Here is a 288,358-nt window from a genome sequence, read left to right as displayed (position 1 = left end):
TCCAGTTACAACCTGATCTTCTGTCCAGTCAAGAAAAGTTCAGCTGGTCAGCACTTCTTTGGGAGGCAATCAATACATAATTCTGTATTAGCCAGAGTCCAGTAAGACGCAGAGCCACCGTGAATAGCACAGAGCATAGGATATGGGCATTCTGCTTGTGCCCTTAGGAAGGCTGATGGCTGTCTACAGGGGCTCTTGCTGCTCCGATGCTGAGTGTTGAGTCTGAAGTCCTATGGGTCAGCCTGGGAAGCTGGGGAGGGAGCTGAGTGTGGATAAAAACAGAAGGACCCATGATGACCCCTGGAATTCATGATTGACTTGAGTGTCTCTCTCATCAACTCTGCCCCGAGTCCTGCAGTGGCCCACAGAAGATGCTGCATTCACTGACATGGACTGCACTCACACTTGGTACTGCTGGAGAAACCCTGATCAGTGCTGAGGGAGCTGTGGGTCTGGGAGTTGCCACGCACCCACAGGCCAGACCAATAGGCTAGCAAGTGTTTGCTGGCCTGCTGCACCATTTCTGCTCCAGAGCAAGGAGAATGTGGCTCCTGTTTCGCTCCCAGCAGATCTGATGGAAATACATCTTGTAGCCAACCAAACCCTAACCTGGAAGTATATAGGGAAGGTAGTTCTTGAAAACACAGTTCTGGTTTACCTTGGTTGTCATGGTGCCAAGCCAACATGGCCTCTTCCGGTCAATGTGGTATCCTTGGTCTCCTTTGAACCATGTTTCACTTACAAATAAAGACGGCAGCACCAGGATACTTCTGCCTGCTGTGTGAACCCAGGTCTTCCCATACTAAAAGCCGACCGCCCTCCCCTGCCACAGGCTGTGACCCTGCAGGATGGGGATGTTAGTTCCCTTCTAGTTAAGTCATAGTCTGTGACTGTCCTTTGCTATCCTGTAACTGAAATCGCGCCAAGCAAAAGTATGATGACTCAGACCAAGTTGAGTATCACGCACATGTCCTGTGTTAGGTGATAGGGGAATGGGAGAGGGGGATCAGCTTCCTTAGATAGCAATCTTTTGTAAAGATCCAGACTCAGTAAAGCTATGTTCTGAATGAGACTGAATGCACTAGCTGATGCCTTACCACTTGAGCTCAAATTGTCTATTTCACCTACATCTGTTTTAAAATACTAACAACTGTTTTTGAAAAAGCACCCCCCCACCACCAAAAAAAAAGAGAAGAGAGCCTAAGCTGTGGCTCCTGCAATGTAGCCTGGTCATAAACATAAATTTCATGAGCCCCACAGTCTTCCTTTACCTATTGACTAAGGGAACGAAAACCATGAAAAGGAACCTTTGACCAGAGGTCTCCTGGAGACGGTCGCCAAGCAATCAGGAAGAACAACAGTATCTAAGTCTGTTTTCTACATTCGGACAGAATACCTGAGACTCAGTAATTAATAAAGAATAGAAATTTGTTGGCTCAGGGCCCTGTACCCTGGGAGGTCCCAGAGCAGGGGACTACAGCTCTGGGAGAACGTCTCAATGTTAGAACGTGGTACGGTGAGGAGAAAGGTTTGGAGCCCCAGAATGAGAGAGAGCTGAACTTGGCTTCATAAGAAACCTGCTTTCCTGATGACTATTAGCCTGTTAACGGCCAGGCTAGCCCACTTCTGAGCTACTGGGGGCAGAGCCCTCGTGACTTAATCAGCTCCACCAGACCCCACTTTCCCACACTGCTGTGTTGAGGATTTACTTTCTAGTCTGTAAACTTTAGGACACATATTCAAAGTATAGGAGGAAATCTGCCCAACCCAGCCCCGGCCCAGGACCTAGATTTGAATTCCAAAGACAAGGGAACTATAGTAAGAAAAGGTACTGGGTATACAGAGGTCAGCTGAGATCCTGTTCTGGGACCCTTGTGGCAAAAAACGTGACACCAAGTTGTGTAATGAACAGTCTCTGTATGTTATAGAACATCCTAAGTGACGTGCGTCCTAGCTCCTTTCGGCTTGTCTTTTGCTGTTATTGCTGCTTAGATAGGGTCGTACTCCGTAGCCCAGCCTGGCCTGAAACACACAGCAATCCTGTTGCCTCAGCTTCCCAAGGGATAGGATTATAGGTGTGAGGCACCAGGCTCAGAATTTTTATTGTTGTTGCTTTAAACAAGGTCTCACTCTGTCACCCAAAGCTTGCCTTGAACGTTAGAGGCTCTTGCTTCAGGCTCCCAGGCTCTGTCTGGCATAGGTAGAGTTAAGGAGTTTTGGTAGATGCCAGAGGCAGAGTGCAGGCCTTAGGAACAGCACCCCCAGGGGTAGCACTAGTCCTCCCCAGGGGGCTGGTAGAAAGCAGCAGTGTAGGCCTGGCTGGAGTGGGGAAAACTTGTCTGAAATTTCACTGTGAATCACCTTCTGGGAACTCCAATAAAGTCCAGGCGCAGTGGAGTGAGGAGGGGAACGGGTTGGCACCGTACCCCAGCTCTTCACGGTGATGGCTAAAGATGCGGGCTCTACCAATGTCACTGGCATGCTTTCCTACCAGATGTTAGCACTGAGTGAAGCCGAGGGCTCACTGGGCCTCTCAACTATTTTCACAGTTTTCCGAGGTTTTGATTATTTAAAATTAAACAATACACTAAAAAACAAAACAAGCCTGGTATGGAAGCACAAGCCCGTGGTCCAGTGCTTGGGAGGCTAACACAGGAAGAGGATGAGTCTGAGGCCAGCCTGAGCTACATAGTGATTACCCCGTCTAAAAACAAACAAACCCCAAACAAAACACAACAAAGCTGTGGGGGGCCTGCTGGCTCTGACTCTGTGGGATACCCAGCCGTTTTCTTTTGTGTTTGTTTCCATGGTCCCAGGGGCGAATACAGAAGCTCGGGCATGCCAGGCATGCGTTGTGTCTTTTAAATCTCACCAATTGAGTGCCAGTGACCCATGAGTGACCCATGATTGAGCATCGGCACATTTTCTCAAAGCCCTGGGTCCGATTTTGTCATTTTAGAAAGAAAACATAGTACATATGCCCCATACTACGTGATAGCTCTAATTGGTTCTGGGGCAGACCCACATAAGGAAACATTACTGTTCTTTGGCAAATGTCCGACATCCACATCAAGTGAGGCATAAATAAAAGCAATAGTAGAGGTCGTTGGAAAGCCCTCTTCTCTTTCCTCTGCGCTCAGAAGGGCAGGGAACCTGTGCAGTGTCCTACGAGCGAAGTCGTGTGGGTGCATCTTACTTGGCTTCTGGGCTGTTATGAGACCTAAAGAAATAAGGGACTAACTAGAGAAGTACCCACAAACCCGTGTATAAGAACATATGTCCACGTGAAAATGGGAGCAATTAGAAGTGATGTAAATACTCAGCTACATGAAAAGGATTAACTAAGTTGTGTTGTAGACTTACAGAAGTATTATGTAAGTACAAATGTTGTATCTTAAAGGAAAAATGGGATGCAAGTTTCTCATTGTAAAATGATATATTCAGGAATTTTTGAGCTGCTGGGGACCACATTCAGGGCTTCTACACATTAGAGAAGTGCTCTGCTCCAAGCTAGATTCCTGTTCTAGACTATGAGAATGACAGTAATTTTATAATTTTACTTTTGTGCTATGCTTTTGTTGTTTGTTGATTCGTTCATTCCCTTTGCCCCGACTGGGGACCGAATCTAGGATATCATTCGTGCGGTTAAGCATTCTACTACTGAGCTACACCTTCTGAGAGTTATTATGCTTTTATTTACTATCCAAGTCATATAGCTCAAGGCTCCTTCCCACGTTCCATGGCCCCGACCCCACCCCATTCCTGAGAGTGCCAGGACATTCCCATCTGCAAGGCTTCGCCTCCAGTTCCTGCTGAGATCCAGTCCTTGGTTGGCAGGCGTCAGTCTCCTGTCAAAGCTCAGTTTGCTGTTCATCCTGCTTCCCTTGTGTAGACACTATTCCGTTTTGTTCATGGGCCAGCACTTAACTTCTGCGCATTAATGGTGTGGTGACTCTTAGCACATCTGGCTTGCTTTCACTGAAAACTTGAGGCTAGCAGAAGGGGATTACAATTCTCACCCAGCCCTCAAACGTGCCAGCAGCTCACAACAGACCGGCTCTTGTAAATTTTTAACACAGCCATCAGGTTCTGAGGCTTCCTTCTCTTGGCCCTGGAAACTCCCTTTGCAGTCCAGCGGCCAGCCTCGTTCCTGCCTCCAGAGCAGGCCCAGGGGACCTTTTTCCTAAAAGCAGTGCCCTTCCCACTTCAGGCTGTGTGACCACACGAGAGTGAGGGGCCGTTTGGAGCTGAGAATCTGTGTGTGTGCTGGGACTGAGCCCAGCGTCTTCCCCGAGACAGGCAAGGACTTCACCAGCAAGCTGCACTCCAGCTCTTGAGCCTTGCTGTACTCGTCTGTATGGAGTTGGGAGGATAGTAACCGCACAAACCCTGGGATTAACAGAGATGATTTGGTAACAGTGAATCTCACAGGATCGGGTCAGAGTTTCACATGGCTTTGTCAGGGTTCTTTACCTGACTTCCTAATGTCGATGGGCATCCATCCTGTCCATCAGGGATCTTCATAACCTATCTCCTCCTGGCCCACAAGGAGATGAGAACTGTCCTTCCAGCCTCCTGGGGACATATTTGAAGGCTTCTTGTGGGTGGCCTTTCTCACTGTAATGTCAATGAAGATTTAAAGTCCCCAGAATCCTGCTATGCCCCACGCTGCAGGGAGGAGCAGGTGGAGTGAAAAGCATAGCTGATGTTCATACCTTTATCAGTTCGAACTGCATCAGACCTGTAGGGTCCCCTCACAGGTGGTCACAACATCAGACAGGATTTCCTTTCAGAAGGTGGGGAGTCGGGTAGGGGAAACGGAGCCTGGGAAAGAAGGAGCCCACTACGAGGAGGCTTCAAGCACCTGTCAGCACTGAGGTGTGCTACGGATGCTATTTATGCACGTGAATAGGTGCAGAGAGAGGTGTTGGACAGGACTCTTAGGAAAGCAGATGGAGCAGTGGGTAAATCTTAGAAGCCTTGCTGAGGTCACGGTCTGGTACACCCAGGTCAGAGACAAGGGCAATGAAGCCTGCCAGAGTTCTTTTACAGTGGGAGGACTCTCCAAAGTCTCCCAAGCTCAGTGTTCCATCCACACACGGATGGACTTGGGGGCTGTAATGCTCAACCAGTTTCTGCCTTTCTCCTGCTCCGTGGAGACTGCACTCCTCAAATGCAGGTTACCTGTATTCAGGGTCTTCATAGTGTGAGCAGCACCAGTGGTGTGCCTGCGGGATACCCCAGTCGTCCAGGAGAGTGCTTTCCAGCGATGGGGCACCAGGTACCCGGGTAGGAATGGACCTGGGAACAAAAATGGAGCTGCCCGGCTGGGCAGGAGAGTCCAACAGAGGATGGAAACCCCCTTTGCTTGTGCGTGGGAAGAAGTCTGGGGTGCTGCTTGGTAACTCGAGGAGGCTTGTGGAAGAAGGAAAGAGGAGAGGGCAAACACTCCCAGACCCTCTGTTATTTGCAGAAGGGAAAGGGGAGGAACCGAGGGCAGGGAAGAATGGGCCCAGCTGTGCGCTCACGCTAAGGTGTGCTAAGCTCTGCGGGGCACCCTCAAGGACTCACAGCTGTTCCCGGCAGGACTGCCCACCCCTCACAACTCTGCCAAGAAAAGTCATTAGTGTAGATGAAGTCAAAATGTAACACAGCCCAGATGCAAATCCTCCACAGTACCCAAAAAGCTGGTGCCGGTGAAGGATCATACCAGGGTGGGAAGAAGGTGGGGAGAGAATGGTGGCTAGGCATGGAAAGGGCTCCTGCCTGGAGAAGTTTCCCAGACCAGGCTGCCCTGGGTAGCTATCCATCTAGAGCAGGGGACCAAGAGAGGCTGGCAGTTTCTTGGGATTAGAGCTAGAAAGTTTGTGCTGTGTGTGTGTGAGAGAGAGAGGGGGGGGGGTGGGAGAGAGAGGGGGGGGTGGGAGAGGGAGAGGGACAGGGACAGGGACAGGGACAGGGACAGGGACAGGGAGAGGGAGAGAGAAGAGTCCTTGGCCATGCCTGGGTCCAGAGAGTGTGTATGTCCCAGAGGCTGAAGTGGGCTTGGCTCACAGGTTCTGTTGGTGGGTGCTCTGCCAGTGCATCGATGTGTATTTGCTAGTCATTGTTGTTGCCAGTATTACAATTCCACCCCTGACTTCTGTGCTTTTAGGCTAAAGGAACGCAGAAGAGCACCAGATTCAAAACAAGTCAGTTCCTATTTCCAGGTCACAGTTGAAAGTGTCAAAAATCCCAGGCTCCATCTGCCTGTGACATTACAGCCACAGGTTTCTGTTGAAATTCTTTGCAAGGAGAGTAGTGCATGTTGTTTTTCCAGCAATGGAAATACAAAGGACTCACTTTGGGAACCTTGGCCATGTCGATGATTTGCTGATAAATTACCTACGAGCTGAGGTAGAGACCCAGAAATCAAACTGCAGAAATGAAGATCCCTCTTTAGGAAGACTGTTGTGCTGTTTGGGGATGAAATAAGGGATGTGAACGTTCAGATCTGTATGTCCTTGGGAGTTTATCATTCAAAGCCAGGAAGAATGCCCAGAACTGTAACAGACAAGGTCAATGCCACTCACACAAGCCAAACGAGATCAGAATAGAATCACAAATGTGAGGGTGACTTCTGTGTGAAAGTGCTCAAGCCAAATTTAGGAAAGAGAACCCCAGATCTGGTGGGGGGCAGGGAATGGGCCAGCTCACCTGCAGATGTCTGATGAAAGCCAGCCAGTGTTGAAACTGCCCTTATCATTATTTTAATTAACTTTTGTTTAAGCAGAGGCTCACTAGCCCAGGCTGGCCTTGAGCTCATGATCCTTTTGCCTAGCTCTTAGGGGCTGGGACTCCGGGTGTGTCCACTGTCCAGGCTCGTTATGGTTACCTTGAAGTTGCTCTTGTTCTGAGTCCTGGCTCTGAACAGTCATTAGACCATTTCATTTAAGAAATGGAGCAGGACTCTAAAATTCGTTGTTTGTTTGTTTGTTTAAGTTTTGGAGTAGAGGTCAGGCTAGGTTTTGGAAATGTTCAGGAAATGCTGAGTTTCATTCTCAGAGCTAATGCTTCCATGGCTGATTGTCCACAAAATACTTTCTTCACCCGGAGAAATGGTGAACCTCTCAGACAAATGATCTCATTGGTCCTAGCTCTTCATGTCTCCCATAGAGACAATTCTTATACCACCTTTGAAGACAATATGGAATCCATGGAGGATTATGTGCATCTTTGTATTTTAGATAATTCTATAGACAGCCTATATGAAAACAGTTTAAACCCCGTTAATATTATGCTCAGCTATTCATTTTAAAGTTCTTGTTAGTGTTTCTTCTATTAATTTCTTTCTTAATCTTCTCCACCTCTCATCTCCTTGCTTCATGGAGCCTCTGCTCTTTGCCTGAAGGACAGTCAACAGAGACCCATTTCCTGGCCTTTGAGTTTCTAAAGGCCAGTCGGTGAAGAACTACATCAGATTTAGGACAATACATAGTGTCCCATTTGCAGTTCCTGTGTCCAGTCTCTCGGGTAAGACAGAGAGAAAATGAGAACTCTACATAGTCCTTTAGAAATTCTTTGATCTTTGTTGGACTTTTGGAGACACCATGTGACCCAAGGGGTCTCAAACTCATTAGTGCTGGGAGTACAGGTCTGCACCATCACACCCAGCTTTTAAAAGCTTCTTAAAAGTGGGATCACATGTCTCAGATGAGTGGGAGAGAATTCAGTGACCGTCCCCCCCCCCCAGCAGCTTGTGAGACTGAGGAGTGGAGAGCTGCCTCTTTTAGGGCAGAGCCCTAGGAAGGTGGCAAGACTTTATTGTGCTGTATCTAGGCAGACAGGATTGATCCTCATCCCAGTGTGGACTGAGAGCAACAGAATGGCCGTGAGAGGAAGGGGGATGACTTTACTGGGCTCACGGTGGGACAGCTAAGCTGCCACCTGCCAGGGTAATGAGAGAACACTGATGTCATCAGGGACCATTTCCATGTGGACAAACATCTGCCACAAACACACACCCTAAATCTTATTGCCCCGAGCAAAGAAATAGCTCTAAATGGATTGGTGAAATAAAGGTTGAAATAGAAACTCAGTGGGACTGTAGAAGAAAATGTATTTATCTATGGACCTTGATTTAGAATCGATGTTCTCTTGTGTTAAAGGTTTGTTTGTTAGCCCATTTGCCTGGGTTCTAATAGTCTTTAAAGAATTTAAAATAGAACTTCCAGATTATTTGTGTGGGGTGTGTGTGTGTGTGTGTGTGTGTGTGCGCGCGCGCGCGCGCGCGCGCCCCGTGCGTGTGCATTGTGGGGGGGTTTTCTCACTTTCATAGCCCCTGGTAGTCTTGAACTTGCCACATTCCTCTGGCCTCTGCCTCCTGAGTGCTAGAATTACAGGCTTATGCCACCACACCCAGTGAACAGTCAGCTTTTTAATGTCACAAGTTTCTATACTGACCCTGCTTTGGGGCTCGGTGTTGCACTGGCATAGTCCCTGGGATGCCAGAAAACAATGATTATTTCAGCTCAAGTTTATATGACGAGTAAAGCCCTGGAACGTGAGCACGTGGCAGTCATGGCCAGACCTGCTCATGGACAGCCCCTAAGTGAAACGTCAACAGAAAATTCTCAGGTCTTGTAACACAAGAGAAGATAAAGAAGGATTGTTTTAGCACGGGGAACTGGAACCGAATAAAAGAAAAATTATGTAAATATTGTGCAGTAGGTTTCTTGGAGCTCCAAACCTGGACCTCTGCCTGGGCCAGTGGCTTCTGAGGGAAAGAGTCCTGGCCCAGCCAAGAGGAGGGGCCTGGGTCTGTAAGCCCAGCTCTCAGGAGATGGCCGCAGGAGGCAGCTAGTCTGGCTACACAGTAATTTCAGCACACGGAGGCAAGAAGACCAAGGAGTTTAAGACTGGCCTGGGCTATCTATCAAGTTCGAGGCCAGCCTTGGTTACATGAGACCCTGTCTCAAGAGAAAGAAAGAACGAAAGAATGGACAGAAGGAAGAGGAAAAAGAGAGAGAGAGAAAGGTTACCTGGTACAGTGATACAAATTGCTCTAGGAAACTCCATGCCCACTGGTTCTGGCACCTGAGGCCTGGCACCACAGTCGCTGTGCTAGGTACCTCCAGTTTAGAGCAAAGAGGACCTGGGGGCCAGTGGTGTTGGTGTGCTGTGAATGTAACCATCTATGTTTCCAGTGCTCCAGCAGGGAAATGTGAGGCATGTGAGCAATTAACCCTCGCTACTCTTTTTGCATATGTATGTGTGTGTGCTGTGTTTGCATATGTGTATTCACATGTTTGTGGGAGCACAGCGTGCATGTATGTGTGTGTGTGGAGCCCCAGGCTGACATCCAGTTGCTCTCCACCTTACATACTGTGGCGGGGTCTCTTGCTGAACTTGGGACTTGCCATTTCAGCTTGTCTGGCCGGTCAGCTTGCTTGGAAACCCCGTCTCAGCCTCTTGCGTCTTGGAATGCCCATCTCATTTTTACATGGGTTCTGGGGATCTGAATGCTGGTTCTCATGGTTGCACAGAAAGCCTTTCAGTACCCGTCTCCTCACATGGCCTGTATCAGTCTGGCATGTCCCACTCTGGACTCTTCTAGTTGTCCCCACCTCCAACTATGTTCTCCCTTTTATCTACAATAAACCTTCTCTTCCACCACACACAGGAACAGTCATGTTCCTTCTCATTTCTTCTTCTTTTTTTTTTTTTTCACTCACTCTCTAGAGTAGGTTAACTGTTAAAACACATAAGTCAGTTCTGCTCCGTGTCAATAGTTTAGGTTGTTTTCTTTGCATTTAAAGTAGTAGATGCAACTATTGATTTAGTAAAGCCTATACATACTTGGGGGAGGGGTTGGAGTCATCCCATCAAACTAATTTCCTTTTAAGGATAAGTGTATTAGTCATTTTCTCATTGGTGTGACCAAATACTTGACCATAAGCAACTCAACAGGAGGATTTAGGTTGCCTCACAGTCAGAGGGAATCCAGTCCACTGTGGTGACCAGGTGGGCAGCCAGGGTGTGTGGTTGCTGGTCAACTGCAGATTCGGTCAGGTGCAGAGAGGGAAGAATGATTTCCCTTTTTATTTTACAGAGCCCCAGCCCATGTTCCGGTGCCGCCTGCCTTTAGAACGGGTCTTCCCTCATTTTAGTTCAATGTCTTAGGAGCCATCTCCTAGACACGTGTCTTAGGGTTTCTATGGCTGTGATAAAACACCGTGACTAAAGGCAGCTTGAGGAGGAAAGATTCCATTTCATCTTATACTTCCAGGTCGATGACCATCACTGAGGGAAGTCAGGGCAGGAACCTGGAGGCAGATGTTGATGTAGAAGCCGTCCTTACTGACTGGCTACTCCTAGTTTGCTGAACCTGCTTTCTTGTCCCATTCAGAATCATCAGCCCAGGGATGGCACCACAGTGGGCTGGACACCCACCCCCCACACACACACATAAATCACTAATGAAGAAAATGCCCCACGGGCTTGCCTACAGCCTGATTTATGGAGACAGTGTCCCAGACGAGGTTCCTTTCACTCAGATGACTCTAGTTTATGTCAAGTTGACATAAGACTATCCAGCACAGCAGTCTAGATGTGTGTTTCATAGGTGATTCTACATCCAGTCAAGAGTGCAGTGGAGATTAACTGGCACAGTAAGGAGTGAAAATTGGAATGCAAGCTGGTTGTACAAGTTCAAGGCCTGCTTGGGCTACAAAGCAAGACTTTTTTAAAAAAAGAAATTAACGTTATTATTATTATTATTATTATTATTATTATTATTATTATTATTTTGGTTTTTTGAGAGCTGTCCTGGAACTCACTCTGTAGACCAGGCTGGTCTCAAACTCAGAGATCCTCCTGAGTGCTGGGATTAAAGGCATGTGCCTCCGTTGCCTTCACCCAGAAGAAATTAGCATTCTTAGTAATTATGTCATCAATATATGTTTAGGGGACAAGAGATCACTGATGAGATGTTACCAAGCGTAAGGTCACCCCCTGCTTGTTGCCCGCCCTCTAGGCATAGGAATTCATATCTGTATTTGCTTCAGAAAGCCTGCCCAACATTTGCAGACTGGGGCAAGAGTGCAAATAGAGGCTTGTAACCAACCATATGTCTACATTTTTAAAAGTTCCAAATCGAGCTGAGAAGCTGTAACATAAAATATGTTATGTCCTATTGCCTCGAAAAATGTATCTTTAGGAGAACCCAGAATAGCAAGTTTGAATATAGACTTCTTAGACTCCAGGTTTTGCCTGTCTCCCCAGAGGACCCTTCTCTGCTTTGGGAGATCTTTGCAGCTGTGACAAATACCCGAAGAAATCAACTTAAAGAAGCAAAGAGCGATAGATCAGGCTCTGGAGGACTCAGCTGATGGTCACTCTCAGCTCCCTTGGCTCCTCTTGTACTGAAGCAAAACACTGGTGTGAACACAAGGTTCTCACCAAGTCACCAGGAGGGGAAGAGGTGGGTGGGGGAGGAACAGGGAGAGAGGCAGAGAGAGAAAAAGGGAATAATACCCTTCCAGGACTCACCCCAAAGACTTGCTTTCTTCAACTAGCTCTACCTCCCCATTAACCTATGAATTCATCACTGGATTAGAGCCCTCTTGATCCAGTCACCTCCAAAGGCTCTACCTCTGAACACTGTCCATGGGGCTCACATTTTGAGAAACATTTTAAATCCAAACCACTGGATCTGCTCTCCAGCTCTGCCCCATGTATTAAAAACACCCCAGTGTGCACACTTCATTCTGTGTTTACAGCTCTCTGATGGCCATGTCTCAGGACTAGGAGTAAACACAGCCATTTAATCCATCTTTGGAGGTCAGTAATAGGAAGAGACCTGGAGAGGGTTCAGGGTCCTGTAACAAGGAATTCTGGTACCTTGGGAACTAAGGAGAGGTCCAGAATATAGGGAAGGACACTGAGTGGACACATTTCTTGGCCTCTGTGATGTGTTCCACTTTGGGAAAATGATGCCCAAGGAGGGCAGAGGAGACCACCTAACTGACGGGGGCTGAGTACTGCAGTCCTGTCCCTTGGGTCCTCCTGCTGGGTTTGGTTTGGAAGAAGAAACAGGCGCAATCTCTTCTAAGCCCTGAGCTGTTTTCAGAGTAACTTTATTTAGTATTTGTCTTAGTTAGGGTTTCTGTTGCTGTGAAGAGACACCATGATCACAGCAACTCTTGTAAAAGGAAAACATTTAATTGAGGTGGTGGCTTACAGTTTCAGAGGTTTAGTTCATTATCATCATGGCTGGGAGCATGGCAGTGTGCAGGCAGACATGGTGCTGGAGAATTCTACATCTTGATCCAGAGACCACACAGGAAGTGAACTGAAACACTGGGCATGGCTTGAGCATATATGAGACCTCAAAGCCTGACTCCACAGTGGCACACTTCCAACAAGGCCACACCTATTAATAGTACCACTCCTTTGGGGGGCATTTTCTTTCAAACCACCACAGTATTTAACAAGGGTCCTGGATGAAATTTGGTCTGAGGAAAAACTTGTTTTTAGGGCAAGGGGTTGAGGGTCCAGCTGGGCAGCCCTCGCTGTCCTTGAACCTCTGCCCCTGTCTCCCTCTCTGCTGAGATTACAAGTATGCACCACCACATTTGCCATGAAACATGCTTTATTGTAATGAATCCATCTGATAGCAACATCTCAGGCTGGAGATATGTAGACCCCACTGTGTACAAACACAGGAAGTTGTTTGTCTTGCAGTGGTTCTCAATCTGTGGGTCACAGCCCTCTTGAGGCCACATCAGATATCCTGCATATCAGATATTTACATTATGATTCATAACAGTAGCAAAATTACAGTTATGAAGTAGCAATGAAATGATTTTATGGTTGGGGGTCACCACACAGATGTACACACATACACACGCCTATATGATATATACACAAAAAAATTCAAAATTGTATCACACAATAAAATTATGAGTATTAATTAAATGGTCTAAATTCCCTTTTAGTGCCCAAATTCTTTGTTCTCATGGCCCTGGTTGGTTATTAAGCACCCTGATGTCAACAAAATTAAGCCCCTTCTTTCCTCTCAAGCATAAATGGACCTTATTCTCTAGGTGCAACTGAGAACCTTTGTCCCATGTCCATTTGTCCTGAATCACCAGTGACAAGAGTCCTTCCACTCATTTCCAGTAGCCACCCTGAATGGCCCTCCTCGGCCAGGCAGCAAGCCTGCAGGCTTCAGCATAACTGGAAATTTCCTTTACTTCCACGTTAGTTTAATTGACCATTCACTTTTATGTCTGTGGGTCCATGGGTACTCAGAGGGTCCCATGGTTTACACATGTTTAGACATAATTTAGACCAGGAACTCTGGCGTCAACAGCCTACAGGTACATACTCACTCCACCCCCACCATCCCCCTTTTCAGGCAAAGTGGTTAAGGGGTGCGTTTTAGGATATTTTGATTGCATTCTGACACTCCCCAGACTGTCCAATAAAGTTATACCTTGAATGAGGGCAGGGAGGCGGAGCCAGTGACTGGCTGACCAGAACTGGCCCTAGAGAAGCCAACAATTTGGATAGAGAAGATACACAGGAAGGAAAGGGCGGGGACTAGAGTTTGAGCTCTCTTGGTTCTCTCTCTTGAGGTGTCTCCAGCCAAAAAGCAAGGTCAGCTAGTTGCTACTCAGCCTCTCTGAGCCAGCAGGTTTTCACCCCAGCCTTTGACTTCTGAGTCTTACTGACAAATAGAACAACAGAGACTTAATTTAAACCTACATAGTGCAGCTGCAGCAGAGCCAGGGCCACAGGACCAGAAGCCCCAGCAGGCTGTAGCCTAAATTAGTTCTCATGGCTCTGGTTGGTTATTAAGCACTCTGATGTCAACAAAGTTGAGTCCTTTCTTACCTTCTTACTGTGCAGTGGCAGACAATAATTAAAATATCAGTAGATTCATGTGTAGCCGCTAAGTTGACAGAAAATCATCATGGGGCACCATATGTAACGAGTCTTTTTCTGTCCTGCCAGCCTGCTCCCAAATAATGACACAAAGACTTCTTATTAGTTATGAAAGCTCTGCCTATAGCATAGGCTTGTTCCTGATTAGCTCTTACAACTTATTTATATTAATCTACGTTCTACCATGTGGCATTATCTCTCTTCCATCTTGCACCTCCTGTTTCCTCTCCAGGTCTCCTGCATGCCTAGATTCTCCTCCTCTTCCTTTTTGTCCCTGAAAATTCCATCTGTACCTCCTGCCTAGCTATTGGCAACTCAGCTTTTTATTATACCAATCACAGCAACACACCTTCACACAGTGTACAAATATCCCACAACAGGGGTAGATGTCCATTCCATCCTCCTTTGAGAAATTGTTCCAAGCTGTAGAATGCTCACTGTGCCCAGAGGCAAATAGCTAGACAGAAAGATCCTCCACCTGCCTGCTTGGCACAGCTGTCCAGGGAGCCTGAGCATCGAGGCTGTTGGGGGGCGGGGATAAATACCAAGCCTGTGTAGCCCCAAGACGATGAGGAGGTGGCATTGCTGAGTGGATGTGGTGAAGGAAGCCTAGCACTGTGGTCGTTCTTCCCCTAAGTTCCCTCTACCTTCTTTTGTCATTTGCATATGGAGCACTGTGCTTCCTCCATATGACCCTTTCTCCTTCCCTTTTTCCAGCCGCTGTGGCCAGCTCGGGTCCTACAGATGTTTCTCAACATGACCCTTCCCTGGTACCCGCTCCTACATTCCTACTTACTTCTCTGTGTGAATGTGTGAGGAAGCTGTTCTCACAAGGCCTCGGGGATGTGGACACTCTCACCTGATCGTAACGTAACGTTCTTCTATAACGAAAGACTCCGAATAAGGACAAGTAATGAAAATTTACTTCTCACAATTCTGATATCTGGGGAAATTTAAAACCAAGCTATGTCAGGTTTGGTGCCTGGGGAGGCCTGCTGCGTGCTGCAAGAGGGCATTTTAGCGGTGTCTTCACATGGGGAAGTGGCGGGGTAAAGAAGCAATACTTCTTTTGTAAGATCCTTTATCCCACTCATGATAGGGGTCCTCATAATCTGGTCGCCCCCTAAAGGCACGACTTTTTAATATATTTACCTTGAAGATAAGACCCAGTGCGAACACTGGGAGGTCACAAACATTCAGGCCCATGACCAGACCTCTTTCCCACAAACACTCTCCACAAAAGGAACCTTCTCTTGTGTCCTTATTCCACAGGATAGAAGCCATGGCTTTGCCCTTCTCAGGGAATACTGGGGCTGTGACAGCCTGTGGGGGTAAATAAAGAGGAATCTACATGGGGCAGGAATAAAGAGGTTCGTTAAACTTCTGAGCCACCGAAAGGGCAATTCAAAGTTTGCAGAATGGTCAGAAGGCCTGTTACTTGTTTCCTTTTTGTTGTTTGTTATCCTGCCTAAAGTTCCGCTTTGTTTTTGTTTTTTAAAGCTCCTTTTAACGTTGTACTTAGAACAGACACAGGTGCTGAGTGAAAGGCCCTGACTCTTCACTGGGGCCTGCGGGCTGACGAAAGGTAAGATACAAGCCTGGCATCCCCGCTTTCTGTTTGTGTCTGCTTCCTCTTGAGATTTGGATCAGACTCCCGAGCATGGGCAGTGAGAACACTCAGGAGCGTCTGTCTGGAAACCACCAACATAATGCATCTGTCTGCCTTCAAGGCTGAGACGCACGGGTGGGAGGAACTGAGGCATGCTTCTGTCTGCATCTCAGGGCCCCCCAAAGGTGCCTGAAAGTCTCCAGTCTCTGCCGTGAACACTGTCCTACTGTCTGTCAGTCACCTTAGAATCCAGAACAGGCAGAGCTTCCCGGGCAGATCAGGCTGTGATGAGCTCACCTGCCAAGCCTGAGCAGCGGTCTTGTGGGAATCAGGTTGCCCCCTCAAACAATAAGGACTTTTTCAAGCTGCCTTGCAGAACCAGAGCTGAGATAATGATCTATCAGCCCACACTTTAACCAAGACTGTTTAATTATGCGTACCTCTTGCCTCTTGTCCCAATTCTTCTTCTATTTCAACCTAAAGTTGGTGTCAATACCCCAAAGCTGGGCTGAAATGCTTGCATTCTATCTTTCCCAAATTTGATTTGGGGAAAGATTTGGCTACTTTGATTAAACTCCTTTCCCATCTTTTTACTGTTACTTACATTAGCTTCCTGTGGGGTGAATGTCTGGACCTGACATGTGGAACCCCCAGAGGTGGACCTCTGGCCTAGGACTTTGGTTACATAGTCTAGGAATACTGAATTAAGAGGAAGGGGAAATCATAAGATTTTTTTCTTTTTTAAAAAATTTGTTTGTTTTTCAAGACAGGGTTTCTCTGTGCAACAGCCCTAGCTGTCCTAGAACTCGCTCTGTAGACCAGGCTGGCCTGGAACTCACAGAGATCCACCTGCCTCTGCCTCCCCAGTGCTGGGATTACAGGTGTGTGCCACCATTGCCCAGCCAAATCATAAATTTTTTAATTGCCTAAGATGTATAACCAAAGGAAAAGATCCCATACTCCAGCGTGTCTTTTTCTAACGGGTCATCATATAAAATATTCCTTTGTAGAAGTTGTTGTTCAGGAATATTTAGCTGGACAAGACTTACAACCTTTATTCTTAGCTGTGGAGAGCATGGGTCAATAGTGTTGGCACCATCTGGAGTTGTTAGGATGCTCGCTCCCAGGTACCACCTACATCCTGGAAATCAAATCTTCATATTGTAATGATCCCAGGTCATCTGTAAGTATCCTACAGCCTGAGATCTAAAAGGCAAACTTGCTAACCTATAAAACTACCCTGTATGCCTGGTACATTTTAGGCTCTATAGTACTTCACTGGTTTCCATTCTCAGAATCTTTAAATATGTTTGGAGTAGGTAAGTCCACTGAACTGTGTATTTAAAACAAAACAAAACAAAACAAACAAACAAACAAACAAATAACTCCCCCAGAAACAGCCAAGTTTGGGAACCAGGGAAATAATTTATCATCAGGAGCTTGACAGATGGCTCTGTGGTTAAGAGTTCTGACTGCTCTTCTGGAGGAACCAGGTTCAATTCTCAGCACCCACATGGTGGCTCACAACTGTCTGTAGCTCCAGTTCTAGGGGACCTGACACCCTCACAGAGACATATATGCAGGCAAAACACCAATGCACATAAAATAAAAGTAAATACATTTAAAAAATAGTTCACCATCTCTTTCCACTGATGAGAAAAATGAGGCTGGAGTGGTAAATGGCCTATCCAAGCTGCTATCAGGTTTACATCAAGACTCCCAACATAAAAATAAGCATATTATTATTTGAATATATAGACTATACTTAGAGAATTTGTCCCAAGGACTTCACATGGTTTTAGTCCAGCTTGGCTGTTATAACAAAACAACACAGCCCAAGAGACTTAAAAAGAAACATTTATGATCCCCCTGCCTCAGCCTCCAAAGTAGCTAGGAGTATAGGCCTGTACCACCAGGCCTGGCTCATACTCCTGGTTTTTAAAAGCAGGCTTCTAAAGTCCAGAGAAGAGCCTTCACTGGACACTAAATCTTCTGGCACCTTCATCTTGTCCCCTTAGTCTCAGCTTCCAGGGCTGTGAGAAATGCTGTAGCCCCCAAACAGACTAAGACACTGGCATTCTACTGAGCTAAGTTGTAGGTGGAATACTGCGTAGATTTTCTCAACCGGACACTAGCTAGAGTCATTTGGGGAGAAAGACTCTCAACTGAGAAAATGCCTCCACAAGATTGCCTGCAGGAAAATCTGTGGCGTACTTTCTTGATTGAAGATTAATGTGAGAGGGTGTGTCCCACTGTGGGCAATGCCACCCCTGGACAGATGTCCCTGGTTATATAAAAAAGCAAGCCAAGTGAGCCATGGGGGAGCAAGCCAGGAAGCAGCATTCTCCCATGGTCTCTGCATCAGTTCCTGCCCTGACTTTTTTCAATGACAGACTGTGATCACTATGTGTAAACTGAATAAACCTTTTCTTCTCCAGCTGATTTTGGCCACGATGTTCATCCTAGCAACAAGGAACGAACTTGGACAGATACCAGGCTTGTAACACACAGTCTACCAGGAAGACATTTGTAATCTGGTACAGAAAATGACAGATGCATGGTCTCCTATAAACATATTCAGGATAACAAGACAGTTTGCAATAAGGGCCACGTTAATTAAGTAGAATCCAGATGCCCAGTCCCATTAGACCTGCCTGCTTGTGATGGACAGTGAAAGCTGTCATCTTGATAGGATCTAGAATCACCAGGCACACTTGGAAGGGAGTTTATTGATTAGGTTAATCCAGGTGGGAAGACTACTCTAAAAGTGGGTGGCACTATTTCTTGGCTGGGATGCAGACTGAATAAAGAGGAGAAAGCATTTGATGGAGTCCAGGGGTCACCCCTCTTGGCTTGCTGTATCTAGCTCTGTCTCCTCTCCTTGACTTCCCTGCTATGGCAGACTAGACCCTTGAACTGTGACAGAATAAACCCTTTCTCACTTAAGTTGCTTTTGTCAGGGTATCTTATTACAGCAACCGGAAAGAGAGACTTAAGACACCCATTTTGAAAACAGTTTGAATGTGTCTTTGGTTTCCTGAATGAATAATTATCTTCCAATACGTTCAAAACTAGTATATAAATTTCTAAATGCTGATGCAAAGAAGTAATTTGTTATTTAAACAAACAGATGTTTCATTGTATAGATGCTCAGTAACATTTACAAAGAGGGCTCATAAAAATTACCTATATAAAAGTCACTGTTACCTAGGGGCTTGGGGTCATGGGTCAGTGGCAGAACACGTGTTTAACATGTCAAAAGTGCTAAGGTCAAACCCTGGCACCGCCAGTGGAAAACAGCTTTTATTGGGACAGTTACAGATGCAGACTAACGCAAATGTAGCATTGATCTGGAAACTCCACTTTGAGTTAACAAAAGTAAGTTCTGACCCTAACAAAGCTCTGGTTTTCCTGACTTTTCATGAGGTTACATTTCTAAAAGGCTTAGTGTATATCAAAATTATGTAAACAATGCTTTGTGTCTCTCTCTATATATATACAAACCTAGGTTCTAGGCTCATAATTAAGCATAGGCTTTCACCTCCCTAAGAGCCCAGCAGCATTTTACTTTCTTCAGCAAGCTGTCCAGCATCACCCCCACCACTGATACCAGCAGCGCTCCATCCCAGCACCCGCCACTGTGACAGCCAACAAAATCCGTATACACTTCGAACACACTTGGAGGGGATAACAAGACTCCTAATGAGAAGGAGGTAAGCAAGGGGGAGGGCAGAGCTCACAAACTCCCACCAGCCCAGGATCTATCCTCCTGGGGATCTTCTGAAATGTAGATCAGGAGGTGTGGGGCAGATTTTAGAATCTTTACTGATCCCCAGACCAAGGTTGGAGAGTTCAGAGGAAGGAGGAAAAATGTTGGGTAGAGGAAGCAAAGACTTCACAAAGAAGGGAATATAAAGAGATCCTTGAAGAAAGAGGGGCCTGGAGCTGTCAATCTCCCCTGATGCCTAGCTGTGGGGAAGCAGAGGGAGGTGGCCAGTGAGCAGCCTGGAGCCAATAGCAGTCCTGCTCAGCGCCTCGCTGTAGGGGTTGAGTCTGGCAGACCCCAGCCAAGTTCATTTCCTTCAATAAATCCAGCAGCTTCCCCTTTGATAAATACTGTCAGGGCTGGAACATGTGGTGCTAACAAAATATGGTTTTAATTTGGGACCCGCTGCACTCATGGTTAAATACAATAGCAGCTTCATAGCCAGCCGAGTTAGTACGCCTGGGCTGAAAACGGCTAAGCCCACGAGGATTCAGCTATACACATTTTGCGGCTCTGAAAAAGCTACCTAATAACCATCATCAATTTTAATACTCTATGGAAGCTGTTTAACTTCAGCAGTTTCTGCCTTTGTGTCCAGTGCAGAAGCACATTTGTTTTCCTGATCTTTTATACCCACTTATTGTCATATGTTGTTTGACATTCAGAAAATAACATGCTGTTTTAATCAACAACTCAACACTGCTTTCAGACTTGATGGTCCATAGCCTCATGGCGAAGGCAAGAGGGGGGTGGAGAGGGAAGACGGGGTTGGGGGAGGGAGCCAGACTCAGAGTTGAACAACAGACAGGCCTGTTGTGGCATCTCGGTCCTGGGAACAGAAACCCTCAGCGTCTCTGTCAGGCTGAGTGTGCCTGTCTTGGAACAGCCCAGGGAAGGGGAACTGGCTAAACAAGTTTCAATGTGGCCTTGGCAGTGGACAGTGCTGGTAACTGGACCTCCAGGAGAGCGTGAATAATGAAAGAAGCATGCTGCTTCCAGACTGTGGGTCACAGGAACTGCATGAGGCCATTGCCCAGCAAACCCAGGATCCCAGCACCTGGCTAGAAATCTTACAGGGAAATCAGGCTGAGAAAGAGGTTAGCAGCAGGTGCTCTGGGGGAGGTGAGCAGCAGAGGAAGTGAAGAGGTTTGTTTCCCGGAGTGGGATTCTTTCCAAAGACCACTTCTAGGAATGGGGAGAGAAACGAGCTGACCATTCCTCAAAAAAGGCATGATCAACAAATAGCCTTAGAGGACTGAAGATTTGTTCCTAAGGCTGCTGGGAATTCTTTTATTATCCTGGCGACATTTGCCTGCTGCATTTAAAACATATGTTTTAAAATGTAGTTTCAAGGCCAGGCGTGTAGTTCAGCAGTAGAGGGCTTGCTTAGCATACTCCACACTGTACCCAACATTGATAAAAAGAATTCTCCTCTTATTCTTATGTACTCATTTTGAGAGCACAGCCTAACATCCCCTGAGCAACAATTTCCCAGTTATTATTTGTAATCAAGGGAATTTCTAAAGTAAAACTCCTTTGAAGGACTCTTTAAGGTCCTGTATGAACTTTTTGGTTTTGGGGACTAAATCCAGGGCCTTTAACCCTTAAGCTTTGGGTACATGTGCACAAGTGTGTGTATTTGTATAAACTATTATGATACTGAAAGGCATCGACAGAGATGCTTTTCATTAATTAATAATATTATTCTTTTTGTTGTTGTTGTTGGTTTTGTTTCTTTTTCAAGACAGGGTTTCTCTGGTAAGTTCCTGGCTGTCCTGGAACTTACTCTGTAGACTAGCCTGGCCTAGAACTCAGACATCCTCTTGCCTCTGCCTCTCCAGTGCTGGGATCAAAGGCATGCACCACCATGCCCAGCTCTAATTTTCTTTTTTAATACAAGGTCTTGCTCTGCAGCACTTCTGACTGCCCTAGTACTCACCATGTAACTCCAACTGGCTTCGAACACATGGCAATTCTCCTGTTTCAGTCTCCTGAATTCTGGGATTACGGCATGCACCACCACATCCAGCCATGGGTACTCCTCGATGATCAAGGTAAGTCTTTTCCTGGGCCACTTACAACTATCCAGCTTAGTAGAAAGGTGTTTAGGCACAGCCTTGAAAAGGACTGAGTGGACAGTGAGACTTCCAGGGCACTTGACAGATGGCTCTGGGGTCCTCTATGTTTTATCTGGAGAGGGAGAGAAAAGTAGTGTCCTTGCCTACCCGAATGTGTTGGTTTGGAGCCATGGGGACTTCAGGCAGGTGAACATTAGGGACATTGCTACTTTGCACCGGCTCCCCCACCCCCTTTGGATTGCTCACTAATGGAAGGGATTGAGAGGAGGGTGCGTAGTTTATCTGAAAAAGAATTCAGACTTCTAATGGTATAGAGATTGTGTGCCCTTAGTGGGGGGGTGGGGGGTGGGCAGTTCCCACATATTCATCACAGCAATGAAATGCTATAGGGACAAGAGGTCAGTAGGCATTTAATCCAAACCAAATTTAGCAAGTGGAACAAGTCTCTAATTGGAGGTCTGGATTCCACATTAAAAGCCATTCTCCACCTGATACCTTTTAAAGATACCGCTGTGGTATCTAAATTTCATGGATTTCACTCACTGCAGGTCCCCAAGCACACTAACCATGAAACACTGGTCCAGGCCAGCACCTGCTTCCAGCAGCCTGAGCCCAGGGACTGAGTGAAAAAAGTCAGCATTTCTTTTTTAGGCTCTGGATCTCTCTGATGTATAAGTATTTAACTCCCCTTGTACCTCAATTCTGTTCTCCTCCAATATCCCTTTTAGTGAGCTGCTGCAGTTTCTGCATTAATGTGTCTCAGCCCTTCTAGTAACTAAGAACCAAGATTTTCATCAGGGAATGCCCCCCTCACCTACAGCTCCAGATGGTAGGGTATTGAACTCTTCTGAATGTGGGTGGAACATATGGGTCCTGGCTAGGCCAATTATTTCATCCCATTTTATGACTGTATGACTCGTCTAGACAAAGCCTATGAGAGATGATGGTGTTTTTCTGGGCACTTCTGGAAAAGAGGCTCTCCCTTGTTTCTGTTTTGGGTACCTGGGAGGATGTGAGTTTGGGGTCTTAGGAAGTCAACACTAATTCTAACAATGCAGAAGCCAGGTCTGAAAGCTGGAAATGAAAACAACAAAGTCTCAACACCAGCTAGGCATAGTGGTGCACACTTTTCATGCCAGCACTCTGGAGGGAAGAGGCAGCAGACTGTGAGTTCAAGGCCAGCCTGGCTTACTTAGTGAGTTCCAGGCCAGTCAGGGCTACACAATGAGACCTTATCTCAAAAATAAATAAAATAAATTTATGCATGTATGAAAATATTACAATAGAAAAATAAAAAAAAATATGTGTTCTGATAATACTATCTGAGCCGAGCTCTATCAGGGAACCAACCCTACCATGAATCTGAACTTAGGCCATTCTACAAATATTGTTTTTAGCTAAAATCATGGCAGGCTTTCTATGGCTTGCAATTAGAGGACAGACACACACCCTGTTCTTTCTCATTAACCCACATCAAAACAAACAAACAAACAAACAAACAAGCAAACAAAAAACCACTTTCCAGAAAGAATCATCTACTCTAAATTATGTGCCTGATGGTTCATGCCCGGGACCACAGACTCAGGAAGCTGAGCCTGGAGTGTTACATGATCAAGGAATGCCTGGGCTATGGTGTGAAGTCAAGGCCAGCCTAGGCAATTTAGTAAGACCCAGTCCCCAGATAAAAAGCAAAGAGGACTAGAGACAGCTCAGGAGTTCAGTCGCTAGCACTGGGAAAATAACAACAAAACAAACAAGAAGCAAGAAACAGAACTGCACAGACAGACTGGCTCGAGGTAGGAGTCCTCTAGCAAGTTTTTCTTCAATTATTCACTCAATAAATATGAAGTCCCTGAAATATTTTGTTGCAAAGAAACATGAGAGAGCATGCTAGGGGAAAAAGTGGCTAACTATTCCAAGTAGAGTCAATATTTTAGTACCCAATTTTAGTCATTCTTATCAGTTCCAGCTTCTAAATGAAGAGGGTTGGTTGTTCTTGTTTGTTTGTTTGTTTGTTTATTTATTTATTTATTTATTTGAGTCCCTTCCCACACAGAACTCCAAGTCAAATCTTAGTGGCTGCATTATTCAACAAAGTTCTAGGCACCTATTATGGCTTTTAAATTCGACTGAATAAAAAAGTAAATGTAACCCCTTAGTCCCACTAGCCACGTTTCAAATGCTCATAACCACACATGGGGGATAGTACTGCATTGTATCTGGTATTCTATAGGACGGTGGTGTTTCATACAGTCAAGATATTCTGTGGTAGCAACTTTTTGCTAAAATAAAAGTCAAGTGTTTTCTGAAGAACCTCTAAAATCTCTAACTTATTACCCTAAAATTTCAGTATACAAAAAAAATTTTAAAATCACTTGTTGTCTAAATAAGCAGGAAAATGTAGCTCATAGTGGAAAAGAAAGTAGCCAATAAACAGACCCATAGATAACCCAGCTGTTAGAATGAGCAGACTTATGACCTGGGTAAGTGTGCTAAAGAAGTTATGGGAAGATGTACCTGGCATGCTGTAGGTGAACAGACAGACTGTTTCTAGAGATGTGGAAGCCTGAAAAAAAAAATGCCAGATGGGTATGTAGCTCAGTTGAGATTACTTACTTAGGCTGCACGAAGGCCTGGGATCTATGCCCAGCACCTCATAAACAGGGCATGATGGCACATTCAGGTAGTCCCAGCATTCAGGGAGGTAGAGAGAGGATGATTAATGACTTCATGGTTGTCCTAGGCTGGGAAAAGAGTTGGGTCAGCCTGGGCTAGATGGAAACCAATCTCATAAAATAAAATAAAGAACCAAGAACTCCTGGGAACTGAAGGATTCCGTGTCCTAAGTTACAACTCTCGGTGTGATGTCAGGATCTGTGACGAGCACACCACATGAAATGGTAAGTGCACCTGCAGACAGGTCAATGGGCATTACCTAAGGGGAGAGACAGATTGAAATAAAAAGAGCAGGGCTTCAGTAGCCTGGCCTTGTCAGCTGGTCTAAGCTCGGTGCACTTAGAGTTCTAAAACAAGAGCAGACACTGAAGCAGGAAAGGATCTTAGGAAATAGTGGTTGGAATTTCGGTGAGTTCTGAGAACTGAACCTAGGGACTCCCACACCCTAAGCAAAACACCCTTCACCTGAACCTCCAGACCTTTTATTTTGAGACAAGGTCTCACTAAGTTTCCCATGCTGGCCTTGAACTCATTCTGTAACCCTCAAACTCATGACTTTCCTTCCTGGATGCTGGAATCACAGGCGTGTACTTCCATGCCTGGATATGGGTATCATTTCAAAGTTGCTTCCCTTCAAGTTTCCAGGAGGCTGCTGAGTCACAGGCCATGTGTGTGCATTTGTGTCTTCATGCATGTCAGAAGGAAGAAGCAACAGGACCCTTCCCATAATTGGGAAATACAAGGCCTTCACTTCAATCTGATATAGCTAACGTAAATTGAGCTATCCAAAAAAAGAAAAAAAACAAAAAAACAAAAACAAAAACAAAAACCTTAGACGCTAGCAAAATGATTCCAGATCAAGTATGGGTAAAAGGCCTTCAAGTTAGTGTTTCTACTTAGCTTCCTAAAATGGAGCGTGATGTGGTGGGGTGGTCAGGCATTACTTACTTTTGTAATTGAGAAGGATATCTTCTTCAGCAATAGTGAGTTGCATTATTATTATTTAATGTCACTAAGAGTAAGCTGGCAAACCCATAGAGCCATTCTTGAAACTGCCTTCCTTGTGGGGCTTTCCCTACTACTGGATGTTTTTCCAGTTCCTCAAAAGGAGTTGAGATCTTCTGGGCAGTAATCTGGATGCTGAGGAAGCGTGTAAGCATTTTAGAATGACATCAAACACGATGACTGTAGCCAGACACGTGGTACACATCTATAATTATTTCCAGTGCTTGGGAGAATCCAAAGTTCTAAGCCATCCAGCATGGACTACATGGTGAGACCATGTCTTCAAATATCAATGAATTAAAAACAGGTAGGTAGGAAGATAGACAGACAGACAGACAAAACACAGGCTCGGTGTGCCCACAGCACCACCTGGAAAATACCCAGGGCTCTAACAGTAACAACATTCAAAACAACAATAATGCAAAATGGGAAAGAAGACACTGATTTTGACAAGCTGGAAATGCTAAGAAGAGTTGTGGTTGAATAGTCTCCGGATGGCAATGACTTGTAGCTTAACTGACCTAAACCAACCTGCTTCTGTTAGAGGAACCAGTTCTCTGGACTGTTTTCCATGCCAGTTGGATTTGCATTCTAAGTTAGCCAGTCTGCTTGGCCGAATCAGTACGCTACCTGGAGGACCAGTGGGGCAGAATAATGGCAGACACTTGCTGTCCATTCAGCAGCGGAAGTCACAGCCCACAGCCCAGGAATTGACAATCACATTCCAATTAGACATAAAAGACTTGGGGAAAAGATGAAGGAAAAATCGGTCAGTTCCGTTTTACCATTTACATACCAGCCTGTTTCTCTTTTTTACTTTCTGAGACAAGGTTTCATTATGCTTTTGGTTTTCTGAACGCTAGCTGCAGAATTTGTTTATCATCAGTGTAACTGAAAATCTTGGAAGCTAGCTCTGTGACACCAGTTAATAGGTGTCATTACCCTGTACATACCTGGTGACCTTGGAGACACCCCAGGTGTCTATGAAGTCCATTCATTACCCAGATGAGCTCAGCACGGGTGGAAAACAGAGTGGCTAGCCCCAGAAAAGTAAGGAGGAGGTCGATCACAGAGAAAACTACTTCGTGATCATAATACTAAGTTCAAGATCAAATGACACATGAGACAGACAGGAACCCATCCCACCCCCTGGGCATGCTTGCCTTAAGCAAGCTTTGGTGGTGGTGGTGGTAGGTGGTGGTGTCGGGGTGGGGATGGGAATGTGGTAGGGGATAGTAATGGTGGTGGTGAGGATGGTGATGGGGATGGTGATAGAGATGGAGATGGAGGCGGGGGTGGAGCTGGGGGTGGGGATGGAGCAGGGGATAGAGGTAGGGGTGGAGGTGGGAATGGAGGTGGGGATGGAGGTGACTATGGTGGTGGGGATGGAGGTGGTTGGGATGGAGGTGGGGATGGTGGTGGGGATGGAGGTGATTATGGTGGTGGGGATGGAGGTGGTGGGGATGGAGGTGGGGGTGATGGTGGGGATGGAGGTGGGGATGGTGGTTGGGATGGATTGGGGATGGTGGGGGTGATGATGGTGATAGGGATTCTTTTCAAACCACAGTGTTTACCAAACTAAGAAATAAAAAGACAAAAGTAAATATCATGCTAGGTTTAGCAAACAGGAATTCAAAGAGACCCAAGGTCAATCCTGAGCTTGGAGAAAATTCTGCTGGTCAGGCATTGTTCTCTGGGCTATAATGCACAGTCACCGAAGGAATGGAGGATACCTACCTTTGCAAAGCAGGAACTGTGCCTTTTGGAAGTAGACATTGATCCAGAAATTGTTCTAATGGTGTTTCTTTCCACAACCTGAGACCCACACATTCTCTAGTTGACCATTTTTCTGTCTCTGAGCATGTCGGGGGCCTTGACCTCTCATCCTTGGTCCTTTTCTCCTCTGGTGCCTTTGTTTCCTTGTCTGAACTGGAGCTGCCCTTACCCAGGGGGCATTACTTTTCTTGTAGCCCTGGTTTTTCTTGTAGCCCTGGTGCTGCACATCAAGATAAGGAAGCAGAGATGCTGTTTCTTGGGTCATTGCTGTCAAGTGGCTGGCCCTCTGAACCCCAGGCATTGTTGTCCTTGTGCACTGGCCTGGACATTCCCTCTCTTTGACAGGTCTTTACCTGGTTGCTCTCAGCGTTCCCTCACACCCACTGGGAGAAGTCCCTGTTCCTAAAGCTGACCCAGTCACTGTTCTCTCAGTTTTTAATCCCTCCTCACCTCCAGCTCCTAGCTCTTGCTTATACCTGGACATTGTCATCTCTCAAATCGCCCACTCTAACAACCATCCCCTGCCGTTCCCTGCTTGCCTACCTTGCCGTACTGAGGCTCCTAGTGCCCCCTACATAATGCTTTTCTTTGTCCACTAACCCCCTCTTGCTTTTGTTTTTGTATTTGGAGCCGTATTGGTCCATTGTGTCAAACTCTATCTTACCAGTGCCCTAAACTCCTTGCTCTGTTTTGTTCTTTTATCGTATCCATCATATCTCAGAACTCAACTGTATATTTTAAGTTTCCTCTTAGGCAGCAAAGTATGCCTGGAGAAACTCTGCAGCCTGGAAGTTCCCCTGCATGTCACCGATCCTGCCTCATACAGCACATTACTCCAGGGAATCCCATTGCCCTTCTCTTGTCTCTCATCCTTTGGTCCCTCAAACTCCATTTCAAACGTTGGATGCTTCTCCAAATTTTGAACTCAGGTCTCATCTTTTTCTTTGCAAATGCCTTTTTCCCCCAAAGGAGAAAATAGAAGCCCCTAGGCAGTAACTACTTCACTTTCCAAACCCAAGAGCCACTCACCATGTACACCCTACCTTCATTTTTACTTCCTGACAAACAGGAAGTACTGCTTCCCTTCCTCATGCCATGGATTCTGTGGTGTTTGAATAAGAATGGCCCCCATAGGCTCATAGATTTGAATGCTTAGTAACCAGGGAGTGGATCAGTTGAGAAGGATTAGGAGGTGTGGCCTTGATGGAAGAAGTGTGCCACTGGAGGTGGGCTTTGAAGTTTTAAAAGCCCATGCCAGCCTCTTTCACTCTCTCTCTCTCTGCCTGTGGATCACAATGTAACTCTCAGCTACTTCTCCAGCACCACACCTGACTGCCACCATACTTCCTGTGCCCTGCTCCCTGCTATAATGGTAATGGACCAAAACCTCTGAAACTGCAAGCCAGCCCTAATTAAATGCTTTCTTTTCTGAGAGTTGCCTTGGCCATGGTGTCTTCATAGTAATAGAACAGTGACTGAGATAGTAACTGGTCTTTCTTTGGACTGCCAGCTCCCAAATAATGTCATGAAGACTTTTTATTAATTATGAAAGCTTGGCCTTACCTTCGGTTTATTCCCAACTAGCTCATAAAAGTTAACCCATTTATATTAATCTGTGTTCTGCCACATGGCTTGTTACTTCTCCTTGGTATTGTACATCTAACTGGTGAATCTCACACCTCAGATTCTTCCCCAGAGTTCCTCTCTCTCCCCAGAAGTCCAACCTGTCCTCTCCTGCCTAAGTATTGGTCATTCCGCTCTTTATTAAATCAATCAGAAGGTGCCTTAGGCAGACGAGGTTAAACAGACACATCTTCACACAGTGTAGGAAAGATTATCCCAACAGTATGCTACTAATTATCCTTCCCAGCTTGGGCCTGTCCATCTTCAGTGACTTCTTTTCATCAGCATCAAGCATGCTCCAACACTTGGGTTCTAGAAAACAAACAAACAAGCAAACCCAGTCCTGGAGACCGACTTCGGTGTTGAGCCTTCCCTCTCCTCCTCTTCACTCCAAGCTGACAGGACTATCTCTTATGGGAGATGGTGATGGGAGGAGGGGGCTACCTTTTTTTGTGTATATATGTGCATGTGTGTGTGTACAGCAGGTTCATGAGAATGTTAGAGGTTAAACTTGGATGTCGTTTCTCAGGAGCCATCTGCATTTTAAAAATATTTTAGATTTATTTATTTATTTTACTTTATGTGCATGAATGTTTGAATGTTTTGATTGCATATATGTCTGTGAACCATGTGCATTTGCCTGGTGCCTGCAGAACCAAATGAGGGCATTGGATCCCCTGGACCTGGAGTTAAGGACAGTTGTAAGCTTCCATATGGTGCTGGGAATAGACAGGCTGGGTCCTCTAGAAGGGCATCCTGTGCTCCCAACCACCGAACCCTCACTCCAATCCCCTCCATTTTTTGTTGTTTTTGTTGAGACAGGATGTCTCCCTGGGAACCGGGGCTCCTCAGTGAGGGTATGCTAGGTTTGCAGGCCACTGAGCCCCTGGTATTATCAACCTGTCTTTACCTCAACAACTCTGGGATGACAGTGTCAGCTACATCAGTTGTTCACAGGGGGATCAAACTCAAATCTCCTGCCAGCACTTTTTCAACTAAGCCATCTCTGTAACCTTAAAACTAATTTTTGTGGAACCCATGTTTTCTGGGGTTTCTCTTTCCTTCCTGTTTTTCTCTGTTGCTAGCTTTTCCTTATCCAGTTGACACTTATTTATTTATCTATTTATTTATTTATCTATCTATTTATCTATCTATCTATCTATCTATCTATCTATTTATTTATTATCTGAGACCAGGATGGTCTCAAACTCACCACATAACTAAGAATTTCTGATTCTCCTGCTTCCACCTCCCATATTCTGGGATTACAGATGTGTATCTCCACATTCCGGCTTTGAACTTTAGATTTTGGAACCCCTCCCACTCAGCCTCTTTTTACACTATAATCTTTTCTCCTGGGCTCCTCTCTATGCTGAGAGCCCCAAATTCCTACAGCAGCCCAGCCTTTAATCTGTGGAGTCATTTAAAGACCTGCTTTATAGGAATATACCGTACTTAGTTTTTTTTTTTTAAGAGCTAGGCCTATGGCCATTCTTACTGTGCTAAAGAGTTTTGTATTTTTTGTTTTCTCTTCCAGGTCTACTCTTTACTCAAGAGGCTAACTTGGTTACTGTATTCTCTGGCTTCCATCTGAGTTTGTCCACTGAGGATCTCTGGAGAAGACTGGAACCTAGGGACAATGAGGCCAAGATGCTTATCAGTTTAGCTTTCCCCTCTCTGAGTTTGCCACAGGCTGTCTGAGTCCCTGGGCTAAAGTCACTGCTTCTCTTTATGGGAAGTTCTTCACACCATCCTCCCCTTCACATCTGGAGTAGTAATTTTTAACTGCTATTATCTCCTGGTTTTTGCTTTCTCTATTTCCTTCTCTTTCCCCTTCCTCTTCCTCCTTTCTCCCTCTACCCCATTGTAAATAGTTCTCTGTTTAATACTCTAGTTTGAGCATACCCCTATTTTTTTGTAGTACCCTAGTCAGATAATTGGCATTGGAAGTTGAGTCAAGAAACATATCCTTAAAATGGAATCTAGGGTTGGTTGATTGTGTTTGCCAAGCTCAAGAATAACCTTGTGGGGAACAGGGATGTTTGAACCATGGAAAAATGATATAGAACTGAACTCAGTAGTGTTGCTTTAAAGAAAACTATCAGTTGTCACTGAGTAGGGATGCAGAGCAAACAGGTGGATAAGACATTGGGAGAGCAAAGACTGTGACGCTTGATTGCTTTGTCAAAGGTAATGAGGTTATCTACCTTCTTTTTAACAAGATATGTTAAGAATTATGAATAGATATTGAACTATACCTATGTGGAGTCCAGTATCCATGGTAACGTTGAGAGTGGGTTTTTTTTTTTAACAGTCTGCAGTTGTTACTATTATTGTTTGCACATTAAAAAATAATAACTTATATGTGTGGTAGAATTTGGAAACTGTAGCTATGAAGCAAATGTTCACAGGCTTCAACATCATCCAGGGATCTGGTTAAAATGCAAATTCTGATTTAGCAGCTATCCAGCAGCACCTAATAGTCTGCTGTACTCTTAGGCAATTCCAAGGTACTGCTTGTCTGTAAACCATAGTGGCGCTGAAGGAGCAGATGGAGCATGCACACAAAGTGAAGCTGAAAGACAGTCATTCCCAGAAAAGTGAAGCTGCAAGGGAACCATTCCTAGAAAAGTGAAGCTGCAAGAGAACCATTCCCAGGAAAGTGAAGCTGCAAGGGAGCCATTCCCAGGAAAGCTGCGAGGAAACTGTTCACAGCCTGTTCAGTTGCCACAACCTCCTGTCTGGTGGGACCTGAAAAGTGCTTCACCAAGGCAGAGAAAATGGATTGGTAAGAGGAATACCAGGTCCTGGATAGCTCTGAGGTGACTCTCCTGTCAACAGAGAAGACTGTGGTTTGACTGTGGTAGAATTGGTTTTGTTGGTCTTAATGGGGCTACCAGAGACAGGGCAAATACAATACCCTGACTTACTTGTCATGCAAGGAGGGGGATGCAAGGGTCTGTGGCAACAGCTAACTGATTACCATGTTCCTAGACATGAACAGAACCAACAGCTTTTCAAGTGTTTCATGCACACAGAGAAAGAAACTTTGGTTCCAATGAAGTTTCCTAGAGGGAAAATACAGTTCCTTATTTACTTTCCAGACCCATCCAGTTCAAAGACTCAGAACTCTTTGAGGAGAATACCTGTAACATTCCCCAAGGTTGGAGGGAACCAGTGACCATTTCTCAGGGTGATTGGAGGCTGGGAAAAGGGAAACAATTAGAAATGTTACCTGGGGTTTAGCTTTAAGAGTAATGGTAGAATTACTTGAATTGCTTGAATTCATCTAACAGGGCAGAGGTTCCTGAAACCCATCTGATTACCCTTCCCAGAGTGCATAAAGGTTTAGTCACTGGCAAGGGTCCTGGTCTTGTTTCCCTAAGGACTGCTGTAGTGAGAACCAAGTAGAAGACCATCCCTATACCTTCTGTTCACCACGGGTCAGCTTCCCTCTGGGTTGCAATCTTTGGTATTTTATCCTAACTTCCCTGAACATAACCCCCCCCCCCCTCCGTCTTTTTGGTCCCAGCCTGTGTGGGATGTTATTCATTACTCCAGATGAGCAAAATGGAGTAGCCCTCATTATTATAAATTGAATATCTCCCTTTAAAAAGAAACTTAAATCACAAAGTAAGACATATTAGTCATAGACCACTTCAAAATATAGAGAATGCAGATGAAAACTTGTCTTTTTTCATCCACTTCACCAAAGTAATTAGCACTTTTTATTTATTCACCTATATCTGAATCTATGTTTTTGATTATCACAAGTAGAATAATTCTGTTTTTATTGTGACACAATTTTATCAATAGTTTATTATAAACCCATGTTCCAGCATATGGGTCATTTTATATACTTTTTATTAAATTATTTATTGCAAGAGTAGCAGTAGACTCACATGTACTTGTGAGAAATGACACAGAAGGATCCTCTGTACTGCTTCTCCAGGCGCAAGTTCTGGTCACTGGTAGCATGGGTTGTTTCTTGTTGTGATTTGTTTCTGTTTGTTTGTTTCTCTCATGTGTTCTAGGCTGGCTTTGAATATACTATACAGCTGAGGTTGGCCTTGAACTTCTGTCCCACCTGTCACCTGTCCCTACTGGGATTCTAGGCATGTCTGGTTTATGCTGGGAACTGAACCTAGGGCTTCCTGAGTGCTAGGCAAGCAATGTACCATCTGATCTACTATCCCTAGCCCAATGGTGTAGCATCTTGAAATTTTTCAGTACAGTTTCACAATGGGATATTATTGATCTGCTCCATTCATCTTCTCCAGGCTTTCTCTGTTGTTTTAAAAACTCATTTGTGTGTATGTGCACTGTGTGCTTAATTCTTCACAATTATTACCACATGCACAGGTGCACAAGTCACAGTCAAGACAAGCAAGTCACCTGGGACCCCTGACGTTTCCCTTTTGTGGCCACATCTACTTTTTTCTGCCTCTTCCCTGCACCCTCATCTGCTCTCCGTTTGCCTGCTTTGGTTGTCTCAGAAATGTTAACTAAATGGAATTGCTTTGTTTGTACACTTTTAGAATTGGCTTTTCACTAATTATAACTTCACTAGGGTTCACCCAAGTTGTGTTCATCAGCTTTGTTATTTCTGCATGGTCTTCTATAATGTGGAGGCAGCACAACTGGCCAGTCAAATCTTTCAGACCGTATGGATTGTTTTCAATTTGGAGCTGTTATGAAAAAGAGTGCCATGAACATTCACTTACATATTTTGTGTGGTTACAGTTATGTCCCACTCCCATCCTGGGGTAAATGTCCACTAGTACAATTTTGAGGTTGTATGGTAATTGCATGGTTAGAGGGAAACAGTGTCTTGTCTGTTTTCTCTTGCTAATGACCTAACACTGCAGGCTGAGTGGGTGACACCTGGTTATGGCCTTGCTAGTGGTATCCTGAGGTGGCACAGTACATCATATGGTGTCTTTGTATGTTGGTGCATGCACCCACGAGCACATCTGGACATGTTCCTGTTCCTATATGCTACTGTTCTTCCAATTGTAAAGCCACAGATATTCAACTGTGACAGCTTTGTCTAACCCTGATCATCCCCAAGGCTCTGCCTCCAAGCACAGGCGTGAGAGTGTCTACTCTCACAGGAGATTCAGTGTCAGCAGAGAGTCTTCAGAGGGAGTAAACCATCTTCAAATCATTATGGGCAGCTCATATAACTCACATGGAAGGACTGTGCTTTGGAGTGTTTCAGGAGAGTAAACTGGCAGAATTTACCCTTTTAAAAATGCACATAAACCGGGCAGTGGTGGCTTTAATCCCAGCACTCGGGAGGCAGGGCCAGGCAGATCTCTGTGAGCTCAAGGCCAGCCTGGGCTACCAAGCTACACAGAGAAACCCTGTCTCGAAAAACAAAAACAAAACAAACAAAAAAATGCACGTAAAAATTAGCCCCATTGTTTATGAGGCCTATATTATTTTAAATGTGTATTTTCTAAAAAGTCTACATCCCAGAGTGTTTTGCAGCAGGATTGTTTGTGCTAGAGGGAAAAAATTAAACAACCAAATGTTCATCTGACACTGTGTTCTTGCTCCTTCTGTGGATTCCTCTTGTTTCTCACACAGGTGAAAACGGTCATGCTGTTTTAATCTGAAACAGCTGAAGGAACTAGAGTTCTGCATTTTTCCTCCCGAGGCCTTGGTTCTCGTGTGTCTTTTGATGGCCCTGGTGAATGGTTGCTCTCTTATGGATTTGAGGTGAGTGCTAAATGTTAACTTTTTATTTGTTGGTCCACTACCTTGGACTTTGAGCCTAAAACTTTAAAATCTTTGTATAACCAAATCTTTCACATTCTCCTTTAATTCTTCTCGTCTTATTTGGAAAGAATTTTCCTTCCTTAAGCCTTGGTTTCATTCTTATTTTGGTAGAGTTACATCATACATACTGGTTTATAAGTCACCTCAGATTCTTTTTTCAAACAGGCGAGGGATGTATAGACTCTATAAATAAGTAAAAATGCTGTGTGAGCCATGGAAAGTACTTTTTATTTATTCCTGATCATCATGATTCCTGACAAATGTAAATTTCACAGTGGCAAATGCATTTCCATGGAATGGTGGAGTAATTACATTGTAACTTTAAAGGGTTCCTCACACTGGGGAAAAAGCACTGTTTACACACATTGCTAATGATGTGTTTGCACATTTTCAAACTGCTGGGGTTGTGTTCACGTGGATTAGCAGCTTGGCCTGTCCCGGCTTCCTCTGAGAAGGGCACTGAAGGAGAGGCAGTCACGGGGTTGTTTTTGACTGAGGCATGAGTGAGGCAAAGACTGTGTTTGGCTAGCTATGGGCAGGATGGAGGCCTTGCCGTCCCTGGACCTGCCGTGGATGGCACTGTGGTGGCTAGTGGCGGGATACAAAATGCTGCAAAGCATTTGCTCAGAATATAAGCACAAGCAATCACTTAGTAAAATCATTTGGCCTCAGCAGCAAGAAAATGAAGCCATTTGGAAGAAACAAAAATAAAACAAAGAAATGAAAATGGAGATTAGGTCCACATGTTGTGGGCTGATGTCTCCTTGGGAGGAGTGGTCACAGATTTTTTGATCCTCAAAAACAACCACATATTAAACCCATTTAACTAATTTGGACATGTTTGCCATTTACCACAAAGAAAATAAATTATAGTGGGCTGTAGACTGGTGACTAGAAAGCCAGTTCACCTAAAATGGAAGGAGATTGAAGGCACTCATATTACGTAATTGGTGCAGTATGCCAGTCCCCGCAGTCTGGTTAGTCCTGAGAAGCTCTTGTTTCAAATGAATGCCCATTTAGTGAAATTTTGTATAATTTTTTCCTAGAACTACCCTGCTCAATTATGGCAAAGTAGATTCTGCTAATCACAGGCTGCATTGCTTGGGGGTTGAGAACGGTCATTTGGACAAGATGCTTTTTCTTATACACTCCTGGGTTTCAGTAGAGCATTAGGGAAGATGTGTTGGGGAGGCTGACATGATTCCCTTCTTTATTCCTGAGATGTATGAATCTCCATAAGGATGCGATCACAGAATGGACCAGCCTGCCAACCCACTTCATTTTAAAAATGGAGAAATAAGGGATTAAGGGTTATGACCTGCCTGAGGTCACATAGTGATATATTCATAACTCCAGACAGTTTTCTTCCCATTGTACAAAAATGCATGCCCCTCAAAAGCAGACTGGCCCATTTTGGGTAACTTGGACATTTTCATCATCTCTCCTGGATCTACCTTGCACCTTGCAATCACTTGTCCCTGACCTTCCTCTCTTGTTTGCTCATTTTCTCCCTCAGTTTTTGCCAGTGACTTGGTTTTGGGAACAGCCGGCTAAAGGTTCACAGGCTTGTTAACTGGAGGCAGTCTTGCCACCAAAGAGTGAGAAAGGAGCCTCCTCTCTGAGGTCCCCAAGTTGTAAATATTGCCATGGGCCTTTAGAAGCTAAAGGCCCTAGGCACAGTGCTCACTGTGTTTAGGGAAAAGGACCTGAAGAGTGTGATGCTTGCGCTGTGATCTGCTCCCTTCCTAAGTTCCTGTGTCCTATGGCCTCCACCGTCACTCACTGGACAGGCCTCACACTGTAAGGAGATGCTGCAGTAATGGGAGGAAACATTTGCTAAACATGACAAATTAGGGAACTTTGGGGAGCACAGTCTTTTTTTTTTTTTTTTCTTTTCTGAGTACTCTGTCACTGTCACTGTCACTGGCATTATATAATCTCATATTGTCATATCAAATTCTGTTGTTCACCCTGTGGGTTCAGGTCAGTTTCTTTTCTTTCTCCTATTGCTATTAACATGTTAGTGCCCAAAGTGATGGCGCACGCCTTAAACCCAGCACTTGGGGAGGCAGAGGCAGGTGGATCTCTGTGAGTTCGAAGTCAGCCTGGTCTACAAAGTGAGTTCTAGGACAGCCAGGACTGTTACACAGAGAAACCCTGTCTGGAAAAACCAAAAACCTACTAACCAACCAAGCAAACAAACAAAAAACATGTTAGTGTGAACATGTTAGCTATTGCAACCAGGGCCATGATGCTATGTGCCAGGCCTCTGTCTGTTCCTCCTTCCTGACAGAATTAGATCCTCTTAGAGCTGCCCTTCTCCTGTGCATCTTCACGGCATCAATTCAGGAGCCTGGTCCTCCCCTTAGGAGCCCAGCTCTTCTAGATCTGAGGGTTGCTAAGATTTTCTGGATCTTTCAGCCATGAGTAAGTAACGGAGGACCTCAGGGGCGGGTGTCAGGAAGGCTCCTGGCATCTAGTCTCCCCCTGGGTCTTGTCCATTGCTAGGCCTGGCGCTTGACTCTCAATTCTGTCAGTAACTAGATGCCTTTCAAAACATCCCTTCTCCATTCTTTCGTTTGCAACCAAGAATCCTTATAGGAGGTTCTTTTCCTGCAGGGCCATCAGATGTAGGTTTACAGTGTTGTCTCCAAATGTACTCCACCCAGAGTATTCCAGATTTAGTTTAGGTTAGTTCCCTCCCCCTGGTGATATGGTCCTGAACATTGGCTTTCCTTTAGTTGACCCATAAAATAGTTCTGTAGTTTTCTAGCCCCGGTTTGCTGTTAAAATGAAACAAGACTCCATTGGAACTCCACTCTCTCAGTTATCACCCCTATGAGGCCTCTGTTTTCCTCCCAGGATCCCTGACTGACTCAGGGATCCACTCCTCTGACACAAATATATTGCAAATGATTATATCTACTAGGATAGCTAAAATTGAAAAGATTAAAAATACCCATTGTTTGCAAGACTATAAAATGACTATAACATTCCCATGCTTGCTGGTGGGAATATAAATAACAAGCATCCAAGAAGGAGGCTGAGGCAGGTAGATGATTAGTTTAAAGACAGCCTGGAGACCTTGTTTCAACAAACAACAAACAGTATAATCATTTTGGAACTCTGGAAGATTTTAGTAAAATTAAATATATTTCTACAATTTAATAATCCCACTTCTAGGTATATTACCCAAGAAAAAAGACCAGTTCATAGGTAGATAAAACTGTTTACTAGAATATTCACAGAAGTTTTAGTGAAAATATTTCAAAACTAAAAATGGCTCAAATGTCTTCCAATGGAAAAATGATAAAGAAATTGTAATCCACCCATGTAATTCTCTATAAGGTTTGAAATGGACATGTTGCTGGTACATGCCATAGTATGTGTGAACCCCCAAAGAATCTCATTAAGCCAAAGTAGCTAGGACCCCACACAACACCATTTATATGAAACTGAAGAACAGACAGACTCAACCACGGCTGCAGAAGTCAGAACGCCCAGGAGGACTACAGTGTCGCATCTCCATGGTTACAGGAGTTTCAGGGTTGTAAACCCGTGGAAAAGTCTTTAGGAACTGGAGAGATGACTCATCAACGTGGCCGTTCTTCCAGAGGATTTGGGGTCCTGGCACCCACACGGCTGCTAACAACTGTCTGTAACTCCAGGACCAAGGGATCTGATGCTCTCTTCTGGCTTCTGAGGGTACCTGGTTCATGCTGATATATGTGCAGACAAAACACCCATTCACAAAGAATAAATAAAACTTTTATTTTAATAGAAAGGAAAAAAGAAAAAGTCATTAAAATGCACCATTTAAACTTTTATATGTTACTGCCTGTGTGCTCCAGGTCTATGAAGAATAGAAAAGATAAAATAAGAAAATAATTACATTGATAACACATTCCTCTTTTCTCTTATCTTATTAATTCCGTAGCCTGTCAAAATGAATTTGTCTCCCAATCTCATCGGGAGTCAGAAGCTCTCTGAGCTCCCCTCCATTCTTTGTTTAGGAAGCCAAAGAGCTCTCCTTCCAGGAGGGTTTTGATGTTCAAAGGGGGGTCATTAGGCAAAAGTAATGATTAACACAAAGCAATGACTAGCTTAATGGGTGGGCTTTCAGGCAGCGGGAGGGGAGGCATTTTAGGTTAAAGGAGGGGTCAAGGAAAGCTTGCGGAGTGTTACAAACTGACTAGGTGGAAATGAGTAGCAAACTCCCAGCAGCCGGCAGTTCTGTTGAGCCCAGGTACAGCCAAAGCCTTTGATGTTCTGCTTCTGTGATGGGAAAATTGGTCTCCTTGTTTCCAACAGGCAGGAGGAAGACTTCCTTTGGTGGGGCCAGGCTTTTCTCTTAATACTCGTAGTTGGAGTTTCTTGGGATAAAACAGGGGGCTCCCCAACCCTCATTGCAAACTAGAGCAGAAATCAGGAAAAGAAGAGCTAAGGGCATAGGGTTAAGGTACAGGTGCAGTTGGACAATCAAGAAACGTGGTGTGCAGAGAAGCCCCTAGAAAGGGGAAAAGCCAGTGGAAAATAAAATAAAAGTAGATGGTGTGGGTGGGGGAGACCCAGAAGCAGGGGCCCCTGTGCACTCTGCACCTGCAGCCTGTGAGCTCGCCTGTCCCTTGTTTTCCTCTGTGTTACTCTAACAAAGTGTCCCAGACAGGGCACTTCACAGACAATAGACATTTAATTAACTAATTGTTTGGGAGGTTGGGAAATCCCAAGAACGTGTCACCAGCATCTGTGAGGGTCTTCATACTGTGTCATCCAATGGCAGAAGGTAGGAGGGCAAAGGAGTCCATAGCATGAATACAGGACAGGGTGGATGTGGCGGCACACACTTTTAAACCCAGCATGCGGGAGGCCGAGGCAGGCGAATCTCTGAGTTCTAGGCCAGCCTGATCTACAGAGCAAGATCCAGGACAGTCAGGGCCATGTAGTGAGACCTTGTCTCAAAAATAAGTAAATAAATAAATAAAATAATAAAGAGAAGAATGCAAGAGGATTGAATTCACTTTTATAAGCCCACTTTCAAGATAAGTAACCCATCCCTGCAGTAGCATTAACTAGTTCACAGAGGCAGAACCCTCATAACCTAATCACCTAAAAAATAACAACAAACTTTTCTGATGTGTGTGTGCTCTCACAGGAGTGCCATGGTGCAAGGACCAAGATCAGAGGACAACTTTCAGGAGCTGGTTCTCTTTCCACCACAGGGTCCCAGACATGGAACGCAGGTTTTCAAGATTGGTGGCTGGCACCTTAACCCACCAAGTCATCTCACTGACTACAATACGTAGCCCAAGCTGGCTTCCAGTGCATGATCCTCCTGCCTCTGTCTCTTCAGCATACACCACTATGGCCAGCCTGAACGCCTTTTGCTGAGTGCTGACTCCTGGTACTTGAGTTGAGGATTAAGTTTCCAATATATTTAAACGCATTTGAACCTCAGTGTCCCTCCTGGGGCAACTGAGCAGAAGCAGCCACCCTGGCTGTTTGGTCTCTGAGCCCCCACCCCTCCCTGTTCCTCCAACAGCATAGCAGATCTCTTGAAGCCCCATCTGATTACATCATCACCCCTCAGCTTAAAACTGTTTAACAGCTCAACATCATCTCTTTTAGAGTCCCAGATCCTTTCTATGGCCCCAGGAGGCTGTTGTGTCTTGTCCGTATGTACTCCTGACTCGTTTATTTTGCAAATAATGAGTGGCTGTGTTTAGTAAATTCTAGTTTTAATCTTTTTCACTTTGAGAACCCTGGGAGGGTACTGGTTGTATTTACACAACCCAGCTCCAAGAGGACCTGGTGTGTATACCTGCTAGTGGCCCAGGAAGCTCATTTGTCCACCCTGGTGTGACCTGTGCCATTGTCTGCCAAGTGGGGATGAGCTCTTTGGATAAGTTTATTGAGGTCTGAATAAGGAAATGATGTTCAGTCCCCATGACTGGTAGAGCCCTGGTTTTAACAATGTTCTTCTCCAAATCCTGGATGCTTTAAAAGACCCATTTCAGATGCCAATAATATAGCCCACTTGGCTTGGGAATGAGGCAGGTTTGGCTTTCAGTAGTTTGGAATCATGTCTGTGGAAATGAAGACAAACTTTCTACCCAAATCTGACAGGCCTTTGGGGATAGTCACATGAAGGGGTATCAGTAGTTCAAGGTCCTATCTTCAGAGGCCCACACAAGCATGGACAACAACAGTCAGTCAGTCAGTCTGTCAGTCAGGAACCTAGAAGGCCCAGTCTCCTACTGGGGCAGGGGAATAGTACACAAATGGCTGCTAGTTGAAACTAAGTCAGACGTGCTAGAAGGGCGGTTCTAAGTGACCACTTTCTGGAGAGCAGGAATGCACCTGGGGTGATGAAACTGTGACTTGGGGACCCAAAGGCAGATACACGCCAAGAGCAGGGCCCCAGTCTGGAATCAGGTAGTGGATCAGATCACAATCATGCAGGCCAACTTGACCCACCAGGGAGGCTCCAGGGGGTGGGGATGCAGTCTCCATGTGTGAAAGGCCTGCCAACTGCTGCATCCATGGACTCTATCAACAGACCGTTGACTGAGCCTGAGCAGCGGAGCTCAAGGACTCGTTGGCTGAGCCCGAGTTTAGAAAGGGTGAAGCCGCCTGTAAGCTGCAGCTGCTCCCAGCTCTGGGGACAGCACTGTCCTTTCTCTGGACTCCTGCTTTGCCCTCCTCCTGCCCTTGCTGTGATATCTGTGCTGCCTCTCCTTTGTCTGCACCCCCCCCCCCCCCCCCCTGTAAATAACCTCTGCAGTGCGAGGCACAGGGCCAGCCTCACAGTGAGAATGTAGTGGGATCCAATTGCACGTAGCGGCTTGGCAGCACAGGCCTCGGTGTGTGAAGTGCTCCCTAACCCAGCTCCTTCTTGTCCTTCCTACATCATCCATCAGGATCTCTCTTCCTCTGTGAGTAGTGAAAGGTAGAAACTGCTGTTTCCCATGCTCACTGGGAATAGCCTGGGCCCGTCAAGAAACAGAGGACAATGCCTTGAATCTCTTATCTCCATTCCCCTGACATCTCAGGGTTCAGCCCCCTTAACAAAACCCACCAATTTCTTCTCCCTTTCTATCTCAACATCAGTGGAAAAACTTGATCTGGTTGCCGTGGAGATGTCACTGACTTCAGAGAGACTGTTCATGAAAGATGAAAGCAATGTATGCCTGGCTGAGCTGAGCAGCTGTCAGAAAGCAGGCTGTTAGGAAAGGAAGTCACTAATTTCAAGCCATGATCATTCAGTTAAGACAGAGCCTGGCAGTGTAGCTGAGGTCTGCTCCAGGTGAGCGTTTCTTGTTCAGGATTCTCGTTTGGTTATTTCATGAACGTTATAGTCACTGTACTTCTTTCTCCTCTTATTTCCACCTGAAAAATATATAGCCTTTCAGTGGTGTGCTAGGTTAATTGGGCTTTGTGGACAGCCCCAAGAAACCCAAAGCCTCTTATGATGTCATTTCCTTTGGAAAATGTATTCGGGACTTCAAGCCACCAAATTACAGAGAAGTCTCTTCTGTTTATTCATCAACAGTCGCCACCAGGTGCACAAGAGGAAAGCAGTGAGGTAGAGCTACACAGAGTGCTTGAGGGGAGTGTGTGTGTGTGTGTGTGTGTGTGTGTGTGTGTCTGGAAAAGTGGAAGAAAAGCAGCTACCTTCCAAAGAGCACACCAGTTAGAAAGGAGATGTCATGTCTTGCCTGACCTGGAGAAAATTGATCCATTCAGGGTTTTTTTTTTTTTTTTTTTTAATTTTTTTTAACTACTATTATTCTTTTCATTTGTTCAATGGAAAAATTTGAGAGGACAATTGAATTCTGGGATTTTTTATTTTGATTTCACAAGTTTTTGTTTGTTCATTTTCTAAAACCAGCTAACTCCACTGTATTCCACACAGCAGGGTGTTACAGAGCTCTTTTCCTGGGAGCTGGAGACAAGCATCACTCCTTCACAGAGTACCAAGGACAAACACAAAGAACAATCCCAGCAGGGGGCGGTCATGTGGGGAGCCTGTGAGTTCATTGGCTTATTCACAGAACATGTGGAAGGGTTGCTTACAGGAGCAGCTCCCTCACTCCGGCACTGAGATGGGGTTGTCCTCAGTCAGCCTTCCTCAGTTGCGCATTATAGCGCCTCTCGCAGGTAGGGCAGTTTACAGAAACTGGCTGGGAGGTGTAGGAGGGAGTGATAACCTGATCTCTAGGGTCCTTTCCAAGTGGTCCCAGCTGTTACACTGGGGGACAGCACTCTTGAACACAGGACTTTGATGCGAAAGAACAAGTTGGGGAGCTAAGTAGCCCAGGGAGAAGGTTGCAGCTGGTCCTTGGTCCCAGATTTTTTTTTTTTTTTTTTTGCTTCACAGTCCAGCCAAGTCTCTGCCACATTTTACCCCAGCCGATCCTTCCCAGTTCCAGAGATTCTTTTGTTCTTTATAGGGAGTGTCAGTGCAAACTTCCATAAAGGATTCCGAAGCTGAACAGCTGAGCCAGTGTGAGGCAGGCACGCCCAACCATGCTTCTGGTTAGGGACGGCTTGGGCCGAGGCAGGTACCTGGTTGCAGTTTGTCTCTCTTCATCGATGGCATCCAGGCATTTGATGATGATGGGCAGGAGCTCCTACCTGTCTCGAAAAACAAAAAAACCAAACAAAACAAAAACAAAAAAACAAACAAAAAAAAAAACCCAAAACATTTGTCCATCAAGAGGAATTTTTTTCTTTTCTTTTTTTTCTCTTTCTTTCTTCCTTCCTTCCTTCCTTCCTTCTTTCTTTCTTTCTTTCTTTCTTTCTTTCTTTCTTTCTTTCTTTCTTTCTCCTTCCTTTCTTCTCCTTCTCCTGCTCTCTCTCTTCCTTTTCCTCCTCCTCCTCCTCCTCTTCTTCCTCTCTCTCTTTTTTTCTTTTTGAGAAAAGGTTTCTCTGTGTGGCCCTGGTTGTCTTGGAATTCTCTGTGTAGACCAGGCTGCCTTCAAACTCAAAGATCTGCCTGTCTCTTCCTCCTAAATTCTGGGACTAAAGGTGTTGTGTGCCACACCTGGCTAAAAGGAATGTTTTTCATTAAACAGAATTTTCTTCCTAAGTGTTTTGTTCTAGAAAGGCCTGCTTCCATGTTATAAACTTTTGAAACACTGGGAAAGGGCTATGGTTTTTGGTGCATTTCTTCCCAATACAGTCCATCTATTAACCATCTGTTAGAGGAGGAGACTGAGGACACCAGGGTCCATGCTTTCTAGTCACACGCTGCCGGGGACCTGGATGTTGCAAGGTCTGTGATATTGACAGTGTGCTTTGTACATTTATAAAATCAGCACACAGTGGATCACATGGCCAAAGGAGAAACTTTCCCTCTCAGCATCCCTTTCTCTTTTAAGCAGAAAGATATTAAGGGAACTGTTGGTCTGAGATCTCCAGAAAGACAGACTAACCGAGTGTACATGGAGATTTATTAGAGGTTGCCACACTAATATGGAGGCCGATAAGTCCACCAGTCAGCCATCTGCATCCCGAAGAATGAGGAAGCTCAGGGGTGTGAACCCCAATGTGAGCCTGAGAGCTCCCATGTCAGGACCGTGTCCAAAGGCCGGTGGAGAGAGATCCCCAGCTCAGAGGTAAAACTCATTCTTTCTCCACCTTTTTCGTACTGTTTGTTCCTTCAAGGGATTAGCTAACGTCCAGCTACACTCAAGACAGCCTCTTTCTTCCCTCAGTCTACAAATTTAAGTGTTAATGTCTTTCAGAAACATCTGAAGCAAACCCAGAAATAGTATTTTTCAGTCTATCTGGGTATTCCCCACCCCAGTCAAACTGACAAATGAAACCATCAAAAATCATCTTTGTTTTATCAGAGAATTACTGTAGAACTTAGTCCAAGGTGGTTCTGCTGAGGACGGGAAGGGCTAAGAAGCAGATGTCACACTATTATGGTGTAGCACAGAGCAGCATGGAGGAAAACACCATATTGTCACTCTCCAAGGTCAACAAAGCCACAGTCTATTTTTTTAAAAAAATAGTATTTTTATTTTACAATTAACTTAATTTCACATATCAACCATGGATTCCCCTGTCCTCCCTCCTCCCACCCCCCAGCCCTCCCCCTCAATCCATCCCCTACTCCCATCTCCTCCATGGCAAGGTCTCCCCTAGGGAGTCAGCCCAGCCTGGCAGACTGAGCCAAGGCAGGTCCTGTCCCCTCCTCCCTACACCAAGGCTGAGCAAAATGTCTCAGCATAGGCCCCAGGCTTCAGAAAGTCATCCCATGCACCAAGGACAAGGCTCCATTGCCTGGGGGCCTCCCAAACAGTTCAAGCTAATCAACTGTCTCACTTATCTAGAGGGCTGGATCCAGTTCCATGGGGGTTCCCCCACCATTGGTTCACAGTTCATGTGCTTCCACTAGTTTAACAGAGTGCTAGAGAGGTCTCCAGAAATCCACAAAGATACCCACTGTAGACTACTGGCAATGGTCGAGAGAGTGCCTGAGCTGCTCTGCTCTGGTGATCGGATGGCTGATCCATCCATGGCTGTCATGATAGAACCCTCATCCAGTGTCTGATGGAAGCAGATGCAGAGATTCACAGCCAAGCCCCAGGTGGAGCTCCAGGAGTCCAATCAGCAAGAGAGAAGAGGGATCGTATGAGCAAGAGATGAGACCATGGTTGGAGGAAGCACAGGGACAAGGAAGCCACAGTCTTTAAAGAAATTCATAGAAATTCCATCCAAAAGAAAAGAAATGTGGACTTCTGTAGCCAACGTCATTCCTCTCAGGAGCCTTAGCGTAAAATGTAACAGTCTACTACCACTCACTCAGATGTGCTGAGAGGGGTGTTCAAACTACCTTTCTGTCACTATAACCAAATGCAGGAAATAATCAACTTACCAAGAGGAACACTGCCCCAGTTCATGGTGTTAAAGGGTCCACTCCATAATCAAGAAGACCCACTTCCAGCCAGCCTTCAGTGAAGCTGTTGGAGGCAAAGGCGGAGAACACTTAGGAGCAAACTCCTCATGTTGTGGCCAGAAGCAAAAGAGAAGAAAATGGGAGCCACAATCCTCTTCTGGGGCACACCTCCATGATCTAAGAACTTTCTGTTAGGTCCCACCTGACCTCACAGTAGCATTGCCTGGGGACTATACCTTCAACACACGGATCTTTAGGGGGTACATTCAAATCCAAATTATAGCCAGGGGTAGGTAGACTCACAGCACACGGGCTGGGTGTTCTTTGCCACATGGTATAACATGAATCACAGATCCTCTTTTGAGTAGGAGCTATCACCTTCTGTTATCTCAACAGGATTCCAGGCAACCATGATTTCATCCAGCATGTGATGTTAGGCAGCTTACCAAAGTCCCAAGTGGACTGTCTTATTGATCTATGCTTAAGTCATACCTCCCAGAATGGGGATGTGGCTCAGTGGTAAAGCCCTCACCTAGCATGTTTGAGACCCTGAGTTTAACCCCCAGTCAGCTCCCCACAATATAACAACAAGAACCCAGTGAAAACTTCCCTCGCCCATACCCTCCACCACTGATGACAGAGGACGGTAAAACAGAAAAATGAGTTGTGGACATTGGTCTCATCTGTCTGAGAACACTAAGGTACAGCACACATGACTCTTCCTCTGCTCTCCATTAGGCTGACACTCACAGCCAGCCCTCCTGCTGACTAGTTCTCTGAGGGGATTTTAAAACACGTTTGCTTTTATTATAACTTAAACCACACTCTTCTCCTGTCGGTTGCTGCATCTTCTGAAGGGATTGTGTCAAGGGAAATCCAACACGCTTCTCATTTGCTCCTCGATTTGCACGCTCATCAAAAGCCTGGAGTCATTTGATACTTTGCAAGATTATTTCCCCCTTAGTAGATTCTGACAGAATGGGGAGTCACCTGGCCCCAGTGTCTGGTGACTGGATTCTGCTCCCATTTCAACTGTTGACTCAATAAATGCCCTTGGGCAAGTCACTGAACCTCTTCATGCTTTGGTCTCTGGGGATGAAATCTGCCAACTGCATTATGTGGTTTTGAACCTCATTACCCTCTGAGTTAAAAATAGCAGAGGACCAGGTGTCCACATGGTCCCAAACTGATGTGAGAAGGATGACCATGGGATCAAAAAGATGTCCTTGAACTATAAATTGTGTAACAGGGTCATGGGACACAGTGGCCCTCAAGCATTTGGCCTCTGTCATAAATTCCAGCCCTTGACATTTTCCCAGCCAAGCAAGGATGGGTGTTAACCTTCCATCCTTGAATGCTGTGTCTGGCCCTGGTCCCACTTCTCTGTATTGCTCCTGCCATAATACTTGACATTGATTGCTATTATTTGCATCCTATTTGAAGTATTTGCCATATGGACAAGTGAATGAATGCTGGCCCCCATATGCTCATAGGGAGTGGCACTATTAGGTGTGGCTTCATTGGAGTGGGTGTGGCCTTGATGCAGGAAGTGTGTCACTGTGGGGGTGGGTGGGCTTTGAATTCTCATATGTGCTCAAGCCATGCCCAGTGTCTCAGACCACTTCCTGTTGCCTGTAGGTCAAGATGTAGAATTCTCAGCTCTTTCTCCAGCACCATGTCTGCCTGCATGCTGCTTTGCTTCCTGCCATGACTATAATGGACTACACCTCTGAAACTGTAAGCCAGCCCTGACTAAATGTTCTCCTTTATAAGAGTTGCTGTGGTCATGGCGTCTCTTCACAGCAATAGAAACCCTAACATGGGTCTTAACCCAAATGAATGTTTGTTATCAGCAAAGAGATGAAAAGGCATTTGTTTGTCTGCTTCTGGAAGGTGGACAATATTCCGGCTCTCTAATCTTTTAGGTGCTGTGTTCATTCTTTGTTGTTACTGTTTGAGACAGGTTTCTCTATGTAGTCCTGGTGGTCCTAGAACTTGATATGAAGACCAGGCCAGCCTCAGACTCACAGAGATCCTCCTGCATCTGCCTCCAATGCTGGAATCAAGGGCCTATGCCATCATGCCCATCTAGCTTTGTTCATTCTTTAAACAAAGGTTTCCTTTACATATATGGAAGAACAGTCTTAAGACCAGATGTCAACACCACAACCAGAATTGTCTGAATTTATAGCTGAATGCAAGACAGATTTAGTGCCACATATCTGATGTTATGGCTAAGGGATGGCCCAAGTCTTATACTTAGCTTACGTAAGAGTACAGGCAACCTGAGAAGAGGTGTAGCCAATCGTTTGCCATGAATATCATTCAACAACTTAAGCCTGGTCACAGATCACACATTTTACCAGTGAAAAGTCCCTTTTCCCATTCATGTAGCTAATTACTCTAACTTCTGCTCTTGATTCTGGATAAAGCTAGCCATGGCAGCAGGGACAACCACCTAAACAGCTTCCACACTGGACTCAGAAGCAATGGAAGTAGTTCAGACATCTCAAACTTCAGTGTAAGAGACTCACACAGGGCTGCTCTTTGACACATAGGGAGACACGGTCCTGGAAGGCCTCATGCTTCATTCTTCCTAGTCCCTGGGGAGGTTGGGTCTCTTAGCCAGCTGGCTTCCCCAGGTAGAGTGTAACCAGACTTGACTTTCTTGACTCCTGGGTTTCCTTCTGACTCCCTCCTGTACAGATAATTTCAGATTCAAGGGAAAGGCGTCCAACAGATCAAGAACATTTTGGTTTCACTGACCAAGGTCCTTCAGTTTGCTCCCACTTTGTACCTGCTAAATACCATGTCAAGGTCATCTGGAGTCATCTGCAGACATTTCTGCAAGTGCTCATCTGCTGTCCTCCCACCTCTTGGTTGTGGCCAAGGATGTCCTGCACTGCTGACTTACCCATACTGGTCAGGTGCAGAAGCAAGCTGTGGGGGGCAGTCTCAAGTTATCTGTACCACTATTGGTCTACTGATGCTGATTCTCTCTGTTGATGTCAATACTAGAATATTCTCTCTCTCTCTCCTATTCAGTCCTCCAGTTCCCCACTGGCATTAGTGGAAGAACCTGCTTAGCTCTAATTACTCTGCCCTATAGGATTTGAGCCTGTCCCCACAGTATGGGACACATAGTCACTAGTTCTCAGTATACCCATCATCTGTTTTCCTGGCTGGCTGGCTTCCATGAAATCCCTTGGATACAAGACATGGCTTGCTGCTGGTGCTGACTTCTGTGGCCGTATTACCCTCCTGACTACCCCTGCAAGAGCAAACCCTGCTAACAAGATTCCTTTAACTTATTTATTTATTTATTTTGGTGGAGGCAGTACTTCCATGCTAGACAAGTACTTCATCAGCAAGCTACCGCCCCAGCCCAGGCTCCCTTAACTCTAATGCTACTAGTCATGGGTTCTTTTTCTCCCATCTTTGCTCTCAAGCTTGGCCAGTGAACTTGACACCTAGTATTAATTTTATATGCATCTCTGCATAGTAAGCAGGTGACTCTCATTTTCTGAGATTGCCACAGCCCTGCTAGGGGAATCCCAAAGGGCAGCTTTGGGTTATACTCTGCCCTTGAGAAGTCAGTCATTTGGTTAACTCATAACCCAGCACAGTTAGAAGCAAAAGACAGTTAGTTCCCTTTCTCTCTGGGGAATTTTAACAGGGAGCAAAGATTTGATAGGATGCCAAGAAACGTTCTGATACTTGTGGCCACGGTGGGTCATGACAGAGACCCAAGAGACTTTTTTTTTTTTTAAAGTTTAAATTATTTCTTCCAGTTTTTTTGAAATTATAATATAATTATATCATTTCCCCCTTCCCTTCCTAGCCCCCCAAACCCCCCTTCTTGCTCTCTTTCAAATCCATGACCTCTTCATTAATTGTTGTTGCATATATACATAGAGCAATGTATAGATAGTCCTGAATGTTGACATTTTGAAGCTTTGAACAAGCAGACACAATAACGGAGAAAACAGTTCTTGGCCTAGAGAAAAGACACGCCAAGGAGACTGAGCTAGACCAGAGTTGAAAACCAATCGCTCAACTCTGCAGGAGGCTAGGTGTCTGGTAGGAATTGGTTCAGTTGCTTTCCCGTCATTCTGAGCAGCACTTACCTTCAAGACATACAGCCATCAGGATGGGTCAGAGGTTGGTCAGCAACCTTTTACTGAAGAAGGAAAATCATACTGTTTTCAGTTTTATGGGCTTAAGTCTCTGTGGGGACTGTTAGTTCTGCCTTAGGACCACAAATCTGTCAGGGGAATACACATGACTGTGTTCCAGCAGACCCTTATTTATAGACACAGAAATTTGAACTTTACTGATTTTTTTGTCTCACGTGTTTGAGTGTTTGCCTGCATGTACATCTGTGTACCGTGTACATGCAGTGTCCACAGAGGCCAGAAGAAGGCAGCAGACCTCCTAAGAGACCTTGGTGAGCTCTCATGTGGTGCTGGGAACTGAACTTGGTCCTCTGAAGAGCAGTCAATGCTCTTAACTGCTGAGCCATCTCTCCAAGCCTTTACTTTTTGTGTACCTCCAGGTTATTGTTATTTTGATTTCCTTTCAGTCCTTTATAAATGTAAAAATCATTTCTGCCTTTTGAGTTGGGGGATGCATATAGGCTGAGGATGAGGCTTCCTACCCTACCTCAGTACTGGGGGAACCAGATACAGAACTGATGACTGAGGTCAACAATGGGAACTACCCTTCAGAGTGAGTTCTGGGGTGACTGAGTCTTCCGGAGTTTCTTGTCCCCCTTGGCAATGGAATACAGAATAATAATGGCCAAGCAGTATGGACAGTAGGGCACGGAGCCACCTGTCGAACAAATACTGAGACAAATGGTAAGGACGATGTGGTCAAAACTTCTGCACCCCATGATTAGTGCAAAAGAGGCCTGTGGCCATTCAGCAGATTGGGTGAGGCTGGTTTAGAAAGAGACTTCCCTAAATTTAAGATGGGACAAGTTCCTCTTGGCAAAGATAGCAGGCCTACACAGAAGGAGCAGCTGCCAGCCAGGAGGCCCTCAAAGCAGGAGAGCTGTCTGCCTCTTGGTGCCTAAAGCTTTCAGAGACCAGGTGAGAGGGGACTCTGTGCTGGTGCTGGCCCTATAGGAATTGTGCAGAAAGCCCCTTCTGGACCAAGAGAAAATGGATTGTAGCCTTTTGGGAGCAGAATCTGCCTTTCCTTAGAGATTTTTTTTTTTCTTTTTTAGATTGGATTTGTAGCACGTGTCTAGGAGCACACTTTTCCTGCCTCAGTTATATCTGTAACCATCCTGACAGAGCAAAGACACAAAGGTGCAAGCGCCCCTCCCTTTGGCCACCAGATGCCCAAGCAAGGATCCCATGGGATTGCAATTCCCCTAGGAATCATTCTGGGAAGGAAAGGTTGAAGTCAGGTGCCTATTAGAAGAGGCCCTTGGTTTCTAGGAAAAGCTTTCACAGGGTTCTGGAAGGTTAGCAGACTTTTTTTTGCAAGAGATACTAAAATCAAGATAACATTGGGTCAGGGATGGGCAGAACCACAGCTTTATCAGGACTGCTCAGCTGTGCATACTTCCTGTCCTCTTTTAAAACTAAGCTGGTACCTCTGAAGACTTACAAGGTCGTGGGCCTCCTTATTTATTCTTGTTTCCACTGTGCTATACTGAACATCGCCCACCCCCCCTTATTTTTTTTTCCTTTTAGTGTCACAAGCGCATATATTTAGGCAGTGTATGTGAACGGCTGCCTGAGCCTTGCTTGTTAGAGCTAGGCTCAAATCTACGGCAGCTGTAGCACCAGGCCTGTCTCAGAACGTTTTTTATCTATAAACAAGGAAGGATATATAAAACTATACCCATGTCTTCCTGTATGCCGAGAACTTCTCAGGTCAGCTGCATGATGACCAGCTGATGGTATGTGACAGAGGGAGTCACTGAGCAGCGACGGGACTCCGGGCCACTGCTGGCGTGCTGTGTACTTCCTGTACGGTGGTGGCAGCACCCTGGAGATGAGAGGCCACACTGAGACGTTCTCTATTTGTAGTTCAGCTCCTGTGACCCAGAAGAGCTCTACAAGCAGGGCCGTGGTCTCAGGAGGGTTGTTCCTGCTCACATTCAGAGCCAGGGGGAGGCAGTCACCCACCTCTAACTCTCTGTGGGAAGCAGAGCTTTTGACTTCTGCCTCAGTTTCTTCGCTGTGACCCATGATGTTTACTGGTCTCATCCTCCAAGCCCCCCGGGATTTCCTTTCTGTAATGCTTGAATCTGGTCTCCAGAAGCTAAACATTTTACAATAGATGTGAAACCTATATAATGCCGTATGTCGTATCATGGGTAAAACAACCACAACCGTTTATTAACACAAAATTGTGCTCATCAGTTCTACAGAATGGTTGCCTTAACACTTAACTTTCCTGAGTTGGGCATATAGCACATACATTTAATCCCAGCACTTAGGAGGCAGAGGCAGAGGTGCACAGGTGCAGGGGAGGAAGGGGCTGGGGGGGCAGGAAGTGGGGGGTGCAGAGATGGGTAGAGGCAGAGGCAGAAAGAGGCAGAGACACAGCAAGCTCCAGGCCAGCCAAGGCTGCATAGTAAGACCCAGTCTCAAATAAACAAAACCAACAAAACCCCAAAACTGAATTTCTGGATTTTTTTTCTCTCCCTTGGTCATCTTCTCCCTGGAGGTCACCCCAGACCCTGTGCAGGGGTGAGGGGTGGGGTGGGGTGGGGCAGAAATGGGCACAGTAGCACCAAGGCCTTGGGGACAGAGCTTCTAGCCCTCAGCTGTCTTTTGGTTGCTAACTTGACAGGGTTTGTCTTCATGGTCACGTGCTAGCATCTACCATTCTTGACCCAATCACACCATGGCCTCCAGTCACCAAGCAGAACCTCATTCTCTCAATCCCAGCCTCAGGCTCCTCTGGCTGCCTTCTCAGCCCCATGCTGTGCATGGAGCATTCTCCAAAGCACCCTCTGGGTACTGCCTAATGAAAGGGTTCTTCTTTGCTTGTAGAGCCTGAGGCCCACTTCCAGGGATGTGAACCACAATGGCCACTGTGCTGTTTCCTCTCTGCTAGCATGGGTTTTCATTACCAACTCCTAGGATCTGCCTGTCTCTGGCCTTCAATACTAGGTTTACAGACATGTGTCTTTTCCTGTGGATGCTGGGGATCCGAACTCAGGTCCCTGTGCTTTTGCAGCAGGTGCTTCTTCCCACAAAGCTAGCTATCTCTCCAGCCTTGAGATGCTTTTCTAGCTATGCCTAAGAAAATGCTACAGGGGCCCACGTCAACCTCGAAACTGTAGGATGACAAGGAGAAAACGTCCAGACGATGAAGCACTGCACAGAAGTGTCTCTCACTTAGCACTGAAGTGGGTTGGTCTTCATTAATTGTTGCTATAGTTTGGATCTAGAATGTTCCCTAGTGGCCTCCATGCTCAAGGTTTAGGCCACCAGCCTATTGTGCTATTGGGACTAGGGGAACCTGTAAGAGGTGGAACTTAGTGGTAGGGCGTGTTAAGTGGAGGGGAGTGTGCCCTTGGAACCCTGGCCCTTTCTTCTTGGTTTTCTGACCATCATCAGGAGAGCAGGCTTCCCCTACACAATTACACCATGATCTACTGTGTCTGCACAGGCCCAAAGCAACAGCACCAAGTGGCCATGGCCTGACAGCTCTGAAATTATAAGCCAAAAATTCTTAAGTTGACTATTTCAAGTGTTTTTTGTCACATTAAGAAAGTTGCTTAATATACCTGTAACCTCATGTGTACAAAGGCAGCACCTGAGGCTAATAAAATGTGACATGTTAGTAATGGGAAGAGAGGCAGAGAAAGAAAGGAGGAAGAAAAACAAAATCAGACCCCTACCTAATCTTACACCCAAAGGGAGTCAAAGGCATGGACAGGACAGCTCAGGGACCCAAGACATATCCTCTTGAAAAAAACGCTTTTTTCCTGTGTCTTCCCAATAGAACATTAACCAGCTAACCCCATTCTGTGTCCAGACACATTCAGATAGGAGAAGAGGTGAAGCCAATCTATCCCTACAGTGACCCGTGGGCAGGAGGGCATTTCATGCCTATGCACAACCACGCACATGTGCTTAAAGTGATCATATGTGTTCCCCAGTTGTCAGGCTCGGCTCCACCCCACTCCTGCCCCTGCGGATCAACTCCTCTTCTGCCCAGATTGGCCTGAAGAATCCCCCTCAAAAGAACTCAGGGATCTCCATCCACATGCTTGCCCAAGCCCTCCTCATCTGTGGCGTGTACTCTGTTTTCACTCTCACTTTCAATAAATCCATAATTAATATTATGGGGGGGAATTGGGGCTTCCTTTGGGGAATCTTAGTTTCATTAATAAACTAATTTTAAAATGGACTTGGAAGGAAGTTTGAAGACAATTTAATTAGAATTTAAGAGAAAAAAAACAGGGCAGGCGAGCTGTGAAATCTCGGCAGCTGCCTGGAGGAAGAGGCTAGCCAATCAGAGGTTTAGAGGGAGCTTCAGAGAATGAGCGAGGAGGCCCACAGCGCCAGGGAAAGCACAGGTAGGCTTTGGCCTATGTCTGAAAGAAAAAGACTCAAAAAGAAAAAGAGAAAGTTGAGTCGGGACTCAGAGAAGTGGGCAGGCTCTATGGAGCTACATGACAGGAGCTTTGTAAGTTTCTACACTGAGGAAGGGGCTTCTGGTTAGGACAAGTACATTACCTCACTAAGGGACCAAGTGGTCCCCCACCTCCAGCATTCCTTCTGGCCAGGCAGCTTTCCCGCGTAGTGGAATCCTGGCAACATGATTGACAGGCCCAGCTGGGTTACCTCTGAAAAAGAGGGGGCAATAGTGTGTAATATCTGGAGTGGCTTACATGCCAGGTCTACATCCAGGGCCTGACTGAGGCAGAATTGACATGTTTTTCTTTTGACCAGGAGGAAGTCGATGACTCCACCTTTCCATAGGTGAGTTAAACCCACAGGAAGTGCTCGCCTTTCCAGTCCACGGGGGAGCGGTCTGTCCTCAGTGGCCTCCAAGCCACTAATATCTATCTCTCTACCTCAGACCTCCACTACTGCTTCTCTCTCTGCTGACCAACTCATTGCTGGAGACATGGAGAACCTAGTGCGGAGACACAAGGACCCTGAGACCCCCTTTCAGGGACAAGAGGATTATTTTCAACATGTTTTAAACCTAACTGGGAAAGATAAAAAGTATAAAGTTAAAACGAAAGAAAAAAACAAACAAAAACAACCAACAATAATGTAACCTGGGACAGACTAAAAAAAAAATTCTTAAACAAGACTTTGCAAATGTATATAAACCAGGGCCTGGAGTGTGTCAGTAGTAGGCTGCTTGTCTGGTTTACATGAGGGCCTGGGTTTGATCCCAGCACAGAGAAAGAAAAAAAAGCTCACATGACAAGGATCTGATTATATCAAGTCAAGGGTTCCTGTTAGTTAACAGGTTGCATAGACGGCAAGAAATGGCCACAGCACCCCAAATAAACTCAAGCTCCGTTGAAGGTGAGAGATGAAGGACAGTTTAGACGTAACAAAGGGTCCATTACTGACGTAAACAACAAACGTGTGACGCACCACAAGAAAGAACAGACAGTGTCCCTGGAAGGAAAACAGAGCTGAAGACTTATCAAACAGGAGCTCTGACAATGGTAGGAAAGAAACTGGAGGTGTGTAAACCAAGAAACGCGAAGTGAAGCTGTGCGAGGGGCCACCTTGTCATTGAAGGCTATATCCGTTAAAAGCGGGAAAGCGCCCAGCGCTGGCAGAGTCGGGTAGAGGTGGGGTGGGGAGTGGGGTGTGGTGGGGGTGGGTTAGAGGTGGGGTGGGGGTGGGTTAGAGGTGGGGTGGGAAGCCATTTGGCCTGCTGCTGCTGCTCAGGTTGGAGAATGAGTAATGCACCACCCACTCACTGAAGCCAGGACCTGGAAAGCTTATGACTCAGCAGTTTCCTTCAGAGAACAGGTCTCTCAGAATTCCTCACATGCAAGCCAGGCTGTGGTGGTGCACGCCTTTAAACCCAGTACTTGGGAGGCAGAGGCAGGAGGATCTCTGAGTTCAAAGCCAGACTGGTTTACAGAGCAAGTTCTAGGACAGGCTTCAAAGCTACATAGAGAAACCCTGTCTGGGGAAAACAAAGAAGAAAAAATTCCTCACATAGACCCATAAAAGGGATAAATAGAGGTTGGGGGTCAACCCAGGATATGTGGAGATCATGGTTAATATAACTTAGGGAATCCTGTGGTGGTATTGTGCTACAATACAAAATATGCTTTTGGTTTCAGTTACTTCCAGCACATAAGTTCTGCTCTAGAATCTTCGACAAAATGGAAGTGAAAAGAAAGGATTTGCGTGGCTCACATTGGTAATTCACATCCATCATCGAGATAGTTAAGGGCAGGAACCTGGAGCAAAAACCATGGAGGAATGCTGCTTATATCGGTTCACGCTCTGGCTGGCTCCCTAGCTCATACTCAGCTGGCTTTCTTATACAACTCAGGCCCACCTGCCTAGGTATGATACCACCCATGGTGGGCTGGGCCTTTCTTCATCAGTTTAGTAATCAAATCAACCACCCACAGCCGTGCCCACAGTGAACTGGATCTAGGCAATCTTCAATGGGGACTTTATTCTCAGATGATTCTGTCTTGTGTCAAGTTGACAATTCAAGATAACTAGGCGAGGTCTGAAACCCTTTAGCGATCTTCAGAGTGTGCTTTTCTGTATGTGAATAATACCACCAGTAGCTGCAGTGGAGGGACTTAAAAAGGCCCAGAATCCCTGCTTTTCACTGGGTCCACCATGGCAGGATTAAGAGATCATCCTTACATCCTTCCAACATCCTGGGAGAGGTTGAATTGATCACTAATGGCCAGTAATTTAATTGATGGGTCAACGATTCTCAGCACCCACATAATGGTTAACAAATGTCTGTGACTCCAATCCCAGAAGATCAGACGACCTCTTCTGACCTCTGCTGGCATCAGGTATGCACTAGCTGCACAGGCATACATGTAGACAACCCGTATGCATAAAACATGTGTGTGTATGTGTGTGTGTGTGTGTGTGTGTGTGTGTGTGTGTGTGTGTGTGTGATGTGGATTGTGGGGGAGATAGAGTTTACATGAGCCCTTTACTATAGAATACAGTAAGTTCAGGGAAGAGATGTGACCTGGGAAGGCCATGGGCTCCTTGGCCCTCCCTGTGTAGCTTGTTCTAAGAGTGTTTTCTGCAGTTAGGCAGTTATAAGCGAAGTCTTTGATGAGTTCCAAGAACCATTTTGGAAAATTAACTAAACCTGTGGTGGGGGGTCATGGCTGGCTGATCAGTCTAGGCTGTGGTTGGCATCTGAAGTGGAAGGGAGTCTTAGGGGACGGAATACTCAACTTGTGGGATCCAATGCTGTCACCAAGCAGGCCGTGTCAGGACTGAACTGAATTAGAGTGTGCCCAGCTGCTTCTGCTGGCCCACACTTGGTAGATGGGGAGGAAACCTCCACACATCTGGTGTTTTGTATTGTAAGAGTGTGGTAGAGAAAAACAGGTTTTGTTATTGTGGGACCTTTGTAAGAAAAAGAATACAAATTATACATGCTAAATTAGATACAGAGCTTCGGGAGGGGGTTGGGCAGGGAGGGCTTCTGGAAACGCCAACTGTCCCAGTGTTTTGGTGAATTTGCTTCCCATGTAGGGAGGCCATGACAGTGTCATGCTGAACATTTCCAGGCTGATTCAGTTATCACATCTCTTCAGCTCTTTGAGGTAGATAATGGTGGCATTAGCATTCCCTTCCTGTAAGGCATCCACTTAAAAAAAAAAAAAGAAAAAGAAAGAAAGAAAGAAAGTACCCAGGCTGGAGTTCAGTGGGTGAGCACATTCTTATCACGTGCAAGACTCTGCATCTGATCTCCAGCACTTGGGGGTGGCGTAGGGGTTACCTTGCTCTGGAGTCTCCTATCACCAAGTTGAGGCTGCTAGAGAAACACTCAGACAGAAAGAATGGAAAAGTTCCCCTGCATCTGGCATGGCCGGAACTTACAGAGAAAGAATATTTTGTAATGCTTGCTGGTTTATTTTTATCCACGCCTGTCTGCTGTGGAGGGAGCTTGGATGCGATGCTCTGTGAGGTTTGCTGGGGTGTGCTAGGGCTTGCCCTTCTCTGGGCTGAGGATCAGGGTGTGCCCCCAGGGCAGCAGACCGAGTTCATCAGCCCCAGCCAGTTTTCCAAGAGATCTTGTAACCGTTTCTAATGAGGGGCGTGGAGATTCACTCCCTCAGGAAGTCCAGTACCCAGGGAAAGGAGGCCACTAGAGGCGCCTCAGTCCCTAAGCCACGTTAGCTCTGGTAAGTGCCCATCACAGGGGGTCGGACTACACTGCTCCCCAAATGCAAATTATTTTGAGCTGAAAACAAGAAATAGTAGACCTTGGGGCTGGAGAGAAGGCTCAGTGGTTAAGAGCACTGACTGCTCTTCCAGAGGACCCGGGTTCAATTCCTAGCACTCAGCTCACAACTGTCTGTGACTCTAGGATCCTCATACAGACATCCATACAGGCAAAACACCAATAAAATAATAATAATAATAATAATAATAATAATAATAATAATAATAATAGTAATAATAATATGGCCTCATAATGAAAGAGAGAAAGAAAGAAAGAAATAGTAGACATCAAAGAAAACTCTTTACTCTCCCCACCAGCCATTTGCCTAAAAACAGGCTTATATGCTTAACCATCAGGTTCTTTGATCAGCAAGAAATGAGAGGAATCTATGTAACAAATCGTCCCCTCCTTTAGTGCCCCACTTACACTCCCTGGGAGGCCTAAAATCCTTTCCCTTGTCATTTCCCTTCAGATTTGCTGGGTTTTGTTCCCATTCTGTGTCGGTTCTCCTGTCCATATGTGCTCTGTACATGTTAAGCTTGCCCTTCCTCTGGTTTTTGTAAGCTGCCTTTTGCCAGGTTAATTCGCAAAGCCCCAGCTGGAAAACCCAAGAGACCAAGAGACGAGATGAAAAGCTGGTCCCTCCTCCCCACTGGCCACACAAATTACCGAGCAAGAGCAGCCAGCCCAGCGCAGCAGCAGCGTGTGAGCGATGTGGAGCAGGGACAGCCGAGGCTGACAGCCTGCAAGGATCAGGCTACGTTCTGTCTCTGTGTCATTGTGGACTTGGCTTGCTGGACACCATCACAGATGAATTTCTGTTGATCCTCATCTAGTCCAACAAAATGATCATTGGCAATAATGATCAATGGCATAGGGACTGATAGTGCCCAGGAACGGAACTGTCAATAGTTAGTTGTTCATGTGGTTTTATTGTTGGGTTTGCAGTCCTTTTCTTATTTTGCCACTAAGACAGAGTCTCACATATCCCAGCTTAGCCTGGGACTTGCTTTGTAGCTGGAGAGGACATGGAACTTGTCATCCTCCTGCCTCCACTCCCAAATTCTGAGATTACAGACATAGATCAGGCCTGGCTCTCCTCCCTCCCTCCCCTCCCTCCCCTCCCTCCCCTCCCCTCCCCTCCCCTTTCTCCTTCTCTCCTCTCTTCTCCTCTTCCCATCTCCTCTCCTCTCCCCTCTTCTTCCTTCCTCCCCCGTCTTTCCTTCCTGACGGAACCCGCTATACTGCCCACACTGTCCTCTTACTCCTGAGCTCTTGACTGTCTTGCTTCTGTCTCCCCAGTGCTGTGTGTACAGGAGTCATGGCAGTAAGAAACAAAAGGGAAATAAACACTACAAAAACCCCAAAAACTCAGAAATGATTATGCGTTTATGACAGTACTATGGCTTCTGAAAAAAAAAGATGAAAACATCGACATCCTTGTTGTAGTACAGGATGATTAATTATACCTTAAAACAAATATTAACAATTAAAGAAGAGTACATTTCTATTAAAACTCTTATCTTTTTCTAACGTCTGTTTTTGTGAGCTAGGATTTCACACTATAGCTTAGGCCAGCCTTGAGATTGAGGCAGTCTTCCTGTTCAGTGTTCGGGGACCTGTGGTTGAGTCTGGGAGTCATACAAATATTGACGATGAGGCCACCAAAGTTATATGAGCAGAAGCGACTTTATCCCATCACTGCCGAGTACCAGAACTTCTAACCAGTTAGGGCCACAGGCAGGACGGGTTCTGAAACTGAGACACTGAACAGAAGGAGTAGCCCCCTTTTAAAGCAAAAGTCACAAGTAGGGGGACCAGGGATAATATAAGAAAGAACTTTTACAATTTGAGGTTAACTCTTGGGTGACAGTTACATTCTGGGAATTTATACTTGTGATAACATTTTACAACTAGTAGTGAAGTTTGTGATAACAAGGTGTTTGTACAAGCTTAATGGGGGGGTGGTAAAAGCTTGTTTGCACAAGTCTGTGATTATCCTAACACAGCTCTTCGCACAGCTAGTGTCTTGTCTTAATTTTTATCCAGTTGTTTTTCTCATGCTGCAGAGAATACGGATGGACAAGAGTCATGTAACAGAAGAAGCAGGATAGGTTGCTAATGTTTTTGAAGTATTGCGGACTCTGTACTGGGAGGTATAAGCCACATGCCCAACTAAAATATATTAATTTAAAAATTAGTAAAATATTAGGGCTGGGCAGATGGCTCTTCCAGAGGACCCAAGAATGAGTGTCCACATCAGGTGGCTCACAACTCTCTGTGACTCTACCTCCAGGGGCACCTGCTCTCACATACACATAATCACAATCAGACATGTGTACTTATGCATAATAAAAAAATAAAAAGTAAATCTTTGAAAAAATGCATGAACTAAAATACTAGTCACAGCAGAAGAGAGTGACTGCTTAATGAGCACAAAGTTTCCTCTGGGGATGATGAGATGTTTTGAAGTAGATGGGGGCAATGGTTTTATGTAACACTGTGAATTTAGTAAGTGCCTCTGAATGGTTCCCCACCCACACACACACACACCTCCCTGGAGACAGGGTCTCACTTAGTTGATTGGGAACTAGCTACTTAGATCAGGTCAGCTTTGAACTCACAGAGATCCATCTGCCTCTGCCTTCCAAGTACTAGGGATGAGGTGAGCACCACTATGCACGGCACTTTAATATGTTTAATCTTATGTTATAGGAATTTTGCCCCAATTTTAACCAAGGTTTAAAGTACATGCAACACATATTTTTTAGTTCATGCTGTGTTTCACAGTTAAATGTCTAATTACAAATGACAGATAATGGCTGCCTAGACTTAAAGCATTAAATAACTTGAGTTCTGTTTTTTCTTTCATCTTTATAATCATTATATTCTCATAGTTTGTTTCAACTCTATGTTGAAACACAAATATGTGCAGTATCCAAGAGTTGGACAAACAACCATCACAGTTGTAGAAACCAGGAAGGATTCTGGCTTTTCCTAAGTTTATCCTGGTGCAGTGGGGCTGTGTGGATGAGTGGGCCTGTGTCTACAGTGGGTCTGTGTCTGCAGTGGGATCATGAGGGTGAGTGGGTCTGTGTCTGCAGTGGGATCATGAAGGTGAGTGGGTCTGTGTCTGCAGTGGGTCTTGTCTGCAGTAGGGCTATGTGGGTGAGTGAGTCTTTGAGACTACTCAAATAGAGAACAAGGCAAATTGATGAAGAAGGAATACAATTTGCTGCCTTGAAGCTTTCATGGATATAACTAATTTACAATTAACCACAGGAATTGTCCCAAATTTAGATCCAAAACTTAGTTGGGTCTAGGGAGGGATATTTTGACTATCTGTAGGGATATATAAAAGCAGATCATCTATTCTGGGCACAGTGATGCACACCTATGATCCCAGGACTCAGATGTCTGAGGCAGGAGAATTGCCTGGATTTCAAGGCAAGTGTGGACCATCTGGCAAGACACTGTTGTTGTGGAATATTACTTTATGTAAAGGTGTGTTGCATTTGTTTATGTTGAATTGGTTTAACTAGGCAAAAATGTGTTATGTTTGTTTATTCTGCATTTGTTTAACTGTGTAAAGATGTGTTGCTGCCTCACCTTGCCTGCCTAAGGCACCTGATTGGTCTAATCAAACGCTGAATGACAATAGCGAGGCAGGAGAGGGATAGGCAGGGCTGGCGGGCAGAGAGAGTAGGTAGGAGGAAAGAAGGGAAGAAAGAAGAGGACAATGGAGAGAATGAGGGAGAAAGAGGGGTAGACACTTGGGGCCAGCCAGTCAGACATACAGAGCAGGACACACAGAATGAAAGAAAGGTAAAAACCCCTGAGGCAAAACATAGATGAAGAGAAACAGGTTAAAATAGGTTATAAGAGCTAGTGGGACAAGCCTAAGCTGAGGCCAAGCATTCATAACTAATAATGAATCTCCGAGTCATGATTTGGAAGCTAGTTGGTGGCCCAAAAGAAAGCTGACTACACACTGTCTCAAAAAAAAAAAAAAAAAAAAAATCCGAACAAAACAAAAGCAGAGCAGTCTACTATGGTTTGATCATTGCTATTCATTTCTCCACAGACTAGGTAGGTACTCACTCTTTTGTTTTGGTTTTTCAAGACAGGGTTCCTCTGTGTAGTTTTGGTCCCTGTCCTGGATCTCGCTCTGTAGACCAGGCTGACCTCAAACTCACCCAAATGCTGGGATTAAAGGTGTGCATCACTGCCGCCTGGCTTGGTACTCTCTTACTGCCTGTGTCCATGGCAATCCATGCCTCTTGCCCCCTTCCCCAACTTGGAAGACCACTGCTGTGGGCATCCCCTGCAGCAAGGAGTGCTACTGAGTGGCTTGGACCACACCTGACAGCTGCCCTTTGGGGACTCAGATCTGAAGAAGGTGCATGGAAAAGCCAGTGGGAAAAGCCAGAAAACAGCAGCCCCACCCCTTACCTGCGTTTCTCTTGGAGTACTCTCACATACCATAATCTGAAACCGTTCAGTGAAAATCTCCAGAAATAAGCGACTCATAAGTTTTCAATTGTGTGGTACTCTGAATTTAATGATGAACTCTGTGCTGTTGTGTTCTGTTTTGCCTGGGGCTTGATCACCCTCTGTCTGGCACGTCTCCATGTGTATGGGACCCACTCATTAGTTCTTAAGGAGCTGGCTTGGGTGGTAGATTGACGCCCTGGTACTGCAGAGCTTAGGTTCAAGTGGCCTCGGCTTGCATGGCTTCCTTAAGGTTCCAAAGCTCAGAGCAGTGCCCCTGGGGATTTGGATGAGCTAAAGAGAGCCAGAAGTGCTGCTGCTGCGTGACATGAGAAGACCTTGATTTAAAAGGGAGAGGGAATGGGTAACAAGACTGCTAACGAAGGAAGAAAGGGGAAAGGGAAGGGAAGCAATCATGTAAGTTACAGCCTTGGCCTGAATGTGGCAGTGAACACCGGCATCCCAGTGCTCAGGGGACTGAGGAATCTTTTGAGGATGGTCTCAGCTACACGATGAGACTCTGCCTCAAGGAAAACAAAAGAAAATACACAACAAAAACTGGGCCTATAATCACAGCACTGGAGCGATGGAGACAGGGGAGTCAAGGATCGAAAGCCAGAAAGTTGAAGTTGTGTGAGATTCTGCTTCAAAAATAAATAAATGGATAAATAAAACCTAAAAGAAGATAGAGAATGGTTATAACCACAATATTTAGCTGAGATGAAAAAGACATCAAATGTGTGTGTATATATGTAAGGAATACAAAACATGGTATATACAGTAATTAGCAGAGTTTGTGATTTTAGGCTTCCACGGGGATCTTAGAAATTATTCTCAAAGAGGAAAGTATGCATCTCCACACTGCCTCCTGCACAAGGACTACCCGAGATCTCCACACTGCCTCCTGCACAAGGACTACCCGAGATCTCCACACTGCCCACTGCATAAGGACTGCCTGAGACCTCCACACTGCCCACTGCACAAGGACTTCCTGAGATCTCCACACCGCCCACTGCATAAGAATGACCTGAGAAAACACCATATAGTGTACATTTCCACACTGCCCACTGCATAAGGATTGCCTGAGATCTCCACACTGCCCACTGCATGGGAACTGCCCGAGATCACTGCACTTCCTGCCCCACTGCACAAGGACTGCCTGAGATCTCCACACTGCCTGTTGCACAGGGACTCCCTGAGACCTCTACACTGCCCACTGCACAAGGACGGCCTGAGAAAACACCATATAGTGTACATCTCCACACTGTCCACTGCACAAAGACTTCCTGAGATCTCCACACCACCCAGTGCATAAGAACGGCCTGAGAAAACACCATATAGTGTACATTTCTACACTGCCCACTGCATAAGGACTGCCTGAGATCACACTGCCCACTGCACAGGGACTGCCTGAGATCTCCACACTGCCCACTGCACAAGGACTGCCCGAGATCTCCACACTGCCCACTGCACCAGGACAGCCTGAGATCTCCACACTGCCTACTGCACAGGGACTGACATAACATCAAGTTAGGAGAAGAGAGAGGGCAGGTGGGCTTTTAGAGCCCATTCTACACTCTCCGAAAGGTGTAAGTGGATTCTACTCCAGAAGGGAACATCCACGAAGACTATCTCCGCTAGGCCCAGTGTCATCTACACGCTGGGGGCTGGATAGGGTGTGATAGCTTGTGTCCCAGAGTGTCAAAGAGGCACCTCTGGCCATACTAAATGGTTGAGGACAGAGGCCCAATGATAAGGAGGAATGTAGTGCCTGGCCTCTTTGAAGGGTTATCACAATGTCTTATGCATCTGTGTGGCTTGTGCCTGTGTGCATGCTCGTGCATGCACATGATGTGTTGGAGTGGCCAGCTTGTGCCTGTGTGCATGCTTGTGCAGGCACAGATGTGTTGGGGTGGCCAAGCCTCAGCTTCCTAGCTCTAGCCTCAGTGCACAGGTCAAAGTTAACCCTGAAAGTTCCAGCTGCGGCCTACTGGAGCCGATGAAGCCAGAAGCTCAATCTGCAACAAAGGAACAGCTGAGCAGGATGGAACCACACTAGCCAGCCCTAGAGAAGGACAGGTGTCCTTTGGCATCTGTGAAGGGATGTCTCAGGTCCCTGGGGGCCCAGATGTTCATTGTCTGCCCTCATATAACTAGAAGACATACTAGCTGCACAGAACTGCTGCACAGCCTCCATCAACTTTAGTCAGACCCAGACCACTTAGCATTCTTGTCTAAGTATCTTTGATCTGTGCCTGGTTGACTTCAAGGGCATGGTGAAGTCTGCAATCACAGAGGGCCAATGTGATTGATTCTGATTTGTGGAGAAGGAAACTGTGAGCAGATGGAAAGAGACCGTGTGGTTCCTTTGAGGAAGAGACCAAGTCTTTGTAGCTCTGGCTGGCCTAGAGCTCAGTATATAGACTGGCCTTAAACTTATGGTGATTCTCCTGCCTCAGCCTCCACAGTGCTAGAATTGCAGGCATGCCACCATTGAGAAACTCTTAACCAAGGCTGGGAGGTATACACGACATGAAATGGTCATATACTGAACAAAAAGGGAGGAATTTGGGTCAGGTTGTCAAGGGTTGTGAATACTTCAGGATAGAGATTAGGAAAATGGAGAACAATGGAAGATTAAACGAACAAGCAAACAAACTTAAAAAATCCTTAATGGGGCTGGAGAGATGGCTCAGAGGTTAAGAGCACTGACTGCTCTTTCAGAGGTCCTAAGTTCAATTCCCAGCAACCGCAAACACATGGTGGCTCACAACCATCCATAATCAGATCTGGCACCCTCTTCTGTATACATAATAAATAAATAAATCTTTTTAAAAATACTTTGTAAAAAACCCCACAAAACCCTTAATATTAAAAAAAAAATACTGATTTGGGGCTAAAGAGATGGCTCAGTACTTAAGAGCACTGGGTACTCTTCCAGAAGACCCAGGTTGCATCCCCAGCATCTACATGGTGGCTCACAACTGCGACACCAATTCCAGAGGATCCGATATGCCGCCTTCTACACTCTGGGGGCACTAGGCACTCTTGGAATGCAGACATACATGCAAGCAAAGCATCATTCACATACAATAAAAACAAAACGAGAAACTGAGTCCCTCTCAGAAGCTATCACCCGTCAATGGCTCCTCAGCCAGGAGCAGGGGCTTGTGAGCCCTCCCGTCCCCATGCTGTAACGTTACCTGGTGCTCCCTTTACCCCCACACTCTAGCATTCTGCACCAGTGGGCCTGACTCACCCATGGCTTGAAACCCCTACCAGCTCCATAGGAACCAGAAGGAGCCATTGATGTCTGCAGTCCACAGGCCACACTAGGACAGAGGAAGCAAATGAGAGGATTATTGTAAGAACACCCGTATTGGGCGGTGGTGGCACACACCTTTAATCCTAGCACTCGGGAGGCAGAGCCAGGCGGATCTCTGAGTTCGAGATCAGCCTAGGCTACAGAGTGAGATCCAGGACAGGTACCTAAACTACACAGAGAAACCCTGTCTTGAAAAAAAAACAAAAACAAAAAATAACAAATGTAGTGGATAGCCATCCCATCATTGGCCTGGAAATTCCAACCCCCACTGAGGCTTTGGTAATGGCGGGGTGGGGGAGGAAGCGGAAGACCAAGGATCGGAAAGAGCTCTCTCTCTTGGTTCCCGGACTCTGGACACTGGAGGTAGACCGAGCAGAGTTCAGAGAACACCGCCGGACTGCGCTATACCCTTGCCAGACCCTGTAACCTACCCCTTCATTTGTAAGTACCCCACAAAATAAACCTCCCTTTTAACTACATGGAGTGGCCTTAATAATTTCACTAATAAACAAACAAACAACAACAACAAAAGAACACATGTATTTCAAACAGCTGATGAGGACTCCCAGATTTACTTCTCTCTCCGCCATGCTTTTCTGGCTTCTTCAGACAGGATATCACCATGCAGTCTAGGCTGACCTGGAACTTGCTATCTAGCCCAGGATGGTCTCAAATATGTCATCCTCTTGCCTCAGTCTCCAAAATGCTAGGATTGTGGACTGGTACTGCCATATCTGCCCGCCCCGCCTTCCATTCTTTCGATTGTATTCCATGTAGCAATTGAATTACTGGTACTTCCCCACCCCTACCACTCAGTCTAGGTAAATACTAAACGTATGGATTTTTGCATCTATTAAATTGGTAGAATTGCTTTCAAATTAAGTTTCTACCCTGGCAGACCCATCTCAGAAGGTTGCAGGGTTGATGAATTTAGCCCTGCACTGAACTAATAATGAGCTGTATTCTAAGACTTGGGAAGAAGGAGCTGGGTCTATCCACAGTCCTGAGAGAGGGCCAGGACATTTGTGCTTCCCATGGGGCTTAGCAGTTCTCCTGGTTGCCCAAGGGCAGAACGTCCTGTCAGGGACAGATTGTGGTAAGCAGTTTAAACAGAGAGAGGAAAGGGAGGGATGAGGCATACTTCCTGAAGGTTCATGGCTGACCATATTATGCCTGGGAGGGGAAAATGATTTGTTTTTTTTCCTGGCCCATTGGAAATTCAGACTCACCAAAAAGGAAAAAAAAAAAAATTGACATTGCTAAAGCAAAATTCAAATAGACTCTACAATGCACCGGCATAATCTATAATATACATGCTAACTCTTCTGTATTGCAGGTCACAGTCCTGGGCAGGCTAGCTGTACTTGACAATAACATAGTGGAAGAAAAAACTACTTCATTTCCAGGTTCTGTGCCCTAGGCTTGCCATAAAAAGGAATGACATTAACACTGGATTTGAATTTTTTGAAATATTAAAATTGCTGGGTCAGTTCAGCCAGGCCTTCTTTAGATACTGCACTTTCCCCACCAACCACTTACCGAGAACGTACAAGGCAGCCAAGTTTCCTTTGGGTTTGGTTAGAGGAATTCCCTTTGCTCAACAAGGCTTTCCTCCACCGTCACCAGACATGGTGGCAGCTCAGTTTTAAATTCCAGCCCCGGCTGTAATCTCACTGTGACCTGTAGACACCAGACACTGTGCAGTTTTTGGTTTTGCAACATTAAAAAAATATATTCAAAGCCAATAGGACACATTTTTATTTTTACATTCTACTTTGCATTCTTGTTTAGGAAGCTTGTTCTAACTGTTTCCTTCCAGCTCTTCTGTGGATGGCTCTGCTGCTGGCCTCCATTGTCCATCTGCAAAGGGAAATGTTTAAAGGGATCCAGCTCTCTTCTACTCATGGAATAGGTAACATGATCCCAGCCCAAGGTAAAGTCCACTGGATGAGGTCAGTCAATCACTGTGGCTCCGCCCACTTGCCAGTAACTGGCTGGAGTGACCATCAGTTGTACAGGAAGAGGGTCTGTGCAGAGACTCTCATCAGGGCCTGCTCACTCCTAAGAAGCTGTCTGTTTCATGTCACTGACTGACACTGCCATGTTTAATGGCTTTGCCTGGAACCTGTGTCCAGCCTTAAAAGCAGGTGGGAAGCTGGCCGACAGCTGAGAATAGCCAAGTGACAGAAGGAAAGACCCAAGCTTGAATCCTAATATCTGCTTAGTTCTGCACTTACCATGAGGGAAAATAACACATTTCTCATTTTTAAATTCAAGTTAGAGTTTCCTGTTAACAACAGCCCAAAGCTTCCCAAGCATGCCATGAGTTCCTAGCCAGAAGTAAACACACTTGAGAGGTCTGAAATAGAATTCAGAGGCCTATGAGCATTGCATGTTAAAGACAATTTAGTATTCCCACCCATTATGAATGTAGGCAACAAGCCTTAGAAAATTAGTGACTCACAGAAAGTCCCAGACAGAACACAAGGGCACTTCCACATAATATTTTGGTTGTCCTAACACTCTTACACAGTGTTTGCCCTCTCTGTGAAGGAAGCCTTCTGTTTTATTATTTACACAAATTGAATCTCTTCCTCCTGTATGCTCTTTGGCCATCTGGCATCTCTGTTCCCACATCCAGTCATACCTGCACAGTTCTGATCACCCAGGAGATCGTCAATAAATGTTTGTTGACCCGACGTTGCCTCTGGGAAATGGCGTGGATGGGGTGGCTGTCTCTTGTGATATCAGTCAGCAGAGTCCACAGACGTCCTAGCTTTCTTTAATCTGATTTACAGTCTCCAGGGCCTTAGGAATTGCCCCCGTGCAAGATGAGTTGTAAGTTGAACAGAAGTTCAGTGCTTATGGTTATGCCTGTAAGAAGCAGGAGGAGAGGAGAGGAGGAAACAAAAGAAGAATTCTCACTTTGGGAAGGCAAGGAGCACATCTTGATCTAACTCTCTCTGTATGTGTTGGTGGCCCAGGCCAGACTCCACCTTTTCCAAACGCCAGCCTCCAGGTGGAAGAGCAGAGGGAATCCTAGGCGGAGCTGATCATGGAGCAGATTTGATGAAGTAGTCCCTGCTGGGGAAAGCTTCATCCACAGTGACAGTGAAGTTGCCACCAAGCGAGGGCAGACCACCTCACACTTCATCTTCACCAAATTTGTGAAAACACTGTTGCACTCCTGATTTATGAATAAACATCCACCACCAAAACCAAAAAATCCTTGACAGAGTTTAGAACCAGAAAAGCAATCACCTTTGTATCTGTCAGGTCCAAGGGAAACTCCATTTCCCCAAATCTGGCAGTTAGACCAAAGCCAGCATTCCTCAGGACCTTGTAAAGCCAGACCCCTCTACCGAAAGGAGTCATTTCTACCATCACTGGCAGAAGGGACAAATGGATATCTGCGGTGCCTATAGCATATCTGGAGGCATGTGCCCACCTCCAGGATCCCTCAGTATCACAAGTGCCTGTTCCACATTTCAGAGTCCATGCTAACATTCTAGCCCTGCTCACCTCCTCTCCTCCCCTAAACTTCTCCAGCTCATGGGCTTCCTCACCCCCACAACTACTCATTCTCCTTATAACCCTGCTATTTCTTTTTGTCCTCCTCTCTCTGCCTCTCCCCATCCCCCTCTCTGCCTCTCCCCCCCCCCCCTCTCTGCCTCTTCCCCCCCTCTCTGCCTCTCCCCATCCCCCTCTCTGTTCCCCCTCCCTGCTCTCTGCTCCACCTCCCCTCTCTGCCTCTCCCCCCCCCCCCTCTTTGCCTCTCCCCCTCCCCTCTCTGCCTCTCCCTCTCCCCCCTCTCTGCTCCCCCTCCCCCTCTCTGCCTCTCCCCCTCCCCTCTCTGCCTCTCCCCCTTCCCCCTCTCTGTCTCTCCTCTTCCCCCCTCTCTGCCTCTCCCCCTCCCCCCTCTCTGCTCCCCCTCTCCCCTCTCTGCTCCCCCTCCCCCTCTCTGCTCCCCCTCCCAATCTATGCTCTGCTCCTGCTCTCATGACCAGGCCCAGTCTGCAGTACGTGTTCAGTCCACATCTTTCTCTTTCTGCTCTGGAATCTTTCAGATGCCTCTGGTTCTCTGTCTCCCTCTCTCCCCCTCTCTCTCATCTATAATAAAACCCTTCCCCTTAACCATACCATGGAGTGATCATGTCATCAGTTTATACAATGTCCTCTTTTATAACTTGTATCCACTTTTACATTCAGCTCTTCCTCATGGATAAGTGGATAAAATATATTCAACATTGAAAATGTAAAAATTTTTAAATTTATTTATTTTTATGTGTATGAATGTTTTACATGCATGTATGTATGTCTGGCACCCTTGAAGATTGGAGGAGACCATTGGGTCCCCTGGAAATGGAGTTACAGATGGTTGTGATTCGCCATACATTTGTGGGTGCTGGGAATTGAACCCTGATCCTCTGGAGGAGCAGCCAGTGCTCTTAACTGCTGAGCCACCTCTCCAGCCTTCTGAGAGTGTAAAACTTAATGTGATGCTCCACAGGTTCGGGTCTGAATGCCTATTCTAACTGTTCATTGAGTTGTATAGACTTTGGGTCTGGTTAACTTTGATGTGTGATACTTTCAGTTATTTGCATATTTTCCTAATATGTAGTAAAGTTTATAAAATTTAAAATAAATAAATTAAAATAAAAGAATAAATTTAATAGAGGGAACAGAGCCATTGTTATTTCAGTATCTGCTTCCCCAAACCATACCCCTGCAGGTTAGGCTTCTTCAGACAACCACAATCAACAGGAAATTCACATTTTCTCCCTTCTATCCTGGAATAGAGACATAGAAAGATATACTATGAATTGGCTCGCTTAGTTCCAGAGGCTGAGCAGATCCACCATATGTAGCCTACAAGTTGGGGATCCAGGAAAACTGGTTGCTCAGTCTGGGTTCTAGGCCTGACAGGCCAGGGCTGGCAGTGCAAACTCCAGTTCAAGGACCTGGATTTAGGAGGCATCACTGTTGCCTCTGCTCTCCTCGGGGTATCTCAGCTATCCTGGTACCTTTGAGATGTCCACTGTTGTACAGATGACATGGTGCAAGTGGAAATTATCCAAGAGGCTCTTTCTAAAAAGCAAAATGTTTCCTAACTTTTAGGATTGACCTGGACTCTAAAACATCACAGTTATGAAAAGCCTCAATAATGATTATATTAGCAATAATATCAGTAGTAGTAACGATGTTAGGCATTAGTTTAGATTAAAAGAAGACCATATAAAGACACCTCACAACTAAATGTTGAACCCTTTTTTGTTAGTGCAGTGTTAGAGTAGTTGCTCAAGATGGGCAAGGCTTCAGTTCCCTGCGCTGGGAAGAAAGAAGTTTAAGGAAGGAAGAAAGCTACTGCATTTGTTTTATGGTCAGCTTGGCTTCTCCATCTCTACTTATCTCATCAGTAAAGGTTAATGATTAAAGACAAAGACAGGGAAGAAGGAAAAGGGGCTTTCCGCCCCTTTGTTTTCTCTGGGTGTGCAGTGGGTTATGGGATGATCACCCACTGGGCTGCCAGCTTCCTGGAGTCAAGGGGTGATCTCATCTCTTTATCCTGAGTCAAATACCTGCCCCCACCAAGTTAAGGAAAGGTGGATTTATTTTGCTTTCAGTTCAGAGGCTTCTGTCCATCATGGTGAGAGAGTGTGGCAGAGAGGAGCTGCTCACTCATCGTGGTCAGGAAGTGGGGAGCCAGGCAGGAGGTAAGGGGAAGAGATGGAGGAAGGCAGGCTGTGCAAGCTGGCTTTCTCCCCCAACCCCCCCCCCTTTTTTTTTTACACCATCTGGGCCCCAGTCTGTGAAATGGTGCTACCCATATGTGTGGGGGTGGAAGTGGGAGGGGTGGGGAGGAAGTCTTGTCCCATTACACCCCACAGAGAGATGAGGTGGCTCTCTAATCTCTGAGGAATTCTTAATCTAATCACATAGACGAGATCAAACTCTCACAAACGTATCTAGAAATAATGTTTAATATGGGCACTTCATGGCCAGTTGAGATGACATTATCCATAATGTTTAACTTCTAAGTACTGATAAGAGATCCATACTTACCCGTAACAATGGCACAAATCAGTACCATGTAACCTCTGAAAGGTTAGTACTGATAAAATAGTATTATCTAATGTACAGTTCAAGTTCAAATTCTCCCAGCCATCCTAAGAATATGCTAGCACACACACATATACACAATTTTTTTCCCTTGGGCTAGGATCTCATCAAAGTCTTTGGTTATCAAGTATTTAGTTTTCCTTAAACTAAAACACTTCCTAACATTGCTATCACCCCTTCTGTTGATACTGTTTTTTAAAAAATGGTAAGTGGCGCTGGTTACCATGCAGAAAGGTCATGAGGCACGAGCCACGACAAAACCCAGTATCAGAGCTTTATGGGGGGAGGCGATAAAAGAACCAGGCCTGGGGAAGAAGCATGTGCAGAGAACAGAGAGAGAGATAGTGGGGGCAGGATAGAACAGAGAGAGGAAGAGGAGTCTATGTCCAGCTTTTTAAGGATTCCCATGAACATGCACAGGTGGGCTTATGGAGCTACACCATGCATGTGCTGATCACGTGACCACACCACACACACATTATCACCAGCACACACTGATGACATAAGATGCAAGATCCCTTGCTTAGCTGTGGAACTGAGCATGTGTGGTCAAGCAGCTGGAGTGGTGGCAGAATCCTAACAGATACTACTACTAATTTCGTCTTTCACAACAATATTTTTTGTTGTTGTTTTTGAGACAGGGTTTCTCTGTGTAGCCCTGGCTGTCCTAGAACTCACTCTGTAGACTAGGCTAGCCTCAAACTCAGAGATTCACCTGGCTCTGTTTCCTGAGTGCTGGGATAAAGGCACATGCTACCACCATCCGGCACAACAATCTTCTTAACAATATTCTTTTGGGAGTGTCCTTCAATTTGAATTGCCTAGTTGTTTCTTCATGATTTGACTCAAGCTACACGGTTTTGAGCAGGCCTATGGGTGGTTACCTCCTTTGACCAGAAAAGACACTGCTATTTTTCATTCTGGATCCTTTCAAGCATGTCCACAGCCCCAACAAGCGTGTATGTTCTTGGGGCATCTTGTTAGCGGTGAGTTTCTTGTATATGCACCAGCCTTGGGAACTCCTGTGATTTTTGTGTTTCTTGTCCAAATTAGTGAGGCCCTTACTTCTCCAGCTCTTGGTAGCCCTCTACCATGCAGCCTGAACCCAGTGCCTGAATCCAGCCCGCCAACTGGGCTTGAGAGTGTCAGGGAACTGCTGTGGGTGGAGGCAGCGAGGAGGTATCAAATGCCTGTTCTATTATCACAGCATAGAGCACACGGCTGTCTGGGGACTCCATTTACAGGCTCAAAAGCTCCCTGGCTCTGTTTCCTTTTCTTCTCTCAGTCCTTGCCCTGGGACAGCTAAAGAGGATGAACAAACCAGGCACCTTTGCAGTTGATCGCGTGGACATGGAACAGGCCAAATGAAAACAAGTGCGAACTGACCAGTACCTGTTCAGGTCAATACCACGAAATAATATGAGCACGATAAACCCACTTGTTTATACTTTATGATTCTGTTTGCCGGGATTCTGGAGCATTAGACAAAATTGCAAAGGAGGCAATCCCATGCCTTGAAGCCGTCAAGTCTTCCCTCCTGATCCTCACAATTACCCTCCCTCTAACTTCAAGAGCTCAAAATTGCTCCTGTCAGAACTCTTCATTTCTTTGTTCTTGCTAGAGAGTGAAAAATGGCCAATAGCCAATGGACAATGCACAGCTCAAATGGTGTGCAGCTGCCTTATGGGAAAAATGTGTTTCTGTGGATATAGCCTAAAATAATGTATTTGTTCAATAACGTTTATTGAGGCTCACTAGAACAAAACCTTCAGGGGGAAATGAAATTTATATGAAAGTGCACAGGAGAATTCACACAGGGGTAAAGTGGGGCATCCAACACTGAGTGTCTTGCCTGACATGACTAAATTTATTTCTACCAATGGGTCTCAGCTTACTCAAGTGTTGTTAAACACTTCAAGATGTGCTTCATTATACAAAGAACCAGCCAGGAGAGACGCTGGAGAGCTGCAGCTCGGTTACTGTTACCTCGACTTGCGGTCTAGTTTCGTAGTAAGAGAAGTAAGTGGGAAGCATTAGGCAGCTGTGATGGACTGACTGTGTACATGCAGGAAGCATTAGGCAGCTGTGATGGACTGACTGTGTGCATGCAGGAAACATTAGGCAGCTGTGATGGACTGACTGTGTGCATGCAGGAAGCATTAGGCAGCTGTGATGGACTGACTGTGTGCATGCAGGAAGCATTAGGCAGCTGTGATGGACCGACTGTATGCATGCAGGAAGCATTAGGCAGCTGTGATGGACCGACTGTGTGCATGCAGGAAGCATTAGGCAGCTGTGATGGACCGACTGTGTGCATGCAGGAAGCATTAGGCAGCTGTGATGGACCGACTGTGTGCATGCAGGAAGCATTAGGCAGCTGTGATGGACCGACTGTGTGCATGCAGGAAGCATTAGGCAGCTGTGATGGACCGACTGTGTGCATGCAGGAAGCATTAGGCAGCTGTGATGGACTGACTGTGTGCATGCAGGAAGCATTAGGCAGCTGTGATGGACCGACTGTATGCATGCAGGAAGCATTAGGCAGCTGTGATGGACCGACTGTGTGCATGCAGGAAGCATTAGGCAGCTGTGATGGACCGACTGTATGCATGCAGGAAGCATTAGGCAGCTGTGATGGACCGACTGTGTGCATGCAGGAAGCATTAGGCAGCTGTGATGGACCGACTGTGTGCATGCAGGAAGCATTAGGCAGCTGTGATGGACTGACTGTGTGCATGCAGGAAACATTAGGCAGCTGTGATGGACTGACTGTGTGCATGCAGGAAGCATTAGGCAGCTGTGATGGACCAACTGTGTGTTTTTCTCCAAACCCCTAAATTAGAGCACTACCCCCTGGTGTGGTGGATTGGACAAGAGCCTTTGGGAGGTAATTAAGCTTAGATGAGATCATGAGAGTTTTCATGATGAGATTAGCACCTTTATAAGAAGAAACCAGAGAGCTCATTTTCACCTCCCTGAATGTGCACAAAGAAACTGTGAGCACATGACACAATGGAGCCAAGAAAAGAGACCTCAGAATGAAGCCTACCTTGCTTGGACTTTGATCTTGGGTATCCCCTCACCCCCATCTTCAGAGCTGTGTGGAATAATTGTATGCTGTTTAAGCACTCCATTTATGATGTTGTTTTGTTATAGCAGTCCAAATTGACTAAGGTACTAATGAAGCAAAATAATAGGTAATGTATATTAAGTCCTCTGATGTAGTTTTTTAAAAACGGGAGCTTTGGTATTGAAGAAAAATGGGCCTTATGTAAACATCCACACAGCTTCTGGCCACATGCTACCTGTCACCTTGTTTGGGGGTTGGGAGGAGGGCACGTAGTATATTTTCAGTTTAAGAAAGTACAGAGACTGTTTTTCCAAGCCTTGTGTGCATCATCCAGACTTTTAAAATGTTAGCAACTTTTCACATGTAGGTTTTTAATAAAGTGAGGATGTCTCTTAAAGCTGCAGTCCTCTGGGCTCCACTCTCCACAAAGACTTCTTTGGCTGACACTGGACGTGTTAAATTCTTCAGTGCTGAGTGAGGACACTGGTTGCTTGTTTTCTGGGACAAACATTCATTTTATTTTATGACTCAACCAACTTTGTTTATCATCTGTGGCTGATGGACATGAGAACTGTTTTCTATTTTTCCTTCCCAAACAACCCTGCTGAGGCTTTCTGTGCTTGTCTTTGAGCAACTGAAGAAACACATTTCTGTCAAGAGTATACTTCATTGTGAAAGCGCTGTCAGTGTATGAGTGTGTATTTTGCTGTCATAGACATTTCACGAGTTGCTCAGCATTGCACACTTTCTTTACTGATTCTCTGGTTGCTGGGACAGTGCATCTGACAGAATCACCTAGGAGAGGAAGGACTTGCTCTGGCTCATGGTTTTGGGGGATATAGTCTACTATGGCGGGGAAGTATGGTGGCTGAGGCTCTGTCTTGTGGTGGTGGGAGCTTACAATGCACTTGTTATGTCTTGGTAGACCAAAAGCCACAAGTGAGGCCTGGCTATAACCCTCAAAACCTACCTCCCAGTAACCCAATTTTCCTAGATAGGCCTCACCTCTTATTCTACCACTTTCCACACTGGGAAAGGACCAAGTGTTCACACATATGAGCTTATGGGAGACATTTCACACTTGATCCATTAAATGTTCATCTTGGGGAGGAATGTATAAAACTACTTCATTTTGGTTTTAATTTTCACTCTGATAAAGTGGCTCAACAGCATCCATGTATGACTAGTCACTTAAGATTTCTTTTGTGAAGTGTCTACTCAGGTCTTTTGCACACTTTCCTTTTGTGTCAATTTTTAACTTACTAATCTGTAAGTCTTTATGTAAATTGAGTGTAAAATCTTCCTTATAAATGATTTCTCCCTTCTCATGGTTTGTTTCTCTTAATGTGTTATGAACAAAAATTCCAAGCTTCAGGTTGTTACCCAATATCTGACTTTGTTTTTTGTTTTTGTTTTTATTTTTGTCTTTTTTTTTTTTTTTTTATTAACAAGATCGTTTAGCAATTTGTCTTAAATCAGACCATTGTTTTCTGGGACAAGATAACAACTCACTTGATCACTCCACCTTTTTATTGACTATAATAACTTATGATTTGATCCTTCTACTCACTGTTGACATTTGCTCTGGATGATAACTGAATAAATTAGAAAGGCAATGTTATTTCATGTAGCAAAACCTGCAGAAACATCTTCTGTTTCTTTTACTTAATTATCAGGTCTGTTATTTTACTTAATTATCAGATGACAGTATTAAACTTTTATCAGTGTACAGAATATTGGCTCAGGGTTGGGCTATTTAACATTCCCTGTGGGAGTACCATCCATTGATATTTCTTAACCGGCTGAGAGTTATTATAAGAAGGCACCATGAAGGCAAATCTTTCTCTGTCTTTTTCTTGTAAGGGTATTGAAAAAAAAAAGCAGTCTTTTAAATTGATAACTATGAGACCATCCTTTAGGTAACAGAGTAGGCAAAGGAATTTCAGATTGTAGAGAGCCCATTGGCTGAATTACCTTATTAATTGCTCTTATATAATTCTCCACTTACTAGATTTCTTTTTAATAACAAATACAGGAGAATTCCAAGGGCTGGTTAATTCTTCAATATGCTGAGCATTTAACTGCTCTTATACCAGCTCTTCCAAGGCCTGCAGTTTCTCTGTTGTTAAAAGCAATTGCTGAACCCATATAGGCTTGTCTGTTAACCATTTTAAAGGTAGAGCTATTTGTGTCTTTGAAAGATCATCAGTTGTTGTGCCCTGTTCTTATGCAATCTAGACGGTTGGTGATTGTTTTTATTACCTTCTAATATTTTTCTCAGAAACGTGTTAGTTCATGGTTTGTTTCTGAGGTTGGGGGAAGGTTAATCTGGTTATTCCATTGTTATAATAAATCATGGCCCCATAAATTCATAGCTATATTAGCCACATATGGTTTTAATTTTCCTCTCTGTCCTTCTGGCCCTATACATTCAAAGCATCTTGTGCTCTCTTCCACTTGAGATAATGTTCCAATCCCTAACAGCTGAACATTTACCTCCTGAAGAGGCCAATTTGGATGCCAAGATTCTGGTGCAATTATCGTTATGTCCACACCTGTGTCTATAAGACCCTCAATGATAATGTCATTTGTTCATATTTTTAATTCTGGTCCTTGTTCATTTATAGAAGTTTGCCAAAAATTCACTTTATTGTTTCTCCTAAATTTTTTGTTGTCTCTGCTATAGCTGTTATACCCCAAGCAGTATGGTTTTTCACAATAGACATTTGGTTTTTTAATTGATCTGGGAAAAGGTTTCTTCTATGATGGCAGGAAAGAACTGAACTTCATTTCCAATGGAGGCCTGCAAGAGGCCCCTCAGGGAGTTTCCTGATGGCAAAGACAAAGGATTACCTTGTCTGTCCCTTGTTGATCTACATTCATTATTCCACTGTTTGCCTTTACCACACCTTCTACATAATTCAGAAAGGAGGGGTGTTCTGTTGCCATTGTTCCTTGAATAAACTTTGTTTCTAGGAATGCCTTGTTTAGAGTCCCTTTTTAGGTGACTTTGTTTACAGCAATTAAAGCATCTGACATTATTATTTTTCTTCAGACCTCTGGAAAACCCCTCTCCTATCCAAGTATCATCAAAGTCATGAGATTCAATATTAACTGTATCTCAGATCATTCCTCCAAGTGTGCTGATCTTGCCTTTAACAGCCTAATTAACCTTTTGCATGCTACATTAGCATTCTCAAAAGCCAGAGATTCAATTATTATCTGTCTTGCTTCTGAATTTGGTATTATTCTATTTACTACTGAAGACAGCCTTTGTAAAAAATCTGTGAAGCTTCTTTTGGGTCCTGTATAAATTTTGTAAATGGCTCAATTTTCTTTCCTACTTCTTCAATTCTGTTCCAGGTTCATGGCTGGCATGTGGCATAAAAGTAGAGTGTAGTTATCATTTAAAGATTGTCTTTGTACATCGAGGTAATCGCCTTCTCCAAGAAGTTGATCTTGGGAAATTTCCATACCTCTAGCCCTACATTGTTGTTCTATAACCTTAGCCTCCTCTTTCCACCAGCTTATCCATTGTAACTGTGGGTCAGCCTCTAGGACAGCTGTAACCAAATCTTTACAATTCTGAGGGATAATTCTATTCCAAGTTGACCACGAGTTTAACATCTGCTTTACAAACAAAGAATGCATGCCATATGAGACTAGAGCTTCCTAGAATCTTCTCAAATCTAACATTTCCACAGGAGTCCAAGCAGCTCGTACACATCCTTGAGCATTTGGCAGTTCCTGTAAGGTTACCAGTTAGATTAAGGTTTACTCTTTCAAAACTTTAGGCTATTTCTCTGTAACCTTATAATTCAATGCTGAGATAGGTTCACCTTTAAATTCTTCTGTTGGGTCTGAATTTTTCTATGATTTGTTTTAACAAGTTTTTCTAAAACTTTTATCTTGGCCCTCAAATTAAACAAACTTTTTAATGCTAAAATAAAATGACCAAACAAATAATATTCATAATTGATGTTATGTAAATCTCCTCAACATTAATTATCCTCTCATTTAATTGTTCCATCTTTCAGACTGCCTAAGGTGTTATCAAACAGAGACCAAATTCCCTCCATTGTAAAAATGTTTCACATTTTTTAATGTGGGAAAATTTTTCTCTTTTAACTAATTTCTCCCTTTGAGATATCTTAATTGACTCACCAAATTTTCCGACAGTGAAGATTCAGATATGAGGCTGACTCTTCTGTGTAGAGCAATAGAAACTCAAATAGGTTTCAAGACAACTACTTAGTGTGGTATCAGCCTGAGATGGGGATCCAGAGAGAGCCCACAACCCACCAGGAGAGAACTTCTGCCCGTGTGGGATGGAGACTCTGTGGATTCGTGCAGCTCAGGCCTGAGCCGGGGTCCTTCAAGGCCACAAGCAGCTTTTTTAGTGAATTCGTGATACAAACATTGCATTGCCAGATGTAAGATGAATCTTAAAGGGTCTTATTAATAATAATAATAAAAAAACTGGAGCCAGATATTGGGGTAAAAACTGAGAGATCGGGGAAGCAGAAAGAAGCCAGCCATGTTTTTACCACTAGAAATCCTTAGCCCAGGAGAGCTACTTCCTATATACTCACATCTATATCCTTTCTGTGACCTGCCATCTCACTTCCTCTTTCTGCCCAGTTCTATCACTTCCTGTCTGTCTGTACAGACCTCCAGATCTCTATAGTTAATGAGCACTGGGATTAAAGGTATGTGCCATCACACCTGGCTCTGTTTCCAGTGTGGCCTTGAACTCATAGAGATCTGGATGAATCTCTGTTTCTCAAATGCAAGGATTGAAGGCATGTACTAGCACTGCCTGGCCTCTATGTGGAATACAGTGGCTGGCATTTTCCTCTGATCTCCATGCAAGCTTTATTCATTAGAGCACAAATAAAGTATCACCACACTCTGAATTGTTTGCAGAGATAGATGGTAATGTGGTAGTTTGAATGAAAATCACCCCCATAGTCCCTGAGGGAGTGGCATTATTGGAGTAGGTGTGGCATTGTTGGAGGAAGTGTGTCTCTGAGGGTGGGATTTGAGTTTTCAGAATTTCAAGCCAGGCCCAATGTCTCTTTCTCTTCCTGCTTCCTGCTGGTCCAGATGTAGAACTCTCGGCTCATTCCCCAGCACCATGTCTGCCTGCATGCCACCATGCTTCCTGCCATGATGACCATGAACTGTAAGCCAGCCCCAATTCAATGTTTTCCTTTATAAGAGTAGCCATGATTATGCTGTCTTTTCACAGTAATAGAACCCCTAATGAAGACAGGTAAGAACTCAGTTTAAAAGAAAAAAAAAACATATATACATTGAGCCCAATGAGAAGATAGTAGCAATAACTAGTAATGGAACAGGATGGCTATTAAAAGAAGAATGTACCCAGTCTGTTCCCTTCATGAACGGTGGGAGATGAAGCTCAATTTTCAGCACAGCTCTTTTGGCTAAGTTCTTTACCTGAGCAGTGTTTCATAAGGCTGCTGTCAACAGCAGCATGGCCTACAAGGCTGGGAAGGGAAGCCCTGCTCTGTTGGGTGACTCTGCTCCTTTTGCAGGGAAGAGGCCCCTCCCCCTGGGCTCCCACTCTTTCCTGGTACTCCCCATCACTGTCCTTTCTAGAACTCTGCTTTACTAAAATAATTCCAGTAAGAAGAGTTCCCAGTCCCATGAATTCTGTCTCCCCACCTTGTTTTCACATCCTCCCTTTCTCTCAGATTGTTCAGGCACATTTTCTGTAAGCTAATCAGAAAACTACCATCCCAACTACACAGGCATTCTTCTAAAAGGCTTACCTGAAATTCCAGCACTCAAGAGGCTGAGACAGGAGGATTGCTGTTGCTGTGTGGTCACCACACGGGTGTGTGGGTTCATGTGGGTCCATGGAATGAAGACTCAGATTCATCTTAAGAATGAATCTAGGGGCTGGAGGGATGGCTCAGAGGTTAAGAGCACTGACTGCTCTTCCAGAGGTCCTGAGTTCAATTCCCAGCAACCACATGGTGGCTCACAACCATCTGTAATGAGATCTGGTGCCCTCTTCTGACCTGTAGTCATACATGCTGTATACATAATAAATAAATAAATCTTAAAAACAAAATGAATCTAGCCTTTCATGGCTATAGAGGGGTCTAGACTTGAAGGACTGAAGCACTTTTCCTTGGCCTTGGGCATTTTTATTTATTTTATTTATTCCATTACAGTTTAGCCAGTTAATTTCCATGTGCTCAAAACGACCTGAAAGGCTCCCAACAATACAATGCCAGGTACAAATTCCTTGATTTCTCAGGTACCATTGTTTTCAGGATTTCCTGAATCAAGTTTTGCATAGGCCTTTGTATCTTTGGAAAACTCCAAGACAAGATTCACATGGAGGGCAACAAGAGAAACAAAAGGTGTCTGCTAAACAAAGGATGGATTAGGGCTAGGTGCTGCTCTCTGGAGCCAGGCCAGGTGCAGCTCAGCAGGAATGCCACCACAGATTGCCATGAGTTTGAAACCTGCTTAGTCTGCATAATGAGTTAGAAGTTACCCTGGGATATATAACAAGAACTTGTCTCAAAAATTAAAAAGTTAAAATTATTGTTACAGCAATCTCTAACCAGAGAATGTATGCCAATTAGCATAACTGATATGAAGATGAGCCAAGTTATAAGGCTGTTGCACATCCTTGCCTGGAAATAGTGTGCTTACTTTAGCAAGTCAAGTGTGGTACACACTGTGGAAGGCTCTATGGCCATTGTACTACATGGGTGAGGAAAGAATGGCTAGTGGGCTGTGAGGCGCTTGGCCTTTAGGATATCCACACAAGATTTGCCTTTTGGATGCTTGGTTTATTAACACAGACATTCCTTACAATACCATGTTATTATAAAGGTTACAGTAATCTCATTAAACAGACATCTCGCCAAGGAAGAAAGGCAGATTAAGCTGCAGTGTGGACCCCTCTCTGGCAATAACGCTTCTGGAGCTTGTAAACACAACCTGCATCCTCTGTATCCTCCCTGAGGTCCTTCAGCTGTGGCAGGCCAGGAGGATGACACTATTAGAGGTTCCAGACAGTCCTTGACAGTATATGGCCAGTGGCTAGTATTGATAGATGGGTATGTATGAACTCAGCAATGGTGCCAGAAACTCCACAGTCTGTTGTAGAATATCCTTTTACACTGTGTGAAGATGTTTCACTGTGATTGGTTTAATAAAGAACTGAATGGTCAATAGCTAGACAGGAAGAAGTTGTGCAGGACTTTTGGGGATGGAGAGGACTCAGAGAGAAAGAAAGGCAGGATCACCAGCCAGATGCAGAAGAAGCAGGACATGGAGAAGGAGAGGTAAAAACCCACAAGCCATGTGGCAGCACGTAGATAAATAGAAATGGGATCATTTAAGTTATAAGAGGTAGTTAGAAACAAGCCCAAGCTAAGGCCAAGCTTTCATAATTAATAATAAGTCTCCGTGTCATGATTTGGGGGCTGGTGGTCCAAAAAGCCTACTATAATGACCATTGCAGCCACAGTTGCACAGTGGTGAGTCTCCAAGGCCCTTTGCTGATGGGGATCAGTGTGGAGGCTTGAGATGCAGTATCTCTGGAGCACAGAGGTGAGATCCTAGGGTTGCTTCTAATTTTCTGATTTTTGTATTACTCCAATGGGTTTAGTTTTGTGCTATCAGGGCTCACAGCTTAGGGCTGGCTCACTAACGTATCAATGCCACCTTGGAGTAGGTTCATGTTGAAGCAAGCATTACACTATTCTAAGTCATACAAAATAGCTTCACACATGTTCCTAACAATGGGGACTCCGTTGTCTGACCCTTCTGGAAGCCTACCTGAGCTGCTGTTAAAACATTGTGGTGCCTACCTCCTCCTTATTGGAGATCCTTGTTAGCATCTAAGTGTATGGTTGAACACAGGGAGGTTCTGTACCTGTTTGCTAATGGAAGCTTATAGACTTGGCAGAAACTGTCTCAAGACTAGATTTAGGCCTAGTAATGAACTACCTAGGATCAAAAAGATTGAAGAAAGGAAGAGGATCTCAGTTCTCTTTTGCTAATAGATACATACCAGTATTTGGTACAAGAACTTGAGCATTCCTGAATGGTCAGGTTGGCTTCAATCAGCCTGCAGCCCATAGCTTTGGCCATGCCTTATTCGTGTTGTTCTTGACAAGGAAGAAAGACAAATACTTCCTAGTAGTGAGTGGAGGGTGACAGGAGGAGAAAATACCTCAAATTCATCTTTTCATCTTATATTGATTTTGAAAATCTGGATTTCTTGGTGGCTTTTAGACACAAAATGATGGATTGCAAGTTCTAGGATAATAACTGCTGTTATGATGATAGTTGTGGTGATTTGAGTGAGAACAGCCTCCATAGGCTCATAGATTTGAATGCTTGGTCACCAGAGAGTGGCACTATTTGAAAGGATTAGTAGGTGTGGTCTTGTAGGAGGAAGTGGGATGGGCTTTGAGGTTTCAAAAAGCCCATTCCAAGGCCAGAGTCTCTTTCTTCCTACTGCCTACAGATCCAGATGTAGAACTCTCAGGTAATTCTCCGGCACCATGTCTGCCTGTGTGCCACCATGTTCCCATCATGATGCCATCCCTACCATGATAGACTAACTCTCTGAAACTGGAAGCCAGCCCCAACAAACTGCAGTTGCTGTGGTCATGGTGTCTTTTCACAGCAATAGAGCATTGACTAAGAAGAGCGTTTTTCTAGGATTCAACCAAGAGCCTTAGCAAGCTTAGCAAAAATTCTACCAATGAGCTAGATCTCCAGTCCTCTGTTCCTTTCTAATTTATTAAGATTTGTCTATGTTTATTTTAGGCCTATGTGTAAATGCTTTTCTGTGCATAGTGCACCATGTGTATGCCTGGGGCCCTTGGGAGCCAAACGAGTGCACTAATCTCCTAGAACTGAAGTTACAGGCAGTTGTGAGGCACCATGTGGGTGCTGGAAACCAAACCTGGGTTCTTTGCAGGAGCACCAAGAGCTCTTAACTGCTGGGTCATCTCTCCAGCCCAGGTTCCTTTTTTTTTTATTTAGAAAGGAAGTCTCACTAAGTTGCTGGGGCTGGCTTTGAACTCACCTTGGTAGATGGGGTTACAAGTATGTATCACAAAACCCAGCAGTAATTACTGTTTAATAAGGAAGAGGTCTCTTAACAGCCAATGAGAGGCAGAACTAGGGACTCTAGGCCAATGAACCAGAATAATGTCTTCAGTGATGACTTTTGCAAAGAGGCCATTGATACCTCCAGCAAAGATGGGATTTTAGAGAAGGGCTAGAAAGGAGCAAACTCCTCCAGGCCAAGGCATCCTGGAGGAGAGTGGCAGGAACACCCTCCTGCATGGATGGCTTCTAACAAGATTTCTGTATCATGATAATAGGTTTCTCTGCTGACGCAGTAGGCCTGATCTGATCAAGTTTAAAAAGTAAAAGAACAGGTTTATTTGAGCAAAGCAACTCCTGGGTGGGTTCTCCATCCCCAGAGAGCAAGGGAGGAGAAGCCACATGCCCAAAATAAAGCAGAGAGGTTACATAGCCTGTAGGCAGCGGTGATGATATGTCCACCACAAGCTGACTAAGTATGGTCAAAGGCTAAGCGCTTCAGGTGGGGACTTGGGCTGCTGCAGCCACTAAGAATGCTGAACTGGGCTTTTTGGTGTCTTTTCTTTGTTGGAGATTCTCTGAGAGGGTGGGGTTTGGAGAGAGAGATGGGGCTTTCTCAGACTGTGCAGGAGCAAGCTGGAGGTTCCAACTGAACAGTTTCAGCTGATGAAGTGTCTCTCCCAGAAAATAAGTGACAGCTTGTTAGAGGAGATGAAGTTCCTGGCGGCTAAATGTGTGTCTTCGTTAGGGTTTCCATTGCTGTGCAGAGACCATGACCATGGTGAGAGGTGTAATTTATTGTCATCATAATAGCAATGGCAGCACACAGGCAGACATGGTGCTGGAGAAGGAGCTCAGAGTTCTACATCTTGATCTGAAGGCAGCAGGAAGTGAACTGTGTCACACTGAGTGTAGCTTGAGCAAAGGAGGCCTCAAAGCCCACCCTCACAGTGAGATACTTCCTTCATCAAGGCCACACCTACTCCAACAAAGTCACACCTCCTAATAGTGTTACTCCCTATGGGGGCCATTTTCTTTCAAACCACCACAATGTGGTAGGGAAATGTTTTACATCTGTTACAAAAAAAAAAAAAAAAAAAAAAAAAAAAAAATACTAAAGCATCAGCCAGTTTTGGCTTAACTGATCTTCTGTCTTTTTGTTTTTTGGGGTTTTTTATTGTTGTTTTTTGGTCTTTTAGTCTGATTGTTGTTCACACATCGTTATCAATCAGTTTCTTCCTTTTTTGTTTCCATACATTGTTTCCATGCATTCCATAGCCCAGTTAAGGACTGGGGAGACTGCTGTTCATGCGGACTGACTTGTTTTTTTTTTTTTTTTTTCTGAGCTCTAAAATTCGTAGCAATGTTTTCTTTGTTCTTGTACTCCTACCCTCTGCCCCACTTTAAAAAAAAATTAAAGCCATAGACATTCAGAGTCCATTGCAGAACCTGCCCAGCACATCCTTCCAGGGTCTCATGTGTGTGCAGGGCTGGCTGCTCTAGGCAGGCCTTCTTTTCAGTTGGAAACGTTTGGAGGCAGATGAATTGGCATAAAGCAAACATAATTGTGTTAACTTCAAAGATGGAAAATATCATGCATGTTAAATTCTATAACCTGTCATGAAGAAAATTATTTGTTGGAGTCTAATTTTGTTCTGGATCTATTTACCGTTGCTTAGAATAAAAACATTGCCAGGTTGAGTTTATGATTCAATGCCTTTATTGGACCATAACAGTTTTAGGTTGCAGAATTCTACTATTCTACCCATGGCAGTAAAACTATATGGCAGCATTTTGTTCCGCAGAATCTTTATAAGCATTCAATTCAGGCTCCTTCACTTTAATGCTAAAGAAATCAGTGCTGGCAAAAATGACCATTTATCCAAGGTAACACAGTCACAGTAGTGGGCAGAGCTCACAAATCTCCCAAACAAGCATTGTCCTACTTGCACATTTGACAGGTAAGTGATATCTGTAGGTGGCCACCATTTGTGGTGGAGAGAATTTTTAATTTGTTAAGAAAAACTAGAGTATCAGCTATTCTGTCTTTATTAAGTGTTTTGGATTTGTACTCCAATCATAATTATTAATCAGTTACTTTACCATTTTGCATTGCCTCAACACAGTTTGTGTTTAAATATCTGATTAAATGCAACATTATTTTCATGTTTATTGTTCTTTAGAAAAGACACTGGAGCCAGGCAGTGGTGGGGCACACCTTTAATCCCAGCACTCAGGAGGCAGAGGCAGGCAGAGCTCTGTGAGTTCCAGGCCAGCCTGGTCTATAGACTGAGTCTAGGACAGCCAGGACTGTTACATAGAGAAATTCTGTCTCGAAAAACAACAACAAAAAATCCTGACAGGCAAGACTTAACCACTTGTTTCAATATTCTAGTTAGAGAAATGAGTGGTGGTAAAGGGCAGAGAAATGAGATATGGTCAATTGGACACCCGGGGAGGGGAACAGATAGAGTTCAGTGACTTCTAAATCTGAGCTTTAGTTTAAACAGAGGAAGGATTGGGGCAAGAAGTGTGCATAATCGAGCAGTCTTATCAAGTCTGGCCCATCACTATCTTAATTTTGAGTCTCTGTGGTGGCCTTGAAGAGGCCCTTACAGCTTGGAACAATCTGGTCTCCATGAGATGACTGATTCTGCTTAGGGGTGATCTAATCATGAGGTGATCTTCCTGCAAAATTCTGCGTTTCCTAGATCCCACAGTAACCGCAGGGTAGGAGTGACTGGAGACTTCCGTGGACCTTTGGGAGTGTCTATGTCTAGAACGGAATGCTCTGAAAACTCCAGGGCTCCTATTTTTGCCTTCATTTTTTAGGTCAGACACTGTTTTGTGACACCACTTTAACACCCTGGTATGCTGGGTTAAATAGGAGTATGGCCCAAAGTTTGTGTTTTTAAAAAGATGTATCTTGACTTTTTAAATTTTGTGTGTGTATATGTGCACGCATGCCAGAGGATCCCTTGGGGCTGGCTGGAGTTACAAGATGGTTTGAGCTGCCTGACCTGGGTGCAGGGAACTGAACTTGGGTCCTCTGGAAAAGCAATGTGTTTTTTGGTTAATGTATTTACTTTTATTTTATGCACTTTGGTGTTTTGCCTGCATATATATCTGTGTGAAGTTGTCAGATGCCCTGGAACTGGAGTTACAGACAGTTGTGAGCTGTCATGTGGGTTCTGGGAATTGAAGCCAGGTCCCCTGGAAGAACAACCAATGCTCCCAACTGCTGAGCCACCTCTCCGGTCCCACAACCAGTGTTCTTAACTGCTGAGCCATCTCTTCATGCCCTGACCTAAAGGAGACAGAAGATACTTGTCACTTAGTTCTCTTACTGGTGGGAATGAGGAGGCAATGATTTTTAGCAAAAGTGGTTTCTAAGTATCTGTTACAAAAGTTTTCTCATTGACAAACAAAGGAAATAACGCTTATTATACAAAGTCTGTTACAAGAAATGAAATGCTGTGGGTCATGCCCTTGGGGCAGTTTTCAGGGAATGGCAACCTTAAGTTTTCTGTCACTGAAAAGCTGAGGGAAGGCGGGGAGGAGACTGGAGGAGAAATTGCAAGTGTTTTTTCATCTGTGAATGGAGGTCTGGCTGGGACAATGAGGTGGATGGGAAGGAAGGAATGAAGGGAGGAGAAGGAGAGGACCGAAGGACAAGATAGAGGAGGTGACGTGCAGAGCCTCCATGCAGAAGAGCGAACAATAACCGTGTAGCTACAAATGTCCCACAGCCCCTCAGCGCTGTCCCTGGACACATAGTGTAGACATCACCTATAAATGGCTCAGAAGCATAGCAAAACGAATCATAATTTGCATTTTAATACAATGCCCAGGGGACTTCTAGGGAATCAGGTTTTCTCTGTTGGTGGTTAAGAAGATTCAAGTCAACAGGAAGGCCCCAGGCTTTTGCTATCTGTGAATCAACGGGTTGGTTTCCAGGAACTGTCCCTTACCTCAGCACTGGGGTCTTGACAGAGGCTCTGCAGAGACTCAGGGTCTGGGCTCCCAGGGTTCACAGAATTCCTCACCATGCCCCAGGAGTTCCAGAACCTGGAGGAGAGGGGCTGCCATTCTTGGCTATTAAGAAACAAGAAGAGGATTAGGGTTGTCCTTCTAGACCTATCTGGTAAGGGAGGCTGGCACCCTGCCCTGGTATCTTCCTATCTGCTCTTCAGCTCCTCCTGGTGCCCAGCTTTTCCCTAAACAATGGAGACTCTTGTCTGCGTCCTGCATTTTGGTTCTTTCTTGCAGACAGGTAGGAGAGCACAGTGGGGAATTCCTGTTCCCAATTCCCATACAGGCTTAAAATGACAATGGTAGGTACCTAGGGTTCCTGGGGTAGTGTGGCCTTCTGGTGAAGATGCCTATTGGATTCTACTTCTAAGCCAGCACCAGTCAGGCAAAGGAAGTGAGAAGCTGTTGCATGCAAAATAAGAAACCCAAGGGGAAAAAAAAACTTGCTGCTCATACAAAACAAAGTTGAGAGCTGATGTCCCCCGTGTCCCATAGGCTGCAGGTGTCCAACCTCTTTCCGAAGTCTTTCAAAAGAGAAGAATTAAGTCTTCACTGATGCCGCTTGAACTGGCGACATGCTCCATCATGGCAAGCTCTGGTGATTCTTGCTCAAAGGAGAGGATGCTATTGATGTACCCTTTGTGATGGACACAGTTTGAATGACATGCTGTCACAGTCTTTACAAGCCAGTGTAGAGATAAGTTCTGCTTTCTTTGTGTGGCGTTAGGGATCAAAGCCAGGGTCTTGTGTGTAGGGCTGAACTATGCTCCTAGCAGCAACCCCATAGAAAAATACAGAAGCATTCAACAAGTCACATACTGAGGTGAAAGAAGCCTGTCATAATTAGTTGATTAATCATTGTCAGTCTCTTGTCCTGTGCTGATACAGGGTAAGGCATGTCCAGGGTATTGATTACATCCAAGCTAAGGTTCCTTTGTAGCCATCACCTGAAGGGCACAGTGACCACAGAGGTCCACCTCCAGTTACTACCTTTTGCAAAGTGATAATCAGGTGCACAGCCAGGTGTAATTCAAGCACATCTTCCTATGGGTGTGGGTGGTTACTGCTGCTCCGTTGAAGCTGGATTGCTTTCAGTCTTAATGGGAGTCTTCATGAAACAGAAACCTAATTCCATTTAGGTAATAATATGCCCACTCAACCTACTTTCCCAGAACCAGCCTGAGCTTCAAACTTTGGGGGGGGGGGGTGGGGTGGCAGCGGAACAGGCAGAGATTGCGCTCTGAATGTGGATATCTCAGCAGACAATGCAGAGTCAGGAAAGACTTGCGCCTTTAACCCATTCTGGAGGCTTATTCACAGTGAAAGGCAAAGTCGAAAGGCCAGGGAACTTGACGTTTGTTTCAGGGTATCAGCCTGAAACTCGGGAGCAGGTAGAGCTTGTATGCTAGTCTTTTGTTTGTTTGTTTTGTTTTGTTTTTGTTTTTGTTTTTTCCCCCAAGACAGGGTTTAGATGGGCCTGCCTCTGTCTCTAGAATGCTAGGATTAAAGGCGTGCGCCACCACTGCCTGGCTGTTTTTTGTTTGTTTGTTTGTTTGTTTTTGTTTTTTTAATATTTATTGTATTTATGTGTGTGTGTGCCACATATAGGGAGTGGTGCCAGAGAGGTCAGGTGTATGTGGAGATTGGATACCCTGAAGCTTTAGTTACAGCTGGTTCTGAGCTGCCTGCTGTGGTGCTGGAAACCAAACTCCAGTCCCCTGCAAGAGCAGCCAGCTCTCTTCATTGCTGAGCATCGCTCCAGTCTCAATGTTTTTGTACAAGCTCCTCTGTGCAATCAACAGCTATTGAAATAATTGGTGGGAACAAGAAATGGTTTCTAAGACTATGCCAATCATCTTTCCTTCGGCCAGTTCAAAAAGCCCTGTCTCTCTGAAGTCAAAGGATGCTAATATTGTGATCAGCTGAATGCCAGTGAAACCTGGGGCTTTGGCGGAGTGTTAGTTAGCTTTCATAACTGTGTGGGAGGCCAGCTGGGAGACCGGCTCCCACATTCTACCCCAGGCTACTCTTGAGGAGAGAGGGATAAGAGATTTAGATAGAAGGACGGAGGGAGAGAGACAGATAGAAACACAGGATAGCCTCAGGAGGGCCTGGATCAATATCCACCAGCCCCTCCTGTCTCTTCTAAAGGGCTATTTATAGGAATGCCAAGGGGTGGAGCAAAAGACCTCCCCCTAGCACAGCCAAGTGTAGACCCCTCTAATCATCTAGAAACCATGCACATGGTCAAACAATCCTCTAATGCAGCTCTGCTAGGTAAAGCAAGCTCAGATCTCACTAGGAAACCTTTGTGGGCAGCCACATAACTAGAACAAGCTATATAAGAAATGAAATGTGTCTTTTGGTTCAAGTTTTCTAGTCCATGCTCATTTGGTCCTTTTGTTTGGATGTGTGGTAAGACATGACAGGAATACATCATGGAAAAGCTGATCACATTGTGGTGACCGAGAAATAATGCAGAGAGAAATAAGAGTCAGGGTCCCAATATCCTCTTCTGTGGGGATCCTTGCAACCATCACTGCTGGTAGAGAAAAGATCCATGGAGAGGCAGGAGTGAAACTTGGTTCAGTTCAACTTTAGTTAGCTGGCACTTGTTCAAACTTCTGGAGTCTGATACCAGGTAGTTTATTTTAGCTATATTTAAGCACAGCACAATCTTGGGAAAAAAAAGTTTTCTGATAATAAGTAACTGAGTCTGGAGCACACAACAAAGCTTAAGACTGTTTACAGTGAAGTTCTCTACAGAGTCCAGATGACTTCTTCCATAAAGATGGATTCTGTTGACTCAGAAACAGTGCTCAAGATAAGGGTCTAGGGAGAATGACAGAGGTCAGCACAGTATCTGGGGAGTCAGGATTTGGCCCGACTCTAAGACAACAGAGAAATCCCTTAGGCTGATGTAAAGTACACATTATATCACTCATAAGGATGGACTTTTTGGGCTGAAAAGCAATGTTCAAGGTTTTAAGTGGGGGAAAAGTCTAGGATAAACAAACATAATATTCTGGGGGATTTGGGTGAAGCCTGGCTCTCCAGAGCACTAAAGATCACCAGGTTGTCAACTACATCCTTTCTGGGTGGAAGACAGGTAGACATTTCCTTCCTTTAAAGAGACTAGCCTGCATCTTTAACCACCCTGGTCTCCCAAGTGCTCATCTGTGTGCACAAGGACCTCTTACCCTCTACACCCTTCAACAGCATGCCTCATCTGAACTAACTTCTTCCCACTATGCCACATGTCCTGAGGGTTTCACTACTTCTCAGCAGTGCCACAGATGGGGAACCAAACCTTCAAAGCGTGAGCTCTGGTGGTGGAAGGAACACTCCGTAGCGAATTTGGGTCGTTTGAAAACGGATGAGCAAGTGGTGGCTGACTTGGGTGACTAGAGAAAGCTAAAACCTAAACCGGAAGTGGATTCCACTCCAGCAGTGTCCAGAACCAGAACAATTGGAGGAGGCAACTTCTTCTGCAAACAGTGAGAAGGCCACAATCATATGAGCAGCAGTTAGGTTCCCTGCCTTGCCTTCTGAAGGATGGGTGCTCGATACTCCTTCTGCCAAAGGCTGTTGGACTCAGGGCACCAGGCACACCGAGGTAAGGAGAGTCTATTGCAAGTAAAGGCCAGAGGAGGGAGTTACAGAAGTTGTTCCCCTGGGCCCCTGGTATCTTCTGTGCTTATTTCCCCAAACACTGACAGCCACATTTATCCTTCTCAAAAAGAACACGAGAGGATTCACCTTAAAATGTGGTCTTGCTTTTCTGTTGTGATATTAAAACACCATGACCAAGGCAACTTACAGAAGGAAGACTATCTGGAGCACATGGTTTCAGAGGGTTAGAGCCTGTGACCCTCATGGAACGGAGCATGGCAGCAGGCAGGCGGGCAGGCATGGCATGGGAAGAGTAGCTGAGAGCTCAAATCTTGGGACAAACCCATTCCACACGAGGACTGACTGGTAATGGTGTGGGGTTTTGGAATCTCAAAGTTCAACCCAAGTGGCACAACTCCTCCAACATGGCCACACCTCCTAATCCTTCCCCAAAAGTTTCATCAACTGGGGACCAAGTAGTCAAACATATGAGTCTGTGGTGGCCATCCTCAGTCAAATACTCCAGGCACTGTCAGAAGCCCCCAGTAAAACATAGAGGAAGGCCTACCTTTAATATGGTCTACCCATGTTCGTCAAACTCAGAATCACCAGGTTAGTGCATCATTCTTCAATATAAGCAGTTAACTAAGGATTGCCATACATGAGAGGAAATTAACATGAAAAGCAGAGATGAGAAAAGAAAAGAAAAAAATATATAAGCAAAAGAAAACTTTTTAAAGCCTTCAATACCTCTATATGGGAGAAAAGATTTCACATTGAATATATAAAGAAGATGTTGAGAGAGCAGGATCACTTGAGCCTAAGAGTTGGGGACTCAGCCAATTTGGTGTCTGCACTGTGCATCTGTCTGTGGTGGTACAGACTGTGGCTGCTCTCTGGCCTGGGCAGCACAGTGAGACACCATCTCTTAAAGGGAGAAAAGGAAGAATTGAAAAGAAACCTAGGATTTGGAGATTTAAAATAGACCTGCAGAAAGAACAGATTCAGTAAAAGAGTTGAAAAAAAAAAGCTGTCAAATTTAGCAATAAACAAATAAAATTCAGGACACTGTGTTTAATTTGAATTTCAAGTAAGCAACAAGCCCTTTTTAGCATAAGTAGGTCCCACGCAATATTTAGTCAGAAATTAAAATCCTCCTGCACATCCTTGTTTTTTTAATCTAGTAACTCAAGGTCAAGAGGAAGTCCATGATGAAATTTCCATGAAAACACAAAAAGAAAGACAGAAAGGTAGATCAAACTCAAAGATCAATTGAGGAAGACCAATATTTGAATAAGAGTTACAGAAAGGAAGAACAGAGGGAATACGTTACCAAGGAAACTGAGTAGAAGAGTCTATCCAGAGTCAAGTTCAAGAGATAAACCTCCATCAGCTCAGAAGTGGAAACAGCAGAGCACCAAGGGCAGAACAGTGGAAGACCAGGTAAGCTGTCTGTGTGGGACATGGTGAAACCATGACTTCCAAATTCCCAGGGGAAATTACATTCCATCTAGAATTGTACACCTTGCTGAACAGACCATCATGTGTGATGATTTGGATATAGAACACACACACACACACACACACACACACACACAGAGAGAGAGAGAGAGAGAGAGAGAGAGAGAGAGAGAGAGAGAGAGAGAGCTAGCTTTAAGAACTCTCAGAAAGCTTTAAGAGGATGTGAGAGGAAGTCAAGAAATAAGAGAAGGACTCAGAGACAGAGACAGAGACAGATAGGGAGAAAGATATAGAAATAGAGAGATAGGGAGATAAAAAATAGGGATATATAGATGTATATGTGTGTATATATGTAGATAGATAGATAGATAGATAGATAGATAGATAGATAGAGATGAGGAAGGGGAGTGTTTTGTTGTATTGGCTAGTTTTATGTCAACTTAACACTAGCTAGGGTCATTGGAAAGGAAGGAGCCTCAACTGAGAAAATGCCTCCATATGATCAGGCTGTAGGCAAGCCTACAAGGCCCCATTGTGAGTGGGGCCATCCCTGGGCTGGTGGTCCTGGGTTCTATAAGAAAGAAAGCTGAGCAAGCCATGAAGACAAGACAGTAAGCAGCACCCCTCCATGGCCTCTGCATCAGCTCCTGCCTCCAGGTTCCAGCTTTTTTGAGTTCCTGTCCTGACTTAATTCAATGATGAACAGTGATCTGGAAGCATAAGCCAAATAAACCCTTTCCTCCCCAACTTACTTTAGTCATGGTATTTCATCATAGCAATAGTAACCCTAACTAGGACAGGGAGCTAGAAAGAAATCAGGAATAGAGAGAGATAAGAAGATAGGGAGTTATGCTGGTTTGAATGAGAAATGTTCCCCTTAGGCCCATGTGTTTGGATGCCTGTTATTGGTGCTGTTTAAGGAAGTTGTGGAAACGTTAGAGCAGTGGTTCTCAACCTTCCTAACACTGCAACCCTTTAATACAGTTCCTCATGTTGTTGTGACCCCCAACCATAAAATTATTTTGTTGCTACTTCATAACTATAATTTTGCTACCATTATGAATCATAACATAAATGATAGCTGATATGTGATTCCCAAAGGGATCGAGATCCCCAGGTTGAGAACCACTGCTTTAGAGGTTGAAGCTTTGCAGGAGGAAGTTTGTCACTGGGGGCAGACTTTGAGAGTTTACAGCCTCCCATTCCCAGTTCACACTCAGATTCCTATGTCTCGGTGGAAATCTGACCTCACAGCTACTTGTTCTACCTGCTCCCAGGCCTCCCTCACCACTGTGGACTCTCTTTCTGGAACCATATGCCAGAGTAAACTATTTTTTCCTGACGTTGTCTTTGATCATATTTAATCACAATGACAGAACAGTAAATACACCAGGAGCAGGGAGCTATCTTGCAGCTGAAATAAAGGGAGGTTATAGGATGGCAGCTGGACTAGCAGGAAGAAGGAGGAGGTGGATAGAATAGACAGTGCTTAGGAGCATTGATACAAGGTTCTCATTATGTCAGAGTCTCAGTTACTTTTCTATTGCTGTGAAGAGACACCATGACTAAGGCAACTTATAGAAAAATGGTTTATTAGAGGCTGACTGTTTCAGGGAGTGAGTCCATGACCATCATGGCAGGGCGCACAGCAACAGACAGGCATGGCTCTGGAGTGGTAGCTGAGAGTTTACACTGTAGCAGGAATCTCAACAGGTCTTATTAATAAGAACAAACCTGAGGCCAGCTTTCTAGCTACCTAGGGCAGCTATCCCAGGTTTCTCCAGGGTTGTTGGGTACAGAAGTCCAGTACCAGTCTTTAGCTACCAAGCCCAGAAGATCTAACAGAATTTGTTGTGGTGTAGGAATTTGGGGAGAATGACCTACCTTGTCTTGGCGAAGTGGGGAAATCAATTCCCCAGTGTTGTGCTTGTTCACAGTTTAGACAGGGTCTTGGTAGCAATTAAGGAGCAAAGCAGTTATCAGTGGTTGGCTTTGCTACATTTTATAGCAAGCTCCAGGTGAGAGTTCTTTTCTCTGAAGGAGATACAGGATGCTGCTAGGAGCTGGCATGTCTGTATCATGAGAAGCTTTTTTTTTTTTTTTTTTTAATTAAAATGCCACATTCTCAAATCTTTGAAGCATTTGAGGATTAGGGTATAATTATCTGTTAGGTATATCTAAACTAGACAAATGTTATTTAGGCTTAACTTTGAGAATACTTTGAGGCTAAATCTAGATAGTTTACCCAATTAGCTATAGCTTACCAATGTTAGGAAAAGCAAGAAGATTAGAAGGCATAGCTCAGTTTCTAGTTTTCATCTGTGGTCCTCAGGCACAATCATAAGCCAAAACCAAGTTTTAACATTGCAAACAATTTAGTATTTTTAAAATCAATAATAATGGGAATACTCTTATGCTATAAAATCTGGCTGTCAGAAAGATACATCCCTATATATGAATGCATGAAGGTGCACCTTTAATACCTCGTTAAACCAGCATTGTTTTAAATTCAATCTTTTATAAACTTTGTTTTTATTACAGGACAGGAATTATCATATAGAAAAAATATATTGAAGACCTAACATCTCCTTGGTGGGGCCAGTCCGTGTGGTCATTTTATTATCTCCTTCTGCCTCAGCTTCCCAAGCACGGGGTGCTACCATGCCCAGCTACTATTAAATGTTCTAAGTAAATTACAAACAGAAAAACATCGCAAAGTATATTGAAGGCTTCCAACAAATGAAAGTGAATTTCCTAAACAGCCAATAGAGAACAGTAAGATGTGCAGTATTATACACCTACATCATGAAACTTTTTTTCTGTGGAAGTGTGAGATTTAGGCAGTTTCTTTCCTGTAGTTCCAATAACTGAAGAACAGTATGCATTAGGAGCATGAATCTCCATTTCAGACAAAAACCCAAGGTGATTGTCTTGGGTTGTGTGTGTGTGTGTGTGTGTGTGTGTGTGTGTGTATACCAGAAGTCAATCTTAGAATTTTAGATGTTCTTCTGTAGCCAGACATTTCTCTGGTCCCACCTGACCCCCAGTTCCACCTGGCCCTGCGTCTGGACAAATCTCTCCCACTGGTGGTCCTGCAACCACTCATAAAATAATTACTGTGAGGCTTAATATTAATTATAAACAGTTTGGCCTATGGCCCAGGCTTCTTGATAGCTAGCTCTTATAACTTAATTTAACCCATCCTATTAATCTATGTTTTGCCACATGGCCTGCGGCCATGGCGTTATCTGGTGACGAGTTGCTCCTTGGGTGGTAGGCTCGAGTCTCCTCTGACCCTGCCTTTCTTCTCTCTCTATCCTTCTTGGATTTCCTGCCTGGCTCTGTCCTGCCCTGCCATAGGCCAATTTCTATATCATATGTTTCTATATCATATCCCCCTTTTGTTTTTTAGAAAGAGATTGACTATGACCAATAATAATTTGTAACCAACCCCCTAAACAAGACGAACATTCATAATCCATTTTTTTGGGGAACGTGGGCATAGTTTTCTAGGCTACTTTCTGCTGATTGGGGGTGCTGGCAATCTTACGGAGATCCTGAGAAAATTTAGAATTATGGTCAAGTCCTGACTGGGGTATTTTGTATGGCTGGTCCATCTTAGCCAGAAGCCTGGAAGCTGTTTTGGATGCAGAACTCAGAGGAAACAGTAACAGAGGTGTACTAAAATATTGGATCATCTGGGCCATCCATTTTTGTTGGTGTCTGGCCCCCCTGTTCTGAAAATACATAAACTATTAAAGCTAACATACATATCTGTATTAATATAAATATAAACTGTATTATATACAAGCCAGACAAATATAATTTTTTGTTTTATATTTGAGCAGGTAAAATATATGTCACATGTCTTGTAGTTACTTTAGGTTTATTTTCCCATGACTGTAGTCAGGATTTTCAGGGTGTCTTCTGATCAAATCTGATTTTTACTAACTCAGAATGAATCCACAGACTCTCACCTTCTGTGGAAACAAAAGTAGAACTTCTTCCCAAAGCAACACATCCCCAGACTCAAATCTTGAAGTCAAGATATTTTAAAAATACATAGGTTGGTTTAACCTAGCAGTACCCACAATCAAATGTCTCTCAGCACTTAGCTCATTAACAGTTAAAAAATTCAGGCTGGGCGGTGGTGGCGCACACCTTTAATCCCAGCACTCAGGAGGCAGAGCCAGGCAGATCTCTGTGAGTTCAAGGCCAGCCTGGGCTTTCAAGTGAGTTCCAGGAAAGGCGCAAAGCTACACAGGGAAACCCTGTCTCGAAAAACAAAAACAAAAGACAAAAGAAAACAAACAAACAAAAAAAAAATCAAAGAAAACACAACAACATACATAATCCAGACTCTTTGTTTATTTTCCATGGCTTATTGTATTTTTTTATTACTATATTTTTTAAAGGACTTTTCCTACCCTTTTTCCTTTCTCTCCTAAACTTACATATGTTTTTAAACACACTGTGACCCATTTGGAGGTTTTTTTCCCATCTGAATCTGTCTTTACTGTGTATCTGAACTGTCTTTACTGTGTATCTGTAACCTGTTCTGTCTGTGTGAGCAAAACAACTGCTGTGTAACTTACATTATGGCATGGCTCAGCAGTAAAGTCACCGACGTTGGAGAGGATCTGGGTCCAATCCCCAGGCTGTCTGTTGATCATCCAGGGAAAAGGAAACATGTGACCCCTCTCCCCTCTCCTTTTAAGAGGTCACATGGGACCTTGGCCGTATAGCCCAAGTCGTGGGTGGAGCAAATACCACTACATTCTTTCTCCAGCTCTGTCCTCATTTTTAAGACAAGTTCTCCCACCTGGGCTTGGCTAATTAGGCTAAACGGGTTTGCCTAGGATCTGCTTGTCTGCCTCTCTGGTGTTGGGATTACAACCACACCCTGCTTTTCATGTGGGTTCTGGGGCTCAAACTCAGGTCCTCCTGCTGGCACAGCACACACTTTATCAGCTGAGCCATCTTCCCAGACCTGTCTGGGGTTAATTTTGAGAAAGGTCTCTTGAGTCAATGGAAATTACTCAATGATTTCAATGGAGGAACACAATCAATCTCCAGAGGGCTCCTATTTCTCCTGCCCCAGCCTGTGCCTCCTGGCATCGTTCTGATGGAAGACCAAGGAGTTTTTCAGTCACTGTCTCCTGTGGAAAAGTCTGGTCACTGGCCTCTTTCTTGGTGCCAGAAAAGTAATAGGAAGTAGCCTGGTTCCTGGGCCACCTGACATTACGTAAACAGCAAGATCACACCTTGCTGGGACTGGCCTGACAATCCCAAGCTGGCCTATCTCAGCTTTGTGAATTCTTGGTTTTGTTATTCTGTTTTGTTTCATAAAATTCAAATAACAAAGCTTAAAGTGGTCCTTAGGGGTGGTCAGTGCCATTTGGGCAATGCTGGATGAGGTAGCCAGGGTGGAGAGAGTCTGCCTGGCCTCAGTCATTTTCATTCAGACTTTGGTGACATCAGTCTAGGGAAGCAGATGTCCTCTCTCCAGAGGTCCTGGGAGTAACGGCCCACACAGGTCTATAGAGAGCAAAGGGCAGCATGGCTGAGTGACCTCTGGGGCTGTCCCACCCCAGGAGACTTGGGAGCAGTGACACCAGGCAGCAGTTGTTTCCCTTCACGCAGCAGGGGCCCCTGGAGCTGTTGCCGAGCTCCATAATGGCATTTCTGATCCCAGAGAGTTAGGTGCAGGTTGGGGATCTGCATTTCTAAGAAGTCCCCAGGTGGCTGCCACCACCATTGCTGCCACTATTGCTGCTGAACTGGAGAATGTTTAGAGGACTCCTGCCTTCTGGCAAGCAAAGAAAATTTCAAAATAGTTTTGCTTGGACAGTGACCTGATGACTGTCGTGGGGGAGAAAGGTTCAGAATGTCAGTGGGATGAATGCTTGTGTCAACACTTAGAAGTCGACAGAGCTGTAATAACCCCCCTCCCTGTGTGTGTGTGTGTGTATGTGTGTGTGTGTGTGTGTGTGTGTGTGTGTGTGTGTGTGTGTGTATACTCCAATGCATGTGTTAAGCATGAGTGTATACATGTGTGTTTGCATGGGTGTGGATACACATGAAAGTGGATGCATTTAAGAGCATGTGCATTTGGAAACGCAAAGTTGACACTGAGTATCTTCCTCACATCTCGCCATTTCATTGGTTGAGGCAGAGTCTCTCTTTCTCTGAACCCAGAACTTGCCGATTCCAGCTTGTTTCCCTAGCTAGCTTTCCCGGGGGTCCTCTGTCTCCGTCATCCAAATGCTGGGATTACGGGCAGCTGTCATGCCTGCCTGACTTTTGGGTGCATTCTGGAGATCTAAACCCTGGTACCCATGCTTTCAGAGCAGCACTTCAGCCACTCAGACATCTGCCCAGCCCCATCAAACACCCCTCTGGAGGCCAGGGAGCATATCTGGGCTTACTTGACCAGATAATATGCAGGCTTCTCCCCCCACCCCCACCCCACACCTTTCTTTCTATGTAAGCCACATTGGTCTCAAGCTCCTGGTCTTCCTGCCTCAGCTCCCCAAGCTCTGAGATCACAGGTGTGTGTCACCACACCTGGTTACCACACACTTTTCTATGGCTCAAACCTCGAACACCTCACAGGCAGTGATCACAGGCAGCAATCGTCATAGCCCCCTTCTTTGATGCAAAGCTGGCCTGTGTCATCTCCCTCAACCTCCAAAGTTAGGAAGGAGTTTAAGCCCCAAAGTCAAGTGTTAATGATGCAAAGAGGGTGGAAACAACCTGACTAGAATGTTTAGAGCTGAGGCCTTTGAGAGTGCTTAGAATCACATAAGGTCATTAGAGTAGGGCTCCCAAGAGTGGATCCTGGTGACTTTATAAGAAGGGACATAGGCCATGCTATTCCTAGTCTCTTGCTTTGTGATGTCTATGCCATCTTGAGATTTTTGTCAGTCAGAAGGCCATCACCATGCATGGACCTCCCACCTTCAGAACTATGAGTCAAAATGAACTTCTATTCTTTTTAAAGAAACCTTCCTCAAACATCTTATTATAGTACCAAAAAGCTGACAAACACACTACCATTTAGTGCTTTAAAATGCCTGGCACTTGGAGAACACTTAATGTTCACAGCAGTCTTGTGCTAACTTTGTTAGACATATCCCCAACCCAGGGCCTTGTGACAGAAGGAAAAGGAGGTCTCTTTCCTTTCCTCCTTAGGACCACGGCTGAGAGTCAAAGGACCAAGGATAAAAGTATTTAATATAAATTTGACAAGACCTCTTGAGGAAATGACGTAAAGAAAAGGGTGGACGTGTGCAGTTCTAGGCTTGCACCGATGAAGAGGTGGTGTGAGGTATGATCGGACATGGGCTATGGAATCGGGGATGCCTGAAGGTGACTTGGTAAGTGCCCAGTGTCCACACTAGAGGACAAGGGTGTTCTTTTCCTCTTAGATGACAGGTCACTTCCCGAATGAGAATTAGGACCCTCTGGAGAAGATTAGAAAATTCTTCTAGGTTTTAGAATCTGTGTTAGAAAAGTGGGAGTGCTCATGTTTGGGGAAGCACATTCTGAACCCCATGACCTGGAACCCCCATTCTCTCACCTCCCCCCCTCCTCAGAGACACCTCCCCCTTTCTCCTGGTGTAGCCCCCCCCCCCACTGCACCCCACCTGGCTCTTTCACCATAGCTTCCCTGCTTTATTTTCCCTTCTGTGGATTTATCACTTTCTATAGATTTTTGCTTATTTTATTTATTATCTTTCTCCCTCATTAGCACAAAGGCAAGGATTGTCATTGTTAATCTGGTACATAGGCCTAGAACTTTCTGGTACACAGTTACAGTCCACACTTTTGACAAAATGAATGATGGGACCTTTTGAGAGCCACGCCTCAGTTCGCAGGGAATTGCAGAATTTGGTGAGCTGAGTAGAGCTGTTTGATTCGGCAACATGCCTGGCATCATCCATCAGTCAGGACTGTTCAAATGCACAAGTAAGTAGGCAGAAATGCAGAGCCAGAAGTTGGGAGTTATGGGAAGGGGAGAGAGCCGCAGGGACCTGAAAGGTGTGTGTGTGGGGGGGGGGCCAGTGGGGGTGCCTCCTTGGCACCCACAAGAAAAAGACAGAGACAGAGACAGAGACAGAGAGAGGGAGATTTGGCTGACTACATCAGAAGCCCAGGCACTGGAAAGCAGGATTCACTGCTAAAATGAAGGTGTTCATCAAAAAGACAATTTCAAGTAACCTAAACCCAGCTGATTCCCAGAAGGAACTAGTACAGGGTTTCCACCCGGGAGAGGAACAGGCAAAGTGGCAGGACTACCGTCAAGACGCAGGGCCAAGGAGGATGCTGGGTAGTGATCGGCTGCAAGCCAGCTCCCAGACACTGAGGCAGCCCCTCATTTCACTCCGTAAACAGACACAGTTTGGTTGAAAACACGGCCTGCCAGAGTGCTTGCCTCCTGGAGAAATTAAACATTTCCTCTTGGGAACCTATTTCTAACAGACAGACTGGAGTGTTGGCTGTGTTGCCACGATATATAATTTCAGTTAGTTAATGACCTCGAGAGTCCACATGCCCTGGCCAGTGTGGCTTATTTCTTAGTTAAACATGGAAAGAAAGCAGCTGAATGGTTGAGTTAGCGAGGCTGTGTACACACGGGCAGGTGCTCTGTCACGGTCTGCAGCACAATACCCATGAGAAGAAAGAGAAAAAGGGAACACAAAATCATTTTAAACCAATAAACAGACTCCGCTCACAGTGGTCAGCTGGCCAAATGCTAGACTTGGTTCAACTGAATTCCACAACCAGCAGTTTCGGGAGTTACCCCAGAATAAGGCAACCTCTCTGATCAAAGACAGACCATGCTGCTTGAGACGTCTGTGTTGGAAGCCATGAAGCTGTGGAACAGGTTACTGGATAAATCTTACTTCCATCTTCTTCAGAAGTCAGATGAGGTTGTACAGCCTTGGGTACAGCCTCAGATGTGGGAAATAAAGAGAGAGGGGCAGCAGCTGAGGGCTGAGGCAAGGGTCATGGGACTGTTAATGGTTTTAGAAAAAGGGCTTCAGGGCCAAGTATTTTGGGGACCTCTAGAATCAGTCTCTCTTTCTCTCCCCCCACCCTTCCCCCGCCTCACTGAGACACATGCCACCAGGCCCAGTTCAAACCAGTCTCTTGGCTGTGTTCTTCCACTGGCTGATGTGTATTGGGAATCTAAGGGAAAACAAAGTATAGTGTTTCTCATGCATTTGGTTGCTGACACCTTTCAGAGCTCCCATATTAGTGAGGGAAACTGCCCCAAGCTCCTGTATCCATTTGCACAAGTGTTAGAGAAGGCTGAGGTCTTAGTATCACAGATTTTAAACCGATTAATTAGCATGGTGGGGAAAAGTTTGGTCACTAGATCAGTGAGATTGGCTTAGTTTGTTTATCTGTCTGTCTGTTTGGAAACAGTTCTACTTTGTAGGCCAGGCTGACTTCAAATTCATCATCACCTCAACTCCATGAATCCTGAGATCACAGACATGCGCCAGCACCACTCTAGCTGGATTAGTTAGTTCTTAAACTAAAAATTAAATTTAGGCGCCCCTCCTGACAAGACTCAAGGGTGAATTTCCCTGGATACACCACACAGCTAAAGCTTCAGCTCAATCCTTATGTTGATTCTCATATTGTATTCATTTGTTTATGCATTAGTTTAAAGTGCTGTTTGCATCCTATCAAATTGATTTTATTAATATTTTGGGGTTTTTGTTTTGTTTTGGTTTTGGTTTTTTTTGCTCTTTTTTTTTTGAGCTGAGAACTGAACCAAGGGCCTTGCGCTTGCTAGGCAAGTGCTCTACCACTAAGCTAAATCCCCAACCCATTTTTGTTTTTTTTTGCAACAGTGTTTCTCTGTGTAGCCCTGGCTATCCTGGAACTCACTTGGTAGACCAAGCTGGCCTCAAACTCACAGAGATCCTCCTGCCTCTGCCTCCTGAGTGAGTCCTGGGATTAAAGGCATGCGCCACCACCTCAAAGCTGATTTTACTGATTTCTAAAGGGTTGCAATTTGTAGGTTGAAAATCACCAAACTCTATCTCAGATAAACGCATTAAAATTCTTATATCCCCTTTACTCAGAGAACTCTGCTCCTTATTTTATGAGGTCATCTAAGAGCCAAGTGGGACTGGTACAGGCCCCGGCTGTCCGTCTTTCAGGGAAAGTTAGTACCTAATGCTGTAGTGCTGCATGAAGTACAAGATTCTGCAGTTGCTTTCAAATTGTAAATGTGATTTCATGTTCTAATCTTATTCTTCCACAGCCATGTATGTCAAGATCCTGGGTTAGATCTGGTCAGACTCACAAATGAGCTCTCAGGAAGTGGGGCTGCTATGGCTTGGTGTCCAGCACACCTGCACTCCAGGTGAACAGAAAAGATTTCCTGTTCTATTTTGGGTCTATGGCTAGGGACCTATTACCAGAGATAGATCAATAAAATAAAGCAAACACGTATCTATGGGAGTTTCACGTGATACAGGAGCTTTCAGAACTAAAGGCCCAAAGGAAAAAAGCTAACATGCTTCTTGTTAGTTTTTGTTTTTGAAACAGAGTATCAGTATATAACCCAGATGTCTTCAAACTTGCCATCCTCCTGCCTCTGCTTGCCAAGTGATAGGACCACAGGTGTGTGTTGCCAAGAAGGCTTTTATGCTAGGTGTGATGAGGAGGCAGCCATGGAGAAGTGAGGAGAATAAGATGTATTGGCAATGAAGTTAGGAAATGTAAGCCCAGCATGTTCAAATCATCGTTTGAATCCTGGTGTCTTGAGATTGGAGGACATCTCATGTCTGGAGGTATAGGAAAGCACTTCTGGGATGAAAGTTTTAGAACCTGCTTTGGGGAACAAGGCAAGGAAATGGGTTAGCCATCTTCCTGCCTATCTGTTCCAACCAATGCCAGGGTGCCACATTCCAGGGTAATGAGTTCTGACCCCCCAGCCCCGGAGAAAACCAACCAGGGGCCGTCTTAGGATTCCCCACTGGTGGCTCTTCACTGTGGCCTAGTGTCTTAGTGTTCGTATCTATAACTGAGCCCAGGCTCAGCTGCTGAGCAAGAACAGAGCCCAGACTCAAAACTCCCTGTGGTTTCCTGTTGTATGAAAAAGGATTGAAAGTTTCAGCTTAAAAGAGGATTCTTGGGTTTGCTGACACAGCTGCTCGGGAGGGTTGAGTGAAGCAGGAGGATCTCTTGTGACCACAAATCTGGGACTGTCTGGGGCAACGTGGAGAGAGTCCCATTTGAAAACTTCTCTTGATACCAGACCCTGAGCCTAAAGGTCTTGGCACTGAGCTTAGGCTAGCCAGACCTTCTTTTCCTCTTCCAGTGCAGAAAAGGCACATCCAGTGGTTTTTCTTTTAAATTAGCAATCAAACGTGGTATTTTGCAAGGCACTGTGGCTTTTCAAGGGATCTAGAAAACGCTTACGCTTTCAGCTTTTCTTCCCCACCTTCCTTCCTTCCTCGATTCGCTTGGTTTCCTTCTGAGCATTTTGGCTGTGGAGCACCACCCTGTTGTTTTTTGGATTAATATTTGAAATGTAAAATGCAATCTTGTCTGGAAAATTAAAACGGAAATCTAAGGGCAGGTAATGGGGCTTGGGAAGCCGTGGGGGGACGGGGGGGGGGGGGAGGATGGGGGGGCAGGGACTGGAGGGACCGGAGTCCACTCAGAGCAGCGAATGACTCGAAGTAATTTCAAGACTGAAAAAGTAAAGTGGATTTCACTCCCCTAAATCAATTTAAGTGTTCAAATGATCATTACTCCCCTGGTGTTTATAAAAATATGAAATGAAAGGAAGCGACTCATAGAGACTCTCAAAAGTTTTCAGAAGCCGTTAGCCCCACAAAGTCTGTTTGGGTTTTGTCTGATGTAATGAGTCCTGATCCAATAATTTTACTGTCTGCAGAAGAGAGCCAGGAGAGCTTGCCAGCCCAGAGAATGGCTCTAAATGCTACTTCTGCATCCCTTGCTCTTAGGCTGACTCTCTGGGTAGCCACTGGCCTCCTTCCTTTTTATGTGGGGGCCATGCATACATGCACTGACTCCACACCTCTATTGTTAGGAGTTAGTGAACGAATGTATAAAAGCATTTGTTAGCATTTAGGCATCTGTACTGGCTGCCCTTAGGGTCCTGACAGGATATACCTCAGCTGCAGCCACTAAGAGCATCTTCTGTGTGAATTTGCTACGTTTCCTTATAAAAAGGCAGGCCTTGTACACCTCCCATCTCTCTCTTCCTTTCTTTATCCCTTCCTCATCCCCAGGGACCAGTCCCTGCCCACTTCTCTGTCCCTCCTCTCTCCCTTTCCCCTCAGTAAACCTCCCACATGGGCCCTGTTGTATGATGTGACTCCTTCCCATGGTTTTTAAAACACAACAGCATTTACTAAAAAGTCTATTATGCTCAATAGATTTTATTTTGCATGAATGGAATTGCCTCAAGTGGCCAAGATTCAGGTTCCCACAGGGAGTTCCATGACTGCCACAGGAAAGAGGTCAGCACCATGGAGCCTTAGCTCCATTGGAAGTCAGGATATTTCCACCTAGAACACGCATACCCTCCCAGGAACATTTGCAGTGTTTGAGCCGTTACAGATTCCGGTTGACATGTACATGGAATTGCATCCCACAAAACTTGTTGTAAGTTGGAAATACTATCAAGTTCAGAGCGAATTTAATACATCTAACCTCAGAACAGTGTGGGGTCACATGGTTGAGTGGGAACTATGACTAGCTGATGCCACCAACATCATGTAGGAGCATCTCAGGGGAAAGTGTCATTGTAGGACATACCGTGGACCTGGGGGAAGCCCTAAATTCTAAGCATGGCTTCTCAAATGCACAAAGACAACTCATAAGGCTTGTTTACAGGGCAGGAAGGAGGGTGAGGAGTGCTACTGGCATCTGGTGGACATGGGCCAGGGATGCTACTTAACATCCTCCGTCGATTGCAGAGTCAGGTCAGTTCTCTCCTTCCAAAGTAGAGGTTATCAGGCTTGGCAGCAAACGCCGTTATCTCGGGGTCAAGCAATAGACACTCTAAGGCTTATATCTTTAACTAATAGTTCTTTAGGCCCATTTAAAAATAAGTTTATAATTCACACTGGATCCTTCCAGAAAGACTTATTTTAATGCAAAGAAATACACTAAGTCGTGCTGATTCTTCTCAATTCACATAAATCAAATCCAAAGACCTTTTGGATTCCTGTGAACAGAACCCCATTCAGTATCATTTTTCATAAGAAGTTTTGTTTCTTTGAGACTGATTTTTCTCTGTGTATCCCTGGCTGTCCTGGAACTCACTCTGTAGACCAGGCTGGCTTCAAACTCACAGAGATCTGCCTGCCCCTGCCTCCCAAATGCTGAGATTAAAAGCATGTGCTACCATGGCCTGGCTGATTTATTTTATTTTTTAAATTATGAATATGTGTGTATGTGGGAATGTATGTGCACAAGAGTTCAGGTACCCACACAGGCCAGAGGCATCAGATCCCCTGGAGCTGGAGATAAAGTTGTGAGCCACCCAAAATGGGAGCTCAGGATTGCACTGTGACCTTTGCAGGAGCAGTATGGCTTCTTAACAACGAGCCACCTCTCCAGCCCAGGAAACTATTTTTAGGTCTTGATAACATATTACCTTCAATTTGAGGTCAAGGCCCAATAAACAGAAAAATGGGCTGAGAATTGTCAGTGTCTGGGCGTGACTCTCTTTCCATAGCCTTCCTGTAAGAAGCAGTTACAGGTTTTTCAACGAAAGGGCTGCTGGGCTGCTCTGGGCTCCTGCAAGCCTGTGCACCTGGGAGCCAGCTCCTCATCTCCCTCCAGCAAAGAGAAGAGAGGCAGGTGCTGAGCCTCTAAGGTGCGGAACCAACAGCCTCTTTGACATTTGTCTCCGTTCTCCAAGGTGCCAGTCCTACAGCTGATGCAAAGTCAGAGGATGCCAGGCCTAGCTGGAGAGCGGAGTAGAAAACCTTGGGACGTGTCACATCAAACGTGAAGGGTCAACGTGGATTTTATTTAATTGTCTTTCTTTCTTTCTTTCTTTCTTTCTTTCTTTCTTTCTTTCTTTCTTTCTTTCTTTCCTTCCTTCCCTCCCTCCCCCCCTCCCTCCCTCCCTCCCTCCCTCCCTCCCTCCCTTCCTTCCTTCCTTCCTTTTGTTCATTCATTTTTTGAGACAGGGTCTCACTATGTAGTCCTGGCTGTCCTGGAAATAACTCTGCAGATCAGGCTGGCCTCAAACTCACAGAGATTCACTTGCCTCTGCCTCCAGAATTCTGGGATCAAAGATGTGCGCCACCACACCCAGCTCTCCAGCCCTTTATTCTGCTTTTTAAAGGGTTTATATTTTGAGACAGAGTCTCGTGAAGTTGCCCAAACTGACTTGACTTCCAATTTGAAATCCCTCTGCCTTAATCTACCAAGTAACTATATTTATGCAACTACAAGTTACAGGCTGTGGCATTCCCCAACTCAATGTGCCACTTGAAATAATACTAGAATTTCTTTCTATTTTTTTTTTTAATTTAAATTCCTGTTAGAATTTAACCACATATGTAACTTCTTCATGGGCAATTTAAACTTATAAACATTTCAAGAGAACACAAACACTGAGGTCGGGGAGGTGATACCATTGGTTAAGTGCTGTCCACATAAGCATGAGGACCTGAGTTTGGATTCCAGCACCCAGGTAAAAAACTAGGTCTACAAACCCCAGCACTGGGGAGACAGACGCTGCTGGATCCCTGGAGCTTTCTGTACAGTCAGCCTAGACAAACTGGTAAGCTTCAGGTCCAGTTAGAGAGAGAGACCTTGTCTCCAAATGTAAGGTACGGTATGACTGAGGTAAACAGCCTATGTTGACCCCTGGCCTCCATGAGTGTATATGGGTGCATGTGGACACACAAACACATATGTAAGACATTCTCCCCATTCTATACACAAAGAATACAAAAACTAAATAAGCCTCATAATTTGGGGAGGGGTAGTAGAAGGCTCTCCTTCCCACCCTCTGAGCAAAAAGCAAGTGTAAGTAAGCTCTGAACAGTGTGTGAGAATTTGATTGCTATGCCTCAGCTGAGTGACAAAAAGTTTCATAATATGGTCTCCTTTGTTACAAGGAAGGAAATTCCAGCAATCTTCATAAACCCCAAAGATTCCATAAAATATCAAAGCCAGAATGTTCCTCAGATCACGGAACCCTTGTCCCTAGAAGGAACTGTCCTTCGATCAAATGACTTGCTGACACACAGTAGCTCTTAAAGAGCTTCCTAATTGACCATGAAACAACAATGACCCTGCTTTTCAAAACCCTGGGCCCTCAAGAGGCTGTAATGTACGTCAAGAAAGTACTCGTCTCCACATCTACACAAGCCACAAAGACCACCCATGAGTGCAGAGGTAGACATAGCCCTGGTCCAGGAACCGAGAGACCAAGCCAGCTTCCTACTGCCCACGTGACCTCAGACAGTCTCTAAACCCTCTGGGTCCCGTCAACAAAATGAGGATGGATGGGGGCAGCTGCTGTGCTCCCCATAAGACTGAACGTCGAGAAAGCTTCACGAATCACTAAGCAGCCAGTGTCTTACTGTTCTTGTCAAAAGGTAATGAGAGAATCAAATTGTATCCTATTAAGGAAATATGTTTTTAACCAAATTACTTCCTGAGAACTTCATGTTTCCTGGCATGGTCTTTCATTTCTCTCCTAATGTGAAATCTGCCAGGAATCCTATGTTTTCCTGAGCAGAAAACTGCACAGCCAGTAATATATTTTAAAACATTTTATTCCATGACAATCTCCTTTGGCTGTCCATCTACATGTGATCTCTGGGAAGAGGTCCTGGACAATTTTTTTTTTAATTACAAGGGACAAAAATCTATCCAAGTCAGTGTAAATATGAGAGCTTATTTAAACAAACCCAAACCGACAGCAGGTCAGCTCATGTGCATCTTGCCTGAAGCAGAGTCATTCATCATAGAAACTTGCCACAAGTCCGCTGCCACTAACTCAGCCAAGGCAACATGGTAATGACTGTTGCTTGTAGTGGGACCCTCTGTAGCTGGGGTCCCACTGTCTCTGACCCCGGGACTTCCTGGTCCTGTGTCTGATGACCATATATGATAGTTACTATGTCTCCGTTTAATCTCTTTCCCCATTTCTTCTTGCCTGGAATGGAGTCCAATGCTGTCTTCCGTATCTACCTCTTAGTGCTTGGAGCACAGTCCTATCAAGGAACAGAGGGATGACATTCAGAAGTGGACTTCTACCAAACCAATTTGGACAAGTTGCTTAATCTCTGTGCCTCAGTGTTTTCATCTGAAAAATGGGCATATTCTTCCTACCCTCTGAGCTTAGTTCAGTGCTCAACATTAACCAGTGTCATTATTAGTGTTTGGGGGTGTTAAATTTATAAAACTGAGCAAGAACAGCAAGGTCAGCGCAACCCAAACTTTGCACCAAATTCTAGGATAATCTGCTCTCCACTGAGTTTATCAGGTAAGTCTTCTGAGAAGGTGGCCTCACCTAGGTCTAGAAGGAAGTAGTTGAAATGACTTGGTAGGAAAAGGTGTTTTGGTTTTCATTACTTATTCAAAATACCACCATTTGTGAACCAAGTGTGTCCAACCGTAGCCTCTGGGCTGCCTGCTGCGAGAGAGAGCTGTAAGAGTGGTCTGATTTAAAATTGTAAACCTGCTTAAAGCATGAGTGTGTGTGTGTGTGTGTGTGTGAGTGTGTGTGTGTGTGTGTGTGTGATTGTAGAGATTTGTTTTGTTTGTTTTAGCATGAATTTTGTAGATGAAAGTGCTGTGTTATAATGTCAAGAGATTAAACACATCTGGTAGGGTTTGGCAGGTCTCTGCTTTCTCTACTGGACCATCCAAGATGGCCTCTTTATTTACACAACATATCAGGACGTGGTGGGCACGGATCTCTGTTTTTGTGGATTGTCATGGCAGTCTGAGAGTGTGCCCAGCTTCCCCTGCAGCAGATCCCCCAGAGGATCTTTTGCTGTGCCGAGACTCTCTTGAACATGGCTTCCACTGTATTTTATTGGTCAAAGCAGTCACCGGGTCAGTCTCCAGAGGAGGGGGTGTTAGTCAGCCTTCCACACTGTAGCGCACACCACAGGTAATCAGCGTATAAATAAAAGGCTTGTGTTGGCTCATGGTTCTGCAGATTTCATCTGGCGAGGCAGTGGATAACAGCAAGATCAGACGATGGTGTGACACTGCTCATCTCACAGCCCGGGGACCAAAAGAAGAAGACAGGCTTAAGTGTCCACTATCCTCATGAAGGGCACACTTCCAAAGGCCCAGCGCCTCCTAGCAGGCCCCGCTACTAAAAGGCTTAGTCACCTCTCAACAATGCCACACTGAAGACAGAACATTTAATATCCAGGACTTTATTCCAAAAAACAAACAAACAACAACAAAACAAAACAACACAAAGAAAATAACCAGAGCATGAGTATCAGGAAGCATGGTTCGCTGGGCCCACCCAGGAAATAGACTATCACAGAGATAAATCAGAACCCTCCTGGGATCAGCTAAGATGAGCAGGGGAGCCATGAAAACCGTCACTTAACTGTTGATTTAACAAAACAGCACTTGCAAGTTTATTTTGCTCTAAAATAGTTCTTGGCTTGGGGAAGGTGGGAGGGGGGGACCGGCAATGGTGAGAATATAGCTCAGTGGGAGGGCTTACCAAGCATGTGGAGTCATGCCCAGAACTGCAAAAGAACAATTGTGTCATACCATGTACCCTGTGTTAATTAGCTTCTGATCGCTGTGACAAAATAAAAATACCTGGGAAAGTTTAAAGGAGGGAAGATTTCGTTTGGCTGATTCCAGGCCTCAGTGAGACAAAACATTGTGATAGGGAGTCGGGGAAGCCATGGTGGAAGAGAGTCGGGCTGTCTGAGCAACAGCGGGTAACAGAGAAGTACTCTTCAAAAGCATGCTCCTAGTGGCCACTTCTTCCAATGGGCTCAGGTATTGAAAGCTCTACTCCCCACCTCGCCCCTCACCCCCTTCCCTGCTTACCCCTCTCCTCCAATCACTCCCCTCCCTCCCCACTCCCCATCCCGCCCCCTGCCCCTCTGCTGGTGGCACTGCTTGAGGAGGTTTAAGAGGCGAGGCCTTGAAGTGCATCACCGGACATGTTTGCTGGGGAAGATGTGATGGCTCAGCTTCCTCTTCTGGCTGCCATGCCTGCTCCAGCTGCCATGCTTCCCAGCTGGTGGACTCAACCCTCTGGGACCACGAGCCAGAAAAAACTCCCTCTTCACAGAGCTTTATCCCAGCAACCGAAAAGCAGCAAGCTAACGTCATAGGTTTAACCCCTTGCGGTGCAGTGACCTCTCAATAACCCAGCATCTAGGGGTTAAGCCTTCAGTACATGAGCCTTTGGAAGGGATATTTTATACTCAGAGCAAGGCATTTCTTAGACTGTAAAATTTAAAGGTCCAAATTAGAGAATGCAGAGCCCTCGGTGCCCCCAGAATCCTTGTCTTGGGGGATTTGAGTACTCTTTCTCCAATTCTTTGTCAAATTTGCTATTTGAACTCACACGGGCCCCAGGGAGTCCACTAGGAAGTTTGTTCTGGTGGGTGCTCCTTTCCTCTCTCCTGGGTACTACTTTTTTCCTCACTACTTTTCCTTCGTTTGTTTCTCAAAGCATCTACACCGCTGTGCTGTCTTTTCTTGGCTCTTTTTCCACGTGAGTAGAATAAGAAAATGTACTCAAGGAAACAGCTTTGGATTTGGTTGATTCTGGTTATTTCTTTTATTCTCTTTCCTGTTACCATTTTTTTCTTTTTAAATGAAAGCAGGTTACTTATAAAGGACAGTGCTTTGTTTGCCTCATGGGTCTGGAGGTAGGGACATGCAAGTCCATGGAACCAGCATCTGTTGAGCCTTTGATGAAGGCCTCAGGCTGGGACTCAGAGTTTTAGAGTTTGAGTCTCTGATCACCATGTCAGGAAGCATGGCCACAGGCAGGTATGACTCTGGAGCAGTATCTGAGAGCTCATATCTGATCCATAAGTACAAGGCAGAGAGAGATAACTGGGAATGCCATAGGTTTTTGAAACCTCAAAGGCTACCCTCCTCCAAGAAGGCCACACCTCCTAATCCTTCCCAAACAGTTCCACCCACTGGGGACCAAGCATTCATATGAGCTTATGGGGTCTGTTCTTATTCAAACCACCACTGCTGTCATGGAGACCTCACCGAGATCCTAATCCTAATCACTTCCCAAAGACCTGGATTCCAAATGCCATTAGCATGAATTATGGGATTGTGTTTCCAACATACATTCAAAAGATTGCAGCCTTGTGTGGTGATCTGTCCTCTGTTCCATACTTGGGGATAGGTAGGATTTGGCACAGTGATAGAGCTGAAGTTGATGTGACCATGTGATGCCACATTCAATATGGTTGCTTAGTTAGGGCTTGAAATCTGTGCAACTGTACTCTCTCTCCTGGCCCAGAAATGGAAAGCTCAGGGATTTTGTTCTAATGGTATTTCTCTTCCACAGACAGCTAGCCATAGTCCATTATATCAGTCAGTTTTCTGCTACTATAATAAATACGTCAGACAATTGACTTATGAAAGGAAACATTTATTTTGGCTTATGGTTCCCACTAATGCCAAAGGACCCTGCTCTTTGGTTGTCTGTGACAAGGCAGCACATCACAGCTGGGAAGTCAAGCCTGGAAGCAGAAGAGGAGAGGTTGGGGTTCCATTTTTCCCTTCAAAGTTCACCCCTAGTGACATGAAGACCTCCCACAAGGCCCCACCTCATGCATGCTCCCCTGTCTCCCTGCCACCTAGGGAACCACAACCTAACAGAAAATCATTTGGGGGACATTTTAGATACAAATACAGAAACCCAATAGCAACAAAACACGCACACCACAGAAAGGCATCACGGATACATTATTTAATCAAGAGGATTATCAAGATGTATCCATCTTTGCATCTTGTTATCAGAAACTGGTACCCAAGGAAGGAGTACCAGAAGCCCAATGTGAGGTCACAGCCAGGAGAAGCTCAAGACATGTGCCATTGCCTCTACCCCCACCCCAGGGACTTGTGGTACCCCAGTTCTGCACTTAACGTACTGGCGACTGAAGCCCCTGCCCCCTTTCTTTTCCTACTAGTTTCTAAACTTCTCTGTGGCACTCTCAGGCTGTGCAGGCTGTACTGAATGCAGTGTTCATCTCATGGGGCTAACTCCCTAGTGCTGGCACAGAGGGTGGGATCCCAGCTGCCAGTGATGCCTGAGGATCACCCTGCAAGGGATCACACTCCGCTTGGTACTTCACATTCTGTTCCCAGAGTTTGTCCCTTAGGACTTTCCTCCTGTCACAGACCGTATCCAGGGAAAACAAGAGATGACTTTCTTAGAAACGGCTCTGTCAACAGTGCCCCCACCTCCACCTCCTCTGCCACAAACAGTGAGGCTGAAAACAACTTCTATCAGAAAGTGACATTTGGAAACTATAAAGCCAATTATGGAGCTGGCTGTGAAATGACTGTGGCAAGCATTGCCAGAGAGCTAGAAGGGGGATGCATGCACATCGGACATGACCTTTAAGACATGACCTTTGGAAGACAACGTTGCTAATAACTAGGCGAGCTCTCGGTTTTAACATTTGGTAGTTTCTGGACTTCAGATGCGTCTTTTCTTCTGTTTTGTAAGACTGTGGGGGATATCAAGGGGGAAACCTAGCTAGTTCTTCAGGGAAATGTGTCCCCTTCTGCCTCGTATGTTCGCCTGTCCAGGCTACTGTGGTGAAGAACCACAGACTGGGTGGGTGAGATCATTTTATCTTCCCACAGTTGGTGGGTGGGGGGTGGGGGGCTGAGTCCAAGATCAAGGTGTGATCTCAGCACCACCCCTGTCTTGTCTCCCTCATTTTCTCTCTCTATCTCTTTCTCACACACATACACACACTCTCTCACACATACACTCACGCACTCACACACATGCACACGCTCACATGCACACCCTTACACAACACACACACACACACACACACAAATCATGCCAGAATCGCAGATGTATGTGCAGTTGGCACCAGCTCATGCCAGGATCTCTGGAATTAAAGCCCCAAATGGAGAACAGGATTTAATGCTGTTTCTGTAATAATTTCTTCCCTGCATTATATCCAGTTTTTACTGAGGTACATATGATTACACAGCAGTGTGGATGGATATACAGTAGAGATCCATATTTTCCCCTGATGATTAAGATTACTAATTTCTTCTTTTAATTCACCTGCATATTCTAATGTCTGGTTTTTTTTAATGAAAAGATTGATATACTTAATCATGAAAAGTGCTCTTTTTCTAAGGATGAGAGTATTTTCACTTGGCTATTTTAGTCTCTCATTTGCTCCCTGAATACTTGACAGGAGAGACATACTGCCTTTAGTCAGTACGTTTGCTCATCATTACATGAATTAAAAATGTAATGAACTCTCACTGTGCCTCAGATGACAGTGACTGCAAGGGATGAGCTGGTGTAGCTGTGGGAGACACATTTCCACGGTCCTGGGATTGCTGATGCTGAGTCTTTCACTTCCAGGTCCTGGCTGGACTGTCTAACCTCGCAAGTGGAAGTCTCCTTTTGATAGTTTGAAAACCGACCAGACATTAGCCAGCGTCCTTCATCTGGAGTGCAGTTGCCTTTTCCAATTTCACTCTTCATAATCACTGGAAAAGTATCAGTGAGAACTTTTTTGGATTTGGATCCTTCTACAGCTTATCTCAACTATGATAGGGTCAGGGTGGGGAGACTTTCTCGGACTCCATCACTACACTCTATGCTCTACCCTCTTCCGTAGGTATGCCGAATTCAGCCACCTCTTCGGGTTTCCAGCAGTATGACCTCTCTCTCTCCTCAACTTTTGCATCATCATCAACAGATAACAAGCAGAAGAACGAATTTCATGATGGGGGGGACACACATATAAGTATATATAAAGAAAAAAGATTAATGACTATGACCCCAAATTTTAAGGAACTCCAGAGTATGATGGGGAGGAAGAAGCTGAAGTAAAGTCTAAAGGCTTAGGTAACATATTCAATAAAATTATAGCCACAACCTAGAGAAAGAAATAGACTTACAAAACCTCCAAATACAGAGGCATTTGACAGAGTCAAGATGTCAAAAATAAAGAACAATGGAACACCATCTTAAAAGCTGTGAGAGAAAATGCAGCAGTTGAGTTAGGATGGCCCCCATGGGCTCATACACCCCGATACTTAGTCCCAGTTGGTGGAACTGTTTGGGAAGGATTAGGAGGTGTGGCCTTGTGGGAGGAGGTGTGTGAGGTTTCCCTGACCCCACTAAAGAATTAGGCCCACTGCCCGCAGCAGACCTTGACTGAGGAGGGGTAGTGCACCACCGGGCCTATCACCCAGCCTCCCGGTACCTGGAGACAATCAGACACAGTGGGGGGCCATGTCAAGCAGGAACACCTTTATTAAGCATCAGCACACCCTTTATAAAGCATAGCTCAGCATGATGATCACCAGGAGGCCATGCACCTATGTCATCTCTCCTGATCCCAAGAGCCAATCATAATTTTTGGTAAAAAAGTTAGGTTCCCCACCCAGCTCACTTCCTCTCAGCACCTTCTTTGGCTTTTACAGCCTGTCATGTGTTTGGCATACCCACAGAGATGTGTCACTGGAGGTGAGCTTTGAAGTTTCAAAAGCCCAAGCCAGGCTCAGTCTCCTCCACCCCATGCTACCCTACCCCCACCTGCTGCCTGTGGATAGTATGTAAACTCTCAGCACTATGCTCCTGCCATGATTGATGCTCATGGACTAACCCTCTGGAACTGTAAGCCAGCTCCCAGTTAAATGGTTTCTTTTCTAAGTTGCTTTGGTCATGGTGTCTCTTCACAGCAACGAATCTGTAACTAAGACAGGAGAAATGCCAACTCAGCCACAAAGGCAGAAACATCAGAATAATATCAGATCTTTTACCAACACCCCTAGGTGTTGGTTAAGAGTGCTACTTGTGGCTGGCCAACGCTCACAGCGGCCATGCCAACGGAGGAGAGTGCTGGATGTATCAGTGATGGAAGAGTCACAAGCCATGGTTACCTTTCTAGAGCTTTATTGGGAGAGAAAGGGGGAGAGAGAGAGAGAGAGAGAGAGAGAGAGAGAGAGAGAGAGAGAGAGAGAGAGAGAGAGAGAGAGAGAGAGAGAGAAGAAGGAGGAGGAGGAGGAGGAGGAGGAGGAGGAGGAGGAGGAGGAGGGAGAATACAGAAGGAGAGAGTGTGGAAAGAGAGAACACAGAGCAAGCACGCTCGCTTTTTAGGCTGGGATGCCGTTGCAGGTTGGTGACATAATTAAGGACATAATCCTTACACTAGGAGCCAAGAAAACATAACTTTTAACCAAGATTGCTGTGTTCAGTAAAATTATCTCCTAAAATTGATGAAGATATAAAAACCTTTCAAGACAAGCACAATTCAAGGCAATTTGTGCAAAGCAAGCCAGCACACCAGAAAATTCTTAGAGGAATATTATATGCAAAGGAAGACAATTTAATCCATGAAGAGTCAAGAATGCATTTCATGAGAGGAACTGATGAACAGAAGGGCGCTGGGAAGGAATCAATCATGTCCAAATTAGGAAAGCCCCAAAGCCCTCCTACTGATGGTGAGGGAAAGAACCAGTGACCCGACCACGCAGAGCAACCAGCAAATGACAGGGGGTACACCTCAACAGCAAGCTCATGTGCAAACCGACTCACGTCACCAGCGAGAATACACAAATTGAACAACTGCCTTATAAAAAACTAACTCTGTGTTGTCCCTAAGACACTCACATAATGAGCAAAGACACAAAAGTTGGAAGCCAGCTTTCCAAGCAAATGGATGCTGTCAACAAGCTGTGGCAGAAATTCTCATATCTAATTAGACAGGCCTCAAACCACTACTAGAAGAATAAAACTGCCCTACGGATTAATTAAGGCAATGAATTCAGACAGACCTTTTATAAATAGGAGGCAGAAGCCAGAGATTTCTGTGAGTTCAAGTTCAGACTGATTTACACAGTGAGTTCTAGGCAGCTAGGGCTACACAGTGGGGCCCTGTCTCAATCTCCTCCCCACCCATCCCCTGGTGCAAAAAAAAAAAAAAAAAAAAAAAGAACCATAGAACCATCTTTCTAGGCCCTCCAGTACATATTTTCAAAGTGTTACACTTCAGGGAATGGGGAAATGCAAATTAAAACTGCCTCAAATCTCAGCCGTGTCAGCAGGGCTACACTCCACGGAGGAGACAAACGCTGATGTGAAGGGGGCCCTTTCTGCTGGTGGGACTGCAAACTGGTGCAGCCACTGTGAAATTAGTGTGGGGGCCTCTCCAAATCTAACAGCTACCACATAGTCCTGCTCTATCACTCCTGAACCTAAAACCCAAAGGCTCTATACTGTGATAGGGCTTATATATTCATGTCTATTGGTGTTAAGTTCACAGTAGCAAGGGCATAGAACTGATAAACAGATAATGAGAATGTAGTACATAGCACAACAGAGTTCTCTTTAGCCATAAAGGAAAACGAAACTATGAAGATTGAGGGAAAATGGATGGATCTGTAAACTGTTATATTAGGTGAGGTATCCCAGACCTTCAGAAAGACAAATACTGCACTTATGCTGTCCCAGGCAGACTCTACCTTGTAATTGTCCATAGTTATGGAGGAGTGGGTTTAGGTATAGGTCAGAAAACTAAAAGGAGAGGCACAGGATGGGAAGAGGTTTTAAGGAAGGGAGTGGGGAGGGTATCAGAACACAGGCCATATGGAAGTGGGAAGAGGACTCTGGGCAGAGACATATGGGGCGGGGGCACTGAACGGGAAGAGAGTGTGGATGAAAAAGGTGTGTATGAAAATGTCACAATGAAGTGTTACTTTGTATCCTTGTCTCCATTCTGTGTTAGACTCAGCTCCCTCTTTATGGGTGGCCAACCGGCTTCCTGTTTAAGATTCAGAGCAAAAGCAGCAAATTCTTTGTTATCTCGCTTCAGTCTAAACAAACTACACCCACCAGGGGAACTAGTGAGGAACGTTGACTCCTCACAGAGTAGGGGCTGAGGGTGCGTGTGTGTTGTTTTATTTTTGTTTTTGTGGTGTTGTGGGTGGAATCTGGAGCCTTATATATGTTAACACATGTTCTACCACTGGGTCATATCCACACTCTAGAAATGGAGGGTCAGGAAAGGCTGTGCAGACATTCTGGTGACCTCCTGTGTGGACGAAAAGTATCTCTGTGTTTCAACTGTAGTTACTGCTGTCTTTCCTTTCCACTTAACAAAACCCCAGAGCTTCAGAGCAATCGTACAGAAGGTTGGAGAAGGCATAAGCCCATTTCCAGCAGATTCTACGTCCATTCTGTGTTCCATTCTTTGGTTAACACACTCTTTCAGGCACTAAATATTTGCCTATTCTAGTATTTGAGTAGGAATTAAAATATTTTCAACAAATATAAATTCAAATATCACCATGTGAGTTCTGGTGAAATATGCGAACTAAACAATTATGTCATTGATCCCTCCTAAAAATAAGTCCTCAGTGACAGCAAGTGCTTTGTAAAAGGCAGAAAGCTGCAAAATCAAAAGGAACAGGAGCAAAAAAGTCAAGAGGCATCAGAAAACTGGAAACAGAAAATGCCCACACCAGTGTCAGCGCAAGTTTTTTCAGCCCTGACACAATGGAAGGCCAGCTGTCCTGTGGACTGGAAGACGCTTGGCAACATTACCAGCCTGCGCCCACCAAATGCCAGCACTCCTTTACAGTTTTGACATTTGCCAAATGTTCCCTGGGGGTACATGGAATCACCTCCAGCTGGAAACCACTAACTTAGGGACCTTAAAATATCCCTAAGAACAGCCCCCACTCAGGCTTATTCTGGCCACCTCACCCCTCTCACACATGAAAAGCCCAGAATTGGAGATACTAGGCAAAGAAACAGGATGGCCTGAAAGTTTGTCTAAGATGCATGCCGGATCTTCCGAGTCTCCTCTGTTAGAGCCATTCGTTGGCTCCAGGATTGCAGGACGTTGAGGGCAGAAGTTCACACTACATGCATTAAGTGAAATTTTACGCACAATGGGATCCTTGGTCCTTGCCCAACTCAGCTCTGAACACATGAGCATCCAAGTAGACACTTCCCTGGCAGGAGACTGGAGAAGTTTTCTAATTAAAAGCCAACCAGAGTGGGCAGTGAGATGGTTCAGAGGGCAAATGTGCTTGCTGTCCATGCCTGGCAACCTGAATTCAATCCCCAGACCCACATCAAGGTGGAAGGAGAGAACAGATGTTGTCTTCATATTTCCTGTGGGTACTATGGTGTGTGTGCTCACACAGACATCACACACACACACACACACACACACACACACACACGATGATAAATATTTTTATAGAATATTTTAAAAACGGAAGCCATGAAGAGAAAAAAAAAAATGTCTATTGTTTGGATTTAGTACATTTGATCCCTAAATCACCCAAAAACACTACCAGTGATCTTTCCTTCTCCACTCCACCCACTCCACTAATCAAAGGTTTTCAGGGGCCTGTCTGGTGTGCTAAAAGTCAGCCAAGGAAGGCCAAGCCTTTGGAGAACACCTCCAGCTGGAGAGATGGCTCAGAGTTTAAGAGCACTGGCTGCTCTTCCAGAGGTCCTGAGTTCAATTCCTAGCACCCACATGGTGGCTCACAACCATCTGTAATGAGATCTGGTGCCCTCTTCTGGTTTGCAGACATAATGCAGGCAAAATACTGTATACAAAATAAATAAATAAATCTTTAAAAAAAAGAAAGAAAGAAAGAAAGAAAGAAAGAAAGAAAGAAAGAAAGAAAAGAAAAGAAAAGGAAAAAAGGAGTGGTCTGGCTCACTGGGTAAAGGAGCTTGCCATGCAAACACTACAACCTGGGTTCAATCCCCGGAACCCACATAAGGGGGGAAAGAGGTAGCTGTCTCTACAAAGTCATCTCTGGCCTTCACACATGTTATAGCAGATATACACAGGCACACAACTTTTTAAATTAAAAACAATTTTAAAGAAAGAAGAAACAAAACAAAAATACTGTGGGAACTGATGGAATCCACAATTTTAAATGAGGCTTCCTGCATCAGTTACCTGTCTCATTACTGCAACAAAATACCCAATGAAAGAAACTCAAGGGGGGCTGGAGGGATGGCTCGGAGGTTAAGGGCGCTGACTGCTCTTCCAGAGGTCCTGAGTTCAATTCCCAGCAACCACATGGTGGCTCACAACCATCTGTAATGAGATCTGGCACCCTCTTCTGTTATACAGGCAGAACACTGTATAGAATAAATAAATAAATCTTTTTTAAAAAGTCATTAGGTATTGGTTTAGCCCTATATCTTAAAGAAAGAAAGAAAGAAAGAAAGAAAGAAAGAAAGAAAGAAAGAAAGAAAGAAAGAAAGGAAGGAAGGAAGGAAGAAACCCAAGGAAGGGTTGTTTGGGGTTTGCTGCTCGAGGGACCCTTCTGTCATGGCGGGGAAGTCATGTGGCAGAAGCTTCAGGTGCTTGTCACATTCATGCACACTCAGGAAGCAGGGCCAGTGAAGGCGCACACTCAGCTGGCTTTCTCCTTTTGTGGCGTGCGGGACCTCAGCCTATGGAATGACACCACCTAGATGTAGGGTGAGCTTTCCCACCTCAGTAACTTCCTCTAGCTATATCTCCACAGATGCGCTAAAAAGCTTGTTCCCATGGTGATTCTAGATGCCATCAAGATGGCAGTTAAGCACAGTAGACCTTATCTGTGTGACGGTATGCACAAGAGCTAGAAACATTGTAGCAAAAGGCTAGAAACATTGTAACAGTCCTTCCAGGAGTCTGAGTGATGGATGGCCTAGTGCTGATGAGTGGGTACTGAACACAGGAAGCAGACAATCATCCTACCTGAGGAAAGGCCTGGGCTCCGAAGCCAGGAGGCAGGACATGCCTATAGAGTCATTCTACACTTCTGTCTATGAAATGTTTGACTCCATGTGCGATTCCCACACTTTAAAGGGCCTAGTAAAGACTACCCATGACTAACACAGCAGCTCTAGTCCGGGATGCTCCTTGGTTGAATTTTGTTGGTCACTTTTTCCTCTGCTGTGAAAACTACTAGAGAGAGACAGTTTACAAGGAGGAGAAAGTTTGCTCACAGTTTCAGAGCTTCCATTACAGTGGGGCCTGTGTGAGGGGGACAATCATGACAGGTGTCGTATGGCAGAGGGAACCTGCTCTTCTTAAGGTGAACAAGGGTGTCAGAGAGGAACCTAAGCATGAGCAATACACCGCCAGTGACCCACTTCTTCCAACCCAGCCCCACAGTGGCTTTCTACCACCTCCTGATAATGCCTCGAGGTTCTGAATCCATAGTGGCTCTGCCACTGACTAGGCCAAATCCCTTAATCATCTCCCCAAAGTCTATCATTTGGAAACCAAGTTTTTAAGGCATGAGCCTGGGTGGAGATGGGGTGGGGGACACTTCGTAATTGTTTTATGTGGTATAGAAATTGAACCCAGGGCCTCCCAAAGGCTATAATTAAGCTACATCCCCAACCCTTGGTTGAGTTCTAAATAGTCCATTGTTGCTTTTCAAATTTTGTTTTTGTTTGTAGTGAATTAAAGGAGATATTATGAGTCTACCTCTGCCTTTTAAAGTTTTTAAAATTTTATTCTATGCATACAGATATTTTATCTGTATATGTCTACACATCGTGTGCAATCAATGTCCGTGGATAACAGAAAAGGGCATTGGATACCCTGGGAATTGAGTTACAGATGGTTTTGAGCCACCAAGTGGGTGCTTAGCATCAAGGCCAGGTCCTCAGACAGAGCAGTCAGTGATCTCAGTTGCTGAGCCCTCTCTCTAGCCCGCACCTCTGCATTTTAAGTTTTCAGTGTGACATTAATTTTTGACAAGCCCTCTATGGACAATATTCTAATTCCCTCACCGTGTGTGTGTGTGTGTGTGTGTGTGTGTGTGTGTGTGTGTGTAAGAGAGAGGGAGAGGGAGAGAGAGAGAGAGAGGTTCAGAGCCTTCCCCTTGGCTATTTTCTGTCCGGCAGGTTTTACCCTGGAGACCAGGGAAAGTATTCAGAAACCAGCAAATGCTATGGGTGCCTCTGCAGACCCAACAGGCTTGCTGTCACCTGAACCAGAACTCCATTCATCGCCGTGTCCCTACCTACCCCCCACAACCAACTAAAACCAGGTGCCCAGAACAAACTGTAAATGCAAAGTCCCTGGCTCAAACAGTATTAAGAAGTTCCAGAGGGCAAGTGGGAGACCAAGAATTAAACCACTATTAGTTCCGTGTAAATACGAAGTCATCATGAGCTCTGTGCCTAGCAGTCCTCAGAACATAGAGTTACACATATTTGGAGGGAGAGCGGAAACCATTGTGTGAGCTTTCTCACTCACCCAGACTCTTTATGTTGATGGGTTCTAAGACCCAAGACTAGTTTGGTTCTTGAAAGTGACCAGTCATCCCAATTTTGTTGGAATGACTGCCCTCACCCCTCATTCTTGATGTCCTTCTTTTTTACTGTGCACAGATTAAGCGGTGCCTTTTTTGGCTACTCATGTAGTATTCCCCAGTAATGTTACATTCACTAACCATCTCCGCACTTCTCTGCCAGTCAGGCTCCTTGGTAGCTGCTCCCACCCGTATAATAATTGCATCCACTTGACTCCTGCTGATTAAGCACAACCCGCCCTCCAGATTATACGTGTGTGGGGTGGGAACAGCGAGGAAATCACCTGTGCTCTCCATTTCTATCAGTGAGCTCGCTCGGCTCTTCGTCCCTGGCCCGCAGAATCTGAAGAGGTGTTGGTGTACCTCTCCCCAATGTGTTCATTGTTGCTTTGGCAAATCATGTGCACTCTGGATCCTCTCACAGGATCTGTGCCTTGCACACTGTACACACTCCAGCCTGCCTACTTCTCTGAACCTTATCATTTTCTGCCACCTGCAAAAGCAGCTCTGGCATTTCTCCCTCATTTTGCTGGGCCCGCTTCCCTGGCTTCTGCGAGCCTTCCTATCAGCATGCTGGTACTGTCTCCTGGGTGCCTTGCTAGAGGGTTAAATCCAGTATTCCACGAGAGCGTTCCCAACTGTCTCGTGGCTACCTTGCTGGAGTACTGAATCCTGTTCTTGACAGTGCTCCCACCAAACAAGCCCCTTCTCATGACAGAAACGCTTTGCCAGCTTCCATCTGCCTCGATCGGGACTCCTGCCCTGGAACTTTCCCCTGGGCACTGCCAGTATCTGCCAGTATCTGCCGGCAGCTCTTGCGGTCCCTTTTGTGCCTGTTGCCTTTCCCTCCCAGCTGAGTTATAACTTAAACCCAGTGGTGGGTCTAGTGCCCGGTTGGGAGATCAGGGCCGATCCGAGGGGACAGTGTTGTTTTGTAGCAGGATGGACACTGTATTTTTCTTCTTCTTCTTCTTCTTCTTCTTCTTCTTCTTCTTCTTCTTCTTCTTCTTCTTCTCCTCCAGAGAACTATGTAGACTGTGCAGGCCCAGATCAAGGGTTTCCGAGGGAAACAATATTAGCAACTGGACTTAGAGACTCTTCTTGTGGTGATATTTTGAATAGGAATGTGACTATATGCTGCCCTTGTCCTAAGAACTTGCCTGAGGCTAAATTTCAAAGCAATTGGCTAATTTCTTTGGAAGCTAACAATACACACTGGAGAAAAGACAATCTTCAACAAATAAGGTCAAACTGGATATGTAGCAGTAATGCCTGCGCTACCACCACCTGTTCACCATGTCCAAGTGAGGGGCTGTGGATCAAAAAACAGAGACAAGAGACAGCAGTTCATTCATCTCAGCAGAATGCCAAATGCCATTTATTGAAGGAGGGAGGAAGCCTTAAATACGGGCTTATAGCACAATGGGAGGACCCCAGAGGGCAGAAGTTTGCTACCGATGTTCTACATTCTTGCATCTAAGCTGTTTACACCAAATGCAGGATACACAAACAAAGAACCTCTGGTAAGTGTTCAGGAGGAAGGAAACCAATGGGAATCAGCATATGGAGGACATCTGGTCAAGGTCAGCAAGCAGGGCAACAGCTACCCAAAATGGGGAAGGGTACATGGATATATATGTAGAAAAAGTGAAACTCAATCTTTTTCTTTCATACTGCACAAAACTTAACTCAAATAGGTTAAGGACCTCAACATAATACCTGATACCTTAACTGTGATAGAGGAAAAAGTAGAGAATACACTTAAACTCATTTGCACAAAAAAGGGCTTTCTGAACAGGAACCCAATAGTGCAGGCATTAAGGTCAACAAATAATAAATGGTACCTCATGAAAATTAAAAGTTCCTGTATAGCAAAGGGCACTATTATACCAGTAAAGAGGAAGTCCACAGAACAGAAAAAAAAAATCTTTATCAGCCATATATTAGACAGAAGGTTAGTATCTAAAATATATAAAGAGCTAAAATAAAATTAAACACCAAGAAGACAAGCAATGCAATTAAAATGGAGCATGGAACTATACAGAGTTCTCAAAAGATGGAATATAAATGATTGAGTTTTTAAAATTCATTATCCATAGCCATAAAGGAAATGCAAATTAAAACTACTTTGAGATTTCATCTTACCCCAAGCAGAACAAACAAACAAACACCTAATGATGACAAATGTTGGTATGAATATGGGGGAAGGAGAACACTTATTCATTACTAGTAGATGTTCAAGCTAGTGCAGCCATTATGAAAATCAGTGTGGTGGTCTCTCAAAACATAGACCTACCACATGATCCAGTTATACTACTCTTGAGCATATACTCAAAGCAGCCTATATCTTACCACAGAGATATTTGCTCATGCATGTCCATTGCTGCTCTTTCATAATAGGCAGAAAACAGCCTAGGTGTCCATCAACTGATGAATGGATGATGGAAATGTGGTACATTTACATGATGGACTATTACTCAGCTATTAAGAAAAATAAAATTGGGGCTGGAGAGATGGCTCAGTGCTTAAGAGACCCAGGTTAAATTTTCAGCACCCACATGGTAGCTCACAAATTTAATTACAGTTTCCAGAGAATCAAATGGCCCTTTCTGGCCTCCATTGGCACTGTATATACATGGTACACATACATGTATACACATAATAAATCTCAAAAAATAATTAAAATTTGAAATTTGCAGGGAAATGAATGGAGTTGGAAACAATCATGCTGAGTAAAGTAACCTGGGCACAGAAAGACAAATTTTATGTTTTCTCTCACTTGTAGATAATGCAGATATGTTTGCTTCATTTGGAATACCACACATGTCAGAAAAATACTAAGAGATAATAGAGAGGGGCTTTCAAAGTAAAGGAAATAGAACCATTGGTATAAAGGTTTCAAAGGAAATTGTAGAACAGGAAGGGATAGATTGGGGTGGGGAAGAGGTGGGGACAATAAAAGAGGGAAACTGGAAGGGGTAAATAACACCAAATACTGCCAAAAGTCATAGAAATCTACTGTGGTAGACGCTTCCTAAAAATAGTCAGTGGGTGGTGGGGATGTAGCTCAGTGGTAGAGTGCATGCTTAGCATGCATGAGGTCCTGGGTTCGATCCCCAGCATCTCCAGGTCTTTTGGGAAGAAAAATGTGCCTTCATTTGCCGGGCGGTGGTAGCACACGCCTTTAATCCCAGCACTCAGGAGGCAGAGCCAAGTGGACCTCTGTGAATTCGAGGCTAGCCTGGCCTACCAAGTGAGTTTCAGGAAAGGCGCAAAGCTACACAGAGAAACCCTGTCTCAAAAAACCAAGCCAAAACAAAACAAAACAAAACAAAACATAACAAAACAAAACAAAACCAAAAAAACCCTCTAAATTCAAAAACAGAAAACAAAACAAAACAAAAGTCAAAATGGACAATAATGCACCCCGTAGACATTAGAAGATAACAAATAAAAAAGTCAGTGCTAGGAAAGTGTTACTTCTTTTGGAGTTGCTGGCCAGTGAGGTTCCAAAGACCGCTAAACATCATAGGCTATTGCCAATGCTCCTGTCATTCTCCAGAACTTGCTGGTAAGATCCCTTTGCTAAAGACTCCATATACTTGTATCGTAGAACATGTTGAAATCAAGGTGGCACACGCCTAGAAATTTCATTCCTATTGGCTATCCATTCATTACACTGGTGTGATGTTCTATGAGCTACTGGAGAAGAAAAGTAAGCACCAGTTATACCCGTATGCAAACCCTGAGAGCTACAATAACCACTGGCTAAACAAGACACGCCCACTACTGAAATGTGGCACAAACATCATGGGAGTAAACAATCCCTTCCTGATTAGAATTAAGGACTACTCCACAAGGTTAAGTTCATATCTGGCACCATTATCAGACTGAGAACCTGTGGTTAGACAGGTCACAGGCTGTACTGGATATCTGTTTTACCTATGACCTTGAGGTATAGCCCCTCGTGATGTAGCAGGTAACTGTTCTACATATGACCTTGAAATACCTGCTCCTGGGGCATGGCCTCAGGGCTACCCTTAAGATCTGAGATGCACATAGGCCGCTCTTCTTCTCTCCCATGTGGGCTTGGATTGTGGGGACTGACTCAGGTGTCAGAACAATGTGGGACAGTACCTCAGCCTTCCAGGACCCTGCAATGATTCTCTTATTCTATTTTAGTGAGTTTTCTTTCCTAATAATTTCCTTTTACTTGTTAAGCGGCCTCCTGTGGATTTCTTGCATTAATAGGCAAGAGAACCTACTATTATTATTCTGCTAAGTTAGCACACTATTAAACCAAGTTCTAATGACTTACCATTACACCCACAGATTAAGTCATCTCTCAGCCCTCACCAGAGAAACTTAGGTTTGCTATAGATGATATCAACGGAGTACCACAACTGGCTGATGATGCAGAAAGTAAGAGGCTGTAGAAAGTTCAGCCTTAAAGGGAACATCTATATCCCATCCCTTTCTCCAAAGGCTCTGGGGTCATTGTGGAAGAGGGGATAGAAAGATTGTAAAGAGCCAGAGGTGGTGGATAATGAATGATAAGGAAACAGTGTCCCTAGACACAGCAGAACAGCTGTACACATATGCTCACAGTGGTTATTGACAGCATATATAAGACCTGTACAAACTCAAGCCAGATCAGATCCCCCACGAAGAGGGGAGTTGGGCATGAAGTTCCACCCCTAGCCTGGGAACTATTTGCAACTGTTAGTTACTGAAAGGGGAAGGGTCAGTTTTCTCTAAGAGTATAGCCCCTCAGGAGTCAGAAGCAGGCAGATCTCTGTTAGTTCAAGGCCAGCCTTGTCTACAGAGTGGGTTCCAGGGCAGCCAGAGCTATGTAGAAAGACCTTGTCTCAAAATACAACAGCAACAGCAAAAAGAGCGTATTCCTGATAAGTCAGCCACACTTCTGTGTGGCAGGCCACACATCCAAGAATATTTGGGCCACACAAAGTAGGTGGGGGGGGGGGGGAGGACACAAAGTTGGGTGGGAACGGAAGTGGTGGTAGACCTGGGAAGAGTTGTGGGAGAGGCGGGGAAAGTAACCAAAACCCATTGTCCAAATTCCCAAAGAACTAATAGGAGAAATAAGAAAGAAAAGAAAAAGAGGGTTATTTAAAGGTTAAATCTAATTACTTGGCTGGTAGATTTTTCCACACAAGGATTTTCTAGGGTTGTCTTTGGCAGATAATGAGCTTGACCAAGAATAATTTCTTCAGGTTTTAAGAACATCATATTAATACCTAGAAAATCATACTCTGTCTTTTAAACTCTGTAAATTGTCTGAAAGCTCACTGGACATGGTCGAAGCAGACATTCCCTTCCTAGTGGCTGATGTGATATGATTTGTGCTGCAGTTTAAAGTTAGATATTTCAAAATAAGATAGGTGTTGTTCCCAAGAAAAAAATAGGGAGCAGGCTCCCAGGGACAACAGAATCCCAGTGTTAGTTGTTGATGGCGCTGCCAGAGCTCTCACTCAGAGCCCTGGGGGTTAGCTTCTGACCTCTGCAGAGACCCAAGTCACGTTCAAGTCACTTACATGAAATGGCTTAGTATGTGTAACTAACATTCCCCTGTAAACTGTAAATCACCCTAGATTACGTTTTGTGTCTAATTCAAAGCAAATGTTGCATAAACAGATACATTGTTTAGAGAGTAATGGCAAGAAAAGTCTGTTCTTCCTAAAATGTGGGCTGTGGTTGGCTACAGAACCCATGCGTGCTAAGAGACAGCTGTGCACTACAAGTCTTCTGCTCCGCTCAGCGAAGCACTCTGCCACCCAGAAGTCTCACAGCTCATTAGCATTTCAGTTTCTTGCCCACCTTTAGTTTTACATCGTGGAATCGCTATAGACCGCAGTGACTATTCTTTTTTTGCCGTGAAATAAAGTGCCTATTTTTGTTTACTGAGTAGTTTTCTTCCATCTTTTTCTGTTTTTTTGTTTTGTTTTGTTTTGTTTTGTTTGTTTGTGTGTGTGTGTTTGTTTTGTGAGACAGGGTCTCGTGTAGCCCAGGCTGATTTCCAACTTGCTAAGTAGCTTAGGATGACTTAAATTTCTGAACTTCCTGCCTCTACCCGCTAAGTCCTGGATTATGGCCATGTGCCTCAATACCCGCCTTGATTGTCTAAAATACTATAAAATTACTTCTTAGCAAGTACTAACTGCATTCAGGTCAGGTCTCCATTATTTTGGGAACTCATATTAAGTAAATTGCTAAATTCTAACCCTTTCAACAAGTTTAATACAATAAAGCCTGAAATCATTGCCCATAGACTTTGGCAGATCCCACTCCCCCCCCAAAAAAATTACAATAAACTTGGAGGCTGAGGTGAAATTAAGGTGGTGAAGATGCAATTTTTAACATTTTAGGATTTGAGCTTTTTATTGTTTATTTATTTTATATGTGTGAGTGTTTTGTCTGCATGCATGTACATGCCATGTGAGTGTATGAAGCCAGCAGAGGCCAGAGAGGGTGTGGGATTCTTTGGAACTGGAACTATGGATGGTGTGCACAACATATGGGTGCTAGGTATTGAACCTGGTCCTCTGCAAAAGCAACCAATCATGTCTCCATGTCTCCAGCTCCCTTGATTTATCTTTTAAATAGAAATTACTTGACTTGTTTCAAAGTAGTTCCACTGGACATGACGGTGTATGCCGGTAATTCTAACACCTGAGAGGGTGAGGTGCTAGGATCTCCTGAGCTCCGCTATTCAAGGCCGGTCCGGGCAACATGGGAAATCCCCATCTCAAATAAAATAAATAAGGCAAAAATTCAAAGTTAACTGTAGTGTGGATCCTAATTGGTCTTAATAATGAAAACCCGGAGTCAGATATTAGGGTGAAAGCTGAAATATCAGAGAAGCAGAGCAGCCAGCCACTAGGGTTCTTACCTTACCAAATCCTCAGCCTGAAAGGGTAGAGCTCCTGTCTCCACCCTGCCTTATCACTTCCTCTCTCTGCCTACCCATATCACTTCCTGTTTCCTCCTCCCAAGTGCTGGGATTAAAGGTGTGTGCCATCACTGCCTGGCCTCTAATGGCTAGCTTTTTACTCTGATCTCTAGGCAATCTTTGTTAGAGCACAAACAAAATATCATCACATTAACTCATATACTATACAAATTGAGTGTCATAAAGAATATTTAAATCAAATATGTTGTGATATTATGATATATACTGTGGATAGTTTGAATGTAATTGGCCCCCATAAACTCATAGGGAGTGGCACTATTGGGAGGTGTGATCTTGTTGGATTAGATTTGGTCTTGTTGGAGAAAGTGTGTCACTGTGGGGGCGGGCTTTCAGGGCTCTTCTACTTAGTGTCATAATCTACTTCCTGTTGCCTCCTGATCAAGATGTAGCCAGCATCATGTCTGCCTGCACACCACCATGCTCCCTTCATGATGATAATGGACTAAACCTCTCAACTATAAGCCACCACCCCAATTAAATGTTTTCCATTATAAGAGTTGCTGTGGTCATGGTGTCTCTTCACAGCGATAGAAACCCTACTAAGACATGCACCTTTAGGGTGTTGACGATGGTTCCCATCTTAGACTCCCTAGCCAAGGCAGGCCACAGAAGCTAATTTCTCTTTGTAATCTGTGTCACGGTTCTTTAGAGGAACAGAATAGACAGAATGAACACATCTGCGTGCGCATGTGCGCGTGCGCGCGCGCGCACACACACACACACACACACACACTCACACACACACACACACACACACACTTTACCAGAGTCACTTACAGGCTGTGCTCCAGCTAGTCCTGCAATGGCTCTCTTGTAGGAAAGTCCAAGAATCCAATAGTCCATGAGGCTGGATGTCTCAGGTGGTCTTTAGTATACATCAGAATCCCAAAGAAGCAGGCCACAGTGCCTCTAGATATAAAAACTTGCCAATGAGAATGAAGACAAGCAGGCAAAAGGCAAAAGCATCCTTTTTCCTCTATTTTTTTTATGATGCCAGGAGAAGGTGTGGCCCAGGTTTAAAGGTTGTCTTTCAGCTTCAGAAGATCAAATCAAGAAAATCCTTCACAGGTGTGTCCTGAGGTTTTAGTTGATTCCAGATGTAGTCATGTTGACAACCAAGATCAGCCATCACACAAGCCAAGTCAAAACCACTCTGCTCTTCCCCAGATTTGTCTTGTACCTAACTGTAAAGAAATTCTCTGAATTACCCTTGTCTGGTGGTAAACAGTAGGTCTCAGGAGACACTTCCATATACTCAGGATGGAGAGGTGCAGAGGGGCCAAAGCGAATCTCAAGCACGCAGGCACTAGCTCTAGCAGCCATGTCTGCACTGTGCAGCTCAAGAAGAATCTTTCCCTTCCTTCCTTCCTTCCTTCCTTCCTTCCTTCCTTCCTTCCTTCCTTCCTTTCTTTCTTTCTTTCTTTTTGTTTTTTTGTTTTGTTTTGTTTTTGAGACAGGGTTTCTCTGTGTAGCTTTGGAGCCTGTCCTGGAACTCACTCTGTAGCCCAGGCTGGCCTCGAACTCACAGAGATCCGCCTGCCTCTGCCTCCCTAATGCTGGGATTAAAGGCATGTGCCACAACCACCCGGCATCAAGAAGAATCTTTAGGGAGAGGATTTGGGAGTTCTAACAACTGAGGTCATGGAGAGTCCAGAGGGAGGAGCTAGAAGCTCTGAGCCTTTCCCTATGCCCCACTGTGTGTACCTCTCCATCTCTCTTTTGTAATTTCCTTCATAGTCAACTAGTAAACATGCTTAGTGCTCCATTAGTTTGGAGAGATGCCCCAGCAGTTTGTTTGAACTTAAACTATAGGTTAAGGTGTTGTAGAATGTTATCATTTTTTAATGTAGAATATTATTTAAAGGGGGTTATTTTTTTATGTTGCATTTGTTTAACTCTGAAGCTGTGTTACTTTGCCTGTCTAAAACACCCAATGGTCTAATAAGAGCTGAACAGCCAATAGTGAAGCAGGAGAAAGGATAGGTGGGGCTGGCAGAGAGAATATATAGAAGGAGAAATATGGGAGGAAAGAAGAAGTAGCCAGAGAAAGAGGAGGACTCCAGGGGCCAGCCACCCAGCTACACAGCAAGCCACACAGTAAGAGAAAGATTTATGAAAGTAAGAGAATGGGAAAAGCCCAGAGGCAAGAGGTAGATGGGATAATTTAAAGTTAAGGAAAGCTGGCAAGAAACAAGCCAAGCTTAGGCCAGGCATTTATAATTAAGAATAAGCCTCCATGTGTGATTTTTGGGGGAGCTGGGTGGTGGGCCCCCCAAAAGAGTAAAACAAACAAACAAATAACAACATTGTGGAAATTATGGCTTCAGACTAGAAGCTCAGGTTAAAACCACTGGAGCTTGTGTAGGGCACCAGGCAAATGGGTGGGACTGAGCCCTCAACTTGCCAGATCAGAGGATACTCTGGTTATATCATGTCACCACAGCTGGAGTTCACTTGCTTGTTTTCCTTGTGGGGATAAACTCTCACACATCTGGCTTCAACTGGAGCTTGTGTAGAGCACGAGGGAGGTAGTTGGGACAGAGCCTTCGACCTGTGGGATCAGAGTGTTCTATGTCACTGTGGTTTGTTTGCTTGTTTGGTACATGGGGATCGACTCTCACACATCTGGCTTTAGAAGTCTTTGTGTTGACAGGTCTACAAGGCACCCCGCTCTTCACAACATTTCTTCCTTTTGTCCCAGTGCCACCTTGTTCTCACAAGAGAAAACCGGCTTTCCTAAGATATTTTCTGAATTCCCAAGCCCAGGTTCTATGTACATGGCAACTTCCTACATCAACTCTCTTCAATCCATATTGGGAGATGATAAGACTACACATTGTCTTTTCCAGTGGTCAAATCCTATGAAATGAGTGTATTTATGCACTGATGGCATTTAGGTTGTCTTCAATTTTCTGCTAATATAAACAATGCTGTAACATCCAGTCATGTGCCCCATAATGACATTCAGGATGAGAACAGACTGAATGTGCAGTGGGGTTCCCATAAAGTATTATTGTGCCATGATGTTATAGCTGTCTTAGTGATAAAGTTTGCAGAATAAGAAATTGCCTAGTCAAATGGATGGAACTAGAAAATATCATCCTGAGTGAGATAACCCAGACTGAGAAGGACAAACATGGTATGTACTCACTCATAAATGGATACTAGATATAAAGCAAAGGACAATCAGACTGCAACCCTCAGATCTAGAGAGGCTAGCTATCAGGGAGGACCCTAGGATGACCGTGGCTTATAGTAAGTTTTGGTTTTGCCCAATCACTGGGCAAGCTTTAGTGAAACGTTTCACTATTAGGATAAGAATTTGTACTGTATCAAGCTGATGAAAGAATATTCTGGCTGTACTTTCAGGAGGGGAGGCTAAAATCTTTTTAGAGTATGGATTAGCCTATAGAAAAATGTCTGCCATAAATCAAACAGCGAAGGGGAAGATGAATAGGAATCTCACTTACACAACTTAAGTAAAACAGCTCTCTGAACAGATGAAGATAGGTTTCTTCTGTATCCCAGGATCTAATCAATATTTATATGTATAATTCAGCTATTATTTGGCTTAAAAAGGCTTATTGGGAAATGTTATCATTTTTACTATTTTCTACAGAGAAAATATTTTCCGGTCCATAACTCTGGTATTTGGAATTATAACCTGTTTTTATGTTAAAAAAAAAAGTGTGGGGCTGGAGAGATGGCTCAGCAGTTAAGAGCACTGGCTGTTCTTCCAGAGGTCCTGAGTTCAATTCCTAGCAACCACATGGTGGCTCACAACCATCTGTAATGAGATCTGGTGCCCTCTTCTGGCTTGCAAGCATGCATGTAGGCAGAACATTGTATACATAATAAATAAATAAATCTTTTTTTTTTAAAGTGGAAAATGCTGAAGGACCATTGAACTCGATGTTGTATTTACATATCTATATCAGTATAAAATAATGATTATAAATGTTTGTTTAAAAAGGTGAAGTGCAAATGTGAATTTAACAAGAAGTTGTAGATTTCCAACACTATACACAAACTCCTTTGTTACAAATAAATATCTAAGCTTCTAATAAATAAATATATCTTAAAAATAATAAAAAGAAGAATAAAAAAGAAATTGCCTAGCAATGCACGTTTTAGAACATATCTGTGACATGTGACTACAGTTTAATCTTTGCTGGAACTTATTTTAGAATAGAGAATGAAGTGGGAACACAAATTTCCTCTTACCTGGAAGGGAATCAGCTTAGTGAGGTTTATGGGGTAATCTATCTTTTACACCCAATTTTGAAGTCCCCCTTTATAAATAACTTTTGAATTGGACTAACCTTGTGAAATATCTATTACTTTATTTTAAGTGTACTTATGCAAATGTTTTTACTATGGTCTTATAACATTTTAAAATATCTGTCAGTTTTTTTTTTTTCAGAACTTTCTTCCATCTAGCAAAATAAATTTTTAAAAAGTAGGTATGAGCTGCTTTGAAACATGCTGTGAGTCCTTTCTTTCTGATTTCATCCAGGCTGGGTATTTAGGCTGTGGGTCAGGACCACCACTTAATTTGATTTGAAGGCTATCACTTGCTTTTACTGTATACACCAATATGGTGAGTCAGTTGCAGTGTGGTTTGGGAATGGGCACACCACAATCGTCAAAGTTTTCTAAAGATCTACCACAGAGAAGCATAATAGCCCATGGAGTGGATTGAAATAGCAAAGATTGAATTTGCCAAACCAATCTCATTGTGTGTTGCTATGAACCCAGGGTTCTATACATGCCAGCCAGGCATTACCACTGAGGGACACATATACCTAACTTTCGCACATGTTTTTGGTGTGTGTGGCATTACAGACATGTGCATTATGTCCAACTTTCACATTTCTTTTCTGGGCTTTGAAGAAATCTGGCAGGCTTTTCCCCCTGCAAATTGTTTTTGTTGTTGGGTTTGGAACTCAGGGACAAGTTGCTACCCTCACCTCTTTTTTATTTTTGGTAACATATGGCTTACTCAATGTAACCAGATGTTTCTCTTACATTTTATAGAAATAGTAACTTCTCAGACATTTTTGTTTCCTGGATATCAGAGCATTTCTGAGCCACTCCATTTTTACATACAAATGGCAAGCTTATGCTCACACGTAGCTGAAGTTGATATCTTCACAAAAGAAGAGGGGGGATGTTGATGTGAGCTCTCTTCCCCTCCAATTTCTGCATGCTTTACCTGAAACTCCTCCTGTACCTTCCATACAAGGAAACAAGTGGGCTGAGCTGGGGGTTGTTGCTCAGTGGCAGTCCACCTGCCAAGCACGCAGAAGACCCCAGGTTCATAGTGATCACAAGAAGACCAGCCTATGCTTTATTGACATTCTATACCATATTTAAGGGACTTAAGACAATGACTCACACTATCTATGCAATGGGTTAAAAGAGAAATGCTGCAAATTCAGTCACCGTTAGTCACTCAGAGGTTGGAGTTAATGAACAACCATCATTCTGAGCATTACTGTTAGAAAAGAAATCCCCAGATCATCAATACAGACAGTATCACTCACAGTTCATGGGTCAAATTAACCACAAGAGCCCACTGTGAAACTGTTTGCATACTGCTAAAGTGAAAGAAATACCAAAAGGTCCTTAGCATGGGGCTGTTTTTATATTTAGATATGTTTGACAAGCATCTAAGACCATAAATTGGAAACATTACAGTGATTGCTTTAAAAACTAGCCTCAGTTATATGCAGTTGGCTATAGAACTAGAGACTTCCTATCAGCCCATACCCTAATAAAGCAAAAATATCATCATACCCCACCAAACAAAACAGGTGACTAGTTGGAGGCAACCAGGCACTTCTTGAGTAACAATTCCTCAAAGATAAAAATCTTACATCTTGGAGGGAGGCTACTGAAGACACAGGGTGTTCTAAAGGGAGATGCAGCATTCCAACCTTCAGGGAAGCTCACTGAGCTCAGAAGTAAACAACTCAAAGGCTCCAGGAAGTTCCTGAAACCCAACCAGACACACTAGACCCTTTCTCATCCAAGCTTATATAAGCAGTAAGAACTGCAGAGTGGAGAAACATTCTCAGAAAAGCCAACCTTCCTAAAAGGGCTCAGGGCAACAAAGCTGCCTAGAAGAGGCAGACACCCAGACAGCTGCTTGGATGACACATTTTCTGACCTGTGCTGCCTATGGTCATTTATTCTGGGTCTCCAGCTTCCATGAGCTGCCACCCATGCTGGGGTGGGCTTTAGTGATGTATCTCTGAGCTATTTCTGCTCCTGTGTTAACTGCTCACCTATGCTCTGTAAGTCACCCCAACAAAACCCATTGGTTCCCCAAGTTGGCTTTGGTAGTGTCCATTCTTTGGCCTGTCATGGGCATCCTATCTGGGATGAGTTTGTTTGTTCATGCTGTCCCAAGAATAGTGTCACACAGGACTTCTCTGCCGTGCTTCTACATCCAGCCTCCATGAGCCTGCCACTAAAGCAGTGGGTAAACCCTCTGAACCTGTTCTGGCTGCCTGATTCACGAATCCTTCTTATCTAAAAGAAACTAATTTATACAAAGCTTTAACAATATACTACTATAAAATGACATAACACGACTTTTCTCTTATTCAGTCTTTTAAGTCCCCTTCTCCCCCCACTCGGAACAGCTGCTCTCTTACAATTAGTAAAACTTGTTAAAACCATTCAAATCAAATTCACAGAATTCACAAAAAACAGAAGTTCCCCTTGCATTTCCTAAGGGAGATTACACTCATGGAGTCTGAGATTAAGCGAAACTAAGCTGTGCTGGGAAGTGAGAATCAGGGGCTCCCCCCGGGTGGTGGGGGTGGAGGAGAGTTACAGAACTTCACTGGCGTGATGAACTGATAGTGACAGTTTATATATAGATTGATAGAAATTTGGGTTAGACAGTCAGTGCAGATGGCAAACTCAGGGAATATATGCATAAGATTTGTGCATGTTAAGGTATGTAAATTATACATAAAATAGTAAATATTAGATTCAAAGTATAATATGATGAGAAGCATATTTTGACATATATATTTAAAAGGTAGATCCATGAATGGAGATACTAGATCACATGATAGAAACAAGCATTGTAAAGTGTCAGTGATAGAGCACAGGTGGTGGGTAGGTGGGTGTTGACTGCCTTGCATTTGAAATATTTGGATAAAATATGGAGTGAAAAAGGACCCAATACAAAGATCTCCTTACTCAATTGCTTCTTTTCCTGGTGGCAGGAATTTATCAGCCCTTGGAAGTCATTCTTGCTGTCCCCTCCCACAGATGTTAGTATCCTTCATCTAGCTGTGAACACTTTCCAGGATAAAGATAATTTTTTTCTCCCTGTTCTCTAGTACAATTAAGTTCTAAATTCTAATTCTCATTTTATAATGTCTCATCATCAAACCACCTTAATGCTGAATCAATGACCCGGATCCTACTGGCCATTACTATGAAGACTAAAAGCAGTCTTCTAAGAAATAATTTGCATGTAACTTTAAAGAGATAAATGTCTTCATACATTGTCTACAGGTTCCTAACAGAGTACTGAATTAGAATTACAGCGCCTCGCTATTGTAAGTTTTCAAACTCTGAATCCCAGCCTCATTTCCTCTTACTGTGCATGCTAATGATTAGAAACATTTGGAAACTTTCAGTGCATTTATCCTATCAGAGCCCAGAAAGTATTCTATAGTGTGTGCTAAAATCACCAGGTATCATTTGGCAGAAATCTTCCACTGTTCTTAACCACTTTCCATTTTCTTGTAGGCCCACCTTGTAACCAGCTTATCTCGGAATATTCGCCTGAGTGAAATTGCTTATGATTAGATGTCTCATGAATGCTTCTTTACCGTCTTCCCCTGATGGATACACTAGTGGGCTCTTAGTAACATTTACCTTAAGCTTTTTCTGATAATGTAATTGTAGCTAAGACACAGTATTCTTGAGCTTCAATTACCGGTCTATATGTTGGATTAGGACATGACTTTCATGGAGAAGAATTTAGCAGTAAAAAAATTTTCTCTGTAAGGATATGGGGTGGTCACTTCTGAGGGGGCTCTATCCTGAGGAGTGTTCTAACTCTGCTCTTTGGTTGTCAGAGTCAAGAGCCTTTGAAGACCTCCATGGTTTCCAAACCATGAGGTAGCCAATGCTGCATGAAAATCATTTAATAATATGTAGTCTATCAGTTTTAAACTATCTTTAGGAGATACTAGACCACCAGGGAGGTATAGAAGCTTCCCAGTAAATTGCAAATTGGCCCTGTGCCATTAACTTACCACACTGTTTCTGTCAGAAGAGCTCAAGTCCACCATCTCAGCTACTGTTTCATAACTACCAATTTTATAACTACCTGTCTGTCCACCATCATGCCAGATGGGAGCAGAGCATCACTTAAATCCAACCCCCCCCCCACCAACAGAGACCCTTACTTTACAGATGGGGTGTAGGTCAGGGGTGTTACATAATGCTGAAAGGCCGTCACCACAGTCAAAGTTGGGCCTATCTGATCTTTAAACCCCATGACCTTGTCCACCAGAAAGGCTGCTGGGTAATTCCCCACAATACTACTATCCAGTCGTTAGTACCTGGCTGTATCCCTCACCCTTGTTTTTATTATCACTTTATTGGTTTCTTCAACTACTTATACTTTTGCAATAATGCATTTTTAATGAATTGTCTAGAACCCTCTTGGATTTATAGTCTATTGGAAGTATAAAGAAAAAAAGAGCCCTTTTACTTAACATTAGCAATTTTAAAAAATTCTCAGGTTTCTGTTTTGGTGCATACATTGCTTTGAAATAAATAAGGCAAGCTATCTATCTTAAATGGCCTCTTATTGCTGGAACCACCTTTTTTTTTTTAAACTGTCCTGCTCTCCTAGTGGCCGGAAGTGGTATGGCATGCTGTAACTTAGTACTCAGGAAGCTGAGGCGGAACTGTGAGTTTGAGGCAATCATGGTGGCCAATGTTGCTGTGGTCCAGTCCCTGTTGGCTATCATCTTGACAGGATCTGGCTTTGGCAGGATCTGGAACCACTGTTGGTTTTAACGACGCTCTTACCCTTCGAGGAAAAGTCACAGAACACAACAAAACCCACTAACAAGAGTTTTATTAAGAAAAGGAGAAGGGGACAGGCATGTTCAAGCTTGCTGAAAGGGCATGTGAAGAGGAGGGGGAGGGGACGTGGGATCCGCCTTTTAAGGACTACCCCGTGCATGCACACATGGGCCCATGTGTGGCTACTCCACACATGTGCATAGATCACGCGGTCACACTGCATTCAATTTACGTGACCACACAGTGAATGGGTTAAGTAGGACATATGATCTGGAAATGACTAGGTGGAAACAATTAAGTGTCCCACTAGGGCATGCACGACCATGGGGGCGTGGCTGGAATTCCTATCAACCACCTGGGACCTAAGACTCCAGCACACTTGAGTATTTAGATGAGGCCAGCCTCTCACAGGCCTATGGGGACTATCTAGATCGGGTTACCTGAGGTGGGAAGACCCACCCTGAAGGAGGCGGCACCATTCCCTGCAGTTGGATCCTGGACTTTGTTAAAAGGAGAAAGCTGAGCACAGGCATCCATCGCTCTCTCCTTCCTGATTGTGGCCCCAAAATGACAGTCCTGTCACCCTGATTTCCCCACGGACTGTCCCCTCAACTGTGAGCTGAACTTAGCCCTTCAAGCTGTTTAGTATTTTATCACAGCAAGGAGGAAGTAAGCAACTCTGGTGTCCCATCTTCAACAACAGATGGAAAGGAGGTTAGTCTAATTCTGAAAGTATGTATTTACATTAGAAGTGCCAGGCTGAGGACCAGAGGGGTCAGACAGCTCAGAGCCTACCGAAAGGTGGGAGGAAAGAACTAACTCCACGAAGTTGTTCCCTGACCTCAACACTTGTGTTGTAACTTGCCTCTCCCTCCTACACACACACACACACACACACACACACACACACACACACACACACTACAGTTACTTTCTAAAAATCACTACTGTCACTTTTAGACGTTCCTCTTCTGTACACGCTATCTTTTTCTAGATGGCTCAAGTTCACCGTGGTAACACAAACCTGGTATCACATTCTACCTCTCTGGTTTCCAGTGATTTGGGGCGGGAGGGTGTGTGTGTACAGCATGGAACACACATTTTCCCACTCTCCTCTGGCTCTATGTGGTGTCAGGCTGCCAAGATGTGTAAGCACATGACAAAGTTTCACACTGTATGCTTCTGTTGTTGATTCTAGCTTTTGCCACCTTAGAGACCAGGTCGGTCACATTCTCCAACAACGACTGGGCACAATGAGAGGCCTGGGTTCAGGGTCAAGAGAGAGATAGAGAGAGAGAGAACAAACTGGCTGTCAGGCACGCATGCACGCACATGAGTGGCACCTACTGCAGGAGGGCTTCCTTTTTTGTTTTACCCTCCTTTTTGGTTTCTAGATTCAGATAATTAGTGCAGCTGAGGGTGAAATATAGACCTAAGAGTAAACAGTCTCTGGAAGTTTTTCACTTCAAACTACACACACATAGCTGGCTGTGGTGATGCGAGCCTATAACCCAGCATTTGGGAGTTTGAGTTCAGCCAGGGCCACATAGTGAGCTCAAGGGCAGAATGGGCTATATATAATGAGAATGCCTCAAAACTAATGTGTTTAGTCTCAGCACTGATAGAAGAGATGCTGGTGGATCTTTGTAGTCTGAGGCCAGATATGACTACATTGTGAGACATTGTCTCAAAAAATAAACAAATAAAAGTGAACAACAGTAACAACTCCCCCAAGGCCCCCCAAACACAAATCAGCAATATCCAAAAACAACCAGACCCCAAATCAGATACCTAAAGAAAAGATTGGGACTTTTTTTTTGCTTGCTTTTAATATCACATTGGCTCTTTCAATTAGGATAATTCTTTTGTTATCTAAGAATTCCAGGGGAACAGATCCTGATTATAAAATGATAGATTTATATATTTTTCTATATACTTTAAATTTTGGGGTTACCTAGAATCTCTAATAATGACACATTACCTTTTTGCATGAGTTCATCTTTGTACTCAGAGCAAGGTTCAAACTTTCCAGTTCGGCTTTTGGAACTTTCTATAACTATCATCTTTTTAACCTGTTAGTTTTAATCTATGATTGATGGTACCTCTAAAAAAATGTGAAACCAATAGATGTAGAGGATCAAGTGGAATGCAGTTTTCTTATAGATATGTTTTCTTTCAGGAATTCAGTTGACTTTAACAGTACAAGTGAGCCTGGCGCATGGCTCACTTGTATGTAATCAGACTGAACATCTGCCCGTGGGAGGGTCCCCTAGAGGAGGGAAAATTGTTAATGACCTAACAGGCAGGTTGAATTCCTGAGACAAACAGTCCAGGGGCTCTGCCGTAGTATCTTCTCACATCCTTCACATTGGTAAGTTTTTCTTACTAAGCAAATACATTTATCACTAATCCAGGTTCCTACTTTCATTTACCAACAATATACAAGTGTCAAACCAGAATGCCTAACGAATGTTAGGGACAAGTGTCCTAGCACAGAAGAGTTATTCAATGATGATACTTCAGAGGAGCAAATGGAACATTTCTATTAGATGTTGTCTGATTTGGGCTCAAGGGGTCCAAACAGACAACACCGATGAAGACGATCGAGAGGGTATGGAAACACTGAGACACTCCGGGAAAAGATCTTACAATGTCATCTCTCTGGCGTCATCACCCCGTCTCTCCACATGTTCTCTCACTGGCTGTCCTTGGGCATTTTGAACCTTCCACCTTGAGATTAAGAGGGAGGTGATTCAGTGTGATGCCGAGCTGTCCTGGCTCGGAGAAGTGAGGCGAACATTTCACCAGGACAGGAAAGGGGGAAGTTTGTCATTATAACTGTTTCCAGAGAAACAAAAGGAGTCTTGAGGCTGGCTGAGGAGCCGCCCAGCCTTTTATGGTTCTGGGCCTAGAATGTGGGTGGTGCGCCACACTTCTTCCTACATCCAGAGCTTTTTAGCAGGGCAAGCCCTGTCTGCTTGTGTGCATTGCTCACACCACTGAGGCAAACTCTACCACAGAACCAACTGCCTGTCAGAACCACACCAGTCACCTCAGGAGTTAATGTTATTACACTGTTAGCATCTTGTTATTAAAGATGTACATATTTTCAGACATTTATTACTAAACTTAGTTTTGCTCTAATTTTTGTTCTTTTTAATGAAAATTATATAGAACGCATTGTTTTTCGGAGCCTGTATTTTTGTGTTATAGTAAAATTCAGTGCTTGAATTGAACAGTTATTTAATGAATGTATAAATATTACAATTAACAACATCGTAGAGATTTGAAGAAGTGATTCCCAGGACAGACAGTGTTGAAAGTGAACCTAGTCACAGGGCTGAGAAAGATCACTGGGCGCTCTAGAGAACAGCACCTCTTAAGAGTCATTTAACTGCATGTTACAGTGGTGGAGATTCAGTCTGGTGGCAGAAGCTTGCCTGCAGAGCCTGAGGTCCGGCACTGGATCCCTGCCATCCCACTACCAGCCAATTGTTTGATTCACTGATCACTATTAGGTTACAGAAACAGAAGCTAACTTTCCATTTTCAACAACCAAAGAGCCATCATCCATGAGGTCTTGCAGCTGAATAACAGGAAACTGCACTTGTTTTTCAAACCATTTGGCAACTGTCAGAAGTTGCTGGTCACAAAATGCACGTCCGATTAACTGCAGTCCTATTGGTAAGCCTTGGTTTGAGAGGGCCACAGGGACACTCACTGCTGGCAAGCCTGAAGAAGAGAAAGAAGCCATCACTGATGAATCCTCTTTCCCTGTGCTTGTAGATAAAGACAGAATAAGGCTTAAAACAAACTATGATAGCTAGATGTGGTGGCCCATGCCCTTAATCCCAGCACTTGGGAGGCAGAGGCAGGTGGATCTCTGTGAGTTTGAGGCTAGCCTGGTCTACAGAGTGAGTTTCACATCTCCATCAGCTCCTGCCTCCAGGTTCCTACCCTGCTTGAGTTTCTGTCCTGACTTCCTTTGATGATGAACTGTGATGTGGAAGAGTAAGCCATTTTCCTCCCAAACTTGTTTTGGTCATGGTGTTTCACCCAGCAATAGAACTGGGATAAGACACTCGAATTGCTTAGCAATGATCTGGCCAGCTAGCTTTTGGTTTTCTTTGTGTTTGTGTGTGCACACGTGGATATATCAGCATCTGAGACTCTTGCTCACTACTGTGTATGCAGGCTGCCTGGCCTGCTAACTTCAGGGTGTCTCCTGTCTCCCCTTCCCATCTTAAGAGTCATTAACTGCATGTTACAGCACTATGGGAACACTGCAGCTACAGATGTACACTACTGCATCTGGCTTCATGTGGGTGCTGGGACGCAGCAAGTGCTTTACCCATGGGCCCTCTCCCCAGCTCCATGAGCTACCTTCCTAAGCAAACAACAGTTTCCCAAAGTGGGACCAATGATTATAACTGCTTCCTGATGTAAGAAGTATGTGGTTTTCTGCTAAAAATGTTCATTTAACCTGATTATAAGGAAGCAGTCTGGTGAATGGGCCATGAGCAGCCTCAACTCTTCACTTAGGAGGAAACATTTAAAAGGTGGGGACTTCAGAGTGAGGGACTGGGGAAAAGTGTCTCAGCAGGCTTCCTTTCCTAGTAAAAGAACTTTAGCTTAGCATACAAAAATGGGCTCATCACAGCCATCCTGACACTTTGCTCTTATCCATCCCTTTCCCCTTTGGCTGCTGTGAACCCCCGTGCCTCCTAAGCCCTGGGATTTGAGGTGAGCACCACCTTTTTTCAAGTGTCCTAAGATAAAGAACACTCGAACCAGAACCCTATATCCAGCAAGAATACCTTTAAAGGAAAACCTAGATATTTACATGAGGAAAGTTTAGAGTTATGTCTTTAAACATGAAAGGAATAATGAAAGGGAAGTCTTGGTCCTTCAGGAACAAAGAGTAAAAAGAAAAAACAGAAGAGCGGTAAGTTCAGCATCTGGTGCCTGGTGTAGTCTCACAAACAATACAGATACAACCTGGTGATTACTATAAACCTTTAAAAGTCATAAACAAAAGTAGATCTGGGAGGTGGTGGCACACACCTTTAATCCCACTACTCCAGAGGCAGAGGCAGGCGGATCTCAGTGAGGAGTTCCAGGATGCCAGTACTGTTTCACAGAGAAACCCTGTCTTGAAACACCAAAGGGGAAAACAAAACAAAACAAACACACACAAAGTAGATATAAGGGCAGAACAACATGAGGAGACGTTTAGTATTGCTGGGAAATTGAAGTCTGGACTATATTTAGATTGTTATTGGACTTCCCTTAGTTTTCTCAGCCGTGGCAATGTCTAGGGAGCTGGAGAGATGGCTCAGAGGTTAAGAGCACCAACTGCTCTTCCAGAGGTCCTGAGTTCAATTCCCAGCACCCACATGGTGGCTCACGACCATATGTAATGAGATCTGGCGCCCTCTTCTGTGTACATAATAAATAAATCAATCTTTGAAAACAATGTCATGTCTAGAGGTTTTTTTCAAATGAGACAGCTCAATACAGTGTGTGTGGGAGGTGGTATGGGTAGAAAGACAGAGAAGAGAGATGAAGCAAGATATTAACAAGGACAGACTCAGGTGAGGCATACAGAACACAGTACACTACCTTTAAAGCTTTATATATGTTTCAATATTTTGAAAAGAAAAATACTGCAGATTGGTTAAGAAAATGTTTGTATACAGTACACATGCACAGGCCACACACACTCCCCTCAGTGTTTCAGAAGGGAAGGGTACTGTTTTTAGGAAACAATTCTGCTAGAAGCTGAATTAAAGACCAGGGGAGGCTGTCTAAACTTTGAAGAAAACCCCAACATTCTTAAGGAATCTTCACCTGCCATATTTACAGCTTGTGTGAAAATATCATCCTGGGCACTTCGAGTCCTGTTGTCTTCTTTGATGAACTCCAAGTACGGCACTGCTTCGCGCAGGGTGGTGGGAGTCAGCAGGACATCCACGCCAGAGTCAAAGACATTCATGAAATCCCTCATAATGAGACGCCTCACTTTCTGTGCTTTGATGAAATAATTCTCATAATTTCTGTGGAAAAATACAAAGGTATCTTAAAGACTTTTTCTGTTTCTGTTTTGTTTTTAAAGGCAGTTCTCTTACATTAGACTTATTAAAAGAGCCACTAGATGCTCAGCTTTACCATCAGGGATGGCAAGACTATTATTATTATTAATTATTATTATTATTATTTATTTATTTATTTATTTATTTATTTATTTATTTATTTACTCTGTGGGGGAGGGAGTGAGGAAGGGAGTGAGTAGAGGTCTGAGGAAAAGCAGCCAGTCACCTCTCCTTCCACAACGTAGATCTCAGAATTAAACTCAAGTCGTCAATCAGCCTAAAGTGCCTTTACTTACTGAGACATCTTGCTAGCCAACTGCTATTCTATTTTATGAGACAAGGTCTCACTATGTAGCATGGCTGGCCTAGAACTCACTATGGAGACCCTAGCTAGTGTTGGAATAAAGACCTGGTCACCACACCCGCAGTACACCACTAAGATTCTTTTTTGTTTTCTGGAGACAAGATATCTCTGTGTAGCCCTGGCAGAGGGCTCTATAGACCAAGCTGGTCTTAAATTCAGAGATCCGCCTGCCTCTGCATTCCAACTGCTGGGATTAAAGGCAAGTGCCACCACTACTGCCCAGCTGAATCCTAACAACTTATAATAATGAATTTTGTTCAATTGTACTGTTATTCTAGAACTTTATCATTGAAATTTATTTATTAGAATCCACTACTAGATGCAATTCTATCAAATAACCACCAAATAACACTGCCCAGTCGGGAAATTGCTAAACCAGAGCATTTATTTTAGGGTGAGATACAGTGTGATTAAGTTACTTTCTAGGTACAAAAGGTTAAAAACTTGGGTCTCAAAGGCTTATGCAATTTTCTATCATGTCTCAGTCTATCTACAGTATAATGGTAACTAGTCTCACATCTGCCTGAACTATGTCTCAGACTATCTACAGTATAATGGTAACTAGTCTCACATCTGCCTGAACTATGTCTCAGACTATCTACAGTGTAATGACAACTAACCAGTCTCACATCTGCCTGAATTAGATAGTAGGAAACAGTCCTGAGAAGCAGGTTCCAACAAGAGAAACAAGGAAAACACATAGTGTTATGGTTTTGTATTTTATGAACAGTTTAGTCTAGGAGGGCAGAGATAAAAATTAAATGAAGGATGCTCAAGTACTATTAAAAGATCAGGGGAAAGCAGACACAGACAGAACCATACATCAGTGACACAGGAGAGAGAAGAGGAAAACTCTTCCGCTGCTCCTGGACTCTTTTACACCTTAGGCTCCTCAAGTGTGAGGCTGGACATGACAACTCCAGTCCCTTTGAGATCCAAATATAAGAAGATAGAAAAGTGATTTTTTTGTTGTTGTTAATCCCAGGAGCGTGCTATGGAAATGTCATGCATCCTTCCCACACCATTTGACCAATGGGCTCTACGGAGATACAGATGCAGGTGCCCTCCTCTGTTGCTCTCCACCTATTCCTTTGAGGCATGGTCTTTCCCTGCAAATCCCAGTGATCCTCCTGTCTCCACCCCTGTTGGATCTAGGGTTATAGGCATGTACAGGATGCCCAGTTTGTTATGTAGGAGCTGGGGTCGGAACTCTGGTCCTCATGATTATGCAGCAAGAGCTCTTTACCACTAAGCCATCTTTCCAGCTCCTTATTCTTTAATGTTGTGTGTGTGTGTGTGTGTGTGTGTGTGTGTGTGTGTGTGTGTGTGTTTTAATAGGATCTCAGGTCCCAGGCTGGCCTTTAACTCACTATGCAACCAATGATGACCTTGAACTTCTGAACCTCCTGCCTCCACTACCCCAGTAATGGGATTACAGGTATGCACTACCACAATATTGATACTGGATATCAAACCTGGGGCCTTAGACACCTAGGCAAGGACCCTGCTAACTAAGCAAGTATATAAAAATTTTAAGGTTTCAAGAGTAGTAAAAATTCTTAAAGCAATTGTCTTACTCTTTTAATAAGAAAAAGTTTCCTGAGAGAATCCTTCCTCTCACCACATCACTGAACCCTTCTTGTCTGGTTGCAGCATACATAGCTTCAGTAGACACGTCAATGCCAGACCTGTGGCCTGACAACAAGAGGAAATATTACTTGAAAAAGAATTAAAGGTTTGGCTGTGAAACAGTATTATGAACAATGTGGATCTTAGAGAACTTTCCTGTCCAAGTTCTTTTTCTTTATTTGCTTTGTGACTGACTGACCAGTTAGTTATGAGAACTAACCATGGAGAGAAAAAAAAACATGAAAGAACTTTGTCACCCATCCATCCACCCACGCATGTGTCCAACCATGTGTTGTCCATCCATCCATCATCCACCACCCATGTACCTTATCCATCCATCATCCATCCATCATCCATCCACTCATGTATCCTATCCATCCATCATCCATCACTGATGTATCCTATCCATCCATCATTCACCACCCATGTATCCTATCCATCCATCCATCATCCATCCATCCATCCATCCCTCACCCATTCAACCGCCCACCCATTCACCCAACCATCCATTCAGCCATCCATCCATGCAAACTTTGATTGAGCTCCACCTTGTCAGGCACTACACCAGATGGGCTGGGCACACAAAGACAATCCCTTCAGTCCAGAGAACCAAACATAAGAAAGAGTTATGAAGAAAAATGCTAAAATAATAGAGGAAAAAATTGATTTACTGATTTACCTTCCCGAATAATAACTAGTATGTGAATCCTTCAAATGTCTGAGGTATCTTAACCCCAAAGCAGCCATCTTACCATATTGTAGTCCATCAAATCTTGCCATATTTGATGCCACTTCTGATGTACATAGCACATGGTAGCAGACAATTGAGTAACAGGTATGTGGCAGGGAGACTTCAATCACTCTGGCACCCCCAGATTCAAAGAGGTCAGCAGCTTGGGACCAGAGAGACCGTATTTCACTTGACAACTCTGGTACCAGATATTCCTTGGAGGGAAAACAAAACAAAACACAAGAAAGTCTGTATAGACTCATAAACATCTATATACTAAAATCTTTGGCAATACACTACACTAAAACACTGATAATACAGCTGGTAGGCACCTAGAAAGGCTAGACTAGAAATGAGGATGGCATGTGAGCACAGTATTGGACAGTATTACTGGACACAGTATAAAGCTTGGTGATCTGATTGGGACTCCTACCTGATAAAGTGTTCACTATGTCTCAAATACTCTGCTGATAGTTTTCAGAGGTTCTCTCAGTTTATGCTTTCACACCCCATGACAGAGGTATCATCATCCCTCATTTTATGGATGAAAAGTATTGAGAATAGGGAAGTAAAGAGCATTCCTAACACTATACATCATGTCAACATGGGATCTAGGACTCAACTAGGTTCACTTCTAAAGATTTGGTCTATCTTGTTTTTTAAAGAAAGTACAGATAGTTATCTTGATGAAAGTCTTTTAGAGTAGCAATTCTCTACAGTAGGGGTGTCACCTGATAATGTCTGTGGATGCTTTGACTATGGAGTTGTAGTAGTGAGGGATGCTATGGGATAGGGGTGGAGGCCAGGGATGCAAAAGATGGCTTTCCACCACAGAACCTTCCAGAACAAAATATCAATGGTGCCAAAATTAAGAAGCTTTGTTATTCTGCATTATTTATTTCCTAAAAGATTCCTAAAATATATTAAATATTAATATATTGTCAGGTATATAATTGGCTAAGGTGGTACATACCTGGATTTTAGCACTTGAGAGAGAGGCAGGAGGGTACTGAACCGCAAGTCAGGCTGGGCTCAGCAGTTTAGAGCTCTTTTTATTACACATGAGCTTGGTTGCCAGCACCTACCTCAGTGGCTAACCAGCACCTCTAACTCCAGCTCCAGAGAGCTGATATCTCTGGCCTTGTGGGTACTTGTACTTATGTATATATAGCCATATGAGGACACACACATCTACATATAACTTAAAATAATAAAAGGGCTAGAGAGATGGCTCAGCAGTTGAGAGTGCTGGATGTTCTTCCAAAGGACACGAGTTCAACTCCCAACACCTTCATCAGACAGCTCACAGCCATCTGTAACGTCACCTCCAGGGCATCTATGGCCTCCACAGACACCAGGCCCACAAACAGTACCAAATATACGTGTAGGTAAAATATCCATACACATCCATAGCTTTTTCTAAGAATAAATTAAAATTTAAATAAAAACCCACAAAACACGCATACATAGACAGACAGACAGACAGACACACACACACACCCCTGATTTTTTTAAAATTTTTTGTTGTTGTTTTTTGTTTTTGTTTTTTCGTGACAGGGTTTTTCTTTGTGTAGCTTTGGAGCCTGTCCTGAAACTCACTCTGTAGCCCAGGCTGGCCTTGAACTCACAGAGATCCGCCTGCCTCTGCCTCCCAAGTGCTGGGATTAAAGGCGTGCGCTACTACTGTCTGGCACTAATTTTTTTAATTTTAGAGTGTCAGTAATTTATTACTTACATGTATAGATTTTTAATTGCTATTGTTAATAGATATAGTCTAAGTGGCAATAATAAGAATAAATGCAATAACACTTAATGGGGCCTTACTAGAGAAGGTATGCCTATGTCTTTTACATCAGACATCAGCAAACTGTAACCAAGGTAAGATGTGACAGTCATCCACTTTTAAAAATAAAATTTTATTGGTACATAGACATATTTCTTCATTTACATATTGCTCACGGCGGCCTTTTCACTATAATACCTGAGATAAAAAGCCCAGATCTATGATCTACAGAGCCCCAAACAGTATCACTTTCTTTCCAAGGGAAGTTTACAGACCCTTATCTTACAGGATAATCAAATTGGATCCCGACAACTCTCAGGGTGTGTATTTCTATCACCTTCATTTCACAAAGGGAGAAACTGGGCTTAGGAAGAGAAGTTACATGCTTAAGTACACATGGCCAATCAAAGGGGTGGTACAGGGATTCAAAAACAGCCAGTCTGCCTCCCATGTCTATGCTCTGCATTTGACCAGCCAGCTTTTCTGAAAAGTAATGAAAAAAAGTTACCTTTGGAATTCCTATACACAATCTGCTCACGTCCATCACGCTGGGAATCATGGACGGTTTAATAGGGTCTTGTACTGTGGTAGAATCTTTGGGGTCATGTCCAGCCAGTACACCTGCAAGAAGGAATCCTTATGTGTGACAGACATATTGTTTTACAATGAGACTCTCAACCAGTAAGTAAGTACAGAAATACCTAACACAATCGCTGTATCATCCACACATCTGGTGAAGATTCCTGGCACATCCATCGAATTCACCAGGGGAATGAGGCCATGACGGGAAACTAAGCCATAACTTGGTTTGAAACCAACAAGCCCACAATGGGCAGCAGGGTTTCTGGTGGAGCCTCCAGTATCCGACCCTAGAGCCCTGGGATTGAAGATTGAAAGAGAATTCTTTTCAGAAGAATGACACTCTTCAGTTGCATTTGGAATCTACTATTTTAAAGTGTACTTTCCCTTAATTTTATGGAGTAATCCATACTCACCTCAAAGGATTCATACGGTATAGAAAAGCATGAAGACCCAGCAACAAACACTGGTAACATTTTGGCGGAATCAACCCTCCCTCTTGCCTCTGCCTCCCGAGTGCTGGAATTATGGGCGTGTACCACTATGCCTGGCCTTTCAACTCTTTTTAAAAATGTGTTTTTCTTTTTTGGAGAACATTTGGTAATTTTAAGTTTCCATCCTTTTTCGTTTGTTTATAATGAGCCCCTGCTGCCATTAAAATTATGAAAATCGAGAATATGTATAAATAAAATGTCACATAACAATAGGCAGTTATGCTTTCATAAACTAAACACTCTGCAGAAACCCAGATCTCAAGCCTTTGCTCTTCCGTTTAGAGTCATGGCTAAAGATGTACTATAATTTGCACAATGTTGTTTTCATCTGGAACAATAACTTGTAGCAAACCTTTGTTGTTAAATACCTTTACACATAAATATCTGCTCATGTTGATTGCTTTTAGGTTGCTGGCTTCTAAGAAGCAGGGTTAGTGAACAAAAGGGTCTGTTTGTTGTTATAAATTAACTTATATAATCAAGTTACTTGTTGCAGATTAGGCCAATTCATATATTTACTTCTAGTGAACTGTGTTTTAACATTTCAGTATCATCACTGAGTAGTAGTTTCTAAATTTTGGTTAATCTGATTTAAAAAAACAAAAAACAACTTCTTTTTTTTTTTTTTTTTTTTTTTTTTTTTTTTCGAGACAGGGTTTCTCTGTGTAGCTTTGCGCCTTTCCTGGAACTCGCTTTGTAGCCCAGGCTGGCCTAGAACTCACAGAGATCCACCTGGCTCTGCCTCCCGAGTGCTGGGATTAAAGGCGTGCATCACCACTGCCCAGCAAGCATTTTTTTTTTTTTTTTTTTTTTTTTTGGTAAAAATCAACTTCTTAAATATTCATTTTGAAAAACTTTTCATTACTCAACAAAGTGAATGCTCATTTATCAGCCCAGTCACCTAGAGAATATATTGTTGTTCTTATTTAAAAAAAAAAAAAAGTAACATGGTCCAGACATCATATCTTGTAGAAGAAGAAACGAAGTGAAGCATGCCGGTCACACGAGGACCGATGCAGAAAGCATATGCAGGAGGTACCCAGCACACACAGATCCAGAGACAGCAGGGAGGGGGGTGCCAGTGACGGGGGTGGGGGCAGTTAACGGGCGCTGGTTTCAGTTTTCCAAAATGAAAATAAGTTTTGCAGATTAACTGCAAAATTGCATATACATATTTTACCACAACTGAAATGTTAAACAATTATTTAAAAACAAAGCTGTTGGATAGTACATGCCTACTGCAAAATTTAAAGTGTATGATATAGAAGTAAAATTTTTCTCATGTATTACCCGCAACAGCCCCGTGGTACCCTTTCATCCAGATACACCACGTATGACCAGCATCCATGCCGAAGTAGTAGTGACTACTCCTAACAGGCGTTAGATGCACTGTTCAGAACTTGTTTCCCTTAATGTACCTGAGTAACTTTCTACCTCACCCACAGTGCCCTGTCTCATTCTTTGTGTGTGACTCAATAATACTCCAAGAACCTTCTTAATTTAAAACTATAATAAAACAAATGGCTACCTGACAGTTTGCAGACATTCAACCTGAAGTTACTCTTGGTTGGTATTTCTACTGATTATATTGAAAGCAATGCTTTGGACTGAATGATGTTCCTAACAATAACATGCCACTTGTGCTCTACAGAAAATGCAAATTATATTTCCTTTCTCACCAAGTCCATTTAACTACAAAATCAGTGTGTTGCTTTCATAATTTTAAAAAGATACTGTCTCTTATTAGCATTCACTGACGACTGTGTAAAAGTAAAACCTACATTTCCATAGGAATTACATGTCAAAATGCCATCTTCTCAAAGTCGATTCAGGAAGATAACACTAGGAGGGCAGGAAAACAATGCACCTGATCCTGCATTCTAACACGTCAGAACTCTCATTAATATTAATGCAATGCTATAACATTCCAGAGATAAACGAAATGGCTTTTCTTCTTAACAAGATTTCAGCAATATGAAAAAAAGTCTGAGGAAACTACTGCTCCATAGTTCTAAAATATGTAAATAAATTATTGGTTGTAATACCTGTGAAAGAATGTAGTTTTAGTGGATAATTAAAGAGAGGGGAAATATATCCCTATTATATTACTGAGGAAACACATTCAACTTAAATTGAGACTGATAAAATAAATCAGTATTTACTACTCTGTAGGTGGTTAACAACGTTTGGAGGGCCAGGAGTGGTGGCAGAGGCCTATGACCTCAGCACTTGGGAGCTAGGCAAGAGGATCAGGGGTCTGAGGCACTGTCTGCTACACAAAGACTGAAGTCAATGTGGTTGTAACTGAGAGCACACTTCAGATACCAGCTCTCCCTAGAGAAAGAAAGAGATGTTTTTAACAGTGGCACTGCGAACGTGGCTGACGGGCTCTTACCGCCACGACAGACAATCAGCTCCTAAGGAGGCTGAAAAGCTCTGCTTAGTGGCAGGTACCTTCAGCCGCAGAGTTAGGAAACACTACTGTCAACATCCTGTTCATCTACTATGGGACTTTTTTTCTTTTTTGAGCTGAGGATCGAATTCAGGGCCTTGCGCTTGCTAGGCGAGTGCTCTACCACTGAGCTAAATCCCCAACCCAACTTTTTTTCTTTTTAGAGATTTTCTGAAGGGTAAATCACCACCAGCAGCTCTGCAGCAATGAACTAAAGCACTGTCATTTGCATAGGGAACTGACGCCGGAATAAATTATTAAAAAATGATATTCATGAAGTATACTCACGTTCAATGCTTTAGTTGGTAAGACCCATAAAGCCATGTTTCTAAAGAACCAGAGACTATAGGGGAAAAGTTAAAATGTTATTTTAAATGAAGTTTTACTGTCCAAAGTTCACCTAGTGGGCTAAGGCTGAGTATACTTTGACATCATCTCAATATAGCTTTGAACACAAACAGCTCACCAAAAAGAAATACAAATCAGGGTCTGAATTACGTTGGTGCTGGGTTTTCATGCAGTTTGACTGTTAGACTTGGGGGTGTTGAAAGCACAGACAGGAACGTCTTACGCAAAGCACGTGAAGGCTGCCACTGCGGCCGCACTGCCCCCTGAGCTCCCTCCAGTTATCAGCCAATGGGAATCCTCCTGCTCCTCACGTTGCCGCCTTTCTCGGTACTGCCTCGAATAACTCCAGGGGTTCCTAACTGGTCCAAACACACCATCTGTGCTTCCAGATCTGGGAGGAAGAAGCAAAGCAGTACCTCAGAAAGACTTCATCTTATGTCCCCAGGGAAACTCAGGGAACTTTGCTTAACCCACTGTAGCCCGAGCTGAGAAAGGCTGAGACTACTGACATGCAGCTCTCAACAGGCAGCTAAGTAGGGGAGCAGAAGTTTGAGGTGGAAATGAAAATTACTAGCTAAGGGAGGACTTATCCTCATTGATTATCCAAACCAATTAAAGATGATTTCCCTTGTAAGTTAAGATCTTTCCGTTTGAAAGATTCACACACATTCAGACAACTAGGAAACCTGTTAAAGGAATCTCCCCCTTAATCAAAAGGTTCAAGTTTTAAAAGCATCAGGTGTGGTGGCTCACGCCTTCCATCTTGGCATTCAGTTGACTAAGACAGGATGATGTCTATGAATTCCAGGCAGGCCTGGGCTGAAGTGAAACCCGTCTCAAAAACCCAAACAAAACCCCAAACGAGGGATGCAGAGATGCTCCGTGTGTAAGAACACTTGTAGTGCAAGCCCGAGGCCCTTAATTTGACTTCTTACCACTCCCAAGAGAAAGACAGACATGGCCACAAGCCTGTCATCTCAGCATTTTGGGTGGGGTGGGTAGACAGGCAGCTCCCAGGCTGGCCTTGAACTTCAGAGATACACTCGCCTCTGCCTCAGGCATGGGCCTATCAACTAAAGTGCTATGTATTTTACATGACAGTTTTCCTTGGATTTATCACTTTGAAGCAGCGTATTTCAAAAGTTCTTAGTTTACTCAAGCCCAACCTAGCAGTTTTTATTTTGAATTATGTTGTGTCCTAGCAAAAAAAGATTTTTGCTTAAGTCAAGGCCACAAATCACAAATACTTTTTCAATAGGTTTTCTAAATTTTATCATTTTTGACCTTTAAATTCTTTAGTTTCTTACTGTGGAACATTTTCCCAGCATCTTTGTGTTTTAATGAAAAAACGTCAATAGAGTGCTTCTTGATTTAGGTTTGCTACATACTTCTTGCTACTAGATGTAGGTTATGATTCTTCAGCTGACTCATACCTAACGGAGTGTCTTCAAAGAGTCACACTGGAGACATACTAAGTCTACTTTTTCCTCTTTGGCCATGTTTTGATCAGATGAGAAAATAAAATATCCTAAGAATCCACATCAAAGTTTACTTCCATGGATGAGGTCATTACCTAGCACTAAGAGATATCACAATAAACATGGTAATCCAGGGCTGTTTCTACAAAACAGTAACACTGATCAAACAAATATTATAAATATGAAAAGAATTATAAAGTGGAAAAATCTAAAGTGCTTTTGGTGAATGACGGACTTTTTCCTCTGTAGTATTAGGAACAAGGCAAGGCTATTTGCTTTACACCCGCCCCTCACCCCCAATTTTAATTATTTGTATATGTTTATGTCTATGCATGAGTGCAGATGACCACAGAGGCCAGAAGCAGGTGCTGGATCACCTGAAGCTGAAGTTACAGGTGTTTGCGAGTTACTCATGTGGTTACTGGGAACCGAACTCAGGTCCTCTGCAAGAGCAGTAAGCATTCTTACCTGCTGAGCCATCTCTCCACCTCCCCATTTTACACTTTTTCTTCAAGACTCCATTGACAGTCTTAACTGGTTCATCAAGGCAAAATGTAGATAAATAATAAGAAATAAAAAATAAAACTGTCTCTGTTATCTACACAAAATAGTCCAAAGACTGCACAGACCAACTAGAACTAACAAATGAACTTCAACAAGGCTAGGAAGCCAATGTAGAAAAAAAGAAAACAATTTATATTTTTATGCATTTGCTATAAATAATTAGAAACTGAAAAACTACAGCATAAAATAAGTCAGGACTAGAATGTGGCTCAGTGGGCTAAGGCACCTGCTGCCAAGCTTGACAACCTCAAATCAGTGCCTAGTTACCCACATGTTGGGGGAAAAGATAGACTCCCTGAATTGTCCTCTGTACTCTACTTGTACATGTCCAATCCCTCAAAATAAATTAAAAACTGTAGTTAAAAACATAAATCACAAAAGCTCTACAAAAGATTTATTTACATTGGAAAATCTTAAAAGTATTGCTGAGAAAAAATAAACAAAAACCTCAACTAGCACATACTCATGGCATTTGTGAATTAGAAGACACAGACAGAGGCCAGTTCAAAGGAAGCTGCTAAAGCTTATGGGGAAAACAAACAGTGCTGCAGTGACTTTACAACGGGCTGCAGTGCATGCAGTGACTTTAAAACAGAGCCACAGTGCACATGCAGTGACTTTACAACGGGCTGCAGTGCATGCAGTGACTTTAAAACAGAGCCACAGTGCACATGCAGTGACTTTACAACAGGGCCACAGTGCACATGCAGTGACTTTACAACAGGGCCACAGTGCACATGCAGTGACTTTAAAACAGGGCCATAGTGCACATGCAGTGACTTTACAACAGGGCCACAGTGCACATGCAGTGACTTTACAACAGGGCCATAGTGCACATGCAGTGACTTTACAACAGGGCCACAGTGCACATGCAGTGACTTTAAAAAGAACAAAGTGAGGGACTTTTGCCACCAGCGTCAAGACAGACACTGACTCAAATTTACATGTATGTGTTTGCAGAGAACAAGGACAAGCTTGTCTTGTCTAAACAGAGGTGGGACTAAAATGTCCATATGTAAAAATCTGAATTTATGCCGGGTGGTGGTGGCACACACCTGTAATCCCAGCACTCAGGAGGCAGAGGCAGGTGGATCTCTGTGAGTTCAAGGCCAGCCTGGTCTACAGAGCTAGTCCAGGACAGGCTCCAAAGCTATAGAGAAACCCTGTCTCGAAAAACCAAAACCAAAACAAAAAACAAAAACAAAACAAAAACCAAAAACTGAATTTATATTCACACACTATACAAAAAACTTAAACTACACGGGTGATATTTAAATACAACAGCTCACTGTATAAAACTAGGAAAAAAACCTGTCCTTTTGGTCTGGAGAGGGATTACTGAAAGCATCAGTAGAGATCAACATAGAAGCACGAATCATGAAAGAGAAAACTGATGAGCTGGACTTGATCGAAATTAGGATGTAGCATCACCTAGGACACAGCCTGGGGCTAACGGAGTGGGAAGACACACGCTAACTGCGGGCTGCACATTCCTGAACCATCCCACGGGTCAGGGCCCTGACTACACAAAGAGAAAGCTGTCTGGGCAGTGACAGTCACTGCTCTGCTTCCCGACTACACAGGCCATGTGACCTCTGCCTCAGGCTCCACCACCATGTCTTTCCTGCCAGGTACCCCCAAACATAGGTCAAAACAAGCCCTTCTTTCCTTGGGGTGATTTGTCAGTTATCTGTATTGCAGCAAAGAGAAAAGTAACTGATACAGACAGAATGAATGATAAGCCAAAGACTCTGAGAACAGATTTGCAAACCACCCTGGAAAACGTACTTGGATCTAGAATATATGAAAGAACTCTTACAACCCAATAAATAAACCAACTGAAGATGCACAAATGGCAAAACAGGCATAGCAGAAGGCACTTAACATCTCATTCACCAGGGAAATACATTCTAAACCCACACAATGGATCACACACTTGTTAGACAACTGATAAGCTCTCACAGGGACTAAGACGCCCAGTCACAGTCCTCATGAAGCAGCTAGAGACTTGGCTCAGCAGTTCAGAGCTTGTGGAGCCGGTTCTCAGCACCCACAGGGGCGGCTCTCAACTGCCTGCAACTCCAGCGACCTCCTCTGGCTTCCACTGGCACCTGCAGCCTCCTGCAGTCATTCTCTTACATATAAATAAAAGTAAGAAAAGTAGACATTTAAAAAAAGAATCCTCAAGAAGCAACCTTGCTACCTTTAGGTCCCTATGTGCAGTAAAATTAAAGGCACAGATGTTAAATTAAAAGAGAGGGTACCTTCATTCTACTCACCCCATAGCAAACTCATCTAAATTTGTTTTCCCCATGAGCAGAGCTCCGTGATCCAACAACTTCTGAACGACTGTAGCATTGTAAGGCGGTATATAACCTGGAAAAACATTATCTTTATTATGTATTATATTATATGAGAGGAAACAATGAGTAGGAAGCATGATTTTAGACTTTAATTAATTACTATTGGGGTGTAAATTACTCTTAATTTAAATAGCAAGTTATACTTTCTTCTAGTTAATTTTTCTCCTGCCAACTGCCCATTTTTTACAGAACATCATTCACTATTTTATAATCAGAAAATATTGACTTAAAGAGTACTATAGGGGTTGGGGATTTAGCTCAGTGGTAGAACACTTGCCTAGCAAGCGCAAGGCCCTGGGTTTAGTCCTTAGTGCTGGCAAAAAAAAAAAAAAAAAAAAAAAATAGTACTATAAAATGTTGGATAGTAAGATAGATCTAATTTATTGGACTCTAATTCCTTATCATTATGCTCAAAAGTTTTTTTCTGATTCTTAGATGATGTGATGTCACATAGTAATTTTTATTAATTTTGGTTAGAAACAGGTCTATGTACTCAGTAGGCAGAGGCAAGAGAGTCTCTGTGATTTCAAGGCCAGTCCAGATAACAGAGCAAACTCTGGCCAGCAGGGCTACATGGTGAGACCTTGTCCCAACACCACCACCCCACCCACAGATTGAAAAACAACAAAACAAACTAAAGAACCCTCTAGCCTATATTCCAAACTTCGCTCTAGCCCACCTAGTGAAAGAGGACGCATAGACTCCCACTTTTAGTGGGCGACATTCTGAGGACCTTTTCTTTCTCATTTTTTTTTTCCTGTTAGGATCCAAATATTTTGGTAAACATTCTTGTTTTCAGCCTGATAGATTAAAGAATAAAACTAAGGATTACTATATAGTTCCGAGAGATGGAGAGTAGGAGCTGATGAATTCTCAGTGTCCCTGAGTAATGCCAGCCAGTACCACGTCCTCCTGAGAAGTCTCCTAAACTTCATAAGCAGTATTCGTTCATAGGGCTGGCCAATGCCTAAATTAATTCTGGATGTAATGAGCAAGCAGTGACGGGGTAATAGTCTATCCTAAGTACTTCCCACAAGGTTGTAATTAATCTCAGGATATCTTGAAGCTTCAGTATTTTATCTTTAAGCTGAAAACACTCACTTTTATAGAAGTACTAATGTTGTAATCATTAGACTTTACCTTTTAGCATATTGGATGCACATGTTGTCTCAATGCCAGATGTGCTGAAGTTGTCTTTTACAGCAACAGGAATTCCGTCCAAATCTCCAAGGGACTGACCTGCATTTAAAAGCCACAAAGGGGTGGTGGTAGAAAGATGGCTCAGCAGGTAAGAATGCTTGTACACTAGAGGCCCTGAATTCAGATCCCAGCATCTACATCAAAAGCCGGGCATGGCCACATGCCTTATTCTTTTGTTGGAGGGATAGTGGGGGATCAAGACAGGGTCTCTCTGTGTAACAGTCCTGGCTGTCCTAGAACTTTCTTTGTAGACCAGGCTGGTCTCGAACTCACAGAGATCTGCCTGCCTCTGCCTCCCAAGTGCTTGGGATTAAAGGTGTGCGCCACCACCACCCAGCATGTGTCTTATTCTGCCTGGCTGTAACCCCAGTGCTGTGAAGGCTAAAAACAAGATGGTCACTCCAGCTAACACACACACACACACACACACACACAGAGAGAGAGAGAGAGAGAGAGAGAGAGAGAGAGAGAGAGAGAGAGAGAGAGAGAGAGACAGAGAGACAGACAGAGAGAGACAGACAGAGAGACAGAGAGAGAGACAGAGAGAGAGAAACAGAGACAGAGAGAGAAATAGAGACAGAGACCTCCAGAAGAATGAAACTTTAGAAATCAAGTTTACAGTGGAAAGCAATACAGGCACTATATAATATTTACACCAAATACTCAGGACAAGTTCTATAAACAAGGGATTGTTTTAAGTTTAAAGTTTTACTTACTGAAAGACACTGCTACACCCAACTAAATTGTTCCTCTTGAGAGAAAACAATGATATACAATTGAACATAATTTACATTTACCTTCTTTGTATCTTTTCTCCGACTCTTCAGCTTGCTTTAAGGCCACCTCTTCTGATACAGTAATGTAAGCATTCAGATATTTGGTTTTCTTGATGAGGGAGAGACATTTCTTGCAGAGCTCTGTTGGTGTAACCTGGCCCTGTTTCAGTGCTGCGGAAACCTACAGAAGAGACAATTCAAATCTGTACAGGTCCAAATCTTGTATTGAGGGAGCCATAAGCAGTACAGTGTGGAAACAAAATGTAGAGGTGAGGCTTGGGCTCAGAATCCAGACAACCTTTTCTTGGACAGTAAGAAAAGGGCAGTACTGATCAGTTAGAAGATAGGAATGGTGGGGAGCAATCTTCCTCTTTGTTGACTTTTGTCTCTTAGTTAGGCCTGGGGAAACAACAGTAGTTAAGTGAGCCACACAGGCCTGGGGCAGCTGAGCCCAGCCTGGGTATATAGACGGGTAGGGCACAGTAGGTTCAGGGAACAGCTTACTGTAACCCGAGGAGCACACAGTGAAAAAAGAGAAGCATTTTATGGCACTGAAAAAAATCTTTATATTTACTGGACATTTTGGATAAGACATACTAGTGTTCAGAAAAGTGCACAGACATATGATATACATACACACATACATCTTATGTAAACTCAGAATTTCTGTCTTTTTGTGCAATAAGAAGGCTGGTGGAGGCTGGAGAGATGGCTCAGCCATTAAGAGCACTGGCTGCTCTTCCACAGGACTTGGGGTTCAATTCCCAGCACACACATGGCAGCTTACAACTAACTCTCTGTAACTCCAGTTGCAGGGGAATCTGAAACCCTCATGCCAATGTATATAAAAGAAATTAAAAAAAAAAAAGGGCTGGTTAAAATGCATGAGAAGTGGGGCTGCAGAGATAGCTCAGCAGTTAAAAGCATATACTGCTCTTGCAGAAAACTCCAGTTTGGTTGCCAGCACCCATCTCAGGTGGCTCACAAGGCCTATAACTCCAGGTCTGGGGAAGCCAACTCCTCTGTCCTCCAAAGTGCCTGAACTCATGTGTACACACAGAAAGAACACAGACACACACAGAGACATAATTAGAAAACAATAAAAATAGATCTTTAAAAAATGCATGAGAGGTGACCAGTGCCTATTATTTGGCAGTGAGACCTGAGATGAAGTGAGTATTATTTGCCATGTCTTTCAGGAAGTAAGACTAGGTACTTGCTGATCACAAAAGGATAGGTAACAAGAAGTCAATAATATCAGGCTGTCTTTGGAGATAATACGCAAAAACAGCTGCATCATCCATCTGTTATGTGAGTTCAGAGACAAGGGGGTCTGGAATGAAGTAATTCTCAGTGAGTATTTACCAAGAGCCAGGCACCGTTGGTTTGTCTCATCAATTCATTAGGAAGTTCAACATTATGAACCATCTTGGACAAATGAAGAAGCTGAAGCCCAAAAGCTGTCCATTTGTCCAAAGGCACACAATAGGACAGGACAGGGGGACTTCATAATATACTCTCATGGGAGTTTGTTCTCTACATTGACTGTATTTTCATGTCTGGAATGTATAAAGCAATAGGAGTTTGCATTTAGGGGAAGGGTCTGCAAAAGATCTGCTTTTGGCTACTAAACATATCATCAAAGCAATGACATTCTTAGTGATGAGAACCATGGGAATGGCAAAGAATCTGGCTGCTTTTGCCCTTGCCCAAAAAAATCAGCCTGAGGCTAAATTGAAGAATTTGGGTTAATGGCACTGGAAGAGCTTTCAAGACACTCTAGTATTGACTGTACCACGTGGCTGGTTATCAGTGGCCACTCCTACGCAGATCTATAATGAAAAGGAACAAGCTAAGCAAGGAAAAATTCAAAATGTACAGTTTGAAGAGAAAAGGAGCATCAGGAAACATAAAAATCCAATGCTAAATCCAATGCTTGAGGAGATTAAAAAGTTTAAAGAAGCCGAGCGGTGGTGGCGCACACCTTTAATCCCAGCACTCAGGAGGCAGAGGCAGGCAGATCTCTGTGAGTTCGAGGCCAGCCTGGTCTACAGAGTGAGTTCCAAGAAAGGCACAAAGCTACACAGAGAAACCCTGTCTTCAAAAAATAAACCAAAAAAAGTTTAAAGAAAATCCTGATGCTAAAGGACTAAAAGGAGTGGTGACCTCAGAGCAAGACTCCACCCAACCAAGCTTCCAACTCGTAAAAAGGAATTAGAGAAAGCTGAAGACACGAAGGAAGCCATCAACAACAGAAAGCTGATGCAGACATAACTGAACGAGGGGTCCATGTTCTAGCCCCAACAAGCAGCAGAACCTGGAAGTTTCAGCCAAGTGGTAGAGTGAAGCATACAAGAAAGGGGTTGTGGCATCTTCCTCCAACTAAGGAAAGCCACTGAGGCCAGGCATGTGCCATGTGTGTCCTTGAATGGAGGTCCAGAGAGTCCAGTGTGTAAAGCTGTGAAAGTGAAGCCTGGATTGCCTTGGAAACCTCAAGATGTTGGAGATGCCAGAGTTGCAAGATACCTGCCAAGGAGAGCTGCTAACAGGAAGTGGAACTGGCCCATGAGATAGAAGTATGTTGCAATCAACAAAGCTGAAAGGAGTTGGCGATCTGAAGTGTTTTGACAGCAGACAAGGAGATGCAGTTTGGAGTTTGCCCAGCTGGTTTCTGGTCTTACTTTGATCCAGTATTTCCTCACTGTGCTCTCTTTCCTCCGTTTTCAAATGCTAATGTATATTTTGTGCCATTGTATGTTGGAAGTATGTGCTCTGCTTTGATTTTGATTTTGCAGGGTGTTACAGTTAAGAGATGGAGTACTATGTTACAGACTATGGAGACTTTTGAAGTTGTAGTGACTAAATTTTTACATTATGATATGGATACAAGCCTATGGGGGCCCAGGAGTGGAATGTGGTGGCTTGCTTAAGAATGGGCCCCCATTGGCTTAAATATCTGAATGCTTAGGGAATGGCAGTAGTTTAAAGGTACAGTCTTGTTGGAGGAAGTGTGTCTCTGGGGGCAGGCTACGAGGTTTCTAAAGACCATGCCAAACCCAGTGCCTCTCTCTTCCTGCTGCCTGTGGATCTGGATATAGAACTCTCAGCTCCTTCTCTAGCACTATGTCTGCCTGCATGCCTCCATGCTCCCTGCCATGATGTGACATGGACTAAACCTTTGAAACTGAAAGCAAGCCTCAATTAAAGGCTTTCCTTTATAAAAGTTGCTGTGGTCATGGTGTCTCTTCACAGCAGTAAAACACTAGCTAAGAAAATCTTTTTGGTTTTGAACCCTGAGAAGCCAATCCATATAAACTATTAGATTAATTACAGTAGCTTGGAGTCTAACTCCACGAAAACTGGGATCAAGACAGGATAGAGTAAACTAAGAGTCAAACCATCCGAAATACACCTGGGCAACTACCTCCCAACGCACCTTTTTCCTAAGACAGGGTCTCACTGTGCAGCCTTGGCTGTCCTGGAACTGAGACACACTGAGATTCACCTGGAGTTGAAGCTGTGGCTGCCAGCCCTCCTGGGCTATAGGAGCCCACAGAGACCCCATAGTGTGGTTTTACTCCATCTTGATTCAAGGTCAGAGAGCCCAAGTTTGTTTTGCCCTAAGAGGTGGTTACCAGGTGTCTTACACTTCAAGGCCTAAGTACATGATGCTTTGCCATAAGGCGTGGCTACTAGATGTTTTGAGAATTAAGGAAGTGTTTCTATTTATCTGTACTTTGTAGCTTGAACCATGGTGTCCTTGAGAGGGGAAGGACTTTTGCCTCTCCCCTTGCTAGTATATAAAAAGCTCATGAGGGATAAACTCAGGGCAACTGTGGTATTTACCCAGAGCCCTCCTGATGCTATTCTGTGTCTCTGTCTTTTTCTTTTCATCATCTACATCTCTATTTTTCATATCTATTATTTTTCAATACTCACTCCTCCCTTCAAGGACTGTTCAATAGTCAACAGTTGGGTAGGACCCGGCACTGGGCTTTACTTCTTATCTATCATCACATCCTGGGGCCTGGTCCCAGGGTTCTTCTGCTATCCCAAGCTCCATTAATTGTCCCCCAAATTGCCCCAGATGTTCAGTTCCAAGTTTCTCTAACTGCCTCCCCAGAAAAATTTCTCTTTCTTAGTCAATTATCTCACCTACTGTGTTAGGAAATAGAGAACTTAGATTCAACTGATAAACTTTACAAGAAAGAGAATGAATCTTTCACTACTTTCAGGCATCTGCATACATTAAAAAGCGAATGTGCACTGAATTAATCAATTTCTAACTAGTAAAGTTCAGAGCATTAGGACGGGAACATGGAAAAACCACAAAGTAGACAAAAGATACTTTTCCACCTGGTAAAATAACTACCAGTCTTTGAATACAGTAGGCATTAGCAATGGTAACGTCAAGGCAACTTTTCAGTCTTCCTTTGGGTCAACTCCCCTGTTACGGGTTTTTTTGTTGTTGTTTTTTTCCCCATGAAGTAAATGTTTTTATAATGGCTTATTCATGTCAGAAGGGGATAGCGTACACACACACACACCTCTCTCTTTCACCAAAGGTACATAAGAGAGGGAAAAAGCAGGCCACATTTTTTGTTTGTTGTTTTTTTTGAGACAGGGTTTCTGTGTGTAGTTTTGGTGTGTCTCCTGGATCTCACTCTGTAGACCAGGCTGGCCTCAAACTCACAGAGATCCGCCAGGCTCTGCCTCCTGAGTGCTGGGATTTAAGGTGTGTACCACCACCACCACCACCACCACCTGGCTAGGCCACATTTTTTTATACGTTGTATGTTAAACAAGTTTTGGGTATTCTCACTTTTTTTTTTTTTTTTTTTTTTTTTTAATAAGAACAAATTTAGCAAGGCTAGCCTGGGCACAACATCCTACCTCAACAACAACAACAACAAAAAGAACAAATTTGACTTTTCACTAACAGTAGGATATGTCACATACAATGTAGTATAGTATTTTGGGGAAAAGCCTCTGGGTTTAAATGTCTCATTACAATTTATCATTCCTGAAATGCTGCCAGGTGAGAAAGGAGAGACCTCCCAAATGGGGACACAAAAGGGAAATGGTAGGGCAGGCAGGGACTCAATACTGTTAACAGAATCCACCCAGAGTCCCTACTAAGCCATATACGCTAGTTTTAATCACACAGATGTGTCTAATTAAGTCTAGAGTGGGAACCAGATGAAGGCTCAACGAAGGCCCCAGGTGAATCTGAGTGGGCAAGTGGACTGTTGTAAAGATTGAGAGTCTGGCCTCAAACAAAGCCAGGTAATCCATGTTAAAACATGAATCAGGGTTAAGAGCACCCCAGAGAAGCTAGATAACAAGGAGGGCCCAAAGAGAGATGCATGGATTTCTCTGGGAAGGGGAAACAGAAACGATCTCCTGGGTAAACTGGGGGCAGAGGGAGGGGGATGGGGGTATGGGAACTTGAGGAAGCTGGCCGGTTGGGTGCGGGGGCTGGCCAGACAGATGGGGAGAATATTGAAAGAGAGATCTTGATGGGACCATTTGGGGGTTAGGGAGAAACCTGGTGCCAGAGAAACTCCCAGGAATCTACAAGGATGACCTCAGCTAAGACTCCTAGCAATAGTGGAGAGGGTGCCTGAACTGGTTGGTCTTCCCCGTAATCAGACTGGTGACGACCCTAATTGTCTTCATAGAACCTGCATCCAGAAACTGGTGGAAGCAGTGCAGAGATCCGCAACCAAGTACTGGGCTGAGCTCCTGGAGTCCAGAGGGATTATATGAACAATGGGGGTCAAGGTCATGGCCGGGAAACCCACAGAGAGGATGACCCAACCTAGATGCAGGCGGAGGAGCTTGGTCCTGCCTCTACTTGATGTGCCATGCTTTATTGATGCCCATGGAGCCTGCATTTCTGAATGGAGGAGGAGGAGTGGAGAGAGGGAGGGTAGAAAGGAGGTGGGGAGAGGGAAAAGGAGAGGGGGGAAGAGAAACTATGGTCGGTATGTAAAATAAATGAAAAAAAAAATTTTAAAGAGTCAAGAGTAAGTGACAGAAGAGACTATAAAGGATTTAGTGATTTAATGAATACAGGGCGTGAAGGACAGTCTACAGGCCAATGGATAATAGCTGTGCTTTGGGTTTTGTTTTCTTGATGGCTTGGTATACCGGCACTTTGCTTTAGAGTATGTTATGGGGCATCTGGAAGAGACCTCCAGAAACTATCTACAGCTAGAGTCTAGGACAGGGTTTCTTAAGCCTTTTCCATACACAATCCTTTTCTGTCAGAGAAATTTTGCAAAACACTGGTATATTGGTATAGTAAGAAGGTATACAAATCATTTATGGATAAGTCATAAATAAATTTATTTTAAAACAATTTGGGGGGGCTGGAAAGGTGGCCCAGCAGTTAAGAGCACTGGTTGCTCTTCCAGAGGTCCTGAATTAATTCCCAGCACCCACATGGCAGCTCTCAACTGTCTAGAACTGTAGTTCCATGGGATCTGATATCCACTTGTGGTGTGTAGATGTACATGCAGACAAAATATCCATATACATGAAACAAGTAGATATTTAAAAAGTTCTTTGGGCCGGGCGGTGGTGGCACATGCCTTTAATCCCAGCACTTGGGAGGCAGAGCCAGGTGAATCTCTGTGAGTTTGAGGCCAGCCTGGGCTACAGAGGGAGATCCAGGACAGGCTCCAAAGCTACACAGAAAAACCCTGCCTCAAAAAACCAAAAACAACAAAAAAAATTCTTTGGTACACATAATTTTACTATTAAAGATTAAAACAAATTTGCATACCAATAAAATGCATATACTTGCTTATTTTTAAATAAAAATTAAATCTTGGCTGAATATCTGAGATTTCAGGATCTAGGCTACTTCAATGTTTTTCTTTTTTTTTTCAGTTTACCAATATTTTGATTTGAAAATTATCAGTGCTGAGAACACCACTTTGCAAAAATACCCTATACAAAATGGTGGGGCCATGTTTAGGGCTATATCAGAAATAGCTGAATAATCTCAAATCAAAATTCATTTAATGATTTTTAAGTGAAACTCAAACCAGTAACTCAAACAGCCATTTTCAGAGTCAAGCACCTTCACACCAATAAACCAAAGATACACGAATTTCTTCATACTAAGGGTATGTGACAAGCTGAGAAATGATTTAGAAAAACATTAAAAGTTTTTGCTTCCTGCAATTAAACAGTCATGTTTCCAGAAGTTTGGAAAAGTTGCACATATAGTTAAAAGAAAAGAACCACTGCAATCCATAACACACATAACATAACAAACCCCGCTGCAATTCGTAACACACAATAGTCTCGATTCTGAGTTGAGATGATTCAGGCATTATTACTGGGGAATGGCAAACATGGTGTTGAACCTTGCTGCAGTGAAGTAGGGAGGAAGCATCAGTGAGTGCTGTCAGAACACCTTAGATTCACAATGAGTTTGATTTTGAATTAATTTTGGCCACGGTCTCTCGGAACCCCGCCACCTACCCGCGCCCCCCTTTAAACTGCTGTCAAATTTTCTGCTATATATGAGGTTGCGACCTGCAGCTTAAGCAGAGGTTCAAACATGATGTCCAGGAGAGAAGGCAGTGGCAGGAATCATAGTTATTTGGGGTCTCTGAAGAATGTAGTTTGTTGTTGTTGTTTTTTAAAGCCACCAATTATTTCGTTCGAATTTTGCATGATACAAATTCGGCCCGCCCCTAAGCGAGCACAGCTGGGACAGGGCTGAAATGGTCAGTCTGAGAACCCTTCCCCAAATCGCGTGGGAGGGATGACCCCACGGCTTATGGGTGCAAACATTTCTCCTGACGTCCTCACTCCTGGGAATGGGTATGGGGTGTACTGCCTAAGAGCGATAGGTTCGAATCCCACTTCCCACTCAGCAATGTACGCGGCCAGTAGGGCTGAGCCGTGCGGGGTGACCCGGGGTCGACCTTGACTTCGGAGTCCTCGAGTGTCTCTGCCCTCCCGGGTCCCCTCCGGGCCACATCCACTCACTTCTCGGAGAGTCCGGCCCAGCATCGTCCTCAGGTTCAGCCCGGTACCAGAGGGTCCCGGAGCTGAGGCAGAAGTCGCCGCCGGTCACTAGCCTTACATGGGCGCAGACATCTTGGATCCTCACGGGCCTCTTCAACACCGAGCGCTTGGATTGGCCGAGTTCCCGGCTGCGGAAATGATCCCTGCATGCGATTGGTTGACGCCCCGCGGCGGAGGCGCGCGGACCGGCAACGAGACCGCGGCTGGGGTCGCGTCGGGAATCCGAGGCTTCCAGTCGGCCTGGCTTAGGGATTGCTCACGCAGTTTGCTCGCGCGGCCGAGGGCTCTCTCTCTGCTTGTTTTGTTTTGTTTTCTTAAGGGGTAGGAGAGTGGAAGGAAGGAAGGGGCAATGCACAGACTACTGACTGGACGTCAACTGGAGCATTTCTGACGGAGCAGTTCTATTCTCTTCCTTCCGTTGCTTCATCAGGTTGATTTTGTTTCTGGAATCTCCTCCCCCTTTAATTGACTGGTGGGTTTGACAGAATCTGGCCTTTTTCTTCTTTTGTTTTTTGAGGACACAGCTCCATCCCTGTGCAGGATGGAAGTTTTGAAGTCTTGTGTACTTAGAAGAAGTGCGCGTGCCGCCGCCGCCGCCTGCTTCTGGAGAAGCAAAGTTATCCCAAAGCGACCATTTAGAGAGATTAGCACTACGCCTGCGAGGAGCACTGTCATGCCCGCTTGGGTGATAGATAAATATGGAAAGAATGAAGTTCTTCGATTCACTCAGAGCATGTTGTTACCTATCATACACTATCCAAACGAAGTCATTATCAAAGTCCATGCTGCCAGTGTAAACCCTATAGATGTTAATATGAGAAGTAAGTTGTCCAGACTTTTTATTTTTTAATCATTAGGCGTGCAGGCGTTTTGTTTGTGTGGTTTTGTTTGAAAACAAGAGCTTGCTATCCAGCCCAGGCTGGCCTCCAACTCATTGTACACCACAGACCAGTTTCCACTCTCTAGGCCTCCTTGACCTGCCTTCCAGTCCTGGGATAGCAAGTGTTGGCATAAAGGAATCACTTAGGTTTACTATTGTTTCGTTTATTTATTTTGTGTTTGGGTGCATGGGACAGTGCTTAAGTGGAGTTCAAAGGACATGTGGAAATGGGTTCCTTCTTTCTACCATTTGGGCCCAGGGGATTAAACTGACCATGCGGCTCGGTGGCAAGTGCAACCATAGGTACAGCCATCTGGAATCGTGTAGGTTTTTTGATAATATCCCTGTAAATATTTCCAAAATTCTGAGACCACAATAGCCAAGGAATTCCTTAATCTTTTACTAAGTGTGTTTGGTTGCTTTCTTTCAAGTATGAATTGGGACTGAGAAGTGGTACCTGCAGTTAATTTACTGGGTGGTAATTTTAGGGTCAGGCATAGGTTTCAGAGTTTGGTTATGTTTCTCCATTGGTTCAGAATTGGGATTATATACTTCCTGTATCTTCCTTGCTCTCCCATTCTTCACAGCTTCTGTTATAGGCCCAGGGTACCAAGCAACAGAGTGCGACTCCAGGATATGGGCACAGTATTCTCATTTTGCATTTTGCATTTTGCCCTCCGTAGCTAAAATGTGTTTTCTTGTTATACACCTGTTGCAATTGGAATGATGTTATCATCCTCATTTCTCTTGCTGGGCCATGTTGAAAAGCTTGGAGAGAGCATTCCTTGAATGTATCCTGTACTGTTATTCTGCTAGAGTAGTTAACAGATTGGTTTGTATTTATGAATTACTTCAATTCTGGAAAAATGTTGACAAAAATATTGTCAGTCTTGCTTATGGGAGCTCAGTCTGTGTCTTCTGAAGATGAGCATGTTTTGAGATGACTGTTGTCAGTAGTAATCTGAGGCAGTTAACCAGTGTTTAAGGAAGCTGCCATATGTTGACCCTGGGTCAGTGTTCTGAGGGGCTTGTGTGGGGGCCTCCAGCTTCATTCAGTGCCTCAGCAATAGCTCTCATACATGACCTAAAGTATATGCACATGTGTGTGTGTGTATGTGTTATCTGGTTATAGATTAAGTCAGAAATAGAAGAAAATGTTGAGACTGCTTCACTTTTCCTCCAGAAACGATGTGATAGACTAGCAGTTCTCAAACTTGGCTTCACGTCTCATTTGTATCTGAAAATGACTGAACTTTTATATGAGCTATAACCATCCTATCAGAAATTTGAACAAATGCTAACATTTTTACTTTAAAATACAGTAAATAGAAAATTAAAATAGGAGTAAAGTATGAAAGGACCAAAAGACAGCTACATATGTGAGCCACTCAAATGGGCACTAGTTGATACAGCACAGGATTTCCCTCCAAAGGGGCTACTGGGGTATAAGAACTATTTATGCAGTGAGAAGGCTCCGTGCGTAAAGGCACTTGCTGCTGAGCCCCAAGCCTGTGTTCAGTCCCTGTGACCCACATGGTAGAAGGAGAGGAATCACTCTGGAAAGTGGTCTGTGGCACATTTTTGCTACCCCCCAAATAAAGAAAATTTAATAAGTTGTAAAAAAAATATTTTCCAAAATAAAGCAGGAAATTTAATGAGATGACTAACATTGTTGTATGCCTGTGCACATCTCTTTGCTGCCTGGTTTCATACAACAGCTGGGTTTCCATATATAGTTCTGTATTCCATTACACTGTCATTTGAAGTAATGATGAAAAGGAGGCCTCACAAAGATTGTTGGGAAAGGAGAAACATTTTTTAGATTCTGTGTTCAGATTACAGGCATATCTAACCAGGAGAACCTCTGGGTTTGGGAATTCAAGTCCAGACTTATGGATATTGGGTCATTTGGCTCTAATTTTGAATGTTACATTTAGCTGGGCTGAATTGAAAGTACAGTCACTGTAAAATACACTAGATTTCAAATGCTTGATAAGAAAAGAGTTAAACATGTCTCAATCAGATTTTTATCAGGGCCAGAGGTATAGCTCAGTAGTAATTCCTTTATGTAGCCATGCATGTCCCTGGGCCAGATCCCCAGCATTAACAGCAATAAGCACAGCAAAACAAAATAATTACATGTTATCTTGGGAATATTGTGGATATTTGAGTAAAGTATCCCTAAAATGACTTTTGTTTCCTTTACCTGGCAGAATAACTCTTATTGGCTTTTCTTCAGAGGATGAAATCTTGCATTTTCCAAATTAGCCCAACTCTGGACAAGTCAAACCTATGTTAGTGGGAGGCACTCTTGTCTTTTTGTAAGAATCTCTTGTGAGCTGGGCTGGCCTCAGACTCAAGGTGGCTGAGGATGACCCTGAACTGCTGACCCTCCTGCCTGCATTCCACAAGTGCTAGGGTTCCAGTTATGTGTGCTACCACCCGAAGCTGGGATGACAAGCTTAAACCCCATTTTGCCATCAGACAGGTTTCTCACTATAAGCTGGCCACTTCTGGCGTGAGATGAGGATAGCTGGGCCTGGCTACTCTTAGTATATTAGCATATTAGAGTTATTAAGAAAACAGTCTGATCTGTTGACTTGGGACCTCAGAAATTCGCAACTGAATTGTGACAAGGAAAATGGACACTTCTGTTGCTCAGACCACAAGGGGTTTCAGTGAGTAAGTTGCTGTGTCTTAGCAGAGGGAAATACATATAGACAGGGAAGATGAGTATGTCCCTTTGTGAGTCCCCATGCACTCTTGTCATTTTCTGTCGTGGACTGACATTCTAGCAAGCCAGATGGCAAGTGTGGAATGTTGGCCTAAGGACCACCAGCTGAAATTTTTCTGGGACTATCCCAACTTTGATTTTTCTCCCAAGTGCCTTGATCCCCCCCCCACCCCCCTTAGACAAACAGCTTCTGCAGACTGCCCACCTGTCAGCATCTCCCCTTGTCTGCTTTTTACTGCTGTGTAGACTGGTTGTCACTGCCCCATCTAAGGCTAGCTTTCCTCATGTCTCTGGGATCCTGTCTCACTTTCTCGGGGGCTTCTCTTCTCTCCTGCATTTCTTTGTTCTCTTGTAGTGGGTCATTCACACAAGCATACACCCTCGTGGTTAGTATTACTTCTTCTTTTCCCCTGTCTGGGTGTTATGCTGGTTTGGAGTCCCTTTGCTGCTTTTGGTCTCATTTGAAAACAGCATTAAATATTTTCAAGGGCCTTCCCTTGGTTTTGAGAACTCCCCTGGAGTAGCGAGGCCCACTTCTTACTTTGGATTATTATTGTACATAGAGTAGTTAATTCATTTGACCAAAGAATGGGTTCTGTTTGACTTACCTGTTATCTGTGTAAATATCCTTAAAAACAAGATGTGAGCCCGTTGTGGTACCACACACCTTTCTTTAGTCCTAACACTGGGGAGGCAGAAGCAGATGGATCTCTCTCTGTGAGGTCAGCTTGGTGTACATAGTTAGTCCAGGTCAGCCAGGGCTACACAGTGAGACACTGTTTCAAAAACAACCTCCAAAAACAATGCACCCCACCCTCCAGATATAATGCAACTGACCTGATCAGCCATCAGATGTGCAGCTCAGTGGCTTTTCCACTATAATTCTTTGCACTTACTCAGATCATTATTCTAGATAGATTTTTAGGAGACGGAGACTAGAACTCAAACTCATAATCGAGTGTTAGTATTAGGTACTGTAATGTGTATGAATTCTTTAACAGGCTGAACGTTTATCTTCTTTACAGACTAAAGAAGTTGCTAAAAACTCATACAAACATGGTAGCACATCTCTGTAGCCCCAGCATTCCAGCCAAGATAAGAGGGTCAGGAGTTTAAGGCCAGCCTGGGCTACATAGCAAGATCCTGTCTAAAAACTTTAAAAGTTTGCAAATGACTACATTAACAGAGATACCATCTTCAAAGAGCAATTATGTAAAAGAGGATTCTAAAACTGCAGAAGACAGTTTTGCAATCTGAGTTTCAAAGAGACTTTGAGCAATTGTGGTTTTAGTGATTGCAGCTTTCTAAGTAATTTTCTTTGAAAGGAACAACACCCAGTTTTTTGTTTGTTTGTTTTTACACTGCACTGTGTGGTGACCAAACAGTAGAGTCTACGTTTGAGCATATGACATCGACTTGCCTGTGTCCTATAGTATTTAAAAATCATTCTGACCTTTTCCTTTAAGAAGCAGGTAAATTGTGTTTTGTAGGTGGTTATGGAGCCACAGCTTTAAATATGAAGCGGGATCCTCTGCATATAAGAACCAAAGGAGAAGAGTTCCCTCTGACTCTGGGTCGGGATGTGTCTGGTGTGGTGATGGAGTGTGGGCTTGATGTGAAGTATTTCAAGCCTGGAGATGAGGTGAGTTAATCCTTCTTCCTTATCATCTCCCCTCCTTCTCCCTCCCCTCCTCTCCAACTCTTCTCTTTTCTTGCTTTTGTTTTTTGAGACTGGTTTTCATGGAACTCAGGCTGGCCTCAGCTTGTTACATACAAAACAAGTGACTTAGTCACTGCTCTATTGCAGTGAAGAGACACATGACCAAGACAATTCTTATCAAAGGAAACATTTACTTGAGGCTTGCTCACAGGTTCAGAGGGTTAGTCCGTTATCATCATAGTGGGGAGCATGGTGACACATAGGCAGGCAAGGTGCTAGAGAAGTAACTGAAAGCTTTATATACTGATCCAAGAGGCACTGGGCCTGGAATGGGATTTTGAAACTTTCAAGCCCATCCCCAGTGACACACCTTGTCCAATAAGGACCTATCCATTCCAACAAGGCCACACCTCTTAACCCAACCCCACACAGTCCATCAGCTGGGGACCACGTATGCAAACGTGTGAGCCTGTGGGACCGTTCTGCAAACCACCACAGGATGCCCGCGGACAGACCATTCTGCTGTGTCCACCTCCCAAGTGCTGGGTTTACCGGCATGTGCCACTATGCCCAGCTCTCTTTATTCCCTTTTTAAATATTCAATTTCCATTCTACTTTTTAATTTTTAAAATGATTTTAGACTGAGTAGAGTTGGGTCTCGAACTTGGTTTGTAGCCGAGGACAGCTTTTGCTCCTAATCCTCCTCCACCTCCCAAGTGTTGGGATTGCAGGTGCGTGGGTGACCTGGTGAGGCTGATCCTGCTTCCTTCGGAAATAGACTCTGTTACCACTGACTGCTTTGGCCAGAACATTTGTTTGCTTATTTGTTCCTTCCTTCCTTCCTTTTTTTTTTTTTTTTTTTTTTTTTTGAGACAGGGTCTTGCTGCTTGGAACACTGTAGCTCAGGCTTATCTTGTACCTGTGGCAGCACCTTGGCCTCAGCTTGTACTTGAATTCTCTAACTTCATACTTAAGAATTGCAAGACTTTAAAACATATAGGATTAGGACTATCTCTTTTGCTTGAGTCTTTAAAGGACAGTCTCTACCTTATGGGTCAGCTGACTTTGAAATAGCTAAAGCTTGGTACATTCTCCTGTCACTTGTCACTTGGGATGTTCATGCCAAGAGATAGTAGTGAGCTCATGATAATAGCCATGTTCTGGTTTCTTTTCACAGAGAAGATAAGCCCTGTAAGTCAGCACAGCCAGGCCAGCTTGTAGTTGAGGAGGCCCTGTTATAAAGTGTCCCTCAGCTAGCTGGGCATGGTGAGGCTCACCTTTGATCCCAGCGCTAAGGAATCTGTGATGAGGAGATTAAAAGTTTGAGGTCCCCCCGGGCTACCTGATGAGGCCCTGTCTCAAATATTTATATATGTACATATATATATAAACAAATAAAAGTTGAAAGCCAAGCTCGTAAGTCCTAGATCCCCAGAAGAATCTTACTGAATGCGGTAGGTGTATTAGTATGTGTATCCAGTGTGGTTTGAGTTGCTAAATCCAGAATCATACTCAGCAATGAGTTGGTATTATGTGAAGCTTAACTTTTTGTACTGGAGCGCCTCCCCCCCCCCCCCCCCAAGGTAGCCATGTATTAGGGAATGCTTTCACGCTCAGCTTGGGTCAGACATCTCTGTGTCTAATAAAGCTGCACATCTGCATTTCAGGTCTGGGCTGCAGTTCCTCCTTGGAAACAAGGCACTCTCTCAGAATTCGTTGTGGTCAGTGGGAATGAGGTAACTCGCCATCTCTGCTGAAATGCTTAGTTGTAGAAGGAGACCGGCAGGCATCTCGAAAGTTATTGGTGGTTTTTCAGATTAGATTCATGTTTTATGGGCAACTTTGAGAGAGCTAAAATAAAGACTAGGAAACTTTGAAAGAGTACAAGCTGTTTGATGTTATATTAGCACTGACTGCTGGAGCAGTCATCTGCACCCTCAGAGCAGAGACACGGGCTGAGGTGTGAACGCCGCCATGCTCCCCTCTACCCAGTAGGTACCAAATACACCCAAGGGAGGGGCGTGGAGGAATCAAATGTAGTCAGGGACCTAACAGTTAATAGAGAGAAAGGGTTGATATTGAGGAAGTGCCCCCAGAAGGAGCCTGGAGGAGGAATTCAGAGTTATGAGGCATTAGGAATTACTAGGATAGAAAAAAAAGTCTGGAAAAATTACTTTCCAGGAAACAGAGTTAAGGAAGCAATTGATCTCAAAAATGAATTAAAATGTGTTTATCAGGATTTGAGGTTTATTGGAATTTATCTCTGGGTATAGTCAGGTCTAACATGATTATTATATATGGTCTTTTTAAATGAACAGTGAAGTAGTATATCTAATAATGTAGGCTGCAAAACATTACTGAGCCTCGATGATCAGGTAAAGAGCTGTTTGGAGACTATTCTGAAACCAACTTTGGAGTAGGGTGTGCAGTAAACACTGAACCCAGAAGTGGTTTAGACATTGCTCTGAGAAATTTCTTGCTTTCCTGTGAAAGCAAATGCTCAGCTGTGTACATAGGCTTGCAGGTTCCTGCCTGGTTTGACCATTGTCTTTCAATGTAGGTCTCGCACAAGCCCAAGTCACTCACTCATACTCAAGCTGCCTCTTTGCCATATGTGGCTCTCACAGCCTGGTCTGCCATAAACAAGGTTGGTGGCCTGAGCACCAAGAATTGCATGGGAAAACGGTAAGTGCGGTGTGACATCTGAAGCTCCTTTTCTTTCTTCTACTTCTTTTCAGCAGACCTGTGTGTGCTGAGATGACCATAGCTGTGTGACCAGTGATGCTAACATTTGACACTTTTATTTTAAAGCCTCATGCTATGGAGTCTCAGCTGAATCCAATGGAGATTTTAAAAGATGTGTAGTTGAGCTATCTGGGAGTTTGAGTCTCCTATATTAGGGCATTTAAACTTGTTTATATATTATATATATATTGTATATTTATATATTATTTATATGCATGCCTGTGTGAGGTTATGTGCACCACATGCATGCAGGTGTCTTGGCCAGAAGAAAACATCAGATCTTCTGGAACTGGAGTTACAGGTGGTTGTGAGCCACCAAGTGTGTATCCTCTGCAAGAGCACAGAGCTATCTTAACAGCTGAGCCATCTCTTGAGCCCTGGGGCTAAAGTTTCTATGTGAGCCTCTGGAGAGGAGAGCCAGCTTTTGTGAGGCTCCCAGGAAAGGTGCGAGCCTCTATACCCTGTGAGGACGTGCCAAGCTGAGAGCGGTACTCTCTCCCGACCAGGACTTGCTCACAGCTTCGTATATTCTAGCAGGACTACAAAATGCTGTTGAATCCTCCTGAATTCCCTTGGGCTCTGTATTTACATCTTGGAGGGCAGTTCTGACCCTCCAGTGACTAGAACATAGGCTTGTTTAGGTGAGCAGTGAGACAGTGACCCTGTCCGGGGTTCATTTATCCTCTTCTGTGTTTTCACCTTCTGTAATCTCTGTCGCTGTTCCTGTGGTCAGCCATGATCCGAGAGGATGAGCTGTTCGGAAGCGCGAGGGAAACCTTACACTCGTGTAACTTTTATTACAACAAATCGTTAGGTTGTTTTGTTATAAATTACAAATTTTTTATTCATTTACCCAACTTATAAACTTGATCATAGTTATGTAGGTGTAAGAAAAACCAGTATGTGAAGCATGTGTAGAACAGATAACCACAGCGGCTCTGAGATGCTCTGTGGGTGGGAGAGCTGCCATCTTTTCATTCATGTTCTGGTTCTGCTGCTCCACAGCGGGGGCACCTGTTTGATTGATCTCTCGGAGTTTTGTTTTGAAGGTTAAGTGAGAACAAGCATGTAAAGGTGGTAGCACTCAGTAAGTAACTTCTGTTATTAACAAGGACATATAATGTAGTTTGTAGTTTAGAACACTGACTTGGGGACTCGTGATGGCTCAGTGGATAAAGGGGGTTGTAATTGAACCTGACAGCCCGAGTTCACCCCCTGGGGCCCCTCCCCCAAGAAATAAATCAATGTAAAAAATGTTCTTTTACAAATAGAGTTGACAGTGAAATTCATTATTTTGATTTTCTTTTGTTTTTTTGTTTTGTTGATAGAAAAGCCGGCACTCCAGATCAGTTAGTTAGTAACTGAAAGGGAGGGAGAGTTGGAGTTGATACAGGACTCAAATGGCACAGTTCCATTTAAAAAGAATTACATTTACTTGTGTGTGGGGGGCAGGCTATGTACTGCCAGAGGACAGCTTGCAGGACTTGGTTCCCTCCTTCCATCACGTGGGCCCCAGGAAATGGAACTCAATGGTCAGGCTGGTGACTTTACCCACTGACCATCTTCCCAGCCCCACAGTTCTTTTTTCCTTCTACTGTGTGGGTTCCAGGGATCTAACTCAGATCCTCAACTGGCTGAGCCATCTTGCTATCTAGTAGGTTCTCTCTGTATATCCTAGGCTGGACATTTGATCTTCTCCTCGGGCTCCTGAGTGTTGGAATTGCAGGCCAACACTTTGGAAGGCATTATTAAGCCAGAGCAGCCAACAAGAACTTATTTCTATGCAGAAATGACTAGGAACCACATACAGTATTTCCACTAAATCCAAAGCACATGTACAACAGTTCCTATTATCTGTGAAAACAAATTCCCCAATGGATTCTGAATCCAAAGATAAACTAGAACAGTTCTATTGGTGAGCTCTACTAAACGTTATTTAAACGTTATTTATTTCTAAAATTTTAGATTTTCTGCTTTGGGGGTGGGTAACTAGAACCTCAGAGTGTGAAACCACGGGTGGGAGGGGAGCACTGTGTCGGCAACTTCCCTGCCAAAGCTAGTGTGTGTATGGGGGGAGTGAAGGAGGGAGTGGAGGAGTGTGTGTGTGTGTGTGTGTGTGTGAAGGACCAAGTGGAGGTGTGTGTGTATGTAGGTGTGTAGGACTGAGTGGAGGTGTGTGTATGTGTGTGTGTGTGTGTGTGTGTGTGTGTGTGTGTGTGTAGGACTGAGTGGAGGTGTGTGTGTATGTTTGTGTGTAAAGGACTAAGTGGAGGTGTGTGTGTGAGTGTGTGTGTGTGTGTAGGACTGAGTGGAGGTGTGTGTGTGTGTTTGTGTGTAAAGGACTAAGTGGAGGTGTGTGTGTGTGTGTGTGTGTGTGTGTGTGTGTGTAGGACTGAGTGGAGGTGTGTGTGTGTGTGTGTGTGTGTGTGTGTGTGTGTGTGTGTAGGACTGAGTGGAGGTGTGTGTGTGTGTGTGTGTGTGTGTGTGTGTGTGTGTGAAGGACCGAGTGGAGGGGTGGAAAGAGACCTCCATCTTAGCTGATTGTGATTGGCATGCTTTATTTGTGTTACGTTGTATGAAGCCGTGTGTTGGTGCTGACATGCTGCCACGCTCCGTGTGAGTGAAGGGCTGAGGCCTGAGCCTCACTGGCACCTTGGCAGTCTGCTTGAACAACTTCTCATCTTTGTTACCATCAGCACTTCTTCCTTCCTTAGTCTGCTCCTGTGTGACCCAAGGAGCTCGGGATTCAAGCCTGTTCCCAGGACCTGTCCACTTAGAAGATCCATCCCAAGGCCCAGGCAAAATTCTGAATAATTGCAGATAATAGAAGCATTGTTAGCCTGTGTCCGAAGTTCGCCAACCCTTATGAGTTAGACACAGTTACCTTGGGCATTTGCCAAAGTGTATATAAATACCTTTGTTTTCATGGGAAAATGTATTTACATTTCAAATGTCTAATTCACACATGAACTGTCCTGTAATCTGGGAAATGTCAGTATAAATTACAGAGGTTTAGAAGGCTATCTTAGTCAGATTTGGTTGGTTGTCTTATAACTATTGTCTCACTTATTATTATTGGAGATAATACTTATTTACTCGGTAGGGAAACTTAGCCGGTTAGGCAAGCAGTGTGTTGTGCTGGCATAATTCGGTTGCTGTTTCACCTGTCTCCACACTCCCACAATTAAAAGGAGCTTGTGAAGCTGAAATATGGTTCAGCACTAGCACCATCCTGCTTTCTTAAAGATCATTGTTTTTTCCTGCAGAAAATGTAGCCAGAGTTAATATCATCTTTGTTTCTTAGCCATTAGGATCTAATAGATGGTCTTTAATCTTGTGGGGAGTCAGAGAAGCCAGTCCACACAGGCTAGAAAGGAAGCGGAAGATGAGATTCCATTGGAATTACCAGTTTTGTTCACTATCCCAGACTATGCCTCTGCTCAGCCCTTTGCGCTTCATGAATCTGAGACCTAGTGTTTCCCTTAGAGAATGATTGAGGCCGAGCCTAGATCTCTACATTTGCAGCCCAGGTTTTTACAGGCCAACCCAGAACTTGAGGGTAAGTCCCTCCTCCTGGTTCCTCCATGAGTGTGTGTGTGTGTGTGTGTGTGTGTGTGTGTGTGTGTGTGTGTGCCTCATGTGTGAGAGTACCTGTAGAGGGCAGAAGTCTGATCTGGAGCTGGAGTTATGCAATTGAAAGCCCTGACATGGGTGCTGGGAACTGGACTCAGGTGGGTCCTCTGGAAGAGCGGCGAGCATTCCTCACTGCTGAGCCGTGTCTCCAGAGAAGCCACCACTACATCATCAGTATCTTCCTGCTTATCTAGAGACTTTGCACATTAGGCAGAAATGACAGCAAGCTAGGATTTACAGTTTAAAAAGCAAGCATGAAGGCACATGCTTGTATTCCCAACACTCTGGAGACTGAGATAGCAGGATCAGGAGTTCAAGGCCACCCTCAGCTACATAACAAGTTTGAGGCCAGCCAGGGCTACCTAGTACCCTGTCTCAACAACAAAGAAGAATGCATAGCAATATAATAATTATTCATATTTCCCCATGTTTTCTGGATCTGCACTAGTACAGTCCCCAGAACCTTCAGAGCAAGCTGTGTGGATTTGGAAGTGAGTGGCCATGTACTAAAAACGTGGGCAATTTTGAATTAAAGTGCTCTTGCAAGTGTAATATTTCTCTATCTCCAAAAATATTTTCATCTCAAGCCATAACAGTAGCAAAATTACAGTTATGAAGTAGCATATAACTTCATGGTTGAGGGTCACCACGTGAATGAACTGTGTTAGAGGGTTGCAGCGTTAGGAAGGTTGAGGACCACTGACGTAAACCAACAAACAGCACACTTTTCTTCACTGTGCCAGGGTTCCAGCTTGGTTGGATTTGCATGTGTGGTGTGGCCCTTACAGCAAGCAAGGTCAGGAAACCTCCTGGGACTGGAGTGCTGCTGTGAGGGAGGCGCTGCAGCATGCCTTAGGGCTCGGAGGAGGTGCTTTATAGACTGAGGGTAGGTTAGCCATGGGAACAGTCAGCTTATTGCTGGCTTTAGAATTCATTTTGCCTGTTGTCCTTTTGGAGATTTACTTTGTTTGAAAAAAGAATAGGCCTTGCTTGATCCTATGCAAACCTAAAGTTTGTACGGTTTGAAAATTATGTCCCAAGTGCCTCCAGCACTTCTTGAGCCTGCTCCTGGGCCTTTTGCACTTTGAGGGCGCCCTCAGGTGGCATCATTGGGAACTGACACTGGTTGCCAAACCTGGTCTCAAGTCTTCCTTTTGTGAGATAATTTTGCTGTTATTTAGGAAATGAAGCTGCTTTGATTAAGGGTTATGGGAAGAGACAAGATGACAGGAATTGAGTCAGAGATGTGTCTGGCAGTTAGATCCCCAGGCAGCCATTATATTTGGTATCCTTTTGATCCTGTCTTCTCAGGGAGAAACTAGAGTCTTTTTAAAAATTTTTAATGATTTATTTATTTTTATTCTACATGCATTGTAGTTTTGCCTGCATATACGTCTGTAAAGGTGTATGTATGTGTGGATTTACAGATCCCCTGGAATTGGAATTACAGACAGTTGTGAGCTGCCATGTGGATGCTGGCACTTGAACTCTGGTCCTCTGGAAGAGCAGCCATGTCTCCAGCCCCTTAGAAAAGCATTTCAAGCTTTCCTTTACTGGAAGAAACTTTAACACAGTCTTCCAAGTAGCCTGGTGATCCCCTTCTCTTCAGCAATGCCTGCGCTGCTTGTCAGATGGTGATGCAATGATTTTTATGACGTCAAACCCTGACTGGGTATCTAGGATGGTCTGGCCAGCACAGGGTGTGATAGGAGGTGTCTGTCCTTCAGTGCCTGCGAAGTAGAAATAGGTGCCCACATTGAACAAGAGACAAGAGGCTGCACGTCTGAAAACCTGTTATCTGCTGAGAGTGTCTCCATGTATGGAATGCCTTTGCCCCATCCCCTCGTACAAAGAAACAAAACAAAAAGCAGACAAACCATCAGACATAGAGTAATGCCATGGTGTTTCTAAGAATAATGGCCTCTGATCTGTGGCTTCCCTAGGAAAATATCCTTAAGCCACCAGAAAAGCATTTTCTTAAACAAATATCCTCCTGACTCAAAAATTACCAGGTCACAGACAACTACAAACTTGATAAAATGTTTGTTCTTTTCTCTGTCTTAATATAAAAGAGAAGCTTGAAGTTTCTTGAACTTTCACTAATTTAGATAATGAGCAAAAAGTCAGCATCAAATATTTTGTGGGTAGATTAATTATTAGATGATCTGTATGACAGGTTTTCTTTGTTTATATAGTTTGGTTCGAGGCGGTCTCACGAAGTCACCCAGACCGGCTTGAGCTTGTAGGTTACCTGCCTTGGCCTCCTGAGTGCTGAGTTTTCGGTGTGCTACCCCCTCAGCTGTGGGGTGCTTTCCACTTAGAAATACTAAGGCTGTATGTAAAGCTTGAGATGGAAGTTTGAAGGAGCGAGACATCTCCAGAGTTTCTTCTTTCCTTCAGTATTGATAGTTTTGTGAGATGAAAACTACTCATAGAAGGAACATGATTTGCAAGGAGACTTCTTTTAATTATATTTAATGGTATTTCAAAGGGAACAGCTGGCTTGGAAATTATAGTAATAACTTTTAACATATAACAGATGATAATAATCAGCCTCTGTGATTCCAGTGAGGGACAGGGAAAATGAAACTGGGGTTAAGATTATAGATGGAGTGCGTGTTGTAAGGTTCAGTGCACTGGGTAGCAGTAGGTGGTGAGATTCTGTACTGTCTGGTAGTGAAGAAGAGAGCCACAAGTAGCAGTTATGTAATGATAGTGGCAGACAAGCAGCCAGCACGCCACCACTTAGTCTCAGAAGTCTGTTTTGCTGTGGGCACTCGGAATTTTCATGAAGCCGTCTCCCATAATAGTTCATAGAGCAGCAGATACCAGACAGCCATTGTGTGGTGTCCCTCTACCCCGTTGGTGACACAGTCCCAGACTACAGACCAATACAGTTTTCTAGGCATTCAAAACCCATCCAAGAAGGCAAAGCAGTGGTTCTTTCAAATATTTTTTATTCTGTGTGTGTGTGTGTGTGTGTGTGTGTGTGTGTGTGTGTGTGTGTGTGTGTAATCAGAGGACAACTTTCAGGAGGCTGTTCTCCCTTCCCTGTGGGTTCCAATGATTGAACTCAAGGTGGTCAGGCTTTCACACCAAGTACCTTTACCCACTGAACCATCTTGCCTGCCTGATGCGGTGAGTTTTGACCACTGATTCTCTTTCAGATCAGACTTCTTTGGGAATGGACGGTAGGTTTGTATCCTATGCACACCTGGCCTTGCATTGTGTTTAGAGACTCAGGCTCCCCCCTCCCCCTCCATTCTTACCTCTACTCCACTCTCCACAGACTCCAGGCCTAGCCCTCTGTCCCAAGTGGGGGGAGGTCACTGGGTAAATGTGGTAAGTGCCTGTGCTGACAGGACACAGGTGTTTGCTTCCACAGGAAGTCATACAGAGGATGAGAGTCCTGTCTGACAGTTGAGTTTAGCAGGACATGCCTGAACACAAGGTGTTCCTTCCACTGTGGCAGGAATGTAGTCAGGAATGTGACTTTTCTGAGAGAGCCACATTAACAAGCACCTCAGGTTTCCTCCTTACAGAGGAAGGTAGTAACTTTAGCCTAGAGAAACTGTAAAACGGAGTTTCAAAGCGCCATCCGAACTACAGTCAAAGGAAATCGTTAGAGTGCTGATAGCTTGTGTTTTCAGTTTGTAAAATGTTTCATTTCAAGCATTTGAAGCTTCTTGGTGAAATCTGTGTAATTCAGTCTTGGAAAGGTGAATAACTGATTTGCTTTGGGGAAGGATTGTCACTGAGGGGTTTCTACTTTTCAGAGTTCTGCTTGGCAGGGATGTCTGCAGATTCTCACTGGCTGTGTTTTGTCTTCAATTGTAGTGCGTTAATCTTGGGTGCCTCAGGTGGAGTTGGTACTTTTGCGATACAGGTAAGACTTTCTTAATCTTGTGGCTAGGAAGACCTTTGTGTCTATGAATTTATAAATTTGTACGTTATAAATTAGCTTTCCTTCAAAGCTGGGTCCAGTGTACTGGTTCATTTTGTCAGCTTGAAACCAGCTATAGTTAGGGAAAAGGAAACTTCAATTAAGGAATGGCCTCCATCAAACTGGCTTGTGGGCATGGCTATGGGGCATTGTCTTGATTATGGTTTGATGGAGGAGGGCCCACCTCACTGTGGGCGGTGCTACCCATGGGCTGGTGGTCCTGGGTTGTATAGGAAAGCAGGCTGAGCAAGCCATGGAGAACAAGCCAGTGAGCAGCACCCCTCCATGGCCTCTGCATCAGTTCCTGCTTTGAGTTCCTACCTGACTTCCTTGATAATAGAGTACAGTCTGTAAGCTGAAATACTTTACTTCCCAAATTGGTTTTGGTTAGTGTTTTCACACAGTGAAAGAAAAATAGGGCATGTAGTAAATGCCTTTTAATTTCAGTGACCCAAATGAATATATTCTAATACGAAAGGAACCATTAACCTTTCCAGTCGTTTAGTGTGGAAAAGTTGAATGTGTGGAGGAAGACCATGGTGGTGGTTGTAGTTAAAGGTTTGTAGTTTAGTAGTAAACAATATTACCAAAGGAGGGAGGGAGGGAAGGAGGAAGAGAAAGCACAACAAGAACACAGTGGAAAAAATTAACTATCTAGAGACAAATCTATACATGTGTGGTCAGGTTTTTTTTGTGTCTATGTGAAGGTGTGGCAGGTGTGTGCAGAGGCAAGAAGAGGGTGTTGGATCCCCTGAAGTTGGAGTTGTAGTGGTTATGAGCCGGTAACTGATGTAGGCTCCTGTGGGGGAGCACCTGTCACTCCAGCCCCATCATTTCATTGTTAACAAGGATGGCAAAATGGTTAAGTGAGGGGGAAATGTCCTTCCAACACATGATGAGACAACTTGATGTCCACCCACAAAAGAAGGGAATTGGACCCTTACCTATATGATACACAAAAATAATTCAAGGTGAATCAGAGAGTTAAACGTAAGAGCACCGACCATAAAACTCTCAGAAGAAACCAGCTAGAAACAGTCATCCCCTTAGATTTGGCAGCAGATTCTTAGATGTGGCACTAAAAACATAAACAATAGACTTAAAAAGCAAGTTAAAAATCTTGACACATCAAAGGGCACTATCAAGGAGATTTTAAGCAACCCATATGTCTCAGTTATTTTCCTTGTAGCCGTGACAAAATGTGAAAAAAGTGCCTTAAGAGGAAAGGGAGTCAGGCAGCTGGGTCTGGGGACAGCTGGTCACTTGGGGCAGCAGGATCTGGGGACAGCTGGTCACTTGGGGCAGCAGGATCTGGGGACCTGCAGTCAGGAAGCAGAGCACCATGAGTACTGGTGCTCACCTGGCTTCCTCCTTTTGATAGTCTGGGACCCTGGCCCGGGAACCAGCACCACCACATTAAGGTTGGTCTCCCCACCTCAGCTAACCTAGATCATCCCTCACTGCGGTACTCACAGGCTTGTCTCCTGGAGGAGTCTAGATCCTACAAATTGGCAGTCAGAATTAACCGTCACACCACAGGGAAGTATTTATAAGTTGTTAATTTGATAAGGGCCTGATTTCCATGCTACATAAAGAAGTCATACCTACACAACAGAAAGACAACATCATTTTCAAAACAGAAAGATGCCAAGGAGGCAGGAGGATCTTTAGTTTGAGGTCAACCAAGTGTATATAATGAGATCCTGAATTAAGGAAACACAATGAAACATTATTTTGTACAATCAATATACACCAATAAAAAACATGGGAAAAACTCAAAATATGCTGTTTTTGAAAGATCATATATAAGTTCATGGGAAGACACTGAACATCATTCTTCCTTAGGGAAATAGAAGTCTGAACCACAACCAGACACCATGCCATGCCTAAGGGTGTCATAATTAAATGAAATGAAAACACGCTAGGGGCAGGTAGAGATCCAAAACTGATAGTTGCTTCTGCTGCTGCTGCTGCTGCTGCATACCCAAGACGATCTGCTTACCAAAAGCCAAAGTTTAACTTATCATTTTGGAGGTTTTAGTACATTATTCTCTATACCACTGAGCTACACCCCTAGTGCTTCTGGGTTTAGTTTTGAGTGATAGTCACTCATTTAAATTGTCACATCTTAAAAATATTTTAAAAATTTCTGTTGTGATATATAACTCAAAAAAGTACATGTGACATAAATGTGTAGTTTAACAAAATTCTCACAGAGCGAACATCACAGGCATGAGTCGTAGTCTAATTGTTAAATATTTTGGAGATGGTACAGGGTTGAACTCAGCCTCTTACATGCCAGCCTGTGCCTCCAGGGCTCCTAGTAATCCGCCCTGGCTCTCCCACTTGAGTTGTGGTCATCAGTAAGAGCTCGGGAGTGTGTGAATGTGTGAACTGTCTCTTGCTGTATCGCTTCTCACTGAAAGAATGCAGAGCCTGTAGAGAAACGGGCAGTTACAGGCTTCACAGTGTGAGCGTGCCGAGTTTCACAGTGGCAGGGGTACATCAGACCTTTAGGTCAGTGTCGGAGTTGGGAGCCATTTTAGAGAGACTGCAGTAATTTTCTGTAATGATGATAGTAGGTTGAATCCATATAAAGATTTAAATCCATGAGTTTCTTGGTGATGTATTTTTTTGAAAAGTGATTACTTTTGAAAGGTTATGAGGAACAAGTTATTGTATTATAAATTGATAAAGGGAAATAATTAAATATTCCCGCATTGCCCCTCACCTTGTGCTCATTAGAGAAGTGATCTGTCATGTATGTGTAGCCCCAGCTTTTGTCCTGCCAGTTTTTTATTTTTATTTTTATCTCTTTTTCGAGACAGGGTTTCTCTGTGTAGCTTTGCTGTCCTGAATCTCGCTCTGTAGACCCAGGCTGGTCTGAACTTAATGAACTGTATGACTGAACAAACCATCTAGTATTTGAAGGGAGGTATTTATTAATTATAACTACTAAATAAAAAGCAATAGAATTGGAACATTACTACTTTGCAGCCAGCAGTGGACAGGCCTAAGTCCTGAGCATTGACAGCTGGCCTCCTCAAGCTTTGTGAGACGCTCTCGATGATTTTCTAAAGAGACTGAAACTCAGCCTGACCTGACCTGGCCTTACAGCCATCTCCTACACACCAACATGCAGGAGTGGCCCCTGTGCAAACAAGTTCCAAACTAGGGGCAAGTCTGCAGGTCACGTGGCCTGGGTTCTTCCACAGGTGAATCGTAGGAGAGCAGAGGGATAGAACAGCAGCCTGTGATTGAGAAGAGCCCCTCCCCCCTTAGTTAAAAAATGAGCACAACCAAAATAATAGTGCCTGAGGAATGCATATTTGGATGACAATGTTTTTGGGTTGTTTTTTTTTTTTATTATGTATACAACATTCTGCCTCCATGTATCCTTGCATGCCAGAAGAGGGTACCAGATCTCATTATAGATGGTTGTGAGCCACCCTGTGGTTGCTGGGAATTGGACTCCGGACCTCTAGAAGAGCAGTCAGTGTTCTTAACCGCTGAGCCATCTCTCTAACCCGACAATGCTTTTAATGTCAGGAATTGATTACTGTAAAAAATCAAGATAATGGTGACTTAAGGAGGAAGTGGTTGAGAGAGGGCCTTGTGTTGAGACAGGATGAAAAGAAAAACCTCTGAAGGCTACAGGTATTCTGTTTCTTTTCTTTTTTTTTTTTTTTGTTTTTTTGTTTTGTTTTTGTTTTTTTGTTTTTTTTTTGTTTTTTTGTTTTTTTTTGTTTTTGTTTTTGTTTTTCGAGACAGGGTTTCTCTGTGTAGCTTTGCGCCTTTCCTGGAACTCACTTGGTAGCCCAGGCTGGCCTCGAACTCACAGAGATCCACCTGCCTCTGCCTCCCGAGTGCTGGGATTAAAGGCGTGTGGCACCGCCGCCTGGCGGTATTCTGTTTCTTGATCTGAATGGTTCTGCCTTCTAGGTGCTTCCTGTATTTACACTTTATTTTACATGAAACTTCTTCACTAAACATTTTAGCCATAGTCAAAGATAACTAGACAGTTCTAAGTAAGTGGGTCGGGAAAAGCTAGACATTAAGAGGAAAACAGCCGAAGTATTTGTCACATGATAGATTCTTCCTGAAGACTTAGGAGCTGGAGGGCGGCTCAGTGGTCAGGAGCTGGAGGGTGGCTCAGTGGTCAGGAGCTGGAGGGTGACTCAGTGGTCAGGAGCACTGGTTACTCTTAAGAGACAGGTTTGGTTACCTGCACCTTCAGGGCAGCTTGCAACTGTCTTGTGGTCCAGTGTCCCCATCTGGCCTCTGTGGGGACCAGGCATGCTTGTGGTACGTACACACACACACAGACACACACACACACACACACACACACAGAGCAGACACTCATGTACATAAAACAAATATAAATCTCTAAAGAAAAGCATGTAAAGATGCAGGTCTTTAGCATTGCCATTTCCTTTCCTCAACAATGTCTTGGATATATTTTGGGGAAAAGATGGTCATCTTAGATTCCACCCTGTGACTTTGACTCAGGACTTGCTATTGAAAGCAATATCTTCCATTACTCCAGAGTCCCTGTCTGTGGCCATAAACCTAATAAACTATGTTATCCTTCCTCAGTGGTTCAATTTCCTCAGATTTTCAGGTTATATGAATCCTTGGGAAATATTTTTGTTTTTGTTTTGAAATAGGGTCCCGTGCATCATAGACTGACCTTGAACATTGTGTGGCTGAGAGTGACCTTGAGTTTCTGACCCTTTGGCTCTATGTTCCTAAGTGCTAGGATTACATGTGTGGTCACCATACTTGGTTTGGTCTATATCAATACAAATTTCTTGATAAATTTGAAGTATCTTGCCTGATACTAAACTGGAAATGGTCCCCTTCTAATTCTGTGAAGTTAACATTTTAGAAGTGGTATATCAGGTTTGGAGGGGGATTTCAGATGCTCAACCTGAATAACATTAGAATTATGGACTTTTATTAATTGTAAACCTGATTCTAAATATGTTACTTGTGTTTTAAAACCAAGAGACCATTTATCTAGGCCTTCTTACTCCAAAGGAGAGGACCCAATTCGTGTTCTAAAACTCAAATGTGCACGTGGAGGCCAGAGATCAACACTATTCTCCCATTAGCCTCCATCTTGGTTTTTGAGACAAGGCCTGTCACTTGAAGCTGGAGCTCACTGATTTGTCTAGACTAGCTGCCTAAAAGCTTCAGGGACTCTCCTATCTCTGCCTCCCCAGTGCTGGGACTTTAGCACGTGCTGCTGGGATCTGAAGTTGGGTTCTGAGCTTGCCTGGCAGGCACTCTGCTGATCTGTCCATCACCCCAGCAACTTGGATGCACTGCCTGATTCAAGTCATTCTGGAGATGCAAAGGAAGAGGTGTCGCTTTTATGTTCCAGATGCTTTGTCATAGTTCACTGCCTGAGGATGCATAAAGTTTGTTTTGTTTTCTCTGCTGTTTGCCCTTTGTCATTAAAGGTGTGGAATTTGAGCTGTGACTCTCCTGGATTTTCTGGTCCTGGTGGGGCACTGCATAAACTTCAAGACAGAAAGGTGGTCTCGTCTATGGGAGATGAGATCTAGTGGGATTTTCTTGACTGTCTGACTTGTTTAGTTTTATCATTTTAACCAGGTCTGATAGGTAGCCTTCTACAGTTCTTGTTAAGAATGAGGACTTGAAAGTTCTCTAGAGATTACTCTGATAGGTGTACACCTGGCACCAACTTTTTCTTTTTAAAAAAACTGATTTTTTTCACTCTCTCCTCCTCTCTCCCTTCCCTTGGCAGATAATGAAAGCTTGGGGTGCTCATGTGACAGCAGTCTGCTCTCAAGATGCCAGTGAACTTGTAAGGAAGCTTGGAGCAGATGAAGTCATTGATTACACGTTGGGAAGTGTAGAAGAGCAATTGAAGTCCTTCAAACTGTAAGTGGTAGAACAATGCTCCTGTTGTGGGGAGGGCACAAGGACAGTTGTGTGTGCAGATCTGAGGTGGTTTGGTGGCTTCACAGTCATGCTGGAATCTTCTAAAGACTAAAGCATCCCTCGTCATTTGGATTCATTTCCACATGGTATGTACCTTGGAAGTTATTTTTTATACATGGTCTGATATTTTAAGGCAACAAGATTGGGAAGTGTATTCCTTCTGTAGCACCATCACAGGAAGAATAGAGAAAAGGGCATGAAACCACATGGATACTCCCACACACATTTCAGTGTTTGGGTTCAGTAAAGGCATAAGAAAACACAGTGTAAGAGTAAATGCTGGCAGGGAGCAGTATGGAGTGTACAGAGGCCTGAAAGCCAGCCTGTGGCTTGGCCTACGGTACCAGATAGACTGACTGGGGGATTCTCTCAAGCCCTGTTGCTCTTGCCTGTGGCCTCTCTGCTAATTTGATCTTCATTGGCTGAAGCAAAACTGGAGCTAAAAGTACAGTGCCCAAGTATTTGGCTACAATGTTTCTTTTTAAAAATCCATGTTCAGAAGCCAGTTCTTCTTGGCCACACTGCAGAGCTGTATGGAGCTGTATAATGTTGATGGTTGAAAGTACAAGGCTCTCTCTGCAGTGCTCCCAGGAGCAGCCAGCTGAAGCCTGTGTGTTCTGCCCTTTGTGGAGCTTCAGCTCTCATCAGGCACTGCTCTAGACACCGGATGCTGCTGAATGGAATGAGACACGTTTCCTCCTTCATAGATTTCACATCCCATTATATTCCAAGGACTACTGCCTACTGCTTGTCCTAGTCAGGATTACTACTGCTGGGAGGAAACACCATGACCAAAGCAGCTTGGGGAGGAAAGGGTTGATTTGGCTTAGGTTACCATGCCACTGTTCTTCATCAAAGGAAGTCAGGACAGGAACTCCAACAGGGCAGGAACCTGGAGGCAGGAGCTGGTGCAGAGGCCATGGAGGGGTGCTGCTTACTGTCCTGCTTTTTGTGGTTTGCTCAGCCTGCTTTCTTAAAGAACCAGGACCACCAGTCCAGGGATGGCACCACGCACAGTGGACTGGGCCCTCCCCATCAGTCAGTAATTAAGAAAATGCCTATAGCCAGATCTTATGGAGGTGTTTCCTGCTAAGCCTCTCTCCTCTCTGATTACTCTAGCTTATGTCAAGTTAACATAAAGCTAGCCAGCAAACTGACCCCTTGTCAGCTTGACACACAGACACGTCACTGTTAAGACACAACCTTTCCTTTCTTGTTTGCCCCAATGTTAGTCATTATTATGCAGTGCTGTTTGCCTTTCAAGAAAAGCCACGAGGCACAGCAAAACCCACGGTAGGAGTTTGTTAAAGGGAAGAGAGGTGGGGCAGTGAGAGGAAGAAGAGGGGGAGGAGTCTGTGACCCGCTTTTATGGATTCCTCCGCACATGTGCATATGGGCTTACCTAGCTATGCCATGCATGTGTGTAGATTTTGTGATCATGCTGCATGCAGCACAAGGATTACATAGGATGTAAGTTCCTGAGATAACTAAGCCTCTTGTTTGGCTACCGGACAGCACATGTGTGGTCATGTAGCTGGGGAAGTGGCCAGGAATTCCAACACCCAAGATCACACGTTAATAAAGATATCACAATATAAAACGTTTTACAAACTTCATTAAAAAGCCCCATGTCCTTACAAATTCAAACATTTCAAAAGCTGTCTCTTTAAAAATAATCTAGTCTTTTTTAAATCTAAAGTCTGTAAAAGTCCAAAACATCTCTCTCTCTCTCAAGTTTAAAGTGTCTCTACTGTGGGCTCCAATAAAATAAAAAATAATGAACCAAAGCACAGTCACAATCTGAACAAAGTAAACCAAACTCCAGCAGTGGACATAACTTATTGTCCAATATCTAGGGTTCACTCACGACCTTCTGAGCTCCTTCAGGGGGCTTGGATCACTTCGCTGGCTCCGCCCTCTGCAGCGTCCACACCTGTCTTCTAGGCTGGGGCAGGCTCCACAACCTGATGCTGCTGTTCTTGGTGCTCATCCCATGGTGTTGGCATCTCCAAAATGCTGGGTCGTCTGCTGCAACTGGGCTGCACTTTCATCAAGAACCTCTCATAGGCTCTCTTCATGGTGCCAAGACTTCTTCAGTCCTGGGCCTTCAGCTGCCATTGAGGCTGCATCTTCACCAGTGGCCTCTGATGTTAAGCATCAGCTGTTCTCTATGACCCCTTTCTGCTTTCAAAACCAGTGCCACTTGGGTGACTCTTACACATTACCAAGTTCGGCTGCCAGTGTGACATACAAGCTTGGCCACCTCTGGAACAGAGCTTCTGTTCACTGACTCTCAGGAAACACTTCCCAGAAGAGTTCACCTCAATGATGCTGGTGTCCCTTAATCACCGCTAATTTCTTAGCTCCAGCTAACCAGCATTCAATTGTCCCAGCAACAAAAAGGTTTTACTTTAATGGTTCTGGTCTCTTGTTAATCACAGCTGATTCTTCAGCTTCAGCTAACCAGAACCATGGGTTCTCAATACAAGTTAGCGAATGGCCTTGATAGTTTGTTTGTTTGTTTGTTTGTTTGTTTGTTTGTTTCGAGACAGGGTTTCTCTGTAGCTTTCTAGGCTGTCCTGGAACTCGCTCTGTAGACCAGGCTGGCCTCGAACTCAAGAGATCCACCTGCCTCTGCCTCCTGAGTGCTGGGATTACAGGCGTGTAACAGCTCACCAGGCTCTCAGTGGCTTTTCTCAAATTTCCAAAGTCCTTCCACAATCCTCCCAAAAACAATATGGTCAGGTCTGTCACAACAACACCTCACTCTCCTGGTACTAATTTCTGCCTTAGTTGGGGTTACTATTTTTGAAATGAAATACCCTGATCAAAAGCAACTTGGGGAGAAAGGGTATATTTATATTTGGCTTGTACTTCCACATCACTGTTCATCATGAAATTAAGTCAGGACAAGAACTCAGGGCAGGAGCTGAGGCAGAGGTCATGGAGGGTGCTGCTTACTGTTGTTGTTTGGTTTTGGCTGTTTTGGGGGACCCACCACCCAGCTCCCAAATAAATCCCACACAGAGGTTTATTCTTACTTATGAATGCCTGGCCTTAGCTTGGCTTAGTTTCTAGTCAGCTTTCCTTAACTTGCATTATCCTGTCTACCTTTTGCTTCTGGGCTTTTCCGGTTTTCTTCTGTAAATCTTATTCTTACTCCATGGCTTGCTGTGTAGCTAAGTGGCTGACCCTGGAGTCTTCCTCCTCCTCTGGCTGCTAGCCATTTTTTTTTTTTTTTTTTTTTTTTTTTTTGCTACTGGCCAGTTATTTATTAGACCATCAGGTGTTTTACACAGGCACAGTAACATATCTTCACAGAGTTAAACAAATGCAAAATAAACAACATACCTTAAAATATTCTACTACAGTTTACTGGCTCGTCTTTGTGTCTTACTCGGCCTCCTTTGGCCTCCATTACGTAGGCATGTGAACCCATGTGTGTCTGTGCATATGCACGAACACACACACACACACACACACACACACACACACACAAGTCAAATACTATTGCATTGGGTGGAGACATACAGCCGGTAAAGAGACCAGCTGAAGCCTCTGCTAAGTCATGCTTCTTCAAAGCAGATTCTTTTACTATCTCACCCACGACTACCCCTTCCCAGTCAACTGTTCTCCTTTCCCTGCTCCAGTGTTCCCTAGGGCACTGTGCTGGACAGACACAGCCAGAGTCATCAGAGAGGAGGGAGCCTCCACTGAGAAAATGCCTCCGTAAGATCCAGCTGTAGGCATTCTCTTAATTAGTGATGGATGGGGAAGGATCTAGCCCACAGCTGGCTGGGGCCATCCCTGGTCCCCAATGGAGGTGTTACAGCTCCGAGGGGAAAGTTATCCTGGTAGTTGTGTGGTATATTTTTGGTATTCCTTGGCTCCCAACAAACCTCACATAAGAGATTTATTGGGAGGGGGAAACTCAGACAAAAAGCCTGAGCAGAAGCAACAGAGAACTGAACAGAAGACGGGGTTTATGTAGGGTTTCTTGGAGGCGGTGGTGGAGCTTTCCAGGATGGGGATTGGTGGGATTCCAAGCCCTGAGCTTTTTACTTTGTACTGGGGAGCTTGGCCACCTGCATCTGGAGGGGCTGGGTCCAGCCATTATGTCTGTTAGAGTGTCCTGTAGGCAAGGCCTGGTGGTTGGAGGTCCTCAGGGGCGGGGCCTATCTACTTGCTGGGCTTACAGAAAGGCCAGCACCAGCCCATTCTCCTCTGTCGACCTTGAATAGTATCCGTGTTTGTCATTTGTTACAGAGGAGAACCTGACAGCTAGAAGGCTGAAGGACACTTCGTCATCTTCTTGTGTCTGTGTGACCGTCCCCTCAGCTTCTCTGGCAAATGCTCTTGCCTTCTTGAATTGAACTCTTCCAGGAGGGGACTTTCCTTCCCTCCTTCTCTCCCTCTGTCCTTCTCTCCTTCCTCTCTCTTCCTCTTCCTTCAACAGTGTCTTGCTGTTCTATTGCTCTGAAGAGACACCATGAGCAAGACAACTTATAAAAGCAAGCATTCAGTTGAGGGCTTGCTGACAGTTTCAGAGGGTGAGTCCATGACCATCCTGGTGGGAAACATGGCAGCAGGCAGGTGGGTGTGGCACTGAGGCAGTAGCTGAGAGCTGACATGTTGAGAGAGAGAAAGGAGAGATTGTGTCTATTAACTGGGAATGGCATGGGCTTTTGAAAACTGAAAGCCTACCCCAGTGACACATGTCCTCTAACTAAGCCGCATCTCCTAATCATTCCCAAAGAGCTCCACCACCTAGGAACCAAACATTCAAATATGTGGGTCTCTGGGGCCATTCTCATTCACACCGCCACAGTTTAGCTGAAGTTGGTCATTATAATTATAACCTTTGCCCAGAGATTGAACTCTGAATCTGCCTATAAAAAATTTGTGACTTCTTCCAAATAGCAACTTTTTGATGTTTGAATCTTAGAAATTTTACAGCAGGAAAGAGTTAAATCTCTTTCCAATCCAATCATATCATGGTTGAGAAAGCAGAGGCAGGGGCTTTTGGGTATTTTGTTAGCTCAAGGTCATTAATCATTCCTGGGATAATTCAGCCTACAGCTTGTCTCCAGACTTCTTCTCACATGGTGCCCAGTCTATAATAGCAGTTTTAAGTTTTCCACAAATTAAATTGCTCATATTTGTTACTGATGCATTAGGAATACAGCAGAACCTTGGCTAATGAGAAGCGTAATCCCCTAGGAAGTTCACTCTCCTGGCTTTTGTAGCCTTTAAGTTTTGTCTTTCTTTAGTTTAATCCCATGAAAGACTCAGTGTCCTTGAAGCTGGCCAAAGCGATCTTAGACTTTGATGTTTTGACTTCCTCCAGATGAATTTGGAAGGGGGAAACTTAACCCAAGAGGAATTCACCAATTGATTTGCTTAATTTATAAACACGCATTTTCTAAATAGAACTTTGTTTTTGAAAGTAATGAAAAGCTTTCATGGGTTTCTATCCCCTTTGAGTGCAGTATAGTGATTGTAGCAGTATTAGGTTAGTTTAGAGAGTTGAATATCTGTCAGTTCTGTGGATTCTATTGGACAGTTTGGGGGTGGGGCGTGCCAGAGGGCTAAGGGGAGGGTGTTGATTTTTTTTTTTCATGCATTATCCTGATGCTATACATAAAACACACAGAACATTCTGGAAGCGGAAGAGGATGCATTTCTGACTGTAGAGGGGATAAAAGCAAGTCATTCTTACAGGCAAACACTTTGTATACGTTTCTTTCAAGTAGTCATATATACTGAAAAATACATTGATGATATTGAAAGAACAGTTTTGTAGCCTTCAAAACTGATGTCGGGGTTCCTCAACCTAGACAGCCTTTAGTTCTTCAGTGACTTACGTTTTAAGCTGGATACTTTTTGGTGTGAGAATCTGTTCTCTTCATATTAACCTAAGTCACCCCTGATTCAGAACCACTTGCTTAAGTCTTTCTTAAGGTATGAGATGTAAGAAAACTTGTAACAAGAAGTTAGTTGCACTTTAACATTGGGGGAAAGGTATAAATGTGAGTCATGTGCCTTCTCCCTCTCAACCACCCTCTGTGGGATGGTGCAGCGCCGCAGGGTGGGTGGGCTGGTTCTGAAGACACTGTGGAGCCAACTGGTGACAAAGTGAAGGGAGCTGCACCAATGTAGAGACTGGCAGAATGTTTTCACTTGATTCTTTGCCTCCAGGTTTGACTTCATCCTTGATAATGTGGGTGGATCTACTGAAACGTGGGCTCTAAATTTTCTCAAGAAGTGGTCAGGAGCCACCTATGTGACGCTGGTGACTCCTTTTCTCCTGAATATGGACCAGCTGGGTATTGCTGATGGCATGTTGCAGACAGGCGTCACCATGGGGACCAAGACATTGAAGGTAGGGAGGCCAATCGTGATTGGTGGGCGTGAGCAGGTGCCACCTCATCCTACTGGGAATTGGTTTGCCGCCTGGCCACTTCCTCTTCTCTTGGAGCCAGCTTACCACAGTGGCTGCCAACGTGGTCTCTAGCCTCACACAGCAGGGTTTCAATTCTGACCTGTGTAGTAGCTGTGTGACCCTGTGCACATTACTTACTGTTTCTAAGCCCAGTGTCTTTGCCCATGAGGTAAGGTTGCTAATCTGTAATTTACTGCACTGCTGTAAATAAGCTCATCCACACGAAGAGTGTGGCACAGGCCTAGGCCATCAAGGCTCTCATTAACGCCAGCCTTATGACTAGCTGTTACTGCTTCTCTTGATTCTCTGATACACATTCTCTTTCCTCCCTGCCTCTACCTGATTGATGGCTTTCTTTCTCGCCAGTCCTAAAACACAGTCTCTTGTAGGTAAGGTAGACATTACTAAGGCAGTTTCCTGCTGCTCCGCTCATGCAACAGTAGATGTCCCGTGGTTCCCAGGCTGAGGCTCTCTCACTTTTAGAGGTCTGTGGGGTTCAGAAGCCATAAGGAAACTGTACTTTTACTGAGAGGCTATGAATACTGATGGAGCCATTATGCCTTTGCTGGGATTATATCACACTGTCCCAACATTTCCTGTCCCCAGTGAACTGTAAAGAGCGGCTGCTGTGACATGATTAGTCAGGTTAATAGGCCACTGCTTCTGGGTCAGTGCAGTGCTCTAGTGCCCAGGCTGAATGTCGCCAGGGAGTGGTGGGCCTTGGGAATTAGTGCTTATCTCCTCAGTTACAGGACTGAGGTGGGGCTTATATGTCTGCCCTCTACTTAATGTCATCACTTCTTGTCACCACAGTGGGGTGATACAATTTCAGGTTATAAGTTAGGGGAAATCTAGGGTATTGAACTGGAGGTGAAATGGTATACGAGATAGAAGAAAATGAAGATAAATGCTGTTTCTTAACTAGACTAAATACTTGAGATTCAAGGAGAAGGCAGTAGAAGACCCTCAAGGTAACAGCTCGCTCCCTGGCTGGCCCTACCATCTATGGCCACCTTCGGAGTGCTGACTGTCCTTAGCTTTCTCCCCCTCCCTCTCCTTCCTCCATCATTTTGTTTGTTTGTTTGTTTTTTGTTTTCGAGACAGGGTTTTTCTGTGCAGCTTTGCGACTTTCCTGGAACTCGCTCTGTAGACCAGGCTGGCCTCGAACTCACAGAGATCCACCTGCCTCTGCCTCCTGAGTGCTGGGATTAAAGGCATTCGCTACCACCGCCCGGCTTTCCTCCATCATTTTGTTTTTCTTTTTTATGCATGATTTTGAATGAGAAGCTAGGGATTGAACTTGGCCTCAGGCATGTTGAGCAAAAAGTGCCACTGAGTCACACCCTGGCCCTTGAGATGTTTTCTGTTTGTTTTGTTTTCAGATAGGGCTTTAACTTGTAGGCCATGCTTACCTGAAGCTTGTGTTCCTCCTGCCTCTGCCTCCTGAGAGCTTGGATTACAGGTGTGTGCTGCTGTGTTCAGTCTTAGGCTGCTGCTTTTTAAAGAAATCCATGATTTTTATCTTATGTGTATGTATGTATTACCTGCATGCATGGATGTGTGCTGTGTGTGTGCCGAGTGCCATCAGAGGCCCGAAGAGAGTGCCAGATCCCTTGGAACTGGAGTTGATGACAGTAGTGAGCTGCCATGTGGGTGCTGGGACTCAAACCCGGGTCCTCTGCAAGAGCAGCACGTGCTCTTAACTGCTGAGCCATCTCCAGCCCCCTTAAGTGCTTCTTTCTGCTAGAAATGAACTTGGGCACCATTAGGATGGTAAGACTTGGTTTCCTAAAAGCAAGGACTCACCTTGCTGATGGGGAAGAGCTACAAGGAAGCCCAGCACAGCTAACCTGGTAGGTGTGTGGTACAGAGGGAGACGAGCGCACCATGCTCTGCCCGTCTTTATTTCACTCCAAGTCCAGGAGCAGCGTAAGGAAAACCACAGGGTAGCTGTCGGCAGAGGGAGGTGTCAGGACTGCTCTTTGTCTGCTGTTAGGGATCAAGTGCTTCGCTTCCCAGAGAAATGTGTTGTGAGGGACTTTAGATGTGGCGGTCGTGACCATTTTAATTCCCCTTTAGTACCCCGAACAGTTACCAGAATGCTTTCACTGTGATTCCGGAAGTGACAGCAGACCGTAGGAGAATCAGTTGAACTGGTCTCCTGTGCTTGTCATTTACTAGGTGGGCCCTGTGCTGGGGACATCTCAGTGCACCAGTGTCTAGCCACATAAGTTGTACAGAACCTTTTACTGTTAGATTTTTTATTCGGTTGTATGACTCCATATGTGGTCATGGCCCACCGTTTAAGAAGCTTTGCTCTAGAACACTATGGTCAGACTCCCAGCCCTGCAGGCCCATCACAGTCAGGGGTTGTCAAGCCGAGAGTGGCCTCAGTGAAGTGTCTGCCCTCACTTTGCAGCTCTGTACAGGAGCAGACAGGACAGCAAGCATGGTCCTAGTGTCCTTGGCCAGCCTAAATGTCTTGGAGCTTGGCTGAGTGCTGTTTTGATGATGTCCTTCTCACCTCCTCATAAAGACATGACTGTTGAGTGCAGCCTGGGCTTCATGATGAGGGCCTGCTCAGAAGCAAGAGAATAATAGTGATAAGTGGGTGCAGAAGTGGAGTGTAAGATTTTTGCTCATCCTGGGGTTGAGAGGTTTTGTTCTACAAAGATCAGACGGCTCGACATTCACAGTAACTACAAAGGTAGTCAGGCCATCTGATTAGACCCAGCCACGACATAAAGCAACTTTATATCCTTTCTTTGAAGCTTCTTTATTCCCATCAATCAGAGTCAGAAACAAAAAATTATGATTGAGTCTTGTCTAAGCATGTTTTAGTGACTCTTGCTCCTAAAACACTTTTAAATGTAGTTTTGGTGCCTCTGGGCTTCCTGCACAGTTCAGCCTGGAGGTCATACCTAATTCCTTGTAGGTAAGCAGTGCAGCACATGAGACTGTCGTTTAGGGAACGCTTTCCTGTGTCAGTCATACATGGAGACGCCTGAGTTGATGTGGACAGGTCTAGTTTGCTTACTTATTCCTGAGTATCTTGCCCTCAATCAGTTACCATGGTGAAGTCCTGAGCACACAATCATGTGTCAAAATGATATGGGAAACGGGTTCATTGTCTTGGTCATGCAGAAAATGCCTTTAGTTAGCTGCAGTTAGTCAGATCTTCCTTTCTATACACTTACCATGACGATTTTCTTCCTTTTAGCATTTCTGGCAAGGAGTCCATTACCGCTGGGCCTTCTTCATGGCCAGTGGTCCATATCTAGATGAAATTGCAGAACTGGTGGATGCAGGAAAGGTAGGTCCACACAGAAACCCTTTTCCTGGTAACTGTGGTGTTGACATTCTCCTTATAGACTGTCCAGCAGTCCTCATCCCTGGGAACACTCCAGCAGGAGGGGTGGGGTGAGAGGAGGGGTGGGGTGAGAGGAGGGGTGGGGTGTGAGGAGGGGTGAGGTGTGAGGAGGGGTGAGGTGAGTGGAGGGATGGGGTGTGAGGAGGGGTGAGGTGTGAGGAGGGGTGTGGTGTGAGGAGGGGTGAGGTGAGTGGAGGGATGGGGTGTGAGGAGGGGTGAGGTGTGAGGAGGGGTGGGGTGAGAGGAGGGGTGGGGTGTGAGGAGGGGTGAGGTGTGAGGAGGGGTGAGGTGTGAGGAGGGGTGAGGTGTGAGGAGGGGTGAGGTGAGTGGAGGGATGGGGTGTGAGGAGGGGTGAGGTGTGAGGAGGGGTGAGGTGTGAGGAGGGGTGAGGTGTGAGGAGGGGTGAGGTGTGAGGAGGGGTGAGGTGAGAGGAGGGGTGGGGTGAGAGGAGGGGTGGGATGGGGGGGGGGGAGGGGAGGGGTGGGGTGAGAGGAGGGGTGAGGTGAGAGGAGAAGGTGCTTGCAGTTTCTCACTAAAACTCTTGGCACTTCCCTGTCTGATGGTGAGGTTGCCAGAGGTGAGCCCTTTCCGGGTAACAGGGAGAACAGTACTGGATCTCAGTCCCCTAATGCCTGGGTGAGAAGTGGTTCCTCAGGGTTAGTCCTAGGTTAGTGTGTGCCAGAACAGGTGTATCTCAGAAGGGTGCAGGTACGGGTGAGATTGACAGGGCCTGAGCAGAGACAACCAGTTGCTTCCTCTGACCGCTGGTGCCTGGCCTGTAGGGTACTTCATAGAAAATGAACGTTGCTGAGAGTTTGGGTTCTCCCTTTTGGGGTACTAAATGGCTTTTCAGGGCTCCTAGTGGGTGAAAGGCTCTCCAGGTTACCACCTTCAGTGGCTGGTTTATTTATTTTTTTAATTCTCTTCAATAATACATCCTGTCTGCAGCTTCCCCACCTCCCACCCCCCCATTACCTCCCCTCAACCCCAGCCCCTCAGTGGCTGCTTTTTAAACATTTAAGGTTTGTTTGTCCGATTCTGTTATAGCCAAGGAGCTCTATGCTCTGTGATAGCCTCGACTAGTAGAAACTGTTTTTCTGTTTTCAGTTTGTGAACCAATCATGGGCATCTCAGTCTTGGTGTATCCTGAGCAGAAACAGGCTCACATTGTATATTTATAGGATTCTCCCGCAGCCCGCAGGTGTGCTTCCTTTATTGCCACAAACAATGGAACCATCTCCAAATAAGTGTTTTGTGAGGCTGGAGTCCCATGATCAGTGTCTGTCCTCTAGGAGTACACACATGATGCTGTTTGTCCTGATGTCTGCTCATACTGCCAAATGCTTGTCACACTCTCTTGTATTCAAAATATTACGGCTTGGTCTCTACTTGGAAATTGCTGTTTACCCAGCAGAGATGAGAGGCTGCGTGTATATATGCAGCGATTAAATCTGGCAGATAAACCAGTAGAACAGCTCAGAGGGCACAAGAGAGAGGGGATGCCTTCAAAGTGAGCTTGAGGGAGGCCCGTGAAGGCTCTGCTGCTCAGGCTGTTGGGCTTGGGAGTTGTTTTTGACAGGGAGGAGCTCTGGCCTGCATAAGCCGATAGGTGACTCTGGGTGCAGTGAAGTCAGGTGTCTTGTCAGGTCCCTGCCATCATCTGAGTGTGAGAGGTCACTGTCTCTTTGAACCGGGAAACTGTGAGGAATAACAACAGACATTGCAAACTGGGCCGTTAGAAGAGACTTGCTCAGCTGGACAAGGACGTTTCAGTTCTTCAAAGCTCTGATGAGTGCTGAATGGATCTGGTTAGCAGGAGCCTGAGAGAGGAGCTATAGTTGCTGTTTGGTGATGTAAAGACACAAAACATCTGAGCCAACTGCTCTAAGTTAGATAAATATATTCATAAGATTCAGAATCTGAAAGTTGAGGTCATTTCAAATAACCACTTTGACTCCATCCCTCAGTCACTGAGGTTCTGCTTGCTAGACAAAACCAGTAGTACCAGCTTCTTGAAAAGTCCAAAGACGTTCTATTCAAACAGGAAAGGTCAATGAGTAATGAACCACTTCTCACCTTCCCTTTGGTTTTTAAACACTCTTCTTAAATATATTTCATATTAGGATGTTAAAATGTTCTTCACTCCTTATTTTGTAAATGCCACATTCATGTTCCTTTGCACAGGTGTGCCAATATTTATTTGATCTTTTTATACACAGTGCTTCAGTAGATGACCCAGCTTTGTTGTAAGTACTAACTGAGAGCATCCATTTCAGTTCCTGGAAATGCAATTACTGAGCCCAGAGGGTTTTATAAATGGTGAGACAGTCATCTTTGGAAAGTCTGGTCTGAGTTTAATGTTTCTCTGTGGTCCTCTAGCCCTCCTCTTTACTCACCTGTCTTCTTGCCCGCTTGCTTGTTTTACGTCAGGGTAGATTTGTTCTGAAAATGTGGAGAAAATCTGCTGCCGGTCACTCGGAACTTGAACTTTCCCGGTTAAAAACAGTGTCTGGGCTGAGGAGATGGCTTATTAGGTGAGGTGCTTGATGCAAGGCATGAGCAGCAGCCACGTAAAAAGGCAGGCATGGTCACCTCAGCATGGGCAGCAGACTGGAGGCCCCCAGGGGCTCTCTGGCCAGTCAATGAGCTCCGTCAGTTAGAGACTCTGTCTCAAAAGGTAGAGCAATAGAGGAAGATACTTCATGTCAACCTCTGACCTCCATGTGTACACCCATGACTCCTGCCCACACAGACCAGCCCTGTGTGGGTTTGTAAGCATGGAGAAGCTGCAGACCCCCACACAGTCACTGTGCCTTTGGCAGGGTGGCCTTCTGTAAACATTTCTGCCTTTAATGTGTCCACCTGTCTCAGGCCCAAGATGACAAGCAGCTGACATTTCCAAGTATGTGGGGACCTCACAGTCCTTTCTGTAGCGATTCCGACTCGGGCTTTCTCTTGACTGTCACCATGAGCCTTTCTGGAGTAGTAGAGTTTTATAGTCTTGTTTATTGTAGCTATGCATAATTTTCTATCTGAATCTTAGACTGATGTAATATTTTCATTGTCTTAGCCAGGGGCTGCACGATGTAGTCAGTAAGCTAAATCCAGTCGTAAGCCTACTTTTGTATGCTTCCTGGGCTAAGAATGGCTTTTATATTTTAAAAGCATTTAAAAATGTTTATTATTTATTTGTATGTGTATGTGTGATGTGTGTGTGTGTGTGTGTGTGTGTGTGTGTGTGTGTGTAGTATAGTGTATATGTTCATATGTGTGCAGTTACAAATGCTCCTGTGAATGTATATGTGCAGGTAGTGGCCAGAGATCAAAATTGAAGGTCTTCCTCTCCACCCTATTTTCTGAGACGGTCTCTCATAGAATCTTGAGCTAGACTGGCTGGCCAGAGAGCTCCCAGGAGCTACCTGTCTCTGCCTCCACTTGCCTCCCCCAGAGCTGGGTTACAGATGCATATTATCATGCCCAGCTGTTTGCATGGGTGACTGGGCTCTGAACTCAGGTCCTTGTGACTGGGCCTACTTTAACCTACTGAGCCATCTCCCCAGCCCCAGGTTTTATGTTTGTTATGAATTTTAAGTTTTATTTTATTTTTATGGAAATGGGTGTTTGCCTGCATGTAGCACTGGTGTGTCTGGTGCCTGTGCAGGCCAGAAGAGGGCATCAAGTCCCCTGGAACTGGAGCTACAGGTGTGAGTGGCCCTGTCGGTATTGGGAATTAAAACTGGGTCTTTAGAAGAGCTGCCAGTGCTTCTAACAGCTGAGCCATCTCTCCAGCCTCCAAAACAACACAACACAAAACAGAATCTCCAGCTCATGTGTGCCCCCCACCCACGTTGTTCAAGTGTGCTAAGCAGTGATCCGGTGGCTTACTCCTGCCTCAGTGCCCCATAGGAGAATTGCCACAACCAGCCTGTGCCAGAATATGACACCTATCTGTAGAACAAAGAAAGAGAACAATTCAAGACAGAGAGGAGTTGTAAGCTTCCTAACCCTAAAGGAGCAGGAGGAAAGTAAGGAAAATTTCCTGGTCCTAGCAGGGTGGTGGTGATGCATATCTTTAATCCTAGCACCTGGGAGGCAGAGGCAGGCAGATCTCTGTGAGTTCAAGGCCAGCCTGGTCTACAGAGTGAGTTCCAGGACAGCCAGGACTGTTACACAGAGAAACCCTGTCTCAAAAAACCAAAACAAACAAACAAAAACAAAAAAGTGATCCTTTTCCTGGCGCGCAGTTAATTTGTCTGTAACCATAGAAACTGGTCATATATATATTGGAAAGGCAGAGAGGAGCGCTGTGCTGGTGGCAGGGTGACAGGGAGCAGCCTTCCCTGCCAGTCTTCCCTCTTCCTGCAGCTGCCCCCACGGCTGAGGGACCTAGGCTGTCAGGTGTGAGTTTGGAAACCACTGTTCTGATGGAGTCTCAACGATCTGCTGGGATCATTGGTGCCTAAGAGCACTGAGCGTAATGGACTTTTCTGAAAGTCTGCCTGGGCCTGCGGTTCCTTGGCTTTTTAAAACCCCTACGCACAATAAGCATTTCCTGTTTTTACACTATTTAGCAAACTGGTTCTCCCCACCCCCAAGCTGAGGACCAAACCCAGGGCCTTGCGCTTGCCTCAAGCGCTCTGCCACTGAGCTAAATCCACAACCCGCAAACTGGTTTTGTTGGGAATGAAAAGCTACAGCAAAAAGTAAGCTGTGTTTATACCATTGGTGGTGTAGGTTAGGAGAGAAACCTGGTCCCTCCACTGCCTTCAGTAGGCAGCTGCTGGTAAGAGTGGGTCTGCACTGGGGGAAATAGTGATTTACATTTGCTTCTGTGTGCACTTTAGCTCCCGATTGAAACAAACCACCACGGACATCACTCGTTAGCCATTGGGAGTCAGTGGTCTACACTGGTCTGGCAGATCTGTGTTCCTCCTGGAAGCCAGAAGCTGTTAGCCTGCCCTCTCCAGTGTTCAGCAGCCATGGGCATTCTTAGACCCGCCTTTCTCTTCTAAGGATGCCGTGATTCTACTTGGTTGCCCCAAGATGGTCTGCTTTGGGCCCCTTTAACCTAGTCACATCTGCAGAGCCTTTGCCACTTACTGTCACAGGCTTGAGGAATTGGGGTGTGAATGTTTTGGGGAGAGTCAGTATTCTGACCAACCTAATGCACAAGGATCTTGGGCTGTTGGTTGTTCTTAAAGGAAACTAGATGACTGGAGACCAAATATGGAAGGAAGAGGTTTTATTTCCTTATCATTTTTATTATTGTTGTTATTAATTTTTTAATACCTGCTAGCCTTGAGCTCCTAGGCTCAAGTGATCCTTTTCTTAAAACTTTATTTATTTATTTATTTATTTATTTATTTATTTATTTATTTATTTAGAGCTGAGGATCGAACCCAGGGCCTTATGCTTGCTAGGCAAGCGCTCTACCACTGAGCTAAATCCCCAACCCCTCAAGTGATCCTTTTATTTCAGCCCCATGAGTAGCTGGGCTAACAGGCATGTGCCACCTACCCAGTACCTATTGATTGATTGATTGATTCATTCATTCATTGAGATGAGGTCTTAATATGTAGCCCTGACTGGCCTAGAACTCTCTATGTAGACCAGGTAGTGTCAAATTCCAAGATTAAAGGCCTGTACCATACCCAGCCCCTTTTAACCATTTTGCATATACTTATTTGTGTAATATATTCTTTACATGATATTTTATTTGCTTTTGGTTTTTGAAACAGGGTCTCTCAATGTAGTCTTGACTTTCCTGGAACTCACTATGTAGATCTGGCTGGCATCAAACTCACAGAGATTCAGCCTCCTGGGTGCTAGGATTAAAGGCATGCACCACCATGCTTGGCTTTTTCATGGGTTTAAAGCCCTTTGATATCATGTACTTAATGCTCACAGGTCTCTTTAGTATTCCAGTTGACCATTCAAGCTCAGTTGAGCATCAATGTAGTCTTCCCAGAATTTGCTATTTCTTTATTTTCACTGCCATCAGAAGAGCTCCTATGAACTTGAGTTCGGTCTGAACATCCACTGAGGACTCCCTAGTGCTCTGTTTCATATGTTTGCTGTGAATAGTTACCTCCTCATCAGTATTGTCCACCAGATCTTTCTGGTAGTGGTTTGAAAGGGAACATGTTGAGTTTGAGGTAGATGATTTCCAGCTCCTCTTGGATGGCCAAGCTTCGTGCTGCAGCCAGATCCTGTCCCAGAGGAAGAACATGACAGTTTGAGACTGGATCAGAAGAACCATCAGAAGAGGGTTAACTTGCCAGTAGGTATTCCAGCCTTGATGCTTCTGAATTCCTTTTCTTTTTCCCCCTTCCTGTTTTGTTTTGAAACAAGGTTCTAGGCCTCCCTTTGTAGCCCAGGCTGGCCTTGAATTCATAGTGCTTCCATATCTAGCCCCTGGCTCTGGGGTCACATGTGTGACCATCATGCCTAGCTTCTCTGATTTTGTTTTTTTCTAAGTTCTTGAGGTTGTTTCCATAAGAATGATAGTGAGTCCTCCACTCCCCCAGCTGGAAAGGAGTACTTCCTAGAATCTCTCCTGGTGGGTACATTTACTCTCTCAGAGCACACCTTCCTCCTGTCCCAGGAAGTGCCCAAGAAATAGCAAACTCGAACAAAATTCACCTCTTCCTTTTACTGTTCTTAGTTCTGGGGATTTGGAGTTACCTTCTTGCCTTACATTGACAGGTCTAACAGAAGCTGGGGAGTCACTCCCAGAGAAGGCTCTGGGACTGTGGTCCTGGTGCCCGTTAGCAGGGTGTGGACTTGAACTTAAACTGGGGGCTCTTGAGTCTTCCTTGGTATCTGCCATCTGTTGGTCCATCCTCGTGTACCTCACCTTTTGGGACCTGCAGCTTCTGTGCCCGGGGAATGTGCCAGGAGAGGATGAGGGTGAGGAGCTTAGGGGAACATGGACAGACTGACTCCCAAACCACCTTCATCTCATTTGGCAGCAGAGTCAAGGACCCCAGGTCCTCACTTTGGCTCTGCTCCTGAGAGCTCTGGCTTTGCATGGACCACTCAACTGCTGTGTTTCAGCTTCCTGTTCTTGGCTCCTTCCTGCCCCTCAGAGGCTGGCCCAGTGGCTGGTAACCAGCAGTGCTGTTGTAAGGTCGCTCATACTTAGGAAGGGTGATGCTCCTGTTGTCCCTGGGTTAAAGAAGGGATGCCAGGCAGCAAGAGCCCGTCCTGTTTCGGGAAGGGGAGGTGCACTCCGGAGACCCCACACTGGGCTCCCACATTGAATAAGGGCTGCTGCTGGGGGGTTCCTTGTGGACCACCTGTGAGCCCCGGGTGTCTGTGCCGCAGGAAGTGTGGCTTTGTGCCCGCCTGCTTTATAACAGGGTTCCCCATGCCAGATGGACTCCAGCAGTGTCATCACATAGATGTCCCCACTTCACTGTGAGTAACCTTCCTCTCCTCTCTGGAGTTCAACTCTGATCCCTTCTCTTTGACAAACAGGCGTTCCCGGGCCAATGTGAGGCTGTGCACAGACACTGTCTCATTATCCAGTTAAGCTCCCTGTGCGGTGACATGGTCAGCCAGCGGTGGCATTGGCCTGACTGTAATTTGAAAGCCACCCCACCCACCCCCTTTTTTTTCATTGTCACTTACAGGAATTGCTGAATGACTCATTATGCCACAGTCAGCCCTCTTGGGCTCTTTGTCACAAAGGGCCTGCCCGGTCAGATTAAAGTGTGCAGTCAGTGTAGCAGCCCAGTCAGCAGGTCAGCTTCGGGGGCTCCGCAGAGTGCTCTGAAGTGAGCCTGGCATGATGGCTCAGGCAGCGGTTCTGCAGTGGAGTCCGTTCTGTGTACCCGTGCTAGGCTAGTGCTTTGCAGAGAGAGAATTAGTGAGCTTGGGAGAATGAAAGAATATGTGGATGGCAGCGTTGGTATTTGGGAGTACACAAAAGGGCACAGGGAGTCCCATGGGAATGTGCACACGCCTCTCTGGAACTTAGAACTGTTCTGTCTCCACCCCAGAGTCTGACTCCACGGTACCTAGAGGCACAGGAGAATGTGTTTGAAGTATGTGTGGGGGTCATTCATTCACCAGTTAGATTGCATTCAGTAAACAATGTCCTGGAGCTCTGAGGAGAGTGAGTGGTGGTGGATGTGGGTTTCTGTGGAACATGAAACAGCCAAGTGCCTTCTTTCTCTCACCGGACAAGGCAGCTCAGGGGAGCTCTTAATGTGCTCCTGCAGTGTTGTGGAAGGTCTGAGGTCCTACTCAGTGTGCTGGGGACTGTGGATCAGTGACACCCTCCATAGGCAATGTACATCTGTCGGCCCGGGGCTGGAATCCTCAGCTGACACATGGAAGGCAGGCCAGGATTCAGGCTGTGCTAACTCATCGTAGTCTCCAGCTACCTTTCCCTTCCTTCCTGGGTGGAGAAGAAAAGAGCAGACGGTAATGACGGGCTGTGCAGTGCTGAGCAGTGGCAGTGGCCTCAGTCGAGTCCTGCCATGCCTTCCAGCAATAGTGTGACACTCAGGCACATTAACTCAGCTCAGTGCCCTAAAGTTTTATAAGATGGGAGTGACCCCTACCCTGAAGGTTTGTAACTTGGGGAATCTTCCAACAGTTTGAGCACTCCCTGCTCTTACTGTGATTCTGAGCTTGCCGTGATTGATGGATGCAGAAGAATCATCAGCTCTTGGGAGGAGGCGCGTGTGGTACCTGAGGAAATGGCGTCAGATGCATCCAAATGTCATAAAACATATCTTCCTCTTGTCAAAGGAAAAGGGTCATTTAGTCTATGGGTCAGTGTGTGCCTTGTGGCAGCTGATCCTTGCCAGTGGAGCTGTAAGAAGCCGTCCAGCGACGTGTCCAGTGGACACTGCCTGTTCCTGCTAGACACTCGGAAGGGAGAGTCCAGGTGGGCTTCTGCATGGAGAGGGGGTTGCCTGGGACCTGCTGTCAGGAGGTTCTGTCAGTACTGATGCACCATAAAGGTAGCCAGCAGTATCAGACACCACCGAGCTGACTGAGCTGGTGGTTCCTCTGTCTGCACAGTGTATATGTTGGGGTGCTGTTGAGTGGAACTCCCAAGGCCAGAGAGCTCACAGAAGACGCCTGCTTCCTACCTCAGGCTTTTCATTTAGAGCCTTAATTAAGCACCCACTGCATGTTGGTATTAGAGATACTGTCTATACACAGATACTTTCTGCACTGATTAAACATATGTGGAGATATTTAACTAGAAAACAAGTAAACTGTGCTTGTGTGCACTCTGTGAGAGGAGCACAGGTAGATGCAGCAAAGGCCTGGCTACTTTGCAACCCTTTGCAACTTCCTGTACAGTTAAGAACCCAACAGAGACTTGTACTCGGCTGTAGTAAGTGCAGGCTTTGAGGAGGACTCAGTGGTTTCCAGAGCAGCTCAGAACACTGCAGGTGGGGCAGAAAGTGCTGTGAGGCCAGGGATGCAGGATGCAGATGTGAGGCTAGCAGAGGTAACAGCATACAGTGCTAGAAAATGACAGGGAGGCCAGTGGGACGGCTCAGTGAATAGCATTGCAGAGCGGATCCCAGCTGGCCCTGATGGCCAGAACCCAGGGTAGAAGGGACAGAAGGAGAGAACTGACTCCCCAAAGTGGTCCTCTGATTTCTACATGCACCAGACTGCACATGTGTTTATACCCACACACACATACACCACACCACACACCCATAACAGACACACATCACACCACACACACACACACACACACATATACATCACATCATACCACACACCTATAACACACACACAATACACATCACACTGCACATATCACACCGCATACCAATACCACATCCATAATATACACACATCACACCACACACAATCATATCTCACACACACAATCATACACATTATACTACACCTACACCAGACATACAGAACCACATACACACACATACACACACACAACCATACACATCATACTACACATACACCAGAAGACATACAGAACCATATATACACACAACCATACACATCATACTACACCTACACTAGACATACAGAAGCACACACACATACACAAAGCCATACACACACTAATAAATAAAACAAAATTTCAAACAATGAAAATGACAAGCAGCATGAAGTCTGAGGCTTGGATGTGGTGTGTCTTGGAATGTCAGGTCTGGGAGTGATAAGTGATGTCGTTCTGTATGCTGTAAATATGTGTTGCTCTGATTGGTTGATAAATAAAGCTGTGTGGCCAATGGTGAAGCAGAGTAAGGCTAGGCGGGACTTTCTAACTAGAGAGAGAGGGAGAAGAAAGGAGAGCAGAGGAGACACTGCCAGCCGCTGCCATGACAAGCAAGATGTAAAGATACCAGTAAGCCATGAGCCACATGGCAAAGTATAGATTTCTAGAAATGGGTTAATTTAAGATGTAAGGGCTAGCTAGCAAGAAGCCTGAGCCATTAGGCCATGCAGTTCATACTATAAGCCTCTGTGTGCTTACTTGGGGACCGTGAGTGGTAGAGATTTGTTCCAACCGCCAGCCAGCCAGGACACAGGAAAACTTCTGACCCCATGGGCGCTCTTGCAGGGTTCTGAGTAGGAGTGACAGCGTTGCTGGGAATGGGAGTAAGGGGGAGTAGAGGTGAAATGGAGGGAACAACTGGGGAGATGAGATGGAATGAGGAGGAGTAGATGTCCTGGAGCCCCTGGACTGGGCACAAGGCAGAGACGGCGTTGACAGGTAGCTACAGACACTCTGCCTCGGAAAGGGTAGGTTCCCTATCAACCCATTTGCCTCTTCTGTGTCTTGTAGATTCGGCCAGTTATTGAACAGACCTTCCCCTTTTCTGAAGTCCCAGAAGCTTTCCTGAAGGTGGAAAGAGGCCACGCCCGAGGAAAGACTGTGGTCAACGTCATTTAAATAAAGATGCGCATGCCACCCGTTGTTGCTTTCCTGTCGCTGAGTGCCTATGATCCAGACATCTAGCCCTCAATAGATAGCATGAAACTTAAATCTAACTTGGAAAAATACGTTTATAAACGTAAATGTGGACCGGAGAGACAGCTCAGCAGATAAAGGTGCTGGCAGTGGTAAGCAATGACACCTGAGTACAGTCCTGGAAGCCACATGGAGGAGGAGAGAACTGACTCACAGAATGGTTTTCCGATTTCTTCCCCATGCATAAACCTCCACAGTGATAAAGAAAACAATTAATGTCATGATCTTTTTTAATGTCGGGGGCACATGTGCCAGGGTGCGCTTGTGGATTTCACAGGGACTGCTCAGTGCTCGGTTCTTTCCCTCCTGCCGTGTAGACTTGGGTAGAGTGCAGGTCCTTAGGCTTGGCAGCACGTTCCTTTACCCGCCGAGTCATGTCACTGACTCAATGCAAAAAAATTTAAGTATGTATTTTAAAAAATACTTTTAATAGTGGAGCAGTGGTGGTGCCTGCCTTTAATTCCAGCACTTAAGAGGCAGAGGCAGGTAGATCACTGAGTTTGAGGCCAGTCTGGTCTACAGAGTGAGTTCCAAGAGAAACCCCATCTCAAAAAGACTTTTAAAATTAATTAGCATACAGAATAGTTTCTTCATGGAATTTCTGTATCAGCTCCTGCACTTGCCTGCAGTTAGAAGTAAATAGTGTTTTGTTTCTGTTTAATATTTTTATTTTGCCATGTGTATGAGTTTTTTGCTTACATGTATGTGCACCACATGGCATACCTTGTACCTGTGGATGCTAGAAGTGGATGTCTGATACCCTGGAACTGGAATTGACAGGTGATTGTGAGCTGCCATATGGGTGTTGGGAATCGAACCCAGGTTCTCAGGGAGAACAGCCAGTGCTCTTAACCACTGAGCCATCTCTCCAGCCTCTATGTGGTGTTTTTGTTTTCTTAAGCTGCTCTTCACTCAGCTTTGCAGATTCCTGTGGCTTTCTTGCAGCTCAAACCCCATCATCTTACCTTAATGTGAGATTCTAAAATGTGTGGTGTATAGATGGATGTTAGTGTGAAGAACTTAACATTAGTTCCTTCTGAAATTTAGCAATGATTATTTTCCTAACTGTATGCTATAAGTTGGGTTGGAAACATCTCCAAAGACCCATATGTGCAACATACACAGGCAACAATGTTGGGAGGTGGGAGAACCTTTAAGAGTTAGGACCCCAGTGGGAGGAAGTGGAGAGGTGCCATTGAAGGAGACAGCAGGACCCAGTTCTTCCTGCCTCTGTGTCCTCCTAACCTGTAGGCAAGCCTGCGGAGCATTTTCTTGATTGATGAGCCATGTGAATGGCCCGCCCACTGTGGGAAGTGCCATCCCTGGGTTAGGTAGTCTTGGAGTATATAAGAAACCAAACTGAGTAAGCTAAGAGGGAGCAAGCCAGTGAGCAGCACTCCTCCAAGACCTCTGCTTTAGTTCCAGTCTCCAGGCTCCTGCCTGCCTTGACTTCCACCATATTGGACTGTAATCTGAAAAGTGAAATAAATTTCCCCCATGCCCCAAGTTTGGTTTTGGTCACTGTTTTATCATAGCAGTGGAAAGCTAGCTAAGACAGAAATTGGAACCAGGAATGGGTATTTTTTCTATGAGAGACCTGACAAGGTTGTTTGGCAAGAATTGTGGAAGTGTTTAAACCTTTGGACTGGAAAGAAAGGCCATTGAGTACTTAAAGCTTAAGGACTGTTCTGTGGAAGCTGGGGAGATAGGTACATGGCAAAAGAAAATCAAGATTGGCCTACAAAGTTCAGAGGGAAGCAGACTATTGAAGCTCACAATTAGAGACTTGGACTTTTAGAAAGAATTTTTTTTTCTAAATAAAAAAAGAGAACTTGACTCTTATAAAGTGTTGAAATTTTTAAAGACTGGCACTTATAAAGTTACATTGTTTTATATTGTGATATTAATACTGACATGACATTTTGGGTACAAATGAGAAAGGAAAGATTATAGTGACTAGTGATGTGGTTGTGTGTAAAATTGAAAATGTCCCATCAGATTAGCCTGTGAGGCATTTTCGTGATAGGATTGATGTGAAAGCACCCAGCCCATTGTGGGTGGTCGTCCCTGGGCAGGTGGTCCACAAGAAAGCAACTGAGCAGGCCATTGAGCAGCACCCTCCACAGGCTTTGCTTCAGTCCTACCTCAGGTTCCTGCCTTGACTTCCCTCCATGAAGGACTGTAATCTGCTAGGTGAAATAAACCCTTTCCTCCTGGGATTGTTTTTTGATGGTGTTTTAACCCAGCAACGCTAACCTGAGACTCCCACCATTCTGTGCTACCTCACTGTGGTCCCAGAAGCAGCTGAACTAACGTCAGATGAAACCATCCACTGTCAGCCTGAACAACCCTTCCTCCTTAGACGTCATCTTGTCATAGTGACGGAAAGCTGGGTTTCCTTATGCTTTCATTTGCCACTCACTGTCCTTAGCACATCCTTAAATGTGGAATTGCTTGGGTGTATGTATAAAAAATTGCCTTTTAATACTGAAAGGGTTCCTTTATTTTGACACTAGAAGCTCATGTGGCACAAGCTGGCCTTGAACTCCTAGCCCTCCAGCCTCCAATAGTAAAGTGCTCGGATTATGGGTATATGCCACTGTACCTGGCTGAAGACTTTAAAGCCCCTAACATTTTGCATGTAGGCTGGGCTTCTTTCAGTCACCACATCATGCTTCTCTGAAGGCTTTTCCATAGACATTGCTACTGACCACTATTTTCTGATCTCATGTGCCTCACCAATAAGCTTGCCATTCTTGAATCTTGTCTCCATTTGTTCAAGGTGTTTGCTGCTGTTTTATACTCAGCTCCTAGCCTTTCATGTACATAGCCCCATCTGGAGAAACTTCCCACTCCATGCATTCCTGTTAGATACCTGTTTAGTATTATGTTGGATGTAGGGTTTCCTCTAAGGTCACTCTAGATTTCCCTCAGTACAGATTTGTTTACTTGTTTTACATGTATGAGTTTTTGGCCTTCATTTATATAAGTGTACCATATGCATGCAGTGCCTACAGAGGCCAGACGGGGCCATGAGATCCCTTGTGTCTGGAGTTAGTATGCACAGCCATGTGGGTGCAGGAAACTGAACCTGCCTGGGTCCTCTGTAAAAGCATCAAGCACTCTTAACCACTGAGCCATCTCTCCGGTTCCTATACAAAAAGCAGGGTATGGTGGTACATGCCTTTTAATCTCAGCACTTGGGAGTCACAGGCAGACAGATCTCTGAGTTCAAGGCCAGCCTGGTCTACAGAGCAAGTTCCACAACAGTCAAGGCTGCATAAAGACCCTGTCTCAAAAAAAAAAAAAAAAAGAAAGAAAGAAAGAAAGAAAGAAAGAAAGAAAACAAAGAAAGAGAAAGATGCCAATGCCTTGACCTGTCTGTCTATCTAGAAGTTCTCAGTTCTTGTCCTGGAGAGCTCCAGGTGTCAGTGCACTAAATCTTTGAGTACACATGTGAGCACCTTAAAAAGTGCTCAGAGGGTGGCTAAAAAGTGGCTGCAGTTAGAATGCTGTGCCTCAGTAGCCCACTGACTCTCGGCTGTGTTGGAGGACTGCTAAACTGATTCCAGCCTTTCATTACATGGTTAACAAGGAATAAGTTTATTCAAGAGATAAAATCGAACAGGCTTTTGATAGGACACCTTACCCCACCGCACTCTAGCGACATACACAAAGCCTACAGAGATGTACATATAGGAAGACAGACATGCTGGATGCTGTTGTGAACATGTTGAAGCTGCAGATAAACCATTCTGATGAGCACACTTGCCTGCGTTGGCTCCAGAGAGGAGACAGGCTCCAGCAGGGGAAACAGAAGTGGACATGTTGAGCCTCTGACACGAGCACCAGTATTGTGATGAGGACAAAGTGAGGAGGATGTGTGTGTCCAAGGAAATGTCGGGCAGTGTGCTGTTTGAGCAGCAGAGTCTGGACCGTGTATCACAGCAGTTGTTGGCGAACTGCCTGTGAAGGTCTAGGACTCTGCACTAGCACTGCACAGAGCCCTTGGGGTCTCCCCCACTCGCTGCAAGTGGCTGTTAGCCCTCTCCCGCAGCTTCCCACAGCTCTGCTTCCAGAAGGGAGGTCCCCGGTGTCTTGAGATCCAAAGCAGTCCTCCTGCTGGTAGCCCTGGAGAGACCAGGCTAAAGGTCTAGGTTTAGCCAAAATTGTAGAATATGGCTTCTGCATTATAGGTAGGTGACAAAGTAAGAGTTAATAAATTAGGCCATAATACTGTCCCAATAGCAGCTGTAAGGAGGGCATTAAACTATCTGTGACACTTGAGGGCAGCCCATGGGTAAATTAAAATAACCCAAGTTCTGCTCATGAGCTGACATCAACATGAAAATTTGCAAACTTATTCACTTTGAACATTAACTGAAAATAGTGTTTTGTTTATTCTTGCTAAACTCCTTGAACATGTCTGAGTACTGAGGACTTTCCCACGCTGCCATTCAGCAGTAAATGGTCCTGGAAAATGTAAAGGCAGTGGATCCTCCAATGCTAAAAGTCTTGTGATGAACAAACATGTTATGCTTCCCTCTAAGGCAATCTGTATGTCCAGGTCAGAGGTCTTGTCTTTGTCCCTGGAGATAAGTTACGATGTGGTCTACACCCGAAAGTGGCTACAGGGGCAGCCTGTTTAAGGAGTTACTGAGAAATACAAGGCAAGAAATGGGAACAACAAACTATTGGCTTCAACCTCAAATGTCTTTGAGAAGATAATTTCCCTGTCATGGCCTTCGGTCTACTTCCCACTTGGCTCCTCCGTCAGCTCTGTGATTTTATTTTTCTTCAATACGGTGGCCAGAAATGCCCTGGAAACACTCCTCCTGCATTCTTGGTTCAGGTTCATAGGACCATGGCTTCCCACACTTGCGTTAACTTCTCTGTGTTCACCGTGTTGAGGATGATGTGGTTTTGATCATACTGCGCACCCCCTGAACGAAAGAAAAAAAAGTAAGAACTGTGCGGGGTGGGGAGTGGGGGGTACTCAGGGGTGAGGTCAACTTGCTAGGGTGTGTGACTAAACTCCATCTGGGGACCAGCAACTCCACACAGCCCATCTTGCCTTCTGGCTCTCCCTTTTCTACCCAGCTCTCATAGGCCACTCCAGCTCCTATTACCCCATCTGAAATGGGGGCGTCAGCAAAAGTCTAGAAGAAGGAAAAAGCAAAGATGCTGTAAGATGGCACTGGAGAGAAGAGAGGTGTGAGATCCTAGTGAGCAGGCAGGCACACCTGGCAGCAATGCAAAGAAAGGCTGTAGGGGAGGCAGGCAGAGGCAATGAGTCCTGCACGCATAATAAAAAATAGCTGTAACTAGGTTAAAGGGGTGAATGACACCCGGAAGCATGCACAGGACACAGAAGACCTCCACACACTGCGGCGAACTTGAATGCATAAAGTAATGTCCAGTATCACTGCACGAGCCCTGTACTTCTCTCTCACCGGGATGTCTGGAGGGGCCTTTCCAAGGGTGCTTATTGAAAACTTGAGATACTTCAGTGTTGGAAGCAGCCAGTGCCCTCTTTCAAACAGCCAGGACTATCTGATTTTCCCCAGTGTGGAATCAGCACCCTTTCCGGTGCCTTATCTGCTTCAGCAGAAGCCTCTTCACCAAAGAGCCCGGGGAAATGAAAATCTGCATTTGGATGCAGGGTGCAGCTGGTACTGAAATCATGTTTCATCCTCAGACCAAAGAAACGACATTCTTCTCCCCTTTAAATCATTTAACATCAAAAGGGTCTGAAAGAGTAGCTGGGGAAGGAACTCATCACTTCATTCTTTAAGAAACTAGCTGGCTATCACTTGGTACCCACAGTGCTCTAGAGCTAGGTGAGGTGCAGAGCACAGGGAAAGGAAAGACTTTCAAGCCTCCCATTTAGGCCCAGCAAATCCTGCACTCTCCATCAAGACAGCACAGTTGTTGGCTGCAGAGATAGCTCAGCAGTTAAAAGCACTTCTAGTTACTGCAGAGGACCTGGGTTCGATCCCTAGCACCATCATGGCAGCTCAAAAAACCCCCACAACTCCAGTTCCAGGGAATCCAATGACTTCTTCTGACCTTGGAGGACACCAGGCACTCCCAAGGTACACAGGCATACATGATACTCATATACATTAATAAATCTAAAAAGAAGACTTTAAAAAACAAACAAATAAAAACAAAACAGATCCCAAGAGTTCAGAGAATATTAAGGACACAGAGTCTTTTTTCTTTCTTCAGGATTCTGGTGCCTTAACAAACTATGTTTCTCCCAGTGCCATTAGAATCACAAGACCTACAGAGTTCTTGGGAAATAATCTGATTAATTCTTTTGCCTTTGAGAAGGATTTAAAACATGCTAGGCTTTTTTTTTTTTTCTTCTAGAAAACGTATTTCTATTTGAACGATGCAGAAGACAGCTGAATAGTTAAATGGCTATAAAGCCCTTCTTTTTGCCATGTGTTTAGACACAGGTAGGAAGATGGTACTTTCCCAAAGGCCAGGTCTGAGGTGTGCAGGTGATGTAAGCCAGGCCACCCCTACCGGTAGTCCGGACATACCCATGTCACCTGTGACATGGTGACAAGCCCATTTATCTGAGAAGGGTGCTACTGTCACGTGTATATCTGAGTTCTTGGCACACAGGACTGAAGAGGAGTAATTTGAAAGAAATTTGACATCCTAATTAAATCACTAGTGTCCCCGTAAATGGCAGCTTATAGTGGAAAGATGCTGCCGGGTGGCTTGTGACCCACACTTGGCAGGGGCCGAAAGACTGCAGATTTAAGGCCAGCCAGAGGGAAGACATCACCGGGACTCACCCTTTTTGTTGTGGCTCATTTTTAGTCTCTGCACTTTACACAGTAGTTTGATTTGCCTGTTAGTGCACAATCCTACAAGGCCTTTGTCGTCTGGAACCGAGTGTGAATCAGCTTCCGCTGTTGTCACAGGATACCCGGTCTGGAATCATATTTCAGTGTTCGCTAAAACAACTCACTCCCCAAATACAAGGCCAGAAGAAAGGCTCCATCTAAGAAGTCCTCTGTGGTTTTAGTAGGTAACAAATGAAAACCAAAGAAGCGTGGAGAGCGGTGTCTGCCTTTCTCTCGCCAGGGTGCTGGCCGTGCAGCCTGTTCCTGTGTCCAGGAGGTGGCGCCATGCTCCCACATTCTGAGAACATTCAGGGGACTAAGAAAGTAACTACTGCATTGCTGCAGTAGATACCGAGAACCCACAAACCTACAGGCCAGGACTTCACTCCAGAGAGTGGACTGATACCTAGTGAACATTAGGGTAAAACCGTAAAGAGAGTCCCGTAGAGGGAACAGCCAGCCATTTTCTTCACTTTGGTACCCAATGTCTAACACAGAGCCTGGCACACAATGAGGACTGCTAAATAAATAAAATACAACAAATACCCTAAGGACTACAGTGATCTTAACCCTGAAAGCTGATCCCATCGGTAAGAAACACCAATGTTCAGCTGTGTTGGGAAGGCAGCCTGGGCTACAGAGTGACTTCCTGCCTCAGAAATAAAAATAAAGTAACTACAATGAACAAATAAATTATAAATCATCCCAGTGCTGTGATTAAGCTTGCCTTAATATACTTGAAAACAGCAACAGTGCCTGCTGGCTGAGCTCCCATATATCATTTAGGTTGGTTTTATTGACTGTGTTTTAAAAATCACCACCAATGGTACTGTGATTCTCAAACCATCACTATCAGCAACACCTAGGAACTTGTTAGAAATGCATATGTGAAGGCCCTAGCTTCAGACCTCCTGAATCAGGCTCTACAGATGACACCAGTAGTGTCTGTTTTAACACTCCTACCCTGGATGACCATGGGCCCAACTTTTTCTTCCCAAGAAGATTAGCTTCACAGAAATCCTCCAGGCTGTATGGAATGGTTGCTTTGGTTGTCAGCTTGGCTGTATCTGGAATTAACTAAAAGCCCAATGGCTGGCCACACCCGCAGGATTTTTGCTTCATTAAATAATTTGAAATGCGAAGATCCACTTCTAATCCATATCTTTGCGGTTGAAAGACACACCTTTAATCCAGAGGTTGAACGACCCACCTATAATCTGGGCTGGACCTTCTGCTGGAAGCCTATATAACAGCAGTTCTCAACCTGTGGGTCTCAACCCCTGGGGGGGGGGGGTCGAACACCCTTTCTACAGGGACCACCTAAGACCATTGGAAAACAGATATTTACAGCACAATTCATAACAGTTGTGAAATTACAGTTATGAAGGAGCAAAAAAATAATTTTATGGTTAGGGATCACCACAATATGAGGAGCTGTATTAAAGGGTCACGGCATTAGGAAGGCTGAGAACCACTGCTATCCAAGGACGTGGAAGAAGGAAGCCTCCTCTGCCTACTTACTCTTGCCCTGGCTAGCAAGTTCATTCCCTTCGCTGGCATTGGAGCCTACTTCTACAGAACCCCAATGTACACTGCAGACCAGCTGAGACCTCCAGCCTTGTGGACTAAACAAATACTGGATTCTTGGACCTTCTGTTCATAATTGTTGGATTAGCTGACCACATCCTGTAAGTCATTTTAATAAATACCCTTTCTCTCTATATAGAAAGATTTATTCTATATGTTCTGTTCCTCTAGAGAGCCCTAATACACTGTAATTCCTTCTAGAACTCGGGTTTTTGCTTTTGTTTTTCCCAATGATGAGCTACCTTTATGTACATGAAAACCATCAACTCCACTGACCGAATAAAATCACGACCTAGCACTGCTATATAAAAACAGGACTGGGTATGATATAGCTCAGTGAGCACATGCTCAGCATGTGTTAGACCCTTGATTCAATTTCCAGAATGGCAACAACAACAACAAAAACCAGCCACTGGCACCAGCAGCGTATCAGTAGCACACCAGCATGTTACAGCAGGCTTTTCCTTAACTAAAGAAGGGAGCATCACCACAGGGAACAAACGGTGCTTACCTTTCACATCCAAGACTAAATGTGGCTTCGACTTGCTGTAGATCCTGCCGTCCGACTTCATGCACCAGAACTGACTGTCGGCATTTTGATCGAGGGCCAGTCCTAGTTTCGAGCCAGAAGTTACGAGGCTGCCCACGATCGTCAGGCAGCAATCTTCTGCTATCTGCTTAGGAAACAACAGTCTGTCTCAGGATACACTGCAGTCTCACAAACTGATGTCTAGAGCGATCGTAGGCCCTGGCAGCCTTTACTCTGCATGAGCTCTTGCAGCTTTAGCTGGAGTAGCTGAAGCCAAACATTTGGCCCTTTATCTCAGATGACATGGGTGACGGTGAGTTCTTAATTCTCATGCACTCTAAGACTGCCCTTTGTAAGACTCTCCATTACATTAAGAGAAGCCTCGTGGAATCTAAGTGGTTAACACTGATTGCTCTTTAGAAGGGCCAAGGTTCCATTCCCAGCACCCACAAGGTGGCTAACAACTCCAGTCTCAGGGGATGTGACACCCTCTTCTGGACTCCATGGCCACCAGGCATACAGGTGGTGCACAGACATACCTGCAGGCAAAATATCCATACACTTCAACATTGAAAAGAAGAAAGAGATGCCTTGATGCAGCAGACCACCCACTGTGACGGTTCTCCCCAGCAACAGTGAGCATGCTCTGAGGCCGCATCTGTAGCTCACATGGGGCTTGAGTTTCCAGCTCATGTCTGCTCCTTTCTGTAGCTGCATTAGAGCAGCCACAGAATGCACCCCCACTTCACCCCCCCCCCAAAAAAAACCCTGAAGTGACATTCAGTGGCTCCTTGTCTTTCATTTATGAGGAACATCTACAATGTTCTGAATTGGCATGCTATCCAGATATAAAAGTCAGGAAAATGCAAGCTCAGAAGAGGGTGCTTTAATGCAAAGATTTTCCAAGTCCCTCTGAAGGCTTATTAAAGTGGGCTGTTCTGGGTAGGGGACATGGCTCAGTGGGAGAGTACGGGGCTAGCATGGGTACAGCACACACACTGTTGAAAGCATTGTGATCCTCTGCGATAATCCCTGTTTTCTTCTTGGCCTACTGAGATGAGGTAGTAATGCACTGAAATGTTAGACTTGCTGAGGGTCTCCCTTTATTGCATCGAGATGACCCCAGGGCAGAAGTTCCCTTGGTTTCAGCTCCAGTCCTTCAGCCCTGCTTCTCAAGGCTGGTTTTGTCTGTGTGGCTGAGCAGTTCCTCTCTTACAAAAGCCTGATTCTCCCTCAGGCACAACAGACATAATAAACGGGTGTGCTCCTGCTGACTCACAGGCACCAAGTTTTAAAGTATCAGGAGCAAACAGGCAAGCCCATAAAGTCAAGGGCTGAAGAAGATGCCCAGAACAGTGCATGAGCTTGTCTCTTGGGATCTGGCCATTGCTTTTAAATGTCTGCTGCAGCAGGGGTGATGAGAGCACCAGTGCCGTTCTCCATTTACTGCTTCTGACCAAGAGGAAATGGACTGTGCTGTGCAGCACACGTGTCTGCACCCTCGCCCTGCTCTGCGAGTTCTCCAAACAAATCTGTGGTTTCTGATGTTGTGAGGCTGGCTCTCATTTATGGCTATGCGCAAACTAACGCCATCACCCCCTGCCTGCTAGATTACCCTTCCTATTTTAAGTTCCTGACCCTGGTTCTGATCCTGTCACTGCTAGGAAGTATTTTCCCAGGGAAAACTTTCCTATTTATTTCTAAAAGGTCTTTGGGAATTGTCTGTGCAACCCTGAATGCTCACCCTGCATTTGATGCATCCTTCTTATGCAACCCCAAATGCTCACTCTGTATTTGATGCATCTTCTTTGTGCAATCCCAAATGCTCACCCTGCATTTGATGCATCCTTCCTGGTAGACCCAAATCTGATCATCAGCACCAACATCTTCCATGACCTGGATCCTAAGAAGCTTCAGATCCTCTAGGTTCCCGTTGGTTGACATAAACAGCCCCGTTGCTTTGTTTCGAAGTCTGAAGTAAATTCGTTTCTGGAAGACAAAACCCCAGTGATAGTCACATAAAGCTGTGCTGTCGGAAGAACTGAGACACACTGATGTTTGGAAGAATCCAAAGTGGAGCCTACGGGTTAAAGAGGGAGACCACACCCAAGGGTCACGTGCTAAGGGTCATGTGCTAAGGGTCTTAGCACTCACTGTTCACCATGCTAAGAGTTTAAGGACATTTCAGAGTGATGGGGCCATGGAGCGTGCCTGTGGACAAGCAGAGCAGACACATGCATATGTGCTATTGGGCTTGGCGGCATTTCTGAAATATCCATGACTCCTGGTGCCACAAATTGATGTCTAACTACTGAGGGAAGATGAGCCAATACCACGCTTCCAATGAAAACTAAAAGGTTGAACTTATTTACAAAAATATTTCCCGAGAAGAGTCTGCTCACAGCACGGAGGGAAAATTCACATACCTGAATGAAGGGCCGGAGAGAGCCTATTTGGCGGCAGCCGCTGAACTCATACCAATTTGGCACCTCTGCAGGGGACAGCAGGAACTGCCGGCCTCTGTAGTTGCCATATTCATAGGTGACCCATCTGAAACAAGGACAAACCACGGCGGTGACAATGGCCATTTGATGGCAGCCCTAACAGTTACATTTGTTCTCCCTCCCTCCCTCTTTCCCTCTCTCCTTCCTCCCTCCCTCCCTTCCTGCCTTTTCTGTTTTTGAGACGGGGTTTCTCTGTGTAGCCCCAGCTGTCCTGGAACTCAACACAGATCCCACTGCCTCAGCCTCCCAAGTGCGGGATTAAAAGCGTACCCACCCCATCATGGCCAGCTAACAACACTATCAATTCTGAGCTGAACTTCAAATACACATTGAAGGCCTATGTTCTAGAGCATTCAAAGCCATTTCTTGATAAATAGTGAATTTTTGGAGGATAAGGGATACTTAGGTATTTAAGTCAGAATCCATTCTGAGAGAGAAATAGGTACATTTCCCCCCTCCAATAAAGCAATGAAATAGTGATGCTCTCTCAGTGGGACTCTCCAGTCCTTTCTGAAAGTTGTTCATAAAACATCTTCAGGGAGGGTTGGAGATTTAGCTCAGTGGTAGATAGAGCACTTGCCTAGCAAGAGCAAGGCCCTGGGTTCGATCCTCAGGTCTGCAGAGAGGCAGAGAGTTAATTGCAAGTGTGTTTTGGGGCTGGAGAGATGGCTCAGCGGTTAAGGGCACTGTCTGCTCTTCCAGAGGATCTGGGTTCAATTCCCAGCACCCACATGGCAGTTAAAAACTGTCTATAACTCCAAGATCTGACACCCTCACATACGTGCAGGTAATGCACCAATGCAAATAAAGTAAAAAGACTTTTTTTAAAAAAAAAAAAAAAAACATCTTCAGGTTATGGATCCTTATTGAAACAATTAACATTTACCAAGTTCTCACGTGTGCATGGGTGAGTGTAATGACTGGATAGAAATAAGCCCTCACAAGTGAAGGAAGAGGACCTAGGACATGAAATTGTATGCAGCCATGATGGAACCTGTTACTTTGATGCTAATTTAAGATAAATTTTATAACAATTATAAAACATTTTCTTAAATAAGAGTAACCTTCCCCAAATCCCAAAAATGTTAAGCTAGGTTCCTTCCATCCAGTTGCTGGATTGCACATTTGAGAACCCTGCAGACTGAGCACCCTGTGAGCCTCCTCCTGCCCCACTGACCATCTGAGGAGGATGTTCTCTATTTGAAACCCCCAAACTCTAAAATGCTAACATTTCATCTATCCTACAAAATAGTCATTAAAATGTACTGTAAAAACATTATAAGCTACAGTCCTCATAATTCCTTAGTTATGTTTAGTGAACATGGTACAACACATCTGCTCACATCAGCTGCTATCCCTTCAATATCTAGGCATCTCAGCGTGCCTTACCTGCTGTTTCAATAAAAGGAAAATGTTTCCATATCACATAGATATATATTTATTTATGACCAATTCAGCTTCAGAATTACTCAAAGAATAAAACCAAAATTTTTCCAAGTTTAAAAAATTGGCTAAGGGGGGCTGGGCATGGTGATGCATACTTTTAATCCCAGCATATGGGAGACAGAAAGCAGGTGAGTCTCTTTGAGTTTGAGGCTAGCATGATCTATACAGCAAATTCCAGGCCAGCCAGACCTTACAGAGAGACCCTGCCAAAAGTTAAAAAACAAAACAAAACAAAAAAAACCAAGACTGGATGGATGGTAGTGTAACTGTGTGTGTGTGTGTGTGTGTGTGTGTGTGTGTGTGTGTGTGTGTGTATAAGATGGGCTGGGGACATGCAACAGCATGTATGTGGAGGTCTGAAGACAGTTTTGTAGAGTCAACTGTTCTAGGGACGAAACTCAGGTCATCAGGCCTGCATGGTGAGTGCCTTTTGTTCACCAAACCATCTTCCTACCCCTCCTCAGTTGACTTAGTAATTTATACAACATCCGCAACCAAGGAAAAGCTAACCCTTTCTCACTTGCTATAAAAAAGAATGCTCCATAAATTTGCTGAGTACTGTGTTATCAAGCTTTCCTTGGGGATTTTGAGTACATAACCTAACCTTAGCAAAACAATCTGGATACATGAATGAATGATGCTTTACACAGGCTTTACCCACCAAGAAAAGTATAGCATGGAAGTGTGTAATGTTAGCCTACCAGGAAGTCAAGGACCACCTGTCAGTTCATTTAAGATAATGTAATGTGTGTTTGAAGTTTCCCAGTGTTCCTTCTTGGCACATGTCATTCACATCATTCACTTAATGATGATATCCACAAAATTTCCATCATGAGGAAATAGAGACGTATATACAGAATGACATGGTACATTTTGGGGGTATGTATGTGTGTATTCATATGAACATGTGTATGTGTTGATGTACTTTTTAATGTGCTTCATAGGAAGAGCACATTTGTAAAAGCAGGAAAAGAGAAGTCTCCTGTTTCAGCAGATCGACAAGTAGGTAACTCACTCACATGCCACCAATGACCTGAACAGAGCGTATCTGAGTGTTAAATCCCATGGACCGGAGGTTGACTGTCTCAGCATTCAGTTCAATCTTTTTTCCTTTGAAGTTTTCTCTTTCAAAAAGAATAATTGTTGGTTCAGAAAATTCCTGTTTGGGGGGAAATTTGGTCGTCTATTAGTAGTGCAGAGCTTTTGTAGATAACCTGAAGTTGATGAGAGAGACCGTCTACTCTCAAGGCCAAGGCACAGGACCCAGCCAGGTTTACCTACTCTACACTCAGCCAATCTCAATGTTTCTAGGTTACAAAGTTACAGAGGAAGGTAGGAAGCTTTCCTGCTGCATCTAAAGGCAGGCTGAAATAGACCACAGTAGAGCAGGGACATGGAGTAGCCCATGCCTAGAGAAATGGCTATATGCATGGAACACCAACCCTTTAATGAAAATTACTTTCAACTTGGAGCTTTTTAGATGGAAAGCCACAGACATGAACAGTGATGGCCAGAAAGCTGTGGTAGTGGTGGTCTGGTGATATGATAACAAGGATTCTGTAAGCTCATGCTCCCAAACCCTCCTGTAGGAGTTAAGTCAGGGGCCACAAAGACCGCAGGTAGAAGGCACAGACATTTTACAGAAGATGGCAGGACCCAACTGATTTTCAGACAAGGAAAACTTCAAATTACAGACCCTCTACCCATAGGATCTAGTGATAATATTCCCAGCATCGTAAACGGGGAGCACCCAGGGATCACAGTTATTTCCCAACTTGCTGTGGCAAGGGTGAACTACATTACTCCTTAATTTATGTGGATGTGCCCTAATGTGCAAGGCCGAGTGTGCCATCAGTTAACAGCAGGATAGTGTTCATGCATCCAGGCGAGCACTCTATCAGCTGAGCCACATCTTTATCCCACTACTGTATGCTGATGACTTTCCACATTCCTCCATATTTCATGGCTATTGTTTTCCTGTCTCAACCGCATCTTATTATTTAAATAGGCAAGCAGATAAAGGTGCTATAAAGCCAACACACACAAATATTTTCCTACATTTCAGACTAAATTCATCAACTAGGAATGCTTAGAGCATTTTACGAGACTAGCTACCAAAAATGAATAAAAACTTCCAAAACTATAGACACGCCTAGACTTCCGTATAAGATCATCTTCTGGCTTTATTGTATTGTTTATATGGTTTGATTAGCTCAGATGACAGATACTGTTTAAGAGATACTATCATCTTTCTCACACAGTTGATAACCTGAGTAGATCTGGAAAGAGGGCTCAAGTGATTAAGAACATCTGCTGTTCTTACAGGGGACCTGGGTTCAATTCCCAGCACCCAAATGGCAGCTCACAACCACTGTAACTCCAGTTTTATAGGGTCCATTGTCTTCTGGTCTTTGCAGGCACTGGTACATGGTGCACAGATACACATGCAGGCAAAACACCCATACATCTAACATTTTAAAAAGAACAGAGTGACCACAAGGAATTTCCACAAATTAATAACAAGAGAATAGGCATCTGAAGAAAGAGATGGCAAACAGAAACCCCAAATGACAAGCATAGGAGACCAAGCCACTAATGATGAGATGTAAATTGACCCCTTCCACCAAGCTGACAGTCGGGCAGTGGGAGGGAGGAGCTGTCAATCTGCCAGGGCACTGTCCGGATGTCTTTGTCAGCACAGAGTGAGGCCCTGGTCTGCCCTTGAAATCCAGCATATCCACCCTGGATAGCCTGGGACCCTTTCCACACAGCAGTACCTCACCCTGGATAGCCTTGGGGACCCCTTCCCACACAGCAGCGGGGACCCTCACCGGATAGCCTGGGGACCCCTTCCCACACAGCAGCACCCTGGATAGCCTGGAGCCTCTTTCCACACAGCAGTACCTCACCCTGGATAGCCTGGGGACCCCCTTCCCACACAGCAGTACCTCACCCTGGATAGCCTGGGGACCCCTTCTCACACAGCAGTACCTCACCCTGGATAGCCTGGGGACCCCTTCCCACAGCAGTACCCTGGATAGCCTGGGGACCCTTTCCACACAGCAGTACCTCACCCTGGATAGCCTGGGGACCCCTTCCCACACAGCAGCACCCTGGATAGCCTGGAGCCTCTTTCCACACAGCAGTACCTCACCCTGGATAGCCTGGGGACCCCTTACCACACAGCAGTACTTCTGCCCTGTATAGCCTGGGGACTCTTCCCACACAGCAGCACCCTGGATAGCCCAGGGACCCTTTCCCACACAGCAGCACCCTGGGTAGCCCAGGGCCCCTTTCCCATGCAGCACTACCCAACCCTGGGTAGCCCGGGGACCCTGTCCCCCACATGTCCCCAGGGGTTCAGGAAGCAGTGGTGGCAGAATATGAGACAGTTACAGTCAATAAACCAGATGCACAAGCAACAAGATGGAGAGCTCTCTAAAACTGGTGGCATGAATGTCTGAGTAATGTCTGTGAGAACTACAGCATGATGTCGATATAAAAGTTACACGTGCGCACTTCACAAGAAGACTCAAGCTGTGTCTGCAAGACAGAAGCGTGGCTAAAAAGGGAGAGGACTAGAAACAGGAGTTAGGGAAAAGAAAGACGTGAGGGAAAAATATGAGAGGAAACAGATGGCTGTTGTGGGTGTCAGTAAACGGATGTCCTGAGCAAGAGTCAGAGAAAGAGCCAACAAGAGACCTGGTTTTAACCGGCATAAAAAGCCCAAAAGCCGGGGGTAAAGAGATGGCTCAGTAGTGAAGAGTTCCCAGCACCCATTTCTAGTGGCCCCCAGTCTCCTGAACTCTAGCTCCCAGGGATTAGATGCCTTCTTCCAGCCTCTGAGGGCACCTGCACACACATGTGCATGCACACCCGCACATACTCACGCACACACACAAGCATACATATAAATAAAAATAGATATGTTCTTGTCTAGAAAAAGAACGCAATCTGCAGGACAGGAAGCCCCACAGCTTTAAACTGAGTGCCTTCCAGCTGCTCCCTTCCTGGCTTTAACCACCAGGCCGTGAACGGGCACTCCTGTCCAACTATGTCCACACTCACCACATCTATAAAGCGAAGAGACTTCAAGGTTGCTCCAGGCAGGCATCCCATTGCTGAGAGACAAGGATAATGGCCTTCTTCCAGCACATACTGATTACCAGAGAAATTTTCTCCATCGTAAGCAACCCAGCTAGAATAGGAACAAACACATGGTATGGAATTTCTGTAACCCCATTTAAGAAATCTGATTTTTATGTTGGGCCTGTATCTCTGTAAATTCGAGGCCAGCCTGGTGTACATAGCGAGTCCCACGACAGTCAAAGCTATATAGTGAGACCCTGTCTCACAATAAATAAATGAATAAATGAAAGAAAATAAATCTGATTTTTGTTGTTGTTGTTGTTGTTGTTTTGTTTTTATGTTTTTCGAGACAGGGTTTCTTTGTGTAGCTTTGCACCTTTCCTGGATCTTGCTCTGTAGCCCAGGCTGGCCTTGAACTCACAAAGGTCCGCCTGCCTCTGCCTCTGCTGGGATTAAAGGCGTGCGCCACTACCACGCAGGCTAATAAATCTGATTTTTAAAGGTGCCTGCTATAAAATAAGCTTAAAGCTTCTAGCTGATTTTTCTTTTTTTAAAAAAAAAATCTGGATATATTTGCTGAATTCCACCTTGTGGCAATTTAATGTGCCAAAGTTGGTTAACTTGCTAGATGGGAATGAAGATGGCTTTATTTTTTTTGATTTTATGTGTTTGCTTTCCCACCCACCTCCCACCCTTCCTCTGGGCTCCCAGCCCATGTCACTGCAAGCACAGGAGTTCCCTTCCCTGTCTAAAGACCCTTCAGAGCTGTCAGTCACTGGGCTTCCTTTTATCCTCTCCTGGGACTTCAACTCAGCTCCCATACATGCTGGGGTGCGCTCTTCCACTGACCTGCACCCCCAGCCCTTTTGTGTACAGGGCCTCACTGAGTTTCCTGGCTGTCTTGAACTCACTGTGTAGCCCAGGCAGGCCCCTGAACCTGTGATCCTCCTGCCTCAGTCTCCCAAACAGCTGGGGTTAAAGTCCTGAACGCAAGTCCAGCTCTGCTTTTCTGAAAACTTCCTTCCATACATGCTTTTCTTGCTCCGAGTGCCTGCACCCTGGGCCAGGAGCCTGCGAACCACAGTGTTTCGCCACGCTCCCCTAAAGGTGTTGATGCATTTATATCAGAATCTAACAGATGCTCAGTGAAGACTGCATATTGGATACTGTCCTCTTGCTCAAGACATAGCAGAAGCAAAACAGTCCCTGCTCTCTTGAAGTCACTCCAGCAAGCTGAGACATGATAAACAATAAAAAGTTCACATGTCTGGCAGTAAGAAACAAGGCGAGAGAGAAGAGGATTGGCGTGGGGTGGGTGCCTGAGCCAAGAAACTGACACCTCCCGGTCATGTGGTCTGCATTTGACACAAAGTCCGCTCTTTTTCACTGTTTGGCACCGAACCACAAACTAATATTAAAGGCACCATCGCTACTGTTATTAGGCTTAATTCCCCTGGCCTCTTTATAGAGGGCTCCAAGGGCTTCCTCGGTTTCCCCATTCCTATGAAGCCTTTATAAGATGGCTGCTTTCAGCACAGCACCTTGAGTTCACTGCCTCCAGCTCCCCCACCCTCCACCCCCTCTCCCAAGCCTCGTCTGTGTTTCTTAGGAATCCATCAAACTCTGCCCTGGCCCACAGGGAATCAGGTCCTCCCCTCCTCTAGTTCAGGCTGGCTTCACTACTGCCAGCACAAGCCTTCTCCGTCAGGGTGTGGCCCTTCGCCTGCCCGGAGCGCCTGCCCTACTCTTGTCTTCCTGTAGGAGATCTGCCTTGGGAGCCCCGCCTCTTTCACCGACGCTGGAGCAGGCACAGCACAGGAAACTGCTCTGAATCCTCCCGCGTGCTGAGCTCATCAGTTTCGCCAGCCCATGCTGGCACGCACGTCCTCTGACCTCTGAACCTGGATGCTGCGAAGCAAGCTTCCCAACCAGTGTGGTGGCTTCACAGCACCAGCCACCTACAAGAGTCAGGGAAGACTTGCAAACGTGTGACTTCTCTACCCTAATAGTCTGTCTCCGCCCCTTGCTGTCAGCTTACCTGCCTCCCAGAACCCTGCAAGACTTAGTCAAAAACGAATCATCAATGTGGTTTATTGTCTCTTCAAAACTTTGACTTTGGCCTTGGAACTGTGGTTCTGAAAACAGGTGAATCTTTAAAAAAGGAAAGAGAAACAAAATTATTTTCTTAAACATGTTCAGGATTTTTTAAAATTTATTTCTTTTTATGTATATGGGTATTTTGCTTGATTATATGTGTCTTTGTGCTACATGTGTGACTGGTTCCTATAGAGACCAGAAGAGGGTGTCAGGTCCCCTGGGACTGTAGTTAAGACAGTTGTGAGCTGCCATGTGGGTGCTGGGCATGGAACTTCTGGAAGATCAGCCAGTGCTCTTAACCTCTGAGACATTCTCCAGCCCCTAAGCTCAGTTTTTTAAATGATGCCTCAGATATCTGACCTGCTAACTCTTGTTACAGTAAACTGGTATGCGTTTTATAAATCCCTTAACTTTCTACTTGATCAATCAGGAACAGGTTGGCTGTACCATTCACGAGTATTTGATTTAGAGGCATCAAAGGCAATGGAACAACAGAGGCAACTTTCTAAAGAGCACCCTGTTGTTAAAAGCTATGTTAAAGGCATGTTAACGCTGTATTGTGGCCAAAAGCAAGTGCTCATCAGTTCTAACACTAGCAATAGACTAGATTCGGGAACATGTGGTCTTGCTTCCCTCCTCCTCTGAGGAAGATACTTGCTGACTTTTTAGAATCACTATATGCCAATAAAAGAGGCTCCAGTGGCGTTTGTGTCTCTGTAATTATAGGTGTCTGGACATCTGCATTAAAACAATGCGACAATGAGGTAGACCTGGGAGTCAGCAATGCAAAGGAGACCATATAAAGTGTTTTCTAATGCAGACACAGTAAATGTGAGTTCATTTTATAATGTGCCGAGAGAACCATGTGCTATTACCTGGAATATTTACTTACGTAGATTCATGAAACTGACTCGATGGAATGAAATTAAATCCAGCATTTTATAATAAAAGTTATGAGAAATGTTTAAACATGGGTCAGTGCCATTGATTAAGCACTACTGTTAATGTTTTCAGACTTAAGAATGGGTAAAATCAACAAAATGTCCCATACATCTGGCATTTACACTCACATTTTCAACAGAAAATGGGTGGCCCCTAATTATAGAATTTTTTTTTTAAGTTAGTTACCTGATTTCGTCTCCTTGGACCAGTGAAAGAATCCTAAACATTTTTTTAAAAGAAGAGAGAGAGAAAAAAAGATTACTAAAGGAGCCATGTTCAAAGCCATTTTCTTCTACTTGAGCAATCACTGTTAAAATTTGTCCCAGAATACCTTCTGCAGCAGTCATTACACAAACCGGAAGCCAGACTGAATTAATATTCCCATATGAATGAACTCCTTACCAAGCATATGGGTTGAACAGAAGAGATCTTACAATTTTTGCCTCCCCAATCCTCAAAACTGGTGTACAGGCCTTTATCCAGAACATACTGCTCTCCTGTGAAGTCGGGGTTCTCATAGGCTACCCATCTATAGAAACGAGACCATGGTTAGAGTTCGTAGTACATGTTCATAATAGAAACTGCCTCACACATCAGAAAACTGTTTTGCTGATCAGACGCCAGATTTTTTTCTGGTTATTTATTAATATTGGGGGACTGATTGCTTTGTCTATCACAAAAGAATGCCTATGCAGACTTTCTGGTATTCCTAAATACCAAATTCCTATGCCTCAAGAAAGCACCAATGAGAATAATTTTGTGCTGTAATTTTTTTTTTCTAGTTTTAGGCCAATGAAATACAGCAGATTTTAAAGAGTCGGGTTCCCTTCTTCTTCTTCTTCTTCTTCTTCTTCTTCTTCTTCTTCTTCTTCTTCTTCTTCTCCTCCTCCTCCTCCTCCTCCTCCTCCTCCTCCTCCTCCTCCTTCTCCTCCTTCTTCTTTTTATAAAAACTGTTTTTCAACATTGAAAGATTTCTGCAGATAAATCTTAACAGGAAGCTATGTCTCATATATAACAAACCACAATGACTAATAAAAAGCTGAAAAAAAGAAAAGCACTTACATTTTTTCAAACAGTATTTGCACCTTAGCACAGCTATAGAAAACCAGACTGAAACAGTTTCCAGGGGTACCAAGGACAAATCTCTTGTATGTTTACATGTTAACTTTGCAGTGATCTCAGAAAGGTGGATTCAGTCAAACCAAGTAACTGACGCTGCTTCCTGTGCCAAGGGGAAGAGGTTTTCGAATTCTGTTCCATTCAACAGATACTCAGTGTAGTCCTCAGTTCATTGTTCTAACGTTCCACTCACAGCTTAAAGGGCACACGCTACGTTCAGAACTTTGTAAGTCACTTGCAGATCTTTTACATCACATTCACCTAAGGGGGTGCTGGCATGCCCACTTCAGACCGGAAGTCGCTCCACTTACACTGACCGCCCATCGGCCACACGTCAGAAACTAGACTGATGTGAAGACCATACAGATGGAAGAAGACAGAACCCCTGTCCGTGAAGTTGGCAGACAGATAGAAGAGCATCACAAATAACTATCAGTTGTGACACATTCAAGATGGGAGGTGACGATCCAAAGTGACACAATCAGTTAACGGTCAGAACGGGAGTGAGCCTGAGGCTGACAAGGCTCTTTGCACTTTGTGACCTGCCCGCCATGTTCTATGTCTGTGCCATGACCAAAACAGATTCACAGTTCACTATATGAGGGGTCAATTTAAACAGAAATATGTCTACAGTTATCCCCTGGAGATGAACATTCCCCCAGGAGAAAAGAACACTATAGAAACTAAGCGGTCACAGGAGCTCAACATTTAACATCCAAGAGCTCACCTCTGGCCATTTGAATGCAGAAGCTGAGCCCCAGTCTCTCTCAGAAAATAAGCCTCCCCCACCCATCAGCTGTTTTTCAAACTTCCACATCCCCATTGCGAGGTGAGGAGTTTGGAGAGCCGTCCCTCTCTGTGGTCCTGACAGTGACTTTCAGGAATGCCGAAGGGGGTCCGTTACCATTGATGAGGGAGGAAGCTGGCTGAGGACCCTGTGCTGAGCGGGAGAGGCCACTCATTTACCTGCAGTGTCTCCTCTGCACACACATCTCAGGTACGCCTATGGGTAGGGAGCCATGGCACTGGAAGAGGGAGCCAGCTCCTGCCACGGGGCATTTTCATAAGATAAGCCACAAAAAACAGAACTTGAGCACAGGTCGTATCCCAGAAATCTGTGGCAGGACTCTGAGATTGAGACTTTGGGTCTTTTGGGTTGACTTTGAGGAGGGAAATCACCAATGAAAAGCAAATGTAGCCAGGACAGGAGCCCGAGCCCTACAGCCCTGTTGAACTAATGAATGCCTGTGCTCACTTCACCATGGAATTAAATAAACAATGGCTTGGTAAACACAGGACAGTGGGCAAGCCTCACTGACTCACTCAAATGGAAGCAAGGAAGTACATTAAGACATGGCTTGACTTGAGAGGAGAGCGTTCATCTAAGGTCTGGTTGAATCTCACTGAATTGAGGGTGAAGACAGAAGACACCCAAACACCCAGAGCTGAGTCTCTGTGAGATCTATAGTGCTGAGTTTACTTATACTTGGGACTCTTCTGGAAATCCTTCAGGGGCCTTGCACAGATGGGTTCTGTACATCTGAGTCATTCCTGCTGGATTTGAGGATGTAGCAGGAACGAGGGAGAAGCCCGTGACCCAGCAGGCTCCAGCCTGCTGGAATAATGGCTTAGAATTAGGATAGAGGACAAACCTATGCTTCTGTGGACAGGTGAAGGAAAAAAAATAAAATAAAAACACTTGTTTTTACTCATTTATTTAGGTTCTCACTGTATCCCTGGCTAGCCTAGAATTTGCTATGCAACCAGGCTAGCTTTGAACTCACAGAGATCATTCTGCCTCTGCTTTCCTGAGTACTGAAATTAAAGGTGTGGGCCACCACACTGGGCTTATTTTATCTAAACTCTAAAAGTGTTTTTGTTTCTCTCTCTCTCTCTCTCTCTCTCTCTCTCTCTCTCTCTCTCTCTCTTTTTTAGAGAAACATTGTTTAATGGTAAAGCTCAGCACACTCCAGCACCAGGACCTGCATGGAGTCGAAGCAGCAGGGATGGCTGGGTGACCCCATGGAGCCTCACATGGTGAAGAGGATGAGGAAAGCAACCATCAAACAGAAGAGCCCCATGGCCTCAGACAGGGCAAAACCCAGAATAGCATAGGAGAAGAGCTGTTGCTTGAGAGACGAGTTCCTGGCATAGCCAATAATCAAGCTACCAAACATTGTTCCAATGCCAGCCCCTGATCCAGCCACACCAACTGTGGCAGCCCCAGCACCAATGAACTTGGCGGCTGTGTAATGTCCCGGGAAACAACATTGGTGGAATTCCCTCTGGCCACCTAGAGAGGGGAGCTGCTGTGGGAGGCTGTTTAGATGGAGCCTCTGGTCTACTTGAGAGGGAGGCAGACACAGGCCTGATTAGACCCCTGGCACAGGAGCGGATCAGAACTGGAGGAACGAGCAGTGCCTTGGTGGTCCGCACTTTTCAATCTCCCAGCTTTAGCCCTTGGTCACCTTTGTTTTACTCTTAGTGTTGAAAAGTTAACCCAACTTTCACTGCTTGGTCAGGAGCACAACACAGAACAGGAACCATAAGCAGCTGTGTACGGGAATTCTTCTGGATTCCTTAAGAACTGGAATGTGGTTCCTCAAAGGCTGAGTTGGTCTCATGAGCATCCTTCATAATGTTTCACAGCTAATGATCACGGGATTTAATACCACATGATAGTGCCTCCAGGGTGATACAGACCAAGAATTTCAAAAGCTTTGTTCTGTCTGGACATGGTGGCCTACATCTGAAACACTCCATCCCTCTCCCACCCCCAGTTTCCACACCCACCCACTGCACTTGGGAGGGCTCTGAAGCAAGGGGATTGTATCTCAAACAGTAAACAAGCAAAACAAAAAGTTGCTTCCAACTTTGAATTTTTTGATAAGAAATAAAGGAGCAAAGTAAAGCTGGGTCTGGTAGCACACAGCTTTAATCCCAGCACTCAAAAGGCAGAGGCGGGCTGATCTCTGTGAGTTTAAAGTCAACTAGCTCTACATAGTGATACCTGGTCTTCATAGAGTTCTAAGCTATCCAGCATTGCACAAAAATACATAATAAGAAACAAAACAAAGCAAAAATTGGGTTGCTTATTTACCAGTAAAAATAAAGCCATTAAAATAAAGCCATTTTTTCTTGGAAACTATTAAAAACTGAATAGGCCAGTCGCCCTCTCCACAGCAGTGCATCCCCTCCTCCAGGCCCCACCTCCTCCAGGCCCCACCTCCTCCAGGCCCCACCTCCTCCAGGCCCCACCTCCTCCAGGCCCCACCTCTTCCAGGCCCCACCTCCTCCAGGCCCCACCTCCTCCAGGCCCCACCTCCTCCAGGCCCCACCTCCTCCAGGCCCCACCTCTTCCAGGCTTGTCTGCACACAGACTAGAAGCTCCCCCAGCTGTGCATTCCCAGGGTTCCATCTCTGTCTCTCATAGCAGCGCTCCTGTTCCACATCAATGCTGTGTCCTACCTGACGGTGTAACAGACCTCAGCATGTGTGTGTGTGTGTGTGTGTGTGTGTGTGTGTGTGTGTACAGCCATGCCTCCCTTCTACTTCCCCCAATACCATTTTCTGCAACAAGAAAAAACAACAATGCCCTGTACTAATAGTTAACCTACATCAACATCTACCCAGCGTCCTTCACTTCCTCCACTAGGGTGGATGACTGACTGGCCTGTGACTAATGAACACTGATCCCTGGTGAGTGTCAAAACCCACACCTGTTTCTCCAGGACTGATGCTCACTCTAATTTTTTTTCAGACATAATTAGCTGTAAAGGCAACCTGAAATACTGCAGAGCCACGACACCATTTTCAATGGCTTCTGCCACATGTTCAGATGACTCCTGCCTTTGGTAGACAGCCAACAACAATCATAAAATGTTAGGACAACAGAACAGGATGCATGGAAGGCATTTTCTGCTAAAACTGGAATCCAGAGGTCACTGACGTCATTCTGCCAAGATGGGTCACAAGCAACAGCCTACACAAGGACGTAGTGACTAACTACATAAGCATATTCTACTGTAAACATGTGTCAGATATGTCAGGCTCATGGGGGAGGCTCCAAGAAATGCAGTAGGGCTGAGGCTAGCCTGGTTTAGGTAGGCTAACACCAACTACTTTCAACAGAATCAATGTCAACTTCTTCCATATGTCCATATGTCCATTTAATAATATTCTCACTTAGAAGAACTCAGAAGAGACACCACCTGGATTGTGAGAACAATTCCCTATAACAGAAATCTGGCATCTGTCTTTCTGATGCTCCTGGGGATCACTCCACACACTCCAATCATATCCACTGACCCTAGGGATGAAGTTATACGGGCACAGCCACCTCTCTAGTTCAGACATGTACCGACGGTCCACAGCAAGGAGACAAATTCAAACCTGGAACCTGAGCATGCAATGAGTTGGGAGAACAAAAGCCCAATGTGGCTGAAGGCTACCAGGTGAAGAGGGCCCCCTAAGGTGAAACCACAGAAGCGAGCCCAGGTGAGACAAGTTCTGATGATGCTGTCTGTTTGATCCCTAATATCAGTCATGCCTGCAGCACGGTATTTTTGTGTTTCAATGGTCATTGTCATTGTTACTGTTTTCAGATAGGATCTGACTATGTGATGCAGTCTGGTCTTGAACTCAATGTTTTTGCTCCCACCTCCTGAGTGCTGAGATTAAAAGTCTGTCTGTTGAATGCTGAGTAAAGGCCTGTGCCACCAGGCCTAAAACAAAACCTTCTCTAGGGCTTTTCATTTGTATAAGCCAATGAGTTCTGTTCTTTATGGCAAGCTTGATCAGGCACTTGCATCTCAGAGTCCTCTCTCAGTGCCGACTAGCACTGGCATTAGTGAAAGTACTGGGGCCATAATTCCAGCACTTGGGAGGCTGGGGTAGGCCAGTCCCAGGTCCCATCACCTGTGCTACACAACCAGACTCTTAAAAACAAAACAACAAATACGAATTGCTAACTCTAGGTAGTCTCAACGATTGTTTTTATATCAAGATACTAGTGAAGAAACACTAGCAGGGTTGGAACTATAGGACAACCTAATGGACTTTGTCCCAACCTCAAGGTCAATGCTAGCTTGTTCTTTTTATTTGCTTCCTGTCGAGAATAAACAATCTACCGATTTAGAAAAAGGGCAGCAGGTCTGCGTATTTCTACATGACACCCAAAAGCCTGCTCCAAGTGGGGAAAAAAGTTACATCAGAATATTTAAAAATAGCTATAAAAATAGCACAGGTGTAAAATATCAAGTGACTGAACTAATATTTACCTGTCAGATGTTTACTGAGGACCAACTCTGTGTCATGGACTCTATTAATTTAACAGAAATCCCAGTGAAACCCAAGCTAAAATTCTCAAGTTAGTTCACTTACACGCCACTTAGTACATTGACTGATTGTGTCTTCACCCCATATCCGGTCTCCTTTAAATTAGCGACAATTCCTAAGACATCAATACTGGAGCTTTTGGAGCCAAAGTTCTTTTCACTGTACATTACCATGTGAGCATTGGAAAAATCCTATTAAAAAAACACACACACACACAGATTCAAGTTCAAAGGGTGGCCATTTATCATCCAAAAAAGAACACAAACAAGCCATTGGCTTCTCTTTCACTTACACTTAATATAGGTCGTAAGGACTGGAGTTCTGCACCGTAGCCTCCCCAGTCTTTCCAGTCCCTGTATTCTCCTTCTTCTAGCAAGTACTGATGACCAGTAAAGTCACACTTCTCATAGGCAACCCAACTGCCAGAGAAAGAACATGAGCAACTTCTCAGACGCTTACAATCTTTGCCGCAGGCCAGTTTTACTGACAAGTACAAGTATAGAATTAGGTGTGAATTTGTATTACTATTGAAATTCTCTAAATTTAGAGGATAGCATATAAGTGTATGTGTTTTGTGAGAATTGTTTAATATTTAAGAGAATTTGTTCAGAAAACCTAAGAAACAGAGTTCTGTAAAGGAGTGTAGGGTGTGTGTGTGTGTGTGTGTGTGTGTGTGTGTGTGTGTGTATGCATGCATGTGGGTGTATGAGTGTGTGTGTCTAATAAGAATTCAGATGAGGGGTTGGAGAGATGGCTCAGCAGTTAAGAGCACTTGCTGCTCTTGCAGAGGGCCCAGGTTAGGTTCCCAGCACGCACATGGCAGCTCACAACTGTAACTCCAGTCCCAGAGGATCTGACACCCTCTTTTAGACTCCTTAGACACTGTACACATGTGATGCACAGATATACATGCAGGTGAAACACTCATACACATAAAATAAAAATAAATAAATCTTTTAAAAAAGAATTAAAATGAAAACCAGCAAGTCAAATGACAAACTTTCTTCAAATAGTAATGAAAATAAAGTTTTCCCTGTTTACAGGACAACTTCAGGATATACTCCTACAAGACATGTGCAAGATCTGTAAAATTCAAAAAGATCACAAAAGTAGAAAGAAAATTAATTAGTGGTTCTTTAGTTTGGAACACAATATTTTAAAAATCAGTTTGATTAGCCTTGCATCAGACTTCCCCACAGCATCCCTCCAGCTACCTTCAAGTCCAGTCCACAGTGGCCTGAAGAGAACATGAACATTGTGGGAATTCACCAGACCCAGCTGGGGATGTAGTGTGATGCTCAGGGGGTTCAATCCTCACCACTCCCTACTCCCCCTGCCCCCACCCCCTGCAAACATCACCATACCATAATCAAGAATGTTGGGTTTTTGGGGGGGAAAGACAGCACATTTCTTATTTCATTAGGGAAAAAAGAGAAATCCTTACCAGTTACCCATCTACTTACATGCCTCTTAGAACTTTCATAGACCCCACCGATGTGAAGGGCAGATGGTCATTTCCAGCTGTTTCTTCTGTCTCGCCTCCCTCCGTGACAAGACTACACATTTCTGTTTCCAGCTCCATACACCTTCCTTCAAAGGAAGGCTTTTCATAAATAATTACCTGCAATAGAAATGAGGTAGATACAACAATCATTTGGGAGAAGTTAAGTAGCTAAACATTGTGTCTGCCATTCAACAGCACTTACTTGGGCTAGGATGTGTGCCTCTGTGGTAGAGCACTGACCCAGCATATGTGAGACTCTGGGTTCCACCCCCCACAAGACACAGCCAGAAAACAAACAAACGAACAAAGAAGCTGGACATGGTGTCAAAGGCCTGCAATCCCAGCGCTCAGGAGGGGGAGGAAGGAGGATCCCAAGTCCAAAGCCAGCCATGGGCTTCATAATAAAGACTGGATGGAATCAACAAAAACAGAGCCAGCAAGATGGCTCAGCATGTACAGACCAAGTTCAGTCTTCCCAGACACACACGATGGAAGGAGAGAGCCAACTCTTACCAAGTTAAGACCTTCACATGTGACCTGTCACATGTACCAACACACACACACACACACACACACACACACACACACACACACACACACACACACACACACACCAAATGCAACTCAAAATAATAATAATAGTAGTAGTAGTAGTAGTAGTAGTAGTAGTAGTAGTAGTAGCACTAAACCTTGGAATGCAAATTAAATTCTTAAATTACATATAAAAAATTAGAGGTTGGGGATTTAGCTCAGTGGTAGAGGACTTGCCTAGCAAGCTCAAGGCCCTGGGTTCGATACTCAGCTCAAAAAAAAAAAAAAAATTAACTCCATAACAACACCTACTAATACAAACAAAAGTCACTGGGTGTCCCTTCCCCCTTCCACCCACAGTGTGGAACACTCCAAAGCCAGGGTTTAAGAGAACAAAGAGCCAGAGGATTCTAAAGTTGATTTAAAGATGAAAACAAGCACGTGGTCAAAGTGCTTAGTACAGGTGTGGAAACCGACAGCAGAGGCATCTGGAGAAGGGAGAACTCGGCTCAAACACCTTCTTCTGTTGCCAGCAGCAGGCTCTGTGGCAAAGTTAATTTAACAGTGAGGCTTAGCCTCGCCAGCAAGTGAGGCTGGGCGGTCCCTCTGGCTGCAGCAAAGGGAGGCTTATAGGGGAGGTCACATTAGCGTCACAAACTTGAAGGTAATAGACTAATCTCTCTCTCTTCCCTACTCCCTCACTATTCAACTCTCTCTCTCTCTGTCACACACACACACACACACACACACACACACACACACACACACGCGCGCGCGCGCGTTACCTTGGGGTCTGTAGGGAATTCCACTTTTCGGCCACCCTGAAAAGAGAAAGCAGCACAGTGAAAACCCAGTTCCCACCGAGTGTTTTCAAAGCATCACAGTAGTTAAAGCACACAGTGTGACTACTTTCTGGTGTGTTTTCATCCCATGAGATGACGCCAAAATTATCGACTGGAAATGAAGGCAAGAGGCTCACATGGTGCTCTAAGTGAACATGCACACCTAGTGTGTGCTTCTGTTGTTTCTGTTTGGTGTTTTAGAGCTAAGGAATTGAACCCAGGGCCTTGCCATGCTAGGCAAGCACTCCACCACTGAGCCGCAGCCTAGCTCCTTGGGTTATTTGCTTTGTGTTGTTTTTACATTTCTAATAGAATTTTAATTTGTATTCCAGGACTCGGTGCTATTGTTTTTCTTGTTCTTTTGAAAGAGGATCTCACTCACAAGGGAGACCAGCTAGCCTCAAACCTGGAATCCTCCTGCCTCAACCTCCTCAAACTCTTCTTATTTCTCTTGCTAAATAACCCTAAGGTTTGACACATCTAGACCAAACGTCTCCTAGGAAGGGAGCTCCGCCTTCTACACCTGCACAGCTGGCCCTTCATCAGGGCTCAGGTTTGGCTGGCCCTTCATCAGGGCTCAGGTTTGGCTGGCCCTTCATCAGGGCTCAGGTTTGGCTGGCATCACCACCCCTCCCCTTTGGTCTACCGCTCCCAGCAGCCTCACCCCTGTGTGTTTCTTGCCCGGCCCCTGAGGCATCTGACTTTGCAACCAATAGCCTACAAAAGTGGTGAAGTTCACACAGTCTGGAATAATAAGACAAACTATTAGGTAACCCTTAAAACCTCTCGCAGGGCTAGGATTATTACATTTTTATAATAAAAAGGAGGCTTTTTTGTTAATGTTTAAAAAAAAAAAAACAACTCAGAGAAGAGAGTATTACATAAAAATACTAGACAGGCAAAAGACAGTGGTGGATAAGCTGAGAGATGTTCCACCCATGTGTCTTGAAGATCTTGAAATGGCCCAAATAAAGTGAAATCACAAAGAAACAGGCTAACTCAGCCAGGCCTTCCACAGCCTAAGGAACACCTTCCTAAAAACAACCTTTTGGGAGCTCAATAAACTTCAGATTTTTAAAACTATCATATTGCTCTTTCAGCTTGTAATAACTCTTTCATGCCTTCCCAAAGCTAAAACTGGGCTCTCTGGAAGTGGATTTCATTTTAGAAGAACACAAAAGCTTCACGTCATCTGCATTGAGATCTGCAGATGATCAAACTGAACGTTTTATTAGAAAGGAGATAAAATTAACTTCTTAATTTGTCTCAGGCTGACTCTGAAGATACCTGCAAAGTGGGGTTTCCCAAGCAAGTTAGTAGCAGGGGCTTCGCTCTCTGGCGCTGAGTGAGCACCCAGCGTCACGTGGTGCACACCACAGCCCCATGTGACAGCCTCATGCTGCCTAAGCCTTTCACTCCAGCAGAACAGCCAGAGACAAAGGCAAATATGGCGACAAGGAAAAGGAAGCGCAGGCTCCTTCTAAGGCAAAACTACTTGGGAGGCTAAGTACTTGAACACTCACCATAACTCCCCTTATTTCTGTCTGACTCAGCCCTGCCTCCTGCACTGCCACTGGGCTGCTCCTTGGCATGCCCTGCCCAGCTGTGAGTCTGCCCTGCCCCCACATGCATTCTCTGCCAGCTCCAGCTATGACAATCCCGCTCCTATTGAAGACTCAGCTCCACTTATCAGAAAGTTTTCCCAATTGTGAACCTGCCCTGCCTCTCCTCCCACTAACTGGGGTTGTATTCACTGTTGCTCCTACCTTCCATAACTATTTCCTCCACTTCCTAGGCCTGCTCTTAGCTGAAGCTTGGCACAGACATCTCCTCTGGGAGGCAGAAGATGCCCTCAGGGCAAAGGGCATAGTCTTGTCCCCTCTTCTTAGCTGTGAAATTTAGTAAGTTATTGCTTCTGTTATTTCTACCCAGCAACAGGACTCATCTATACATGTTATATATGCATGTAAAGCAATAAAAGCTAGTTTTACTGTTCAAAGTCACAGCTGGTAAGATTATGGAGGTCAAGCTAACAGAGTTGTTGCCCTCAGAACACCAAGTTCAGTTCCATGTTTACCATTTTCAGGGGCCGCATGGATCCGATGTACGCTTCTTCAGTATCCCAGAAGGATAAATCAGGGTATTCACCAGGCTCCAGGATGAAGGGGACACCTTGGAATCCGGGCTCCTCATAGATCAACCACCTAAATCACCACCACGGAAGCAACGAAGCAGGAACTCATGATTTATGTTTTTCTGGTCCCTCCTGCATGGTACACAGGACCCCGTGACAGGGAGGAGGGCAAGAACAGAGGGGAACGTGGCCACATGGGCATGGCTGCTCCTAAGTGTGGGTGACGTGCAGCCCCCAGAGGAGCCAGCTGTATGGTGTTCCTCCAGCCTTTGATTTCCTCTTGGCTGGCTTTAACACCCACTTTAAGCCATGTTATAACTATTTTTACATGTGAATGTCTCTGTCACCTAGTTAGAGACCCCCCAAGTCAAGCCATCTCAAGCCTGGTTTCACATTAGTATTTCATTTGGAAATAAAGACTTACAAAGTTCTACCTAATCATTTCCCATGGGGTCAAAAGTCTGTAACAGTTGACCCCTCCAAAACTTACAAGGAAGGCTACCTAGAACCTAGGGCTAATCCTCTCAACAGTGCTACCAGGAAGGAATGCTCTTGTCCCTATTTTATGGATGCGGTTAAGTCACTTGCCCCAAGGCAGGGCTGCTGCAAGCTGACCCCTGATCCCCACTCCCTGTCATTCTTTCAGAGCAGTGTTTCCCATTGCAGGGAGTGTACCAAATGTAATCTGCTCTTCTCACACCCACAAAGCATCCTCACTGTGTATACTGCTCAACACACACCACTGTCCTCAGGGCCGAAGGTCCAAGGGCTGCCTGTTCCCAGGGGGCAACGCCTTCTGAGCACTTGATTCTCCACGTAAAGACATTGCAATTCCAAGTTCTTGTATTGGGCATGTCAGCTGTCATTTCTGCTCTGATCAGGGAGTGGCAGCCCCACCCTCTCCTGAGATAAGGCCAGAGGACCATAAAAGCATGCCCACTGGAGCTAAGTGCATGTCTCTGGGAAGGTGCAGCTGCTGGAGAAGTGATTTATGTTGTGCAGTTGTTACTGTTGCTCCAGAAACCCAGACTAGCTCCTCCCTCTGTCCCTCTTTCTTGATCCCCAGCCCCACACAGGGGATAACTTTGGTAGTCTGGCTGAACCACCCAGCTGTGGTACTCTACCAATCACACTACATTCCCAGATGTTGTGCCCCAAACGGGAGCTCCAAATGAAATCCTTCAAAGCAAGACAGGATCTGAGGGTGGAGTTCCTCTTGTTTCTGATTTTGGCCTAACACTCTATTTTAGTGAAAGTGTGTGTTAAAGATGCCCTTAGACACTCTTTAGACTAATTACCCAGAGATCTGCCACCCAGTTCTTACTAAAAGGTGCACGAAAGACTACGAAGCCCTGTAGTACATCTAAGTGGAGATCAAAGCCCTCAACGGTGTCCTAAGGCAAGATCACAGTTACAAAGTCAGAGGGGTATAGCGGGGAGGGAGTGGAGGAGCAAGGAGGCCCGGATGATGGGGCTCCTCACATGCTAGCTTACATAAATGTACTCAGCTTATACAGTCTAGATATTTTTAGTGCTTTTCTATGCAAACGTTACACTTCAAAACAAGTTAACTAAGATGGGAAAAGCCTGTCTTTTTAAGCACCCTAAAATACCTCTAAGCCAGAAGGCAGCAGGCTGAGGGGACACTCTTAACTTCTTACATCTAAACCACGACAGTCAGGAAGGCACATACATTCCTGCAGCCCAAGGCTGGCTTGGGCTCACTACACATGAGCTTCTTGATTTGGCCAAGGAATGGAAGTCCCGCAGTCAACACTGTTGGGTCTGAGTGCCTTACAAGTGGATGTCTGTGCTTCTCACAGACAGCATGTGTGGCTCATGCAGTAACCCTGAAATGTTAGAATGATTTTTTAAAATTTATTCATTTTCATGTGCATTGGTGTTTTGCCTGCATGTATGTCTGTGTGAGGGTACCAGGTCCCCTGGAACTAGAGTTACAAGAGTTGTAAGCTGCCATGTCAGTGCTGGGAATTGAACCCAAGTCCTCTGGAAGAGCAGCCAGTGTCTTAATTGCTGAGCCATCTTCCCAGCCTAAAATGATGTTTTCAAAGTAGACTTCTCATTGAGGGTTTTCCTTCTTTGGGTTGAACTGTAATGGATATGTTCATCTAACACTTATTTATTTACTTATAATCGATTTCACTTTCCTTGAAGCACATGGGCTAGGCACAGCATCGACAGAAGGTGGGGGATTCTGCGAGGAAGAGGAAGCGGAACATATGAACTGGCGAATCTGCAACTCTGTGTCCTGCCAGCCCTCCCTCAGTGAGCCACCACTAGGGACCTTCCGAGTAACGGGGAAGGTTGTACGCCAGGTGCACTTGGGGATCTGAAAATGCATGCACAGAGCTTCAGGAGAGCAGGGAATTTTCTTCAGGCAATGCCATTTCTGTTTCTAAAGATTTTTTTTTCCTTTTCCACTAATAGGTAATGAGCTTAGCTCATTAAAACTATAGTTCAGAGTCATATCAACCATACTGTCAAGATGCATGTACTTATTTTTTTTTAAACAAACATGACTGAACTGTGCATGAATGTATGCATAAAGAACATACATGACAAACATGTGTCAATGTATGCATAAGGAACAGACAAGATGACTGTGCATGAATGTATGTATAAAGAACATTTAAAAATATTGCTGAACAATGGCCATTGTATATTAAACAATCTGTATATTAAAATGTCATCATTCCTTTAGAAATACCCTTTAGTTCCATAAGAAAAATCATGTGTGCTTGTTCTTAGAACAAGTAATTAATAGTGGACCACCTAGTATGCAAAACTAAGCCGTGCATGCCCCACTGGGTCCTAGGAGATGTGGTTGGACATAAACATTGGCCAAATATTTATGGAAATTAACTGAAGATTAAATATGAGGTTATTCAAAACTTCTGAATAACTTTGCAATGGAGATATGTGGGAAGTGCCACGTTAACTAGGCAAGCAAACTTGATGTCATCAGGAGGCAGGTGGCTGTTTTGTCATGTGTTGATACAGCATAAATGCACGACACCACCTCACATGAAGTGCCCTTGCCAAAACTGTTCAACCTAAGTCTAATCATACTTTTAGACATAACCCTTCGTACAACAGATAGTTAGCTAATAAGAGGATCATGAGAAAATAAACACTCAGGAAAGCCCATGCTCTAAGACAGCTGGCTGAGGCCTTAAAAGCCTGGCTTGTCCTGCACCTAAGGCTCAGGGGTCATTGCAGAAGAGGAGGAAGGAAGATTGTAAAAGCCAGAGGAGTGGGAAGTTTACTGTGAGACTGAGTCTCCTAGGAACATCAAAGAAGCTACATCCATGGAGTCTCATTATCCCCGCTGCCTAAACAAGACATGAACACCACCAACAGACATGCTAGCATGGACGTGGGGGAAGCTCATGAGGCCCCCACCCTAGACACAGATCTCAAAACGACTCAGGAATGCTGAGGGTGGGAGAAAGCCTTCCCCAGGGAAGAGCTCCCAAATTGGTTATCCAAGGCCTAATGGTCGGCCCTGAAAACATACACATATAAGTAACACTGTACAGACAGAGAAGGTTGTATTTATATATTTAGAAATGTGTGTGTGTGTGCATGTGCACGCATGCACATGTGAACAATTAAGGAAGCCCCCTAATTTAGAAGAAGGTAGGTGGCACAGGGATTAGAGGGAGGGAAGGGAATGAAGGAAATGATGTAATTATACAATTTCGAAAAATTATAAAATAATAAAAAAGAAAGAAACAGGCCCCACTCCAGAAAAGAAAACAGGCCCACTCCAGAAAAGAAAACAGGCCCAGTTGCACACTTCTGTAACCCAGCTCTCAGGGAGACAGGCGGCTCCCTGGCCTCACCAACTGTCAGTTTACATGACAATTACAAGCACAGGCATGAACAGGCAAGCACAGTGGACTATGGGTGCATGTACTACGACACACGGAAGTCTGGCCTGAGCAGCAAAGAGACTGACAGGGGCAGAAAAACAATGGACTTCAAGGAGGGACTCTCACAGGAACCTTCTGGTTTGGGGGTGAGACAGTGTCTCTCACTATGGTGCTCAAGTTAACCTGGAGCTCACTTTATACTGCTTTAACCTACCAAATGTTGGCGCGACAGGCATGCGCCACCATGCCTGGCTCTGGATCTTGATTTAAAACAAAAACTATAAAAGACAGTCTGGAGGCAACCGGGAAAATGTGGTTCTGGGATGTCATACTATCTTAGGACACAATGCAGTTTTCTTAGGTAAAGTGGAAGTTATTATTTCATTACAAAGAGATTCAGACTGAGTCTATAGGAGCAAAGGAAGAAAATATCTGTAGTGCAGGTCAGCTGACAGCAAAAGATAACAAACAAGAAGCTGGGCATGGTGGCGCACACTTTTAATCCCAGGACTTGCAGAGGCAGGCAGATCTCTGGGTTCATTCAGTCTGGTCTACAGAGTGAATACCAGGACATCCAGTGCTACACAGAGAGACCCCATCTTTAACAAACATGGGAAATGTTAACAATCACTGAGTCTAGAGGGTGGTGGGCAGGCGTTTCCACTATTCTAGTGGTGTTCGAAAGCTGGTGTAATACAAATGGGTACTAATATAACATGTTCTACAGTAGACTACTTATAGTTACTATAAACAGAGCAATGAAAAACACAGAAATGCAGGCAAACCAATGGATGTGTGTAGTCTTAGGAGAGAGTTTCTATATGTGCAGAGGGAATGGGACCAGAGCAAGTGATGGGGTTCTGCAACAGAGCTGGGGGGACTGAGCTGGGTGGCAGGCTCACAGGGTTTGTGTCATTACTGGGCTCCCAAGCTGGCATATAGACATCAGCTACTTCATAGTAAAAGTGATGGAGCACATCGGACTAATGAAAAAGCAGTCCCTTCACTTCAAAGCATCAGAACTCTCCAACTCACAATCTCAGTCCAGACAAAGTAGCCAGCCTGTCTTCCTTACTTAAATCATATGCTCCCTATAGAGTTCTAAAATTCTTCGTTTTTTTAAAATGTACACTAGGATTATGCAAGCCTACCTTTCCCTTAGGGAAGATGGGGGCTACCGTCAGTCAGCCTCAAAAGCACGTCATTCATACTCAACAGAACTTGAAAGGTAGATTTAGTTAAGAATTACTCATTTCCTCAAGAAAGACTCTGACAAGGCCAGTTACACCCTTCCACGTGCAGAGGGACTTAATCTAGAGTGAATGGCCCCAGGAATCTGTTTCCTAATCAGATCTAGAGAAGTCCCCGCCCCCTCCACCACCCAGAGCATTGGTGTGCCAGCAGCAGCAGCAGCAGCAGCAGCAGCAGGGAGTGAGGGGTGCCTATTACCAGGTAAACCCTCCCACCCTGGTGGGTGTGGTGGCTGACATCTGCAACCCCACCCTAGGGAGGACTGGGTGGATTCAGAGAGTAGGCCAGATACAAACAATCCTATCAGCTCACCCAGACTTCCTTGGGCTCTGTAAAAGCATTAATGTCCTGAGTTCACCAACCAAGCTCAGTAAGCTGGTCTTTGAACAATCAGAGGCAGCTTTCAGAAGGCTTCTGGCACAGAAATGAACAGCTGAAGGAGACATCCAATGGCAATGATCATAGAGACATTTTCCTTTGCCAGACTCAAATTTTCTCCCAATCTCCCAACATAAAAGTGACTAAGGCACATAACATCTTTCCCCTCAACCCTATCCACTGGCCTTTGAGATCTAACGTGGTACCTAATTTAAAGCCTTCTCAATGGTCATTGTTCCTTTTCAAAACTTGCTTTTATCTGCTCTGCACACACAGACTCCCTTCTCCCTGCTGTGGTGCTGGGGACTGACCTCCAGGCCTTCTGCATGCTAGGCAAGTGCCCTAATGCTGAGTCACATCCACAACCCTTTCAATACCTCCTCTAAGGGGAGGACTCCCGAGTTCTCCCTGCAGCCTTTCCCTGCAATCCAGGCCTACACTTCCACTGACCCCCATCCCCTCGAGTGAACTCGAAGTGGATCTCAGATTTAGCCTGTCCAGAACAACTTCTGAATTCCACTCTTCCTCCCACGTTGCTCCTGCAAGCCTCCCCTCTCAGAACAGGCCAGGGTCCCAAGCCTTCCGAGCCCCCAACGCTGTCAGTCTGCCTTTCAAAGTCTTCATCCAGTGACCCACAACCAAACATTGGGCCAACCTCAGGAAGTCCTGCTGAGGAGAGGGAGGAGGGATTGTAGGAGTCAGGGGGTCAGAGACATCACAGGAAAACCCACAGAAACAGCTAGCCTGGCTCATGGGAACTCAGAGTCTGAACCAACAACCAGGGAGCCTGCATGAGACTGGCAGAGGTCCTCTGCATTTATCAGACAGTTATGTAGCTGGTCTATTTGTGGGACCCTGGCAATGGGAACAGGGGCTGTTCCCAGTACTTTGGCTGGCTCTTGGGAACTATTCCTCCTGCTGGATTGCCTTGCCCAGACTGAACACAGGGAGAGGTATGGTCTTAGGGCAGCTTGATATGCCGGTCTTTGCTGATGTATAGGGGAGGCCTGCCCCTTTCTGAGTGAATATAGAGGAGGGGTGGATTGGGGTGGACAGAGAGAGAAAGGGAGTGGGAGGTGAGGAGAGAGGGGAGGCTGCGGTCGGGATGTCAAATAAATAAAATAAAACAAAAAATGTATCTCAAGCCTCCACTCATAGCACCTAAGCCACCACCATCTCTTGCCTGAATAACTGGAATTGCCTCTGACTGCTTTGCTCTCTCCTGCCCTCCCGTCTTGACAATCTATTTCTATGCAGCGTCAGTAATCCTGAATTCTGCCTTAATAAATGCCCTCCACTCGATGACAAGCCATCGCCATGCTCTCCCTGCTGTTATGCTGTTATCTCACTTATGGAGAGGAGAGTAGTATGGCTGGGACGCTCCTCTCAAAATGCAAGTTGAAATTTAACCCCCACTGGAAGGTCCTAAGACAGGAGGTCATACAGGACCTTCAAGAGGTAATTCAGTCAGATTCAGTCATGGGGCCTCTTTCCTCATGAATGGAGCCACCCATTCATGGACTAATGGGTTATTTCAGAGCGGCGCTTACTGCAGCCAGGCTGGCTGTCTCTTGGGCACAACCCTCCTCCCACATGCCCTGCATGCCCTGGGACTTCACAGTCCCCACCAGCAAGAAGGCCCTCACTAGATGTCACCCATAAGAAACAGTACTCCTCCTAAACTCTCGGCATGTAATATTTATCATGGCCACAGGAAATGGACTAAGACAGAGAACTGTTTCCCAAGAGCTGTTTCTTAAGAGTGCGCTTCTTCCATTCCCAAGGCACGGGGCTTGGCTGCTGGGGGTTGGGGGAAGGGTGCTCATTCTTAACCTGTTTCCTTGGATACTTACTTTATTTCAACTGTACATTTACCTACTATAGTTTTTCTAGGTATACTCAAATTTTTAGACAAACAAAAGAACAGTCATAAAGGTAGCTAATCTACACAGTATTTTCTCCTACGGAGCTCTAGATAAAACATTGTCTGTCCTGTCCTAGAATACCTCCTTTGACAAGAAACTCTACCCACTTTCATTTCAACCATTAGGAAGCCAACACCTACTCCTCCAGTTTCTAGCTCTGTCCCTCAGGACTGCTATGGAATGCCAGAAAGCGAGCGGAACTCCTCCATTTCATTTCTTCAGAGATGGCTGCTACCCTCTCCAGGTCAAAGCCTCCACAGTCACACCTCCTACAGACACCTGAACGTTTTCAGTTCTTGATTTCTGAGGACTGATAATCAGTGTTTGTGACCTGCAGGTTACACAATTCCCCCTATCTACACAATCAAACCACTTCCCCTTGATAACAACAATGGCAAACGAAGATTCATAGTGGCCAACAGAATGCCAAGGCATGGCTAAGCAGCACTTTCTCATTCGTTCAGAGATATCCTAGATTGCTTTACAAGACAGACTCTGAAACCTGTGGCTGCACATCCCATTCATAAAACTTGTCAATGTTATCCGAATATGTAAATAATTATAAATTACATATATTACCATTGAACTAATTACACATTTCAGAAAACTTACACAAAAAGAAAATGTTAAAAAGGAAGAGATCTGAGTGGCAAGATGGCTCAGTGGGGTAAAGAAGCCCGATGACCTGAGTTCCATACTCAGGGCCCATATGTTGGAAAGAGAGAACTGATTCCTGAAAGTTGTTCTCTTAACTTCCACACAAACTCCATAGTGCACACATGCCACATACACACAGAGACACACACACACACACACACACACACACAGACACACACACACACACACACACACACACGTCTACACACATGCCATATATACCATAAGTAAATGAAAAATAAATTTAATAACTTTTCTAAAGAAAAAAAATTTGTATAAAATGTCTAGCAACTTTGATAGGGACTTTTCTAGCATTTCAGCAGATAGATTCCTCCCATGTGCTGGGGCTTTGAGCTCCACTTTAAAGACCACATCTTCTGTCCTGTGTCCCCAGTGTTTATCCTCATCTCCCCTGTCTCAGATATTCCCACTTCCTTCAAAATATTCTTATGGTTCCCTGGGGCTTGTGCAGCCAACACAACAGCATTGTGCAACAATAGCAAAAGAACTCTGTTCAGCTTGAACCCACCCCCTTGAAATCCTGAATTATCATGAATGTATAATCTGCTTCTCGGCACTGAGTGGCCAGGTTTCTCTGTGATAAGTGAAAAGTCCTATGTGAAAAATGTGGTTGCCATGGCTAAGATATAGCTTAGTGGTAGAGCCCTTGCCTATCATGCCTAAGATGAACCCCAGCACAGGGGAAGGGTGGGTGGGCTGGGGTGACGGCTTAGCAGGGAAAGCATAAGCATGGTGACAGGAGCTTGGATCCCCATACTAGATACCTATGTCCTCTAGTCTTCCTGATGGACCCTCATTAAACTGCAGCTGAAATGAAGACTTACGTGCCCCAGTGCACTTTAATGGAACATGTCTTCTGCATCACACCGAAGCCTTGCATTTCCTCAGTATCATCAAAGTAAGAATTCAGGAGTCCTAACCCTTCTGGCTCTGTAAACAAGTCAATTTGACTAATTCTGTAATCCTGAAAAAAAAAAAATACACACATATTACATATATAACTAATATATTGTGCATTGAACCTGTAATAAGATCATTATTCTTTCTCTGACAACTGACTGAAAACTTTATTTAAAAATTTTTGAACATGTAAGTGTGAGCACCTGAATCTATGTCTGTGCCACATGTATACCTTGTGCTGGTGGAGGCCTGAAGAGGGCATGTATACCTTGTGCTGGTGGAGGCCTGAAGAGGGTATCAGCTTAACCGGAACTGTAGTTACCATCATGAAATGCTCAGTGTGGGTGCTGAGAACTGAACCTGGGTCCTCTGGAAGAGCCAGTGCTCCTAACTGCTGAGTCATCTCTCCAGTCCCTTAAAATACACTTTAAATACATCTACAATTCACAGGGCACTGCCACTTCATCTTCTCCTTTCCTGTTTACACTCATTACACAACGCAGCTCTGTTGGGACAGACATTCTGCTGTGATCACACATCTCAGGGTTATATTCAAGTGTCACCAGGGAGGCACTTTCTCCGCATTTTGAAACATTTTTCTCTTATGCTCACTCGGCATTCCTTGGTCAGAGGACTTTTGGTTCCTTTGCTCCGAAGTCATTATCCCAGACCTGTGGCTAGTCTAAATCTGAACTTAGGTTCTTCCCTAACTATGGTTCTGTGCCCATAATCCCTCCATAGTGACTTTCCATGACTTTGACTAGAGCTCTAGGATGTTGGTTGGCAAAAAATGTAGGAAAAAAAATACACCCACAGCACTTTATAAATTTCTTCATTCTGGCCACTGTTCCATGCCCTTGGGTGTATCAAAATGGAGGTGTGCTGCACTATATAAATGTGTGTGTGTGTGTGTGTGTGTGTGTGTGTGTGTGTGTGTGTGTGTAAATGTAAAGCATATGTAAAATATTCCACTGAGAGGACACCCTAAAATAGAGTTCCTCGGAGCTGCAGAGTTGGGTCAGTGGTTAAGAATACTTGTAGTTGTAGTAGAGGCCCCCAGTTTGATTCCCAGAACCCATGTGGCGGCTCCGGCACCAGACATGCATGTGGTGCACAGATGCAAGCAAGATACTCATCGCATAAAGTGACAGCACAGTGTTCCTCCGATCGTATATGGTGTACCACACTATGTACTCTACTGGCTACGGTGGTGATGCCTATAGTTCTGGGGGCTAGGAATGTACAGAGGCAGGAGGATTGCTGCAGCTTAAGCTGTCAACACCCACTAAAAGATATAATAATGATCATCGTCTAAGTCACTCAGAAGTGTTGACCTGGGGTATGATGCCGCACACACGTGGTATGGAAGCAGGATGATCAGGAAGTAGTGCAAGGCTAGCCTGAGCTACGCAAGGCTGTCTTAAAGCAAACAAACAAAAGGGAACACTGAACTAGGAAGTAGGCAGCGCTCCTCTCTGCCAAAAACTGTTTTCCAATCCTTCCTCATCGCCCGTTGAACCCTTCCACTTTTCTCTGCTGCACTGGACAACATCCACCTCTCTGGCATAAAGTTATGATCTAACCTTCTTTTTGTAAGATGTCAGAAATTACCTGTTTACAAAGAAAGATGTTGACAATACCTTCCTCCTCAAAAGTAAGCAGGAACTTCTACCCACCTCTATAAACTGACCTCAAATAGCTCAAATAATCTGGGGTTCTGCTGTTGCTTAGAGGAAAGATTTATTTGGGCTCAGAGCTGTTCAAGGGTCATTGCTTTGAACCCACGATGAGCCCGGATGCCACGGAAGCACATGTGAGTAGTGCAAGATCACCTAATGGCAGCCAGGAAGCAAAGACACACAGAAAGATTCAAATAATATTTTGAAATCCACATAAAACCTGAGTTGAGCTATCAACTAAATTATTTCTAGATTGCCTTTCTAAAGTAAAGTATCCTTAAGTGCTTCAAGGAAAGTAGAACTTCATGCAGCAATCAAAAACCTAAGCAAGGGACTGGAGAGATAGCTCAACAGAGCACTTGCTGCATCCCAGAGGACCAGAGTTCAGGTCCTAGCAGCCATGTCACCGGCTCCAGGGGACCCCAAACCCTCTTCTTGCCTCCATGGATACCTGTGCACATATGTGCAGACACAGGTGCAGACACATAGACAAATATAAAGTAAAATAAATCTAAAGAAAAAAGCCAGTCTGTTCATAGAGAATTCCTCACAGCTAGGTGACGTAGTAAAGTGCTTCTTTGGGATGTGAGCGGAAGCCAGAGTGAAAATCTCACCTAATAGATATATCATGGAAAAATATCTAATGATTAGAATGTTTCCTTTCTAGTTAATTTGTGGTATACAAATATTTACATTATAGAACACATATCCAAAAAGTATCAATCCAATATTTCCCCATTTATTTTATAAAATAAAGATTCCCCTAAAGTAAAATTATCTCTGACACCCATCTCCCTGTGTTGAATGAAGTCCACATTCCCCATAACCAACCTGGACCACATGTCTGATGGAACCAATTACTACAGGTTTATCAGACTCTGCTTCTTCATCCAAAATGTCCTCCATGCCCCAGAGACCAGAGAGTTCCAATTCACCTTCTTCTAGAGCGATGGAATGCCCTTCAAAATTGGCTTTCTCATACAAAATCCAACTGAGAACAAAACACAAAAAAGCCATTATCTGTCACAGTGAGGCAGGTGTGATTACTTAATTCTGGCTAATACATACTGTACATCAGTAACTAGAAAAAGCATTAAGCTCTCCCTAAGACCAACCTCACCGGGTCTTATCAAGCCTCAGATAATTAAAAAGCTATACAGGTGTTTTGAAGGATGTTGGAGTTATCACTGTGTCCCTGTTCACCGAACCAAGAGTGGAGACTGACCGGTAGCCACAAGTGCTCTCTGGATGAACAAGACAGTGTTTCTCTGTGTAGCCCTGGTTGTCTGTCCTGGAACTCACTCTGTAGACCAGCATGGCCTTGAACTCAGAGATCTGCCTGCCTCTACCTCCCCAGTGCTTGGTTTATTTTATTTTTTATTTATTGCCTGGGTGTGGTGTGTATGCCTTTAATCCCAGCACTTGGGAAGCAAAGACAGGCAGATCAGTCTCTGTGAGTTTAAGGCTACTCTGGTGTACACAGTGAGATCTTGTCTCAACATGTTGAATGTATTTGTTTGTATGTGCCTGTGCACATGAACTATGACTCTCAAGTGGAGATCAGAGGGCACGTGTGGAAATCACTTCTCTTCCAGCATCATATGTGTCCTAGGAATGGAACTCAGCTCACCAAGCTTTGTGGCAAGCGCCTCCACCCACTGAACTAGCTTGCCAGCTTTGTGACAAGTGTGTGTGTGTGTGTGTGCATGCATGTGTGTGCATGTTTGAGACTGGGTCTTCATACATAAGACCAGGCTGGCTGGGGACTCAGAGCAACTCCCTTTTAGCTTCCCAAGTGCTGGGATTATAGACATGGGCCACCACATCCAGCTCTGCTTGGAGGTTTTTAACAAGTTTAAAAAAAGATTTACTTATTTTTACATGTTTGGATTTTGTGTTGTGTTTTGCCTGCAAGTATGTCTGGGCACTGTGTGCCTGCAGAAGCCAGGAGAGGATGCTGGATCTCATGGAACTGGAGTTACAGTGTTGAGCCAAGATGTGGGTGCTGGGACCCAAACCCAGGTCCTCTAGAAGGGCTGAAAGTATCCTCATGCTAAGCCATTGCTCTAGCCCTCAAATGCAATTCTTACCAACCTCATTAGATACTCATGAGTCAAAACCGTATGACAGGCCCCAATGTATATGAAGCAATGTTATATGCAGATATATGGGGAAAGTAAGTTTTTTCTATTGTATTTTTCTGATTTATCTGTCATAAACACATATCACTTTTGTAATCGAAGCCATGTGTTAGACACTCGTTCCTTATCTTACCACCAACGGTGTGTTAAGTCAATTATGCTGATAAAGACTCACTCAGAAGTAAGCAGGGAGGTCCAAATAATAATTGAGAAAGACTCCTGTGGTAAGCTGTGCCTGCAGTGCACCCTAACACCCCTGTAAGCTGCACCTGCAGTGTACCCCAACACCCCTGTAAGCTGCACCTGCAGTGCACCCTAACACCCCTGTAAGCTGCACCAGCAGTGTACCCCAACACCCCTGTAAGCTGTACCTGCAGTGGACCCTAACACCCCTGTAAGCTGTACCTGGACTGTACCCTAACACCACTGTAAGCTGTACCTGGACTGCACCCTAACACCCCTGTAAGCTGCACCAGCAGTGGACTCTAACACTCCTGTAAGCTGCACCTGCAGTGTACCCCAATACCCCTGTAAGCTGCACCTGCAATGCACCCTAACACCCCTGTAAGCTGCACCTGCAGTGCACCCTAACACCCCTGTAAGCTGCACCTGCAGTGCACCCTAACACCCCTGTAAGCTGCACCTGCAGTGCACCCTAACACCCCTGTAAGCTGCACCTGCAGTGCACCCTAACATCCCTGTAAGCTGCACCTGCAGTGCACCCTAACACCCCTGTAAGCTGCACCTGCAGTGCACCCTAACACCACTGTAAGCTGCACCTGCAGTGCACTCTTACCATCCTCTGACAACTTTTACAAGGATCACTGGGGAGAGGCGCCAAGAGCTGCAGTCCTCCATGTCCCTGAACACCTCTATGCACTCCTCAGAGACATCAGGCTCACTGAATATCACAATCTGCAAGAAAGAGAAAGTTGAAGCATTTTTTTGTCCCTTCATCGGACAAGAGGACTCTGGACCAGAAGTTGAAGTAACCTTACCTTCCCAGGCCGTGGATTGAGTTTATTATGCACACTTCCTCTGAGCATCTGCAATCAGAGGAATGGAAACACAGTAAACACTTACAGCCTTACAGGGGCGGTCCTCCTCCACCTGAGTGCCTTTAGTCAGAACACATCTATTTGCACCATTATCTGTACTGAAGTATACCTTGCTTTACACTCGTTATGTTAGCGTTCTCTTTGAATTTACATGATTAAATTACAAGATTTTCCAAATGAATTTGCCATTCTAGCTTCTACTCATTAAAATGTCTGGAGTATTTCTACCAATACAGAAAATTCAGGGCCCAAAAGTCAGAACTATGCTTTATATCACTTCACCGAATAACTAACCAGGCTCTCTTCAAAGAACCTGAGTAACCTCAAATTAAAAAGAAGAAGAAGAACAAAGAAAGAAATTGACTGCATTAGTCATTTATCTAGAAAGAAGTGGATTTGATGTGTTCGTATGCACACCCTCCTTAGATCTATAAATACTGTGTAGCCACAGTAACTTCTCTGTCAAGTACTAGTCTAAACGAAACTGTGCTCTGCAAGGCCCAGGAGCACTTTCCTGCAACTGTAGCTATGGGAAAGGATGAGGCAGGAGGATCACAAACCCAAGGACCACCTAGGCTACAAAGTGCTTATTTAGCAAGACATTTTTGTATCATAACAAAAAAGTAAAAAGTGGGCCAGGACTGTGACACAATGGTAGGACACTCACCTAGCATGTGCAAGGCTGTGGGTTCAATTCCCAGGACAGCAAGAGAAAAAGGAGAAAAGAGGAGGTATAATAGATTTCCCAAAGTACATGGCATGTGGTACTTTCCTAAAAGATTTACTTATTTTGTGTATGAATGTTTTTCTTTCTGCATGAATGTATGTGTGACATATGTCCACAGAAGTCAGAAGAGGGTGTTGGCTCCCCTGGAATTGTAGTTATTGATGGTTGTGAGCCACCAGGCATTTGCAAGGAATTGAACTCAGGTCCTCTGCAACAGCGACCAGTGCTCTTAACCACCTCACCAGTCCTGCACATGCTATTTTTAATCTCCCCTTTTTTGATGGACAAAATACCTTTTCATATGGCTTTAGAAGTAATCATTTTCAAGATCACCTGGCAAGACCAGTAAAACCCGTAACGTGCAAGATAATAAAAATAATAATTATACATGTAAAAATATTACAAAACATGGGCTACTTCCTGGCTGAACAGGATGCCAATCCTGAGGTCTGCCTTTGATCGCACCCTCTTGCCTCACACCAATGGACTATGACCACAAGGCCTGAGCAGGCCACCCCCACCTCCCATGTGGACTATTGGAAAGAAAACAGCATGCGCTGATTTGCTGTATGCACATAGGAGAAGTCAGTAAACTGAAGGAAAGACCTAAACTCTAAAACAAAAGCCAAGAAATACATTCAATATAAATTACAACCAGTAAACCTAAGACCTGAAGAAAGACATTTGGGAAAAATTGTAAAAAGCCAGCCAGGTGGCACACACCTTTAATCTCAGCACTCAGGAAGCAGAGGCAAGTGAATCTCGGTGAATTCAAGGCCAGCCTGGTCTACAAAGTGAGTTCTAGGACAGGCTTGAAAAAAAACTTAACAGAAAAACCTTGTCTTGAAAGAAAAAAACCAAACCAAAAAATTATAAAAAGCCTAGAAGCCAGTAAAACTATTTCTTCTTCCATGCTGTTTGACTTAGCTTCAGAGAGAAACTACTTTTTCCTGTTTCACATGTGTGTGATGTGCATGTGTATTCATGTGTGTGAGCACACATGTATGAGTGTGGAGACCTGAGGCTGACTTTGGGAGTTGTCATCTATCACTTTATATATCACCTTATATATCCAGGCAAGGCCTCTCAATTGAATCCACAGCTTACCAATGGACTAGTCTAGCTAACAGGCTTGCTCTGGGGACCTTGTCTCTGCCTTTCCCAGCACTGGAATTACAGGTGGGTCTTAGAAACGCACACATGTATGCACACATACACACACACCATTTACATGGGTTCTGGAGACCAACCAGTCCTCATGTCTGCTGCTTGCAAAGCAACAGCTTTAACAATTGAGCAATCTCTCCAGCCTGAGAAAAACTATTTTTAAAAATCAGGTTCTGTCAAGTTATAGCCAAATGATCTAAGATCTAAGGTTATAAATGATCTAAGAATAATTAACAGGCACAATGGCATAATGAATGGAAAACGGACTAGCAGAAATTTTGTGCCTGAGAGACACTGGTTGTTTTTGTTTTGTTTTGTTTTGTTTTGCAAAAACTTTTAGGATTTCTATATGGTATAGGTTGATTGTCAAAGGGTGATGAAAACGCCCCAGGAGAATAGGCCTATATGCCTATATCCAAAGGCTGGAGCAGAAAGAACACATGTTCAAGGCCAGCCTGGGTAAGTTAGTGAGATTGTAAGTAAAAGGGAGGCTGGAGAGCTTCATAGGCACTTGTGTAGCTCTGGTCTTGTTCCAGTGCTGGGGGGCAGGAGAGGTGGGAGTAGGGGAGACAGGGGAGGTTTGTCCCCAAGAAGCTTTCATGGCACCCCATGAGTTCAAAGCTATTTTCATAGCAACAAAAGGTTATCTGCCCTTTCTGGCTCTTTTCTCCATGAGACATGTCTTCACTCTGAAAGCTACAGGACCTGCGTGTCTGTTTTCTGGTGGTTTGCATTCCCAGGACCAAGTTCTAATACAGACACATTGCCCAAATCAACAAAAGTTCTTTGGAGTTCTCAATCTTTAAAAGAAAGTGGGTCCTAGGACTACAAAAGCTTGAAAACTACTAATTCACAAAATCCATGAAAAAAGATCTTCATGTAGTACTGCTGAAAACCTGTGTGTGTGTGTGTGTGTGTGTGTGTGTGTGTGTGTGTGTGTGTGTGTGTTAGACAGAGTCTTGCTATATAGTTCAGGCAGGCCTCTGCACTTTCCTGCCTCAGCTTCCTGAGTGCTGTAATGACAGACATGCTTCATCACAACTAGCCAACTATATTATTTTGAAAAAGCCTCCAAAATCACAGTCCATGATGGGATTACAGCAAAAGCCACCACAACTCACTGCTGCTACAGCGCCCTGCTCAGGTGAAAAGAGTGCCAGGTCTTTCCTTGTGGTCTCATCTCCACTTGCCTGGCAGCTGGCTCACAGCTGGGCCTCTGCAAAGCAAGTTATATGCACAATCCCCTTCAACTTAAATGGCAAGCTTGGAAGCAGAAGGGCACAAGTGAGCATGAAAACAACTCCTGGTCTGGAGAGAGGCTCAGCAGCAGCAGTGTGCTCAGCACAAAAGGCCCCGGGTTCCATCTTCAGCAAAGAGGAAACCAGCCAATCAGAGAGGAAGACATCCAAGTTGTGTTTTGCAGTTCCCTCTGTTACACCGAGGGAAAGAATCCATGCAAACCAAACTTTATGCTCCAAACTTGAGGTTCCACTTAGGTCCTTTCCCAACTACCCAGGATGAGCAAGGATGCTTGTGGAGGAATTAGTGAGACCCCACAGCAGAAGGAAGGAGAAAGGGACATCCTTTGGCTGGGTGGGGCCTTTGCAAATAGAGGAAGTTGTTTCACATATCTTCAAAATTCTAAATATAGCGCTGAGTGTTTTACAGACAAGAAAATGGGTCTCCTAGGTCTCTGAACTCTCAAAGCATCTTTTCTAAACTTAGACATTAAACATAGATGTTCACAAATGCCTTGAAACATACAACTTATTCTCCCTGCTGGACCACAAATGTCTTGGGGTGAGGGTGCCCCCCCCCCCGGAGTTCCTCGTACACAGATTTGAAAAAAAGCCAGGTGGTGATGGTACACTCCTATAATCCCAGCACTGGGAAGCAGAAGCAGGTAGTCTCTGTGAGTTCGAGACCAGCCTGGTCTACAGGGATAGTTCCAAGACAGCCTACACAAAGAAAACCTGTCTCAAAAACAAAACAACAAAAAACCACCAACAACAAAAATAAATAAAACAAAAGTACATGGTGAACAAATAGGAAACTATTGCACACAAACAACCACCTGTAAAACAGCCCGAGCCCCTCACTGCCTCCTGGGCTTAGAAACACCAACTAAATAACAGTTGGTACTTACCATGGGATCTGCTAATGACATTCCAGAAAAAGAAAGGCCTGGGTCATACCGGCTGGGTTTGAAAAGGCTCAAGACATCCGTATCCGTGGCCCCAATGTTCGGCACATTTGGCTTAAGAACATTCTCGATAAGGTTAGGCTTTTCCATGTCATCACTGTTCTTCAGTTTAGGGAAGTCAGAACGTTTGTACTCTGGCAAGGGTAGGTTGCTCCGAGAATTCAGGTCTTCCTTGGTCTCCTCTCTCTGTGGGTACTTTTCCATGAGGCTTGGACTTTTCAAACTCGGATGAGATGTATTTGATGAGTTGAAATTGAAGACCTTTAAGGAGTTGTGGGGTGCAAGATGTGGTTGTTCTTTGTCTGAGCCACAGGGCGGGTCTCCCTCCTTCCTGGGCTGTGCCACTGCAGACTGAGGTACAGAGCTGTTCTGGGAAGTGCTAAAAGATGTGGTCATGGTGTTGACTGATGTCACGGAGGGAGAAAAGATTTTGTCTTGTGGCAGAGAAGAAAGCATGCTTGAGAACAGTGTGCTTTTTTCTAGCCTCGACCGCTTAACTCCAAGGTTGGTGATGTCCCTGTTCTCCTTGTCATTCATGTCTGACGTTGTCTGGGGCTCATTCTTCCCATTAGTGTTAGTGTGCAAGGACTTGAAGAGGACACTCTGTTCGGTGGAGGCACGCTTCGCTCTCAGTTTGGATAAGGGATCATGGTCCTGCATCAAGTGCAAAGCCGGTGACAGCTCTGGCTGGCTCTCCTTCTTTTTCCCCAAACCAATGGTGAACACATTGGGATCAAACACCTTTTCCAAAGTGTCCTCATGAATCGGAGGCATGGCGAAATGAGGGGCTGGAGAGTTGGGGATCCTGGCCTTCTTTTTTTTCTGGGGCACACATATTGTGCTGTCCATATTTTTAATAATTTCAGTGAACTTTTCCATATCAGAAGAAGAATCAAAGACACTATCATCACTACTAGCAGAAACGTTCAAAAGGCTGGTAGGGGTATTCTGGCTGGTGACATTTTGGCCTGGCCTTTGGGGACTTTCTGAATGACTTTTGCTGCTGGGAGAGTGGATGGGGCTGAACTCGGCTGTCAGGGAAGTCCCACTGCTCTGACTCTGAGTTTGGACAGGCAGAGCCTTCTCAGACTGTGCCACATGCTCCTCTCTGTGATGGGTGTGCACAGGTGATGTGCCGGGTACATCCCCTGGCTGGGGAGGACAAGGGGCCACAGAAACCACTTCAAACTCATGATTGTGACAACTTGGCAGCTGTACCTCTCTAACTTCAGAGCTTTCTGAGATGACCTGAGAGCTCACATCCTGAGGACTCTCCACAGGAAGTACAAAGGACCGGACCTGGACAAGGACCTTGGAAGGACACGCATTCCCCACAATTTCTGAGCTGTGCTCTGGGGGTGAAGTGGGACTGGCTTCTCCACCTCCAAGTTTGGAGACTGGCATTTTCTCAGTGTGAGGAGACACTGGCACATCACATTCATTATGGTTTTCTGACACTTTCAGATCAGTGCATGGAAAACTGGGTATTGGAACTTGAACGCAGCCATCTTGGAGAGTGTCCTCAGGAATGGGAGCAGAAGGCAGGCAAGAAGACTCTGTAGATGACTCAGATGCAGGCTGTGAGTCAGAAAATGCACCCTGTGGCTTTGGAGGAGGCTCTGTGGCATTAAGAATGGCAGGGATGTCCTGTGCAGTACTACTCATGTTGTCAAGTACAAGGTTTTTGCTGTCAGCAGCCCCTGAGCAGTCCTCTCCTGAGAGCTCAGGGTCTGTCACAGGAACCATGGCAGTGGGTACTGGCTGTGAAAGACAGGCAGCATCTGTTTGTACATCTGCCTTATCACTTTGATCAGGTTCAGGGCAAAGGACCTGATCCTTGGTGGGCTCTCCTTCCCCTCCTCTGGCGGCTGGAAGATCTTCTCCAGGGCTAGGGACTTCCGTGCCTTTGGCTTCTGTGGATGGTTCCTTGGCCACCAGGCCATTCTGGTGGCTGGTTGACAAGGCTTTCTTTTCAGGTTGCTCCATTTCTTTGGCTTTCTTGGCTAGGTTTAGCTTAGCCCTCCCAACAAATGTCTTATTAGAGGGAGGATTGTTCCTTGTGCTGCGGATGTCGGGGTGTCTGGGGCTACTGTTAGCCCGCTTGTTTTCAAATAAGGAGATTTTATTGGCAGTGTTTCCTTTATGAACCGGCTGGCTAAATGGATTGTGCTCATTTCCCAAACTGTCAGGATTCTTCGCAGTTTTCAGATTTAGTTCCACATGCTTGGGTCTAGCAGGGCTACAAGAAAAAAGCAAAGACAGTTAGCCACCAGCCGGTGTTCTGTGAACATATAAACCAGCTCACAAAAGACTGCAAAGTCCGTACCCTCCAGGTGTAGATGTGCTGCTTTTCCATGATGCTTCTTAAACAACCCTACAAATACTAGGAAGTTTTTTGTTTTTGTTTTTTGGTTTTTTTTGCCAGAGCTGAGGACCAAACCCAGGGCCTTCCACTGAGCTAAATCCCCAACCCCTAGGAAGTATTTTTAAGGGCTCTCTTACCTGCATATGACAGAAGAGATTATAAATCTATCTAAGAAGCTATTGACTTACCAAGTATTAATATGTATACACAGTGATTGGCACTAGAATTGGAAGACATTACAAGGTATAAAAAAAACTTTAAAACAAATTTAAATATTTAATACATTCCCATATTTTAAATATGTAGATGAGTATCAATTATGCATTTTTATTTTATTGTAATGCTTTATTCACCTTTAGGTTTTTTTTAATATTTTATTTTATTTTTATGTGCATTTGTGGTTTTGCCATGGGTGTCAGGGTCCTCTGAAACTGGAATTACAGACAATTGTAAGCTGCCATGTGGTTGCTGGGAATTGAACTCGGGTCCTCTAGAAGAGGAGTCAGTGCTCTTAACCCCTGAGCCATCTCTCCAGCCCCACCTTTAGTTTTTTTTGGACAAGGTGTCATGTGATTCAGGCAGGCCTCAAGCTCACTGCTTGGCTGAAGATAACCTTGAATTCCTGATCTTCCTGCCTCTACCTCCCAAGTACTGGGATTATAGGCATGAGCTACCAGGCCCAATCATCCCATAATTAAAAAAAAAAAACAAAAACAAAAAAAAACTATCTTGGGGAGAGGAGAGAAGAGATGGTTCAGCAGTTAAGAGCACCAGCTCTTAACTGAGTTTGTTTCCCAGCACCCACAAGGCAACTCAAAAACAATTATAACTCCAGTTCCTGGGGAAATTCATCACCCTCTTCTGGGCTAATGTGGGCATTGCATGCATGTAAACACATACAGGTAAAACACCCATACACATTAAATTAAATTAAAATTTTAAAAAGAGGGAGCTGGAGAGATGGCTCAGAGGTTAAGAGCACTGGCTGTTCTTCCAGAGGTCCTGAGTTCAATTCCCAGCAACCACATGATGGCTCATCTGTAATGAGATCTGGTGCCCTCTTCTGGCCTGCAGGCATATATGTAGGCAGAACACTGTATACATAATAAATAAATAAATCTTTTAAAAAAAAGAAAGGAAAAGAAAAAGTAAAGAAAAAGAAAAAAGTTATAAGCCCACTAAGCTGCTGTTAAAAAACTACTTTAAAAGGTATTTTAAAAGATGAATAAAACATATTCATCTAGTATTGCCTCTTAGGACATTTTGTTCCTGCCATCCATCCTGTTAAAATTTTCTGATGTATGATGTGTCCACTATCTGAAATTTGTAGGTATATATGTATGTGTGTGTGTGTGTGTGTGTGTGTGTGTACACACGCGCACGTTTGCGCCTGTGCGTGCCTATGTGATTCAGAGGACAACCATGGGTGTCACACCTCTACCTTGTTGAGAAAAGCCTCTGGATGTTCACTACTGAGCACACAGTACTTTCTGGTTTTCAGGCCAGGGAGCTGCCAGGCATTTTCTTGGCTTTCATCTGAATACAGGAGTGCTGGGATTATAGACACACTCCTGTGACCAGCTTTTATATGGGTCTTGGGGATTGGAACTCAGCTCCTTACTCTGTTCCTACTGAGCCGTCTCTCCTGACCTGGAAAGTGTTTTTAAATCATTCATAAACCCGCTATCCACATTCTGTCTCATTCCCAATGGCTTCATTCGCATAAATATTTTACTAGAATGGAAACTGCTGTGTTCAAGGGGGTTGGCAGCTTGCCTCTTGCTAAGAAAAAAAGATGAGTTACCATCAGAACTTACAGGTCCATGAAATTTCTCCTTAGAAAGCTTTTTAACGTCTGCGTATAATTCCATCATACGGCTATACCATAATTTGTCTTCCCTTAGGCAGTCTCTCCTCTCACTCATATTTCTTACTTCTAATGACTTATTACTGGTAACAATGCCTCTGGATGTACAGTGTGTTCTTTCATAGAGACAAAACATGTTCTGTTGGCATTTGCTGGCCCTGGCCCCAGCCCTGGCTCTCACACTAACATCCATGTGAATATAGCCAATTTATTTCACATCTCTGGCCTATTCTCTTTTGTATCTGTAACTTAAAGGTAACACAAAACACCTAAATGATTAAGAATGAGGTTATTTTTATTTCATCTGAAACTTATGGTTAAGGGAATTTTTGGAAGTCTCCCTGAGGGTTTACTCTAGGCTAAGAGAGACTGCAGGACCAGGAGGCTCCCCACGGCTGCTTTCAGTCAAAATCATCCCCACTTTTCTGTCTTATGAACCACTTTATATAAGTGTTCCTTGGGGCAGACAGAGGGGCTTGTCAGTTTGTCATAAAGGAAAATCCGCTGCTTGCCAAGCACTTGACAAGTTACTTAATTTGGTTTACCCCGTGTACAGCTCATATGTTCTGTTCTAAAGTGAGAAGGCTGAAGTATAGAGAAGGTAAATGACCCTCCTGAGGTCACATAGTTTGTCTCTGACACCACATTACACTATATTACCCTGCTTCCCTGTTAGGGGCTGGACTAGACCAACCCGAATGAGCCCTCAGCTGCTTTCCATTTTATCACTGGGGTGGGGGATGGGGTAGGGTAGGGGACTTGGGAAGGTGGGGGTGGGGGGTGGGGAGTGTGGAGGTGGGGGGTGCATTAAGGAATAAGGGTGAGAGTTCAGTGAGTTATGGGGGCTATCAAATAAGGAAATCCCAAGCTCTCCAGACTGGCATCACACACCTCAGAGTCCCAAAAGGTAGGGCCCACTGAGCCTCCAGAGGGATAGAATGCAAAGCCCAGGTCAGCTATCTGATTTGGATGTGTTCATAAATGTCTCTAGGTACTGCTTCCTCTATTATCTCCTTAAATGCCCAAGCTTGCTTTTTGCCAGCTCACATCTTAAATTTAAAAGCCAAATAAAATCCAGTCTTGGTGTCCATTGCCTGTTATCTAGAGGCAGGAGAATCAGGAGTTCAAGGTCATCCTTGGCAACCAGAGAGAGTTGGGCTATATGAGACCCTGTCTCAAACAAGCGAAAACAGAAAAGCAAGCTTTAGGATTGAAGTCTGAGCCAGGGAGACGAGCAGAAACACAGGGTTTGCAAGTGCTGTATTAATTAATTAATATTAATGAGCAAAGGAAACATACCCAGAATATTAAAAAAAAAAAAAAAAAAATCTGGCCAGTCAGCACAAGGAGGCGTACCAAGTGGACATCAAAGCCCATCTGGGGATGTGAGTGGAAAGCACTCCAGGTGAGCCCTTGGCTCCCTGAAGGGTAGGAAGCGTATCTGCTCATTAAAGATTTACACAGGCTCAAAACACCTTTTACAACTCAAACTCTCTACCATTAAGTTGTGTTACCAAGAGTCACTGCAATTAACCCAGTTGGGGCTGATTAAAAGGAAGGCCCCTGTAATTCCTGTTGCGATGCCTTCTTTATGACATGAGAGGGAGTCCAAAGGGCCAGGGCTACCTATAAAAGGAAGAGCCTCCCTGTTTTAACATATGCCTTTAAGAATTTCAGAGCTCCATTGAGAATGAGAAGAAATCATTTTTCTAACAGGATTCAGTCATCATTTTTCAAGTGATATTTGGGTGTCTGGGTCGTTGTTGTTTGTTTTTAACTTTGTCCAGATGGCTCCACCCTCCGCAAGCCAGGCTCACATCTAGTCCTGTAAAGTAGCAGAATGGCCTTGAGTTCCAGGCCAGCCTCAGCTACATGGTGAGCTAGGAGCCACCCTGGGCTACAGGGTGAGACCATCAAAGAAACAAATCAGAGTCTGCCAACATCTTTGCCTAAAATCCAGTCATAACAGGACTAAAGGGTCTGAAAGCCCCTGTCAGAGTGACAGGCCAAAGAACCACATCTAATTCTTAATTTTCCACTTAGGCACTGTAGGAAAGAAATGGTGAAGAAAAAGTAAAAAATGGCCGGTAGTGAGGAAAAAAAAAAGGCACTTGGCTCAGTTCTGATAGGACACAGACCCAGGGAAGAGCTCCTTTGTGAGATCCCTTCCTGAACTTGTTTAGGGTCCCTCAACAGTGTAACTTTTCAGGTTTTGCCACTGCTGACTTCTGATTGGATGACAGGTGGAGGAACGTCATGCCGGGTTTCTCTCAGTGAGGCTTAGCAGGTTTCTGTGTTCTGTCACACTCTCTTCCACAAATAATGGGCATCATTCACATCATTCACGCAGGTTACTTTCCTGACACTACCGTTACAGAATAAATGGCTGATTATGTCAAAGGCCTCCAGGCAGCCAGCTGGTGAGGTAGCTCTACGTTATTCATTAAGCACATTTCCCTCCTGGCTTCCAAACAGACCTGTTTCAGTGCTTACTCCTTTTAAGAAATCAAATAGAATGAAAACGTTCAGTTAAAAAAAATGACTAGCTTTTTTGATCAATGTGTGAATCAAGGTAGGAAAAACTTGAGCACTCAATGATTTTCACCTGCTGGGGCGACTCGTTCTATAGAGAACCCCCCCTGTCTTGTTCTACCCACACAAATCAGTTACCATCAAGCCCAGGCGCCTCCAGGAAACCAGTGACTTCTTGTACCCCTTAAGACGGCAAAATGCACTCGGGCGGCGTGAACGTTGAGGGCAAACAGACTGAATAGGTCATGTCCCTCCATAGCATACAGAGCAAAGGGCACTCAATAAATACTTGCGAAATCGCTGAACTTAAAAGCACGCAAGTACAGTCAATTATTTTGAGTCCTTTCACTTAGGTAATTTTTTTTTTAGTAATAACAGCGACCATCTTAATAACAGAAAAGTTATTTTCAGCCCAGAAATAAAAATACCAACAGGTTCCCTAGATCACAGCAGGGGGAATTATTAGAGACTTCCTTTAAGCTTACTTTGGACAACAATGTACTAACTTCATTAAAAGTTCTCTTAAAGTTTCCCCTGTCAAAGCCACTGGATCACACTCAAAATGCTGCTGGCTCCCTGTGACTACCCTGAAATACCCCTGTACACTTTGGATAAGGGATACAATTAGCTAAATAAAGCCGTTAAGTCTTATCGCTGCTGTTTATATAAACACCGCGCCTCTAGGGATATCCTATTTTTGCATTCATTTAACTTAGCTCTTATATTAAAGCAGGAATTAACCGTGGAGGCTGCCAAGTCTGTCATAGCTCTCTGCAAACAGCTCCTCTCTTTGAAAGTTTTCAACAGAAAAACATACAGGCAGCGGTACACCCCTGAGCTGCGCCCCTGCCCAGGTGTTGACTCCGCGGGTACTTACAGGGTCACTTTAGTGGTTACAGTCGACCTGCCCACGCCGAAATGGTTCCTGGGCTTCAGGCCGTCGGTGTCGGACGCTCCTGCTCCCCTGCCCGACTCTCGGGTGCGGCCCCCGTCGCCCCGGCCGTCGAAGTGGTGGGGCAGCGGGCCCCTCTTGTGCTCGGGCTTGATCTCGGGCAGCAGCGAGCTGCTCTTGACCGTGAGCTCGCGCGGGACGACGCGGCCCGCCTCCTCCCCGCCGTCCGCCGCGGCTGGCGCCCTCTTGGGTGGGGACTCCTTGGCCGGAGCGCGCGGGCCGACGCTGGGTACCGCCTCCGGGACGCGGCTGCGGCCCCTCCGCTTGGTGGGCGACGAGGCGGGCGGCAGCTGCTTGCCGCGGTCCGGCTCCCCTCGGAGCTGTCCCCGGGGGCCGGCGCTGGCCTTGGGCTCCGGGCTGGTGACCGCGTCGGGAGTCGCGTGTGCCGATTTCACTTTCCTTTCCGCCGAGCCGTTCTCAGCGGCCGCGTCTGGCGCCACCTCGTCGTCGAACACCGCGTCGTCCTTGGCCGAGCTCTCGGGCGCCACGGCGTCCGCGCCCGGGGAGTCCGTGGATTTCTGCGACTTCCTCCGCCGGCCCGATCGGCGGCCGCTTGACCTCTTCTCCATGTCGTCCGAATCGTCGCAGTCGTCTGTCCCCGGAGCTATCGGGACCGGCTCGTCCACCTGCGCCACCTCAGTCTTGCTCAAGTAGATGTCCAATGTTAGCACTTTGGCGGGATGCGCGCGGTCAGTCGACCCGGCTGTGCAGATGGTCTCTGCGCCCAGGGAGGAAGGCTCACCTGGCGCAACCGCTTCCCCGGGGCCCCCCAGAGAGCCCGCTTCGGCACCCACGCCGGGGGCTCCTTCGGGGACCTCTCCTAGTCCTCCCACGAGGCGCTGCTCAGGCGGCGACCCCGACACACCCCTCGCTGTCTCTGGTTGGAGGCCAGCGCCTGGCAACGCGTCCTCCCCCGGACTGCGGGCGGGCGTCTCTGCGCTCTCCTGCCCCGAGCAATTCCCTGGTGAGGAATGCAGCTCCTTGGCAGCGGTGGTGGCATTTGGGAAAGTCTCTCCCTCTGCCTGCAGAGGTTCTAATTGGGCTGAATCACTGCCGTGGCACTGCTGCACAACCCCTACACTGTTGCTGGTGCAAGGTGACAGTTCGGCGTCGCAAGGGGTTGTCTGAACACAACTCTCCGCAGGCTGGCCCTCTGCCTCCTGTCCGGAGCCCGCCGCGCCCGCGTCGGTTGGCTTTGGTTGGATGCCCTGAACCTTATTTTTCTCACTCTCTGTTTCAGGGAGTTTAGCAGAGGCCGATTTGGTGGGACTCTCTAGCCCGTTCCTGGTGTTCCTTCTCCTTCCAGCCGTAAAAAGAGTGCCAAGTTTCCCCAACACTGGCTTCCTTCTGCTGTCCTCTGGTGGTTGTGCTCTGGACTGGAAAATAAGAGGACAGGGAGAGAAAACATGAGCATCCGTTTTGTTCCCCTTTGGTATGTTACAAAACTGCTGGGAACCAACCTGGCAATGGACCAGGTGTAACTGAAAATAAAGGTAGCGCACGGCTGTCTGGTCTTTATTATGTTCTAACAACAACAACAAAAACTATTTGAGATAGGGTCTCACCACGTCACTCTGACTGTCCTGGAACTCATCATATAGACCAGGCTGGCCTGGAACTCACAAAGACCCGCCTGCTTCTGCCCACTGGATGCTGGGCTTAAAGGCGTGCATGCACATCTGCGTGGCTAAATTTTTTTGTATTTTTGGTTGTGAGCTTTAACGGGTGAGCCATCTCTCCAGCCCTAAATTTCTTTTTCTTAAACTCATTTTCGAAGCTACATTACTTAGAATAGTATTTCGTTATAAGTGTTTTTAATTCGAAGAGTCCAATTATTACATGTGTACAGTAAACAATTCCCAGCGCTCACTGGCTTCAGCTTTTTAATCTCCTTCCTTAATAAAAATGCAAATTTAAAGCAACCAAGCGTGACTTCGGGAGCCCCGCGGTTCGTCCCCCCCACCCCGCGCGCCCAAATATCTTAGGGAGGAATTTTTTTGCACAAACATCTCCCCTTCTTTTCTGGGAGGGGGTGGATTGGGAGTGGCGCCAGGAAAAAAACTACCAGTGGCTTTCTGGAAAACAATAGGAAAACACCTGGGCTTAACCCAAAGCAAAGGTACAGGAATGCAGCACTTGGCCCCGCCCGGCGGGGTCGCGCTCACCCAATGGGGCCCGCGTGCCTGCGTTCAAACCGCGCGGGCGGCCCAGCGCCGTCCCGCCTCTTCCCAGCTCACCCCAGGGCTTCACCTGCGAGTCTGAGTCCAGCGCTGAGGGGGAGGGGCAGGCGGCGGGCACCTCCCACTGAGGGAGGATCTTGGAAAGCTAGCCTCGCTAACACCGCCTGGGGGGTGGGGTGGGGGAGCTACAATCCCTACCCGGGCTTGCAAGTCCTCTGCAAGCTTGCTGCAGATCAGTGAAAGCAAGGATTCCCCACAAAGGGGCTGGCGGCTAGAAGTGGTGGGTTAGGGGTTGTGGGGCTGGAAAGGGGAGGGAGTCTTGGCTCCCTGGCAGCTTGTGAATCTGATCGGCCCAACTCACCCCAACCTCTTACGTAAGGACAGTACCTTGAGAGGCAACCCGTAAACTAAAAACCCAGGTGAGAGCCTAAGCCCTGAGGAGGCAGGCAGTTCAGGGTGATACTTATTCTCCACTGAGGGATTCCTGCGGCACTCAACGCAGACCCTTTCATCTGAGCTACAAACGCAGCCAAGGGAGTTCGGGATTGTGAGAAAATGTAAAAAGTCTGAGTGCATGTGATCAAGAGTGAACACGCATCTGTTGGGACAGTCTGGCAGCGTTACATCCTGTAACCCGGTTGCAGCCTAGTGAGGTAATGTATTACCTACAGTAGATGGGGAAAAGATGTCCAAAGGCTGGAACCCAAACAAAATGTGCTGGGCAGGGCCAATAAAGTCAGAATCAAACCCATACCCTCCAGTTCAACTAGGGCCCCTTCTAGACTATCACAAAGGACACACGGGTGCAGAGGGAAGCCGGGAACCCCAGTAACCCCAGATAAGAAGCCCAGGCTACCCAGACCCAGATCTGCAAGTCAGTGCTCCAGGGTGGCTGAGATGAGATCAGATAGGTTCACCAGAGAGCTGAGACACAGGAGACTGATAAAAGAAGAATCCACCCAGAGCTCCCAGGACTGGTGGGATATGCTTCTAAAATCTACCCAGATTTTGGCTTAATCCAGTTGCCCGATGCTTATGGGAATAATGGAGGAAGAACTGGATGTGGCTGTAAAACTACACTAAAGCATCCTGGCTTCCTAAGGAACATTTGGTTTTTGGTTTGTTTTTTTTTTTTAAACATGATTTCCAAGTATAGTACTGCCCACTGAGTCCTGCTTAGGTACTAGACGCTTACAAAATGATCTACACATTCATCTTTCCAACAGCCCTTAAGATTTTATATGTCCAAAGCTGCCTAGCCTGGGAAGTCCTTCCGACTCTGAAAACAGAGTCTTTGTTTCTGTGCCTGGACAGGCATCAAGCATACTCTGAAAAAGTAGACAGGAAAACAGGCTTGAGTCTTTTGGCCCAATTCCAGTCCCTGTCAGAATTAAACAACTACTGCATGTATCATTCTGTACTCCTAGTGATGTTGCAACCCATGTTTCCCAGGCTGTGGAGACGCACGCCCCAGCAGCCTTCTTTATTTAGTGTAAGTGTCCCTACTCCCAACCCTCAATCTTAGTTGTAGTTGCTGTTTACAAAGCCAATGGCTTGCTCTTCAACTGATTATCAACTATCTGTTGTCTTAGCCCAGAGGAGTAGCCGATTTTTTTTACTTGTTGGACAGTTCTGTTGAATTTTTCAAGAATTTTAGTTTTGGTTTGCTTATACTGGCACTTTTATAACAACCTCATTCAGAAGAGCCCCAAATTGGAAACACTTGAAATGTTCATCACCTGGTGACCAGATAAACAAATTGTGGTACGGTGCGTCTATGCAACAGATTATCACTCAATAATTTAAAAAAAAAAAAAAAAAAAAAGACAAGCTTTTGACATGCAAGGACGTGGATAATTCTCCAAAGCATTATGCTAACTGGAGGTGAGGAAGTATGCCGCTGGCCTAGCCTGTGTGAGGCTCTATGTTCAGTCCCAGTACTATCACCAGAAAACCTTTCAAGGGTAGTCAGAAAGGTCCGCTATTGGTTGTGGTGATGGTTACACGTGTACATAGCTTTCAACGCTCCTCAGGCTGTACAGTTAAAATGGGTAGACTGGCTGCGCCATCATATACAAGGTGCCCAGCTACTCAGGAGAATAAAGCAAGAGGACAAGTCTGTGTGATGGAGCACCCTTGGAATCCCAACACTCAGGAGGCAGAGACAGGCAGATGGCCACTAGTTCTGGTCAGACTGGTCTATGTAAGGACTTCTAGGACAGCCAGGGATACACAACAAGACCCTTTCTCAAAAAACAAACAGAAAAGCCAAAAGTGTAAGGTATGCTCATGTGTAATCCCAGCACTTGAGACAGAAGCAGGAGGATGAGGAGTTCCAGGTCATCCTTGACTACAAAGTAGGTTCAAGACCAGTCTGGTCTACATGAAGCTGTGTCTCAAAAGAATAAGATGAAATAAATACAAAGGTGAATTTGTTCCTAACTTGTTATATGTAAGTTATATCTTAATAAAGTTGTTTTAAAGTTAAGTTTTCTCCTGGAAAGTAAGAAATACATAGTGTGTCAGGGCACAGGAGTGTGGGAGCCCTCAAGTCATCTCAGAGGTGCCTCTCATAAACAATGAAGATTTCTGAAGGAGACCAGCCCTGGAGGGACTCAGGAGCCATCTGAGAGGAACCAGCTGAACGGGGTTCACAGCCCCCCCCCCTTCATTCCGTTAAAGGAAAGTCCTCAGTCCTTTGAAGAACATTTTTCTTAAGAACTTCTTTCTTAAGTTACACATTTCTTTACAGCCAGAGATCATTTCTGACAGAGATCATGGTCTGACAAATGAAGCACCAACACCAGGGACAGAAAGTGAATTTAGGGTTCAGAGTCTTAAAACCTAAGGGAGGGGCACACATACCCTGCACCTTGACCTTAGCCCTGCTAGGAAGAATAATGTTTGCAGAGAAGGGACTGGGACCTATCAGGATGCTTCATGCCCCCTTGGAGTATGCCCACCTCAACTCTCCTCTCCTATGGACCTAGGGGTGGTCCTGGGGTGCCCTGAGACTGGATATTCCCAGGTTCGATGCCCTCAGAGCCTATGCTTTGGGGCTTGGCGTCGGTGAGGACTTCTTTTCTGAATAGATTCTATCTATCTATCTATCTATCTATCTATCTATCTATCTATCTATCTGTCTGTCTGTCTGTCCGTCTATCTATCTATCTGTCTATCTATCTTTCTATCCGTCTATCTATATGTCTACCTATCATCTATAGCTTTATGTGTGGTTTAAAAAATAGAGAGGTTAGAAATGTTTTATTTTTTTTATTTTATTTTGCCCCACTGGAATTGAATCCAGGGCCCTGTACAGGTCCAGGCCTCTGAGCAATACCACCCTCCAAAATATAGGTTTAAGCTACTTTAGTCTTCAACTATCAAAAGCAAAAACAAAACAAAACAAAAAAAAGTTAGAAAATTCCTTCAGTAGAAATAAGAAATACCTAGGGTTAAGGAAGTTACTCGGCTTACCCAGCATGCCCGAAACATTGGGTCCCATCCCCAGCACTGCCATGGAAAGTAGACATAGTGGTACATGCTGGTCATCTCAGCACTTGGGAAATAGAGGCAGGAAGATCAGGAGTTCAAGGTCATCCTTGATTACACATGGTGTTTGAGGCCAGCCTTGGGTAACTAAGACCCTGTTGGGTAACTAAGATCCTGCTGATTATTTTTAAAGTAACTATCTTAGATCCATGTAACAGCTAACTAAATAACAGAGCTAGGGAGTGTGGCATGGAGAGAGAAAAGAAACAGTCCACAGCTGGAAGAAAACCTCTGAGCGCTGGGTTGGGGGAAGAAATACACAAAAAAATCCAAGGAAGATCTTGCACCCTTTTGTTTGCTGTTTGGGTTTGGTTTGGATGTAGGTTATCACAGCCCTGGTTAGCCTCCTACTTGATAAGTAGTCCAGTGCAACCTCAGAATTAAAATTAAAACTGCATTTCCCCACATTGAGTGTATAGCTGACTATCATCTCAATACAGTTTCAGAGGCAGAGGAAATTACATCCAAGGAGGATCTGGATCTCAGACACTACAGACCTGTCAATCACCTATCATGTTCTCTTCCTTCTTGATATTGCTTGTGCTAATGTATGTGGCCCAATCTAAATATACACAGATAATGTAAAGAAATGGAATATTCACTAACTTGACTTATTAAGTACTGATATTTTTCAAATTTTAAATTTAATTGTTTCTATCACATATAATCCAGGTCCTGTTCTCAGAATATAGCCTTAATAATTTAGCCATTTCTGGGATGAGGGTCTGAGGGTCCTTGTTTGTTTGTTTTAATGGGTTTTGTTGATTTGTTTGGTTGGGTTTGTTTTTTGTTTTTTGTTTTTGAGGCAGAGTTTCACTGTATTGCCAAACTTAACCTTGAACTTGTTGGGCTCAAGAGCTTAGCCTCTGGAGTATCTGGAACTACAGTTAGTGACTTTTTAGTGGTTCAAAGCTAGAACAAAGACGCTCTGTTATTACATTTGAGCTATGACAGCAATTTCTCCCAAGGCTGTTGCAGACTGTGACATGCACTGGTCAGTGGGAGGTGAGCCTCTGATGGAGCAGCACATGGAGTTGTTCCGTGCAACTGCTTTTGATCTAGAGTCCAGTTTAAATGGTGTAATCAGTGCCATGTTAGGCCTTTGGGCCTCTCTCTCCATCATCTCTCCTCGCAGCCTCCCTGCCTGGAACACTTGCGGGATCCATTGCTCGGCTCTCTCCAGGATTTGCTACTGCTTCCAATATCCGCTCCATCTTAGCCACTTCTCCTCCTGTACTTTCTGAGTCTATCTTCTACCCCTTCGAGGTCACGTGACACGCACTCCCTCACTTACTCCTCCATGTTTTTTCTGATAATGCCATGAGAGTCCAACAACAACCACATCCTACTGTGAAAAATCAGTTGTACTATTCTGTTAAAAAAAAAAAAAAAAGTGACAGACCCCTCAGTTCATATCTCTTTTCTTTAATTTCCATACTTAGTGATGTCCAAAACAGAGGTGCTACCAATACAAAAGCTTCATTTTGAAAGAGGTAAATGTCCACTCTTCAGATGAGTTTCTTTTCAAAGGCAGAGCCCCAGCTGGGGTGCAGCTCAGTGACGGAGCTCTTGTCTAACATGCTCAGTGTCCTGGGTTTCGTCCCCAGAGCTCCCCCAAAAAGGCGTCTGCAAGTAACTGAAAAGAGAGCTGCTATGAACGGCTGCAATCATAATATACCACTCCTGGGCCTGCGGGTATGCACCCAAAGGCATCTCTGTCAGCGTACACCACATGGACACTCACATGATGGAGATTTATTCCATAGTAAAGAAGAATTAAGTCATGTCATTTGTAAGGAAATAGATGGAACAGGAAATCATGTTAAGTGCACTAAGCCAGACATGGATAAGTAAATATTACATGTATTCTCTTAATGTGGAGTCCAGATATATGACATGAAAGTCATAGGATCTATCTGGGGATAAGAGAGAGGGCAATGGAGATTATGAGCAGTACAATGATAAACCTATCCTATATGAAAATGTTCCAACAAAGTCCATTATTTCAAACACTGACTAAAAAATTAATAAAGGTAAATAAAAAGCGATTTTCTGGTTTCAGGAAAGAATTGTCTTCAGATCATTTATATTTGGTTGGTTGGATTTCACTTTCTGATACAGGTTCTCAGAGCCCAGGCTGGCCTTAAACTTCTGATCTTCCTGCCTCCACATCCCAAGTGTTGGGATTATAGGTGTTTGCTACCTCACCTGAGTTAGATCATTTATGTTTTTACAGAGCCAGAGTGGAATCTAATTATTTAAAGCCATTAAAACTTTTGTTTTTGAGGCAGGATCTCACACCAGCCCAGGCTAGCTTGGAACTCACTATATAGTCCAGGCTGGCCTCAAATTTTGGCAATACTCCTACCTCAGTCTATGAAGTGCTGGATTACAGGCATGGGCATCCACACCTGGCTAAGCCACTGTCACTTGATCAATAAAAAGAAGAGTCTTTGGATTATGAAATAATTTTCTCATTAATTTCACTAATAATGATTGATCATAATTTTATGACATAAGTTTCTCTTTACACCCTAAAAAGGTGAACCATGTTCCAAAAAGACAAATTTTCCTAAACACAACTCCACTTTTCTAAACATTGGCTCCTCCATACCTTTTCCTGTTTGGCATTACAATCCATTATTAGACACCAGACTTACTGTACGATGTGATCTGACGTAGTACAGTTGTACCACTGTGTCCCACCCGTGTGCCTTGCTTGTCCCTAGGCCTGACTGTGCAGCAGCAACTGGGGCAGAGTAGCTAGCAGGCCAGCCCCCTCCTGGGGTGGAGCTCTGCTTCCGGACTGTCAGTGGTATAAAGTATGTACCGGGTATGCCTGCTGGCTCACCCCACTCTGCCCTTGTGTGTGTGTGTGCCTCACCCCAACTGCAATGGAATATAGAAACCAAAGCCCTTGCCCTTTAGTTTTGATTAGGTTCCACCAGCGAGAGGCCCTGACAGGAGAGACTGGAGTTGGGGGAAGGCATTATTTCCGCCTCTCCTCCAGTTAGCCCCCATGTTGACTATGCTGGCTTTGGCCATGGCTTCCTCCTCCTCTTGCCCTTCCAGACCTCCAATGAGAAAGGGCCCCAGCAGTGCCAGCTGAGCACTAATAGTCCTTGCCATGGGTTCAATGTAGTCTTCTGGAGCTGAAGCAGGTACAATTTAAAATGTGATAGATATGGTAGTGGGCTGTAATATACACTCGAGGCTGAGGTGGGGGAATTGTGAGTTCTGCCCAGTGGGACCCAGTCTCAAAATATCAAAACCAACAGAAAAGAAAAAGGAAAAGAGGAGTGAAGGCAGGAAGAAAAGAAGTGGGAGGGAAAGGGAGGTAGGAAGAAGAAAAAGAAACACAAGCTTCTGGATTGCAAATTTAGACACAGACACTGGGAAGAGGCCGTGTGGCTGAAGAACTTGAGCTGAATCAGCTTGAAGTGCTCTTGGCTTCCAATCTCACCCACACTTTGCAATGGCCTCTCAGTGATTTCCTCAGTTATCTAAGTCAGTGTGTTTCCCAGGTGGGGACCCCCACCCCCAATACTGTCTACCTAATTAGAAGTAGCAGATAACCCAGAATGTCTCCTTCAATGTAAAGTAAACAGTCTCCCAAATACCTTCTTTTTTCTCACAAAGATAACTGTCAGGCTGAATTAATTTGTGTTGCAATGGAGATATGCAATCCTAATTTGGTGATTTTTTTTCCCCTTGTGCACAGTGTGCTAAAAGAGACACAGGAATTTGACATTTAAAGCCCAGGTAGATATTGCTTAACCTGTGTATGTCCTTACTACATAATTAAATGACTAACCAGTGAGTTTCTAACTAAAGTTTAGCCAAAGAGGGAAATGGAAATGTGCTCATACAAAGTAGTCAACTTAGTCCTCTTTATATTGGCTCAGAGCTAAAAGGTGTGTTCTTTACACACTTTAAAAAGAATGGTCTGGATAGCTGACTCCTGCCAAAGATCAAGAGTAATTGCAATACTACAAGGACTCAGGGAGTCGCGGAGTTAGATGCTAAGGGAGCAAGGATTAGTTTTTGAGCCAGCAATCCATTTCTAAAGCACAGGAGGGAGGCTAGGAAGAGGCTGGTGAGCAGAGGGAGTAACAGCAGCCAGCGAGACCATCCTGGCTTAGCTGCACTCACACTGGACAGGGACAGAGTGCCAGGAGGAGGTGGAGAGAGCAGGCAGCCATACAGGGAAACAGACCACACAGCACTGCAGCTTCAGGCTGCCTCTGAGATGCCTAGGGACCTTGAGACCTCCTAACTTAAGGCAAGTTTAAGCACATTTTAAATGTGGCAGAACATAATGGACTTATTTCTAGAAAATGGAGAAAGGTTTACGTTTCCAATTAACATATACTAGAATACGCACCCAAATAATGTGCATTAGCATAACTGAGAAATTCCCGAATTTCCCGTGATTCCTAGAAGAATTCCTGACTTCTTAGCAAATTTTTTCCTATTCTTTTCTGTCCTGTTCTGCCCTAGTTGAATAGTCAGGAACTTACTGTGTAGTCCAGGGTGGTTCAAAACCCACACTCCTCCTGCCTCGGACTGCCTGGTAGTGAGATCACAAGTGTGTGCCCACACTCAGCTAATAATTTTCAGGAAATGAAACAGAAAGCAGTTGAGTGTAATGGTCTACACCTGGCACCCCGACTCTCAGGCAACTAAGGCAGGAAGCTCTCAAGTTCCAATTGTATAGCAAGACCTAGAGTCACAGAAAAGAAAAAGAGGCCGGGCGGTAGTGGTGCACGCCTGTAATCCCAGTACTCGGGAGGCAGAGGCAGGTGGATCTCTGTGAGTTCAAGGCCAGCAAAGCAAGTTCCAGGAAAGGCGCAAAGCTACACAGAGAAAACATGTCTTGAAAAACCAAAAAAGAAAAAAAGAAAAAGAAAAGAAAAGGAAAGAAAAGGAAAGGAAAGAAAGGAGGGAGAGGCGAGGAAAGAAGGAAAGAAAAGCCAGTGTGTGCTTTCATGAAGAGATCTTGGGAATACTAAAGGATCAAACCATTTATCCTCTTAGAAATTCCACATCTAGGGGAGGGAAGGATGGCTCAGTAGGCAAGAATGCTTCCACAGGACCTGAGTTTGGATCACATAGAAAGGCTGGGTGTGTCTGAAGAATGCAGCTTATCACTGTTGATGAACATTTAAATCTGTTATGGCTAGGACAAACTGAAACCAGAAGCCTAGTCTTATATTAATTTGTGCATACAAACTGTGTAAGTTCGCAACTTATGTAGATGATAGTTTTAGAAGACAAGAACCTCACAGAGTGACCATCTTTGTCTCTCCAAATGTGGTACAGGACCTCTGTTTCCACAGCTGTAGCCTCTTCTGTTTTTCTCCATAACACTCATCTTCACACAAAGGTATAGCATGTTGTTGTTGCTGCTGTTTCTTTGTTTGCTTTACATAATTCTTTATTGACTCTTAGGAAATTTCACACCATGCACCCCCCTCTTGCTCATCTCCGAGTCCCTCCATATCTGCCCTGCACCTCTACAGCATGCCCCTCCTAAAGTTAATTAAAAACAAAACAAAACCAACAAAACAACCCAACTGGCTCCTGCATCTTTCCAGCACCTCCTTCATCCTAGTGGCATGGGGAGCTGCGGTGTGTCACTCAGTATACCCTTTTGTCCAATCAGCCCCACCCGAGAAATGTTCATTGCAATGAATTTGGTCTGCTCTCAGTAATCCTGCCCTAACACATGGAGATCCTGCAGTCATCATTCTGCAGGACCAATCCCTTTGTGTACTACAGCAGGTCATAGATGGGGTAAATGATAGGGTGAGCCAACCCAAGGCCCAGGATATGGGTCTGAGTGGTAGCTGAGTCCACTGGGACTGTCCCTTCAGGCAAGGGGCAAAGTCAGTTCTCCTAGGCCTATGCATGGTTCCTACACATGGTTCCTATGACTCCCCTGTGGTAACACCAGCCATGGACATCAGCCCAGATCCTGGCTGCTGCTGTTGGGCCATTGACCCAGACATGGTTCTCATTAGCAGCCCAGGCTTGGATGTCACTATGGTCCCAGGTGGCAGCACAGGCCACTTACATTGGCATGGGCCCCTAGGCATCGAGGCCCTCAGATGCCAGCATGGCCCAGACCCCTGGCATCAGCATTGCCTTAGTTGGTGTCAGGAGCCATGATGCAGTAGGACCCAGACATGGCCCTCTGCAACCGCCCTGGCCCAGACAACAGCATGGCTCCAGTGGCAGCACAGCCCTCAAACACCAACATGGTCACAGGATCCAGCCTCGATCCTGGGCTTCCATGTGTCCTTTGGTGGCACCACAGGATACAGACATCAGAGACCTCGACTGTGGTAGGACCCAGACAGAGTCCCTGGCAGCAGTCCAGGTTCTGATGTCACCATGGTCCCAGGTGGTACCGCAGGTCACTCAGACTGGCATGGCCTCAGCAGGAGAATTGCCCTCAGACACCAACATGGCCCCAGGTGGCTGCCCAGACCCCTGACATTAGCATGTCCTTTGATGGTACCAGGAGCCATGGACATCAACTCAGACCCTGGCTATGGTAGGGCCATGGATCCAGACATGGTGCTTGGCAGCAGCTCTGGCCTGCCCAACTCCATGCCCCCCGGGTGGCAGTATTTGTATGTTGGGGCTGTTTGTCAGCCTTTCCTTACAGAATGTGAGCCCTATGAGGAGAAGAACATAGTCTTGTTGAGCCTCTAGATCCCTGTCTTTTATCAGTGCTTAGTGCCAATAAGCACCGAATACACATTTACTAGTCAGATGAACACAGCATCATCGTTTCCTAGAAACCTCTTACTCTTTAGCCTAGCAAGAAGCAGAGTGCAGTGTGTAATGGAGTCCCAGCAGGGACCAGCCTCACTGTGGTGGTAGTCTCTGATGATTTCCCCAAATCCTGGTTCTGAAATCCTTGTCCTCCGGCTGTGCTAAGAACCGAGTGAGGTAGGTGCTTGTGAAACACAACACTGTTTCTGGGGAAGAACAAGGAACTAGAGAAGGAGACAGCCACTGCTCCAGTTTGGATCTGGAGGGACCCCAAAAGCCTGGTGCTGTTGGGAGTCCTGGGAGAATTAAAGAGGTAGGATCTTGAGAAAGGTCTTTCGGTCACTGGGTACATATCCTTAAAAGGTGATTGTCTTTCCCACCCAGCCATGAGGTGACTGGTTTTACTTTCTGTGTGTTCCCTGACATAGTGCCTGGCCACATGCCTAAAAGTCACAGGCAGCTAATCACAGACTGGAACTTTCAAAACTGGGGAGCCAGAAAAACAAAACAAAACAAAACAAAAAACCCTCTTCTCTTAATGAGCTGATTATCTGGGGTATGATCACAAAAAGCTGCTGGACTGGCATGGTAGCACATGGCCAGCCTGGGGCACATGGCAAGTTCCAGAGCAGCCTGGGTTACAAAGAAGCAAGCAAGCAAGAAGACAAAGATGGAAACCATAAAAGAAATACACATTAATATTGGCAAGTCAGACCACAAATAAGGTCAAAAAGGAAAGTTCCCAAACACCTACTATTGCTACATTACCCCTCAGGTTTATAGTGAACTATATAATACCATTTCATATGTACCATTTGGTATCCTCACCTGTCACTGAGTTCATGTTATTAAATGCAATTCTATATTAATATTAATCACTGTACTAAATTCTACCATGCCCACCATGCCCACTATGCCCACAATGCCCATCGTACCCAGCATGCCCTGGACAATGGTTTATTTACTCTCAATGTGTTGCAGGATGGGAAAAGGACTGCCGCTTCTCTGTACACAGATCTTGAATTATTTTCACGGGAAACAGTTCTAAGTAGTTACGAAGGGAACAAACGGACACAAGATGTAAAAACTGAACAGAACAATCCCTGTACCAGAGAAGCAGGAAACGGGAACTCCCACACACTGGTGGCCACAGTGAAAATTGCCATGGCTAACTGAGAAAAACTCAGCATTCCTCATGAAACAATCTGCTCCTCCTATACTCCTTAGGACAAAAGTCCTCAAAAAAATTGATTTTAGAACCCCTTGACATTCTTAGAAATGAAGGACTACAGGATCCTTGTTTATGTAGATTTTATCTATCAATGGTTAGGTTAGAAATTCAGAAAAAGCCAGGTGTGGCGGCACATGTCCATAATTCCAGCACTAAGGAGGTAAAGGCAAGTAGATTTCTGAGTTCAAGACTACCCTGGTATACCTACTGAGTCATTCAATAATACACAGGGCATCCTTTGGTCATCAGAACAAGACATCATTACATATTATGTTGACTGGTTGGATCTCCACTCTATACTCATAAGGGCAGAGGAATGAAAAGGGGCATAATATTTAGCAGGATTACATAACCATTTTGATATTGCCAAGTTCCCCCAAATACCTCTGGAAGTCCCAATGGCCTTAAGACCTTGCTATGAGAACAGTGATGTGTGGATATCGCTCTGTGTAAATAAAGTTCTGATTGGCCAGTGGCCAGGCAGAAAGTATAGGCGGGACAAGAGAGAAGAGGATTCTGGGAAGTAAAAGGCTGGAGAGAGACACCGCCAGCCGCCGCCATGAGAAGCAACATGTAAAGACACTGGTAAGCCACAAGCCATGTGACAAAGTATAGATAAGCAGAAATGGGTTAATTTAAGATAGAAAAAGTAGATAACAAGAAGCCTGCCACAGCCATACAGTTTGTAAACAATATAAGTTTCTATATGCTTTCTTGGTTGGGTCTGAGCAACTGTGGGACTGGCAGGTAAGAGAGATTTGTCCTGACTGGGCCAGGCAGGAAAATCTAACTACAAATGGCGTCCAATCTAACTACACAGTGACCCTTGAGAAGTCTGTGTGTGGTTCCAGGACACAGACACAAGGACTCTCTCAGCAGTAGTGCTTGTTAAAATTCCCAATCAAAACCAGGCCAGGGCTCCTTGCTAGCAGGGTGAATCAATGACCAGCGAAGCATTCATAAAATAGAATACCCCCCAGCAAGAGAGGCAATACCTTCAGCCGTCCACTATCCACGGATGAATGTTGTAATGGCTTGGTTTTGTTCTGTTTTTATTTTATTTGTTTGTTTGTTTTGTGGCAGGTGCTAACACTGTAGCCCAGGATGATCTGGAGCTCACTATGAAACCCATTTGGGAGACTAAGGCCTCCCCTCTTAAACGCTAGGAATGCATTTAATGGTGTGTGTGGCATAAATATGATATTGATTGGAAGAACCTAGTTATAGGTGAGACTCTAGCATAAAATTCTGTCTTGGGGTATGCTTATAGGTAGTAAATCATAAGAAAAAACATAGATATGGCTATTATAGCATTTAAGATAATAGGTATTAGGGCTGGATAGATGGCTCAGTAATTAAGAACTCTGGCTGCTCTTCCATGGTGGACAAGAACTGTAACTCAGGGTCCAGAGGATCCAATGCCCTTTTGGGGCATCCACGGGCACTGCATGCATGTGAGGTGAAGACATACATACAGGCAAAATACCTATATACATAAAAACTTTTTAAATAAATAAAGTAAATATTTAAGAAGATCATGGTTATTTCTTTGTGTAGATCCTTATTTAAAATTTTACTACTTTATCACTGATACTTCTCATTAACTTTTAATTTTCAAAATATGGCATTAATGCATTGTGTGTCTTGATTACTGAGTGTTGTTCTTCACTCTCTGGTTTTGTTTTCATTTGTTAGTGGGTTTTGGTGCTCCTTGGTCATGTGCCTCACCTCTCTCACTCTGGACCTGGCCTTGGTGATGAAGAAGTGCTGACCAGAGACCAGGAAGAAGTAGCAACATCCTATTTCCTAGGCTGTTTCTAATTACACCAGTGCCTGCTTTATAATTATCCATTATATTCCACATTTAAATTTTACACACTTTTCTGATGCAAGCTATATTTCACAATAACTAGGAGCATGCATTTCTTTGGTTTCAAAAGGCAATGAATGTGTGTCCTATACTAATTGGCCTTTTAATTTTTCTCTTTTGTGATTTCAGTAACCATATGTAAAAACCTGTCTTGTGCCTAGGACCTCTTAATGGCCCTGTGAGGGGTTAGATACCATTCTCACTTCACACCCAAGGAAACTGCCCAAGCTTGCCTAGCAGGGTTCACAGGCTGTAAGTAGATCAATGGCTCAGTACATTTTAGGTGTTTATGATTATACACTAACACGAGGGTTAACCAAAAGATCAGGAATTTCACTGACTACATTTTAAATGTTTTTAAAGGTTCATGATCATGATGCCCTTAAAACTACATGTTTAATTTGTTTTTAAAGTGGCAAATTATTTCAAAAAGCCATTTATCCTGGGGGCTGGATAGATGGCTCAGCCGTTAAGAGCATTGGCAGCTCTTTCTGAGGTCCGGAGTTCAATTCCCAGCAACCACATGGTGGCTCACAGCCATCTATAATGAGATCTGATGCCCTCTTCTGGCATGGAGATTTCCTAAGACACAAAAAGAACTGAAAAGCGATGTCTGCTTCAGGAAGGTGAAGCCATCAGGAATGAAATAGCTGTGAGGATGGAACTAGACCCTGAGGCAGCTCATCAGAGCCCAGAGAGGCTCTCAGCAATCACCAAGCTGCTTTCAACTTTTTGGACACGGCATTTAAGCTGCTCAATGTAAGGATTTTCATACATCATCTATTATCTGTTTCTGGTCCTTGGATCTGCCGGCTCTTCCCTCACTTCCTTCCCACTGGCAGGAAGATGGGTTTGCTTCCCCCACCACAGAACACATAGTTTTTACTTAGTTCCTTCCATGAGGCTAGCTTGGCGGGGGTGGGATGGGGCAGGTGGCTGAAGAGGCTGGGAGCCCATGTGTTTGGGGAGTGAGGAGACTGTGAGAATCTCACTGAAAGTAAGGTGTTTCATCACCTCCCATCACTGTACTGGCAGGCAGTGTGAGCTCAGATGCCTTCTCTCTGCCTCAGCTTGTGCGTCTGGATTGCATTTGCAAAGCCCGCTCCTGCGCTCCTGTATGGGCTTGAGGCAGACAAGTCTGCACACCCAGGCTTTCCTGCATAGTGCCAGCCATGATTATGCCTGGAGACATGGGCAGCAGGCTCTGCCCATTTCAACATTTCAAATTAAAATTCAATTGTCATCCTCACTAGCCATATGCTCCTAGTACCTGTAATGCGGGGTGCTAATATTTTGCACGTTTCCCCTGTATCTTTAATCTCATAGCACAGACATTCAACACAGAAACAGCTTTCAGAATGATCAGCCTGGCCGATTTACCTCCCAGCCCAGCCCAAGCTCACCTAGCAGCATTCACAGACTGAACTGCTCAGCACAGCTTCCGGAGTTAGGCCCTAATAGGACAATTGACTAAAACATCAGAAATTTCACTTATTAAAGTTTTCCAATGCTTTTGATGAATCGTATTCGTGATGTTCTTAAACTTACATGGTGGATTTTTTTTTTAAATTGGCAAATAATTTTGAAAATTTTTGTTTTGTTTGTTTTGGTAAAGTGAAAGATATTAGTTCCTTTAAGATGTCTGAGAAAAGATCAAGAGGGCTAATGAGATGGCTCAGCTGGTAAAGATGCCTTGCCACTAAGGCTGAGGACCTGAGTTCTATCCCTGAGACTCACAGGGTGGAGAAGAGAACTGAGAACTGACTATTGCAAATTGCATCTGACCTCCTCATGTGTACATGACATGAGTGTGCGTGCACGCGCGCGCGCGCACGCACACACACACACACACACACACACACACACAATTTTAAAAAAAGTTTTTTTTAAAAAGGAAAGTTAAGAGCTCAAACCTAAATTTGAAGTCTGTCTTTTTGTTTGTTTGTTTGTTTGTTTTTTGTTTTTCAAGACAGGGTTTCTCTGTGTAGCTTTGAGCCTTTTCTGGAACTCACTTGGTAGCCCAGGCTGGCCTCGAACTCACAGAGACCAACCTGCCTCTGCCTCCCGAGTGCTGGGATTAAAGGCATGCATCACCACTGCCCAGCGAAGTCTGTCTTTTTCTAAAATATCAAATGACAGGAAAGAGTTAAGAGAGTTCTAACAGAGAAAACAGACACCAAAGCCCACCATGCACTTGGGTTTAATGTTCACACCAGCGTAGCAAAGTTTAATAGGTCTTATGTAAGTGTCCTTTTTCCTAAAAGTTAACAAGATCGCTTTTTTTCTTTTAGCCGAATCCTTAGCAATTCTTGAATGATAGGCTGTAACAAACCAAGATGTTCCCATAATACTCTGTGTCCTAATAAACCTGGTTTGAGGAAAACATGTGCAATACATAATAACTTGTTACTGGGCAGGCGGTGAGAGCAGCAGGCAGCCAACGCCCACTGGAGACACATTTGAAAGATAGCCTACACCTGAGAAGAATGTGTAATAGTGTTTTAACGCTGCCACTGAGAAAAAAGAAAACCAACACAGACTCTCAAAACATTTCTTCCCCTTTAGCGGCACTCCCTGCTCCTCCCACCCCTGCCCCAAAGAGCAGATACCAGTTTGTCTTTGGAATCTGAAAAGAGGACAGGGATAGGAGCTGGGTAAATGGATTAACTAAGTCATTCTAGTACACCCAAGAGCAGGATTATAAATCAACATGAGAGTGGCCGATGGCTGATGGCCGGAACCCAGATGTATTTAACAAGAGTAGCTTGCTAATGATCCTGATTAGATTGCTAATGTCATAAACACCTGAGAACTAGATAGTGTGAACCACAGGACCACATCCAGGATGCTGCATTCCTCTGACAGTCAAAGGTATGTGGTTCCCACCGTATTTTTCCTCCTAGTCATTATTGCTCAAGACTTTAAAAAGCAAAGAATTTGCCAGATCGAGACAATAAAACACTTTGTGAAGTTAATTGATGGCATTCGTATCACTACTATATAAGCTACAAAACAAAACAAAAACAACAACAACAACAAAAACAAAACAAAACAAAACAAAACAAAACGAGGTCTTGGGCAACGGAGAGACAAGAAGACTCTGGTCACTGCTTACCATACTGTGGCCTCTTCTCCACTCCCTATGCATACAGCAAAGGAACGCGAGGAGCAGCTTGCAGCCCGGCCGGCATCCCCACAACACGGTCTTCTCACCACAGCCCAACCTGTCCACCCTCCAGTCTGCCCTGTTCAGCTCTGGCCAGCTCACTCTCCCTGCCGGAGCTCAGGTTCAGACACTGACAGTTCCTGTGAAAAGCTCATTTAATAAGGGTGTGTTTGAGTCAAGAGTTGAGAGGGTTAAAGAGGTGCGCCCTTTTTTGGGTGTGACACTAAGCCAAACTTGCTGAAAAGACAACAGAGGAAGTAGTAAGCAGGTAGTTTGGGGAAAGTGCCCTGCATATATTAAACTCTAAAATTAAAACAAAACAAAACAAAACAAAACAAAACAACCTTGTGTGGGGGTGAACGAGAAGTAGGAAGAGTGAAAGTTACAGCTTAGCTCTGATTTTTAGTTCTCTGGTAAACAAAGTATATTGTCTTTAATACTGGGTTTTTATTCTATATTCTTCTAATTCCAGTCTTATTTACTTATACTTTTTTTTTTTTTTACAAAAGTATAAATTATATTCCATAAATCACATCTCTTGTAATATTACTAAAATGCATGCGGGGGTGTTACATCATAGAAAGGGTAAAAATGACATCCAATTACGAAGGGTAAAAAGTACATCCATTTAGTACTCAAATAACTGACACCTATATTCATCAATAAATCTCATCCAGTAATTATAAATCATTATAACATTCAGTCTGAAAGTGTTGAGTGTTTGATGACCTTCTTTGTTCAACATCCCTCTTCATGCTTGTCCTTTTTGGGGGTCACATAGGTCAGAAATAAAACAGCTGTCTTACTCCATTAGGAACAGAGTGTTAGAAATACCCACTGGCTTAAGCCAGTGGCTGCACACGCTCTGCCATGGTGAATACATGTGATGTGAGATGGTCCTTATTTTCTAAAGTTTTATTTTCAACCATAGTAGAAAGCATACAACACACACTTTACTATCTAAGACATTTTAAAGCATATAATTCCATAATGCTAGCTATATTCATATTGCTTTGCAAAATATACAAAACTAAAATGGTATCTCTATTAAACAATGAGTCCCCAACTTTGCCCTCTGGCCCTCGAAACTGCCCTCCTACATTCTGCCTGAGTCTGGCTACTTTGGGTATCACACTCATATGGAATTATACGGTGTTTGTCTTTCAAACTGACTTATTTCCAAGCACAGTTACTTAGTACAAACATGGCATGGGAGTACAAGCTTGTAAACCCCAGCATTCAGGAGGTAGAAACTGGAGGGTCAGGAATACAAGGCCAACCTCCTCTATGGAGCAAGTAGGAGGCCAACCTGGGCTACAACAGATCCTATCTCAGAACACCAAAAAACACCTACCAACCAAACATCATCAGCAACAAAACCACCCCACAATTACTTAGTATAACCTATCAAGGTTGACCCATGCTATTGCATATCATCTATTTCATTTATTCAATCAACAAGATCATCAGGCATTTATTGGTTGTCAGCTCTATGAGTCACAATTTGGGTTAAAAAACAAGGAATATGTGGAGGCTCATATTGTGGAGAAATACTGTCATTTAGAAGTATGTATACAGACAGGACAGAAATGTAGTAGCAATAGCTGCCATTTAGTGATGGCACATGTAGAAAAATTATGCTTTGTTAAGTAGATTAGCTGACTTAAAAAAAACTTTTTCTTTCTTTCTTTTTAAAGAACTTTGTAACTTTTGTAAGTTACTATTAATTTAACAAATATACTGTAGCTATCATATATATTAGAGATTTATTATTATTATTATTATTATTATTATTATGTGTGTGTGTGTGTGTGTGTGTGTGTGTGTGTGTGTGTGTAAAGGTACCTATGGAGGCCAGAGGCACTGGAGCCTCCTGGAACTGGAAGTTACAAGTGGTTGTGAGCTGCCTGACCTGGGAGCTGGGAACAGAATTCTGATCCTCTGGGAAAGCAACAAGCACTTAACCCTTGAGCTCTCTCCCCAGCCTGTGCAACCATTTATACTAAAATTTTTAGATACTGTAAGAATATGTGACAACAAGGCCAGGGATGTGACTTAGCTGGCTGAGGGCTTGCTTAGCGTGCATGAAGTTCTGGGTTCTACTCCCAGCACTGCATAATAACGGGCAGCACATAATCCCAACATTTGGGAGGCAGAGGCAGGAGGATCAGGTCAAGGTCATCCTTGGCTACATAGTGAGTTTGAGGCCAGCCCAAGTGACATGAGACCTTGTCTCAAAACAAACAAACAAACAAACAAACACAAAAACAAAAAAGAAAGAAAAAAACCTAAAAACCAACCAAACAAAAAAAACCCAGACAACATAACTTAAGGCAAGATTTCTTCTATCCACTCAACCTGAACAAAAACTGCACAGAACATTAATGTCTGTATCCTGCTACCATGGTCTCACTCTGTTAGGGGCAAGCTAGACAGCTCATTTTTGCTTCTAGAAGCTTATAGATTTATCCATAAAACAACCGCCACTGTGCAAGCAGCTGTATAATTAAGTGCTCCAGGAGGTATGGAGACATTTGTAACGCTTGAGGAGTTCAAAGGAAGGAGACTGGCATGGGTGAGCCTTGAAGCATTGGTTTCACAAGGCCTGGGTGGAGGGAAGGCACTCCAGGAGAGGGCAGGGCCTAAAGGAAGTTGGCCAAGTGAATTCAGGCACAGCAGCCAAGCTAGAGTTAT

The 288,358-nt window shown here is 44.7% G+C and overlaps 3 protein-coding genes, 1 non-coding gene and 1 pseudogene across 6 annotated transcripts; 2 read left to right on the top strand and 3 right to left on the bottom strand.

The window, feature by feature from the left end:
• Positions 1–125,376: 125,376 nt before the first annotated feature.
• Positions 125,377–125,448, top strand: Trnaa-agc. The gene has a single exon. It is a non-coding gene; the product is annotated as a tRNA-Ala (tRNA).
• Positions 125,449–141,606: 16,158 nt separating this feature from the next.
• On the bottom strand, positions 141,607–167,395 carry Qrsl1 (glutaminyl-tRNA amidotransferase subunit QRSL1). Its single transcript, XM_036168788.1, has 11 exons — positions 167,243–167,395; positions 159,254–159,413; positions 158,397–158,495; positions 157,173–157,269; positions 153,075–153,242; positions 149,680–149,855; positions 149,487–149,599; positions 147,218–147,410; positions 146,414–146,531; positions 144,231–144,436; positions 141,607–142,112 (listed from the first exon to the last, which is right to left on the bottom strand). Exons 1-11 carry the CDS (start codon positions 167,264–167,266, stop codon positions 141,895–141,897), a joined length of 1,572 nt encoding a protein of 523 aa, XP_036024681.1. The 5' UTR covers positions 167,267–167,395; the 3' UTR covers positions 141,607–141,894.
• A 2-nt stretch (positions 167,396–167,397) lies between these two features.
• Positions 167,398–209,579, top strand: Rtn4ip1 (reticulon 4 interacting protein 1). 3 transcript variants are annotated; one of them, XM_036168789.1, is made up of 9 exons: positions 167,398–168,102; positions 172,386–172,537; positions 174,223–174,291; positions 175,116–175,240; positions 182,771–182,819; positions 188,653–188,789; positions 195,048–195,231; positions 198,512–198,604; positions 209,454–209,579. In XM_036168789.1, exons 1-9 carry the CDS (start codon positions 167,823–167,825, stop codon positions 209,559–209,561), a joined length of 1,197 nt encoding a protein of 398 aa, XP_036024682.1. In that variant the 5' UTR covers positions 167,398–167,822; the 3' UTR covers positions 209,562–209,579. The 3 variants fall into 3 exon arrangements, with proteins under 3 accessions (XP_036024682.1, XP_036024684.1, XP_036024683.1); XM_036168791.1 differs by having other exon boundaries at positions 167,399–167,711; XM_036168790.1 differs by having other exon boundaries at positions 167,399–167,753.
• A 3,644-nt stretch (positions 209,580–213,223) lies between these two features.
• Positions 213,224–268,264, bottom strand: Crybg1 (crystallin beta-gamma domain containing 1). The gene is made up of 20 exons (XM_036168529.1): positions 266,808–268,264; positions 259,110–261,405; positions 255,010–255,057; positions 254,808–254,926; positions 252,702–252,861; positions 250,116–250,255; positions 241,107–241,233; positions 238,973–239,008; positions 237,616–237,773; positions 236,445–236,571; positions 236,198–236,343; positions 230,099–230,225; positions 229,883–229,915; positions 228,696–228,808; positions 226,637–226,766; positions 223,588–223,727; positions 221,045–221,168; positions 220,449–220,607; positions 218,601–218,763; positions 213,224–214,582 (listed from the first exon to the last, which is right to left on the bottom strand). The coding sequence occupies exons 1-20, from the start codon at positions 267,449–267,451 to the stop codon at positions 214,494–214,496; spliced, it is 5,079 nt and encodes a 1,692-aa protein (XP_036024422.1). The 5' UTR covers positions 267,452–268,264; the 3' UTR covers positions 213,224–214,493.
• On the bottom strand, positions 232,840–233,254 carry LOC118570186 (annotated as a pseudogene).
• Positions 268,265–288,358: the final 20,094 nt, after the last annotated feature.

Source organism: Onychomys torridus, chromosome 19, assembly GCF_903995425.1.
Source record: "Onychomys torridus chromosome 19, mOncTor1.1, whole genome shotgun sequence".
Taxonomy (NCBI): domain Eukaryota; kingdom Metazoa; phylum Chordata; class Mammalia; order Rodentia; family Cricetidae; genus Onychomys; species Onychomys torridus.
Note: the sequence above shows the minus strand (reverse complement) of the source record. Positions and strands in the feature narration are given on the sequence as shown.

Bases quoted from the DNA above. Each gene is read 5' to 3' on its own strand.
- Qrsl1 (XM_036168788.1), bottom strand. From the start codon at position 167,266: ATGCTGGGCCGGACTCTCCGAGAA. The intron at 158,496-159,253 runs GTAAATGTAAAT...TTTTAAATGCAG, and splicing joins GGAGAAAAGATACAAAGAAG to GTCAGTCCCTTGGAGATTTG. The intron at 142,113-144,230 runs GTGAAGATTCCT...TCTCTTCTTCAG, and splicing joins ACAAGCTGTAAATATGGCAG to GCTTGCCAGCAGTGAGTGTC.
- Rtn4ip1 (XM_036168789.1), top strand. From the start codon at position 167,823: ATGGAAGTTTTGAAGTCTTGTGTACTTAGAAGAAGTGCGCGTGCCGCC. The intron at 175,241-182,770 runs GTAAGTGCGGTG...CTTCAATTGTAG, and splicing joins AAGAATTGCATGGGAAAACG to TGCGTTAATCTTGGGTGCCT. The intron at 195,232-198,511 runs GTAGGGAGGCCA...TCTTCCTTTTAG, and splicing joins TGGGGACCAAGACATTGAAG to CATTTCTGGCAAGGAGTCCA.
- Crybg1 (XM_036168529.1), bottom strand. From the start codon at position 267,451: ATGGAGAAGAGGTCAAGCGGCCGCCGATCGGGCCGGCGGAGGAAGTCG. The intron at 218,764-220,448 runs GTGAGCATTTGG...TTTCCTAAGCAG, and splicing joins AAGGATGCATCAAATGCAGG to ATAGCAGAAGATTGCTGCCT. The intron at 214,583-218,600 runs GTAAGCACCGTT...TCTTTCGTTCAG, and splicing joins TTTAGTCTTGGATGTGAAAG to GGGGTGCGCAGTATGATCAA.